General features: G+C 42.1%; 4 protein-coding genes across 30 annotated transcripts in view; 1 reads left to right on the top strand and 3 right to left on the bottom strand.

Annotated features, from left to right (window-relative positions):
- Positions 1–24249: 24249 nt before the first annotated feature.
- On the bottom strand, positions 24250–35963 carry MDH1 (malate dehydrogenase 1). Its single transcript, XM_032103532.1, has 9 exons — positions 35851–35963; positions 30261–30359; positions 29867–29963; positions 28752–28927; positions 27291–27413; positions 26998–27174; positions 25771–25884; positions 25472–25561; positions 24250–25111 (listed from the first exon to the last, which is right to left on the bottom strand). Exons 1-9 carry the CDS (start codon positions 35851–35853, stop codon positions 24986–24988), a joined length of 1005 nt encoding a protein of 334 aa, XP_031959423.1. The 5' UTR covers positions 35854–35963; the 3' UTR covers positions 24250–24985.
- Positions 35964–36282: 319 nt separating this feature from the next.
- On the top strand, positions 36283–185130 carry WDPCP (WD repeat containing planar cell polarity effector). Of its 15 annotated transcripts, none has more exons than XM_032103518.1 (19): positions 36283–36385; positions 38542–38623; positions 82591–82675; positions 84356–84400; positions 85199–85249; positions 87664–87734; positions 87985–88044; positions 96150–96264; positions 99442–99575; positions 103880–104071; positions 112593–113202; positions 117251–117439; positions 119930–120053; positions 139566–139629; positions 145648–145750; positions 169746–169872; positions 176363–176457; positions 178068–178096; positions 184118–185130. In XM_032103518.1, exons 3-19 carry the CDS (start codon positions 82615–82617, stop codon positions 184166–184168), a joined length of 2121 nt encoding a protein of 706 aa, XP_031959409.1. In that variant the 5' UTR covers positions 36283–36385; positions 38542–38623; positions 82591–82614; the 3' UTR covers positions 184169–185130. The 15 variants fall into 15 exon arrangements, 13 of the variants coding, with proteins under 13 accessions (XP_031959409.1, XP_031959413.1, XP_031959414.1 ...); XM_032103519.1 differs by lacking the exon at positions 36283–36385 and adding an exon at positions 38157–38378; XR_004239099.1 differs by lacking the exon at positions 145648–145750 and having other exon boundaries at positions 184118–184180.
- Positions 185131–189097: 3967 nt separating this feature from the next.
- OTX1 (orthodenticle homeobox 1) lies at positions 189098–194044 on the bottom strand. 2 transcript variants are annotated; one of them, XM_032103516.1, is made up of 4 exons: positions 193927–194044; positions 192326–192788; positions 191646–191797; positions 189098–190982 (listed from the first exon to the last, which is right to left on the bottom strand). In XM_032103516.1, exons 2-4 carry the CDS (start codon positions 192420–192422, stop codon positions 190224–190226), a joined length of 1008 nt encoding a protein of 335 aa, XP_031959407.1. In that variant the 5' UTR covers positions 192423–192788; positions 193927–194044; the 3' UTR covers positions 189098–190223. The 2 variants fall into 2 exon arrangements, with proteins under 2 accessions (XP_031959407.1, XP_031959408.1); XM_032103517.1 differs by lacking the exon at positions 193927–194044 and adding an exon at positions 193705–193740.
- A 2596-nt stretch (positions 194045–196640) lies between these two features.
- Positions 196641–217898, bottom strand: part of EHBP1 (EH domain binding protein 1) — a 211345-nt gene continuing 190087 nt past the window's right edge. For all 12 annotated transcript variants that reach the window (XM_032103502.1, XM_032103504.1, XM_032103506.1 and 9 more), the window contains 4 exons: positions 205720–205819; positions 204513–204586; positions 197837–197951; positions 196641–197666 (listed from right to left, as the gene is read on the bottom strand). In XM_032103502.1, the coding sequence (XP_031959393.1) occupies positions 197576–197666; positions 197837–197951; positions 204513–204586; positions 205720–205819 (380 nt within the window). In that variant the 3' untranslated portion in view covers positions 196641–197575. The remainder of the gene's footprint in view (positions 197667–197836; positions 197952–204512; positions 204587–205719; positions 205820–217898) is intronic.

Raw genomic sequence — 217898 nt, 5'->3', positions numbered from 1 at the left:
AAGAGCCTTCCCCTTCCTCCCCTGCAAGCCCAGGGCTGGATCCAGGACCTAGTTCAGACCCAGTGACCACTACTGGACATCTGTGTGCCCACCCAGCAATCCCAGGTGGGGAGAGCCTTGCAGTACCACACCAGGCTCATCTACCTTCCACCTTGCACTCGTGGTCAGGCAGGTTCCCTGCAGCCAGGAGCACGGTGGTGGACCTGGGAACGCTGGTGCTGCGGGCCTGCCGTGGGCCTGGAGGTCTGCAAGGGATGGGGCTCAGCCACTGGGTAATGAGCCTCCCTCATTGCCCCACTGAGGCTGACTGGGCTTGCTGACATCCAAGATTCCTAGCCCAGAGGATTAGGGACTAGCACTGCTGGTGACTTCTCCTGTGGGTTTGGGGAAACATCTCAGGAGGATTTTGGTGCCTGCCTGGCAGCTGGAGGCAAGGGGAGAGAGATGGTTTCCAGGTCACTCGACTTGGCCAAGCAAAGCATGAAGAGGTGTTTGACCAGACAGTAATTGAGTCTTAAAATGTTGGACATGAATAAAGAAAGGACATGCACTGGGGCATGGTGAACCTGGCAAGAAAAAACATCAAACAGGTGGGTTAGGAAGAAGACTAAAGGAGTTATTGTAATTTTTCTGGTTTCTCTACCAATAGACCATGGGGTTTTGTTAATAAGTCATAGCTCTGCAGAAAAACAGAGGCCGGGCAGGAGCTCTGGAGCTGGGACCTCTGGAGGCTCCTCCTCCAACTCCTGCTGGATCAGGTTGCTCTGGGCCAAGGTTTTCATATCCCAAGAGAGATATTCCACAGCCTCACTGGGCTCCATTGTTGGATCACTCTCATGGAAAACACTTTTTTTTTGCTGATATCCAACTGCAATTTCTCTTCTTCCACCTTGTGCCCATTGCCCCTTGTGTAATCTCTGAGAAGAGCCTGGCTCCGTCTCTGCTCTGGCATTTGCCTTTGCTGGACTTGGTGAGGTTCGTGATGGACCATTTCTAGGGCTGTTATTGTCTGGTCTCCTCTCTGGATAGCTCCTGTTATTGATTATGGGGGAGGAATTTAAACTACTGACACATCTTAATACAAAATCCCAGATTATGACAACAGGGGATGTCTTCAAGCAGTTAGGAGACACATGCCTATATACACTAGTTTATGCTTCGTGCAACAAGATGCACAGAATTCTAGTTTTTATTTTGAAGTTTAATAGCAAGTTTTAAAGCAAGGTTAGTTTAAGGTAACATTAGAATCTGAATGAGAAGGGAAATACATGATATTCTCATGGAACTGAACAGCAGCAGAAGTTTAAGGCGAAAGAGAAGGTTAACCCTTAGTTATAGGGTGATTTAACCACAAATTAGAACGGTTAATTTATCTGCGCTGAAAATGTCCATCTCCTATCCCCACCCATCACAAAAATAATTTGGTTGCATACTTACTTAACAACCCCCTCTATATCTATTTCTTCCACCTGCAATTCTGTATTAACCACATGCTATCAAATATAATGAAGAAAAAACAAGAACAAAACAAAATCCGAGCTTCCTTCTAATGGCTACCGAGTTTATTAACACACACACATTAATCCCTGAGGCAAACAAGGAACAGAAATGCACAGGAAAGACCTACTGGCATCGTTCAATGCTCTGTTTGTTCAGCAGCCCTTCCCTTCCATGTCCTGGGACCATGCCCAGGCTTCTGCAGCAGCCCCAGCTTTGCAAAACTGTCTTCCCACCAATGTCCCCTCCAGAGAGATGACTTTTTTTTCCCCTGTTCACCACATTTCTGAGTATTTTTTCTTGCAGTTACCCAACCAGTTGGTTTCTGAGGGAAAACAAAATCTATGCTCACAAGCCCACATGCAGCAGCACAAGGGAGTTTGTCCCAGAGAGGGAATGGTGCTCTTCAGCCAAGTCCTCATCCTGCAAAACCTGCAAAACCAAGCAGAAGACCAACCCCAGTGTGTCCACATGATCCTTTTCCCCCCTTGAACGGCATAAAAAAAATTCATTTCCGTTTTATTTCTTGCAATGGTTGTGCCCCTTACTGGCAGACCACCAGCCTCCTTCCCTGGCACAGGCAGTGTTTGTTACATGCACCACTACTGGAGTAAGGAACAAAATATCACCTGTTTTCATGCATAATAAAAACCTCTCAAGGCCACCAGATCTTTTCTGGGGCCATGGTTGAACTGGCAGAAGCCTATCCCTTGATGGCAGTGCTGCCAAGCACCCTGAGGGTGGATAAGCCCAAAGAGCCAGTGGTGAACTCCAGGTTTTCACGTCCTCAAGTGCTGCCTCTGAGGGAGCTGGCAAGAACAAATGGGAATCACTGCTTTGCTTTGCTTTGCATTAGTGGGCTGCAGGCTGGGGTGACAGGATTGGGAGGATCCAATGGAAAGCCACAACCGAAGCTGCTGCATCCCAAAATTTCATCGTCAACATGAGGCTTCCTGACAGCCAAACGCCTCCCCACAGCTGCCTCTCATCGACACAACACGTGGTGTGAGTGCCGCCTTCCTGAGGTCACGCTGCAGTGCTTTCACACAGCAGGGATGAGGCATCCTTGTGGGATTTGGCAGGCTCTTGCTGGACCAAATTCAGGATGGCCTCAAGCCCGGAGCCGTGGCTCCATGAGGCTGTCCTGCCCCGGGGAGAAAACTGCAAAGAACATGTGGTCCTGTTGGGCCCCTCATGTCCCTTCAGGTGCTCATAGTTAGGGAGATTTAGGAGGAAGGCAGGGAGTGCCAGCTGCTAACCCATTTCAAGCCACAAAGTTATCAATGACTTGTTGCCTTCATTTTGGTTTAATTTTAGACCTGCTCATTTTGGGCACATTCTCTGAAAATACAGCCCATAATAGAAAGGAAAAGATCTTGTATTTATTGCTAGCAATGGACATGTTTTTCACCTCCTCCATGTTCTAGCCAAGTCATCCACTGCCAGGCAAGGTCCCTGGAGCCCCTTGGAAATGATCTCAAGGACTTCTGTGGTAGGACAGTGACTCCCCACAAAGCCTGCCCTGCGCTTCTACCCCTTCTCCAATGGAAATGGGTGGATTTCATCCCTTTGGTTCTTGCCTGCTGCACACTGGACTTCCCAGCCCCATCTCTGCTGAAACAACCTTTATCACAGATTCTCCTGCTTAGTAAATCCTCTTACTTAAGGCCATGTTTGCTTCCCTTCCTTAGTTAGAGACAAAAGACTTTAGCTGGAACCCCTGCTGAAATGTTTTCTTCATGCTACTAAATAGTCACGGAGAAGCCAGATGAAACATCAGAAAACAATTTATTTCTAGTGTCCACACCACTGCACATCGGTGTCCCTGCCCAGTGAGGGGGAGGGTTGGAACTTTAAGGTCCCTTCCAGTGTCAACTGTTCTTGGATTCTATGATATTGCCACCATAATCCCATTTTGGTGGCAAAGTCAGAATCTCAGATGCTTTTGGATGACCTCACAGCTGTTCAGGCTTTGCTGGTGGCAGCACAAATCCTCTTGGAGCACTATCAGCTGCCATCCTTTCCAACCAAGATGGGGGTGGAAGGGGTTGAAGTTTGCCCCCAACACTGTTCTTCGAATGTTGGATGATAAATCTGTTAATTGTGAAGCATGTTTAATGTTTTGTCAATTTCCAAGGACATGCTTACCCAAGTGCAACCCATGCCTTCAGTGAGGTCCTGAAGGCTTCCTGAGGGCAGCCATGGTCCATCCTGGTGGGCCAGGCTGTGGCAGCAGAGAAAACACCTGGAGAGGAGCAAGTGAGCAACTTCATGCCACAGAATGGGTCTCTTCTCCAAACCAAAGTCATCCAGGAGGTCTCCAGCAAAAATGGGTAGAAGTGAGGCACAGTTGCACCTTGAAACATCTTGAGAGGACACAGTGGCACCTCCCCAGAGAAGGGATTTTCCATTTCTTGATCAGAAATAGTAACTCCAAGGCTTGTGAGTCCCTGCCATGCTACTCTAGGCTGTCTGAGGCAGTGAGGGAGGGGATGACATCTACGCCCTGGTTGTCAGGCAGCATCATGTCCTGGGAGGGCATCAGCACTGCTGGAGGAGGCTCAGAGGGGAGTGGTGCATACTTGTCCCATTAATCGTTTGCCACACAGTGATGGTTCCTACAGCAGCAGAAGTGAGTGGTCCCAGTGCACATATTTTGGTTTTCTGAAGCACCTTTCTGAGCAGAGTGACTTTCTGCCTCACAGTGTGTGAGTAGGAGGCACTGAAACCCATCCAGGCACAGATGAGCCCTGTGCTACAGCCTGAGTCCTCCTGGTGGGGGAAGCTGCTCTCAGGCTGGTCTTACTCATCTGGCTGCAGCAGACCTCTGGCAGCTTGTAGAAAGCCATCCACACCTCCATTACCCAAATTCATGAGTGCGTGTCCATGAGGAGGTCCTTACAGAGCTCGTAGGGGTAGCAGTGAGGGCTAAATCTCAAGGTCCTGGCTAAGCTTCTTACCCAGCAGTGAAATTGTGCCTTGAGTGCAGCCATGAAGGGTGAAACATTGCAAACATAAAGCCAGACCCTTCTGTCCTGGGTACATTTTCATAGAGGAGGTGTCCTAAAATTTTCAATCCTGGTCAAGTTTCCACTGGGGTTGGCACACAATGAGCCCCGAAGATCCTTGCCCAAAAAATCCCACAATGAGTAATTGCTAAGGGTCACTGCTCAGGACCTCAGAAATAGAGCTCAGGCTAGGAAAGGTCTCTGAATGACAAGATGAGGCCAGTGAGCAGCCTGAGCAAACAGCCTCATTCCAGCAGCAGAGAGAGCCACAGCTGCTGTAGGACCGGAGACCTGGGCTGCCTCCCCTGCCTTGGGCTATGCTTATTACCAGGAGCATGCAATGCCATGTGCTCCAAGAGCTGTATTTTGCCCCATCAACAACCCCTGAAAGCCAACAGCTTTTCCCATTCTGCAACTAGGTCCTGATCAAATTCCTCCAAAAATATTTAATGGTTGGATTCAATGACCTTAGAGACTCACTGATCTTTTCCAATCTGTGATTCTGTACGAAGGTGGGTGCTTCAAAGTCAGGCTTTTCTCTTCAGCTAAACCATACCTGACCTGTCCAGGAGCACTTTCCCTTTTTTCTCCCTAGTTTTTTTAAGCTCTGGGGTAGAACATGAGTGAGTTTTATCTTCTGCTATGTGTCTTTGCCGGAGAAACCCAGAAACAGCCAGAAATGTTTTACAAGCTTATCAAAGGCAATAACTGTTCTCTGCTTGAGTGAAGAGGCTTTCACAGGAGTTTGGCTGCACTGATGGGGAACTAGCTCCACAATACAGGCGTGGTCCCCGAGCTTTACCCGTAGCTGTGGGAAACGACCTCACATGCTGCCAAGTTCAGGCTGTGCAGAGACGGCGAAGGCACCACTGCATCGCAGGGTGCGAGGAGCCGGCGGGAGCAGGGGGCTCCCGCGGAATACAAATTCCACTGAGAAGCCAAATCCTGCAGCTTCAGCAGAAAAGTTTGGGAAACTGTTAGGAAGGGCACGCCACGGGAGCTGCGGTGTTGCCAGTTGGAAGCCGCAAATAAGGCAAGCAACGAGTTGATTTACTGTGATGGCCAGCATGCTGGGCCACACTCCGGTGTGTGGCGGGAGGGGACGATGCTGTCGGCTTTGTCAGCCACAGAGATTTGACCCAGTGCTGGGAGGCTGAAAGTGCTCTGCGTGTATTGTAGATACAGCTATATGTATAATATGGCCAAGCTAGCCTGAGCTTTGGCATCTCTAGTCCATGCTCCACCACACTGGGCTTTGAGACAGGGTTTGTCATTTCTGCCTCTTCGGGAAGTTTGGGACTGGAAAGAGAGTTTAAAAAACAGATATTTTTTTCATGCAAAGGGGAATAGGCTGAAAAAATCAAGATCAGAAAGTCAAAAGGCCATGCAAGAGGTTAAACCGGCAGGTACTACCTCTCCAGGGGACGTGGCATTTTTGCTTGGTGCTGTTCCTGCTGAGCCTGGAGCTCAAGGGGCTGGTCCTCAGCTCGTGGCAGCTCTGCCCAGCCCAGCACAGGTGCCAGCTGTCCTCCTTGCCCTCTGTCCCAGTGTCAGCGCTGAGGTGGCTGTGCTCCAGCAGCTGCATGGCACCACCAAACCCTGCCTCCAGCTGCAGAGCCACCACCCTCCCTCGTCACAGCCACCTCTCCCTGCCCCCGGGTGGCTCCGACTTCCCGGGAATGCAGTGGGGTGCTGCGGTCTCCCAGCAGGCAAGAATCCGCATGCCAGACCCTTTGGAGAGCTCATCCCTGAGGGAGAAACGTCCCAAAAGCTGGCATGGCAAAGCAAGAGCTGGTTCAGGCAGCCTGCAGGGCTGTGGGAGCACCACCCTGTGCCCCTGCTTGCCTGGGGTCCCTCTTTTAGGGACTTCCCATGAGGAATGCCGTTATCCCAGCCAGTGATTATGGGCAGAGAATGCCTGCAGTCCCCACCACGCCCCAGCAGCCCCTCACAGCCCTAGGACCAAGGCTGCAATGTCTGCCCTGCAGGGCTGGGCACAGCAGCACCCTTGCTGCTACAGACAATTTTTTACCTGCCCAGCAGCAGCACTACCTTGCAACAGGCATTAAAATCCTGACTTCTCAAGTGAATGACAGCTCCAGGATTGGGCTGTAGCTTCTTGGGTCTCCCCTACCGTGTGTTGGTTGCAACTCTGTGGGACAGTAGATTTCATCTGACTGTCTGGGAAGTGGGGACACAAAGCCACCGAGCTGGAAACACGACAGCTTGTCAGGAAATAAGCACAGGACTTTTTTCCGGAGATGGAAGTTTGATGAGATCAGCTCATGAATTCATCCAAAGGCACAGAGCAACTTCTGCATTTTTTAGAGTCCTGGAAGATTAGAAGCTCCCATAAACTTTAATGAGATACTTCTGCAAAACCATTAGTAGACGCTGTTGAAAAGCAAATTATAGCCATTTATGGGGACCTGAGAAACTCCCGCAGCTATTCACTCAACGAGAGCTGGCAAAGCAGCTTTCCTTTCAAATTTCATAGTCCCCTTTGTCAAGAACTTCTCCTTTCTCTTGTCAGGCTTTAATTAAATTTGCCCAGAATGGATACATTTTTCCTCCCAAGCCACTTGTCCAGGGGCCAGCCTGGAGCTGGATTCAGCCAGGCAGATCACCCGCTGCACTCCAGGCACCATAATTCCCTGGGGAAAACCACGGTCCTGAACAAACCCAGGCCTCACCTGATGTCTGAAAGGATGATGTACCAGGTGGCCTCCAGGAACCCCAAATGATGGGCAATTGGAACTTTTAAAGCTAATTTGGCAAGATTCCTGATCTGATCAGAAGAGAGGTGGATATGGCTTTTGAACATATCAAATGGCTTTTAATGCCTTTAATGAAACCTGGGGAGAGAGTAAATTTCTTAGCTGCTTGACTGACCTTTTTAAAAAAGGCACAATACATCTCAGCCTTTCCCAGAGAAGAGAGCAACTCCAGCATGTCACCCTTCACCTTCAAGATTTGTCTGCAGGGCTGTGTCATTACTGCAGCTAATTAGAGACTTCAAGCTGATTATGAGAATTGCAGTAAGTGGAGTTACAAAATCCCTGGGCCTGATACTCCTTAATACAAAAGCCACTTTACACTGACCCAGCCTTAAAATACCCTGTGATGATGCAAAGTGCTCTTAAAGCAATTGGGATCTCCACATGCATTCCGAGGGACTGGCACACATCGCAGACCACCAGCAGACGAGGCTGATGGGGCTCTCAAAGGCCCCATCTGCCCCCAGGGTGAAATGAAAGTGTCTTTCTGGTCAAAGAGAGTCAGGTCTTTCACCACAAACTAAAACAAAACAAAATATATTCAAGCAACTACCTGAAGAGCTGACTGATATCGACCCAATAAAAGCAGAATAAAAATGTTGCTGAGTCCATTTGCAGGTACCTCTGGGGGTGTCTTAACCTTAAGAAGCCAGTAAAACTTCCCCTCTGAGTCGACTCTGACGAACTTGCATCGTTGAACTCTCCCTAAACTTCAGATGTATTTTGAACTGGGTACAAACCTGGAAAGAAGAGCTCAAGTTTTCCATATTAGTGATACTGAGAAAGGAAAGGATCATCCTATGTTGTTTTCAAATAACTCAAAGCAATAGATTGTCCACAGAACAACTGTTGAACCTAAAGTGCCAGGGATGCACCTGTGGCCTGGAAGTGACCATTTGGGTAACAAGGTGCCAGTGCATGGCCCTAACAGGGAAGAGCCACCCTCCTCACAACAGGGGGGATCCTACCAGCCCCAGCAGCCCCATCCTCACGCCTTGGGATCTCCCAGAAGCTGCCAGTGCTGTGTACCAGGGCAGAGGACTGCACACACGTGGCCACGATATTTGCAGAGAAAGGAAGCTGCAAGGGAAGCCTTATCTCTGGGCTAAGCACAGCTCCAAAAATATGACAGCATATCATGAGGCCCATGACCCCGGTCACCAGATGTAAGGTTACTGCCGTGGTGACATTTGGATTACAGCATCATCTATCACAGCGTTGAGTCAGCAAATAAATGCAGCCAATGGTTTACATTTCCCTGCTGATAAAATAATGCAGGAAAAGCATTTTGCTGCCAAGTGTGTGCCATCCAACCCCAGCCCCCCGTGGGCCCGTGGGGCAGGGAGGGAGGGAGGGAGGGAGCTGGGGTCTCTGAACATGCGGGAATGACACCTCTACTCACCCTGAGCACCTCGAGGTCCTGAGTACCAGCATCAGGGTGGCACAGGGGCTTACACAGAAGAGCCAAACTACTGCATTCCCTCCCACTCACTTCCCAGGGCAGATCAGCCCTGTCCTGTGCAGAGGCAGCTCTTGCCCCTTGGAAGTAACCTCTGATACATAAAGGAACGTGAAAATCCAGACAGACCAGTATCCCCAGCTGGCAGTATCAGGGACCTCGACCCTGATGGAATGGCTGGTGGAAACTGGGGCTCCATCTCCTTCAGACCGGGCGTCCTGCTTTTTCCAGCGCCAGCGCTTCGGGCAAGGGGAAACCTCCGTGGTCACCTTTGCTCAATGGCAGATAAAAATCTTAGGAAGGACTTTTCTCCTGCAGTGGGAGGTTCTGCTGGGGAATGGGTATGAGCTGTGGGATAACACAGTGCCAGCCCCACACCCAGTGGGTTAGTGGAGGAATGGGATCAGCCTCGCTCCCTACATAGGCAAAACCAGGGCTTTATTGATGCCAGGGCTTTCAAAGGAAAAATTATGGTTAAGTGGGATGAAGAGTTGAGAAGCAACCTGTTTTTGCATGGAGGGAAGAGATGCTTGTGTATAAATAAACACATTTATGTATGTGTACAAACATTTTCCAATTTAAATAAAAATACATGTTTACATGGCTTAACAATCTCATATTAAAACAAATAAAAAGATGTAAAGATTTCCTCATGTCCTGAAACCTTCCTGTTGCCCTCACCTGCCCAAATATTTGATCCAGAAGAAATGTTCCAGGAGAGAGAGACAGAGTACGCCAAAGGACAGGCACAGCTGGATCTTGGAACACTTTTGGATCATGTCCTGGTCACAGCCAATACAAAAGAAGCACGTTGACAGACCTTCCTGCAATCACTTTGGTGACCTGTAGTTTCCTACTTTCTCACATTCATCCCTCACTTTTCTTCCTAGGACTTCTGTCTGCAGGTATTTCCCACTCTAAATCTAATTTTTCCCTAACCACTGTCTTCTGCCATGATGTTTTCTCCCGCTTTCCTTCTGTTTCCCTCGGGTAGCTCCATCCTTTTCAGCTGCAATGCCTCTTCCCTCTCTGTTCCCTCTGGACCAGCTAGAAGGATGATGGTCCTGAACCCCTTTCTTGTCCCAGATGGAGGAGGATCATTTTGGACCATGAACAGCTCAGGGAGCACTTCCAGGTTTGCTGTATCTTTGTAGGAAGGCTGTCCCTAGCAAGCTGGACCTCAGCTCAGCTATCTACCCCTCTGCTTTATGAAGAGCAGTGTGTCTAAGTTCAAATCCATGTTTTTCCCATACATGAGGTGCTCAGAGCCTGATCTGGGATTTCTTCTAAAATAAGGACCCAGTTGCTTCTTTCTGATCCAGCTCCTCTGAAGCTCAGGAGGGCTTAGATGGAGAGTCCACATCAAACCAAATCCAGAGACATCCAGCCATGTGCGAGTTAGCAAGCAGAGAACACGGAAACAGAATTTAAATTATCAGGGCTGTACCTTCCACTGTTGTAAATCCTGCAGTTCTGCTGTGATTACGTCTGCAGCACGGGGAGTGGATCACTCATGACTTCAGCACAGCCCTTCAAAGCATCCCAGCCCACAGCTCGGCTGGTGACCTTCCTCCAGGGCAGCTGGGATGTGCCTGGGGGCTAAGGAATGAATGTTTACAACTTGCTCTTTGCGACTTGGCCCCCAGCACCAAAAAAACCATCTCAAATGCACGTTCCCAGCTTGGACAGGATGATTGTGGAGCTGTGTCTAACAAAAGCATGAGGAAAAGGAGCTGCAGAAATACTCTACAACAGCTTCTGGTTTCCCAAGGCGAGGCGATGCAAGCTGCCAGCTCCCCTTGACAAGAAAATGTCTTTGCAGGAGGAACCACTCCATCAACCCAGTCTGGACCCAAAATTCCAGGAGGAAAAAGTCCAAAACCTCTACCCTAGACCCACAGGCTGTTTTTACACCAGCATATACTAACTCACACTGCAGAGGTGGCCAGGGATATTCCCAAATGATCACCCCTGTAGTTATGTCGTACCACAGCCACGACAGTTTCAGCCAGGCCAACCCACCCTGTCCCAAACCATTCCCAGCACCCCTTCTAGCTCTGTGATGGGAAAAGGGGTGTCTGAGTAGAGAGGGCATCTTGCATAGGGAAGAGATCCCTGGTGCCTTTGGTGGGGGCACCTAAGGAGAAAGGCAGACATGGCTGGAACTGCCACAGAGAGAAACATGCTTTGAAAAGAGTCATCTGCAAGTGCCAAGGTGGAGCAGAAGCAAAGTGAGAAAAGAGGCGTTTTTCTCTCTGGCTCAATTGTACCTTTGCATTTGCTCTCACAAGTGCACCAGCACCCAGCTGAGCCGCCATGGAGGAGCCAGCACGGAGGAAAACCAAGCAAATCTCTTCTCCAATAAACCCTGTTCAGAGCAGAGCTGCCACTGTGAATGCACATAAATAATAGTAAACCAGCATGGGAAAAATATCTGTGGTTGCCAGGCAAATTAATGTCCCAGCATAAACAGCAAATATAAATTAGCTGAGGGTGCACACACAGGAACACAGCCTTTGTGGGGCCATGGGATGCTTCAGAGCTAAACACCAGGCAAGGCAGCAATACTTGTTGTTAGAAAAACTGGGCTGGGAATGAGGGGTTCTGGCATGGGAGGAGTTTAGCGGTGCATGGCTCCCATTAAATCTTTCCCACATGTGTTTTAGGTGGAGCTGTAGCTAGCTGGGCTGCTCTGTACCTTTCTTCAAGCATGTAATAAGGTAATGTCTTGTAATTCCTCATGCACAGCTTTCCACATCTTCCAGGTCAATCCAGCACTCCCGTTTTGCTCTCCTGGAGCAGGCTCTGGCTGTGTCCCCTGTGGTGTTTTGAAGCCAGGCTGCTCCCATGAGGAGATGGTTAAAAGGCACCAGAAATAGCAGGGGCTGTTGAAAAGGCAGCTCTGTGCTGGGAAGGCTGCAGACGGACTTCAGGAAGGGAGGGAAAGCTGCATTACAATCCTGGCATTGATGGTCCCTCCTGCTGAGTGCTCCTTTCATAGCTGGCTGCAGAGAAGGGAGACAGGGAAGGCTTACTGAGCCATCCCACATCCCAGTCCCACCAGCTCCTGTGGCATTGGTCTTCTTGTACCCCTTTCAGGTGGGGAGGAGAAGACAATTCTGCTTTTTTTCCCCCTTAAAAATACATCCTTGTTGGACTCAGCAGCGTGCTAGGACTTCAGTGGAATATTTTCAGTGGCTGTGAGTTGTCCTGTGGTTAAATAACAAACACAGCAGTAAAACACCAGTACATTTTCCTAGTGGAGGAGACAGAGCATCTATTGTCATCAGTCCTTAAGAAGTGCTATTCTTATTTGTGGTCCCTGACCTCCTTTGTTATCCAATTGTCTGTTCCCCAAATGCTTTATTGGGAGCAGATGCCAAATATGTGCCATTAATTCTTACCATATATTGTTCTTTTGATATTCTGCAGTTGCTGTCAATGAAATGAGAAGTGGAAATTAGCTGGCCAATGCTATTCAGCTAAAGAGATTTCATTTCCTAATCCTCTGAAGAAGGGTATAAGCAGGCGACTGTACTCATAAGAGCAACATTTGGACTGAAGCTGTAAAAGTGGATCCTTCATAATTAATTCTGTGCCTAAGTGTTAAATGGAAAAATGCACGGAAGAAATTGAACACCAAGAGGAATTTAAGTTTTAAAATGCTGCGATGATTAAAACTCTACATTGCCTCCCTGAATTGTACAATCATAGAATATCCTGTGTTGGAAGGAACCCACAAGGACCAAGGAGTCCAATGCTTCCTTCCAATAATTCTAACAGGAATTTTTCTGTAAAATACAATTTTTTTCTGAGACTGACTTGTAAATTCGGACTTTAATGAGACCCACTACAGGATTCACCATTTTCATGGGAAATTATGGGGCTAGGCATGTCTGGACTTTAAAGTACCCACGGAAAACTGCAAGGAACGCTAACCAAAATCTGCTCCACAGGGGCACACATCCAGCTGGTATTAAAGAACTGTGTGCTGCTACCAAGGGGCAGCAATCCCTGATGAAGCAAATAAACCCATCTGTAGTGTCCTGCATCCCAGTTCAATGACAGCACACGTGTTTGACTATGCAGAGACAGAATTTGGCATTTCACTACCATCACACGGAAAACAACTTTAGTATGATAATTGTGTTGATGCCAAATCCAGACAGAGGGTGACTTGTGTTTAATTTTCCCAGTATAACTCAGCAAACTTCTATCCACGAGGCTCCACATGACTTTTTTCATTAAGCTGTACAGCATGTACCAAGCCCCCTGTCTTTAAGGTGACATTTCAAACCCCTGTGGAGGAGGGACAGTTGTCAGGGCTGTGATTAAAATAGATCCTTGTTTGTTGGCGTGATTTTTCCTCAGCTCCCGGGAGATGTGGCAGTGAGCCCTGCCACCTCTCCCAAAATGAGAGATGACCCAGATGGAGGCACATATAACATCCTGCTGCATGCTCTCTTCCAACCTGCCCTTGTTTGCACTCACTATTTGGGCTGGTGATCACCTGCAATCGCCTTTCCACCTTTTCATTGCACAGGAAGCAGGCAGGAGTGTCCGGCAGGTTGGCACAGCCCTTCCACCTGCCGCGGGCAAACCCAAAGACCTGGTACCACACAAGGCCAAGTGCAGTGGTTTCATGGGAGCACCAAGAGCAATAATTCAAGGTCCTAAGGGTGCATTTGTTTGTGTTTACGCAGTTCAATGTCTTTTGGAGGACTGCAAGGATTTGTAGGGAACCTCAGAGGCTGACGTCCCACAGCGTGTCCATTACTTGGCGCAGCCCTGGTGGTGAACTCAGCTATAAATAGAGCTGAGCCTCCAAGGCTGAGCCCACTTAAGCTGCTCTAATGCAACACCTGCTAATCACTGGCCCCGGGGTGAGACAGGCATGTGGAGCTGCCCTGCCAGAGTGGGTTCCCAGAACTAATGCTGGAAGACAAACCATTTTCCAACGTCACTTTTTCAAACAGAATGAAAGGGATGAGGCGGAGCAGCTGTGGCATTTGTCACATTGGACACTGAGACCTTGAAGATGCTCACATGCTGGCAGAGGCAAGGCAGAGAAGACAGGAATTTTGCAGGGGAAAATGAGGCAAAACGATTTAGTGACTCTTAACCATCTTCTTGAAAAAGCTGTATAAGAAACTCCAGCTATTTGCTGAATTAGAGCTGGAAAAACAATGTAAATTCCCTTAAAGCAACAATCCAGGATGTGTCCCACACTGTGGAGTGGATTGCTCCTGCGCTATAAACTTAAAGGACAGACTTTGTTGCCACCCTTCTCCATAGATGCTTTTTCACCAAATCTCACTCTGACTTTGGTCAGCTCCTGACAGGGATGTGACATCTACCATTGTCCAGACCTCCTCAGCTTGCAGTTGCCCAAATGTCTCAAATCTTCTCTTTTTTATCTCGTCATGTATCCCCATTGGGTCAACAGCTTCCTTGGAGAACAATCTATAAAAATACCATCTCCTTTCTAACATTATGTCTTCCACGTGTCACCCACTCCTTTTCTAAATCCTCAAAAGTCAGGACCAGTATTTTTGGCTGAGGTGGCAGCAGACAAGACCCGTGACTCCGTCACACGTCTCCTCTGAAGGTGAGAGCTGACGAGGGCTGGGCAAATGCCAGCGCTGGAAACCAAGGTTGGCTCAGCCCCAGCTGATCTGCCTGTCCCAGATGGCCATGGATGACTACGTCTGCCCATCACCTGGCAGCCCTGCAGAGTGGAAGGCCAGGTGAAATAAACACAAATCAGCTTAAATATTGCTTTAGAAATTCATTAGGTAGTTAGGAAGAGTGGGTTTTTTGATTTTTGCAACCAGGGAAATTCCTGGTTTTTCTTCAAATCCAGCTCATTATAAAGTGGGACAACAGCAGAGAAAGCAAAACTCACTTTTGTTAGTGATTTTTCTAGGAACAGCAGCTCCCAGATTAACTGAGTTTCTGTTATCAAAGGGACTTTGATAAGTTTAAGGTTTCATTCTGAGTGGCACCAGGGCAGTGTGTGTACACTGTGAACAGAGGGCGCGCTCCCCAGCTCCGGCTTGTGCCAGAGGGCTGGAAAACTCCCGGTGATTAAATATTAACATTTATTGCAGTGCCTCCACTTTGTTCTAGATCCAAAGCAAGCTCTTTCTCCCAGGAATGTGGTGGTTGTGGTGAGCTGAGCAATGTGGGAGCTCAGTTATTATACACGGTACTGATCACGAATAAAACCTTCACTGGGGCTGAATCCATCCTACCATTTTGGGTGGGGTCATTAGCTACAGAAATAACATAACAACATCTAATCTACCCTTGCAGCTCTGATTTAACCTTGAGATTGGTTTGTATGCTTTTTTTAATTACAGTTCTCTTCTGTCTGCTCTCTGGCTGCTTGGGAAAAGTTGTTATGTGTCTTTGAATGAAACTCTCCAGGCAGAGAGACCCAAACCATTCCTTTCTCCCGAGCTGGCGTGATTTCCCTTAGAACTCTTACAAAGTGCTTCATTGGAGCATCACTTCCAGTTTTATGTATAGCAAATAAAATCTGGGTTCACCTGTGAAACGGTCACTTCTTAAATGATGCAAATTTGGAATCAAGTCATAAAAAACAGGAGAAAGCCACATAAAAAGGAAGGGCTGGTAGATACTGGATGCATTCATAGTTAAGGCCTTTCTATCTTATGATCTTCTTCTCATTCCTCTGCTCTGATGAAAATTGATGACCACTTCAAGTGCTCCAATGTAGTGGCAATTATACAGCTACAAAGAGAGAGGATGTTAAAATAGTTATTGAGGGAAAACAAGCAGAGCAGGATTGTGCAAATTCACCTCACAACCCTGTTATATCTTCCATGGCGTGACAAGACAGAGGTGGGGATGGTGTGGATTAATAATTTGCTTTTTCCTTTCCTCCCTCATGTAAATGTAATAAATTTCTGAAAAACCTGTGCTCATGTGTAAAATCTAACACAAATGTGTTCACCCCAGGGAGTCTGGAAGGGAAACAGTGGTTTGGCCAGAGTTTGTATTTATGCTATTGATTCTGTCAAAGCTGCATAAATGGAAGAGAAGCCTTTCAGTCTGAGTACCAAAGTGCAGCCTCCGTTTGATATAATGAGCACACGTTTTCTGGAACTGTGGTACCCTGGGAGCTGCCTCCTTCCCAGTCTTCTGGCAGGTCAGCTCATGGGCTCGGATGACCCTGCCTAAAGGATGGTGGCCTGAAAGGCATTGCAACATTGTGCTTTTGTGTACCCAGTGTACCTACCACAGCAGGATATGAGTCAGGAGAGAAGGTGAGGCACGTCCTGATTGCTCCACGTTAGTTAGGTGTTCAAGAGCATGATCTGCCTTAGAAAAGCAAGGGTAGAATATCACATGGGAACAGCATGGATGGCTTGAAGCTACTTTCTCCAGCTCAGACTCTTGCCTCTTCCTGCGTTGTCTTTTTGCTGCAGGTGGGGGTTTGGCTGGGTTTCCAAGCAAGCCACAGCCCCGGGGTTGCTGCAGGACACACCAGGCATTCATGTCTCAGAGAAGGATCCAGCTGGCATCTGCTGACCTCCAGCGCCTCTGCACACCTGGATGGAACTGGCCATTAGATACTGCTGGCTGGCTGCTGAAACTGTGCCCAAAAATGGAAGAAATGCCTGTCCCCTGCCCCTCCAGACTCTCACCTTGAGCTGTGCTGGACCCCTGCTAGGTCCAGAGGAGGATCTCGCTGCAGAAAGGGCTGTGTGGGAATAAGGACAAGAGCCTTCTCCAGCACAGAGGGTCCCTACAGACCCCAGGTGCTCCTTACTGAACCAAAAGAGCTGGCTCAGTGGGGATGAAAGGAACATCCTCTTTCATAGAATTTTGGGAAAGTTTCGTAAGCCCTGCCCCAACTCTGTGTCATTTCCAAGTGCAGGCTCTCCTGCTGTCACTGCCTCAGTCTTGCTTTTTAACCTGCACAATTTCCTCCTCAGCCTGCCCTGCAACCTCCATTGCTGGCTTTTGCCCAGACTCCTCCATGTGAGTGTCGATTGGAGTTGTCCAAGCAACACTTTTCCCTCTGTCTCTGCTCCCGTGCTGTGACTCCAGTGAGGCAAGGCACCACAACCCACCCCCCCAGCCATGCTGGCTGCCATCTGCACCCTACTTCTTTCCTGGCTGATCTCGTTTGCCTTGCCAGCGCCCAAGCAAACACAGCGGAGGCACCGCACGACAGGGACATTTCCCCTGCCACGTGCTCCCGCAGCTGTCTCCTTGTGGCCTTTGCTGGGGCTTGGTGGCCACCAGCCTCCCTCAGAGGTGTGCTGGGTGTGATGCCACTGCTGCTCATCTCACACCTGCTGGGTGGGTCATAAGTGGGCCAGGTCATAAGAGGGACATCATCCACCTGACACCTCCACGTTCTGACCTCTTGTCTGTCCTACTTCCATCTCCCACTAGCACCTTGTGTCCCATCTCATCGTCTGCTTTCTCCTTACCACAGGGCTAATTCATCCTCCTCCTCCATTCCCCTAAATTCTCTCTATTTCTGTCCATATTCCCCTTCTCCCAGATTTGGTAGCTTTTGGGATTATCCCTCAGACCAGCGTGGGTCTCTTCTGGCTCCTCTCATTTATGCTTAATCAGCTCCTCCTAAGTTGAAGTGACGTCCTCATCCTCCTGGCCAGGTTGTCTTTCTAACAGTGTCACATATTTCTTTTCTGTGTCACCTCTCTTTGGGGTTCAGCTAGTGTTTTTGTGAGCTTCAGTCACTGGTTTCTTTGAATCATCTACTTGGTTTCTCCCATCTCTTGAAATCCACACTGTTAATTGCTGTTTCTGACTAGCTTCCTTCACTTTGCTTTCAAGAAGTTTGTTAACCTGTGCTACAGCCAAAAGCATGCCTTCTGTTGAGACAAAAACCAGGGAATTAATGAGCTCACACACACAAGGTTATTCTTATCACATTCTAAGATGGGGGGGAAAAAAGAACAGACCTTTTATCTGGAGTAAATGAAAGAGGATCAATGCAAAAAGACACGATGCAAAAAGAAAAGGAAGGGTGCTACAACCAAAAATGGGGGGTGTCATTACAGATAAGTTGTTTGGACAGTACAGTGTTACCTACTGGAAAGGCAAAAAGTATCTTAAGACAAAGCTCATGAACTAACCAGGGGAAGATAAAAACTTGTCATGATGAAAAATACCAGGTGCTATCAATAGCATATAATGGACTGAAAAATACGTGGGAAAAGCAACATTGATTTTGTGTCTGGCCCCGCTTTTATCAAGGTCCATAACCAAACCCAGTCAAAATCAATAGCAGAAGTGGCTGGGAAACCACAGGGCAGGTTTGATCAGGTTGCATCTCTGTGGCTTTGATTTTCAGGTTTTGAGTCACTCAAACTGCATTTCTTGACCTTTTTCAGTTCGACATTCTTAAAAAATATATCCAGGAGTCCCTTTGTGCCGTGACACCCCAATGTTTGCCTTGCCAGTGAAATAAAAAAAAACAAACAAAAAACAAGACAAACATTGAGTAATCATTTATTTTTTTTTACAGCTCCTTTTTATTTAGTTGTTTGCCTGAGGATGTACGTGATTTGGGTTTTTGTACTCACTTCCCTGACCTTTCCCTCCTGCTTCCCAGCAGTGCTGCCACAATCTCAGGCAGAGGAGCACCACGTAGGAGCCACGTGAGTCAGGTCACAGATTATTTGCTCAGGTATCACTCCCTTTGCCAAGAGACATTTTACCCCTGGGTAGGTGTGGGCTTCATCACCTGCTCTGTGAACACACCATGAACCAGGTGACTCATGACATGAAAGAAGTGTTTGCAGTAAGAGTTGGGAACGTGGCAGCCCTTCTCTCATGGATGAAGTGTTTGGGGATTTTATGACTCGTACTTTTCACAGTAAGGAAAACTTTGCAGGCAATATTTCTGACTATTTTTTCCCCCTGTAGAATTCAAGCAGTTTTTCCATGATTATCTGTGTTGATGAATGTGTCAAGGGAGCACATCGCTGGGATGTTTCAAGAGGGGCAAGTGTCAACTCCCAGAGGTTTGGCAGTGTCACTGGTAGCCGGGCATTTGGAAGAGGAGCTGCAATAACCCCTTGGCTGTGGAGTACCTCCCCACAGCTGATATGGGACAGCAGTAAATTTGTGTGCCCCCTTCAGCTCCCTGTATTCCCTGTCAGCAATTTCCATGCCAAGAGCTAAGATAAGCCCACTTATCCTGTGGCCAAGGTCATTACCCGGGTTACAAGACCAGGTTGAAGGACCACAGACTTTGAGCAGAGGTTACTCTGAGCCTTGTCTCAATGCAGGTAGCATTTGGAGAGACCTTCCAGTAGGTTTTTTTTTTTTTGTCTGTTTGACAGCCTTTCCTTCTGTTGACTCCTCTAGTCTGGAAGGGAAAACAACCAGTGCTGAAGAGCACCACCATCAGCCAAACCCTGTCTCCTGTTTTAGCCTAACAGCCTCATTCAATTAATAGCAGGAAGGGTGGCAGGCCCGATAGTCAAGTGTAAATGTAGAAACTCTGAGGCACTTTATTTTCCCCCCCACTCACCAAAAAGAAATGAAATCCCTGGGGTTTTATACCATAATCAAATGTTTCTCTGTGCACTAAAATGAAGCATGCCATTTCTGTGCTTGGGTGAAAAGAAAGGAAAGGCTGGTTTCACTGGTTGGGCTTTTGGTTTTGTCTACCAAACAGCTCAGAGCTTCACAAAGGGCTCTTGCTTCTGCTGTCCTCTCTGCCCGAGAGGATTTGGGCTGCTCAGAAAAAGGCACAAATTCTGCATATTTTGGGACACAAAGGGAACTCCTACTAATCTCACCTTGTAGAAATAACCTTACAGCAGCAAGAACTGGTGCCCTCAAGACCCATTTGCAGTCATCTCCATAAGGAGTTAATTTGCCTTAATTAGCCCTAATTAGCCCTTTTGCTCTCTGGATGAAAAGACCAGGAACGAGGATGGACACTTTCTGTGTCAAAATGATCACTTTTGGGGAAGTTACTGTTTGGCCAAGAAGCATCATTTCTCTAGATCACTTCTGTGCCTCTGTCTGGCAAGCACACTGAGAACAGCAGAGCCGTGGGACCAGAGAAGGACAAGGAAAATGGAACATCTGCTTTCCTCTATACCTACATTGCACCTACTCCAGCTAGTGGTCCTAGGGAGACTGGGAAAGATTGGATCTTTTTCTCTCCAAACGGAAGGGGAGCACTGTTTCTAGCATAAGCCAAAAAACCACATTCACCACTAAAAATTAAAGAAAAAAAAAAAAAGGAAAAATAAAAAGAGTCAGAACTTCATGCCCAGCCCAGCAGAGATGTGTCTTCTACTGTGGCTTCCCTCCAAGTCGTCCCCAAGGCCGTGCAGCTGCCCTGTGGGGACACCTCGTGGCTCAAGTGGCACCTTTGGTTTGCCTTAAGGGATCACCTCTTCATTGCACCATGATCTGTGCAAAGTATTTTAGCTGCTAATGAGACAGCTGGGAGGAGAGACATGAAGTAAAATTTGGAGGTAGGAACAACAGGGGGCAGGTCTAGACCAACTCTTTTAGCGATTTTTTAGCATCTAGTGAAATTATAAGTGGCTGAGTTTGAACCCCCCACCCTTTCAGATGCCCTTGACCAGCAGTGCTTGGCTGCTGTCCTCTCCTGCTGGCCACAAACGGCAGCCCAGCCCCACAGAGGGCAGGGGATGGAGGCACTGCGCAGGTGCTGCCAGGGGTTCACTCATGTGGATTTGGTTTGTGACGGCTGAGATCAAACACTTCACCAGATTTCACTGTTACCAGCCTGGGCACTAACAAGAAATTTAATTTACCCCATGTCTAGTTTCAGAGTGATGCAGCCAGTCAGGAGTATAGCATACAAGGAGCTGGTATTACTTATTTCTCTGTTTGTGCAACATGCAGAGGAATGGCCTGGCACTTGCCAAGAAAAGCCAACCTCATCTCCTTTGGCTTTGCAGAGAGAAATGGGAATGGCTGGTAACCCTGTTTGGCTCCTCCTTGCTCCAGATATTTTCATTCAGTGGTATCAACAAGCCCTAAACCCACAGAGGTGGCCTCTGGCTCATCTCCTTCATCTCTCCTCAGGAAAGCAGAGCTCCTGGTTCTCAGGAGAGGCAGATATTTATCGTGCTCTGCTCTGCACCAGCACCAGACCACACCAAAGAGAAGTAGAGAAGTTACCAAACAATGTTTGAGTTTCTCATGATGGTATTTCATAACAAGGATTTATGCTTTTCTCTTGAAAGCCCACAAAAGTAGCACAGCCATCTTCACCTGGATTTAGCTTCTCCAGTTAGAAGTTAATGGGTCAGGATTACTTGTCTTGTGGTTTGCTTGCTGATGAAGAGATGGCTGAGTTTCCTGCTCCACTTTCCTCTCAGGCCAGTGTCATCTTGGTGCATAGCCATCCCACCTTCCCCAAAGCACTTGCAAAGGAAACTCTGACCTTGCCCTGAACAGCATCCTCCAGCCAGTGCTTTCAACTCCATTTGCAAATATCTGCTGCAAGAAGCTGAGGGGAAAAGACAGGTCATCTGGCTGCTGTGGGCTCCTGCAGAGCCAACAGCAGAACTTGTTTTCTGAATTTATAACTTGACCTCAAGTGCGGTATCTGCTGGGGAATGGAAGAGAGGGAGGGGCACCAGCAAGGGTAGCACCAAGTGCATCCAAAGGTTATTCTCCTTGTCTTGGAGAAGTCACCTTTCATGTAGACATCTCAATGGCATGGAGACAGGTGTCCACACTGGTGGGAACGTGGGTATTTCACCAAAACCTTCCCTCTCCTGTCCAAGAGTTTCCTGAGCCCCCAGCCCCTTGCAGAATGGGACTTGTTTGCTTTCGCATGGACAGGTATTTATTCTCCAGGCTCACAGGTTGAGGGGAAAAGTTCTCCCAGTGTGACTCCCTCTCTGCTAGCTCCATCTGGAGGCTCGAAGAAAACTTGCATGGTAAAATTATTTTTATTTATATTTATTTATTTTACTATTTATTTAGGATTTAAGGTGGTCTTAGCATTGATGGTTAGCAGAGCTGAAAAAAGAAAGCATCTGTGCAATTAAGTTTTTACTAACAAATAATTAAAGATTCTGTAAAACCAAAACAATTTCTGGCTAGAAGACTGCATCTCTAGCTGTTCACTTTTCTATTTACCTGCAGTTACAGTGTTTTATTTTAAGCAGCTGACTGCTCAGCCTCTGTTCTAGTTCAGCAGCATTTATCATGCAGCTATGCAAAGCTGCCACTTAAAGAGCTGTTGGAATGGGTTTTTTAAAAAAAACCCATGACATTCTAAAAAAATATCTGCTCTTTAAGCTGCAAATAGTTACATTTATGTAACTTCCTCTTTTATTATGTAACTTCCTCTTTTATTACTACTGAGGTGTAGCTATCCTCTAGGACTTGCTATTTGGAATTCAAAATGTATCTATAAACATAAAAAAGACCCCAAACTACATGAAATGAGGTGGGTGGGGGGGGGGTGGAGGGGAAAGAGGGAAAAAAAGAAGTAATTCTAATAAACTTATCCAGGACATCTTTTCTCTGTTTTGCAAATCCAGTGCTCTGAAAGCACTTGCCTGAGAAGTTCTCTTGGCTTCCCTTGAGGAAAGTGAGATTCAAACCTATTGATTTGATATGATGTGATGCCTTATATCTCCAGCCAGGGGCAAAGCTCTGTGGTGAGCATCAGTATAATGTTGATTTAGATTCATTTGTTAGATCTGGAGTTTCCAGCTTCACCTGAGTTACTGTAAGAAATAGCAGGAACAGCTGTACTGGGAGAAGAACGATGATGCAAGACAAACTTGGAATCAGTTTTTTGTTAATTTTGGGAAAAGCTTTATTTCTTCTCCCTCTCAAAAGAATTCTTGCTGAGAATGGAAAGAAGCACAGAAAAATCAGATTAGCAGCCTGCCTTGTGCAGCTTTCAGGAGCATGAAAGGAGGATTTAGGATGCAGGGATTTGGCACTCTATGACCAATGCCAGCCAGGCTGAACACTTTCCAGCCTTCCCTGGGAGCCTTTCTGCTGACACACAGACTCAGTCAGGAGCCCTAATGTTCTCAGCTGGTCCATCTAGAAACCTTCCAGAAGTGGATCTGACAATTCCAGCCCTAATTTCCCCCAGGATTTGCTCCTCAAAGAATGCTTGAATGTGTGCACAGGATTTGCTGCTTGAAGCCCTAACTTTTGTTCGCTTGGAGAACTAATCAGCAAGTAAAGAATGGATGTGAAATCCCTCCCTGCACAGGAAGTCTTTATGTCCTGAAAATACCTCATCAGTAACTGGAGAGTAACTTCCAATACAAGGAATATCCACCATGTGGTAGTTTGTAAGTAGCAGGATGATAAAGCATTTGGACCATGAGCAGATGAGAGATTTCCTGTTGAACTGGTTCATGGAAGTGTGGAGGGAACAGAAACAGTGCTTAAGACAGCCTGGAGTTACATGTCAGTGCAACTGTTAACTTGGGTTCAGTCTATCAGGAGAGAGAGATACTCTTACTCAAGTACTGAGATTAACTATGCAATTGTTCTGATAGAACAATTAGTTAGAAGTATTACTTTACAAGAAGTGAGTTGTCTCCTGCAGAAGGCTGCTTTAAAATAGACATCAAAAAACCCTGAAGAGCCAGATCTTCCAGATTTTCTTTCTTAAAGCTTATTCCCTATATGGGGATGCTACAGTAGGTATGGCACAAAGCACACTGCACACCAGCAGCATTTATCATCCCCTATTTATGTTTATCAGGCCTAGATGTGCACTTTTTCCTTTACTTAGCCTTTTCATACCAAGTAACAGTGTGCAGTGGAGCCATCTCCTGTAATGTTCACTGCAAAACACCTCAATTTAAAATAAGATGTAGCATGATAATTACTGCAATGAATTCCTTTGATCCCTGAGCTGATGTTGAAATGAGATTTTACTGACTTTGCATGGAACACCAGAAGGCAGTCAACACATCAGCAGCTTTCCTTCCCTCCCTCATTTCTGCAGAAGTGCCCAAAATGTCATGAAAAGACAGATGTATGAAATTTTCTCCTGATAACTAAACTCTAAGAGACTCAGAAGAATGAGAAAAACAGGGAAAAAATACAACTGTGTATACTTCCTGTCTATTCCTAAGACTGCAGAAATGCGTAAATTCTTGCAACAGCTGCTTCATAAGCATTCACGGCATTCACTCACCGTGCCCTGTCCCAGCTGTCCTGTGCTGCAGCACATTCCATTTTCTGAAATGCTTCTCTCCCCTTTCACCTCTATGTATAATAAGTCTCTGCTGCATCATTGTCACTGTACTTAAAAGGTACAGTAATATTCTGAGAGCAGACTTATTTTTATGAATAAGCCTACTCATGTTTGCTGATTTATTTTATATTCTGGTTGGTAAATCCTCAAAGAAACCATTCAATTTGCTTATAATTCAGTTTAACCTTTCCTTTTCTGGTCAAAGAGGTTCTGTTTTTAATGAAAACAAACCAAAAAAGAAAGATGAGATGACTCCAGATATGACAGACCAAGATTTACTTTAGTACAAGGCAGAAACTTCTATTAGAACAGGACAGACAATAACTCGGGCAAAGGGAAATGCTAGTCATCATGAAAGCTTTTTAAAACTAGTTTCCCTCAGTTTCCTAAAATAGGCTTTCAGGGTTTTTTTTATCTTGTACTATCAAACTGTGTTAGTTACATAACTAAAACAAGCAAATAAAGCGCAACAGACTACTATTAGCCAATATCTGATTAAGCAACTTTTAATATTTTAACATTGTAAGCATAGCCAGAGTGAAGTGTATATACTTGAAGTCTGTCCAGTGATAGACTTGAGTCACTGAACTACTGGTGCAAGGAGAATTACTGGCATTCTAACTTCATTTTCAGTTAAGACAGAGGATGCTGAAGTGATCACGGACTAGGACGCATTCCAGTAGTGCCAAATTCTAATCAAAACTCAGATTGTGCGTTGGTAGCCAAGGCTGAGGCAAACAATTATCCTGTACCATACACAGAAAGCAACTAGCATTGAACAGACAAAAAGTTTGGTCAACAAACTAGTTTTACTTCTTTAATAACACTTTGCTAATAACTCAAGAGGCACAACAGTACCAGTAAGCATATGAATTTTAAAATGCACAATGGCCACTGACAGTTGACTTGGATACAGTAATAGTGTTTGGTAGCAGACCTACAGACGGCTTTTCGATTCTTCCACTCTTAAATGATTTTGTATTTCCTCCTGACCTAGTCATGCACTGGAGAGGAATTCCACAGCAGTCTCCTTCTCTTCAGCTAATTCCTTAGCAGTAAGATCCATCTTCTCACGAGAAAAGTCATTAATAGGAAGACCCTCAACAAACTTCCAGGTCTTGTCCTGAGTGAAAACAAATAAAAAGCCCTCCATGTAAGAACAGGCTCCATTCAGTCTGCATGAAAGAAACTTCGTGGCACAAGAACAAAGCTTATGGTCCTAAGAACCACATCAGGCAGCAGTTAATTTTATTTCAGATAAAGGATGCAACCAGCACCAGCTAGTCATGTCAGATTCTACTTGTCTACCAGCACTTAGCTGACACTCAAGTTAGCTTAACTTGGTTAATAAGAATCCTCTCTGTGAAAGACTGCTAAACCCTCACATCCCAGCAACTGCAGTCCCACACTGCTGTTAACAAGCTCCCATGACAGTTTAATAGGTCTTGCAGAAGATACATGGATTTAAATTCAGCCTAGTTACCTTGATCACAACAGGGAATGAATATAGCAAGTCTTCAGGAACACCGTAAGAATTGCCATCAGAAATGACTCCCATCGAAACAAATTCCCCCTGAAACCAGAAAAGAGACGGATACATTTTCATTGCTAGAAGCAAGCAAAATTTTCATCATTTTCAATATCCTTTATCTCCTATGACACAACTTACTCAGAAGAGGACAAGATTCTTTCCCCTGAACACACATACACTCAAGGTCAGCGAGGTGGGCACACAATCAAAGCATTAGGCAAACAAGCACTTACTCAAGAGCCACAGCTTACCGCAGGAGTGCCAAACCAGATGTCCCTCACATGATCACAGATAGCTTTGGCAGCTGACATAGCACTGGACAGCTTCCTGGCCTTAATAACAGCTGCTCCACGTTGCTGAACGGTCTGCAATTAAGAAAAAAACCAACCATAACTAAATTGTAAAGCAGCAAATCATGGCTTGGTCTACAGGCTGTTAGTAAATACCATCAAGAAAGACCATTGTATGTAATTATTTAATTTTATCAGTGAAGATGCAGCTCTTTCACTAAACAAACATGGCATACAATTCAGAAATACAATCTAGAAGAGTTTTGCCAACCAAGAATGTAACAGGATGTTTCAGAGGCTCATTCCTTAGCTTTACAGCTAGCTGACTTCCCTCATACCAACCAGATGTCTCAAGCTTTTCCCACCAGGAGATTTTGTGCACGTCAACAGTAACAGATGTCTTGAGCAACACAGTCAATTAAGGTATTGTACTGAATACCAATGTGAAACACTTGGTGGTCTCAATCCTACAATACTTAATGCATACAATTCATTTAAATCCTGAAGAGTTGAATCTACCTCACCATACTCAAATTAGTAGTTTTTAATTTTAATAGTTTTGGTAAAGCTTTATTCATCTAGGGCTTTAGTAACCCATTTCCCTCCATATTCCGCTTAGGTAGCCTGTGCTCTCGATCTATTAATACCACTACTTTGTTTTACTAACCTACATTATTATTTATTACCACCCTAAGACATTTGCAGGCATTTGCTAGATTCAGATTCCTTTTAAGAAATGATGCTGATGATGCCACAGATTAAGAATTGGAAAGTGTGTGTGTGTGTGTGTGCACATGCATGAGCAGGGAAAGAGTTGCTGGCCTTTTCTGGTGGGTGGGAAACAGCAAATGGATCATCCCACTTCATCTACAAAACTACCCCAAAAAGTCACCACAGTGAAATGGCAATGGTGCTTCTGTGTCACACAAGTTTCACCAGAGCTGTGATCAAAACTCTTTGCTGAATCATTTTAGCATTCCAACTGGATTTTTCTAGCAGGGTTTACATAGGCTTTCCTGCCTTGAATTTTACAACAGCAAATAACTGATAGCAACAAGATACCTGAAGATAGCTTATTCTAGTGAGAGAAAAGAGCTGCTTCACTAAGTCAATCAGTTACATTGTGAGCTTAGGAGAAATCAGATGGACAGAATGACCATTAAAAAAAAAAAAAAAGAGGTATCTTACCAGGATAAAGTCTCCCTTCAGCCAGCTGTCATCTTTTATAGCTTCATAGACTCCAACTTCCTTTCCTTTCACATTTACCTTCGCATGGTTAACATCTGGATATTGAGTGGAGGAGTGGTTGCCCCAGATGATGACATTCTTCACATCATTAGCAGTCACACCAAGTTTCAGAGCAATCTAATTGGAAATTAAAGATGTCCATTGCATTGACTTCAGCTTCTCAATTCACAGGCTTCTTTGAAAGCATTGCTCTGTTTGTATTTAGCAGAGATAACAGAATAGGCCCTTTTTACCTGAGATTTGGCTCTGTTGTGATCCAAACGAGTTAAGCAGCTGAAATTTTCCTTTGGTATGGATGGGGCTGACTTTGATGCAATCAGGCAGTTAGTATTTGCTGGATTCCCAACAACCACAACCTAAAAATGAAAAAACGAAAGATGAAGTAGGTATTGCTGCAAAACAACTCCCTCCAGTGAAATACATTGCTTGGCCTTCAAAGAAGCTATATAAAAGTAAAGTTTTCTAATCTCTTGGTTGTCTTCAACAAGATTGTTTTCTTAGTGCGTCAGTCATAGTCACCCAATTTTCTGTAACTGCACAGAAAAATATTTTCTAGGTAGGTATTTTCTTTAACTTGACATCCAATGTGAAAGGGAACCAGACTTCTAGGGAGATCTACTGTACACTGATCTACAGCCTGGCTTCAAACCTCATGCTACCAGATACAGGGAAAGACAGACATGTGCACACTTTTCACCAACCACTTTTAAACACTTTCTGGACTGGCTGCCACTGCTTTATATAATTGCTTCATAATTAAGAATGCCAGAACAGTTACTTATCTTGATGTTCATAGGCAGTTAGAAGTAAAATACTGCCTCAACTCAGATCAATTTATTACTATGCAAAACTGATTTTTATTCATCCTTCATTTGTGCCTCCAATGCCTTATGTCAAGCTCCATATACTCTAAATCACACAAGCTGATCTGCAAACCTCTCTTTGTATTTCCCCTTTTGAAAGTGAGTTCAGTAAATTTTCCACTACTCTGCAATAGTTATACTGAAAGTTTTTATTCCAACTGTAAAGAAGCAAACACATCTTCAGAAGCAGTAGGAAGTTCATCAAGAGAGGAAGCAGACATTAAAAAGTCAGTTACAAAGCACAGTCGGAGTCTGGGTCTGAGATTAAGAGCAGTGGGAGAGCAGCCACATGATCCCATTAACTGTGCTGAAGGAATCTGAGAGAGAACAATTAAAATCTTCCAATGCTCCAAAGAATAAGATGCAAACAACCTAAATAAAGCTGATTTTTGTGCAATTGTAATTCCATATTGATACTGAAGTTAAGGGTCATTATGGTAAAGGACACAGATGGATATGAAGTAGGCAGCTGCATGTAGATAATTCAGTTCTCCCAGAGAAGAGAGGTAATGACCAAAAGACTGCTTTTTTTTTTAAATACAGTTTTATGGGGTTGTTTTTCAAATTGGAGGTTCAGCAGTGCAGGGTATGTGTGGAATACAGCAATACAATGTAAGACCCACCTTTTTCACCATAGAAATTAATGACTAAATCATCCACCTATTTAACATTCTGTTTCTTATCTAGCCTTGACTGTGGTCTATTTTCCAGGGCATAAGGAAAGGAAAGCCTGCACTGAACAGGCTCCTGCTTGTGCAATATTCTTATACAAAGCATCCAAATCTCTACATAACAGAGAATTAATGTTTTAAATTCAGTTCCTATATTCACCTTGACAGTCTTTTTGGCATACTTGTCCAAGGCTGCACCCTGAGACTTGAAAATTTTCACATTTGCTTTGAGTAAATCCTTCCTCTCCATGCCCTCTCTCCTTGGCATGGAGCCAACCAGAATTGCTATGTCAAGATCTTTGAATGCAACTTCTTCCTTGTCTGTTGGAATGACCTCTAAAAAAAAAAAGGAAAGGGGGAAAATAACTCAGCAAGATAAATATTCATGGCGTAGTGTTAACGGGAATATTCTTTTGTCCATAAACAGTATATAATCTAATCTGACAATAGCACCACCTTCCCCTTCCAAAACCACCAAGTATAGTCATTTGGCCCTACCTCCACAGATTAACTACTTGCCAGTAAATGGGCTTTACATACAAATATTTATCTAAAGTGGAAAACACAGGAGAAATCTATGAAAAAGATACATTTCATGTGCCTCTATCCAAAAATGTATATATAAGTCCATATGCTTTTCTTCACTTTTACAATAAAATTTCAGTGGCAAGTACCAACACAATTTAAGTTTTCCTGCCCCTTTCACAATTCAAAGCAAAGAAGGTTTGATTTGTACAAGAGCTGGTACCTACATACTTTTTTTGTCACGTGTTACAGTAATTACACTAACACCTACTTGCTCCCTTTCTTCTGCTTGTTTAAACTATCAGAACTCAGCTTGTTTACATGGCTTGAGGAGTGATTTTTTATTTTGTGTCCTTATACAGAAGATACTTGTAAGACTAAATTAGTTTATTTTTTTAAATTTAGCAATAAATATTATATCTATATAAATAATATATTATTTATTTCACAGCTGGGCTAGAATACAATGCACATATGCACAAGTATCTGACAATTTCATGTCCAGGCTGAAACCCCAGGATTAGATGACATAAACCCAGGTATCTGCACTGGCAGTTCTGTTCAAAAAGCCTATACAATGTCATTCTTCCTAGCTTACAGGCTAAGTTAAATTGATTATATTCCACAAAATACAAAACCAAGGAAGGTTCATCCAAGATTTTCTTCTGCCTAACTTCCTGCCAGGGACTCATAAATGCAAGAATTGTACTGCAGCATCTTGTAGGTATGAGAAAAAATTGTTTTGGCCACCTCTGAGCAGCGGCAGAGCACAGTCCTGCAGCTCCATCACCACACCTTCCAATACCGTCATCATAGGGGTGATGTCCAGCAGCACAAGAATAAGAGGCTAGAAAGAAAGAAAAGGTTTAGTGCAAGCTGGGCACAATCTGCTTTGAAAATGAATTTGTCTTGTACTTGGCTGTTACCTCGTGCAAGATTTAAAACCCATTTGCAGAAAACAAACAACTTCAGCACAGCCACCAATTGAAAACTGGCATAACAGAGCAGGACTCCCATTTTCCCCACTTAAAGAAGAAATTACTTGCATATTGGTAAACCATTCTGAGTGTCTATGAGGAAACTAGTGTCAGGCACTGCAGTTCTGACAGTCATTTATTCCCGTGCAATTCAGTGTGAGAGTTACCTGGTCTTTGCCGAAGACATCGCCCTTGGCAATGCTGTAGAGGAGGGAGTAAGCAATCTGCCCAGCAGCTCCAGTCACCAGCACTCTGACAGGTTCACCCTGCAGACAAGGAAATGACACAGCCTCATCCACAGCTCCACACCTCAGCCTCACACTTGTTAAAAATTAAGTTATTGCAGCAATAACGTTATGATTATTTAACCTGGATGAAAGCATGTGTCTAAAGGCGGATCAGCCCCAGCTCCTGGGATCACATTTCTGATTCTGCTAGAACCACCAGCAATTTCTCTGCTTGCTTTTACAGAAACAGACCAGAATTGCAAAAACAACCTCAAGAATTGCTCCTGGAAAACTAGCAAAATGCCAGGAATAACAATGGATTTGAAAAACTTTGCATTCCCTTTAACAACATTGCCTTGTTAATGTAAGACAATACAGCATACACCCACCCATTCATACTTGAAATTTACTACAGAAATTTTATGAGATGTGACACTTGACTGGTTTTTAGATTCTTTCAATTTTGAGGGCTGTTCCTGTTAAGTATTTTGAACGCTTATTTGCAACCAAAGACTTATTAAATGCCAGAAACCAAAGAATCTAGTGGACTTAAAACTACTGCCTCACTAAACTGTTAGGCAGCAATTTAACTAATCCACAGACAAAAGCTACATTATGAACAAATACAGACACTATTATCCGTAATACAACTGCCTATTGTCAAACTGACCCAAAACTCCAAAAGACTAGGATAAGACTGCCAAAATGCTACTATATTGCAAATAAGAAGGGAAAAATTACTTGCCCCATAGCAAAACGCCACTTTGTTAAGCAGAATCAGGACTTGGAGAAATCCAGAGGTTATTCAACATTGAAAATTAAAGGCTGAAAGAGTTTGGCTTATTCAGTCTGGAGAAGAGAAGGTTCCAGGGAGACCTTATGGTGGCTTTTCAGTACTCAAAGGGGACTTATAAAAAAAGATTAGAGCAAACTTTTTAGGAGGGCCCATTATGAAGTGACAGGGGGCAATAGTTTGAAATTAAAAGAGGTCAGATTTAGATAAGAAAGAAATACTTTACAATGAGGGTGGTGAAACAGTGGCACAGATTATCCAGATTAAGTGGTGGTTGCCCCATCCCTGGAAACATTCAAGGTCAAGTTGGACAGGGCTCTGAACAACGTGGTCTTGTTGAAGATGTCCCTGCTAAATGCAGGGGAGTGGACCACTAACCTTTAAAAGCTTGTTCAAACCCAAAGCGTTCCATGATTCTATCAAAATGGAACACGCGCTAAAGGACATTTATAACCCAGTATTTTGTAAGCCTGTTATTTGTATTTCCCTTTTTCCCTAGAGGCAATAGGGCTGGGGCAGATTGTGCTAGGACAGGAACAAGCAGACTGACCAGCCTGCTGGAATGCCAGGCCCGCTTTTTCAGATAATTAAAAGATGATCATTTGAGATACAGACAAAACACCAGGCATAACTGAATGTGAAAGAAGTGATTTAATTGCATTCTGGGCTACATTATGAAAAGCCTAAGCTGCAGAGCAAAGACAGGCCTTGCACTCAGTGCTGGTGATGTTGCAGATGGAATACTGAGTCCAGTTCTAGCAACCTGAGTTCATGGTCTGCAAGATGAGGCTGAGGGTGCTAGACATAGACTGGAAAGGTAGAGGATAAGGGGGTACCTAACAGCAGCCCACCTACACCTTCACAGAGTGTTACAAAAATAACACTGCACCCAACACCTCTCAGCAGTGGCAGAACGGGCTGCAACAGCTACAAATCAGGAGAAAAACTCTGGATTGTGTGGTACTGCTACAGCAGAACAGGGTACCCAGAGAGCCTGCATAACCTTCACTCCTGGCAGCTGTCGAGACCCAGACCAAAACACCTATGACTTGATCTATCAGTGGCAAAAGTCTTGCCGTCAGGCTGCACTGGACAACCTCCAGACATGGAGCAAGAAAGAGGGCAGATTCTATGACCTCTACAGATCCTTTCCAACCAGCATTCCTCTCACTGATATTTATAGGAAAACCATGTGGGACTCTGAGTGTATTCTCCCTGCAGAAGTGACCAGCCAAGCACAGCTGCATCACGCTAGTGTTAGATACTTAAAAAAATGCAGCCACTTACCCCATTTTATCACATAGTACATAACACCAGAGCATACATGAGGAAGTTAAACTACTGAACTTGCAGATTTAGACCTGGCCTTCATTACAGGAATGATCTTTTAAATATCTCGTTACATGATTGCCCGTTACACGGTGTTGAAGTGCATTATTTTCTTTTGAACTTGTCCTGCTATGAGTCACACCCCTCCAACTTCATCGAAACTCCACTATGAGGGGGAAGGAGAGCAGACAATCAATTCTTGCTGGTTTAAATCTCAAAACTAGTTCTGGTACTCTACTCTTGAGCAGGGAAATGTACCATAACATCTGAATGATGATGGGCAGTATGGATTAAGACGCGTATTAAATTTTAAAGCCAACTTTTCAGCATGTTTCTAAGAAGAATCTACATTTTATTTATATAAATGGAACAACATTCTTTTAAAAGGCAGCTAACCACACTACTTAGTAAAATAAGTACTGGAAAGTTACAGGGCTGCAAAACCTTGGCCTTGCAAAATCCCCATCATATAAAAAGTGATCCCGTGCTAAGCTATTCCAGAACTCACACAAGTAGCAGGAGAACGCGTTTTCTTTATATTATAGGGGATCTGAAATCAATTGTGAATTGATTTCTGAATTTCCAGTGAACAGAAGAAAGATTTTAAAGGCTCTTTCTTCTAAAGTAGTGTCACAAAAGGGGGAAAGGAAAAGAGACTTTTTTTTCCATTCTGTGAACTTTATAAGTCAGTCTGATTTAAACACGAAAAATGCCAACCTACCTACTAGCATTATGGTGAGTATTCAGCATAACAACAGGAGACGGAGGGAGTAGAAGATAAAAAGGTAAGAGATAGGACTACTTATTATTTTTTTACTGAGACAAATTTAGCAAACAGCCTCTAAAAAAAACCCCAAACCTTCAATCATGACTCAGCTCCACCTTCTCAACATAATTATGTTTGCTTACCACCATCCTTCCTCTTGTCCCCCATTTGGGGCTGGAGGAGGAAAAAACATAAGCTAAAATAAAGTGAGGAGTGCTGCCTACTTGTTTTTCCTCTTCAAACCTTCAGTACATTGGATTCAGTACATTTCCCAGACCCTCTTAACCCTGCACCAGTTGTGAGCATTTAGCATCCAAGAAACTTTCATGTTCTCTCTTAAATCCAGTAGCTAGATTAACAAACCAAAAATGTTGTGCTTCTTACAAAATGTAGGTAACTCTCACCATAAAACCTTACATCTCATATTAAAATTGGTGTCACTGAGTGTCTGAGGCTACTTTTAGAGAAATGAGAAGCTCCCCAATAGAAGTTGTAGGTTCTGGACATTCATCTCCAGGCGCTTTAACCCGTGACTTGGCTCCTGCAAGTCCTTCATGCTGTGGCAACTACAGGGGTGACCTTTAATCACTCTCAGGTATACAGGAACTAGAGGACAAATTAAGCAACAACTAACTGAACTATTTTGTTCCAAAGCCTTCCCTACTCCACATTCAACCGATGTATAATTGAAGCACTTCAGGAAAATAAAAGAGTAGCAAAAGAAACGATGAGAAAAAAAAAAGGATGAGGGAAAAAAAAAAAAACCAGCAATCCCCAGGTACCCTTCTTCATCTAAGCCAGCAAATGTAGGATTTCTCCCCCTCCTAAACTATCACAGATAAAAGCAAAGCCTCCAATATCAAGTGAGGAAGTCGCGGTCTTAACACCCTCCGCACACACCCTGGTTTAAGAACTCAGTGCCTCAGTTATATCTGTGATTATAGCTGATAGCAGCAGACCTAAAATATTAGCGCCATACCCGCAAACAGCACTGCACTGCAAAACTGATTCAGGAGGTTACAAAGGTAAGTAAAAGATAACTCACAACCTATCAAATGTTGTGACAGGAACATCCTGACTGCACAAGTGATAGACTTTGCATTGCTAATTACAGATATGAGAGACCGCTACAAAAATTATTGCTGATAAACTTGTCTATAAAATACTATCAGCTTAACATTATTTCTGAATATTATAGCCAACTAAGCTATCCCACCTTGTTTTACAATAATGATTTAATCATTAAAATACATTTTTATCTCTTCCAAAGTCTAGAGTCTGCCTAATAAACTTTCCCTTTGCTCTCCCTTCTTTAGAAGGGAGATATGGTGACAATAAACACGTTTGGAAATGTACTAGAAAGTATCAGCAAGGCAGCCGTGCACTTGAAGAACAGCACCAGTGCTGCGGTTCAGAGACCAAAGCAATTCCAAAGGTACTCCTTCCTTAAGAAATGACCTTGACACAGGTTCCCCTGAAAAACTTTTTCCATTTCATCGAGCTAATGGTGGTTGCATTGATAGACAGATGATTTTATTTCAGAAATTTAAAGCCTCTGCCCAACACCACATGCATAATTTGAACAGCAAAGGCAAGATAAAAACAGTGACATTCTGAAAAGTCTGGACATCAAAAGGAGTTATAACCAACAGCTATAACTCTGTGAAACCAGCCTATTAATGTCATCAATGTTTTGTGCTTTAAAAGCTCAAATACAAACTAAAACTTGCTGCCATGTTGTCACTCCCATAAATCCATATTTTAAATAGAAAGAGTGGAAAAGCAGGATAAAGTTTACAGATTTTGGTATTTTTTAGGGTACAGCTGAAATAAGCCACGTTTCAGAGCATGCAAGCATCCTTTCTGTAGCAAAATACTAAAAGCGAAGTTTTGAATAACAGGGTATTGAGTCCAGAAAAACACAGAGATATTTTCATGCCTAGAAAGGAAAGCAAGGTCTCCGTGCAGGTTTGTCTATGTATACATCCTGCAGAAAAGCAAAGCACTGCAGTTCACCTGTGTAACCTCACGGCAGAACTAGAAGGATTCCTTGACAATCTGGAGAGTCTGAACAAACAGCTGGATTTCCGACAGCAAGCAGGGATGAACCAATAAAGCCATTTCACAAGCACTTTCCCTTGAGCTAACACAGAAGCGCACCAAAACCTTTCACGCCTCATGAACGAAGGCGCTGGCAGCCCTCATCTCCCGAAGGCAATGCCGCCAACCGCGGCGCCGGGAAAAGGCGCGATTACCCCTCTGGAGTGCCAGCCCCAGGATAGGGAGGTTCACCGCGTTCCGACGGGGGCACATCCCGACCTCCCCCGCACGGCCCTGCGGAGAGGCAGAGCCGCCGCCAGGCCGGCACCGACCCCACGTCCCCGCCTGGAAGGTCACCGCGGCGAGGCCTCCGCGGGAGCTGCGGTGAGCCCTGAGGCGCCGCCAAGCCCGGCTCCTCCGGGTGCCACGACCACCTCTAGGTCACCCCTGCCCCCCACTCCCCGGGCCCTCCCAGGAGCAGCGCGGCCAGACGGGGAGGGCGACGCCTTTTCGGGGTCACCTCCGCCTGCCGAAGCCCGCTGCCCCGACCTGAAGGAACCCGAGGGGAGGGGTACCGCAGCGGGCCGGGGCGCGGTACCGACCATGTCTGCGGGAGCAGCAGATCCTGCTATTCGAGGTCACCTCTGCGGCGCGACTGCGGCCGTGGCAGCGCTGCGCCGAGGTGCCGTGGGAGGGCGGGGCGCGCGGCCGCACGCGGCCGCCTGGGGGCTGTAGTCGCGACTGCCACCGGCCAGCGCTGCTCTGCTGCCGGAAAGAACTACAACTCCCAGCGTGCTCGGGGGCAGCGCGCCACGCCCCCCCGCGCCATTAGCGGTTGCCGCTCCCCGCTCGCCCCATTCATTGAAGAGCCCCGCAGCGCTGGAGGGGTTAGGCCGTTAGGGGGCGCTGCGCGGATCCCTTCGCTGCGCGTGCGCGCTGTGGGGGGGGCGGGGGCTGCGGCAGCTCGGGCTCCTCGGACCGCGCGTGCGCGCTCGGCGGCGAGGATGCGGGGGGGGGGGGGGCGGTGGCGGCGCATGCGCAGGGAGTGGCGCGCGCCGTTGCTGCGGTGACGCGCGGGACAGGCCCCGGTGGCGGCGGCGCCGCTCCTGCGCCCGCCCCGCGAACTCGGAGCGCTCGGTGGGTGCGAGTGCGCGGCCGGGCCCTGCCCTGCCCTGCCCTGCCCTGCCGGGCATCCCGGAGCCGCCCGCCCCCGCAGCCGCGAGCCCGGGGCGGGCAGAGCGTTCCCCTCGCGTTTCCCGCGCGTTTCCCTCCTCCCCGGCCTGTGGGGAGCTGGCGGCGCGTCCCGGCGCTCCAGCGCCTTGCCCTGGTGTGCGTCACACTTCATGAAATCCTGCCATTCTGTTGCTTGGTCCTTTTCTTTTTATTTTCAGGGAAAGCTGAGAGGTTGCCTGTGCTATTCCGCTGGTAGAACTGTGTGGCTGAACTAGCGACCTCTTGTACAAAAATAAAGCTGCTCGTTTACTTGTATTTCGAATTGTTGAGTGAAGTAAATTCCTTTGGTCTGGCTGACAGGGAGGCTGGTACTGGCATAAATACATCAGCAAAATACAGCTTCATAAACTGTGTTGTTAGGGTGTAAAAGAATGTCTTGGATAGCACGGCTGATTTTTCTTTTCCCTCAGATCCGGACAGGATTCCTTATTAGGTTAGTCTTTAGTGAAGTCTTACTTGTCCCGGTATTTTTCTGCAGGATTAGTTTTAAATCTTACTCTAGTCCTTAGGAGTAGTAGTATTTTTTTTTTTTTTTTAACAATCTAAGCAGCATGTGTACTTAGGAAATTTCTTCTTCTGTCCCGCGACAGAAAAAAGGAAGTTACTCCTTGAGGGCAGTGGGTGTAAAATGTAAATATTGATGCTTATCACGCAAAGTGTTCTCATTTCAGTGAGTCTTGTTGTCAGTCGTGCTCATGCCACAGCTCAGAGCGTCCCGTGCCTTGAACGAGTCTTTGAGCACCTGACAGCTCTTGCTGTACGGCAAACTGCAGGGGCAGAGTGGAGGAGGTACAGTAGCACTGGGTTCGTTTAAAATGTCGAGTATACCGAGTTATATCGGTTAATAACCATACGTTTTTAATATGAATGAAGACTGTACCCAAGTTCCCTTCTGGGGATGAGTTTGAAAGCCAAATAGCTGCAAGCAGAGCTGAGGGCTGGCTTGCTGTGAAGTGTAGGGAAGCTTGGTAAGGAGGAGGGAGCTTGTTTAACACAGTCAAGAGTTTTCCAGAGTGTCCTAAGATGCTTTACCCTGGTGACCCTTAACCTTCTCTGCACCTGGACGTTGTACAGACTTAATTAACACTATTTAAGATTGTTTAAGATTTAAATATACACAAAACCTGATATGGACCCACATAAGGTAATTTCCACTGACCATAATTGGTTCAGCGTAAATTGATTTCTTATCAATTTTCAGCTAAATCAATGTTAGCAGGCTGTAAACTGATTTATCTGTGTCAGCATAGCAGATTGTATTGATTTAATGGATTTCAGTTAAGAGCTTAACTTGAAACTTTCAAACTTTCTTCTATAGGTGTGGCTCTTCTTATTCTTGGTCCTTTTTTGCCCAAGCTTGTGCTCCTTGAATTATTTGCTGTCGGAGATAACAACAAATCTTGTTACTTTGTGTTGAAAGTGATTTGTTGTGATTCAAAGCCGTGTGTAAATGTTTTTGTTTGTCAGAAGCATGTTTATCACTGTATTTTCAATCCCAGTATAATTAGTCTGAGATGGACTGAACTGTCATCTGTGCTGATTTAACTAAAGATACTGTAAAATGTTGCCTCTTATGAATGTGGTGTAATTTTTAAAGTCAGCAAAACTTAACAATTCTAGTATTTCCTTCCTAAATTTTGTTTCTACTTGTTAAGCTTTAATGTTTTCCAACCAAATTTAAATGTAGTTTCAAAAAATTTTCTTTAATGCTTCCCAATGTTTCATTAGTATGAGTCTTTCGTGTGGCACTGTTAGCCAAAAGGCTGCATAAATAGAAACATTGTGTGCGAATGAAGTAATGGAAATTTAGTGTGCATGTGAATTGGGCTCTTGGCTAACTCTTCAAATACACTTTGCAATTTTTGCACTCAAAAGATACTGAATTACGTGGAAATCGGTAATTAAACAACACACTGAAGTATTAAGATGTTTTAATCTCCTTTTTCTGGGGATTAAGTATTATATTTCAAGGCAACTAGTAGTTTTGATGAGTAGTCTGCCAGAATTATCTCCTAATTTTTTTTTTTAATATTTTAAAATGAATTATTCTCTGTTAACAGCTGGCTGTGTTCTTTTACTGTATTTTGGATGGGATTTTCTTTTACTTCATTGCCATCTATAGAAACTGATGAATATTTTTAGGTAAGTTTTTACACTTAATTTTCAATAATTTGTGAAGTTTTCTTTTTATCATCCTCTCTATGTCTAATACAGGTTTTTTACTTACATTTACTTGCATTTACTTAGAATTGTTACCAAGTCATGTCTCTTGTAGTTAAGTGTGTGATATAATTAACATTTAAAATGCACAAGACTATGTAAGAAAGATTAACTATATAATGGCCAGGTTCAATCCTAGAAATGCCAGAATTGAAATAGTTTTGTAAATCTCTTCTGGATTATGGTCCAAGGGAATAATAGTAAGAGATTTTTCAGAAATAAAGTAAAATGTTGCAAAAAAATACTGAAATAGAATTAAGAGGATCAGAAGTTATTTGTGAAGTATGTGAGAAATCTATAATAGAATTTAAAAAAGATAAAGATATAGATATGAGCAAGAACTATTAAAATAGTAATTTAGAAAATTAATATGGGGTTGGGGTTTTTTTTTATTCCTAGTGCTGATGTCCAAAACATAACTTTTCACCATTCATTTCTAAACTTCAGTCGTGTAATACTGCATGGACATTACATGTCATGAAGCAACTGATCTATAAATTCCATTTATAATCCCAGTTTTCTTTTTGCTGTGGTGAAACCTTTCTTTCTAAAGGAGAAATTTTACTTTCCGTGTAACTGGTTTAATTTTTTCTGATGGCTTATTCTTTATTTCTTAATGGTTTAGTTGGTTTTTAAATTAAAGTTGGGTAATTAATCATTAATTGATTTCTGCAACCTTCAGCATGTTTTTAATAGGTAGCTAGGATGCAATAACACATCCTGTACTCATGTGCCTGCTGCCTATGAAGAGACACAAATGATGTATAGCTTGCTTGTAATATGTAATAGTAATCTTTATGAACTATTCATGAGTCAAATCTTAATAAAAATTGTGAACAGAAAGTTCTTTTTTATTTGTTTTTCCTAAGTAGGTTGATAGTTCAAGCAGATATTGTAGGTTTGGCAGCGGACACTGAGAGTTCAGGCCTCCTCTGGTGTGGGTGCATGGTCAGATCTGAGGTGGGTGGTCTAGTGAGCAAAAGAGCTCAGGGCTCCATCACTGACCAGAGGGGGTGGTGGCTCAGTGGCTTCATAATGGCACTCCCAAAGCTGAGGGACCCTGGAAGATCTGTCATCATCTACCACCTGAGCACCACTTTTGGAGGGTTTTCTTTTCACAGTTGTTACAAGGTCCAGGATATAGAGAATCCCTGTTTGAAAACAAAGCCAAACAAAACCAACCCACAAACCAAACAACCACAATGGGCACGCACACTCGGCACAAAGACTTTGGCATATTGGCTGTAAATTCAGCAAAGTTATCTCTGAATTATTGCAGAGAACAGAATTCCTGGTGCATGAGAAATAGCATTACTGGGTTCTTCTGCCTTAACACAAATATTTCTCTTGGTTGAACAGAGACTTTGTGACAGCAGTGTGTGGGTTTTCTAGTCACTAGTGTCACTGTGTGGAGGAGAAGAGGCAGGCTGGTATTCTGAAGAAGAGATGACCTGTGTAACAATGCAAGTTCTACCAAAGCAAACCTTGTACTCTTAAAGTTAATTTGTTGCAACATTAAAAAAAACCCAACCTGAACACCACCGCCCCTTCCTCCCACTAGATGTAAACATTAAGCTGATGTCTTCGTGAGTTTTTTAAATGAGGTGAGCATTTAGTCAAATGGGGAAACAGCTCCTACTGAAAAGAAATGTTTGCTTTTTTCTCTCATAGGACTTTCTTTTGCATTTGTTCATTATAACCTGATAATCAAGTAATACATTTTGAACAAGAAGTTAGCAACCATAACGATGACTTTCCATTTTCTAGGTGCAGCACAGAGGGGTGAATCCATCTGCTTCCTTTATCCATCCTTTCCATGTCAAAATGACTGATGAATGCTCTTCCAAGCCAAATCTCTTGCATAATTACAAGAGTTTTTCTTGTTAGGCTTATTTCTATGAATTATGGTCTCATAGTTTGCTTAAAATATTTCAGCTTGTTTTACAACATCCAGGTGAATTTGTTTCTGTACTTTCACAGAACTAAGTGCTTAATAACTGCCACTATACAGACTAAATTTTTCTCCTTTTCTTTTCCCCAAGAATTGAATACTGTTTCAAAGAAAATATCCCTAGAAATACCTGGGGAAGGAGAGTGATGTCTTATGGTGTTGAGTTTTTTGAAGTTAATTGTATAAAATATAATTCTGTACAGAAGGAAAGTACTGAAAAATTTTTATCTTAATGGCATTATTCACATGTGAAACATAACTTTCAAACATGAATTTATCAGTAATAAGTGTAAGAGGCAACTAAACACTTTGTTTCCTGTGTGGAGGTTTTTCTGCATGTTTAACAGATTCATTTTGGTATCTGGCCTGCTTTTGGAAACCTTATCCAAACTGATTTTTAGGCAGCAGCAAGAGTCTATGGGTGGCTTTAGTAGCATATATGCTTATAGTACTGACCATATTCAGTGTCTGCTGATATTTGAGTAAAGAATGGATAAAGAAAATTTCTTCTTTCTGCTCACATAAACACAAGTACACTCTGCACATGCCTGTATTCATTCAGTTGCACACTGCAGGGCTAAACTACCCCATCTCTGAATAAAAGTGTAGGCCCCTGATTCGAGCTGTGTGGACTCCATTGGCCATACCAGTGCTGCATAACTTGGAGTTTCCTGTTTCTCAAAAACAGGCATGCACATATTTTTTTGTTGTTTTTTTTAGTTCAGTGTTGACAAGGGTTGTGTTGGAACCCATGAGAACGGTCCTCAGGTTCATGCTCTAAGAAAATGTTCGAAACTTTTGGACCTGTTCTGAAGTCCTTTAGAATTGTTCTGTCAGGCTGGGATGGTGTTGAGGAATTAGTTAATTTGAACTCAGGGTAGTCCTAATGTCTGAAGCAGCTTTCCAAGCCATTCTGAGGGGGGTTAGCAGGCTTCCTGGAAGAGAGAGCTAAGGAGTGGGTCTGCATGTTCCCAGTATGAATGAGAAGGGAACCATGGCCATGGAAAATTGGGAAATTGACTGCTTATATCATGACACAAATGATGGAAAGGTGCTGCATCTTTGGATGAAGGAGGCTTCTCCATGAAGAAATCAAGCAACAGGAATCATGACTATAGTTAGTGTTTTTCTAGTTTCTTTTTAGAATGATACAACTATGCCTTTTTGCTCAATTTGCCATCTACCCTTACCTGTAAAGAGTAGCCATGGTAAAGCACTAACACAGGTATGATGAAAAATATTGGACCTTAACTGGATAAAAGCCTTTTGAATGTTTTGAGTCCTATTGGAAAGGTGTTACTCTTGCCTATATAGTGGAATATATACTTTTAATAACTCGTGTGCGTTTGTTTCATGACCAGTAATCCCATTTATTTACAGTAATGGGCCAGATACTGTTTTTCGAGTTGCTTGCTGTCTGACTTGGGAGAATATAAAATATTTCTCTGAAATGGCCTTTTCCTTTTATAGCTGCCTGACATCTAGGGTCTGGCCTCAGTGTATATTAGGCAAGGGAGTTAGAAATACACCACAGTTAAATTACGGGTTTGCATCTCCAGGTGGTGCGTGAATTCATGGTTGAAGACTGAAGAAATTAATTTTGCTAAAGCAAGAAACAACAGGACATTAAGCTACTATGCCAGCTTTAGATGTACGCTTAAAAATTTTTTGCTGCTCAGCATTATTCAGTAATCTTTAACTCAAATTGCAGGAAATATTTGAAATTCCATTCTAACAATATCCAACAGAGAATATTAAAGAAGCATTAAATTTCAAATGCCTGAGGGAAAATGTTCTCTTGCAACACCGTGGGCATTTGGATCTCACTAGTATATGCAGTATTATAGCCTAGTATTATGCTTCACTTGGTCTAAAATGAAAGCGCAATTTTAATTCTATCTCCAAAAACTTGGTATACTGCAGTGAAAAATAATTTATTTGAATGGTTTTTTTTAATACATTGCAACTAACTTTAAAGCTTCCTCATATAATACTCCCACTATGGCTTTTTGTAATCTGACCCTTTCATTAAGACTTCAAATATATTCCCAAGGACTTATCTCAGTGCTTTCTTTGCTAATTTACAAGTTATAAGATTCCAAAGTTACCGATGAAGTTTCTCTCATTCTATGCAATTTTTCTCTTAATGAGACAAAACTTTAGAGTATCTTTGTAAATATATAAAACACCAAACAGAGGAACTAATACACTCTTAAGAAACAGGTAATATGCAAACACAAAATCAGGTTTAAAAATATATACACACAATTCTGGGCTGGGTAGTTTGGCAGACCCATTAGTGAACTTATGTCAAAAAAATGCTAAATAAACCTGTGGGGTTTTATAACCTAGATATGCTGTATTTGATAGCAAAGCTATTTTGGAAGTGAATCCTCAGTTTACAAGCTTTGGGAGAAAAAATAAAAATGTATCTAAAAGGTTTATAAAATCACTAGTTGAACGTATTTCTTACCACCTAAGAATTTCAGTATTGCCAGAGCAAGGAGAAGTGCTGCATTTTTGTTGGAAAAATAAGATCTGTGGTCATTAGAGAAATAGTAGGGCTCTTTTCCACCTGCTGCTGGCTTTTTTTTCTCTTTGCACTTGACTGTCGTAGACAGGTATGTCCAGGAGAATGTGAATATTGTGATATTTCATCCCTTCATGGAGTTTCACAAGAGGCAGGTTTTTAACAGTGGTGGGTCAGCTGCCTGTGAAATTGGGCTACTGTGACTTGCCTGACAAACTAGACTGGGGGGAATGTGATTTAAGGACTTGAAACCTGCAGAAAGAATTCAGAAGAGCAGCAGAATGCAGATCGTTTATTTGTTCAACATAGCCGTGTGGGACATAAATTAGTGAAGTTTCATTAACAGTATCATTTGTTTAACTGTGATGCTAGGCTCTGTCCTTGCCAAATGAATGTCACTGATGTCTGTAATGAAAGCTGGGACTCCACTGCAGTGCTGGTGGACACCAGCTTGCCTGCTGAGGGCCACTGGTGGGCTCCGAATTGCCACATTCCTTTTCATGGGAGCTGAGACCAACTGAAGGTTGATGAAGTGCCTTTTTTTCCATTGTAGTTGGTCCCAGGCAGTTGTACCTGAACTTCTGAGTGAGTAGAGCGATACATTATCTTGTACTGTGTAAAATCTGAGAGATGATTATCTATTTGAATGGGCCTCTGAGAAGGCAGGAGTATCCACTGCACTGTAGTAACACCATCTTTTTGCATAATTTTTAGATAGAAAAGACTAAACTTTTAAAAACTGCACTTGTAAAGAACAGTCTGCATTTTTGAAGGACACTTAGGTGGTTTTGTAAATATTGAGCCTGTCTTGCTTGAGTAATGGAAACCTTGTAAAATGCATTAGAAGTACATGGTGAAAGAATAGGTCTGTATGGATTTCAATATCAGTCTTATTGCATGGCATTATTTCCAATTTTATTGTCAATTTTTAAAAATTGTATTTCTGTCTTAATAGTTATATTGATTGTTCTTTAAATAGTAGTATAAAGAAAAGTAGGCACAAATATATAGCTTAATGTACAAAGCTCTTTCTGCTCTTTCTCACCTGAGCTGTGTATTTAAGTAGATGCTTCCCAATCCATTGTTTGGCCAGTTTTTGTTCCAATAACTTGATCAGATGCAGTGAATTGCAGTGAGTTGGCTGTTGCTTTTATCACAGAATGGTTTGGGCTGGAAGGGGCCTTTGAAGTCCAACACACTGTGAACGCCTTCCACTAGACCTGGTTGCTCAAAGCCTCATCCAACCTGGCCTTGAACACTGCCAGGGTTGGGGCATCCACAGCTTCTCTGGGCAGCCTGTCTCAGTGCCTCACCCCCCTCAGAGTAAGGAATTTCTTCCTTATATCTAATCCAAATCTACTCTCTTTCAGATAAGAACTTGGTCTTGTCACTTCAGACCCTCATGTAAAACGTCCCTCTCCCCCTTTCTGATAAGTCATCCTTTAAGTATTAGTAGGCTACCATAAGGTCTCCCCAGAGCCTTCTCCTCTCCAGGCTAAAACCCCTCTAGTCTCCCAGCCTTTTAAAAAAAGGGAGTTGTTCCTTTCCTCCAAACTTTTTTGTGGCTCTTTTCTAGACCCGTCTCTAACAGGTCCATATCTTTCTTTGCCGGGGGCCTCAGAGCTGGATGCAGCACTCCAGGTGGAGTCTCTCTAGAGCAGAGTAGAGAAAAGGAGTCCTCCCCCTCGACCTGCTGGCCATCTTTCTTTTTATCCAGCCCAGGATACAGTTGGCTTTTTTTTAGATATTGGAAGACTTCCTTTGTAAATGTAATTAATACATTGAAATTGAGACAAAATTCATAATGATGTGATGTCAGTGAATGAGGTGCAGCTTGTGACACAATTTATGTGAAAGCTCAGAATGCTCCTGGGACACTGCTAGCAAAGTCCCCTACCTCTTAGGAGTGCTGTTAACTTTGTTGCTCTTCAACTGGTGGCAGAGGTCTTTTCCTGTGGAATTCAGTCTGAGAAAACTTGTACTGGAAAACTTGTAACAAAGTGTCATTCTTGTGTTAAAATACAAAATCAGGACAGCTGTGGAACAGTGACAAGTGACACTGGTGGCAGTTTCATTTGAAGAAATACTCAGGTAGTAAGCAGACCTTACTCCTTGGGACTATTTCAGAATAACTTGATTAAATGACTTTTCATTAAACAGCAAATGAAATATTTAGATTATATAGAGATCTAGCTAGAGTAGCTTCTTTGGCATCTGTCAGTGATGATACTTAACTCCCATCAACTTTTTCCCCTTGCTTAGAGGTTTTTTGATTTGTTTTCTGGGTAGAATTTTTTATATGTCATATTGGGAAACCCCTTAAGTGTCTTTTTCTGTCTCTCTCCTTTGTAATATGTCGTGTCCCTGTTTAGTAAATCACTTAATAAATTAATTCCACTCTGTCATGCCTGTTTTCTGAACACGATTACCAAAACTGCAACACACTCAGCTTCAGTGCATGGCTGAACTCCAGTGCAATGACACACGATGTGCAGGTGGTTGAATATTCCTTAAAAAGCAGCCTGTAAAATATGCCACCCATAATGCCAGTGAATAAATGACAACTTCAGCATGAGTGTTCTTTTAAAATGTGCACCTTGCTGAGGTTATTAGTCACTCTGAATTCAAGGACATGTGAGTGCAGATTTTGCAAAAGCTTGGGGAGTGGCATACCTGTGAAGTGCTGCTGCTTGATTTTCAGAAGATGGCATGCTGTGAATTTTAAAACTCCCTCATCGTGGATGAACTGCAGCAAATGTCATTTTGTAATTGAGGCCATGTAAGTTAGTTATTCTACATGTATTTCTAACAATGAAGTTTCAGAAATCTCTTTGTTGGGATCAAAGAAATGTTATCATCATGGAAGGAAATACTGCAGTACTTGCTGAATAGGGCAAGGAAACAAAATAATGAAAATTCTGCATCTTTTCTAACATATATATAATTGTCATCTGTTTCATGGATTAGTGTGAAGATTATGCTGTTGGCCTTCTGTTTAAAAGTAGAGGAATAATGATAGTGGCGAAAATATTTCTGCTTCCCTTAACATGAATGTGGATGAAAAGGAAGCATCACACAGAATTGTAGCAGCAGCTGTGACTTTAATTTGAGCAAACCCAACTCAGACAAAGATTTTGGGAAAAGAAATCCACAGATAAAAGTGAGGCAGACCCTAATATTGTATCAGTCCTAAAAAGACTTATGTAAAATAAAGGCTTGTGTAAAATACAGAAAATACTTAACTCTGCTTCCCCCAGCTGCAGCCACTTAGTTGTTTTGTTTTGCTCTGCCACTTGGGGTAAGTTAATTTAGTTGTATCTTTTACATATGTGAAAATGGAAAGAGCCAAATGTTGCAGCTAACTGGAATGGTCAGTCACAGCTCTCCTTGGAGAGAAGATATCTCCACATTGCTCAGAATTTAAAGCATTTTTAAACAGTGTTCATAATAAGTGAGAGATCCTGGAGGAAGTTGTGGTGGGGTGACCCTGGCTGGACACCAGGTGCCCACCAAAGCCACTCTCATTTCCCTGCTTAGTGGGACAGGGGAGAGATAATACAACAAAAGGCTCCTGGGTCAAGATAAGGACAGGGAGAGATCACTCACCCGTTACTGTCACGGGCAAAACAGACTCAGGGAAAGCAGTTTAATATATTATCAATCAACTCAGAATAGGATAATGAGGAAATAACTATGTTATTCCTGAGGCAATACCATCAGTGCTGCTAGGCTCAGTCTTGTCCAGCAGTGCATCCCTCCTGGACCCATCTGGCATTGGCTCTGCTGGACATGGGGGAAGCTTCCAGGAGCTTCCTCAGCATCCTTCCCTGAAAGCCCCTGCTACCAAAACCTTGCCATGCAAATCCAAAACAGAAGTGTTTAAAATGAAAGAAAACAAAAAGGAGGAAATATTATCTTTGTGCTGGAGATTGTAGTCCAAAATTTGTAAATGATAAAAATTTCTTTGGAATACATGGAATTATTGAATTGCAAAAGCTGATCTATAATGCAGTCAGAGAAATAATGGTAATGGGTAACTGCTATGATTTTTTAAAATTTTTTTCATTCTTCTAATTTTTTTTTTTAAGCTTCATGAAAGCAGGTTATTTGCCAGTGATTGACTGTTGCTGTAAAGGCATCCTTGCATGTCCATCTGCAGAATAATTGTCAAGTACTAAGTTGTGTGCTCAGTATCACTGTTTCCATTACATTGCCATTTACCTGTGGTGTCAGTTGGAGGCTCGTGAGAAATGAGTTGGTAGAAAGAGGGGGTCAAACTGTGAACTGATTAATAATTAGAAGATCCGAGCACACCACTTGAAATTTTTTGAAGTTGTCTAATTCCTTATTATTTCAGTTTTAAAATTTTATTGTATACTGAGGTAGTCAAGCTTCTGTGAGATCTCATATTTTGAGGAAAGGAATAGAGAGAACGTACCATTTCAGTGGCTCTTCATAATTTGGGGCTGCCAAACCAATGCTATTCATGCTGACATCCTGTCTTTTCAGACACTTAAGTAATGTATATTGAGGTAATTAAAGACAACTGCTTGTAATAGCAGAAAATTATTATAATCATTTTGTTTTCCAGATAACAATGCAGATTTATAATTTCTGTGACCACATCCAGTGTTTTACTACCAGAATTGACAGGGAAACTATAAATAGTTGTTATTCCATTATGCTAAATGTCAGGGCTATAAATCTAACTCCATTTTATTTAAAAATCCATGAGGACAGGTTTCATCCGTATGTTAAATGGATCCACAGCAGTTAAACCTAAGCCCATTCTTGGTTTTCAAAAACTTTTTCATGTTTTGTCACACTTGTTGGTCACAAGTCATATATACAGCTTGAATGAGAATGAACACTCTTTGAAGGTTTAAAAATAAAACTTTAATGTCGAAGTGAAAGAAAAGCAAGTTTCAAAACGCTTCCATGTTGCAGTGATTACATCAGGTAACTCCAAGCTTATTATCAAATTTGGTTACTTGTATGCTATTCCCTCATGCTCTGTGACATTTACAGGATTCCTATAATGGCATTTTCCCCTCCAAAACTGGGAGGGCCTTTGCTGGCAGAAGCTGTTTTAAAAACTATTAAACAAACAAATTAAAACACATCTTTCTTTCAACAACATAGCCTGGGTGTGATGCAGTCAAGAGATGCATTTAGTTGTCAGTAACCTTGGAAGTTGTAACAAAATGTGCAGCTTGGGCTATACCGGAGAGTTTCTGTTCAATTAGACTTCCTTTTTCTTTGTTAATCTTTGTGGCCGAAAAGCTTCGTCAGGGTGTAAAGACCAGTCATTCATACGGAGGACATTCATATCTATGATTGTTAATCTTTGATGATGTTACCTGTTTAGAGGTCATACAGACATAGTGAAGCTGTATATGCTGTGTTGAGAGTTAATGCAGATTATTCTGATACTGTTCACACTAATTGTACCATTGCCAGTTTCTTTATTATGTTATGTGTTGTTATGTTTTCCCTCTGAACTACTGCAGGCTTTGTCAGTGTAAATTTTGGTTATGTACATAATACTGCCAGTTTTAAAGACATTTCACTCATTACTTTAAAAACATAACTTTTTAAAGTGATGTAAAAATATCTGGGTTTTCTAAGTATAATTGCAGGGGTTTTATTTAAAGCATTTTAATCATCTACAGTTTTGCCTGTTAGCAAGGTCCTTTTATCCTAAGAAACTAAAAGTGAAAGACAAGCAAATGGTTTGAGATTATATGGATAATTAAGTTAATGGTCATGAAATAGAACCTGAGGAATCAAAAACTGTGGTAGAGGAGCATTGAGATAGTTTTCTAAATGCTGAAGGGTTTGGATAGGACGTGCAGCTAAGTGACTGAGGGAATCACAGCCTCAGGGGTTTACTCTCTGTCTTAAGCCAAAGCTGAAAGCACAGCAAGGAGAGGCCTCACCTTGGCCCATTGTGTGCAGCCCTCTGACCACAGAGGTAGTGCAGGTCATTGGCCTCAGAAAGGACCTATATTGGAAATATTAAACAGATTCAATTCCTGAACATCTGTCCCTGGTGAGGAAGCTGCTTCTTTGTCCTCATCTCCCAAGTTTCCTGCTGGGCTTTTGATGCTCTTTTTGCAGGTGTTAAGTTGCCGTTCATGGGGCCAAGTGCTTACGTTTAAGTCTTGGCAATAAGCCACAGGACAACCAGAGTGCGTGTCACTCAGACAACTCCTCCTTCTTTTGAAGTTATGAAAGCATAAATAGGGTCCCCTTGAAAAAGGCACCTGAACGGAGTAGCTGTTCTGACAGAAGTTGCTTGGTAGAAAGAAGGAAAAGGAAGGAAACGAAGTCAGGAGCGCTGGGAATGTGGTGCATTAACACCACCATGCACTAGAGGGCCCAGCCTCCCTATACCCATTTCCCAAGAAGGAAAATGGGAGTAGGCTGAAGGAACTTCTGAGAAATTACAGTAATATTAGGAGGAGAAAGAGCTGTCTGAAGCCAAGAGGGCTCAAAACAGGACTGAATGTGGAGAATGGTGATAGAGTGACAAATGCATTCAACCTGAAAATGTAATCAGACAAGCATGTTCCCCTGTTGGAGAAGGGATTTAGCAACTTTGAACTCAAAATCATGTGATTTTTCTTCCTCCTCCTGGCTAGATTAAAAAGGGGAGTGATGTTTTTAATATTACATCATGCTTAACAAACCATTGCGTGCTGTGTCAAGTTCATTTTCCCTATCAGCTCTGGCTAAAACCCATTGCTATCTGTAGTCTAGCCTCAAGGTGACAAGAGATTTGAATCATTGTAATTAGGCACTCATCATGCTGCAAAAAGATACAACTATCTTGATGAATCAGTATGAAAAAAAAAAAGCTGTGTTTTTTTTTCTTTTTTTTCTTTAACTGCCGTTGGTGCCTGGGAATGTGAGAGCAGAAATGAGCTCGGCAAGAACCGGTGTAGTTTCCTCAGCACGGCAACTATTGTCCTGCTCTCTGTGCTGAAAAAGTTGAGTGGTTTTTGCCCCTCCAAGTCCTGCTAACACCTTCAAGTGTTCTTGGACCTCTCCCAGGTTTTACTTGACAAACATTTTCATGTGTGCCACTTCTTTCTGATTCTGAGAAGTTCACAAAAATTCACTTTCCACACTTAAGCAAGAGCTATGAAATGAGTTATTGTTTGCCTTTTAGTATTGTTGCTCCAGGGCACACTTCTGCTGTGAAGTATAAGTGATGAAAAAGTGATTCTGCCTAGGTTTGTGGTTGGATATGGCAGAAACGGGGTATAAGGAACTTTATCCCTCTGGGGAAAGACATATGCATGCACACCAAAATGTAGGTTTTGTGACACTTATTACAGCTGCTTTGTATTAATAATCAAATTTTGTACTCATTTTTGCCTATGTTTAAGAAAAGGTGCAGAAAAAAATCCTGAAATGCATATGGCTTTCACCAGATAGAGGTGGCATTGCTATTTTCACCTTTCTTTTCTGGGAACAACGAGTTACCCTTCATTCTTTTTCTCTGAAGATAACTTTATCTTATCAGTCATCCATGCATCTTTCCTCAGAACTTGGATAACATTCCTTTTGATTATTAAGATGTTGCACTGTTCAAAAATGAATCAGGGAATGCCGTTTGTTGCCCAGTAGCATGCCTTATGGACAGTGGCGTCTTGTCATAATCACAAAGTGTCAAAATTCAGGATTCTAATGCCAATTTATAAGTGCTCTAGTTTTCAAAAGTGAAATGTGACTATGGATTTACATACTTATTTCAGTAGTGGCAGTTGAAATGGGATAACCTACTTTGGGAGGAGCAGGGAGCAAGCAGTATGTCGCTCACCCTACATGACTACCCTGTAATAAATCTTTCAGAGCTCTGAAGAGTGGGTGTTTTTAATGTCTATGTTGTATCATTTAATGGATAATTTTAAAAAGTTACACACTTTTTCTAGTCAATGTTAAAGCTAAAGAGATTTGGAATGTACCAAAAACCGATTTCAAGCTGGGGTTTGTAAAAATTTACTCTTTTGGAGTGAGCAAATACTAATTCTCTTGGTCATAGGAAGTGTGTCTTTGTCTCTATTGAGATTGTAGTTAAAAGCAGTTAATGCAGTACTAAAATATTTTATATATATATATGTACACATGCATATACAAATATACTAGAATTCATTTGGCTTTGCAACCTTAGATATTTAACAAGAAATGCACCTGAGAGTGTTCATGTCTTCAAATGATGAACTAAACACTTAAAGTAGCAGCCCTAATTTCCAGATAGACAACAGATGCATCTATATTCAGAACACTGTTATTTCCCTTCTTGTTTTTTTATCACCTGACTTATGTAAGTAAAATCTGCTGAGTAAGGACACAGCATTTTTCTTTTATTACCTGAAAAGACAGTCTACCTTTCAGTTCCCACATTCGTTTTTGGAGCTTGTTGGCTGATTTGATAGATTTGGTGAATGAGGTAGAGATCTTAAAAGCTCCAAATGTGAATGTGTTTCTTTAATATTTAAGGAAATGGAAATTGGTGTTCCCTTCCCCAGACTGCTCAAGAAAAGACTGTGACCTGTAGTCAAGGATTTTTTTCAATCTGACCTTTGATATCAGTCATTAACTATGTAGGTCCTGATGGTTGAGAAGGCTCCAGAGCAGCCAGAGTGTGCTGCTTTGTGCTTGGCTGGCACCAGAATTGTGTGTAGTGGCAGAGGAGAGGAAGGAAAAGGGAACTGAAGGGCATGGCTACAAAGAAATGAAAGAGCTGAATGTAATGTAGATGGAATTTGGGAAACTAGAGGGAAAAGTGAGGAACCTGACATGGAGGTTTGGGAATATGGGGTTGGGCTTGTACGTCACACATATATAGAAGATCAGACAAGCTGCAGTGCCCCTTACTGTTTTGTCTGTCCTTTGGATTACATTTTGTGGCATACAAGAACACTGAAAATAAATTTTTAAGTTGTGTGTAATTCTTGTTGCCATTTTGTTTTCAGTTTGATTGCTTATTCATCATGGGCGATGTTTCCCTTGTTTTCTGCTGACAGAAGAATGCCTCCTTGTTCTTACATGTTGATATATGGCTTCATTTGAGGGAGAATGTTGGTGTTGCCTTTAGCACAAATGATGTATGCATTTGCATTTCTGGAACACTTTTAGAGTTTCCCATTTTCTTTTATCTCCTTTACAGAATGAGCAACTGTTTTCTAGTTTATCTTTTCTGAAGATCAGCATAGATTGTTGATTACAGGGTGCAATAAATTAACTTGTCGACTTTTGCCACATTTCATGTTTATGTTATATATCTGAACAATGTTGAAGATTTATAGAAAACTTTAAAAATTAATCCGAGATGTAAATGCTTGAGAACAAAAGGGTTTTTTTTTAAACTGGATTTTATTTCTAAAACCTGCTACACAAAATTGCATGTCTCTATCTAGAACAAGCTTTTAAATTTTAATTGCTGAAGGGGTTTTCAAGTGATTTATTAGACATCTGACTGCAAAACTGAAAGTGGATAATTGTAATCCTATTGTTGTCTTTTGTTTTGCCTAAACCAGAAAAACCCAGAATTTGAAAATACAGTGTTCATTAGAGTAAAAATTACAGGTTTTTATCATATTGTGTTCTTCAGTTTGCTTTTAAAGGAATTTGTTTTCTTACTATATTGTAAAATAGACTTGAAAAACTTCACTGTAGTCACAATGTAATTTTTTTTTTTTTTTAATCCAAAATTACTGAATGTGTGGGAGAAATTTGTAAATTTTACTTTTTCAGTAATGTCAGGTGAATTACTCTCTTATCCACTTGTGGGCAGCATATTTTGTTTTCCAGTTGCAATATATGGAAACAGTTTAGTTCTTGCCTCTCTGTTCCATTTTGGCCTTCTAACCAGAACGAACACTTTGGACGCATCAGTGTTCTGAGCTGGAAATATTTACCAAACTAAGCCTTTTTCCCACAGGTTTTTTGGAGTGAATTCTTTAATTCCAGAAGAAGAGAATTAGGCTAACTACTGTTAGCAGACAAATTTTTGTTTTTCTTAAAGAATAAACCATTCCCAGTCAAGTCACCCATTTCCCTTTTTTTTCCAAATCTCTTGGTCTGAGGTCTCAGAGGAAAATCCATGGAAATTTCCTTCATGGTTTCAAGGGACCATAAAGTAATTAAAAAAAAAAAGCAACAAGAGACAGGCATTTAGTTCGTAGTTCCATTTTTTCGTGTGTCAGTTTGTTACATGTAGAATTTCAGTTTTATCCTTTCAGATTTGAATAGATTCCCATTTTTCTTCTTGAGTTCTGTTAAGTAGTAACAGCCCCTGAATTCTACCAAAAATCAAACAAGGCCTTTTAACAACTTTCTGGGAGGAAAGGTAAGGGTTCTTCACCTGGTCTCCCCCTGCCCCACTGCCTTCCCCCAAAGAGAGCCTTTCTTTTGCCCTTGGGCAGTTTTTTCCCATTCCTTTACCATATAAACTTGATGACATGTCTCTGGATGCATTTTAAGGGATCCCTGGGCAAGGGGCAAGTCAGACCTGAAAAAGGAAAAGCGTTCTTGCTCCCTAGAAATGAATTTGGAAGTTTACCTATTATCTCAAGGTGGTTTTTGTCTTTTAAAAGCAGCACCTAACTTTTTCTTTTTTGTAGTCTTTCCATCTCTTCTGGAATGTTCATTCCTAAATAACTCATAAGTTTCCTTGCCTGTTGAAATTTCAAGAACTCTGCTAACTGTGTTTTCTTTCTTAGTGGTGTTTATTTCCCGATGGCTACCTTTGCTTAGAATTTGTCTTGAATTTGGACGCATTTTCCAAGAGCTTAGTTATCGGATTTTTACTATGGGTAAGATTGACAGCCTGAGGTTCTTTACCATAATTATTTCTTGAATTGTCCTATAAGTTGGAGGTTCCTGTGTTTTGGCAGGGAAGAGATCTGTGTCAGTACCTCTTCTGCATGTTGTTTGGGTTTGATGTATTAGAAACTATCAAATACCTGAGTTTATTGTGGTGGTGTTAATGATGCAAGCTGAGAATTCAGCCTGTCTTGTTTTGGAACTGTGGCTTTCAAGGTTTTTAAGTGTTTTTAAGGGTAATTTTAAGTGTTGGAAAGAAGAAAAAATAGCAGTTACCTTTTAATGGACACTGGGATCTCTCCTCCCTGTTTGCATTGAACATGAGTTACCACAGGCATGGCTCTGGGAGATTGGGAATTACCAGCAAAATCCCAGCGATGGCTGCTATGGAAGAACACAGGTACATAGGAACATTGTAATGCATTTAAGAATTATTTCCTTTTAATCCATAGCAAAGGTCACAAGTTTCATAAGTAGAATGGTAAGAACTTCCCTGAAGTGATGGTGGGGTTGTTTTTTTTCTTTCTTTTTTAAATGGCATGTGTTGACTCAGGTTGAGCAAAAACCTGGGCCTGGAGGAGAAAATTGCAAGTCCTTTATGATGTAATAGACTTTTTCTTTCTATTTTTCAACATATAAATTCCAGATATTCTTGTCTGCTTAGGATTGTCTTGATAACAAATAAGCTGTACAGTTCTTGGTCATCTTTTTTTCAATGCTGTTTTCTTGTACCTCACTTGCTTTATGCAGCCCCTGTGTCACTCCTGTGAGAGAATGACCGTGATTATTTTAGCAAAGTTTCTAAACTTGGTAAGGGTGGACTCCACCATTTATTATGAGTCCCTCATTTGGAACATCCTCTTCAGGGCATTGCTGATGAAGTACAATCCAAATTCTTTGTCTTTAGTATCACGAGCCACCAATGCAGCCTTTGTTCTCCCAGTGTTGCTGTGTGAGAAGCCTTCCCAAGCATAGTGCTATGCCTCTTCCAACAAAGTGGATTTTTGGTGGGCTTTCCCCACTTTCTATCTGCCTTCACAATATTTTCTCCCTCTTCTATACATGATTAGTGAGAAATAAGAAGATTTGAGCCTTATGGAGAGGGAGTCAGGTTGGCTGGAAGTGAGAAGTGGCATTTGCATTTACAGTGTTTGTTTACTGCCTTGGGACGACATCCTGGAAGTTTCCCATCTCTGCATGTTTGCTGACATATGTACTGAGTTTGCTTAAAAAAATGGTAATAAAATAAAACTTCCTTATACAGATCTTTTCACTTCAGGTAAGTTTTAATGGCATCTATATTTTTGCTCTTGTTTTGGTGACAACAATGTTATCAAGAAATTTCATAATATCAAGAGCTACAGAATATTGATTATAGTGGAATAAATTTTTAAGTTATCTTTGTGTTGGGAATAATTTCTATTTAAGTTGCATGAAAGTCAGTCTTTACTGTAACTTGGAGACAGAAAAAATATATTGAGAAAGCTTTGAACAGACTTTCTGATGCAGGGCCAGCTATGTCAGTTTGTGATTAGGTGAAGTTCCATGGATTCATTAATGGGACTGGTAAGAGGACTATTGTTATGGCAATATTGAATTTAAACTTTTATCTGTTCTCATTGGGCAAAAAATTATTGTAGCAGATTTGAAAATGGGAATTTCACCCTATGATTTTGTTTTATATAAATATAAAAGCGTGCAGGTGTTTACAGGCCAGCAAATGGGTACAACTGGGTCTCCATATAAGGTGCTGGTTTATGAGAGATATATCAAGAACTGTGTAGTATGAACGGGTGCTTTGAGGCTTAAACTGCAACCAAGCAAAAATGTGCAGCCTTCCCCTTTTGTCTATAATAGGGTCGACATTGGGAACCATGATCCCTTTGATCTTTACATAAAACAGATGAAAATGCATAAATTGCTTCTAATCAGAGATGAATTAAAGGAAAATAGCCTCCCGGAGGACAAAGCACCCCAGGCACCCATCAACAGCCTTACCAAATGACAGACCTGGAGGAGACTTCAAAGCTGCAAACACAACTGCCAGTGAAATCCACCAAGAATCAAGATGCCATTTAAAAAAAAAATAATTATTTTCACAGTTTACAAGTGCCCAGAACTCTCTCTCTAAGAAAAAGTGACAGAAACACACTACATGGACTTGCTTTTTAAGCCACTAAAGGTTCTTCTTCTTTTAGGAGACTTGGTAAAGGCAAGACTTGCTTGTTTAATTTAGTCCAAAAATGTGCTCAGACATGACAAACATTGGTAATTTTAGTGTCAGGTAGGGTTTATTCCATTTGAGTGGCATATTGTTTAGAAGTTGAAGTATATGTTTTAGTGGAAGCAGATCAGGCGTTTATTGTAATTGCTTCCTTGGTTGTCATCTTTATTTGTCCCTGTGAACACAAGCATGGTTAACATTCCTCAAATTGCACAAGAAGGAGGAAATGTAAATATCAGGTTTGATTTTGGAGGGGAGGGAAGGAAGATTTGAAGCAATAATTTTATTATGAGCATTTTCTCTTTGTGAAACAAGGAATAACTTTATCCCGAGTTAAATCAGAATTCAGATCCTCTTCTAGCTCAGGTAATTTATTAAAATATTATTTAGATAGTAATATCAGTAATGTTAAATATAAGAAATAGGCTTGAATAAGGAATATTAATTGCTGGTTTGTTTCAAGAGCGATAACCTAAACATAATTTTTTACAATTTTGTTAGCATTCTGTTTATGAGAAGATATCAAAACTTAACATTTTTGAAGATAGAGACTAACCACAATTTTATGGAGTACTAAAATACCACTTCTGATAAAGACTGATGTATTTCCAACAATATAAATATTGTTTTAGGAAGGATTTTACCTGCTGCTAATTGTATACTTTGCTTATTTATTGTGTACAGCATAACATCTGTATCCAAGCCCACATAAATTTCAGAGTCACTTAGTGGCATAAAAAGAACAAATGACATTTCCAGATATGTCACTGACAATGAAGATGTTCAGTGGGCTGAAGGATTTGCTGTAGGTGAGATCAGAAAGGTTGCCTAATTCATTTTGTAAGAACTTACTTTCAGTTGCTTCTGACCTTAATTACTGTAACAGAAGTATGTTATGTTTAGAGCTCTTGATTTTTGGAAGAAGTAAAAAGATTTTGCCAGTCTGTTTAAGGATGAAGCTAGGAAAAATTGCTGAGGACTTTCTTTCTCTTAACATTTTTAAAGGTTTTCCCCCCTTCTTGAACATACTGATATCTCTGTTCCTTGGAGCAGACATTTTAAATAGGTTTTGAAAAATTGGAGTTTGTCTTTGGCTTGTGAGACCTTCACCAGTTAGCTTTCCAAAGCTTGCATCTTCAGTGAATGCACTTGTCTCACTTTTGGGCCACTGACCCACCTGCACGTGAATGAGCAGAAATTGACTCCCGGCAAAACAGGCATAGCTGGACTTCCTTCACAAAGACTGATCCTGACTGATCCTATCAATAGCTGCACTGAAATGGCAGAAGGCTGTAAGGCAGAGCAGGAAGTCTGCCTTGTTCTGTCAGGTGGGATGAGAGCTACAAAGAGAAGAAAGTGAAGTCTGAAAATGAAGAAAAGAAAAATGTCTTGAATAGAGAACTTGATGGCCTGTAACACTGCAGAGCAAGAGCCTCTCTGGTTATGGACTTTTATGAAAAAAGAGGTCTTTTCCACAGCTTACACAGAGAACTGTCCCCTTTCCCTTAGGTTTTGCTGTTTCTGCCTGACAGCAAAACCATCTCTTATATTGAGTCACACTGCATTGACTGATCAGCATATAAAGCCTGAAAACAAAGTCAATCATTCTTTCCCTTCGTGAGTACCTCGAATATTTTTGCAGATAATACGCTTCAGCGCTGCTGTTTGTTTTTCCTATCTTAAACTTTTTATCATTTTGGATCCTTTGAATTAGACAGGGCCTTATGTTGTTGGGACTTCCATCTGTGTCATAACTTGGCAAAGAGAAATCTCAGTTCACCCTGAGTGAAAGTGGGTGTTGGAACACAGCAATAGTGTTTTCCCTCTATACAATATCAGGTGGCACAGGTACAAATTGCTACTGCAAGGCAACACAACAGTTTACCGGGCTTTTTTGTTTTTTAAGAAGGAACTAATTTTCTTAAATCCCCTTTCTGAATGCAAGGGAATTTTTACTATTTCTTTCATGTTTGCTATGTAAATCTACTTGGAAAGGAAGGATCATGTATGATCATCTGCATTAAGCAATCAGCATGATGGGCTCATGAAACTCTCAGCAATATCTTCAGGCTCCCCTTAACGTGGGTTGTATGTGTTAATCAGCCAGTGAGTGCCAAATGCTGCTGCTTCTAGACTGGGCTCACAGGGGCATGAGATGCCTCAGGGACCTGATGCACAATCTGGGATGATTTATCTTGGGATGGTTGTTGTGGTTCTTGCACTGCCTCTGCTTTGGGAACAGTTCAGTTGCTTATGTAGCAGCTCCACAAGGTACAGTTGGCAAACTAAGGAAAACTGAGGTTGGTGCAAGTGCACCATTGGCACTGAGCTGTACCTTGCATCAGTGCAGGGCTGTGAAATCCCAATTTCACAAGTAGCTTAGCCACTCTGCAACAGGGTGAGAACCCCTTTGTCGCCAAGGAGAAGAGAATTAGGGTACAGCTGGTATGAGCTATTGCATTTGTCTGGTGATAATCTGCCCTCCTCAAGAACTGGCACACTGAACTAGAGCAATTGTATCCTTTAGCCTTTCCCTCAATCTTTTAGTATTCACATTCAAAAGCAATGTAGACAAAGAATAAATGATTTAAGACCTTAAGTACTGCAATGTTTGGCTGTACAGAGAAGTCCAGTTCACCTTCTAGATACATCCTCCAGCAGCAAAGATATTTCTAAAGGAATTTTTTTGCAGGTTTTCTCTACCTGCATGGAAATCAGGGTTTTTGCAATTGGGATTTTTCTGCTTCTAAAGGACCCAAACAAAGAGTTCTCAAAAACTTCTAAACTTCTTCAGATCTAGTAAGTTTCTTTGTGTTGAACAGGAGTCATGGCTCTGGCATGGATGCAAATGCAATTGCATTTTGCATGCCATCAATGGCAGTTCTCTCTGATTATGATAATTTGATCAAGAATATGTATTCGGTTTTTCTGCTGTTCCATATTTACTTTAGGAATTGGATAGTGGTAGTCTAATGTGAAAGGCCTTCATCCTGGCATGATGTGTTGTCACTGCCATGCTTCTGGATTTCATTGTAGGAGCCCAATCTTTAGCAGCTTTTAGTATATCTGCCTGTCAAAATACCATTCTTCTTCTTTTTCTTCATCATTGTCTTTGTCATCATCATCAACTTGGTTAGGAATTTGTCACCTTTATGGCCTTTCAGTCTACAGAGATGGAATGGTTATCGTGTGGCCTTGTGTTCATTTGTGCCTAAATTTGCCTTTTCATTTTCGTTGGACACAGTATGCCTCATTTTTTCAAGATTGTGACCAAGCAATGCAGTGAATTTAAATTTTTCAGATTCCCTGCAATCCCATTTTATCTGGGAAGGACAAAGATGTTTGTCAGAGTCTTCAGTTTGTTCACTCCTTTGCCTTCAGCGGCTGAATGGATAGCTATAACTGTTGATAACCATGACCACTGATAACCATAGCTCTGTCCCCAGACTTTTCTTCAGAGAGAAAAAAAGACTAAAAAAACCTGCTGTTTACCTGCCTATAACTCACTGCAAGATATCTGGGGCATGCTGAGGTGCTGCTGCTGTCTTGGCCTCCCAGAGGAGCTGGCAGAGGGAAGGTTGTTTCCCCTTCTGACCATATGGAGAAGAGAGAACAGGCAGAACAGAAGAGCAAAGCCTGCAAGCATGGGTTGGTCTGTGAGGAACATGTCACTGTGAGATGCCTCTCATTGTTCTAGCCTCCACTGCTTATAAAAACAAGTTGAACCATCCCAGATTGTAGTCTGGCATATTAATGTAAACTGGGACTGGTTGGGGGTTGCTCTTAATATGCCAGGCTTGTGCTTGTTCAGCAGCTCTTATGCAATATCTGTGGTACTGGGATGCAGGGGGCTGAACAGTGGGGAAAAGGAATGAGTTCAGATGTCTCAGGGTAAATAATTGGTAGAAGATAGACTTGCTGGGTCACACTGTCCACTCAACTTCTATTGCTGTACTGGGGAGAAACAGGACTGTTCCAGGCATATTCTGAGGTATCCTCTCCTTGTAGATCTGTTGTGCCTAGCTGACTCCAGCTGAAAAAGCCTTGCCCATATCAGTGGTTCCCATTATATCTCTCCTGAGAATGCAGTTTTAAGAGGCATCTTTTTGGCAGCCCTGCCAGCTGACACAGCTCTCATTCTGTCCTTGCATCACTAGCATAATTACACTGGCAAGCTGTTTGTAGGGTTGCTTGGTGAGCTGGTTCATGGAATTGAACTGGTTTTAAATGGAACCTTTTCCTTTGAATGCCTTATAAGCATAGCTGAAGGAAGATCAGCAGCTTTGGCTTTTTTAAGAGACGTCTGTTGTCAGGACCTTGAAACTCCTGGAGATCCTTTTAAGGTATAATGCTAAAAAATTTTGGCAAAAGGTGTGCAAAAGCCTGCACAAGAAGGTTCCAGAAAACTGGTGTTTTCATGATATTGGTGACTCAAGAGGATGTGTAACCATCATATCAGGAGCCTCAAATCCTGTGCAGTGGAATCCCTTGTAAATATCTGAGGAAATATGTAGGTATTTTTGGACAAAATTTACCTTTATAAATTCTGCCTTTGTTTATATTGAGAAAATGTAACTTGAGTAGAGCCAGTAATATAAAAGATACAGCTGGGGTTTTTGTTGTTGTTGTTGTTTGGTTGGGGTTTTTTTAATAAATTACATTAAAATGGAGAAGAAAATAACAGGTGGAAGAGTAGAATAGAGAGAAGGATTGCACCTGAAGCAAGGGTTAGGTTTGTGAAGAGCATATGAGATGTAGAAGAACCATTAACCATTTAGATCGGGAAAAGTAGGTTATTCTGAATCCCAGAATCCAGTGTACATTGGATTAGGCCTGGTAATAACAGGATGCTTTTATTGGAAATGAGGAGCCTGAAGAGCATGGCGCACAATGCCTTTAGGAGAGGGCTCAAAGGATTAGGTACTGCCAAATCAGCACTGAGAACAGGGACACTGGAGCATCCTAGGTAGAAATGGAACTTTTGTGGATGTTATTTGCTAAATAACAATTTTTGATTTCTTCTACTGAGCAGTTGTGAACAACATGGTTGTTTTTCCCAACAAAGGTCACAGATTTTTTTTTTTAAGGTCCAGCCTAGGTATAATAGTGGTGTGTTTCAAAGACCCTGTAAAATGTAAGCAACTGAACCATTTTTTGCTGCAAAATTACCTCACTTTCCACTTCCAGAAAAGAAAAGTCAGCCTGGTGAGGCCTTACTTGTATTTCAGCTCACAGAGCTGAAGATTTGCAAAGTTGTTCACAACTTTAAGTAGAGTTGTAAGATTAATAAGGTGGTTTGCCACTTCTAAATGGCAAGACTGCCACCCTGGCCATAACAGTAAAAATTTGGGCACTGGATGACACATTTTTCTAATACTATAATGTCTGCCTTTAATCTTTTAAGTAAACATTTTTTCAAGGCTTATATTTTTGAACTATCTACTTCTTGGGTAATGGTTTAAGATACATATATGTGTAGCTTGATTTCATTTAACCAGGCAGGTAAATCCTGCTTTAGAGACAATTTAATTGACTTTGACCCCAAAATAGGTCATCTATCAGGATCTAAGTATTTTTTTGTACATAAAAAAATCAGGGACTAAATTAAAAATATACTTGCAGAGGTTGTATTGTAGATAATTTTGGTCATGAAAGCCACAAATTTAAACTGGCAGAAAATGGGATGAGTCTCATTTGAAAGAAATACTTATACTGTATCATATATTTATATATTACAAAATAACATATTAAATATTTAATCACCGTATTTGATATGTTTGTTTTGAAATAAGTTTAATTTTCATCCACTGTGAGTGAAAGGCATGAAGTTGAGGTCAGTGTAAGGATTGGAAATTGGTATTTGAAACACAAGGTGGTGCCATTGTGTAAAGTTGTGCTTCTGTGGAGTGTCTGAAGGCAGTGAAGATGAAAATGGTGTTTAAAAACTTGTGATATATGTGTACAGAGAAGTTAGCAGTTTTAAATGAAAGATTTGTAGCCCAGGATGAAGGGGAGTGTGCCTGGAGTTCTGGTTTTGTGACATGCGGAAGGAAAAGGGATCTCTCAGGGAAGAGCTGTGTGATAAGTTGGTGTTTTATTTTGACTTTAAGTCTGCTTGCAAGTATTTTCCTTTTTTGGTTTCAAAGGGGGAAAGAGAACTTAACTCACAGTGTGAGTTTAGGAACCATCTCCTAGCAGCTTTATATTGTGAATATATCAAAACAAGCTTCCCTTGTGTTACTTCAAATACACCCTAAAATGCCTTAGGATTAAAGCAATCATCTGTAATACAATATCTGTGGCTCATCGTTGATTGGCTCAAAACATGAAATACAGCTTTTTTTTTCTTGGAACAGTCAGTGTGTTTCCTTCATTGTCTGCTTTACCAAAATTCTGCATTCCTTGTCTAATCCTGAGATATTAAAATAATTAAGTGGGATAGTCACAGTTTCACTAATGAAGCATAATTGAGCTTTGGAATACTTTGATATTAAAATTAAAAAGAAAACATAAAAATGGATTTGCTGAGCATATGCACATTATTCCTATATATTGCTCCCTGGTTTGGGCAGTAACTGTGGAGCTGGCTTGCCTAAGGACACTATGGCTGTCCTGCTAACAGTTTTTTCAGCCTGCAAATCTTTATCACAAAGTGTGTGCAACTCCGCTTATTGCATCTGTGAGAAGAGTTAGCTCGAACCAAAGTAATCATTATAACTTTAAGGTGTGAAAATTTGATTGCATCAGTGTTTATTCTTTTAGGTAAAGTGGTCAAAAGAAAATCAAAGTTTTGCAATAGCTGTTCAGATCTGGTTGCTGTATGTAAATGATACATATTTAATTAATTTGTTGGAAGAAATGTGTTTGACTTCATTCAGCAAATGCTATAGAATGATTGTTCCTATTGAGTCAGATAAAATGTTATTTAATGTGCTTTGTTACTTAAATATATCAGGTCCTAATAACAATTTATGTGACCTAGAAAACACCAAAGACTTGGCATCAATTTTCAAATTACTTCTTTCTTTCAGACCAAGAATCCTGTACTGTAATAATGTCTTACACACAGGGTTGCTTATTATAGATGTTGCATGCACTTTAACTGCTGTGCAAAGCACCTCTCCCATGTAATTACACAAACATATTCTTAATTAATATGACTTGTGTTAGCGTGATCGAGCAATGGAATATTTTTTAGGTGTGTGTTTTGCAATCCTGAATGAAGGCTGACAAATGTGGAATGTAGTTACTAAATATCACACATCTCATGAAGAAATCCTTGGAAAGGACAAAAGCCAGGACAGCTGGGAGACTTCATGGCAATGAACTACCTTTAGAAGTCCTCAAACATGTATTGATGCAGGAATTGCAGTGTCCCAGGCTCTTCCTGATCCTTAAGGATCTGTATAGAAAGGTGTTGTCAGATATGAAGAGCACTTGGGGAAACTGGAATAGTTTGTTTTCTCCATGTGGAGTAACTTGACTCTGTCCAAGTGAAATGCCTCTCTATAACTTCAGTGTGCTGGAGTGATGTATTTTGTACTCCCTGCTTTTGTAATTTAACCACGGGGTATCCTGGAGGTAGGGCCTATCGTGCAATGTTGTGCTACTCAGTTCCATGCTCTGGATCAGTTGCACTTTTTTTATGTGTTTATGCAATTCTTCATATGTCGATGCCTGGAATACTTGCAGAAACGTTGGAATTGGGAATGAAGCTGGAAAATTTACGGTTCATTTCCCCCTGTCCATTAATTTTGCCGTTCCATTTTGAACTGCTGTAAGGCAGCACAGAGCATATGTCATAGATCATGATAATCATTAATGGAAATGAGATTGCGCATGTTTAGTCATGTAGAGAGATGCTTTTGGGCATGTGATTTCATAAAACTTTTGAAGTTATGGCCATACAGCTACCGAAGGAGTAGGAGCAGGTAGGTGAAGAGAGTAGTTCCTTCCCCAGGACGTTTATCAGAAGCCGCTTTGTTTAGTGGAGCGCTACTTTAGGGATAGATCAGCTAGTTGCTGATATACATGAGGAAGCAGTGTAATGATGCACAACTGGGATGACCAGTGGTGGAAGCAAAGATTCAGTGTAACATAGGCCACTGACCATCTCTGAACTCACTCCAGTGAGTTAGGTAGACAGGGGAGCTCCTGGCAGTGCCAACAGGCATTTTGCCATTCCCATCTGAAGACTCCCTCAGTTGCAAATCAGTTGAATATTGAGAAACAGCTGTTGGGACTGCTGTGGAAATTTCTGATGCTTTTAGGGAGGAGGCTGCTGTGAAATGCAACAGCAGTGGGGATGTTTCATAAATAGAGTGCTCAACAAATCTAAGTGATACCGGGTAGGCAAATATGCCTATCCTCTCCCCTTCTCCCATTACCCTATGCAAACAAAAATCTTGATGGGAAAAAATATTTTATAGGATGCCACAAGCAGACATGAACAAGCAGGTATGAACAAATATACTTAAGGCCTCCAGCTGATACTGCCCATGTTCAGAGGAGAACAGATGTCAGCAATTTAGTCGCTATGGATACACCTGTGCAAGGTGTCTTGATACTGCAGCATGTCTTGAGGCAACTTCCAGGAGATGGTAAAGACTTGTGTTCCGAAAACCACTGGACAAAAAAAATTGAGATAACAGTGCTGCTGTTTACCAGGATGGCATCCCTCTCTGGGGAGGCAGCCATGGAAAGGGAACACCGATTGTGCACCACCAGGAAGGAAATGCTGGACGTGGCAGTAGGCATGCCAAAGTCTTTGCCTTTTGTTTTCTCATGAGCTGAAGGTATGAGAAAGATGTGGCTGCTGTAATGTCTGTGTTTCTCATAGTACTGAGAAGACACATTCCTGCTTGTCTTTAAAGAGAGGTTTCAGCAGGTCTACATAGTCTTGGAGGGTGCACAGGTATGGATACAAGACCTGCTCAGATGTGAAGCAGTGCAGTGAGTGACAGGCTGCCTGAAGAGTAGGTAGGAATGTGCCTGTAAAACCAGAAAACCAACAAACATGCTCTATAAAATTATTTCTTTTCATTTACAGTGACATAAAACATCAAAAATTTAGCTCAATTAAAGTATGAGGACATCACTTCAGGGAGGTCAGCTTAAGTGCCCTATCTGTTTGAATGTCTTTTTTTAGACAAACCCTGTGTTCTGGTGATTGCCCTTCCTCATAGATGTATGGCTTCACTAGAGCCATACTCATTTGGCTGAGTTTTCCCATGACTGCTCAATAATAGTACAGAGGGAAACCCACAGAGAATTAATCCAGTCATGGTTGTGCTAATTTCCAAAGAAGCAACTGAAAATAAGGGGAGTTTGTAATAAATGCAATATAAAACCTGTTTACATGACTAATTCTCCTCCCCACCCCCACCAGTCTGACCTTACCTCATTCCAGATTTCCCAGTTCGAGCTGAAAGCATTTTTGTGAAGAATGCTACCAGGAAAATTCCCTTTTTTATCTTGGCTATGAAAGACTTGTATGAAAGACCTTTCAATGGAAAGGGAGAATCTGTCTAAATGTGTTGCTGTTGAAAGAGGATTGGTTTATGGTCACATAGTTTGATATTCTTAGGAGGACTATACATTTAATCTTTGATCTAGAAATGATTTCAAGAGTCTGGTCATAAGCTAAAAGAATTTCTATCTAAATCTGCCATCTTCAGCTCCAGGTATAACCAGAAGAATTGTATTTTTTTCTGAGTGCGTTTTCTCAAATATGGTTTCACTGGATAATTTCAGGGGGTTTCCTCTATCTTCATTTAGCTGGTATATTATTTTCAGATAAGACAATTTGTACGGGCTCCATGCAGATGATTTTTTGGTTCTGTATTCAGGGAGGAAGTAGACTGTCCTCTTTGAAATTATAGTGGCAACACCAACACACTGTTTCCAGGGCAGATGCATAAAATTGGGTATTATACCTGATGTGTTCCAGTCTGATCTCCAAGAAATGTCATTTTAAGGAAGGTAAGGTAGATCTTTACGTATGAAAAGAGTGTTACTGAAGATTTATTCCAAATTTTAGCAAGTGAATATGATTTGAAGCACTTGTTTTGGTTCTTTTTTTTTTCTTAAGCTGTCGTGGATCTTGAAATGATGAGCTCAACTGGGAAAGTAAACTTCTAAATTAATATTTTAAAAATAGTAAGGGTATATTCTTGCAAATGGGAGTAGAAAAAATGACAGCAATATGTCCCCCACCCCTGCTTTTCAAAAACAGAGGGCAGCTGCTGGTTTTGGTCCCAGAAGGCCTTCCCACCTTTATATTTTCATAGTTAAGGTAACAAACATCCTCCACCATCTTTGCACAGTGCCTCAGTCACTACTTGCAGAGACTTCTGTTGGCCCAGTTGTATTTTGGCTTTTTGGTAGGGATATAGGATAATTTCCAATTCTTTCAGACTATTGGCTTTCCTTAATAGCCTGTATATTTAGTATATATATATTAATAGTATCCTTTCCTGTATATCTTCAGAAATATAAGTAAAAATACATGCTGTTCTCAGTGACAGTGAATACTGTTTAACCAGTGTTTGTTTAATGATGAGAAAAATCCAATTCAATCTATATATTATTTTTGGAAAATATGCAATTAACTAAACTCAGCTTTTATGCAGTAAACATGCACTTTGGATAATCTGTTCAATGAGAATAATGCATCCTGATATGTAGAAGATGATCCATGGGGGGAAAAGATACATGTGCATAAGTCAATTATTTGAGAATAGAGTCCTTAATTTCTTCAGGCTCTATAAAAAGAATTTTGGCATCTGCACATATTTATTTTAGAGATATAGGGGTAAATCTTCAGCATAGAGCATGGGGAGTTAACCATGGAACATTCATTAATGTTAATGGGATTTCTATGGCTAATTCCCCACACTGAAAATTTAGCCCAAAGAGATTTGAAAAGTGATGTTGAGAAGCAAGTTGGTCGGTTAGTCTCATTACTCTCATGTTATTAACTGCTCTATCTGCCACTGGCTTTGTAAGAGCACTGAGATATTATACTTAACAGTTAATAATAAGGGGCTGTATGCTAAGTACTCATTCTAGTGTGGAGCTAAAATAATGCAGTTATATGAGCAAATTTTGGATATTTTCATTTAAAAAACCCCTGCAAAGCCATAGGATAAAAGGGGGAAAATACCTATTAAGGCATATTTTTAGACAGCAGAAATGGTTTAAATTTCTAGTACAGCTTTAGCACTAAAACGATTTTTTATTTTCTTACATTGTATTTTACTATTGGGATACAACTTCAGAGCTGGCCAAGTTGAGCAGAGGATTGAACCCAGTGACTTCTATGTTCCTTCTAGCATAAATTAGTGCAAGATTTAGACTTAGTATAACATTTTTCTTAAAGCCTTTTTGGACTAGTTTTCTTTTGTAAAAGTTAATTGAGATAAGAGGAGAAATTTAGTTTCTGTTTAAATTTTGAAGAATGGTTGGAACATGGGAAAACATAAAAAGCTATTTCATCTACTAAATGGACAACATTGTTTTAAAAGGAAATACAGGCTCCAATGAAAAAAAGATTCATGATGCTCTTTTTCTGTGTTAAGGATATGCAACACAGAATGTATGTGAAATGTGAATATGTGTGTGTACATACACATATTCACATTTATCTTTTTTTTTTTTTTTAAATCTTACCAGTTTCCCTTGCTTTTTAGGGGAGTTGTTAAATTGCTCTTCCAGTTGTTATTCAGAGCAGTCAGGAGCCAGCCATTAGAGGGTGCTTCTGCACCAAGGAGCTCTCTTTCCTTGAAACCCAATTTACTTAACTTTAAGTATTTGTAGATTTAACAAGGAATCATTTTATGTTTCCTAGAATTACCCATTTTCTTCTTTAATTTGCATTCCTTTATGAAAAACTATTCTTGGAATTCAGAGGATTAAGATGCAGATAACTAAAGGCGATTGAGAGAAGGTGGAATTATTCAAAACAGCAAAATTATAACATTTCATAATTGTTACCGTTAAAAGAAAATACACACGGACCCCATGCAAGTGAAAAATGGGCTGGTCTCTTACCTAATTAATGACAGAGATGAGCATCTGTACTTTATAGCATTTGCCACATTATTACTGCCTTGTTTAGAAATAGATTCGTTCATTATAACTCCACTGGATATATTTGCAGCAAGAATAGTAAAATAGATGCAGTTTGCAAATTTCTGCCATTGCTAGTAAAGATTTAAAAATAAAACTCTCAGTACAATACAGCTGGGGCTTTTTCTCTAAAATCATCATGATTCCTCATTCAGTAGCAAACTTTAAAATGCTCTGTCTCTGCTGTAAGAAAGTGCAGGCAGCAGAGTAGGGAACAGGATTTATAGCCATTTGTCCTAGGAATACAAATTTAAAGCCTGCGCTTCTGACCCAGGACATTGGTGCAAGGTGAGTGAAGGAGAATGGAAATAAAAAGATTTCTAAGAGAAAATTCTGCTGTTATGGAATCAGTTCCTAAGACTGATTGAATAAAAGCCATTAAAATTCAAAAGTGGAACATAGCACAAAGCAGTACATCTCAGTTCTATGCCCAGGAATGGTCACGAGCACTCAGCAAAGAAACCTGCCACCTGCAAGTCTTTGTTAAAGCCAGCCCGTGGAGATGGTGATTCTGAAAATACTCCTCCCAGAGAAGCTGATACATCTTTGCACTAATTTTCAGATTCAAGGTAAGGATTTCTGATATCCAGCTGCTTTTGAAAGCTGCCCAAACTTCCAAAGACCTTCTCGACTAAAATGTTGGTTGACAGCTGGAGGAACTGGCACAGAGCTTGGAAAGGAAAGGAATCAAAGCCTTCCTCAGGAGCTTCGTAAGGAGCCATGTAGCCTCCTAAACCTTAAAAAGGGTAGCCAAATGTCCCTTCAGGTGTAAGTGTCCACATCTTTATTGCGCCAGTATATGCTGATATGCTCATACTAGCATATTTATACAAAGGGCTGCTGGTACTGCAGTCTCTAGTTTTACATGTACAGCACATGATACCTTTTCTGAGATTGTGAGGACCTTTCTTCTCAAAAGGCAATGTTTACATTGCAAAAACACATAGAATTAAAATGGGTGAATCTCCCTGATGTCATATTCACTAACAACTTAGGAATTTAGTATTTGCATATATATTTAAGTAATGTGAATTTCAGCATCAATGGGTGTGCTTTGTCAAGCTGACATGCACTGTTGTATAACTAATTTAATTCTAATTCTTCCAAGAGATTATTTGATACTCATTTATGTTTCCTTTATCTGTTAAAGGGTGCACATTTTTGCTTTAGTGTCTGCACTGTCCAGTTGTGACTCAAGTAAATTTTTTTTCAATTTGAGAGTGGAACCTAGGCAAAAGTAAAACATCTTTCTTTAGCATGGACTGAACAGTTGGATACTGGGAATTACTGGATATCCTGTTCTTTCTATTTAAAATTTGGACCTTCTGAATGAATACACAGGTAACTGGAAGCATGTGAGTGCTTTAAAGGTATTGGTCATTGAAGTTTATGTCATGTGTCATTTTAAAGGTAGTTGTTCATAGATTTTCAAAAACATTTTTAGATGAGACCTATGAAAACAATATAAGAAAATACTAAGGAAATCTGTAATGCAACAGTTTATAATGTTTGCCCAGCAAACTTCCGCCCTGATCTGATGTGTTTGGCACTATCCTTGTGCAAGTCAGAACAGTATCATACCTTGGAACAAAATATTGATGTACAGGCTCCTCTCACAAGGAGCTTGGACCAGTCAACCCAGTAGTAGTTTTTCTTCTGAGCTGAATGGTAACAGGATCCAATTTTAAGTTACAAACTTTGAAAGTGAGCTACATGGATTTTTCTGCTGGTAGCATATTTGAGTAGCTGTTGTAAATCACTGGTTGAGTTCACAACTAGTATTTTAAAATCAGAACCAGGAAGCAATGATTGAAAACAGGGAGTCTGTCTAATCTTACAGTTTAGTAAGTTAATTACACCTTCTGTTATTATGCCTTCTCATTTTAACAGGATTGATTCCTTCAGTAAATATTTCTCGTATTAACAAGAGCTGCTTCATATGACTTTTTTTTCCAATAAGTACCATCAATCCATGAGTTAATGATGGGAGTAGAGAAAATAAGCATTGTAATGCAAAGAAAGGATAGATGAACAAATATACTGGATATTCTAAGTTGTGACTAAAGATAGTAAGGAAACACATATTCTATTTCTGTGTATCTTGTCTCCTTCAAATCTGTCCACTAGAAAAACACCCTCAATATACAGCTGGACCAGTAAGACAGTAGGCCTGAAGCCAGAGAACACATCACCAGTATTACCTGAAAAGATAGGGGGAACCCTATTCACATTTCTCTCCATAATTTGACTATATGTTGGGAAGATGCTGCCAGCCAGCTGGTTGTTTCTGAAGTATTAAGAGTTGCCTAAAAATCCATTTTACATTTCAATTTTCATTTAATATATAACACCTACAACTTCCACCACGACATTATTTTACAGAAGCTAAGATGGGCTACTGGTTCATACCAACCAGAAGTTAGAGCTCTTGCATACATGAAGCTGGGGCTGGTGGTTGAAATTGCCTCTCCATCAGTATCAATATCTAGTATACCAAGTAAAGTTACTGTAGTGTTCTGCTTTTTCAGGCAGATGAAGCTAATCATAAAGTGGCACCTAACAGTATTTATCCAATGGTGATAGTACTACTACCAAAAGGAAAGTTTTCCTTAAAAGTGTGGATGCTATCCGTTATCTGTGTGATCTCTTGCAGATCCTAAAACTCGATTTCTCTTTACTATAGATACTCAGATTTATAGGAATGGTGCTGGAAGTTAGTAAATCTATTGTCATTACATTGTAGGACAGCTTTGAGACCAAAACTGTTTTAAATACTGAGCAAAGGCAACTGCAGGGATCTTACTGACAGCTGGTCTTACTCTGCTCCCATAAGAGGTAGAATGAAGCTGATCTGAGCTTTTGACCATTTTGGACCTATCTTGTTTGCATTTTTAATGAGGTAGTTTTCTGAAACTAACTGTACTTATAGGCTGATTATTTTACCATCGTGGTTCTCTCAAGGGTGGTAGAATAGTTTATAGTTCAATATTAAAATCTGTGTATTTTAGTTTATATACAACCCCACTGCTCAACAGTTTCATTGTAATTATGAAAATGCTTAAACAAATGCATTTTTTTCTTCAAAGTTATTTTCCCTATTGCATATCTGCATAATTACAACACAACATAAACTATACTGTAACATTACAATCAGGAATTAATTATTGTAACATGAAATTTTCTTTTTTTTTCTAACTGCAAAGGTGAGTATGGCTTAAAATTGAAAGAATACTAGTCTTTTTCATAGAAACTTGTTTGAAGATCATAAGAGTACAAAAGAAGAAAAGCTTTTTGTTTGTGTTTGCAATCAAATCTTTCTTAAAAGGAAGTCTGACACACAGGCATTGTCGTTCTTTTAATACTACATTGAAGAAACCAAGATACAAGTCTCACTGGATTAACTAGAATTCAAGTATAGGAGAAAAAAAACATTTAAAAATAAATGCTCACAAACAAGAATCTCAATGAGCCTTGCAAAAGGCTATTCAAAGGTGATTTTCAAATATTAGTAAAGCTTAATTTATTGCTTGCCTAATTTATTGTCTGCATCTAAACAAAATAGGTCAACATAAAATAGCTACTGGAAATTATTTAAATATAAAAACATTCTAAAAAGGAATGCAAAAACTAACATTTAAAGATGTTGTAGATCTAAAAATAATCCATTTGTTCTAGTAAATTTATTCAACTCACAATATACTCAGAAATACATTTCTATTTTTTAAAGGCAGCTTGCAAATTTACAAGATTTATAAATTAAATCAATGTGTTTACCGATGTTCTTTAGACAATTCTTTAAACACATACTCAGTGAATATGAATAAGGGCCAGAGCTGTACAGTTCAGCAATAAATTGGTACAGCACAGAAATGGAAAACTAAATAGCTGTTCATGCTGTATTTTCAAGTCCTGCTCTGTAACTGACATCTGTACAGATCTGGTTAGCTGTGTGATAGCTCAATCTGAAATACTGCATAAAAATATAGAAGAATTTTATTTGTTTAGGTGCAAATATAGTTAAAATTCAGCCCGAACTGCGGTTTAACCCATTGCTTTGGACTTAATGTTGTTCTGATCACTGTTTATTTCATAACAGCCCATGCTGCAAGGCAGCTGATGAACTAAGATGTCGATGCATAGTGGCATAAATGGACAGAAACAATTTAGATCTGCTGTCTGCAGCACTGCTGTAAACCCACATATTTATATCATTAATTTTCAATGAGAGCTAGTGTTCTAAGTTTAAATACCTGCCAATATAAACTTCCTTGCAAACAGGAATTGCAACAGTGTCAGGGCAGTGGAGCAAGGACTTTTCCTGTGCTTGGATTATTTGCAGGCCCTTCCACCTTCTTTCTGCTTAGCTTAAAAAAAAAAGATATTTTTGTTTTCTTCTCCTTTGGCTGATGATAAGAAATAACTGTTACAAAATTTTATGACCTCCTGACCTTTAGTATTGAAAAATTGGGTTATTTACAACAGCAATCACTATCTAAAAGATTGTCGTAAAACAGCTTGACATTCAGTACTTCTGTAATTGCCTTATGTCATGTGTCAGCACTGGATATCTGTAGTTTGGATCACTTATCTATTATCTGGTTTATATAAAGGCCTTCAGGGTCTTTATCAAAATGTGTATATGAACTTTTCACTCTGTGAAGTAAAAACCCAGGTCAATTATATCTATCTTCTGTGACCTTCTTAACTTTTCACACCCACTCTGTCTGAGAGTTGTTATAGATTGTAATACTTGCCTGCAGTATCAATTGGAGAACGCTTCTTAGCTTCATTAAGGTTGTCAGAGGTGTGGCTGATACATAAACTCAAGTGTCTTCTTGACAAATGGCATTACCTCCCTCAAATTAATTCTGCTTCACCGTTGTTAATCTCATTATCTGTTCAGTTAATCAATAGCTGTCTTTCGAAAGAGCGAACCAATAAAGTGTATTGGAAGTGTGTTTCTGAACGCAGGAGCCACGGCAGTGTGGCAGGAGAATTCAGTTTCTGCTCCTGTCATCTTCTACTTGAGTGATAACTCAGCAAAAACTGAGCCTCAGTTTTGACACATGAACAATCAATTTGGTGGCAACAAGTTACCCCATATAGATTTTCTGTAGAATTTTTGCACATGTTCTTGAACTTCAGCACCCTCTATCTAGTAGACAGAGTTTTTAGTTCAGAGCTCAGAGGATGAACTGGACAGCTGTCTAAGCCAACAACTCCCATTCTGAATAATGGCCTGTGTGCCTTTTTTTCTCAATTAATTGTGCAAGAAATAATTGATATCAGCTGGAGATAAAATGTTTGTTCTGTTTTACAGAACATTTTTTACAACATTTACAGATTTTCAGTGTTCTTACTTTGTGCCAAATAATCTTAATGTTCTTTAAGGAGCTCTACGTATATTTTATAGTTAAATATGTAAATATATTAAAGTATGAAAACTCAGTAAATAGAACTGTCATTGCAAAAAAGAGGATTATTTTCAGGCTCACAAAACAGTAAAACAAACTTCACAAAAAATAATTTAATGGAACATGATACAACTTCACAGCATATGGGAATAAATTTGCAATGTATAATTTTCATGCCAGAATTCTTGAGTTATCAGATAATGTATTTCCTTTCCATGATTATTCTGCAAGCCATATTTAGGCCTTTCTTACAATAGAAGTTTCACTGTGTATTCAGATACAGACTGCTCTTGTGTGTTATTCACCCATCTACAAAATAGTTTTCCTATTTAGATTGGGGAAGTTAGAAAAATTAAAAGAATTTGCTTCATTCATGTGTTTGGCAAAAATATTGAGTCATCAGAGTCTGAAGAGAAAAAAAGTAGCAATAGTAAATATTTGCCTAGAGATTCAGGTGTACAATAATTGATCAACTTTTTATTTGTGTTTGTTGAAAATATTCTTAAACCAATATTGTACTATGAACTACTATGCACTGAATAGATTTATGGAAGCATACCTGTATTTCTACTTCTTGAAATCAGAGGTTGGTCTTAGTGACAGGGGATCTGATTTTCATTTATAGTACAAAATCTATACTTCCTTTCTCAGTGGAAAAGGGATTTAAAGGAGAAGTAAATGAGTATGAGAATGAAGCCCACTGTGCTGCTGAAGATAGCCAGGATCTTGGGCAGGGGGTTTCAGTGCCAGGAGCAGTAATTGTGAGAAGGGACTGGCCTAGCCTCAGAAAGAAATAGCTGCAGGTGAGGGGTTAGAGCTCAACAAGCCTCTGAGAGAAAGGGAGGAAAAGGAAGATAAGCCCAAGCCTGCTTGTGCCGGGGAAGGTGCAGTGGGAGCAGAGGTATCAGGGAGCCAGCGCAGTGTAAGAGTGGGGACTACCAAAGCCAGCTTGCAGTTGCCATTACAGAATGGATTAATAGCCCGTTTGATTCAAATTTGATCAGGTCAGGCTTTTGCTTGGTGTAAGTCATGGTTTTTGATCTGATCAGGAGTGACAGACCAGCATTCACTGTTGTGCTTAACCACAGTCCCACTGGAAATGAGACGCCAACCCAGGTGCTGTTTGTGAGGAACTGCAGGGGTCCAATGATGGTACACACATCTCAGGCTTTGCCACTGCAAAGTGAAAGATGGAGACTAGAACCTCTACTTACCAGAAAATAAACCCAAGCTTCTGCAATTAAATGAATGAAACATTTAAGAATGCGGTACCAATAGCTTATTTCCTGCATAGGTGACAGAATTACTGACCCTGAAATCCAAAGAAAGGAGGGTAGATCAGAATGCCATCTTGGCACCCATTTCACTTTTAACGTAACTAAAATTATGTGTGCTATTTCTGTGCTATTTCTACAATGCCTTATATCCAACCATTTGTGGAATTTAAAAGTGGTGTGACTAAAAATTCAGATTACCAGTGGGCCCTTGAGCCAAGGCCTTACAACCTGGTTGGACTCCTGTAGTTAGTAAATTTCTACACAGGAGCAAGGGACTGTTCACATGTCGCAGATGAGAACTTTGCTAGATCATCCAACAGGGCACAAAACAGCATTCCCCAGTGGATGTAGAACTATGGAAGAGCAATCAGGGCCTGAGCTATCCCTGCATGTTCCTCAGTTCTGGTCCAAAGAGTCTTTCCTTGTGCACATCTGCAGACTGGGTCAGCATTTTCAGGAATTACATATTTTTGATAATTTCTTTTGTGAGAAAATAAATCAGATTACTTCTGGCTAATTTAGATCAATGGATTAAAAACTGAAAAAGGTTAGACAGACACACAGACATAAGCATCATTTTCTTAAGAAACTAGATTAAAACTATCAATATATGTGGATAAATTAAGCGTTTTCCTGTAATTGCTGTGCTGCTGACATTTGGTGTATGAACTTGTAGCTGTGAAGGAAGAATCTGGATGGTTTCTGCTTAGTGCCAGACTACAAAATGAAGTTTTAAAAATTCTCATGATTTTACTAACTTTATTTCAGTATGTGTTTTATTATATATCAGACAGGCTGTGGCTTCATACAACTATAAAAGGCTGAAGCCTGCCTTGTAAGACTGGGAGAATATTTTGCATTTTTTATTTGTGGGAACATGATAGAGAAAAAGTTTAACTGGTCTGTTTTTAAATGAATAATTGCACTAAATTTTAAGTTGATGTAGCTAAAAATGTAAAAGACAGTACGTCTAAAATTTTATTTTATGTGTGTTACATGAAGAAATTGTATCAACATAAAGCATACAGCAAGTAGCTACTGATCTAATGCAGGTAGTTTGAGAATTTAAAGTTCTAAACTCTAACTTCCAGAGTCAAATACTACATTTTTGAATCATACTTGTGCTGCATGGAGTTTCTCTCCTTGGTGAAGGAGAAATTGGTCACAAAGAGGAAGAAAAAACAGGCAGTGATTTCTACTCCAAATATTATGTCACAGAAATAGGGAAGTTGTTGTAGGATGACTTGATGACTTACCTTGTTTGTTGAACATTAGATGTCTGAGTTAAAAATTAGCCATTGTGAGTGAGCTGTAGCAATGCCAGAGGTTGGATGTTAACATTTGCGAGGTGGAGGAAGAGAGACAGAACTAAGATTGGGAGTAATCTGCTCTGGCATCTATAGCTAGTAGAGCTATCGTGTAATCGATCCAAAATCAAAATCAAATTTAAAAATATGTATTTTTGTTAATTCATTGGAGCTATTACATTTTCCATTTCTCTGAAGAAAATTAGACCTATGGAACATGAAAGCAATCCGGATTCTTCACCTGGGATGGTGCAGCCCTGGATGTACAGACTGGGGAATGAGAGGCTGGGGAGCAGTGCCGTGGAAAGGGACCTGGGGGTCCTGGTCCATGGCAAGTTGGATATGGGTCAGCAGTGCCCTGGAAGTCAGGAGGGCCACCCCTGTCCTGGGCGGGGCATCAGGCACAGCATTGCCAGCTGGGCAAGGGAGGGAATTGTCTGGTACTCTGCTCTGCCCTGGGGTGGCCAAACATAACAAAACATTAACCTATTAGAGAGTGTCCAAAGGAGGGCAATAGGATGGTGAAGGGTCTGGAGGAGAAGCTACTGAGGTCACTTGGTCTGTTCAGCCTGGAGGAGACTGAGGGGAGACCTTAGTGGGGTCTTCAACATCCTCATGAGGGGAAGACAAGGGGCAGGCGCTGATCTCTTCTCTGTGGTGACCAGTGACAGGACCTGAGGGAATGGCCTGAAACTGAGTCAGAGGAGGTTTAGGTTGGATATTAGGAAAAAGTTTTTCATCCAGAGGGTGATAGGACACTGGAACAGGCTCTTCAGCCTGCCAGAGTTCAAGAATCTTGCAGGGCCAGGAGTTGGACTTCGATGATCCTTGTGGGTCTCTTCCAACTCAGGATATTCTATGATTGTGTGATTCCATGGAGTAGGAGAACACAGAAGGGCAGCCTGTGACGATTTTTATAAAATAATTCCTGGTACTGTATTATTTGCCAAGAAATTCTGATGCCATGTAAGTAGTGAAAATGGATTCTGCAGTGTTTTCTTTTATTTGGTCATTTTGTCCTGTGCTCAACCCCTCATCTGAAGCACCCCATCTAGTACATGTACAGATGCCATTGCAGCAGTTTTGTGACTTTGCCATGGCATAGAGGGACCTGCTCCTGACTAGCTTTGTATTTTACCTTGCTTCCACTCTTAGGAGTGTGCCCCAAACGACATTAATATTTTGGAGGGAATCTCCCTTGTTTATTGCTCTTTCACTAGGAATGCTAGGTTTTGGGAGAACGTTTCTGGGCCCACCTTCAATGGAGTAGGCAGATGGTCATCAAATGCTGCCTTGTATCCTGGCAGCTGTGGGGTTTACTCTTCAAGGGACACTTCAGATAATGTTGTCACATTATCTGCACGTGAGGGGAATGGAAAGAGCGTCACGTCCATCCCGATCGCGTCCTGCTGGAGCTGCTCCAAGGGTGCTAAGCAAACACGCTTGGACACACTGTGACACCATAGCTGATGGATACTCGCAGCCACTCACACACACACAGAGTCAGACAGCTTCTGCAGCGTCGCGGGGGTCAAAGAGGTGGGAGGGGTCCTTTGTACAGAGTTCTGAGGGGTTTATTGGGGTCCCCGCTTGAAGGGATCCAGGGACAAAGAACGCAGAACACTGCAGGGTCTGGGGTTTTATCCAGATTGGCACCGAGGGAGGGGCAGAACATCAGAGCCAATCCTTTCAGGGCCAGGGGGTGGAGAGGACGTGGGGTGATGGGACAGTGACCAGTGGGGAAGGCGAGGGGTGGAACAAGGGATTCAGGAACCAGTGGAGCATCAAGGAAAGGGGAACTATCTAGAACATGAACTTAAAAAGGGTAAAAGGGAGTGGTCTTAGACCTCTGAGCCTGCCCACCAGCGGACCTCCACTGTTTTGGGGCTCTGTGGCTTCTTGGTCATTCCTGCAGTGTATTCAACCACTGCAACAGTCACACCAGGCCATGCTTCTGGTACATGAATTGCAAAGTTCAGATGGTCTGTTATAGTCAGCATCTCCTGTTCTCTAGCTCTAGGTTACTCCTAGTATGTTTTCAGAGGTGTTTTTGGGATGCACTCACCTTGGGAGCTGAGCACTGCCTTTCACAAGTACCCCACTCTCCCAGATGACTATGGAAAGAGAAGAAATCAGCACCAGCACCTGGATCACTCAGACAGTGCATAGTTTCTAATTATTTGTCACAAGAGAACCTGTATTGGAGGTGTCGGAGAGGACTCCTGATATCAATTTCAGCATTTGTTGATGTTATAAAGTGGCCGGGCAGTTATTTTCTGGATGAGTGGTTACCAAACTGAAGATTTTTTTAAACAAAACAATCCTCACACAGATACTGGCACAGGCTGACCATTGCCAAACATCTCCATTTGTCAGTAAGCTTTTGCAACCACTAAAATATCCCTGTTGTTTGTGGTGACATTGTGAAAGCAGACAGTAAATGTTGTGTGAACCAGAGCAAGAACCAGCTGTTAAACTGAATTCCAGTTTTACCTTAACAGGGGAGTTATTTCAACCCCTTTTTCCCAAATTCTAGTCAATTTTAAAGAGGGAGGGATAGAATCCTTAAAGCTCAATGGGAGGAATTTTTGTATGTTTTTACACCTACCTTCTTTGCAATAGCAGGGCCCAGCTCATGGAGTAAAAGGAATATTGTAAATTCTGAGAGGCACTTTTCAAATACAAAAAGATCACTTTGTCGTCATCATCTTCATTCCCATTGTGCTGGAATATAATGATGTGGGAAATGGTAGATGTAGTTGCATAACTCTGAAAGTTGGCATGTATTCCTTCAAAAGGAACAAGAAAGAATAATTCCTCTGAACAAAGTATTCAGACTTGACAATGCCATATTGTGTTACAAAAGCAAATTTTCTCTCTTTTTTTTCCCCCCTGTAGAATATAACTAATCAGAAGGTATTTCAGATTAGAGTTTGTTAGAGTGGAACAGTATTTTCGGGCAGTTGTCCATTCTCACTGGCGCAACAGTAACAAGCATTCCAATAATTAGCTGGTTAGTGAGTGCTCAGAGTCCAAGGAAAGGGAGAAGAAAAAATCTAAACTCTCCAAGATTCTGGTAATTGATTAATCTCTTCTGCCTTTTTAGGTACATGGAGAATTTTGCTTCCTCTTGGTTTTTCAGTGTGGAACTGAAAGGCTGTTCTTTAGAAGTCTGGGTTTTTAACACTTTCTTACAACATTTCTTTTTTTCACATTTTTGAGGGCTAATTTCTTAAAAGTATGCATCTTGAACTCTGAGTATTTAGTGCCCATGTGAAAACTTGCTTCTGCTTTTTGGCAAGTTCCCTCTGTGTGTCTGACAGCGAAAAAAAGGACTTGAAAGTCCTTTCTGACTTTCTGTTGGGAAGGCACTCAGTAGCATTAAAGCATTATGGGATGGCTTTATATTCAATAGGAGGAGGACACAACTAAAAGTGTCCATGGAGCATATATACAAGAGCTTTGGAATAGTTTGGGGATTTTATGATAGATTATCTGTCATGCCAAAGTCTTCTAGTCTTACCTTGTGTTTTGGGTTTGTGCAGCAAGATTTTGGTAGTGAGGGGAAGAGGGGCTGTAGGGGTGGCTTCTGTGAGAAGCTGCTGGAAACTTCCCCCATGTCCAACAGAGCCAGTGCCAGCCAACTCCAAGAGGGATCCACTGCTGGTCAAGGCCAAGCCCATCAGCAACAGTGGTAGCACCTCTGGGATAACGTGTTTAAGAAGAGGAAAAAGTCACAGTGCAAGAGCAAATTCCAGGCAGAGTGGAGTGAGAATATAGGAGAGAGTCAGTCCTGCAGAGACCAAGGCCAGTGAAGAAGGAGGGTGGGGAGGTGCTCCAAGTGCCAGAGCAGAGCTCTCCCTGCATGGTGAGGCAGCTGTGCCCCTGCAGCCATGAGGGTCAACAGGGGAGCAGAGATCCACCTGCAGCCCATGGAGGACCCCATGCTGGAGCAGACAGCCTTAAGGAGGCTGTGGTCCCATGGAAAGTCCGTGCTGGAGCAGGCTCCTGGCAGGACCTGTGGCCCTGCGCTGGGAGGAGCGCACACTGAAGCGGGTTTGCTGGCAGGAGTTGTGATCCCATGAGAGACCCATCCTGGAGCAGCCTGTTCTTGACGGACTGCACCCCATGGAAGGCACCCACTCTGGAGCAGGGGAGGAGTGTGAGGAGTCCTCCCCTGAGGAGGGAGTGGCAGAGATAAAGTGTGATGAACTGACTGCAGCCCGCATTCCCCATCCCTGTGTACCACCAGAGGAGAGAAGGTAGAGAAATCAGGAGTAAAGTTGAGCCCAGGAAGAAGGGAAGGGTGGGTAGAAGGTGTTCTTAAAATTTTATTTTATTTATCATTATCCTGTTTGGTATTAAATTAAGCTGATTTCCCTGAGTCAAGTCTGTTTTGCCCATGATGGTAGACAGTCAGTGATCTCTCCCTGTCCTTATCTCACCTTGCAGCCTTTAATTCTGTTTTCTGTCTCCTGTCCCACTGAGCAGGGAAGACGAGCAGTTTTGGTGGGCACCTGGTGTCCAGCCAGGGTCACCCCACCTCACCTTGCTTCAGGGCAGATGTACCTTCTCTCCTGCTGAACAGATAATCTGCCCTTCGAAGGTGTGTGGGTTTTGTTTTAGTCAAGCCATGATAGGATTTTGAGAAGCTCACTCAATTTGATGACTTCCTGTTAGTGAGAGATTCTAATCTAGTATCTATGGGCCCTGGGGAATGCAAGTTTTGTTTCTCTTGCTAAAGTAAGTAAGTACAAAATGAGAAAACAGATAAAAGTACAACGTACAATCTCCTTTTACTTTAGTCTACATGTAAAAAGAGGGGCTGCCCTCATCTATATTTGTACCAAAAATTATTCTCTTGTTCAACAGACCACCATGCTACTAATCCTGCATTTTTTTCCAGACCTCATTCTCACCTAAGATGAAGGTATATTCCATTTACTAGGTGTGTGTTCTGTGTTGTGAGCTTTTTTGTTTGTTTCTGCTATTTTGTTTTTGTGGGTTTTTTTGATAGAACTATGGGATTTACTAAGTCAGCAAGACTTTTTGTACATTTGAGGATCAGTGGAAAGAAAATGCTATTTCCACTTGGTGCTATTTCAGTGGATTAGGCAGTTCTTCAAACACACACGTTAGCTTGAGTGATAATACCTCAAGGTCTCCCAGCTTCCTTGGTGCTGCCCGAGATTCGTGCACATATTTTTCATCACAGCACTCTTGACATAAAGGTCTCATCCTCTATGTGATAGAAATTCTGCAATCATTATCTAAATTGATTGATTTTCTAAAGGGCACTCATGGGAACCAAATGAAGATTCTACCTTAAAAAAAAAAAAGTTTAAATATAGTACCATACTAACAGTGGTTCTAAAGGTTGCTGCATTGTGTGAACACCCCTGCCCAGTCCAGCTTTCAGTGGATCCTCAGGTTTAACAGAAAAAGTGGAAGTAATTGTTCTGGTGGCCCATTTATGACTGCTGGAAATCACTCAGGACAGTCTGCTGGTTACTGTGTCTAGGAAGACTCTCAATGCTCCTTTGAAACACAACATGTCCTCCATCGGGAATAGTCAGATGGATTGTTCAAAAAAACTTAGCAAGCATTTAATAATAATGTGCATGATACTTCAACTCATATTCTATATGCTTCACATCTGTCGTTTTGTCAGTTCTAATTGATGTATTCTAAGTGGTTTGGGTTTTTTTTATTTAGAAAGGCATAATTTGTTTTGATACTATAACTAATGCCTGCAAATATTGTGTTCAAAACTGTTTCTTGACTATATCGACACTTCCCAATGTACAGAGTTTAAAAAATTTGGCCTGAAAGTCAAATTCTCATATCTAAACCAGATATTTAAGTAGTGGATTCAGTTTTGCATATGTCAGGGTAATAACCATACAGTAAAAATAGATGATAATGTGTATATTAGAAGCATCAAGCACAAAGTTATTTGCTTTATAGTGAGAGCAGTTGTACATTTAAAGAAATGTTGATTTCTCTCTGTGTATGATGTGTATATATTCATATTACGTTACTTAGCCTATTCTTTTCCATGCATTATTCATTTTAATTGCGATTAAAAACTACAGCTTACATATAACAAAATATCATTGGTGCTAGGTTCTTCTAGCACTTAGATTCCAAAATATTTGCAGTTTCACTGGTGATAGAGGGTAAGAAATTGGCTCATGCAGCTTCTTTCCTTCTTTTGCTAGTGCTAAGGCTCCATATGTCACCAGATGTCCTTCTGCCTGACGGAGATGTTTCTGTGGTCTTTGAAGACCAACTTGCATATTAGAGGTGAGCTGTTACCTGTTACTAAAACAAAACATCGAAGCTTATTGATGGATATTAAACTAATATAAAATTCTGAATACTCAAATGAAGTGGTTTTTATACTTAGGAGAAAGAAAATTAGCAGCAATACAGTGTTCGAATTCGGTCAGCTTCTTTGCTTTTCTTGTCATAGAACTGGAGCATTGTTTCAAATAAAAGATGTTAAGATTATATTTGACTGGATGTATTTCCCTTCTCAGGAAGCTGTGGCCTGCTTTGCTGTGGGCTTCAGTTTAATGACCAGTTTGGGTCAATGGTCCACAGTCAAGTGAACTGCAGAGGCATTGTGATTTGTACTCAGTGTGAAAATAAAAGAATACTGCATGCTCTGGGTATTTTACATGATTACTTGAAATCTCATACTTACAAGGATATATTTGTCTTATTAATTGATTGTTCCAAAAGACATGTGACTAATTACTAGCCATGTATAAATTACCTTCATTCATCTTGCCTTGCTATTCCTAAAATATAGTTCTAAAAAAACCCCAGTGGTTTATAAGTGGACCGCATCAAAATACTATTTATGACACATCATGTCAATTGTACCATACAATAATTTTGTTGAAATATTATTTTGAATGATCAATTGATATTCAGCTGAATGTTATTATTCAAATATTGACTCAGTGTGCCTTGACATTCCGTCTTTGTGTGAGAACTGTTCTGTGTCAACAATAGCATCAAAACATCAAAAGCTCTATTTCACAGAAAAATCTGATGGTTTAAGTAAAAACACAGTTGTGATTTATTGTAATTAAAGCTCTGCTGTGGAGTACTGTGCCTATTTTCCACTTTTGACTTTCTTGCTTCCATTTATTCATTGCCTAGGCACCTCATTCAAAAATTCGGAGGCAGAAGGGAGGATGATGTCCTGGTTTAAAACCTGCCTGCCATTTCAGTACCTTCCCACATTTTTTTTCCCTGTAAGGAATTTCTCCCCATGGAATATTCCTGTCTGACTTTAGGAGGACATGGATGCAGTGACTAATTATTTTTAAATGATGCAACATAATGCTATACTTGGACCTACCCAATGGAGCTTGCCAAGGCACCCCTAAGTCTTTACATGTCAGCCACATCAGGAACTGACTGGTGGAGTTGCAGTCCTTATGCAGCTGAAACATCCAAATTTCTTTGCCACAGGAACCAAGTAGACAATAATACCTGTAGATTAGGAATATTGAATCCTTTGAGAGAGCAGCTTTATGAGTTCTTGAATCTTAAAAAATACCCCAACCTGTTGTCTTTAGCTCAGCTGTGTCAGGCATCAGAAAACATCTTAAATTATTCCAAGATACACTTTTCACCATGATCCTCACCTTTCCTTCTGAAACACAAAATACGCTAATTAGGGAGGTGGTAAAAATACTTTTGCATGTGTGCAGCTGGAAGGGAATCAAAGTGTATTTAAAGGAAATCACAGCTCCAAATAAATGTAAGGGCTTGTCATATCCTTCTTCATGCCTTGTCTGCTGGTTCTTGAAAGTCCTGGTGGTATTCAGGCTGTATACTGTGCTTGTGTTTTAACACCTAACACTGCTTTAGCTGGCAAAAATTGAGGTGCTGAACTTTGCTTTCTAAGTTGCATTCTGTTTCTAGTGTCACATCCATAATTTAATGTATTTACATTTAATTGTACAGATGAAGACATTGGGATCCACCAGTACTATGACAAGAAAGAACCAGGTAAAATATAAATAACCATAACTGAAACTAAACAAAACTTCAAGATGTTCAATTTTTGACACCAACTGCTTGCTCTTAAAAATGCAGCTTCAAATTTCTTGTTAGTATATGCCTCTGTATTTCTATGGGGTAAAGAAACACAGTTTTTCTACCCCAGCTTACATAGGAATATTTTTAAACTTTTTAAACCACAGAAGAAAAAAAAAAAAAAAAAGAAGGCAAAAATATTCACATAAAACAAACCGTTATGTAACTAGAAACCTCACTGGGATTTCACACCCTGAATTCTTACGGATTTTAAGATATTTCGTGTCGTGTGGAGCCCAGTGCACGGCCGGGTGATCGCCGGGATCCCAACAGAGGGCATCTCTGCCTGCTCTCCGGAATGGCCATTTCGGGGCGAGCGATCCCTTTCCTTTATCTGATTAATCATGGCAATCCTGCAAGTCTCCCCACGGGCCGAAGGGGCTGTGGGGCTGGAGTTCCGCCCCCGTTTCGCCCGTCCGAGTGCTGTGTTTCACACGCGGCTGTGCTGACGGACCGACGGACCCGGCTCACCTCGCTCCGTGCCTGGCGAGCCTGGGGCTCTGCGATGCCAGCCCACCTGCGCGGCTGTGGCAGCCTTTCTTTCACTGCGAATTTAAGATATCTGACTTGCAGGGTGAAAGCATCGGGACTGCCTTGATTGTTTTGGAAATTTCTGTGTTTTATCCAACTGTGCTAGTCCTCTCTCTAATATTAATATTTGTTGACAGCAGTTGTAAGGATTAATTCATCTCTTCATCCTCTTTCCTTTAGCATCACAGATGAAGCAAAGTTACTTAGAAGAGAGGCAAAAGCTAGCAGAATGTAAGGATATTTTCTGGGTTTCTTCTTACAGTAAGACCAAATTGCTAATTTGGATTAGTGATGCCCCTGGAACAGCATTAAAATAAACTCAGACTGCTTCCAATGTAACTTTCTGCACATGTCATCTAAGACTGACGATCACAGAACTACACAGCCCAAAACAATTGAAAAATTATAATTATTCCATCCTGGTATATTTGCGATCTGTTTGGTTTCTTCCCGTCACTAAGCATGGTAGTGTGTATTGCTTTTCAAGTCTATTGTCAAAAGGAATCACAAAAATAATCCAGATTTTTCTTTATGAAATTTACTTAGCAGATGAGCAATAAACATTCTCCAAATCATCTCTTGACTTGCAACACCAACTGCCTTAAAACTGAAAATTGTAACTAAAATACTTTCAGCCAAAATCAAATTCCCAATTAATAATCAGCTGCTTTCAAAGAACGGTTTTAGCTTTGAATCATTTACACTGTCCCTGCATTACGTGGTTAAAAGCAGTTTCAGTTCATGCTATCACACAGCAGTACTGTGACAGTTAAAGATTTTTATAGTAGTACAACTTTTCTTTAACTCGAGTTTTACAACTTCTGCTTTGCTCAGAGCTTTCATTAATGTTCAAACATTATTACATGACAACTCTGAAAAATCTAATGATTTTTTAGACAACTTCACAAAGCAATGTCTATGCTGTTAGTTTATCCAAATGAAAATTCCCATGGAATTGTGCATACATATGAAGGCAAAATGTGATCTGCAAGGATTAGTTCTTTCCAGCACTGCTAGGTGTGTTTGGAGCAGGTTGGAGCCCCGCTGGGGATGGGTGTGAAGGTGCAGCCATGTGGCAAATCCACACCCGCTGCAGAGAATTCTGTGTCAGACAGGATCAGTGCAGCTCTGGGAAGGTGAGGGAGGGTTAGAGGCAGGGAGGAGCCTCACAGGTTTGCATCCCTTGTGCTCAGTGTTATCCCACAGGCGCTGCATGTGTGAAAGGAGGAGCAGGCCCAGATAAACCCTGTCACCAGCAGCCCCAGTGGTGCCTTTTGCACGTGTGACAGGCAAAAGGGACTCAAGCTGCTGCACCTTGTCCCTGGAAATGCAGGGGTGCCCCCGGCACAAAGCCTGCACAGCACATTTTGGAAGGAGGAGCACTGGGGAACTTTGTTCACAGCTGTTGATTTGTACAGATAGTTTGGTATCTGTCCAGGCATTTTCCCATTTTGCATATGTGGATAAATATTCCAGTATTTATGAAGGCACCCATTGAAAATGTGATCTTACATGCCTAATTAATATTATCATAACAGTTCCACCAACGCTGGCTTCAGTCCAATGAAACACAAAGAGATGTTGTATGCTGGTGTCCTCTTTTGTTGATATATGAAATCCTTCATTTTTTCACTCTATAGCACTTCTATTGTAAGCTCCTTTTTGCAGGGAGGTTTAAGCATAACTGCTAAGTCATTCAGTCTGGAAGTTGGCATACAAACTGACAGCTTGGAGCTCAAAACTTTTCATCAGGTTTCCTTTAAATAGGAATAGGTTATAAACAATGTGTTCTAGTTTCTCATGGTTTTTATTGTACACTTATGAACAGAAAACTGCTCACTTTTAAATGAAGAAATTTCGCAAGTTATTAGAGCCTGATTCTCAGCCATGAAACAAGCCAATTATTGGCAACTCCAGAGGAAGCTTTGCCTCCTGGTTGCTAGAATTAATGTATTAGGCTGGAATTTTCACAATAGTGTGCTGAACACTAATAAATTTGTTAAAGGACTTCAGCAGTCATGCAGTTTCATCTTTGCTTGACTTGGTAGATTGTTCAGACCAAATTTTCAAGAACACCCTATAAATAACTATACTCCATAAGTCATGGCATTCACAATTGCTTGTTGTTAATACTTCTATATATGCATATATTCATGCATATATATTTTGCAGACATGCTAGTGCCTGCTTTTTTAAATTAGGCAATGAAATGTTAATTCAGAAGAATAGAATCTGTTTAGGATGCTTGAGACTTGAAACTGAGTTAAAGTACTGAACAGCAGATACTTTTTCACTGCAAGTGCTTAGCAGCTGGGTGAGTTTTGCACACAATTGCCATGGGGAAGTCATGGTCAGTGTGGACAGAGCATGCCGACTGTTCCTATGACTGAGCCTTCCAAAAACAGATCCTTTGGCAATAGAAACTACAGCCATTTCCTTCCAGCTGTAGGTAAGTTTTATATGTAAGGTAACTCATAGAAATCTTGGAGTTTCCACAGAAAAGGAAGTTCAACTCAAAGAACTCTTAAAAATTACAAATATAAATGTATGTTTGTACACACACCTACATGTATATATATACAGTCACTTATATATACACGTTTCTCTACCTTGTTTATTTTTTTTCTGCCGCTTTTATTTGACAGCTCGAGATTATCCTTGGATCCTGAAAACCAAGCGACCAGACAAACTGAGAGATGCACTCAAGGAGGTAGAGGTATGGTTCAGAAAGTTTTGAGCACAGCAACAGCTAATCTGCTTTTCAAACCTCTTTCAACAGCTTTAATTTTCGTAAAGATTCAACTCTCCCAGTGATGATAAATGTGCTTTTGTCTGGTGGGCTCTTCTAAAACAGCTGCATCTTTGTGTGGCATTTTTCATCTGTAAACTTGAAAATCAGAAGTCTGTTAACTGATAGTGACAATGTGTGCTGCCAACTCCACTCTCTGTTTTCTGTTGTCCTTTAGGACTTAATGCAGAACAGTCCATGTGTGCTGAGCAAATGGAAGAACAAACATACCTGCCAGGTACAGTGTCATCAAAAGGTCTTGCAGTGTTCAGTCAGTGGTGCTGAAGAGCCATTCAGTGACAGGAGCAGTAATATTAAAATGTTAACAGAAAAAATCACTGGATTTTTAAAAATATGTTGGCCCTTCTTACGTAGATTTGGTTTATTTAAATTTCTACCCTGAAATACATGCCTCAAGTAAAAAGCCTGGGCTTTATCAACACAAAGAAATTACATTAAAGGGCCCTGAGTCTGTGAGATGATGGTGATGATGATGATGATTACTATTATTATTGTTAATTATTGTTATTATTACTATTATTGTTTGGGGAAACTGAAAACATCCTGTACCTCAAAATAGTAGGCTGAGAGAGCAGCTATATATTAAAATATATAGACAGGTCTGGAATCTGTGTTATATTATTTTTATGTCTTAATTATTTACATATCTGTCACAAATCTTTTTACTTTATGCTTGTGTAATATGGGAGGGAAGTTACAATTCTAAACCAACTAGATCATTAATCAAGTCATGGAATAAAAGATATTGTGACATGTGGCACACATATAGTTATGTTCTCCAGCTATATGAGTTCCACATTTTGTGTACAAGAAACCCTTTTTCACATCCTCATTAAGACAGAACAGTAGGGCAGGGAGGAGAGCTGAACATGATGTGCTCCACAATCATGTGCTTCTTCTGAAAAGCATATGTAGTGAATTTTATATGTTTATACAACCTTCATGAGAAAAATGCATCATATTTGAAACTGCTTTGGCATGTGGAATACTTGTCAATATTACTGTTTCAAAAAAGGAATTTTGTCTTCTAATTTTTATACTTTTTCAGACTCATAATTTTTTTCTTCTTATTCAAGTAGTTTCAAATGTGTGTCAGCAGAATGTTTGTTAAATATCTGAACACTGTACAGCTAAAATTCCAGAAATGCCTTGAAGAATAGCAAAATGTTTAAATACTTGACATGCCAGATGGTTTGTAGTCTTTTCATATAAATTATAAAAATATGATTGTCTAAGCTACATTTGCCTATCAGATCTTACTGCTAGTAAATGTATATCATTCACATACAAATTACATAGTATACATCTGTGAATGTTAATCTTCTAGAGCTGATTTAAATATTAATTGTATGCTAATTGGGGGAATAATTTTTTCATGTCATTATTGTTCTGATTAGGAAAGAAATTTGGTTAAGAAATACTAAGTCAATTAGGTGTGAGTGCGTTCATTTGCCTCCCAGTTTGCTGTCTTTTCATTTGCTCTCCCTGTCCATTCTCCCTTTATCATTTTCCTTCCCCTCCCATTCAGCAGCAACCACCTGCAGCGTATACAATACATACTTTGGAAAAGTAAACTTCTTGCCAGGATGTGTCATCCTGCCTTTACAATATAACACCTTTGGCTCACTATCAGTTCTGTATAAAACTCTTCTTTATTTTTTGACTTAGCACACTCTAAGCTATTTCAGGCTTACATCAACATGAATGAGATGAATACAATTTAACTTATTTCTTCTACAAGATGGAAAAGAAAAGAGATGGGTGTTTTCATCCTAGTATATTAGGTATTGAACCATGTAAAGGGGTAGTTTAATAAATTTAGTATTTGAGGGGTTTTTTTAGATGGCTGCTAAGGCCAGAGTATAAGTGATTATATAGGTTATAACATAACCAGAGTGCAAGTTATAGATAAAAATCATAGTCATTTCCCTGTCCTTAAATTCTGCTTTTGGTTTCTCAATCTCAAAACAAAATGTGTTTTGTTTAATAGTGACTGGTTATTGAAGTCTCCAACAAGGGTTAGAATGTTTTGCCAAAACAATTGTGTTATTTCACTTTCTGTCTTCCTGAAAATAAAAGACCTCCAGCAAATGAAAATAAAATGGAGAAAAATGAATCATTTGGAAGAGTCTAGAACAGAAAAGCTGTCTTCTATCAATTTTGATGTCAGATGGTTTGTTTTTCTGCTGCTCATCTGTCTTTGAGCATTTGGCAGCAATAATTGGACTGTACCTTTTCGATGCAAATGTTCTGAAGCTTCTGGAAAAGATGTTGTATATTTATTTTTTACTTCTAAGTAGAATACTAATTAACTGTTTCAGCAGAGAGTGTTTACCATGCAATGGTGTCATCTGTGGCATAACACTGCTGTATTCACAGCCTTTTTTGGATGAATACCAGAGCTAGTGGTAGGAGTCCATGTTTGCATTAACTCTGGAGAGTTAAAGCAACATTACAGACAAACAGCATGAACATGTAGGAAGTTACCCTGATTATCATAATTTCAATGTTTTGGGCTAAATTTGAGTACATGGTTTAATTATAGTATCTATTTTGCCTTTGTTTTTAGTAGCAATACAATTTCAAATAAGCTGCTTTATAGAAATTAAAATATTTAACTCAACAGCTACATTTTCCCATTTTTCATTAAATGTTTATCTGTAGCTGAAGCAGGAGCAGTTCCCTTTGTATTGTAGTAGCAATGTGGCATCCAAAAACTCAATGGCTGCTGTACCTTGAGCAAGACAAATGGAAAGAAAACTGAAAAGTGATGCAATGAAAACAAGACTATTCTTTAAAAGAGTAGTATGATTTCCCTTAGATTTTGTGAAAAACAAGCATAGGGCTGCTTCCAGTGTCCCTTCTGTAACCTAAATACCACTATTCTTAATTCCTCACCCTTCCTCCAGCACTTCCATCTTAGAACTGGCCCACAGGCAAAAATTGGCGGCTGTTATTTTAAACACGCATCAGCTAAAAATAAGCGTGCTGTCATGTTAACTGTTTACATGCAAATGGCCAATTAGACTTCATGCATATGCCCCAGAGACAAATCCAGTTGTTTTGCCTGGAGATTATCTTGTCCATTGCATGAGTCTATTTCTCAAAGTTGGCTTTTCTATACGAATTTGCTTAGAACGACCATAATGATGGCCTGGCTTTCTACCTTTCTTAGCGTTTCATTTTATGCATCAAAATTTATCCTATTATGGGTTTTTTTGGGGCCCAATCAGTGCATTGGAAGTTTCATATTTTCTTCCTTGTCCATGGCCAAAAGAACCCCGATGGCCTTTATTTTTGCAGTCCTAAGTATACATTCCAGCACTGCTTAGAGCTTCTGAAATAGATGATGTGGCAGTTCATGTAAACATAACCTACACAGTACAGGGAATTTTGTCAAGGAGCTTGCTCTCATATTTAAAAGACCTTAGTTGAATCCTAAATGACTGAGGTCTTTTCTTTAGCTCTGTTCCAATAGGATCTGAACCCACACCATTTCTGTATGGTACTTCTGACCCCCAACTTTGATGACCTGTGCTGAGTTGTTGAAATAATCCTGTAATCTTCAGTTAGCTAATGTCAAAGGAAAATAAATAGACCATAAAAGAAGGATGACAGGAAAAAGACAAGAAGTCTTTACAATAAGATGCCACTGTACTCCTCAGCTTTCCCTGCCAAGGAGTAATGACCTGAGCAATTAATTTTATCAGTATGGTTGAGTTTACTCAGCTCAGCTCTGGCTGCTTCTTTTCTTAGTCTCCTTCTCTAATTCTCTGGAATGCCTTGAAGTTTTGCCACAAAATCATGAAATCTTCCTATGAAATGATGCCATTGGTTAAGGTTTGGTTTTACAATATAAGGCAATAAAAATAAATGAGATCTGGCTGAAACATTTGATTTCCAAATTTTTTCAGTTTTACATTTGCATTATGATGTTAAATTAAACACATGCCAACATTGTCCTACATTTTATTGTATAAAAGCCAAGCACTAGCTATGAATCATATCTGTTACCTGCTAATGAAAAAGATTTATGTATACTTTGTTAACTTGTTTTGATTTCATTTAGTTGTATTTGTGTTGCAATTTATGTATGTATATAAATAGTTTTTCTATTGCCATTGTCAACATACTTAGAACTGGATTCTGAATTGAGGTCTACAGCAATATTTTCTGGCTTGTTCTATCAGCTACAATGCCCATTAGCAAACCGATTTAGCAAGACACATGGTGACATAACACATTTGATACCAAAACCAAGACATTCTGTCTAGAATACATGAGAAGCCAGCACTCATCCCCAATTACCAAGAGGAACACTGCCCTCATATTAAATTCTTTTGGTTGCTTTTGATCACCACCATTAATGTGTTGTGTGGTTTTAGATATTTGGAGCTAGAAGTACAAATGCATTGATTATTGTGAAACAGTAACGTGTAACAACAATAACTTCATCTGTAGTAAGGCATGCAACACCGTAATTACGGTGGGGTGGCTAAGAAAGCAATCTGGAATGAAGAGGTGGGGAAAAACCCTGGGAACCTGCTTGAACAAGAATTGCTTTGCAATTCTCTTCTCCTTTTGCATATTCCTTTGTCAGTTGGGCTCTCTAAAGGAAAACAGTTTGCAGCAATATTTTTTACAGGCATATTCTCTCTTCCAATTTCAATCAGATAGAAGCAAATCCTGGCTTTGCTCCACAGGTATCTTTTTAGGTAGAAGGGCTGATAAGCAGCTGAGCTGCATGAATGAGGAGTCAAGGGCTCAGGCTTCTGAGGATAAAGGGATCCACTTAAGTAGATGCTTAAGTTGTACTAAAGTCCATAAGTCACGAACCTGTACTTAAGTCCTTTGCTTAATAAAAACTAACTCAAATACGTATTGGAGCACTTTGCTATTGGGGAAGGGCTAAGTCTTTCCCTGAGTATCCTCTGCTGCTTATGTCTTTCTTGCTCAGTGGAGAAAAACTTTTTGCATATAAAATACGTAATCCCTTCTACCAAAGTCTTCACATTCAGCTCCTCAATAACACAGAAATTAAGTGGCCCTTCCTTCCCAGCATGTAGAATGACCAGGTGTCCAAGCATTTTACTCAAACTGCATTCAAGTACAAAGTTTCTGCCTTATTCTTCCAATAGGTATGAAGTCATGTTTTCATATTTTATTTAGGAACGCCTTGTGACTGTTTAAGCTCTGGAGATAACTCTTTGATTTTATTTTTCCCATCACAGTACTTCAATCTGAAAAATTTATGATGTGTTTCATCATTGTGAATTTCTTTCCCTAATTTAGTATCTGTTAGATGGAATGATGTAGTGCCTTGTGTAAATAATGCCTCTTATATTGGCTTTTATTCCTTCGCACTGATGGGCTCTTCCCTTTGGAATTGGATCACTGTGTATCGGTGTTCAAGCCAAGTTTGCAATCTTCCCTATTTGTTTTATATTCATTCTTGCTTGTGATTGGACTGCTCCCATCCACCAAAATATGAGTTTAACTAGTCAAGCTTATGTGTAACAGCACCTAAATCTTATTATCATGGAGCAGTCTTTGCACAGACTACACAGAATGTAGCAAATTGAAATAGTGGGTTCAATTTGAGCACATAAATATTTTCTCTTTTATGGAATATCTTTGATGAAAGCACAGAATCATAGAATCATTTAGGGTTGAAAAACCATGTAAGAGTGAGTCCAGCTGTTAACCTAATGCTCCCAAGTTTATCACTAAAACATACCCTTAAGTTCCACATCTACATGTCTTTAATACCTCCAGGGGTGGTGACTCCGCCACTGCCCTTCTTTCTTTAAGTACCTGCTTGTACTTCATGGTAAACTCTAAGAACTAATTTTTAAAAAACTTCAGTTCTAATCCAAAGATTTTTAAAGGGAGATGGATGAAATCCTAACCTTACATGGCCATATAGTTTTTAAGGTCTCTGATTAACTTTTTAAATTTAGACTCTGAAGTTCCTAGAAGAATGAACTTAAACCTATGGACCAACCACACTAAGTTATTATAACAAAAATTGGTTAAATTACAATTTAAGATTTTCCCGAGTGTCTCAAACTTCTGAGGAGAATAATGGGAAAGAATGTTTTGCTGTAAAATGAAAGAAGGAGGGAGCACAATGGGAGAAACAATAAAAGTCATGGAAATGATTCTACTTTTACCTACTATCTGTGGTTCTGGCATGCCATAGTGATATGTAGAGATCTATACAATACTGAAAATCCATAGCACTGGTTTAATGACCAGTTTCATAGATGCAAAGCAAAGCACACCCATTAGCACAACATTTTATATGTATATAAATGTCTTGTCATGAAAGACTGGAGAGGTTTTCATTGATTTCTATTATAGCTCTGTAACAGGTGTGATTTATGCCATTACCAGGAAATTAATACATAGGCATAAAGTGAATTTATACCCTGACTGCCCCATCCCTCTTGTTGGCACATAACACTGAAAGATTGGGGGTGTTTTACTCTCCCCTATCAGGCTGATATCCCTTCCGTAATTTAGAACTGAGATTTCTAGAGTATTTATGTAATTTTGCTTGATTGTTCTCTACATCACCATTTGGCAGCTCCTGGGTTTCAACCCTTACTTTTTCCAGCAGGTTTTTCGGACAGTTATAGCCAACTGTAGTCAAACCTTGCTGGATTTCATGTTGCCAAGTTGGAAATAAATTGTGATTTTATCTAATCTAACTTCAACATAAGGACAAATTGAAGTTTTGAAAGATTGTAATAAAAGCTGCATGAGTGTAAGCGTGTCTAACATTTTTACTAGGACAAAACCTTAAAGGACATCCATCATGACAGGGAATATTGAAACATTGACTATATGTATCTGTCAAATGAATGTATGATTAGACTTTGGCAGGATGGGAACTGATCATTTGTTCTTAGAAATTAATTCTACATCACAGATTTTTTTTGTTTCTGTTTCACACATTACTAGACTTTATTTTTAAAAAATGTTGGTTAAAGGTGTTAGAGCAAGAAGGTAATTTCTTTAAGTACACTTGTTCTATTCCTTGGAGAGCACAGAGGTATAGTAATATAGCAAAATATGTAAAACTGAGAGTTTCCATAACTGAATTATCAGGAGCAGAGCATTGCACAAGGGGCATGCCCAAATAGATCACTACATTCCTGTTCCTCATACTTTTTATTTATTATACAGTCCAGTGGATTTCACTGCAAGAAAGTTCTAAAGATTATATTGCAACCATGTTTGTCTCACAGCTCCAGCAGAGAACAAATGGGATTTTTTTCTGCCAAATTCTCCTACAAGAGCAAGTGTTTCTTTAGTAGTTAAGTTTTTTAAAAGCACAGAGATTTCTTTAAAAATCGAATGTTAGGTAGAAGTAGGAGCTGGAGTGCCAGATTCCTGGCCTTTGATGGGCCCTCTGGACTTGTCTGCAGTGGTCTTTCCATTGAGAATTCCTTTTATAGGCTTTATTTTCTGAATTCCTTTGCTGTAGTAGTTGCATTCAGAAAATGACTAATGGTTTAATTATGCAAAAATAAATGTTTTTCATAACTCCTCCCACTGAGCATTCTCTCTCTCATAGAAGATATTGCATAAGAAGGAGCTGATAAATACTGTAACTTAGTATTCAAGATTATATGTCATTTAATTTAAATTAATTAGGCATGAATATTCAATTAACTTTGAAATAACCCTCTGACTGTTCTGTCCAATAGTTTAAATTCTTTCTTTCTAAGAGAGACATCTATAACATTATGTCAAGGAGTGAATGGATTTATTGGGAGCTCACAGCTATCTCTGTGGTAGGGTACAATTATTTAATTTAAACAATATATGAATGACCAGAAATAACAAGGATAGCAAAAAGGTGCTGGTTTTAATCTGTGATAATAATATAGAATTATATTAAACCCTACTTTATATGTTTTTACATGCAGACTATGCAGTTACTTTATACAGAAATATCAGGTCCATGGATGATAGAGTGATCAGTGTAATTCGTTCCCTCATTCAGAACAGAATTTTGATCTCTGTTTTTAACAAACTAATTCAGTACATTTTATGTAACGTTTGGGGACTTAGCTGCTTCTTCAAGAGTTCAGCAATTGTAGTTCTTGTGCCCTTATAATTCGGTGTCATGTTGCATCTCTCATTGAAAAAGCTTTCAAAGTCATTATAAGACATCTTCACGTCAGTGATAATTCATTTTTGTAATTTTGAAAATCAGATTACTACGTAATGGACGGCTGCTAATACGTACCTTAGAATGTTTCACTTTATTAACGATTTCTGATGTCTTGTTTTCTCGCTCTTTGGATTCAGCTCCTCTTTCACTCAGGTGCTTTGGTGTCCCTAAGCCTTTCTGGGCCACAGCTGGAGAAAGTGGTGATTGACAGGACCCTGGTGGGGAAGCTCATCTCCGACACCATCAGTGATGGTAATTACACCCATGTGCAAATCAATTGCCTACATTAACAATAGAGTAGAGAAACAGTATGTCAACAGGTAGACTAATTATTGCCACTGGGGACTTGCAAACTCAACAAGTAATTGCATGTAATGCTATAGTTACAACCCTCAGGACTAAGAACACTTTAAGAATAATATTTAACATCAAAGTTTTCAGGCTTGTCAAATGCTGCATGGGTTTCTAAAATTCCATTTCTTACACATTGTAACCGCTGTGAACATGCCATTTGAACTTGTCATGTTTGTTTCGTAGGTGGGAAAATGGGACAGAACCAAACATCAGCCAATTGAATAGTTACATGGGATAAAGCTGTTATTAAAAAAGGCTGGATAACATCAATTATGTGGAGGTGTTCTCATTCAGTTTCTTGATACCCAGAATCTCACTACTGTTATTAACTAGTGACTGCTAAAAATTAGGTTTTCATTTAATGCAGAAGAAAACTTACAAAAACATCCCTTTTTCCACAGCTGTATGATATGACTCATATCGTTGAGAAATCAACTGGTATCTTGGCTTCTGCACAAGCAGGAGTATGAAATTTTGGTGTGAGCCATATTACATGTGCACTACCTTCCAAATTCTTTAAGAGTAGACTCACATTACATCCTTCTAGTAAGAATATGAGCTTAATTCTGGTTTGATCTTTAATGATTTGTTTTTCTCTCTACCCAGGCATCTATTGTATATTGGCCTAGTTTTTTAAGAAACTACAATACTGTGTCCCTCTGATCTTATCAATATATAGTAGTTTAGTCTTGAAAATTAGCATTAATATAACTATGTTAGTAGAATCTTTATTTATAAAAAAATTTAACACTGACCTCATTTTTTGTTAACTAATTACACAGAGAGCACAGAACATGTTTACTATCTTGTCTTCTTTTTTCACTCTTCACCTTAATTACTGGACTACTAATTCCATCTAGATTTTTTTGCTCTCTGTTTCTGGAGGGAGGATTTCCTACTTTCAGGTAGGAAAAAAATTAGGAAAGCATGGAATCTAATGTTATACCCAAATTGAAGTAGTTTGCAGAAATTATTTGGAGTACTTTGTCTTTAAAAAATAATAAAAAAATAAATTATATGTATCATGCCTTACCTTGGCTTAATATGTCATAGAAATACAAATATTTGTTTAGGAAATACTGCTAACTAAAAAAGCTTACAACTAAAGCAACAATAAAGCAACAAATATGTTTTGCTACATTTAGACCACTGTATTTATTACATAAATAATATTATATAATGTTTTGTCCTTATTTTCATTTATTCAAGATTTTCTTAAACCTCCATGTTTGCTAATACCCAGGTCTGAAGGTGAAATAAAATTGCCTCTGTTCAGTAAAAGCAAACCACTCAATAACTTTCATTGCAATACAGTTTTTATTGTCGTGAACAATAAAAGAAGATGCTTTTGTTATCCACACAAATAGTGCTCAAAATACAAATTTTTATACTGAACTATCCTTACATGAGAAACATGAGATAATGTTGTCCTAGAGGAAATTAATTTTAATTCAACAAAATAGCACATCTGACTTCAAATTACATTTGTGATTATAAAGTTGCCCAAGAGAAATTCTACATTTAGTACAAGAAGCCTGTATAAAAAGAAAAATTCTTACTTCAGAAATGGATAAGGGTTACAATGTGCCAGAATTACTTATGAAATGTTGTAATTCTCATTCAGAGTAGCATGTCCTCTTAACATTTGGAATAAAGGTCAGACTGTGTGCACAAAATACAGAATTACTACTGCTTTTATAATCCTCCTGCGTCTAAGAAAGTCCTCCTGATTCTTATTATTTATAGGCAAAATTTCATCAGCATCTGAGATGTGCTGCAGCTCATCTTTAACATAAACTATGTCTGTGAGGACATCAAAATATTTTAACTGTGTACGTACATATTGAGGGTACCATGTTCAGTGGTTTTCAATTTTCATGTGTGTGCAGGATCTCAGTTCTAGCTTCTGAATCATCTTATCAGATGATTTATCACTTTTTTTTTTCCAAAAAAGCTAGTGTTGATGTTACATTTCAAAGGCAATTATTTGGCTCTAAACTCTACCCTTTAGCATTTGCATACCAGCTACTTCAGAGTTGTGCCAGGACATGACTGTTGGAAAATGAAAGTGGTTATAAATCAGACTAAAGAAAAGCAAAGCTGAGTAGCCAGTTTTCCATGCTTATATGTAAGACTAAACTGTCAATCTACTTAAGGATATGTAAAATTTAGATTTAAGAATCTGGGATATTAGTAATAAATGCTTTTTTTTTTATTTTGTTTTTCAGAGGTTATTCCACAGAGTTTGGTTTGTTTGTTTCTAAATCTGGTTCCACTTTAATTGGCGTTTTCCTCTTAGGAGAGATTTCTGAGTTTAGTCTGAGCTCAGCTTTCTAGATTTGTTTTAAACCAGCAGTGATTCTTCAGTGATCTGGTACTACTTACCCCAATGACTCACTTCATACTCAGACATCTCTTCAAGTGTGGGTGCTGCTTGAATAACTGGGTAACACTTGGGAAAAACCCTAAATACTATTTTCTAAGTAATTTTCATTGTCAGATTAGTTAATCACTTTTATGTTGAACGAATTTGGTCTAGCACCCCCGCATGACAACAGTGGGGATTCCACTGAGCTTTTCCAGACTTCAAGGGAGTCTTTTCCATCTTGGTTGCTTATATTGTTTGGGTGCCCCCATGTGAAGCTTTCAACGAATTCGTAACCCCTTGGAAGCCTAATCCTGCATGTAACAGTCTCCTTGGTGTCTGCAGCAGCACCAGGAATCTTGCAATGATTCAAAATACCAGATACACCTCCAGTACTAATTTGCTTTTATTGCTCTTAAGACAAGCTAAGTTGTATGAGGTGCATTTCTGAAATACTGGTGGATGTAACCATAGGACAAAGAAAATACTGAAGGCTGAGTACTGAGATGAAAATTAATGTGGAAGGGCATAAAATGTATATTTGAATGTAGTGGCAATTTGATATGAGATATGTTTTAGGATATTGCAGGGCTTTCAGTGTAATACTTAAGACACTGTCTTGAAAACAATTGCTTTTTGCAGCGTCTCAGTGGAGTGTTTGTTTTGTTCCTAGAGACAGGTATTACAGTGCTGACAATTTTTTTTTTCAGCTGTTCTTACAGACAATTTCATCATCTTGTCATTTGAGGACCATAACCAACTCTGCTTTATTCAGTTTACAAAGACAATGGATTCTCCCGATGTAAACAAAAGACTGGAAAAACTCTCTTGTTTGGACTTTAAGGTATAGATGCCAATGGTGACTGCAAATGTTGCAGGAACTATATACATCATGAATCACTGGTGTTCACTGATACTGTGTCGCAGCATAAATTGCAAACCTTTATATAATTGATCAGAGCAGCTCAAACTCTAAAAATGGCAATTACTGAAAAGTTGAAAAATATTACAATGGCATTCTGAGTTAAGGAGTTAAAATACTGGGGGGATCCAGATTTCTACTGTGTTTATTTTCAGGCTCAGACACACATTTGAGTTATCCCTCCTTGACAGATTACCTTGTGTCCATTGAGCAGCAATAAGTGACCCTTGGCACATTCTTGGCATCTAACAAGCATGAAGCAAAGTCTGTAACAGTAAACCTCAGTGTAAAAGATTTAAGTTTAATGTGTTTTACCCCTTGTTTGTTGTGGGCTGAAAACACACGCACGGTCAGTTACTGTGGCTCAGCTGATAGACACAAACACATGAAGCTCTGATAATTCAGTCTTCTGTCTGAGCTCCAAGACTGTTGTAGTTCTTGGCAGAAATCTTAATTTCCCTTCTAGTCACAGTAATGGTGTTGTTGGGAGTGTTGCTTTTAGAATTAAGCCGCCGAGTAAGGAGTCAGGATATAGAAGCTGAGTTTCTCACCACTGGCCAACTGTGTGTGTGACCTTAGGCAAGTGACTTGGTGCCTCTGTGTCCCAATTGACTAGTTACACAGTGAAGATTGAAATACTCCTTTTTTGCAGCACTTTTTGTGTGAGTGTGTCTTCACTACAATGACAGCAGCAGCTGAAAGGTAGCCTGGAGAGAGCTGAGCTGGCTTTAAACTAGCCAGTCTGGAGCTCAGTGGAAACCAGCTCATCTCAAGATGAATTACATTGTGTCTTGTATGGATTGATCTGGGTAGACATAACTTATTTCAACCATAAACACTTTGGCATCAGGACACCACTTCCTTAGGTAGAAGTGGTTGGTGCGACAGCAATATGAAAAAATAATCAGCCAAAGCAATTAACTTTGAACAGTTGAAATAGGGAAGGGGCTGCATCCAATTCACTGCAAGAATGAAGAAGGGTCAAGCCTTTTCCCAAGAAATGTAGAAAGATGTTGTGAGCAAAAGAGAGAGTTTGTATTTATTTCAGACTGGATAAACATTAAAGAAAACAATCTTATGCTAGCAAATATTTTCCCCTTGACAGCCCCTCAGTTATTTACTTCCTCACATAAGGGAGCTTGCATCTGCAAGGCAAGCTTTTTAAGGATGTGTTTAATTTAAGTTTTGCCATAATGTGTTTTAACTTGCTTGGTAGAAATACTTTCTGCTAGGATTAATATCTAATACATTTTCCAGGCTGTTTCAGTTCAGGGCCTCTTTTCAGCAATGGCTTGTGTTTGCAAGATTGATCCAACCTCTGTAACGTGGATTTGAGACAGTTCACTGTTCACTGGGAACCGAGCTGATACATACTTTACTTTAAAATGCTGTGGCTTGTGCCTGGCCTGTGGCGTTCATTGCAGCTGTGCTTTAGGAGCGAGTGTGGTGTGTGGCGGGGCTTTCTTCTTAATAGCACTAAAGTTTAACGAAGAAGCTGTGGTGAACTGCCTTTGCCATTGAAGTGTGAGGGCCACAGCTTCTGACTTAATGTTTAGAAAAACCAGAAGTATCTGCTGCACTCCTTAATAGGGTTGTTAAATTCAGTTCTTTGCTGACACAGCTGAGCTTCTCAAAACACCTCCATGCTCAACGTTAACTTTGCTTTCTCTTGAAATCAGTGGGAATCACTGTGGAACATTTCTTTGCTAGCCAAAAAAAAGGCATTTGCATTTTTTAATTGAATGTTCTTTTGTGTGAGGCTTGCTAGTTAGGCAGCTAAATATAATTTTTATTATCTTTGGAATTCCACCAGTGTGAGACTGCAGAAAGTATTATTCACTTTTGCAATAATATTGTGTCAGCTCTCTGCATTGATTTAGAGTTCTTCATGGCTGATTTTTGGTCAAATTTCAAAAGCTGAAAAATCACAGACACAGCACTAATGTCACTCTCAGTAGAAAAATAAGATTGTCCTCAATTGCAACTGTACAAACTTGTAATAGTATGTAACAATATGTAACAATAACAAATGTTATTGTTAAATGGGGGTTTAGGGAAAAAAATGGTTCTTTAGAGTTGGGGTTTTATTTAAGAGAAATTGAATGAAAAAGGTAGCATGCACTGGTATAGAACTAACACGGGATTAAAATCTGGAGCCAAGATTCAGGAAATTTGATTATAGCCTTCATTTCTGCCTCTGACTTTTGGTGTAGCCTTGAGAAACGTAGTATTTGGGTTTACAGTCCCATTTCTAAAATGAGGGAAGTGTTTGTAATGGTATAATTAAATTTCTGTCATATTATCATTGTAATGATAAGCAACCTCACATTGTTCAATGTCCAGGCTCATGGTGGGCAAAATTGGCAGCAGTGTTGGACTGCCAGAGTTCTGTCAATAATAAGAACAAGTCAACCATGCTTTCTTCCTCACAGATTGATATTTGTCCAAAAGTTGAGTTTTTACACAATGCATACCTAAATGAATGAATTAATCTCTCTTACCCTCTTCCTTTCTAATTGATACCACCTTGAATTTTGTTTGCACTTTGAAACAATAAAGGAAGACTTATTCTATAAATCACTACAGTCTTGAAGACCAGCAAAATAGAAAACAAACTATTATTATTTACGTTTTCTGAGTGACATGAGTCCATGTTTGCGAGTGACATGTCTAATGCAAGACATTGAGGTTTACAAAAATTTGTGGCTGTTTTAACACCTGAAATTGTTATGAACAGTTAACAGTACAATACAGGACTAATTAATACATGTGGAAGTATTTGTTCTTTTCCAGACTAATCAAGGTGTTGTCACCAAATTAGCTATTAGTATATAGTTCTAATTCAGGTAGCAGCTACCTGCTGACTATTGTGTATGTTTTATCTTTACCCGTTAAAATATTTTGACAAGTGAAACACGGGATGTTCTGAAAATACTGACCTTTTGCAAGTTTTTCCTGTCTGTGTTTTTAATCCGTTTCAATTTACTGAAGGAGACTGAACAAGGAGTTAAATGTTTACCATGAGAGAACAACATTGGTAATTACTTTGATTTCAGTTCCTTTTGATGTGTATTCATGGGATGAAGAGGTCAATAATATTATGACCATGCAAATAGAAGAGGGTTCTTTTTGACCATATAAAAAACAGCAAAGGATTATTAAAGCATTAACCTTGATTTTAATGGCCTTGGTTGAGAGCTGAGATCACAATTTGGATGAGCCTGATTATTTACTAAATACAATACATAAATGCAACGGGTTCTTAACACCCATTGCACTCTGGCATTATCGCATTACTGCCAGCCTTTGTTGCCTTCCAGACAGGAATATGAAAGCAATCTGTCATGTAGTGAGACTGGCTCCAGAAGCATTTCTCTGATAAGAAGACCCCCTGCCCTTTGCTAGTGTCTGGTCCAGTAGGCTTAGCCATGCGCTTAATCCCCAGAAAGTGGTTCGATTATTGCTGACCAGCAATGGCAAGATAGGTTTTTTTTCCCCTAGCTATCAACCTTCCATTAATTCCTTAAGCAGAAATGCGGTGCAATCTATATTTCCTTGGCATGTGTCACCCAGATGGTGCACTGCTCATGTTTTCAAATAACCATGCTCCAAATAACAGAGTTTGAATAATAAATTCCACAAATCCTTCCTGAGAAAGAGGCACAATTCTCAAGAGCTGCATAAACTTTACGCATGATGCTGTAGCTCATCCACATTATGCAGAAAAGTATATGTTCTTTTGCAAAGCGGATGTTTGTGTTTCCATTCCTTAATTTTGGGAGGAAGAAAAAAGATATATGTTTGCTCAAATACTGTAGAATATATTTAATATTTGATTATGTCTTAAACACTAGCCTTAGCTCCGTGGTCAGCTTTGCAGAACTTGTCATTTAATATGGCTAAGCTTAAATCCTGTGTGGAGGTCGATGCTGTCAAGCAACCATGACTGTACATTTTGGTATTGATTGGAGTCATTGCAGTAAATTCCTTCTTAACTCATATTCCTTTCCATCCCAATCCCCTCCCCACAGATAAAAGAGTGAGCATGTCTTTCTGTCTGAGGAGATATTTTTCATGTTTACAGACAGCCTATATGAAGATATATGTACGCAGTGCTCTGCGTATATATACATTCTTTCTCACACATCCAAAGTAAATGCTCCCATTTGCTCCTACTATGCTATTTTATCACCTCAAATATTTCCTGAATTTTTTTCTTCCATCAGATTTCTTATGTTGATATACTTGGACCAGAAGGTAGAAGGATGAAACGTCACCTGGCAATAAACTGTATGCAAGATATGGTCATTTGCTGGTGGTCAGCAACTAGTGATGGAGCATGGCCTTGGTCTCCTATTTCCTGTCAGAGGGACAGAGCCAACCTATTGCTATTAGGCTGTGCACATGGCAAATTGGAGGTAAAGTGATGAACTCTCTTGTTACGTGATTTTTTCGGGTTTGCTAAAGAAAGAACTATTCAACTTAAATGCATATTCAAGTAGATATAAAGAACAGATATTATTAAAACATAAGACAGGAAGATCAGCCATTCTAATCTTAAAAACAAAGGTTTGTTACTTAACAAAAAAGCCCCTTATTTACTGTGTTTACTATTTTCACATCAAAACTGTCAGCCTGAGAAGTGTAGCCAGTCTTTATCATGGAACAGCTTTGGTGCTGCTAACACTGAAAATAAAAGTGTCAGAATTCCACTAGAAAACTCTAATATGAGTTAGCAGTTGTAACTGTTGCATGTAAGTCTGATGCAATTATTTTACATTGTCTGCAATGTTAACTGATAGGCAATTTACATCTCTTTCAAGTGTTTTTCATAAAATACTACCTATGCCCAGATGGTGTTTAAATTTTTGTTATGAGTATTGATCAAATCAGGGACTGATATTTTTCTCAAAGGAAAAGTTAAAACTCCCCATCTGCAGGTGGGAATATAAAGTATGAATTAGGACAAAGCTACAAGCTGACCCTGCTCCTGGCACTTGCTTAGCTTACCTTTATAGGCAGATGTTTTCATTTCAGCTATTTAATTTTTGTTTCATCTATTTAAGAATATATTAACCCAATTTGTTAGGTAGAAGTATAAAAATGAAGTTATCTGGGCATACTCTGAAAGATCTGGAGTCCAAATTTCAAATGTAAAAGCTTTTCTGGACTAACATCTTGTATAGATATTTCTGTATTTGGAATTTTATTTTCGGTTTATCTTTACCCACTTCTAATATGGACTAAAATGGCACTGACTCTGGGAGAAGAGCACAAACTCAAGGATGAGCTGTGCAATAGCTGTTCTGGATTAGCTATTGCAGACTATTTCCCTGTAGGGAAAACCCCTAAGTAAGACTTAAGAATAAGCTACTCTTACAAACAGCATCCTCCTCTCTTTAATTAGGGAAGATGTAAATGTTTTAATGTCTTGGAACTATTACTTTGTTAACTAATATTCATTTAAGTGAGATCCTTTTCCCTTGGGATTTTCTACCTATTGAAAGCGAAGAGAACAGATAGTTGAGACAGCTTTTCTTTTCTTATTTCTGTCATTAGTCACTGTAGAATTGAAGTTTAAATTACCTCCAGCTCTGCCTTCTTTACTTCTTTTCAATTGACCTCTCTCCACTTGCGGTCATCTTTGACTCATCTCTCTCCTCTGCCTGATCTACACCTGCAGTTCTCCATTCCCCCTGCAGCTAGGCCAAATCACATAGAAAAAATTACTCTGGGAGCTAAAATGTGTGGCTGTTCTTTGTAAGCTTTTCCAGCCTAGTCTCTGTGCCAGTTATTATGAAACTTCATCCTACTAACATTTCAGACCTTATTTCCTACCATGACTTCTGTATGTCCAGGTTCTGACAATGACATTCCTGTGCCTTTTTTTTCCTTCCCACATTTTCCAGAAAGCTCTCTAATGCCAACATAGCAGTTTGTAGTCTCTATTTTCTATGTTTTTTAAAAACTCTTAAGAAATTCACAGAAACCACCCTATCAGCTTGAAGCTCTCTGTGTTTCATTTTATATGTTTTAGGGAGATCTCCAAATCACAGCATTCCCCTGCATCTTTCAATACACCTTGTTTTGTCCTTTTCTGGTTTAAACTCTAGTATAGTCCCAAGCACTTCACTGCTGCTTTAAACAGTAGTGGTAATAAACATTCACTGAGGCTTTAGGTCTAAAGTCATAATCATTTTAGTTTGGTCCATATTGTAACAGAAATATAAGAAAATTCTTTTTAAAAGCAGCACTGCCAAATTTGACTGTTTGGTTGCTTTCCCCTTTCTGATTCTTTGCCTGTACTTGTCTGTTTTAATTCTAAGATCTTCAGATTAAATTTCTTTTCCTGTATTTATCAATAAGTACCAAGCACTATTCCAGGGCTATGGAAAACTTAGTCGTATATGAGTAACAAACTGTCTTGCTGGTTGTCAATTAGGCTGTTCCATGAACTCAGCTCTTGGATGCTCAGGAAGGCTCAAGTCACTCTGCCTATATACTTAGCCTATATATCCATGATGTGTCACGCATGGCACTGTTTGCTTGAGGTTTTTTGTTTGATTTCTGTGGCATTCCTTATGGGCAGGAGGTAAATTCCTGTGCATGGATGAGAGAATGTCATAACCCAGCTCTAGAATTAGCATCAACACACAGTCTGCATTTAACTGAGGTGCATTTTTCCCCTACAGTCTTGGAGGGGAACTTTAGCTTAACACCTTTAACTTCTGAAGGTCATTTAATAGCTTATACATGAGAAAAAGCATAGTTAGCATTTCTAAAGAGCTTGTAAACAGTTACTCTCTAGGTCAGATACCACAAAAATACAGTGCTTCTGTAATCATGCTTATTTTTCTCTCTTTGCCTCTAATCCCTTGCCATTTGTAGTGTTCCTCACGTATAGATTTGAAATAAAAAGTGGACATGCCATTGTTATTCATGAAAGTAAATCCATGTTTATCCTATTTGACTAGTAATATTAATTTACTCCCAGTAAAAGATTACTGTCAACAGAAGAAGAATGAGAAGCGTGAACTTACTCAGTTTAGAGCATTTATCAAAAAGAAGTGTAGTGAAGTAATACCACCAATATTTTACTTGAAAATAGTAGCATCAGTTGGATAAAATAGCATCATTATCTAGAATTAGGAGAAAAACAGAAATTGCTGAATAACAAGACCAAGAGGAGCTGTTTGGCATGTTGGGTTTATGAATCCAAGCCCAAGGAAATGAGTGAGTGCTCCCCACAGCCATCACCTCAGTGCTGACCTACAGAAACCACAAAATGACCTGCCAGCTGCTGCCATTCCTGTTGCTGGGGCAGGGCAAAGGCAGATGGGCACTTACTTGATACTACTTCCTGCCTGGAAGAATTTTCTGAGTGATCCTGGCTGCCCACCAGAAGAGTGCTTATTAGGATGAGGACAGGAATAGCTCTGGGATGAGACAACTCAACCCCTCATCATGATCATCACCTGTAACTACACGTTCTGTGTTGGGATGATTCACACCTCACATGGAGTGTTTGGGATTGTGGGATTGTGTACTTCAGCAGCTTTGCAATTCAGGGAAGGAAATGCATTTTACTTTATAAACACACCATAAATTTGATTTGAATTTTGCCATGTGGCATTATATTTTAGCACTTACTACTGTTAAGGCTACAGTAACCTCTATTCCTCTACAAACAGAAATAACTTTTTCCTTACAAATCTTGACTTATTTTACTGATTTTTTTTTCTGAGATCAGTGTTTCCTGTGTTGAATTCTGTGAGGTGGTGAATGGTGAAGAATTGTCCCTTGCAGAAATAAAAGTGCTTTTCTCTTTAGCATGTGACCTTGCTTTGGTGTGCAATGTTGCTGCAGAAGTATTTGTCTGTTGGACATTTGTCTGCTTTCCTGTGTGCATGGGTTTCCCCCAGTAAACTCACCCATTCTCTAATATATTTATTTAATTATTAGGGTTTTGTTTGGTTTATTTGTTTGGGGTTTGTTGGGTTTTTTAATGTTAAAGTACCAACAATCAAAGAATGTTATTTAAATTGTCTCCCTGTGGAGATAATGCTGGCATTTTGATTTCAAAACCAGAAGAGGAATCTTCCAGAAATTATTTCAAACAATTTGCTATGAATGAATAGGATCTGATGTGAAATCATCTTTGGATTAAATGCTTTAGGAGAAAGTTGTGTTAAAATCAACATGAACTTTATTCTGCAAACACAAATTAACAGGAGGTGCTGATGCCAGGGCTCAGTTAGTGTAGCACTTTGCATTTGTCTTCACCATTCTTATTTTCACTCCATTTAGTGCTAGTAGGAATGACTGAAATTATACTTCAATGTTGTGGAAAAAATAATTTCCCTGAGAGAGAATATTATTTTTCTTTCTCCCAAGAGATAATATTTAATAGTTATTGCTTTCACATTGTGCCTCGGATTTGTGAAATAAGCACAGCAGATCTTTTCTGTGTGAGCTGTCCTACAGTTACTGGAGTGCTCAGAAAAACATCTACCCTGTGTGTGTGAATGGCTGAAATACCTCTCACACACATACAGCAAAGAATGTGAAATCCTCTGTTTCACATTGGGTTAGAAGTTCAATGAATAATACAGGATAAAGATGATGATGATAAATTTTGAAAGAAAATAAGAATAAGTGTTGACTGGAGATCTAAATAATAAGATTGCATGTAGGTCTGTAGATACAATGCAGCCAAATAAGTAACCTGGAGTAGGAGCCTTTCATTTTTATTTAGAAATGTTTCAAAGTAGGGGTTTTTTCTTCTTTCATCTTCACTGTGCCATATTTAAAACTATTTTGCTCTGGTGTGCACCGCACTTCCCGCTTTACATTTCTAATTAAAATGTTTGTTGCTATTTGGAACCTCACTGTGTGAAATTAAATAAACACTTTTTTAACATCCATAAAATAAATCAAACATTTTTTTCTCATCTGAAAGACACACAATTCAGTCACAGCAAGCTTATTTCTCTGTTTCTTTTGTTTTCTTTTTTTCATCTGCCTGGTAAGCTAATTTTCTGCTGAAGAACTACTGGTTAAAACTCTTACTTGTTTTGCTATGTGGACTTTATCTTTTCCCAGCACTGTATGCAAAATACTTCAATTTTAAGTGTTCAAAGATTTTCACTGAGAAGAGTGATACTGCTCACACAAGCTAGCACTATTATTTCTCTCAAACATAAAATGAAAGAGAGTGTTTTAAGTAGCATATCAGGCCTCTTATTTACAGAGATTAACAGATTCCTTTACTTGGATTATTATGATTCCTGCCTCTAGGATTCGAGAACCTGGCAAATGTAGCATCCCTCATCCTGCTGATGAGCCGATGCAGAATCCAGGCCAGTACTGCAAGGGGAAAACAATATAAATGTGCAGTAGTGGTGCATGACTGCTACATTATAAAGGAAATATGTATAAATTACATGGACGGTATTTAAATGCACGTACTTTATTTTTGTAGCATTCATGTCATAAAACTTCTAAAATTTTAATTATTTATGTATTTATTTTAGCGAAAGTAATTGGTTTTACTTCATACAAAATACTTCCAGAAATCTTTTCTTGCAATCCAAGGCTAAGTGCTTAGTCCAAGATTTATGGGAAGTATTTAACATTGAATGGACTCTACAGCCTGCCATGTGGTATTACAGCTCCGTCTTTTCAGATCCACTGCCCTGTCCCGTCCTCCACAAATCTGACATTTGTTCCACCCTTTGCTGAGGAAACTCCTCCAGCTTTTGCTTTCCCATCCCATACAAATGTTTTGTTAAAATGTTTTGATGTCACCTTTCAGGGTTTCAGAGATCTGCTGCTCGTCAGGAAGGAATCTCAGCAGATTCCTTTAAATGGAATGCTAAAGCACGATATGCACTATATTTACTACCATGTGGCTACTTACCAGATAGAAAAACAATTGGCAGAATACCATCTTCTTGGGGAAAAAAAAAGTTTTGATTATTAGACTTCTTATCTTTCAAAAGCATTGTACTAGCATTATTAACATTTCTGTAGTTGTGTGTCTCTCTGCTTTAGTTTTCCAGTTAGTGGCATGAAGAATGAATAATAAAACTAATTTCTGACAGAGAAACCCAAATCTTCCCTCTCAGATGGAAGAGAATATTCATTTTTCCCCTTCAGAATGCTGAATACCAGATACATTCAGCAGAACTGGAAGGCAGAATGAAGAGGTCTCTTGGTTTGGTTCTCTTCCTGCAAGAGGCACATGAGGCCACTGATGCATGAGAAGCAGCTTATCTGTTCCAATCTACAGAGAAATGTTTCTCTTGTTTTCAGCCAGAATATGAACAGCAGTGTCTAGAAAGGTTTCCTTTAAGCCTTATGTGTTTAAACATTATGCCAAAACCTAGTTTTGAAAGGCAACAAAGAGTTTCTGTCCTTGCAGGAACTTTTTCCTAGTTTAGAAATGAGATATACAGCAACCAGACCTACCCTAGACTTCATTTCAAGGGTTTGCTCTCAAAATTATGTGAAGCTAGGAAGCTTCTCGTCTCAAGACTCATCAGATTAGTCTTCCAAAATGCAGGATTTTACTCCCTTTGAAATTCAAGGTAGTGATCATCATTTTGTCTTTTGCTCTAAGAAGGAGGGACAAAATTACGAATTGGGTACAGTTTACTTGCTGACTCTCAAACAATCATATGGAAACATTTATTTTTCTGTGACTATTTCCATTGCTGTTTTCCTCCAGTCACTTCTATGGAGTTGTAAAACCCGTGTTTCACATATTTTCCTCTTTATTGCTGTAACCTTCAAGGCCAGTCTCTCTTCAGAATTTAATAGTGCTTTCAAGCTCTCACCTCTCATATGCTTGATTATTGTGTAGGTCTTCATGACTTTCCTGTAGCTTTTGAAGAGTTGTCCAGAGAAAAATACTGGTTTGCGTCAAAATATGTAGCAGAATAATGCAGTACATTGAAACCTGCCACAGGAAGACAGAAATCTGAGTCCCAGAGGGCCTCAAGGCTCATTTCACTGAAGTTATGGAAGCTTTGAAGACTTGCTTGGGCAAGATTTCTGTTTCACACATTTGAAAGGGAGCTACCTGGGTGTCTGTACATACTCTTAGGGAAAACTGCAGAACAAACAGTAACACTTCACTTTGTCTTTATTTGGGGTTGGAGAGCTCTGTGGTCACAGTAATACTTTGTCCACAATTACCTCTTTTAGGAGTTTCCTTGCCATGCGCTTTAACACCCTAACACACTTCAGCAGCTCTAACATCTGCAGAGTAGTCACTGCAATGTTTTGTGGGCATAAAATGATTACTTGCAGAGGCTGAGGCATTGGTGAGGGAATGGTTGAGGTGAGAAAATGTTTTTCAGACTATAATAGTAATGTAATCTTTTATTTCCTCTTTGATACATATTTTCATGGATCTCTGTTGAGATTGGTTGATGTGGTTTTCACAGGTTGGACTCATTGGCTCGTCTAAAAGTAGCAAAGATTTTTGTGTTAATTGTCATCTGGTTTCCAGCTAGAGAATTGTAATAATCCTTTTTTTCTTTCTTTTGAATGAGAAACCCTTTTGCTGACAAAATAAGTAAACTGTCAGAACAAAATATCCTATCAGTCCGATCAACATCCCAAAAAGCTTGTTTATAAATTTATCAGTTACTTTAGAAGTAATGGGTGGTATGCCAAAAAACAATCTGAATTTCTTATTCTCCTTTACAGGACGAAAGGCTAAATTGCATGTTCAGTTGGTCTTGTGATCTGTGGAAATCAAATTTAAATTGCTCTACCATTATGTGTGCCTTTCTGTTTTCAACCTGAAGTTTTTAGATTTCCTTCCTCACCCTCTCTCTACCTTTTAATCACATTTTTTACCCTTTCTGTGCTTTCATACCACCTGGACTCAAGGGGCTTCCAAAAGTTGTGGCAGGTCAGCAGCTTTAATTTACAGTGTGGAGATTGTTGTGCGAATACCTGAGGGCAGGTTCGGCTCAGGTTCACATTTTCCTTTCAGTCTTTATTTCTGCATGAACAAACACCAGCAAGTTTCTGACTGACTTCCACTACTGTCATTCTTCTAAAGACACAGGTTTTCTCTCTATTTTTTATGAAATAGCTTTTCATAAGCTCATCTGTAACTTAATTACAGCTGGTTTTTCTCCCATGGTTTCCCTGCTCAAATCCTGTACAACAGCTCTCATTCAAACCTATTTATCATAGTACATGAATCTTCAGCCGTCTCCACTGCTGCCTCCACCACTTAAGGGTACTTCCCATGTTTCACACTACAGATTCTTGCTGTTTGCCAGCTGCTGTCTTTTTATCACATTCTGCCTTTGTGTTCCTCCTCCCTTTAACTATCAAGTACCCCATAATGGTTCCCCCTTTTCTGCTATCAGAAATTCATTTTTTCTTCATCTAAAACTGTATGGCACCGAAGAACATGTACCACCTACTCATTTGGCAATGTATAGCAGGTGCTGTTTTAACCTGCCATTGTTTCTACCACTACAGTGTAATATTTTCTGTTACCATGGCCCAGAGCAAATGATCAAAAATGCTCGATGCTCAGAGTAACTTACTATAGATTTTCCCTGGAATTTTGGGATTTTTACCCCACCCCCCTTGTGAATAGTTAGTTATTCTTTTATATCAGTCATCTGCTCCTTTCTCCTCTTAACATCACTGTTAGGACCATCCCCTCTTTTATCTTCTGTTCTGCTAACCTGTTACATTGGTCCAGACAAACGAATATGGCTCAAAGTCTATTGCAGAGTTCTTTTTATCAAATGAATTAAACTTTTCAATGTTCAAAGAGTAGACTTCAGAGCTCCGTTTCAAGAATGCCTGTTTGTGACTGACCCACATGAAAGCGCATTTGCAGCAGTCTATTTTTAAGAGTAAATCACTACAATGAGTACCAAAAAGGCTTTGGATTTTTGCCAGGTGCTGAGCTATGTCCGCACGGAGTGGGACCCCCTCGATGCCAGGTTCAGCTCTGTCCAGCCCGAGCAGGTGCTGACGGTGGAGCACTCGGTGTCCTCAGCCAAGGAGCCCATGGCCGACAGCTGCGTCTACAAGTGTGTCCGGAACAGAATCCAGTGCACCACCGTCACCAGGATCCCGCTGCGAGCCAGGGCCATCAGCTGCTGCAGAGATGTGACGGAAGACAAACTGGTGCTAGGCTGTGAAGACTCGTCAGTAGTTCTGTACGAAGCCTACAACCAAGTGACTCTGTTGGCCCAAGCAGAGCTGCTCCCTGCTGTAATAACCTACCACCCCTCCGGAGCCGTGCTGGTGGTCGGCAGCTCTCAAGGGGAGCTGCAGCTTTTTGACACAGCACTGTCCCCAATTAAAATTCAGCTCTTGGCACAGGACTATTCACCTGAGGCAACTCTGCAATTCAGTAAACACTGTGAAGTGCCCACCAGCCTCATCCAGATCCAGTGGGCTGCTCTACCAGTTGCATTTCCCAACCCCAACAGCATGGATATTCACGACCTTTTGTTGGTTAGATTTGACAAAGGACCCTTGGGAGTACTTCAGTTTAAACTTGGTAAGTTACCAAGCACATATGTTGAACCTTGAGCTGTCAAAGAAACATCTGTACCCCATAAGGTTTGGAACATCCTAATTTTAGATATATGAGACCATAGTCTTGAAAGCAGATTGTTCCAAAGATACTTGAAGATACCAAGGAGTTCTTTATGCTTCACAATAACTTTATACCTTTTCATACAGGGTCTGACAGAATAGGACCCTGATCTGCTGTCTAATCAGCATCCCATAATATTCCTCACTACTTCAATAAAGCATAACAATTTTTCATCTGGAAATTTCATTTAATCGGTGGCATATAATTTTAGGAATTGTATTCATTCTGTAGTAATAACCCTTACAAGTTAAAATAAGCTATATTTAATAATAGAATAGTAATGCTATTTTCCTTACCGAATTTTTTTTTTTGCATGTATGATGTATATTTGTCCAATATTCTGTTCTTCCTGGCTTCAGTACATGAAATTGCACCTTTTCTTCCTTTGAAGACTTTCCACAGAAGAAGGAGAATTTTCATGACCTTCAGAGCAGTTTGGTCTCTCAATTAATTTGCAAGGACTTGTGAATAGAAGAAGTAATAATGCTAATTTTAGAATTTATATAACACTTCTCATTTTAGGTGTAAATAGACTTTAAAGAGTAAAACCACAACTAACTTCCTTTTACAAGCAGAAAAACAAGAAGCAGTAAAGGAAACCTAAATGGCTTTCCAAGAGTTACACAGTGGCTGAATTAAGAATAAAACCCCTGCAGTGGCTCATCAGTGAGAACTGTATTCATTTCATTCAAGTCAGGCAAGTTACAGTGGTGCGAGCCCATTGTGAGAGCTGAAAAAACAATCATGCTTAAACCCTCTGACTCCCAAGCCTGTGTTTCAGCAGGGCAGACAGCCATCCTGGAAAATTTCAGCATTTTGCCCATTGTCTGTCCAAGAAAACAGGATTACTTCTGTAGATCTTCATGGGAGTTTTTAATGATTCTTTTGTATAAAGCTATTGAGATTAGGAAGAAACCTCTTTTATAAAAAAAATCAAAAACAAAAACAGCACTCCAAAAGACTCAAAATAACAACCTGGGTGATAGTAAGATTTGAAAATCTACTTTATTTCTTTACTTAATGAGATATACACGTACTTCTGTGGGGAAAAATCTGTCTAAAATTACCACAGACCTAAAAATTTGAAAGACTGAATTAAAAAATTTAACCAAGTGTGCCACTGCAAGAAGGATGTTAGCAACAAAAAAATATTAGATTGACTTACAGTTGTGTACTTTTTAAAAAGCTGATCCAGAATATTGCTATTATCTAAAAAAACTATTTAAAAACCCGTTTACAGGTTACCATTTATTTTGCACTTATTCGCTGCAATAAGTTCAATGACAGGTTTAATAGTTACAGAGTACCCCAGAACACTAATTATAACAGCTGTTTGATGGTTTTGTGCATGTTGGCCATTTTACAAAAAAACAAACCCTCTAAATTATCTCTGTCCTGATTTGGCTGGGATGGAGTTGAGCAAGAGGCACTCTACCCACCTCTACCTTGCTTTTCTTCAGTCCTCCCTGGTGAGGTTTTCTCACAACAGCTTTCCACAAAGCACAGCTTTCCCCTTGCTATCTTTAGCACATTTATGTTCTTACCAAGGCAAGCAGGCTCTCAGTACAGGGATTTAGAGGCCTTTCCTGCTAATTGCCAGCTTGTAAACTTAATTGGACTGTCTCCCTGGGCACCGTTCCTAAATCAATTAGGCAGTGAGTTGGCTGTCACCTCTTTTTCCCAAGCAGGTTGCCTGGAAGCGCACCACCCAGGAGAAGTCAAGCATCCAAATGGGAAGATGTTGACCTCTGCAGCTGAAAGTTATCACATTTTAAAATTCATTCTGTATAATTACTGTAAAATCTCTTCTAGGAAGAAGGCAAAGCTCTCTCCCTTCTTCCCTCTCTCCCTCCTTGTAGTCCATCGTGCAAAAATGCGCTGCTCTCTATTTCATCCTGGTGTTCAGCTTTACACCTCATCTCCTCCATTTGCCACAATGCCATGGGAACACTGGTGGTTAGTGATTCCCTCTTCACAGTCTCAGCAGTTTTTAGGTTTCTGCTGTTTAAGAAATAAGGCAGAATAAATAAATAAATTAATTTAATGCATTAATAAATTATAGCAAAAATTTAGGAGCTCATGACAACAAGACCCAGACAAGTTTTCAGGACTGAAAGAAAATCCATAAGCAATACATGGTTTGGAATTGTTTCCCACAGAAGTCTGTTAAGGAACTGTCTCAGTGAGAATAGGCAAATATATTTTTAACTACCAGCTACATTATGGTTTTGGACCATAGTGCTGTGAATCTCCATTGTGCTGTCTATGCAGATTTATTTCAGGAAAAAGTCAAATATACCCTCAAACACTAATGACAAATATTTTTGGTGTCTAATGCCAGACTCATTTCAAAAAGCGGCTTCTTGTCATTGATGTCGGATCTCAGATAATGCCAAACATGGTACTGGTGCCAGTGGTTCAGAATTGCTGGCCTCTAAAGGCATTTTAAATATATTATTATATTTAGTTAATATAAAAATAAATATTTTCATCTTCACTGAGAGGTTAATGTGGAGATTGCCCAGCTCCTGTAATACTTTAAAAACACTAAACATTTAGGTAGGAAGAATAAAGTCTTCCATAACTATTAAATATTAACAAGTAGAACATGTCTGTTACCCAGTGTCCATAGGCTTTAATACGTACAAATATCAGGTGAAATATGATAGAGAGCCTTTCTTTAATTATGCCCAAAAAAATTAAGTACTTCCTTGTTACAAATATGTAAGGTTTTTCCTCAAAAACATCAGTTCTGTATATTCAAGTTCTCAGCAGGTTACTTCTTCTCAAGCTATAGTCAGATGTTTTCCTCCACTTTTTTTTTCTCACTTCTTATTTTGCATCACAAACAGTGTTCACATTTTTGAAAGTTTTGTGAGGTATGTTTTATATATAACAGGTCTGCTTTTCTCTGTTATCAGGCTTTGTTTTCCCCAGCCAGTTCTATGGTTTTAATACCAGTGTCAAAATTCAGCTTGTTCCCTTTCTCATCAGAACTTTTTCCATATGTTTAGTTTCAACAATCAGAATGTAAATTGAAAAAATTAAAAAAAACAACTATGTTTTTATTTAAAGAGAGAGAAACAGTATATTTATTCTGGTCTCTTTCTAATATTTGGAGGAGTACTGATAAAATACTCTATCAGAGCGACCCAAAGTGAGCAGAACTTGCTAAAATGCCACGCGTGGCCTATGCCTATGATCATGTGGTTAGTCAGAGACAATAAAGAACATTACTTCCTGCAGCTTTTCAGTCATCTTTTCTGTTTAGAAGCTGACATCTACAAGTCAAGAAACATTCTTGTGGCAAACTTGTTCTTGGTTTCATGTGCAACTTGTTCTTGGTTTCAAAGGTCTGTAATATTAAGATGTTGATAACTTCCGTGGTATCCCCACGGAAAAAATGCTCCACTTAGTATTGCGAAGCTAGAAGGAAGTTCCAGAGCAGCTGCAATGTGGAGAGTAATTGAGTAAGAATTGCTTTGAGGTTGGAGCTGCTCTACACTTGTATGCATAGATACATCTGTGGGAGACAAATGCTGGGGTTTAGTGTTGTCCAGCAGTACTTCCTACAGGAGGGAGATGCTATGAAAGTGAATTTATTGCCTACCTTACAATAGTGATAAACTGCAAATAAACTTGTTCTACTTTGTCTAAGCTGAACTTCATTTCGTGATGTTGTCACCTGTGACTTTTGGCTACATTCATTCAACATCCATATATGAAGTTCACTGATGATTTTTGTCTGCTGTCCAGCACCCTCAGTCTAAGTATACCAAAATAGTAAGGTGCTATCTCATATAAAAAATTCGATACTGAAACCCATCAACTTAATTTTCAATTATAGCAATTATTTTTAACTGTTCCGAAAAGGAGTCAGCTACTGTTTTACATATTCTGTGTAAAAGTATAAACCCATTATCTCTGGTTGTAATATTTCTTATTGAAGGTGTGATCACAAGAGGACAACTGGGCCCTGTGGAAATCATCCACCAGTACATTCGTTATGATGAGATACAGGAGGCAATTAATGTCCTGAGCACCATGAACTGGAACACGATGGGTCAGCAGTGCTTTATCTGCCTGAGTGCCATTTGCAACCACCTCCTTAAACAAAAGCTTACACCAGCCAGAGAAGGTAAGAGACTGTTTATATTTCTAATGCGTTTTTGTGGTGTCTTGGTAATTCGTGTATGGATTATGACAATGTATTTATTGACTGTATAAAGAGACATCCAGACAGTCAGCCAGATTACGGTGCCTCATAACCACATGTCATTGTAGACAAGTCATTTCAATAAAATCTGGACCAATGTGTTGACTACATTTTAGTTTGTATCAATAGTGATACTAAAATAATGCATATTGTAGTATATATATACTGTAGGCATTTCTTGATGTATATAGCACTAACATTATTAACTATTAACTATAGCACTATTATTATTCATTACATTCTGTAAATTTAGCTTATGTTACAGACAAGAGTTAGTTAATACAGGATTAAAATGTTTGTGCTATATTCATGCTGAGACAGCACCAACTTAAGGAGGGATGTTTTCCTGCAATGGGGACAAGAGATTTTAGTATGTTTTTTAAGGTGCTTTCAAAGGGTCATTCTTTCATTACAAGATGCAAAGGCCTTGAATACACTATCCTCTGCTGCCTCCTTTAGGATTAAAGCATTTGTCCTCACTGTAATCTAGCCCCCTGCAGCAGTAGCTAGGGTCCCTCAGAAGAAATTCTGAGTTTTAGGTTTAGCCCCATCTCTGCTGAAGCGTGGTGTGGTGCCTTCCTCTTGATTTGCTGTCTATCTTGAAACTCAATAGACTTCAAGATTTTGAGTGCCTTGATTTAGTGAAGGTGTTATCTTCCAGTCTAGCAGGCAGACAGCTGGAGACCAGGCATCTTTTGTGGCAAAAGAGAATACTTAGGATTCTGGTGTGTTTGATGATAGAAAAACTCCAAGGTGTCCTACGTGGCTGCCAAGCCATCAGTTATCCCATTTCGTGGGGTCTGATTAAAAAAATCTCTGTGTTGCAAACATGACATATATACTCTAAATAAAACGTGCTTTGAAAAGGACCTGTGAAAAGGGCTGACTATGAAACTCTTCTAAAAATATTATAAACAGATGTCTGTGTCTCCCCCATGCAGCTCCTTAACACTGTTTACAGCAGAAAGAATTTTATTCCATCCAGGAGTTATTCTATCTAAGTCTAACAAATTTGGCATGGTAATTTGTTTTCTTTTTTATTAACAAAACCCAGTGGGACCTTTTATTTATAGTAATGGGGCAGTTATCTTTGAGATCTTTATCCTGCCTTCAACATCAAGCTGGGCTATTTAATGAATGTATAACTGTGCTAGTAGTTACTCATACCCATGTTGGTTGAAATATTTCAGAAGTACAAAACATGCTGTCAAGAAAACAGCAATGGCAAGAGACTATGCCTTGTTTTTCTATTTTAATCTAAATTGACTGCTGCTTTGAAAGAAAATACCTTTAAAGTCCGACTTATCTTACTATCTAGATTGGAGATAACATGAAACTAATTTACTAACAGTTTGCCTGTGTAACTAACACAGTACTATCAGCACATTTAGTGCTATCAAGCCTAATAAAATCAAATGTAACTATGGTTGGAAGTAAAGAAACATTATCACTAAATACAGAAATTCCTAGTTCAAACAAACATTAGTAACGGCAAATCAGTGAGATTCTGTCTGCCTAATGAGACAATAGGTCATATTTTGCTTTTAAAACAACATAAATATACAGCAAATACATATATAGCAAATTCTCCCTTTCCTGCCTATAAGACCTTGTACTACATTGTTAACTCTCAAGCAAAAGTTGAAGGGCATAAATATTATTGATCATTTAATTTCCTTTCAGCTAAGCATGTGGGACACAGAAGTATACTGTATCTTTACTTGTATTGTTTATAGTTTTGTATTAAAAACGTAGAAAAATGCCTAAGAGCTTGAGCTGTGGAGTATAGCAGTCAGAAGGTATTTAAAGAAGAGAGAACTTGTGTAACAAAAGGGCTTTATTTTATTGATTACAAGGGAGGTTATCCTGTTTCCCACCACTATGTGCTGTCAAACCCTTAGGGTTTCTAGACTCTTTTATTTAAAATTTTTAAAGAACTGTGGGCTGAAGGAGGTTCCTTAGACCTCAAGGCCATCACAAAGAGGGTTCTGTTACCCGCTGACCTAACACAATAATCCCTGAAAAACTGAACTCCCTTGTTGTTTGCCTAAGAGGACAAAGACGGTTTGAGCTAATTGAGAGTTGATCTCTACTGGACGATCTTGTTCAAGCTATATTACTCTCATGAGTCACTTTTAGTTATAGGCTGCTGGTGAGAACTTGATGTGTTATAGACTTCTTTATCCTTTTGATAGCTTTTGTTGCTCAAAGTCATTGTCAGCTCTGCCTCCAAGCCAAAGTTCATATGCACGTTTGTGTTTGTAAAATCTGTCATATTTTAATTCCATCTGTCCTACAACAACATCACATTTCATCGCTGTTTGAGGAATTTGACTGACTGCAAACATGAGCAACCTGTTGTAACTGAAACTAATTCACTTGTTTCATTGCTGCTGTGTTTGAATTCCACAGCACAGCTTGAGGCAAGCCTTGGAACATTTTATGCTCCAACAAGGCCTCTCTTGGATAGAACTGTGCTGGAGTACAGGGACCCCATCAGCAGATACGCAAGAAGGTTCTTCCACCACCTGCTCAGGTGAGTGACAGTTTCAACTTCTATCAACTTAAAATTGATTACATATTTCAATAACTACCTACTTTAATGTGGTTAACGTTTTCCAAGAGGACCACCCCTGAAAAAAATGCATTCATTGTTAATGTTTGTTTAACTTGCACTTTGTTCCTTTCAAATAGAGTAATGCAGATAAAGTGCTATTCAGAGCTCTTCTGTCATCAATACACTTAAAATGAATCACCCTTTCCCGTTTAGCTTGATAGAAAAAAAGATAACATGCTTCTGAGAGATTGATATTCACCAACTGCTTGCAGATTAGCTATTGAAAGAGCTTACAAACTTGGAGAAAACACTGAGTTTAAAAAGATGCTAGAACACAAAAAAACATTGCATGGTCCAAGACATTTTTGTCTTTGCACCACTGAAATCTGAGAATTTTGTTATTCCCACCTTTAAAACTCTCATATTCATGTTCCAGTAATTTTCAGTGCCATTAAAATAAGAAGAGAAAATGCAATGTTGAATTTGTCTTTAAATGATATAGAATCATAAAATGGTTTGGGTTGGAAGGGACCATATAGATCATCTCGTTCCAACCCATCTGCCATGGGCGGGGACACCTTCCACTATCCCAGGTTGTTCCAAACCCCATCCAACCTGGCTTTTAACATTTCCAGAGACAGGGCATCCACAACTTCTCTGGACAACCTGTGCCAGTGCCTCACCACCCTTACAGTAAAGAATTTCTTCCATATATCCAACCTAAATTTCCCCTCTTTCAGTTTGTATCCATTACTCCTTCTCCTACCACTACAGTTCCTGTCAGAGTCCCCCTCTGGCTTCCCTGTTGCCACTTCAGGAAGGTTACTATGGGGTCTCCACACAACCTTCCCTTCTCCCCACTGAACAGCCCCAAGTTCCTCACCTTGTCTTCACAGGGGAACTGCTCTGATATTAGGAGAGACATAATACCAAATTCAGCAAGAATTTATAGTACATTGGTTTACAGTTGTATTTTTTCAATCCATTATAGATATTGATATGCAGCAGTTTAACCTGTTCACCAATGCAGCTGAGACATTCCCTTTGAGAGTTATCCAGTGGATGAAAATAAGGAGAAATGCTGAATGATACAATGTTTGTAACACCTTGTTGAGAAGGAGTGTAGATGGACATAGTGAGAAGACTTACAATGCACCCTTTTGCAGTGATTCATACGTTGTCTGCACAGGCAAAGCAAGTTACTTTGATAGCATAGAATGTGCTTTTTTTCAAATCTAGAAGAAAAGTATTCTATATTTTGTCTTCTAGATTTTAATTCTGAAGAGAATCATCTTCCTAGTAAACAGGTCGATTCCAGTGGGGAAATTATTCCTTGTAGAAGAATGATCCAATATTTGTGTAATATGTACCAGTCTTTCACTGGAGTTTTCTTAACACACGTGGCCACAACAGTGGGTACAAACTCTGTTATTGCCTTTCTCCTAGAAACCAGCAGGGAAGATGCTGTTGTGGCAATGGCCAACTTGTCATGGCTGTGGGCCAGTTGCCTGCAGAGGACAGATGCAGGAAAAATGCCTCAGAGATTGCTGAGAGGTATAACTCTAGTGCTCTTACATCTGCAAAAGAAAGGTGTATTCCCTCTGACTCAGGATTTGCTTCCAAGTGCTAGTAGGCATGCAGAGGCATGAGGCCCTGACTAAGCTGCCAGCCCTTGAGGCTGCAGCTGAAACACTGACTCAATCCTCCTGAAACAAGAACCTTCAGTGTCAGAATGCTGCCTGGACAGTGTGGGGCACAGTAGGAAATGTGCACAAGAGTCACCTCATATCTTTTACTTCCCACTGTAAAGCAGCCCTGGAACAATCTACAGTTGTGGTGATTTTTGGAACAAATGTGTGTTATTTTGCTGTTCTCCTGTTGTCAAAGGGATTTGTATTCGACCAAATCAAAGTGACAGGATCATGTGATTGCTGCAGAACAGATGGTAATGCTTAAAGCTTATCTCAGAAGACATAATCTAAGTACAAAATTAAATGTTCAAATACGGGAGATTTATCTGATAGAAAGCAAGGAAATGATGTTCAGAACTGATGATTATTGCATTAAAGCGGCTGTGCCTTAATTGGTGTTTATTTCCTTTTAGATGTTTTCTTAAGTGACTAGAATGATTTAAATGTAGGCTAAGCAGAGAGAACTACAGATTTGTTGGAGAGCAGTAAACCATGGTTCTGGGTGAGTGAATGCCATCCAGGCATGATGCAATGTCTAGGAGGATCATAGGGAGGCACAGTGCTCACTAACTCAGGCACATGAAAGTTACAGCTGCTGCTATTATACCTCTCTGTGATAGACCAGCAAGGCAAGGCACTCCTGCCAACCTGATTTACAGCTGTGGGTTCAGAACAGGAGGAAAAGTGAGAAGGGAATTATGCTCTTGCCTTCTCAGGTCACCATGTTATGCCCATGAGGACACTGAAAATGGGGAGTTCCTCCCTCTACCTGTTTGGCAGGGAACGCAAGGTCAGGTAACATGGGAGGAATACAGAGATGCTGTAGGGAGAAAATTTGTGTGGCCAAAGCTCAACTGGAGCTGAAGCTGCCCAGAACTGTGGGAGACCATAAAAACAGGGATTTTTAAATACATTAATATCAAAAAACAGTGCAGAAATAACATCAGCCTGTTACAGGATGAAGATGGTCACCTCACAAACAGGGCCATAAAGCAAAGATGTTTAATGCTCTTTGTCATCGACACCAGCGATGGGGTAAGGGGGTCCCAGTGACCTGAACGGGGCCCTGAGGACCATTCCAGTGCTCCAGCTGGAACCCCGTGAGCCTACAGGGCCTGATGGGATTCATCTGAGAATACTAAAAGAGCTGCCTAATGTCATTGTGAGGCCTGTCTCCATGATTTTTGAATTGTCTTGGGAATCTGGAGAGGTCACAGCTGACCAGAAGCTGGCAAACATTAAACATTGTCCCAGTTTTCAAGAAGGGCAAGAAGGATGACCCTGGAACCTGCAGGCCTGTCAGTCTCACTTCACTGCCTGGCAAACTATTTTGATTTTTGATTATTGAGGGGGAAACTGAAGAACACCTGAAGGACAATTCACTCCTTGGTCACAGCCAGCAGAGCTTCATGACAGGAACGTCCTGCTTATCAAACCTGATTTCATTTTATGACAGGGTAGCCCACCCAGCTATCAAGGGAAGCCAGTTGATGTCACCCTTTTGGATTTCAGTAAAGCTTTTGAAACTGTCTCTCACAAGATCCTTCTGGACAAAATGTCCATCCCCCAGCTGGACAAACACGTCCTCTGATGGGTGAGCTCATGGGTGGGGCACAAAGGGTTACAGTGAGCAGGGTGACATCAGACTGGGGACCTGTCACTAGCAGTGACATTCTTGGCCCTGTGCTCTTCAACATCTCCATAAATGAGTTGGATGCAGGACTGGGAGGGATACTGAGCAAGTTTGTAGATGACACAAAATTGGGATGAGCTGTTGACTCCCTCCAAGGCAGAGAGGCCTTGAAGAGAGACCTCAACGAATCAGAGAGATGGGCAGTCACCAACTGTATGAAGTTTACAAGGGAAAGTGCCAGATTCTGCATCTGGGACAGGCAACCCTTGTTGTGTTTATAGACTGGGGAATGAGAGGCTGGAGAGTAGTGCTTTGGAAAGGGACCTGGGGGTCCTGGTTGATGGAAAACAGTGACCTGACAGACAGGAGGGTCACTTGGTTTGTTCAGCCTGGAGAAGAGGAAACCGAGGGCAGACCTCATTGTGGTCTTCAGCATCCTCATGAGGGTAAGTGGAGAGGCAGGCACTGATCTCTTCACTCTGGTGACCAGTGACAGGACCCAAGGGAAAGGCCTGAAGTTGTGCTGGGAGAGGGTTAGGTTGAATATTAGGAAAAGGTTTTATACCCAGAGGGTAGTTGGGCACTGGAACAGGCTCCCCAGATCAGTGGTCACAGCACCAAGCTTGACAGAGCTCAAGGAGTTTTTGGACAGTGCTTGCAGGCACAGGGTGTGATTCTTGGAGCTGACCTGTGCAGGGCCAGGAGCTGGACTTTGATGATCCTTGTCAGTCCCTTCCAACTCAGGATATTTGAAGTTTCTATGATTCTATAATTTGATTTATTCACTTTTTTACCCTTTTTCATTTACCACGGAATATTTGCAGGCTAGTTATAAGTAGCTAATGTATCTTTTCCGAGTGATTTTTTTGGTCACAACAGAAGACTTGGATGCAGAAGCCCTGTAAACTGAGATGGTAAACTTGATGCAGCATTAGGGGGCATTTGTTACTCTCTTGTGAGTGTGAGGAGACAAAAGCAAAGTGATCACTTTGTACCCTACTGCAGCAAGAAGTGGAGGAAGAATATTGCTTTCTAAATTATGTGCAGTAAAATTGTGGCTGATATTCAAAATGTATTTCTTGGCGTAGAGTAGGGCCTTCTGCAGTTCATTGTGGCTTCAGAAAGAGCAAGCAGCAGATTCACAGAAGTTAAATCTAGAAGATAAGGAACTAAGGAGAGGAACTCAGAAGTTTGGTAGGAAGAGCAGGGAAATGGGGTTAGAAGCATGAGTAAAAGACAAGGTGTTGGGGACAAAGGTCTGAAGGCAGACATGGGAATGTACATTGTCCTGCAAGAAGGGCAGAGTGGTAGTACAGAGCCAAAAGAGGGGAAGACAGCTTAGGATGTGTGTGGTGGGCTGTAGAGGAGACCAGACACATCAGGGATGGACAGGGAAGGGCAGAGTCTTTCATACAAGATTAAAACATTAAAACACTTAAATGTTTCTAGATCTAAATCTGAAAAATGTTCATATAAACAAAAGTTTTCACCCCCTCTCTCACTTGCCTTTGAATGCCCCACCAATCTGCCTTAAGCCTTTTTAGAAGGACCAACTCAGGGGAGAGAAATATTAATTCATTCTACATGCTGAGACAGTCTTTGACCTGCCTGCTGAGTCTGCCAAAAAGGTGCCAGTTATTGTTGTACTTTTAAAGATGTGAGTGTCTGTATTTACTGGAATTGAGAAATAGTTACCTTTCTGGAAGGGCTATCCTCACCTAGTAATAATCATGTGCCAGTGATTTTACTCTTTACTGTAGGCCAAAAGGTTGTATATTCAGTTGCAAGTAACTGGAGACATCCATTTTCACATTATCAGGGAGATTATAGGCTATCTCTTTTTCTACCATCAATGAGGTCAGTTTCTAGAAAACGCTGAATGCTGTGATGGCAGATTCCCTCTTCAGGCATGAGGGAACTTTATAAAGAAGATGCTCCATCTAAGTTCAGGTAGGCAAAGGAACACTGGCAGCATGACTGAAACAATCGCAATTAGAAGGAAGGAAAATTCTTTGCAATATATTGGACTCAGCCATGTTACTTGTATCCATCATTATAAAAGCCAAGTTCTTAAATTTGCAAACCACACATCATCTTCAGCTTCCACTAAAATAGAAGCTTAGAGCTTTGCAGGTATAGGCCCTGAATGTAAAATGTGGAATACCTCCAAAAACAAGCGTTCAGTATACAAAATTAAAATTAAAGGCCTCTTAATTATATGCCAGGGATCCATTACAACAGTATTTATGGAATGAATAACTATTTTCACTCTAAATTCTTATCTATAATTAAAAAATACAGGAACTGAATTACAAGTGCAGAAACGTATCTTAGGTGTTCCTTGCCACTTCAGTAGCACTCTGCTATTTTATTATGATGTCACTGCTTATAATAATATAACGCATTATATCATTATGTAAAATGTTGAGCAGAGGTGGATTTATTGGGAAGCCTTGGGGAGCTGTAACCTCCCTGCCCCCACCCTTTTGCTGCATGTATTTGTGTGACGGGGGAGTGGCTGTGCCACCTCCTGCCTCTCTCTGGCAGCCTCGTGTCGCCATGTACGGAACACGGAATGGGATGGAACAATTTTTCACTCGTTAACTGTGGCATCGCTGACTCATAGCTTTGCTTCACTCTGATCAAGCATTCGTAAACTGTACTTGTCATATTTTCTAATGCATGAAATTATCTTGTTTCTTTGACACAGACACGCGGGCACAAACACACGCCTGCTCTGTTGTGTTCCATTTTTTGAGTGAGAAAGCAGGGCTAGAAAGTAAAGTCTGAAATGCAGCGCAGGAGTTGCAGAATTAAGATGCAGCCACAGTTCCGTGGTTCTGCTGTGCCCTTTCCTCTTTTGTAATTCTGTTTTTGTGTTTGTGAGTACCCAGTTTAAGGATTGTTTTTCTTTTTTTTTTCCCCTACATGAAAAAATACTGCGATTCAAAACTGCTTGGACCTTTCAATCTGATAATTTCATTAAGAGAATGTAATTTGGTTTTTTTCCCATAGTGCAGATATGTTTCCCTACAAAGCAAAGCTTTGTTGTAAATAACAACATAGTGTTTTTTCATCTTTCAAGAGCAAAGTGCAACTCTGATCACATTCACTGGTAGAATTTTGGATGGATTCATGAAAGATTCTCCTTTGTATGAATCCAAAATGAGAACCTCCACCATGTTTTTACTTTTGCTGTTGCCATTCCTTCACGAATCTCAGAAGTGTTTTATTCTTCCCAGTGTTCTGTGTAAGATGCTACTGGATAAATGCAAAAATTTATCTTCATATTGGGCAGAACATTCATCAGGTGGTATGACTTTGCACACAGGACTTGATAGGGCTCCTTTGTAAATAAACACTGTTAAAAGAAGAGGAGAAGGTAAGTGGTCATTAGCATCAGGAGAGACCTGCTTCCAGCCACCACTGATCTTTATGAATCACTTTACTATTCAAGAGTTCTGAAGTGCACTGCTATACTACAAGACAAGATGCCTGGACACAGACAGTTATCACTTAAGTCCAAGACAGCCTTTGAAAAGCTAAAATAAAGCTCTTTTGCCCTGCAGGTACATCACTAATGCAGTACTAACTACCCCTTGGTAAGCAGGTTCCCGTATCACTACACTGCAATCTCCAAAGTAGATATTCACTGTGAGTATTTCCATCCTAAATAGGACCCTAAATCAAAGGTGAAAAAAATGCCTCAGCTCCATAGGAATGGTTCCCAATCCCATCTGTTGCCAACTGTATGGAACTGAGAGGCAGAGTGAGCAAAGAGCTTTTATGATCCTTTTTAAGAGCACCCTAGAAGTAGAATCTATAATTATATTGGTACATAGTGTGTCACAAAATATGTATAAACATTAATGATGACATGATTGAGGACTAAGAATGTCTTTTATATTCATAAGGTAACCTATTAGGCATTAAATTATGCCTTCAGATAAAATGATCATTGATGGCAGTCAGGTTCTCTATGGTGGCCACATGAACAGAATTCATCTCTACGGGAGTAAGTTCAGTAGTAGCATTTTCACTAAAGTCACACCTTCTGGAGAGGACTTTGAAGAGTCATTTTTTTGTCATCTTTTGAAAAACGATCAAAACCAAAGCTTTTCATATTACCACCGCACTGATAAATGAGAATTTATATTGCTGTGATGGAACTACACATGAAAAGATTCCCCTGGTTGTGCTTCTTGACCTGTTTTAGAAACAAGAAATAAAGGCACCTATTTAACAGAACTAGGTTATTTTTGCAGTTAAAGAGGTTAAAGATCTCTGAAAAAGTTTAGACTGTCTTTGCTTCAGTCCTATGTTGTTAATGATTTCTTTTCTTAAATCAGCTCCAACACAGTTTTCAATTTCAGTCAGGTACTTTGATGCTACAGGAATAACTCCTGGATTTAATTCTCTAGCAATGATTACAATGTAAGAAATAATGAGCAAAATATTGGGGTGGGGGGACAACGAATGACATGACATAATTGCTTGATAACAAAATCCCATGAAGATAAACCATGACAAATCTCTGTCAGAGATTTGGGCAAGATTTGCTGCCCAACCTAATGGGAGAGACACTGCTTGGGGGATGGGAAGAACAGCCCCTTACACACACTTAGAGCAGTCCCAGAGCTGCTATAATCTGGACCCACTTTGCACAGCCACCAACAGATGCAGTTTGGTGGCCCAGAGTGCCAGAAGTCATCCCGTCCTCTGCTACGTCGCCAGCCATGGGACTGCACTAGAAAAAAGAAACACGAAATAGCTACACTGGACTGATGTTGTTTGTGCCAAATCTATTCCCACATGCTGGTTAATCTGACTTTGATATTGCTACTTTCAGAAGCTGAACCCACATTGAGACCACTGTTGTGTTGTTGTGTAACTGATAATCTGCCCTCGTAAGGTGGCTTTTTCCTACTGTACTAGCTGTGCAATTTCCCTGAAATCTTAAGGGCTTTGGGCATACACTGAGTGCAGAAACAATGCAAATATATAATTTTCATGGACAAAACCCTCAAAAATTAGTTCTTAACAAAACATATCCATCCTTGAGCAGCTGTTGTAAGTCAGCATCATCCTTCCCAGGTCATCAGTTTCTCCCTCTCCATCAACTTCACCTAGTAACTAATAGTACCTTCTTTTAGAGTGACACTCAAAAATCTCTGATTTGAGGTCCTGACCAAGAACTGAATTTAGGAGTTATTTTTTTCTTTGAAGTCTTTCCAGATCAATTCACGTCTCATCTCTTTACCAAGACACTTTTTCTCCATTCATCTTCAGAGTCTTCCTGAGCCCCACCATTACACTTCCCTTTACTGTATGTGGACCACCTGACAATATTCTGTTGTGAACTCAGCTCATCAGATCAGATCTTTCTCTTACTCCCTCAGCCTTTTTTCTGACTTTTCTCCCATTTCCATCCAGTGCCCTGCAGGAAGAGCTAACTGAATAGTCAGGCAGCCCTAGGCTGTCTGTCTTCACATGCAGATCTGCCTTTTATGGTTCTTTAGAACCCAAGAGCATGTGAAGGGAACACCATAAGGAAAATATAGAACGAAAGTCAGCAATAGCTGTTTGCCCAGTAACTGGATGTAGTGTCTTGGGGGTGCACCTCACCTCTCATGCCTTAATAATGTAGAATTTATGTGTCCTACATGCTCATCTGGGCTTCCTCTGTAGTTAGTATAAAGACATGGGCACCCAAAGGATGAGTAATCCCATCGAAGGGAGATGTCTCAGATAAGCGTGAAGAGTCAAACTCAGTGCCTATCCCTATCAATTAACTACAAAAGGAGCCTACCTAATTAGCTTAAATTAGCCATGTAAAGGTAAACTGTTTGAAGATAAATGGAATGATTTGCACTGTAAATGTCTAGCTCCTGTATCACATTATTACTGGCCAGTTAACAGAAAGATCTTAGATGCTCAGATATTTTCTGTAATAGAACGAGAGAGGCACATAGACTAAAAAAAAAATATATGAGGAAAGGTTTACAAAAAGACGCAAAAAGCAGACAGGCATGCAGATCTCTTTAAAAATCTCCTTTTGACTAGTTGGCTAAGATAGGAGAGGATGGGCATGTTTCTTGGTTTACACTTGTAAGAGCTGAAGTATCAACTAGAGATAATAGTAATATATGGCCAGCACTAGGTAAAGTTAATTCAGAATTTCTAAAGGTAGTAAAGCATAAAACATCTGAAATACACGCTGTGGTGTGTAACCTCACATTTAGAATGACCTTAGCACCTGAGGACAGAAACATGGAAAATATTAAGGCAGTTTTCAAAACAGCCTGGAGAGACCTTGGAGAGCTATGCCCTGTAAGTCCAGCCTCTGTACCAGTGAAATTAGTAGAAACTATATTTTAAAAATGTGTGAACATGCAGACAAATAACGTATTGGGGGAGAGTCAGCAGGATTTCTGTAAAGGCAAGTCATGTCTCAAAACTCCAAATTCTTTGATGTCAGCAATCATGTCAGTAATGGATATCCAGCTGCTGCTGATGAAAGTTTGACCACTGAAGACCTTTTTGGAAGGTCTCCCACCAATATGTCTTAAAGAAACTAAGCTGCCATGGAATTAGAAGAAAGCTTCCCTTTCATAGATAAGTAATTCATTAAAAGGTAAGAAACAGAGTAAGAGTAAATGGTCAGTTGTCATGGAGGTCACCAATGGAAATTATAAGCATAGCAGATCTGTACTTAAAAGTAACCTGGCAAAGGAGCAGATAGTGAGCTGCCAGCATTTGCTAATGGTACTAAATTATTAACACTAGTAAAGATAGGACCTGCTGTGAAGATCAGCAAAAGGGCTTCACAGGATGCAGTGACGTAGTGTCAAAATTGAAGATAACATTAAATGTAAATAAATTCAAAGTGAAGCACTTTGTACACAGTGGTGTGTGACTCCATGTGTAAACTGATGCAGTCTGAGCTCAACATTATTCTGGAAGAAGAATGTGGTCCTATAACTCTACAGCTATAAAATAGTTCAGTGCTCAACAGAAGTACAAAAAGCACATTGCAAACTAGGAATTCTTAGAAAAGGACTAGACAGCAAAACAGTGAACTTCAGTTTAGCTGAATTTTGTGTGTAGTTTTGGAGTCCCATAATCTGTAAAAGGATATAGTAGAACTCAAAAGGTTTAGGAAGGGCAGCCAGGATGATTAAAGGCATGAAACAGATTTAGTGAAAGGAATGACTAAATAGACTAGAACTCCTCAACCTAAAGAGGAGGCAGCTGAGATAGAGATCTATTAAATTGTGTTAGGGGGAAAGAGCGCAGTAAATGACTGCTCACCGCTTCTTCTAATACAAAAACTGGAGGTCATCAAGCAAAGCTAACACGTGGCAGTTTCAAAATACAGTGATTCTTCACGTAATGTATAATTAAAATATGAACCTCCTTACCACAGGATGTTGTGGATGATAAAATTGTATGTGAGTTCAAAGGCAAGGTTCAGAGAAGAGAAATTCACTGAGGAACACCAGCCTAGAAACCACCTCTGGCTCAGCAAATCCCTGAACCACAAATTGTTGGAGCCTAGGAGACTACTTAGGGAAGTCTCACCATATGCTTGCCCTGTTCTAATATTCTCTCCTAGCTAATGATAAGGGATTATGTCAGGAGTGCCTTCAGTCTCAGCAAAAGGCTGTTCCTCTGTTTTATGTTCTGGACATGATGCTGTGCAGAAAAAGCACATCAGACTCAATAGTTTTCTATTTGCTCCCTCAGAAATGTGCCAAAATTCATACAAAGTTCCAGAGAATTGCTTGTCTGTCTCTTCTGTGGATGTGTTTGCTGTAATGGAGCTGTTACGTGTGGGAATTTTATGAGCATTTCCACTGCATTATTTTATTATAAAGAAATAATTTGGCTATTGACAAACCTAGATAGAAAAAGTAAATATACTCCAATGGATCCATAACTCAGCAAGTGATTCAAAATTTGGCCCTGCACCATGATTCTGTAAGTAGATATTTATATTTAGGCAGCCAGCTTTAGAAAATATTGTACTAATGTATTTTCTTCGAGAAGTCTTAGCACTAAAAAAGCACGTCTTATCCAATGTCAGGCATGAGGGAAAATTGGCCCTGTACCTCATAGAAAGCCAAGGAGGAAAAGGGCTTGTTCATCTTAACTTTAATACCAAATTTCCATCTGCTGCAGCTCGAAATGGCAGAGATATCACACGTATACAATAGGGATTTATTATAGAGGCAGCAACTCATCCTTAACCACAGCGATGATACTGGGCCTCTGTTATATAGCTGTCTTTAGTGTGTAGACATGCTGATATGTTTGCTCAATAAAATCCAGCTTTCAAGACATACTGTTAAGTTTACATGATCACCAGAGTGAGAGGGATAAAGCTGGAAAAGAAGAGAAGCAGAAGCGAATTAATGCAATAAAGGCTAGGATTTAACAGACAGGGTTGAGTAAAATAAATGTGAAACAACAGGTGTCACTGACTCTTATCAGCATTTTTAATTAACACCTGTTTTTAGCCCAGAGTACTTTGGAAGAGTATGTTGGAGTGTGTCTGTATTTAAAGATAAAGATAGGCTGTTGAGAAGTTACTAAGTAGTGAGAGGTTGGAGGAATGAAGAGGTTTGGGGGTGGGGGAAGCCTGTGCTTGCTGGGTGGGTGTTGGTTGCAGCTTAGAGAAACCTGAAGGAAAGCCACAATGATAAAATTGCAAGGTAGGGAAATACTGCTATGGCAACAAAATATGTTCTGAAGGAATATGAGTATGAAAAAGGAAATAAGGAGTGTAGGAAATTCAAAGGAAGTACAGATTACAAGAAAAGACAGAATCTAGTTTAAAAAGAAATAAATTGGAATAATTTTGATTTATGTAATAATATTTCATGATAGTAATGAATTTCTGCTATCCAGACTTTTATGGCACCTACTCCTGAAAATTTCAGAGCACTTGACAGGTACGAAAGAATTCTCATTCACAGTAGGAAGAGGATGCAGCCATACTCTTCAGTGGCCCATCCTACAAGAACCCAAGCCAACATGAATGACCAGCATCACATGGGAAGTGTGTGACATAAATGTTCATAGAATCAGGATCCTTAAACAAATATTTCTTCAGTGTAGGCATGAGGCAGTTCCAGAGTGTTACAGTAGTGCTGGTTTATAATTAATTTGAGCAAAGCTCAACAAATAAATTACGTATCTTTCTTTATACCTAGACCCACTGTTTTTTCTGGAATATTTCATACATCCAGACTATTTCTTGCTAAATATGTATTTTAAAGGTTTAAATGATCCCTTATTATTAAGCTGCTTCATTCAAAAATTAACTTGGTTTACTTGAAAATCTGACTCAAAATTCTGTCCTGAGAAGTGTGTAGGACAGAGTCACCTGAACTATTTCACACAAGAATACATATTGGTTTCCTAGAGCAGAATATCACTCTAGAAGACAGGAATCACATGGTAACATTATTAACTTTTTTTATGGTTGGTTTGGGAATGACCTCAAGATTCACAGCCAGTTAGAGCCCTCAGGGGCTTTCTCTTGCCAGAGAGTCATACTGTCTGGCTCCCCTTATTAGCTTTCTCTTTCCTCCTCTTTTTTTTAATTTGGTTTGCTTGTTCGCTTTCTTGCTTCAAACCAGAGGGTACCCTTTGAAGTGAAGGACATTCAGTTCCAACAATCTGTAAAGTTGTAGGTGGACTTCCTTTAGGTCAGAGATAGGTAACTTGATGGTATCCTTCAAGTGACAGAAATTTTGGGTGCCTTGACATACTTCTATTTCTGTATTTGTATACTGTATTTTCTCATGGTTATTCACTGACTTTACCTGAGATCTATTTATGCATGACCTTTGGAAGGTTCCATAAGGGATTTCTTTTTAAACAAGTCACTCAGGCCACAAATCCAGCACTTCACTTAACATACCCATATTTAGGGCTGTGGAAAATTATAGGTCATAAACCCATACATTAATGCTTTGCTAAATCTGGGCCTGAAGGGATGTATAGATTATACCTGGACAATCTTTAGAGCTCCTGCATCTAAAATACAATTTAGGATACACTTTAGGAGATTATCCCCTTGACTCACACACACATAGACCCAGTGGCTGTTTCCCCATTAGCCTTTGGTGTGCTTTGCAGCACTTTCTCTTCGTCGGTATCTTAGAAGGTAACAAGGCTGTGAACCCTCCTCAGAGGTTTGTGTGGCCTGTTCAAAGGAGCTCATAATCTAAAAACACAGTGGCATAATAGCAGGAGGTTGGCAAAATAATACTGCTGGCATCTCAGAGGGTGGAGCTTTCCATTGATCCTTCTGCCACTTCCCTACTAACCTACAGAATCATTGGTGAATCTCAACCAATTTAACAGAGGGTAGAAGTCTCAGAAATAAGCAAATGCCTGCAAGTTTTGTGAAAATCAGCAACCAGTTGGGGTTAAATAGAATGCAGGAGGTTATCTGTGTCCCAAAAAGCTACAGTGAAAGTTCAGCAGATAGAAGTTCTGCCAATCAAGACATGCTGAACACCAAGCATGGTCCACATGGCCTCTTGTTCAAACCTTTGTTGGGAGGGAGCTGTGGATGCCCTGCTGGGAGAACGCCAGTGTCATCTGGAGCGTGTTTTGGCAGGGTACCTTGGAAACAGGAAGAGTTACTGTGCTGAGCCTGTGTAGGAGGAGGTGTAAAATAGGTTCTTTGGAGAGTTCCTGGTCTTCAGGCTGCGTTCAGTTTTCTACAACCACCTTATTTAAAATAGGGTGTCCTACTGAACTCATTAGGGTAAAATCATATCAGGTTTTGGTTGACTTTTGTTTAAAGTGAGGCTTTTTGGTTGTTTATTTGGGGTTTTTTAAAGAAATTTGAGATCTTGATGTATTTCTTTATCTCCAGAAAGTCTTAAGTACCACTTTTTCAGCATTCAATATAAAATGCAGGATATAAATCTTTGACTAATACTGTACTTTATATATGATGGATTACACAGCAATCTAAGTCTTCAGAATTTACTGAAGTTTTACTTTAAAGTATTTCATTGGAGGTCAATAGAATTTCAGGGCTGTCATTTTAAGGATCATTACACATGGGAATCTTTCCTGTGAAATATATAAGTCCTTTTAGCCCTGGTTTTGTAAATGGGCTCTGAAGCTGACATACAGCTACATGCCTAAAGCAGTGGTGTTGTGTTCAACAGTTGGTCGAAAACCAGTCTGTCCCCATTTAAATCAACCACTTAGTGACCTAGCCACACACTTTTTAGGTTCTTTAACCTGATAATCTCTAATTATTCTGGCTCACAATTCCAATGGAACGAGGTTCAGAGTCATTTTGCAGATGTCATTCTTTATTTGAATATTGTCTTATTTAAAAGGAAAATATTTCAGATAATGACAACATATTTTGAGGGGGGAAAAAAAGCATGAAAACCATTTCTGTTCCAAAAATTGCTGATATGAGAATTTATGAGGAAACAGCTCCTTTTATGAATAATTATTATTATTGTGTTTAAGAAATGGGCAAGATGCCTAGAAATTGAATGAAAGAATGAGCTATTAAATTGAAATATTAAATGAAATAACTGAATTAAAAGTGATCGTGTAAACCCAGCAGTAAATTCTGGGAGCTGTAGCTGATTGAACATATTTTCATCATCTGTTTTGTATGCTTAAATACAATTGCTTGATGTAAGTAAACACTTGATTGATATTCTGAATACTTTAAAATCTGCATATGCATCATGGAATACTGAACAATTAAAACTTAATTTCAGTGTAGTTTGATTACATGTAAATTATTTCAATATTCATTTTTTCCTGTTCTGTTTGCTCAGTGCATATTTAATATCCACTTTTTGAATGTGTATCACTCTTGATTGGACTGTAAGATGAGGAGGACTCTGAAATTTCTTCCATTAAAAAGGATTGCCTTATAAATATTATTTGTGCCACAGCTCTTCCCCTGCAGATTATTTTCTAAATGTTGTGTACTCTTATTGAAGACAAGGAAAAAAAACTACTGCAGCCCTCCTTTATCAGCCCAGCACAAGGAATATGCTTACATGGTCGGTGAGCATGTCTAAGAAGGCTTGTTGGTTGTAACTAGTCCCTAAAGAAATGTTTCCATCTTTTCTGCACTATATTGCTTGCCTGCATGAGCTCCCTCTCCCTTCTGTTCCTCCTCCCTCCACATGATTTTTATTTTTTTTCCTGGTTCCTGGAGGTCTTATGAAACACTTTAATATTGTGGCTAAATATTACAAGTGTTTTCAAGTTGACCATTTTCAGTCTGAAAAATGTATCTCTATCTTTAAGTGACCACATTCAATTTAGGAGTTGTGGAATACAGATGAAAAAATTTTGCCTTTTTATATATTTGTAAAATATTTTCTAAAAACCAAAGAGACTTCTTTTTCCTTCTCTGCAGGCTGCAATCCTTACACATTTTTTTGATCAACAGTATTTCAAATTACTTTATTTCTGAACATTCAACAGAAGGAAATCCCAGGCATTTGTTTCTCTTATTATTTATGCCAGTGAACAGAATAGCCTTTCTGAAGTTACAGATAACATTATAGTTTTTTATTACTTATATATTTTAGTTAAAAATGAAATTATTTCCTGGCATCTTTTTAGTTAAGTCATATTCCCAAAATACAGACAGGCAGCAAGTTTGTCGTCATGGAAGGCAGGTCTGGATTCTTCTCTGCCTTGACCATTTTTGACCTGCATGACCATTGTTATATTATTCACATTTCCCCTTGATTTCCTTGCCCATAATAATTTTTTATACTTTTTAGAAGTGCATATAATAACAGTATTCTTTTATTATATGAGAATTTGAAGTTAATATTGTATCTACGAAATGGCTTGCAGGGAAGCGTTTTCCTATGTGTCCTACATAGTTAATTGCAGTTTCAGAGTTCTAATCTTGAAGGTCATATTTCTGTTGCCTGTCACTTTGACCAAACAAGTGGCTGAACTTCATGGTTTGCAGGCGGATTTCCTTATCTCTCTTTTTCAAGAGACATATAAGTCTTGATTGCTGGAGTTATTGTGAACCAAGCAATAAGGGGCAAGGTGGAGGAAGGGGTGGGAAGACACTGTTCAACACCAGGACCCTGGAGATTGCATTTTAGAAAGCAAATATTGTACCTGGTGAATGTAGCACAAGAACAAAAGGAGGAATGTTTGACAGGGGGTATTTTGTTTGTTTGAGGAGCTGATAAACTGTGTGTGCTAACAACAGTAAGAAGTCTTCCCAGGGTAAAACATGCTTATAAACCAGATATTAGCTTGAGGTTGGTCTCATGCTGTATAGACCTCTCTCTAATGATTTCTGTACATTAAAACCAACAAAACTTTCATACCAAAGGATTTCAAAATTATCTTCTACTAAAGCTAGGCTAAAAAATGCTGGATATTCCTGACTGATTTAATACTGTTGGCCTAAGTAATGCAAACTCTTTTTTGTAACATCCACCTTCTTTTAAAGCAATTCAATTTATAATAAATTATGAAGTAACTGTGATGTGATTTTTATTTCCAACGCTCTTGGTTTGTGAAGAGCATTTTTAGGTAGTCTTTCTTTTTCCCTTTTTTTTTCCTTAGTACAGGTATGAAAATAATGAGCTAACGTCACACTTTTATGAATAGGGGCCATAATGAGACTGAAGTATGTATGTTGATTAAAGGAAAAAAAATCAAAATCTTGATGAAACTGCAAAGAAATGACAGCTTAAGGCCACGATTCCATTCTGCAAGTCAATCAAATGAAAAAGTTATTTTACATTTTTTGGTTGCAGGCATTTTTGCCGTGGCTAAAGCAAATGTCATTCGAATAGTCTATATAGTGATAACTTCAGAAAAACAAAATAATGATACAGATATTCTTTTTAGCCAGTCACAGAACTGGTTTCTGTTCAGTTTACAATATCTCCTCTAAGTACTAAAAATGTGTGTTTAATCCATAATGGAAAAGAAAAATATGCCAGAAAAAAATACAAACACGATAGCTATTCAAGATACACATATTTTAACATGCACTTATTTTTCTTATTTAAAGCATAGCTTCAAAATTATCATTGCAAAACGAAGTAGTTTGATGGAAAGTCCATCACAGGAATCATGTTGAAAAACTTCAGACACAGACATGCATGAAAAAGTGGGGGTGCACTGCCTGTTCCCTGGTGATCAAGAGGTTAACTTTAATTTATCTCTTCCCCTCCCTTAAACTGGTTCTGTGAGGAGGGCTGCAAATTAGTACTTGGAAGGCACAGCAGGGAGATTAGCTTTAGGGAGGGAAGGACTCCCCACTCCAGCTCTTAGGAACCTCACCTGGAGAGTGCATTTCCTTTTCTACTTAAGCTAACATATTATGCCTTCTTGTCACGAATGTTATTCCTTGAGGAAAAGTCCTCTCTGGCTCTATCTTGCAATCTGATGAATCATTCCAAGTGTGCGGTAGAAGAGAGGAGAGCGATAAGGCTGTAACAGGAGGGAGCCAGGAAACCGCTGAGGCTTTGGCCAGGAACAGGAATCCTGGTGTGGTGCATCATATGGGACTACTTTCCCCACCCAGGGAAAGGAGGATTCCCACCTTTCCTCTTATTCACACTGGCCCAAGGAGGAGCTGCAGCTCTGCCCACTGTTTCCTATGACACCACCAAGGTACAGAGCTGTACAAATTCTGGCAGCCATGTGATGCTGTCTGACAATATTCATTTGACAAACACAACCTACACCTCTCCAACTCTGAGAAATTGCACTGCTGTTTTTTCCCCACTGGGGCAAAGAAGTCATCTCCTTCCCAAACTTCCAGTGTCTACACCTGATCCATTGTTGAAATCATTAACAGGTGAAAAGGGGGAAACGTTACCCCCTTTGTAAGGGGGTAAATACAAAATCATTCTATATGGAATCAATCTTTTACGTCCCAGCAGAAATAAAACTGGGGTATTTGCATTTCTAAAAATAATCACCAAATCTATTTTCACAGCTAATCTTAAACAGTTAAAAATGTGCAATAGAGGAAAATGTGTACAGATAGACTCATTTTCTCATAATACAATGTCACATATTGATTATCCATGCCTAGTATAAGAGAGACATTAGCCCAATGCAGAATTTTCCATTGGGATTAGCATTTGCCAGTGCAGTGTTGTAAATATCCTCAGAAAGCTTCTGATGGATGGCTTGTGTCCTCCTGCTTCTGTGGAATTCCCAGGACTGCACACAAGATATACACAGCCTTGCCCAGTGCCTCCATCCCGTGCGGGTATTTGCTGGCACTCCCAGGAGATGGTGTGTGGTGTCTGGGTAGGACGAAGGGGCCAGTCTGTCGCCACAAATGGAAGGAGCTGTTGTTCAGCAAGGCCTCAACCCACCAAAGGAATGGTCCTTAAGGGTGAAGTTCCACATCCACACTGCCCCCTTCCTGTTCTACTGCATCTCTGGGTCATGCTCAGGTGGTGCCTTCTAGAGCACATCTGGAGGTAATTTTTGCTTGTGATTTTGCTCTTTTCCCCATTGTTTTACTTCATCGATGCAGTCTTTTTCACTGCAGGGTCTCAGAAAACTCTCAGGAGTCTGTGCTAATACTGGGCTAAGGTAGTTATGAGACAAAACAGTTGTCTCATAACTCTACTCATAGTCCCCTACCTCTTTTAGTCCCTGAGGATTAATGACTCCACTGGATTAGCGTCTTCAGAGAGCTGTATTGAGAGGTCTGCAAGGACAAAACTCAGTGCAAAGTTCTACAGGGACCTCTGAAGTAATGTGAGATTTGGAATTAGTATTTTCTGTAGAGAATTTTGAGGTTCCTACCAGCATTGTTGGGGATACTGTTATCTGTGTTGTGGTTGGTATCTTTGTAAAGGATGGACTTGTTAGGATCTACAGGATCTTCAGCTCCCTTCAGATTCAACCAGATCAGATGGGACTCGACACTGAACCACTTGGTGAAGGTTTGAAACAATGAAGAAGGTTAAGGGTAGTCACTGTCCCACCCCACAGTTCTGCAATCTGAGTATAAGCCTATCAGGTTTCTCCAAAAAAGCTTTGGCATCACTTTTGATGAGCATTGAAAGACTTTGTACTCTGTACGTTAGCAAAATTTGTTGTGACTCTTAAATTAACCTCATCAAGCAACAGGTTTCCTTTTTCTTTCAGGTATCAGAGGTTTGAAAAAGCGTTTCTGCTTGCTGTTGACATTGGTGCTCGAGACCTGTTCATGGTGAGTTGTTTCTGGAGACAGAGGCTGTTGGAGGATGTTATTTGTCAGGTTTTGCATACATTAAAACTGTTCCAGGTCATTTGCAGTCTTGGACACATACTGAAGACAGAACTGTTCTACCTTTGCCATCATGAAACTCATCAGTAGGAATTAAGTATCTTTCGAGTCACTGACATTTTCCCCAGCATGGCCTACAGGCTATTCTTAATTTTCCAGGAGATATTATATGTGTTTTTAAACTTTCCCTTTCTTCATCTGACCTGATGTGGGTGAATGTCATCTTTCACTCTAATAAGCTTATACATTTCTAATCCATTCCTTTAAGTCCAGCTGCTGAGTCCTGGACACAGGAGCTGTCCATGTCCTGGGGATCCTGAATGCTCTTAGTGTGTCTCTTGGGGTTTTGTGAAAAGTGACAAATTATGAACGCTTCTGCTGGTACTTTTAAAACAACAAAGCTCAGCAGCATCAACACAAGGGTTTTAACATTTCATGCACTCTCTGCCCCCTCCCATTTAATTAGCTACAAAAGTAAAATTAACCAGCTCTTAAAAGGTCCTCTGTGTGAGCGCTGCAGGAGGTTCTTGTTTTATAAGATCTTGCACCACAATGTCACAGTGAGGTCAGATGGACAAAGCCAATCGTGCTCTCCTAGTCTCTCAGCATGTTGCTGATCCACAGCTGATTTCATTGTTTTCAAAGAAACAATAGGAAAGGGCTTGTTGAAAAAAAGGCCCTTTGAACGATTCGTTTGCTTGACTCTTTTGCATAATGAAGACATTCTGTTGTTTAAATTAAGCTTTGACACTAGATGTTAATATCATTTATCCCATTAAGTCACTTGCCCTGCTAGTTTGATCTTGATATTTAAATTGTATGTTAAATTACACAATTAAATCCTGCTTTTAGGGGTTATGAAAATTCCCTTCTAATTATATAAAAAGTTGTGTGAACCTTTTGATGTTTTTTTCACGGCTCTAATCATCTGGCTTGTTCCATCTAATTAGAAAGATGTGAATACTGCGATAAACTTTCCTAAGTATGCATCAAAAGAATGTGATGGAAATGTCAGACTTTTAGGAAATTCATTACATGTTCTATGTTTATTCCCCTCAGTTTTCCATCTTTTTAGATTCATCTCTTTCCTTTTCTCTCTTTATTGAATGTAACCTCTTCAATACAAATTTTATACCTAATCATGCTAAGCACTGCTGCAGCCGCATATAGGATTCAGACTGTGGTATGCCTGGAGCAGATTAAAGCTTTTTGTCAAGGGCTCTCCCAGTGTACAGATAATAAATAAGCCCTAATTTTAGCCATTCTGACAGAATAAATGTTGCAGCATTTGCCATCAAAGGCCCTCTCTCATATGACTGAGGGCATTTCCTACATGATCTTTTTCTCTTTCCTTCCCTCTTCTGACAGCAGGATTGAGGGAGCACCTCTGTACCAGGGTGGAGAATGCCAGTGCTGGGTGAGGAGATGGGTGCACAGCTGCTTACAAGAGGGAGGGACTGTCAGTACCTGGCTCCGCAGGTGATAGATAACATGTTTTACTCTCTCCAAAAAGGCTCTCCAACTTTCTTCAAGAGGAGTTTCAATGTTCACAGACCAATTAACTCCATCCTTTCCTACTGTTTGCCTTTCCTTTCCTCTCTCAACACCTACTCTTCATTTCCCATCCTACCAATGCCCTTAAACATAAATGTATATTTCTGAAGAGTTCCTCATGGCTTATGTTACTGTGAGATCAAAACCAGTTCTTTAATGTCCTCGTTCTGCTTGCATTACCTTTGAGATTCCTCATAGTTTCCCCTAAATTATGCAAAAAGCAGCACACATACCTGCCTCCTCTGGGGAAATGTCCTTTTGCTAATTCATCATCTAAGTCAGTCCCTAATGAGCAAACTTTACAATAAGCTAACAGTGGTACTGCTGCAAGACCACTAAGTACAGGACTCAAGAAGTTTAAACATGCATAGGTCATTAAGAGTATTTATTTGTGCCATGGTAATTTCTAGGGAATTTGGCTTCATTGTGCTTAATACTGTGTGAAAAATTAGATAACCTGTTCCCTGAAACCTTGCAGTCCTTCTAGGTATTAGTGTAACAATACTACTGCTAAACAAGGGCTGTGCATCCCTCACTTCTGCTTAATACTGAATGATTCCTATATATTGTTTATGTAGGGCAAAATGCGATTAATAATATACAATTTGACTTTGCATATATTTAAAGTGTTTTTATCCATTTTTACAACCTCAGATAGCTCTAGGAGTCGCATCACCTTATTCCCAATTAATTAAATGGGATTTCAAGAAGAAATAGTAGTCGAAATAAAGATACCTGATGACACAAGCAAAATGGGAAAGAAAAAAATCTGTTTTATAAAGGGGGACAGAGAAGGAACAAAAAGGAAAGGATAGAGAAGAATGGATATAACAGAGGTTGAGGAGGATGCAAACATTGAGTACCCATCACATGAGGCTTCTAAGGAAATGTCCTATATCTTTGAGAATTTACCCTGAGCATCAATTTTACCAAACAGGGCTCTACAGCATTCCCATTATTTGTTTTGAGGTTGAAAAGAAGTTTGAGAGAATGCTATCTGGGGGCTAATTTCTTTCAAAGAAATGAAAAAGAAAAAAAAAGGCTTAAAACTACAGCTATAGCGTCACTAGATGATGCCATAGCAAGACACACATACACTGCTGTGTCTCTCCCGGAGCTTTACCCTCACGTCACATCCAAGTCCATCAATTAATCTCATCTCCTACAAAGTTCAATAAAAAAATAAAACTGAAAAGGACATATCACGAACAACAGCTCCATTTATTGGACAGTGACTGATCCAATCTGTGACAGAAAAGATCAAGCAGTGGAAGGGTTGTTAGCTTGAAATCCTTTTATAGTGCGTTCCAGCTCTCAGCTGCTGAAAATTCAAAAGGCCATCCCATGTACCAAAGGTAGCAAAAAATGCAAGGAAAAGACACTTTAATAAAACTGTCAGATCTTGGGTGATACACTGATGAGGAAAGTGCATGCTTCGAAGAAATGTTGGAGTGTTGCCCAGAAATATCCTATAGACAAGTGCACATCGTGTTTCAAATGACTTCTGCTCGCCAACGGCCAGCTCTGTGAGTCACAAAGGTGAGGGCAAAAAGGAAGTAGTCCAAAAAGTAAGCAAACTGTTAAATGATAAAATAGAGCCCTTTCAGCAAGCTCCTGATAAGCAGCTGGAAATTGTTTTTATTGTCACCACTGTGTTTGAGAGAGATGTGATCTTTGGACTGATAAATTCTTAGGTAATTGTGTGAAAAAAAATCTGTCATGAATATGCAGATAATTTAATCACTTTTATGTCATTCTTTAAAGCACCCTGCAATCTGGTGCTTCTTCTTTCTGTTTTTTAGTTTTCTAGTTTAGTTCTGCTTAGACAGTTATAAATTCTTTAAAAAATCCACTTTCTCTGATTTATTTGAATGAGAAACACCTAAATTTTATCTGAAATGGTCTAATAAGGAGATTTCATATCTGTAATATTTTCTTTCTAAAGATGGTTTAGAGATGAGGCAAAGACTACTTTTTTTTATTGTTCTTCATGACAGCAACTCAAGGAACAACAAAAAAAGCCACTTACCAACCTACTGCTAACCTTTATTTCTTACAAGGCCCCTGTTAGATAATGATGGATGTGTAGCACCTTTAAATGTCTTTACTCGAACCAGAAAATGGGCAAAACCAAGACCTGAAATAACAGCTGCTTTGATACACAGAGAGTGCACAGGCTCTTCACTGACAAAACTTCATCATTTGCTGCAGTTGTTTCCATCCAATCCCTAAGCTTACTATTTGAAATTGCATGGAGGAACACAATACTTTTCATAGTTTAAGCTACAAAAAGACAATCATTAAGCATTGTCAGAAGGTATTTTAAATAAGTCTGCCTATACATCCAAACCTCTGTAAGTTCAGACTTGTCCAAGAGCCCTTGGGTTTTCTATTGTTATCTAAATAAGCTGACAATATCTGCTGTTTAATCTTCATAGAAATCATACCTTTCTACTCAAGCCCTTTTCTCCTGACAACCAAGTTAGACCTACAAAGAGAGGAAATACAGAGTTCGCCACAAGTTCGTAGCCCATTACTTTGCTCCAAGACACTTGCATATTTTTTAAGTCACACCTGTGTTTGTGATGAGAAGACACTTCTGTCTCCTGCAGACTGCAGATCCTGCAAGTCAGTTCCAGGCTTTCCTGTGTAATCAGTCTCAGTTTCCCTAAGATTTTCACTTTTGTTTTAATAATGTTGTTGTTGTTGCTGCTATTGTTATTAAATGAGGGGTTACTGAAAGCAACATGTCTTTCTCCTAACACTATTACTCTCACTTTTTCATCTAAACTTCTCTTTCTAAAGTCACTTTTCCTGTAAGAGTTTCTGTCATATTGATGCAGGTGGCAGTAAACTGACATCAAGAAGGATGGTTTCACCTGAAATCTTCCACATTAGGGAGAATATAGTTGCTTTTATGGCATGCAGAGGTCAGTATTTCCAGCAAACACTCCTTTTCCCTTTAAATTCCTTCATGCAGATGGCTTACAGAGCAATGGGATGACTCAAATCTTTGGATGCCAAATGGCACCTTCAAAAAGTAGTGGGGGAAAAAGACTTTGCCAACTGTTCTTGGATTTCCCTCACTTTCTGTGTCACAGTTCATGCACAGAGCAGCATGTGTCTGTGATGCCAAATGAGAAGGGGATTAATTGTCTCTTGATTAATGGTCAAGAATGAAAGTTTACTCTGAGGACCAAAACCAAGGGCAGTGAGACTGTAGTTTGTCAGTGGGAATATATTCTCCCACAAATAGTTCTATATGTACTCCAGGTAGTTTTCACCTCAAATATTAACATGCAATAAAAGCCTTGACTTTGGTAAGGGCATGCAGTGTTGGGACAAGGGGGAATGGCTTTAAACTGGCAGAGGGTAGGTTTAGGTTGGATATTAGGAAGAAATTCTTTCCTGTGAGGGTGGTGAGGCCCTGGAACAGAAGTTACCCAGAGAAGCTGTGGCTGCCCCATCCCTGGAAGTGTTTAAGGCCGGGTTGAACAGGGCTTGGAGAAACCTGGCAGAGTGGAAGGGCAGGTTGTCCCTGCCCAGGGCAGAGAGTTGGAACAAGCTGATCTTTAAGGTCACTTCCAACCCAAGCTATTCTATAATTCCATATAACGATAAACCCCTGCTGCAGCCCTCCCATTTTTGACTCTAGATAAAAGACTAGATCCAGATTATTAGCAGCTATTCATGCTAGACAACATTTTTAGAAAGCCCCTTGTTTTTCAGGAGTCACTGAGGAATCATGTTAACTCTGTGGATGTTAGAACCATTGAGCAGCAGCTATTGCTCTTATTACCTCCAATATCAGCGCAGGGAGGACCATCATCCCCTTACCCACAGAACAGTGAGGGTAACGACCTTCAACAGTGAGTGTATGACAACATTCAAGCAAAAGTTAGTCCCTAAAAGATGGAAACCTTCAAATCATAAAATCCTTAAGGTTGGAAAAGGCCTCTAAGGTCATCGAGTCCATTACTAACAGCTCCATCACTAGACCAAGTCTCTAAGCACCATCTCTCTAGCACGCTCCAAATACAGGCTGTCAGCCAGGAGAGTTCCAGTACTTCAGATCTGGTTTACACAGAGCCACCTCCTATCAACTCTCTTTTAATTCAACAGAAGTTATGTTAAAAGCAGACAGATTGGTTTCTTTCGTACACTGAGTCAATAGCTTTGCTTTTATCAGTGCATGATTGGTCAGTGTTTTATCCATTGCTGTATTCAACAGCACAAGTAAGGAAACACATTTGCATTGGAGGCAATTAAAATGTAATGGTAGGTTCATCAGTTCCATCTGTGTTTGTGATCTAAATAATAAAAACCCTCTTTCTTTCAAAATCCCTTTTGTTGCTCCTTTGAGATTAATTTTAGATTAATCTTTTTTCTTCTCCTTTATTTCCAAAGGACATCCACTACCTTGCTCTAGATAAGGGTGAATTGGCACTAGCTGATGTGGCAAAGAGAAAGGCTAATGACATTGATGCAGAATCAATAACTACTGGAATTGGTAAGAATTAATGGTGTTTAAAAAGCCCTTTTGTTTTAATCAATACTTGTCCTGTAGAACATGGTGTTGTATTTGTAGAGGAGTTATTGTTTTGATTACATTGTTTTCTTTGAAAGTGAGACCAGATTTTTATTTGTGACTAAAGAACAGTATTTTTATTCATAACTAAAGAAGGAGGCTTATAAAAATCACATAGCTTTGCCTTCCAGTACCCATGTGAGGATAGCTATGAAGCAAAAAGATTTATATGGTGGCTATATACAAAAGTTCAGGCTGTACAAACTGAACTGAGTGCAAGAGGTAAGGGACTGAATCTGAAAATCATTGTTCATATCAACATTAAAGGCCAGGCATGGCAATCTCACTGACCTCTAAATATTTGCTGGTGCACACTGGAGTCGCATCCAGCATTGATGCTTTGGCAGCACTTGGATGGAACATTTCCTGATGTGAACACAGGTTCAGATCCTGGCTTTAAAGCAGCAGCTTGGCCTGCAGTGGGATTCTTGGCATTCCATAAGGAGTATTGATGCTAAAGTTGCAGCATGTGACTAATAGCTAAAACACAGATGACTTTTCATGCCAGGGAACTCATAATTCATTCACTTTCTCCTTGTGTTTCTTCTGAATTTACATGAAGATATGTATGCAAGCACATGAGACCATTCTGATTTCATGCCTTATAGCATGAACCAAGCAGAAGGTGTGTATGTCTGGGGAGCTGACCTCCATTGGAGACAAAGGGAGAAAAACCCACAAAGCCTAAAAATGTCTGTATAAAACATGCACAGTTCTGTTTTGCTTATTCTACTGCATCATTGGCTATTAGAGGAAAGCACTGAGCTTTTGTCCTTGTCCCATGCCAAGAAGTAGAATAGGATTAAAACTCAGAAGGTTTTTTTGTGAGTCAGAGTCACAAAACCTTTGAAATCTTGGGTAACATGGGATTCTTTTGGAACTGTACATCTCCCTGTTTACCAAGAGCATACAAGGGAATGCCACTCCAGTACATAGAAATGCAGAGAGGCCATATATGCTTTTATGTGGCCATTTCTATAGATTGTATAAATCCATGACTTTCAAGGCTACTGCAATACAGTATCACCTCCTTCCCTCTCCACCAGAGTAGGAATCAAGCAGTGCCTCTCCTGAACTCTTCTCTTCAGGGTCTTTCATTTTCATGCTCAAGTCACTTAAAGCTTGTTTTCCACCACAACTGGGCCTTTGGTCAAGCCGTTTCACTGCTAGAATTCGAAAAAAAGGACATCTGTTTAGGTCATCCCTTAATGGGAAATCTTTAAAGTGTACAGTTATATCTCCCTTGCTTTCTCTTCTCTTACTTCTTAGGTATTTACCTGCTGCACCAAATATAACTGAGATACCCAGGACTTGCCTCTGATTATTATCTATTCTCTGACACTTAATCCAGAAAATTTAAAGTCTAATCTGTATCTTAGTGAAAGCCCTTTGTAGCATTGTAGACACATGTGCAGGGAGAGGGGTAGGGGAAAGAACTGAGGTGATCACAGATGCCTTCCTTGCATATCAAATGCCCTACACGTGTAACTGCAATTCAGCTACAAATGTGCAGGCACACAGTCTTCCCCTCCTCCAGACCAGTCCTAAAGTTACCTCTGCAGTGCCCCATTAGCATAAATTATTAAAGTCATTTTATATGATAAAGACTTTTGCTGAATAATTAACTATCAGAATGATTTAAAATACTTTTCAATGCCCCCAGGGACAAACTGTCACTGAGATTCAGTCTCTAAACAGTAATGAATTTGCATCCAATTCATTTTACATGAAAATAAACAGGAATCTCCCATGAGTTTGTTTCGCTGCAGGTTGGATCTCACCTTAAACATGTGAAATCTCAGCTACAGGTTTTGTTTTGTTGTACTTTATTCCAACGTCCTCTCTAATGATGTTTTCATTTCATAAACTGTTGTTGGCAAAAAAGTTGACATGAGGTATGAACTTTGTGGACCCAATGCAAACAAAAGATGATAAGTGCTTTATATGTAAATTGCTGTATTTTTCTAATACTTTGAGAGGGGGAGATAAAATCATGCCAGAGCCAGAAGTTTTAAATGCTGTTTCATACAAGTCTGTGTCCCCTGACCACTTCCTAAGCCCAGTCCTCTTCAGCTAGTCCCTGCTCTCTGGAACTTCCAGCCATTCCGTTCACCAAGGATCACACTTTCCCCCAAACTTCTTGAACACCCACTTTGGGCTTCTACAAGAAGACAGTAACCTAAGCAAAGAGGGGCAGCAAGGTGCAACCAGTGCTACTGAGTTTATACTGGACACCTCTACAGCTTATTTGGTTTATACATGTTTATATATATATATATCAGTATAATATTTGGTCTTAAATTGTAAAAAAGTGAACCATTTTCATATGTCAACATCTGATGAAGTTTCCTGAGCTAGCCCATCCTCAAACCTCAGCTCAGCACTGCTTGAAAATGAGTCAATGCTTCTGGCTGATTCCCAAGTCTTTGAGAGTGCTCCATCTTGCCCCAGATATATTTAATTTGTCAAGATATTTCTGTGTACAGGGCTCACCTCAAACATAATATATTTGAAACTCAGACTTTCAGGAAAAGTTTCAAGCCCCTACAAATAATGTAGGATGACAATATAATTTCATCTGAAATTTGTAGACGTCATCCACAGTTCTATATGGGTAGATTCCTCACATATATTATACCGAGATTTGTGTCAAGATAAAACTAAAAAGAGGTTGATTGTTTTAAGATTTTCTGAATTTTGGCTCTTCTCAGTTCATCATCACATGATTGCAGTTTGCTGGACACTGTTTTGAAGAAGCCACCTTCAAAGCTAAGGATATCTGAGGGTATCTGGTAAAAACACCTGTAGACATCCAGAGCTCAGTAGTTAGGTGAGAATATTGCTGAGCAAGAAGAAGTGTCAGGTGAACTATGGTTTTGGCAGAATCAGGTATTTTGTTCATCTGATTAAAATCTTCTGAGGATAAGTATTCTCATAAGACTTTATGTTTGACAGCCTGTAAAAATGCATCTTGGGGGATGGAAACATTGAAGTAATGGTACTGTACATCTCAGAAATGGCATTAGCTATCTCCTCTTTCCCTTTTTATTTGATCAGCAGACCACTGCCCATGGATCCTGTGGTTTCTTCTGCCAAAGATTTTCTGTTGAGTTATTTCTGTAGTAGATCCACAAGTTCCTTAATGAGGTCAGGGAGTTCTCATTTAGCCTTGCCTAAAATGTATGCTGCGCTCCTCATTTCACTTGATTAAAAGAATAAATAATTTATTCAATATTGGCATATATGTAGGTTACTAATAAATTCTGTTTATGAGTGTAGCCTGGCATATACTCTCCTGGAACAGCATTGTCTGTGGTGGAAGAGTGAGTCTGTTTGGTGCTGTAAAGTGTAGGTTGCTAATGTAAAACCTGAGTTGCAAAGAACTGACATGGCAGAGCCTGTTAAGAAATGCCATAACTAATAATGATCATGGTGGTGAAGAGCTCAGCCCTTCAGACATCATTGCTCAATGAATATCCAATGAAGAGCATATGTAGGCAGTGTCAGAAAGTTTCCCAAGGCCAACTTCCAACAAATTACATTAGGGCCTAGCAAGGTGATTTTAACCTTCAAATCAACAGCTTTCACCCAAAAGGGATTCATGTTGTGACAAGATAGATAACTGCTGCATCATTGAAAGGCAAATTGGGAAACCTTGTATTTCTACTTAGAATTAAATTCAGAATATTAGTAACTCTAATGTTTAGGTAACATTTCTAACAGAGATATGTTAACAAAAACACTGATGTTCAGATAATTGCATTGTTCTGAAATGCTAGATGGGACTGACTAACATTTTGGTGGTTCACTGATGTCTCATGAAAGTGCTTGAGGTTTTTCCATTTAAAATAGAATTTTAAAATATTTCTGGAAGTATTCCCTACTGTTTGCGAGATAGGGAATCTTATTAGTTCTCACAGAGACTGAAGTCTAATTTCCCACAGTGTTTGTAAAATGACATTTAAAATGCAGGGACCCTAAATGTTTCACCTTACTGGCAAGGAACGTCACCAGTTTGAACCCTAAGTGGAGAATTAATTAATTTTATTTTATTTCTGTGGTAGTGTTTTTTATTGAATGGCTTACATGTTCTTTGTGATAATTACTAATGACACATCCTACGGTGCTTTGTGTGAGATGCCAGTCTGGTCTTGCATTACAGTCTGCTACCTCCAAATCGCTTATCATTTACTCAGATCTTCCCCTCTTCCTGACAGTCCTGGGGAGCCTCCTTGCATTTGAAGACCATGTTTAGAATTGTCCCCTGTATTTGTAACCTTCTCTGGCCCTGCATTAGCCTAGTTGGTAACATTTCCTTCTCTGATCCATAATGACTCCTTTCATCTCTCAAGGACTTCCTCCTCACCCTCACATACCCCTCTGACACTGATGGCAAAGCTTTCTTCATTTCCTGCTCTTCCTTGGCACATGCAGCTTTCTCTTGTCATCTATCAAATTTCAAGTTAACTGAGAACCTTGGCCTTTATTTAATGACTTTTATTTCACTGTATAACATGTTTACAGCATGCTTCAAAGGTATTGTCCCAGACAGAGGTGAACTGTGATCTGGGAAGGCTCAGGGGCCACTTATTTATGCTACAGTTTTTTGGAGCCTTCCCCCTTCAGTGTAAGTGTTAAATCTCCCATTTATTTATTTATATTTTCAGTTTAAGTCAATCAAAACCTCTGGCATCAAACCCTTTGCTTTTATTTTTCTAATAATGTGACTTTTTCCCCAGAGAGCCAGAAAAACATTTTTAATGAAAAATGTTTTCTAAGTATGATTGGCAGTTCACCTATGGCAAGAAATTCGTTTCCATGAGCACTTTTTAAATTTTGTGCCACCCAAGATGAGTGTCTTTGAAGATCCATAGTAATTTGAAATTATTTAACTGTGCTCATATATACACTCTCTTGAACATATCAAGCCACACACAGCACTTGACACAGAGCCCACTAAACACAGTTAAAGGATTTCCACCATCTTCGGTGGGCTTGGATGGGGATTTTAGCAAGCAACAAGCTCATGGGGAGGCTTGGCATGGCCAGGAGTGCTGCCATCTGCAAAGACCTGGTCTGGAAAGACATGCTACTTGGTGTAGAGTGGCTTCAAGAGGAGGGAGCAGCAGCCAGCACCCAGGGCATGGCATCCTGTTTTTAAATTTCCAGCTGGTAGGGAGGATTTTACTCTCTTGAGGGTTACAGGCATGTACTGCTCCCCTCCTTGTGTTCTTTTCAAGAAGTGGAGTCATTTGTTTTACTTGAGGTCTATAGTAATGCCAAGCTATTTTTGGCTCCACCTCATCTCACCTCTCCTCTTGCTTGTGTCATGGTGTCAGTTTTGATCTATACCTTCCCACTGCTAGACAGCTTTGCCTGAAGACATAATCCTCAGCCCCTAATAATTGTAAGTACATCAAAAGCTAGTTGGTTTGCTTAGCTGCAGAGGTCTACACAAAGATCTGTGTATCTTCACTTGAAAGAGATTCATAGTTTTGTGTCAAGCTTTAGAATTATCATGGCCTTCCATTTTTTTCCCTTCCTTATAGTGACATATTCTTTCTTGCCCACTACAGAACCTGATTTAAAAAGCACAACTATATGCCCAAAATGAAGACACCTTCTCCTTAATATTTTAATTTTAATGATCCTCGTATTTTGTAATGTCTTCCAGCAGTAAAATTATGCCCTAGTGATTATGAAAAAATCTTACCAGAAATCATAGATTAACTACTTTTTGCCAGCTTTAGGGGCTTACATTTTTTGAATCTATAGCTACATGCTACAACTGATTTATAAACAGCAACAAAAAAATGTCAATATTTCCAAATTCTAGAAATTGAAAGGAGTTGTCTGTATCTGATATGGTTTTTATCCTAATAACAATTAGGATATTGCAAGGCATGTGAGGTCACTCTTCTCAGATCTCTTCACTATAATTCCATCTTATCCCTATAACCCCCAGACAAGTTGATGTACACAGACAACAGTGAATGGATGACACTAATTACCGAGTAAACAACATATTTTCGGTGGCAACAGATCAAGAAGGAAGTTTTAAAAGTGAAAGAAATTCACAGAGCTACACCTTGAGGGAGGATGTAACATGATAAAGAATAGTTCAGCATAAAAGATCTTGAAGGGATGCCCATGGCATGGCATTGAAGTGAAGAGAGGCAAGTCAATACGCAAGCTGTTGACATTGTAGCTAGGAATATAAGTAGGAATTTGGCTTCTCATCACTGACCTCAGTCCATAGACTGTAATAAATTTAAACAGAAAGTACACATAGTTAAAATAACTGTTGAAAGAAACTATCAAAGAAATTGATGCATGGAAAGTGTCTTTGCATGAAGACTGAATGAATGCCTTTCTGGGAAATAGGTCTTAGCCAAATACAATTTATGCAGTAGTCAAACACATGTTTGTCTGGCTTGGTGTAGGATACCTGGATGAAATTTAATAGCCTCTAATTCACTGTAGGTCAAACTAGATGATTTACACTATATCATTATAGTATAATATTCATATGTTCTGGATTCTACTCTTGCCTACAGCTCTGTGAAAAAGCCCCTGGTAAATCTCCCATTAGCTTCAAAAGGCCCACATGTGGTCTAAAAGACTGCAGTTAAAAGCCACATAATATATATGTAATATATATTCACACATCTCAGAGTATGCACGTGTGTGTGTACATAAGTGGGTGTTACATTTACACATACACAGCAAAAATCTGGCTAGTCATAAAAATAGCTCCAAATCTGAGCACAAGCCAGAGGAATTATTACGTATTTGTATTTTGCTTCATGACATCACAAAAGCCACCGCTGCTTTTTTTTTCTGAAAGAACAAAAAGTAATCACAGCAGGAGGTGCTTTCATAACTGCTGCAGCTGGCTGGGAGCTGTGGATCTGTGTGTTCACGGTGTGTCAGGGACATGTTTGTCTCACACACCCTGGAGCCATCCCTCAGCCTCTCGCTTTCCGATAGGGAACTCGCCAGTTGCATTTCTGCGCACTGAAAAGCATTGGCAAACACATATTTGCATGGCAGTTGGTATGTGTTTTGTCCTGTTTGCTCTGCGTAACGTAACGTGATGTGACAGGCTGTAATTCATCACATCAGTTGCATGACAGCAGAGGAATTGGAAAAGAGGTGCAATGGTGGGCCAATGCGAGGTGGCAATTTAATGTTGGGTTGTAGTCTCTCAACGGTAAGGCTTTTTAGAACGACCTACCAAAGAATTGTCTCCAAGCATTCCCTGTGCAGGTGAGTTTTAGAAGTAATGATCAGGCAGAGCACAGTCAACATCGGGAGAAAGCTGAAGATCTCTGTACTTGGAAGGAATGACTCTTCTAAATATGAAAACCCTTGCACATCTGGTGTCAGATCAAAAAACAAACAAGAACATTGAAGGACTGTTTATTTCCTCCTCTCTCACTGCACTCTCCAGGCACACCACAGGTCCTTATGTGGGAATACTGTAGAATTGCCAACAGGCAAAATCAGAGGTTGAGGCCGTTTTCCTCCAAAGACTCCTACACAAGAGACTGCTTGACAGTTCACCCCTAAAAAATTCCCACAACAAGAGTGAGGGTGTTTGATAACCTGATGTTAGTTCTTGTTGAGTGCTTCCAGCCTAAAAAAACCAAGTTCCCTGTTAAAATCCCATCTCAGGACTGGAACATTCTAGTCAGGACACGGCTGGTGAAAGCCATAGGGAAGAGCTCAGTGGGGCCTGAGAGTGAGCTTTGCATCGTTGCTCTTCTCACTCAGGCACTTTCTAAAGTGTCAAACTTGGCCAGAAGATGAAAAGAAAGGAGTTGTCTAAGAAAAACCATTGATGAAAAAGTGATCCGCAATGCCTAGCACAAGGCAGTAAGTACATCCAGAATTAAAGACTTCTTTCTTTCCTCAACATACACTCTGTATTTAATTTCAGCTATTTGAAGTATCTTTTCCCTAAATATCCTTCCTTTCGGTCTGCACTGAGACTTCAAAGTTTTTACTTTAAATCTCGGTGCCATGAAACTTCTGCAACTCCCCAGCCCATGCATGGGTAATACCTGCCCTTCAATAATATTTTTCACAGCATTCAAGATACGAAAATCGTGCTAGATTTCAAACTGTAAATTCAGTCTTAAAAACAGACTGTGTGGCAGTTGGTTATCTCTGCAATGTTGATATTATGAAATGGCACAATATTTCAATATGATGAAAAGATATCATTAATGATAGCTTCTAAGCATGTATGGTGTTCACTTTAATTAGTCACTTACTGCAGTCACACTGCCAGTGTCCCACCTTTTCATCTTCATTATAATCAAAGCTGCAACAGCCGCTTGATTTCTGCCTCCTGCCCTCCCAGCCCAGGGACACCACAACATCAGTAAAAAGTTAGGGTAGGGTTCTCACATAAATTAGATTCCATGGATTAACCACTTAACTGATAGCTTAAAAATTTTCCCGGTAAATGTCAATATTCTTTCCTGTAGATTTGTGTTAAAAACCTAAGCATGGCTTCTCTATTTTTTTTCAAAAATTTAACATTGTTTCACAACAACTGCTAGCTTATATCTTTTTGCTTGATGAAACCTCTGCTGCATCTTACTATGGTTACTCATTTACCTCTGCTGTATTTCTCTTGCTAATGTTCTTGCTGCTAAAATCCCCCCTGGAGACCTCCAAGTGATGAAGAGCAGATTCTGGGGCCATCCCAGAGACCTTGCAGAAAAATCCCAGAATGTGATTTTACATCACTTGGTAGATGCTGGTAAACCATCAGGAGCCTTACATGAACTCACCCTCAGACTGAAGGATTTGGAACCCAGTCCTAAACCATGTTTGAAGTTCACTGCTGAATTTCACCACACCTCTGCTTAAATAATAGGAACTTTTATCAACCAGATGGAAGATGATGACTACAATTAATTATTTATTCTACTGCGTAGGATGCACTGTGGCTGAAGAAAACAGCTACAAAGTGCTTACCTTAAGCCCTTGCTTTTAGCCACCAAAGGGCAAAATGTTTAGTTCATGAAGGCACCCTCTGCTGCAGTGTGAGCCCACATCACCCTGTTCACTGTGCTGCCATTGCCTCGGGTATGTAAAGGAAGAGTTAGCACCACACTGATCACTGTAATGAACAGGATTTTAACAGTAAAACATTCTGGAAAAATTCCTCAAAAAGTCATGAAAGAAGCCCAGCCTTTAGTCAGTGCCTTGTTTTCATATATTGTTATCAACTGCCCCATCCTATTCCTGTGTTTATTTGAGAGTTTTTCTGTCCACTCATTGGGATTAGAAACAAGACAGCAGGTAAAGAACTGGATGTAATTAGACTTTTACAACCATCACCAAGCCACTGGATGACTCTGGCCTGCTCATTTTAGCCTTGGATGGTTTTGCTTTTCTTTGGGAACTGCGTGAGCTCTCTGTGGCAAGCTGCCCATCCTTTCAGCACCATCCCATGCCAGAGCCCCTCGCTGTCACTTCCCACAGGCTGACCACGCAGCCAGATGAAGTCCATTTCCTAAGCTCTCTTATTTTCTGTAATTTTTGCCACATAAGGTGAAAGCACACCCCTGGGAAATCAGCTGTAATCCTCTCGTTCGTGTTTGCCATTAGGTGTCAGTGTGACAACAACCATGGTACACAAAGGCTGCACTGGGGTGTGCAGGCATACCACCCCCATCCTAAACTTGTCATTGTCCACTGGGGAAAATACAGTGTGAAACTGAGGGGAAGGAAAGGCTGAAGAAAGCAATAAACATTTTATTTCCGGCTGTTTTTCCATCACCTAATTGAAATTATTTACTAACAGATTAGTCTGTTTGCATTTCATTCAGCGTGTTTCAGGTTCCCAGTGCTGCAGTTGTCAAAGAAGGGCAATATTTACAAAACCAGGAGAAGAGTTTCTGCACACACTGATCTCACCCTACTTTGGGGCAAAAGAAACAGTCAATATTATCAGTAATTTCCAGTCAGCAGGGGGTAAACTGCTTTGCCCAGTGCAAATGTTATATTACCTGTGTGAGTTGAAACCTGACAATATTGGTGCTTATAAACGGGTCCTTAACAAGTTGTTTAAAATACTGTATTAGAAATTACAACTGAAAGTTCCACTCATTCCAAAGAAAAGAATAAAAAACTTAAAAACTAGTTTTAAAGCAACTTTTTGTGTCAGAAGTCCTGCCTTCTTTTGGTGCATCAGTGGTATGTGTGATGAAGAAATAGTCAAATACATTACATATATTAAGAAGTTGTAATTGTTTTTAAGCAAAGTTTCAGGCACTTCCCAAAATGTAGTGAACAGATTTTGGTTGCTTGGGAGTTTTAAAAGTTTTAAAATAAAAATCAGGGTTGGGGGGGGAAAAAGTCTTTTTAGAAGAAAATTAATTTATAAAATATTCTCCAGTAGCAGTATTCAGAATACCTCAAATACTTGTAGGATAGGTTTTTTTTGCCTTATGTTTGGAACTGCAAATGTTTTCACCATTAATTTAAATCAAAATTTGATCAGGTCAACATAATAGCTAAATCAGCTTGACCTTCACCAGGACCAGAGAATATGTTGTGCCAGAAGATCATTGGGATTCAGCTTTTCCTTCACCTTTTCTGCTTTGAAAGGGAACAGGTTCTCAGCATAGCTTCAATTTGATGTTGGCTTTTTTTATACTGATAGATTAAATCTCAAGTAGCACCATGCTGCTGTGATAAGCATCTGAGCAAGCTGCCTTTTCTTTTACCGCCTTCCAGATTTCTAGTAACTCCATGGCACAGGAGTGGTTAGTCCTGAGCATGCCCAGGGAAATCCTAGCCGGGACAAGAATCCTCAGGTACCATCTCGGCTACAATTCCCCCAGTTGGGCAGTTGCAGGTCTCTTCGTGAGATCAAAGCCTTCCAAAATTTGGTAGCCATGCCCCCCCTCAATTTGGGGATGAGAAATGAAAAATCTCATGTGCCAATTTGATGTTGTCCTTATAACAGATAATTATAGGTTTTAAGAATAGAAAAGATGCCTGATTAAACGGCTCCAGCCATCTGCTATTGCAAGACTGTGAAGTAATCCTTGACCATTTTCATATTAAGAGTTGCCACGATGATGTCCTCCCACTGCTTAAGCCACTCAGCTTGCCTAGAAAGCTGCCTCCTTTGCTCTAGTTTACTGGCATCCTAACTCTCTTTTGCTTTGTATTATTTTAAATGGCAGTGATTAAATCTTTAAAATTCGGTGCTCTTGGGGGGCTTGAAAGTCCCTGCTGTATTGCACATCTATTTTCACTTCAGAAATATAAATTGAAGAGCTCCTTATTTTCACATGTGGTTTCAGATCAGGTTCTTCTTCTTGTTTGTGGTACAAAGGGAGCAGATGAAAAGCCAGCTAGGCAAGCAGTTTTAAAAAGCCCAGCACTGGTCACTGTGGCTGCTTGTACCCCTGCTCCATTGGGGTACCAGGGGAGGCATAAGAAGAGGCTCAAGGACCAGGCACAAGCTGCTCACATGGCACTCTGGTTTAGGTGATCCCAAAGGTAATTTTGCTGGTTTTGAAGCAAAATCATTAGTCAAATAGGGCTGAAATCAGCAGAGAGCTGTAAGCCTGCTTTACACTGAGCACTGTTCTTACAGAGGGAGTGTTGCTTCAAGCAACTCTTTAGAGATCAGAAAGGATCCTGGTGCCAGGATCCTCCCTGCGATGGGCTGAGTTCCCAACTGCAGCCTAAACCAGTCCAAAAATGTGCTAGAAAACATGAGGAAGGGTTTCCACCTGAAGTCAGAGAAGAGGCAGAGGGAGCAGAGTCAGGCTGTAAGGAAGGACTATAAGGGCACAGGAGTAGCCAGGCAGAAGAAAACATCTCTGGACGATGCACATCTGTGTGAGAAGGACTGGTGGTGGCATGTAAGGAAGGAAAAGGATCGCCACGGCAGTGCAGGAAAGTGGCAGGATGCCTTTGTAAGGGCAAATTTTTCCCATTGAACATTAATTGCTTTCCATGGATACAAAATGCACTTTAAGTGATAAAAGGAGTGGCTGACAAGCAATGCTGTATTTAGCAGATATCAGAGAATGCAATGTAGGTTAATTACCTTCTCTTAAAATTAATTTTTTTTTCCAAAGAGGTGAGCATCTGTTTAAGACAGAAGCTAATCTCCAAACTCCTGTTGTCTACTTCAATGAGAAGAGGAGTAAGAAAGGGAATGAAATGGGGTGGTGAGGAGACAGCAGCAGGAGCCATGGTGACTTTTTTTCCCTGGCATCAAGGTGTCAGGTTTTTTGCATTGCTTCCCATAGACTTTCCTCTTGGTTACCTTCAGAAGCACAAGCAACACCATGAACTGCCCACAGCTCCCTCCAGGGCTTTGAGCTTCCCAAGCGGTGTCCACAGCCGCTGCTCCTGCTGACACAGTTTATTTAAATAGGCAGGGAGAAAGTATTGGTGATTGCAGGAGGCAGTGTATAGTGTAAACTACCTCTGTGAGGTTTTAAAAAGGAAAAAACACTCTGGTATTCGTGCCACTCTGTAATTGAGGGATATCAGTCAGGTGAAGATCTTCCCAGGGAGTGGAAGGAACAGCCTGGGAATGAAAAACCCACAGTTCCTACAAGGTTGCGTTTCCCCTTCAACAGGGCACATGAAGTGTAATGTGTCCCCTTTCCAAAGCTGTTTTCCCTCTAAATCAGTCTCTTAGTGGGAAGAGGTGGGAAGGAAAGTATCAACCCATCAGTCAGGGTTCTCAGTGCCGACAGGGTCACATCAGCTTCTAAAGCCTTCGGGCACCCAAACCACAGAGTGGTTATCAGCAAGTCTGTGCAGCAAAGCACTGCAGCAGGTGAGTGACAGGATGCAAATATCAGGGAGGACCTGCCCCTGTATCTACTTCAGTGCCTTTTCAGCCGCACCTTTCTGGTAAATTGTAAAATGTCGGTCAGGGCGCTCTGGAGATGGGTAGAACAAGGCGTGCTCATACCCCAACTTCTTTTATGACCTAGTGCCTTGAGGTGCATTTAGAAAATGCATCCAAGTTTTGTCTTTTATTATAGGATTTAGTCAAGAGATACTGAGCAGAGCACTGTGTAAGTGTCATTAAGAGAGCTCAGCAACAGGATATTCTGTGATTCCAGATTCCAGGATACCTTTCTGCATATCCTCTGTGTGTGTATATATGTGTGTGTGTATGTGTGTGTGCGCAAGCACAGAGTTTGCATATATACGCATCACAGTAAACTTTGAGGGTTTGTAGGTTTAAAACAACGTGTTGGTACCAGCTGTATAGCATGTTTTCTATGCATTACATCAGTGTTCCTCATTTTCTATGCAGAGACACACACAGACCCTGTGAAAACTTGGCCCTTATTTTACAAAAACATACCTGAGATATTACAAACTTAGCATCCTAAAGTCAGTTTTTTTAAAGTGACTGGAAAAATTACGTGAGAATTTTCAGGTTTGGTACACGTTAAGCTCATTGATATCAGAGTAAGTTTAGTCCATACAACCTTCCAGCATGAGTAATTTTTTTTGTCTGTGAAACCCACTGACTACAAACACATTAACTGGCAGGGATTAGAAAGCAATATTTTATAATTTGCGCTTTATTTACAGGTGGTTTTCCCATTTTTTCTTTATTTGGATTAGGCAAACAACTGGTCCCAAGTTTTTATTCATTATAAGAAAAAGAAAAGTCCTCCTTTTAATAGGTGTGTGCTTCACACTTTTCAAACTTCAATAGCATAGAATGTTTCACTTGGTCAGAAAGCTGATTTAATTTACTGCTAGGTTAAATGTTAAAGGTTTCAGTTTTACGACCATGAATTCTCAAATTAAATTCAGTGCATTGCTTAAATTTCTAGCTGCAGTGCATTTAGCCTAATTGCTTTGGTAAGTTGGGTGCTTAGTAACTACTACTTCTCTGAATTTTCGTCTTTAAAGGCGAGCAAAATAAGCCTGAGGGCCACAGGTGGGCTAGCCTGCTCTTTGGGATTCACCTGTGGGGTCTTTGGATATCTCTTCCAGTCTGACTGCATCCTCAGACCATATCTGATGAGGCTCTTCTGCTGACAAGGGAGAGCATTTAAACACCTGTAGGTTTTAGCTATTTAAGCCCAAATCAGTTTTGAAGCAACAAGAAAGGCTGAACAAAATGGTTCAGATTTCAGTCAGTTGTCAACTAAATGTGTGCACTGGGCCTTTAAGTATTTGGCCAGACACATCTTGATTGCTTGGCTTTTGTTTTCACCCTTGGAAAGTCAGCTGGATAATGCCCTGTAGCCAAAGTCTATTCTGTGATGCTGTAAGTGGGCTGGGGATGCCGGGGTGAGGGGATTGTGTGGGGAGAGGGGAACCGGGTGAAGGGAGAATTAACCAAAAACAAAGTTATATTCACGTATTTCCAAATTTTTGTGAGCTGAGGTGTTTGCAGTCATTTTCAGTTTTCTTGCAATGTCAAATATAAAAGTCATAGGAACATAAAATGATCCCAGTGATGCAATCTTTAAGGTGGGCTCTTTTGGGGGATAAATCACAATGCAAACACGGAGGTGATGGAAACAATCAAGGAAACTTCCACCAATGGCACCCTCAGAGGCAAGCCCTGAGTGTCTGGTTTTTTCCTCTTTGTTTACAGTATTTTTAAGGCTTTGAGTTCTCACGCAACATATATGTCATTAAATGGCTGATTCCTCTTTGCACACGTTGTTGTGATGGCCTGTGGCAACCTGAATTAATTGTTTCAGTAGTTGATGGTGGTTACTAGCCGTAATTATTATAATTTGCATTTATAAAAACTTCTTTCATCTAAGGATCTCAAAATGCTTTTGCACACATTTAATTAAGCTTCACAACATCCTGTGAGGTAAGTGTCAAGAGTGTTGTTATATCCATTTTTACACAGGTTTCTCCGAGAAAACAAGGTCAGTCTCTAACGTGACTGGTATTTGGTTCACATCACTCTTGCACAGGACGAGTGGCATGGCTGCAGGAATTAGGAATGCTGATCTAGGTCACTTTGCATCTCCCACATGGCTCTTGCTGCTGCCACGCTGTGTGGACACACACACTAAGCCGCAGCAAACACAGTCAGAGCAGCCTCAGCCCAGATTTCCAGTCTGAGGTGGCCCTTTCTCTCCCAGGAGCACTCGAGCAGCAGAAACGTCTTGGGAAGAAAAAGAGATAAGCACCCAACACGATGCATAAGATGACAACCCACCTTGCAAAGATCTGTTCTTTCCACAATTTTCTACCTTAGCATTTAAGCCTCTCTCTGCAATCTGCACACAGCAAGACAGCTTTAGCCAAAGCCAAGAAAGCAGCTGCAGGCAATGTAAAGTCACCCTTTACCAGCCACTCGCCTGCTCTAGAAGAGGCTGCACACACTTCACCTCCACCCCCTACCAGCCTTAGACCCAACCCTATGGGCAATTAGCAATTCTGAGATCTACTAAATCCTAGATTACCACTTGACAGATATTTAAAAGTGAGGATCAGCTGAAGTAATGTAGACTTGGAACTTGGGGAGACTGAAGTTTTCAAAAGCTCATTTCTTTTTCAAACATATGACTATGTTGTTTAAATTGAACCTAGCTCTCTGTAAGGTCTGTTGATCACCATAATAGCCCTGAGGAAGATAGGTCTAAGTAAGTGCTTGCAAATTGAGTAAAGAGTCCCAGACCATACCTTCATGAGTTCTTTACCATCCTCATCAATTTACGTTTACATAAATTGTTTACATGTGGCAATGACCAGATTAGCTATTTGGAAAGAACTCTGCCTGTGGATGCATTTATTCCAAAATAAAAGCCACTTTGCTTTTCTAAATTAAGCGCACTTACAGGTAGAGAATGATTATTCTGAATAACATAAGAAAGTCATTTCATTCCTAAGTAGGCCATTGAGCAGAAATATTCTGAAATAATCTATCTGTCTAATTTCTTGTGTTGATGCTTTTTAAGGCACTGACAAAGTCACAGTTAGCAACCAATATTTTTTTCAATCCATTGTTTTCTTGGAGAGGGTGTGCCAGTCCAGGGCAGAGTCAAAGATTCTTTTCTCTTCCCCTGAGTTCCCCTGAGTCAATGTACAGGATTTATTCTGGTCCATGTCTCTGTTGTGGGGGAAGGAACGCCTGGCAGCCAGAGGAGAAGGTCTGGCACAAGAACATGCATCATTTTGTTTTACCTGATGCTGTCTACTTAACCTTCATCGGAAATGGAGCAGTCATTGGCCTAAGCCTGCATTCTCACTTGAAGCTTTCTTCTGCTTTTCTTCTCCTCCAAACACGTTCATGCCTGCTGTGGCACAGAAAAGAAAAATATGGCAGCAACCATACTTGACATACATGACAGAACACAATGCCATGGGAATCCCAGCATCAGGCCCTCAGATGGGTTTTTATTGCTGCTACCATAAAGCTTTCAATAACTTCAAATGACTGGTTTTGGGGTATGTTTCTTTATTTGGAAGGGGGGGTGTAAAAATTCTCCTCGTGTTATCTCATATTGCAGAAACTGAGACTAGATGGGTACTACATTATCCTTTTTGGACCTCAATCACTCCCAAAGATTCAAGATGAACTCTGCCTGCCCAGGCACCAGAGTCAGTGCCCCAGGGAATTTCTTCATATCTAAGGGATATGCAGGATGTGTACTCGCATGCCCTTGCTGCCTCTCAACTCCAGCTGTACATGAAGTTTTGCTTCAGGAACCTGTACCTCCAGTATTGCATTATCTTTTTCAGTCTCTGTCATCAAGAGTTTAAATACAGTTCAGATCAGTGTTAGTGGCCCAGCTCCAAATGAGGAGAATTGCTGCAATTCGTTATCTTGACAAATTAACTGGTCTGAGGCAATTCCTTTTTGAGAGAGATACAATTACCTAACTTGTGAACTCTAGCCTTGCTCCAATGCTGTGGCATAGTTATGCACCTGCTCAAAAAGTGTGGATACTACTTTCCCATCCATAAGTACAATTCCTGCACTAGGATTTGATTAAAAAAAAAAAGGCTTTCTGAGGACCAAGGTGTCTGATTGCACAGGGGATGGAAGATGTGGGAAATGCAGGGTCCTTGTCACCAAATCACAAGAGAAGGGACTGGCACAGAGAGTGTTCTATCAGAGAAACACACACCACCGGTTGTCCCATCCTCTGTTTCGAGTCCATCTTCCTGATCCAGTGGAAGAAGGTGGCTTTCCTGCTCCCAATCCACCACATAGCAGCCCATTCAGACCTAAACCAGATTATTTTTGGGGGAAAAAAAATCCAAGGTGTTTTCTCCCTGGCATTTAGGCAAGAATTTGTACTTTCAGTCCTTCAGTCTTTATATACCTGGAGGAAAATGGGTTGCCATCAGCACTCCACTCTTGGTGTGGACAGGGGCTGGTGCACCTGGGAAGGCAGAGTGACCTCCAGCCTTGCCCTCACCTCCTGGCCTGGAGGACCAGTTCCCTTCTGTGTTTTCTACCAAGCAATAAAAATACATCCACAGTTACACATTGTTCTTCCAACCCAACGTGGGCAGATGCACTTCTCATCCTCTTCCCTGTGGAAAGCAACTCCTTTTGCCCCTCAGCCATAGCTCACCTGTGGGCATCATCTTTTCTTGTAAAAGAGCTCCCAGATGCTAAAAGATATCCCATAACCATTCTTTTGAACCACTGCCTCTTGGAAACTGTTTGGAATAAAGCTGTCCGGCAGAAGGCTTGTGTTTGCCTAGAGCCTCTTTGTATGGACTTGGTGGCTGGGAGTTTCCTTGAGCTCCTCTTTGAACTCCAAGCCTTCAGCATCCAAAACATTTAACCCTCAATTTCTTTTCTGCTTTATCAGTTTGGTCAGCTTCCAGCTGGCAGCATTCATTTGCAGGCTCCCATTCTGCATCTCGTGTTTGCAGATGCATTTCTTTTTCAATTAACCCCTTGAAATGGTTTTCTTCTCCCCGGAGCCTACCTGCCTCCGGTCTGGCCGGCACTTCTCCCTGCCCTGGATGCCTGAAGGGCAGAAGCCAGGAGTGGAGGAGCTGGGTCCTTGAGCTGGAAGTGCCAAGCAGAGGGTGTGCCCCATGCACAGGCGTCACGGAGAGCAGCTGAAGGAACACGCAGGTTCGGCAGCGCCGGCTTTGCCCGTTGTGGGTTGGGGCTTGCAATGCCAGAGGCGCTTTTGCCTATGTGGAGTCTCTGGAGCATCACTTATGAATAATGAGAATGCTTTCGCTGGGATGCTCGGGAGCACGCGCCCACATTTCCACTGCTGCAGCCTTCGCCCCAAACAATGGGAATGTCTCTGCTCGCCAGCAGCTTTTCCACAGCTTTGTTTTAGAACAGCTATTTCTAGAGAGTCACCTAAAATGAAAAAGAAAAAAAAAAAAAGAAATAAACAAAAAAGAAAAATAAAGACCGTGTCTAAAGCATCACTTAGCAAACAAAGACATTGCCTCGTCGCCAGGACTGTCCTCCCTCCTGTGCTGGCTGTAATTGCTGAGCAGTAGCAGCCATAGGTTGCTCATGCTGGCACTCCAGCTGGTTCACAGGCATCCACAGGGAGAGGAGAACCGCTTGCCCACTGCCAGGATTGTCCGGCAAACTTCACATGGGCTGGGAAACCTGATAACATGTAGAGGTGCGGCATCTCTATTGCTGAGACACCAATCAAGCCTTTGAAGTGCGACGGCCCGCAATTGAAGCAAATCCTTGGTTATTCAGTCTCTTTCAGCTGGAGACTCATCACGGCTTGGTACTTCCACATCTGGATCACCCTGTAAGACACACCTTTTTTTTAAAATTAATTAATATTGGCACTGCTGGGGTGGTTCCTAAGGAACCCGATTACTTAGGCTCCAGGGAGATACAAAATTAACTATTCAGACTTAGTGGTTAACTTAATGTTGTGCCTGATTCTGGCAGAGCAAATGAGTAGTAAAGATTGAAATCTCAGCCAAAGCTGGTAAAGACTCAGCATTTCCATTTGCAGAAAGTTTTAGAGCCAGGTTTCACTGCAGACTGCAGAAGACTGCTAAGTGAAGTATAACTGTGTCAGCTACAAAAATAAAAGCAGTTGTTTATAAATATTAGCTACTTCTTTAGTTTTATCACATAACTTTTATATTAATTCTTAAATTTCCTGGCACACCCACTAAAACATTTTTGCTGCTGCTAATACCCCTACTATCCAACTAGTGAAATAATGACATGTTATGCTACTATTAAGGGTTGATTCTACTAGTAGTGATGCCTTATCTTCTCAGGCATCAGATTGTTAAATTACAACAGAACTGGGAGATATTCAGATTTAATTTCAGAATTAATCTTATCCAGCTCTTTAAACTGTAACAGCTGTTCTCAATGAGTTTGAGAAGTACTATAAAACCAATATTTCTTCAATTTGTCAAATGCAAACATGTCAGCCTTGGGAATTAACAAAACAACACAAAAATAATCTAAAAATAAAAATCCATGGAAAACTAGCTGAGAAGAAGCAAAGAAATTTAGAGTTACATTTTTCCACTCTCACAAACAAAGCTCTGTGCTTTCCCTGCAGGATTTTGATGAAACGAAACAATTTTATTAGAATATGTTTATTTAGAAAGACGTTTTCAGGAGAACAATTGTAGCCAGAAAAAAAGAGCTGACCACACTCAAATCAGCAATGGAAGTTCCCACTGATTTTAATACCAGAAGAACTTCATGCAGTGGTTTTAGAAATAGCTTTGTGTAGAGAAAACCTGGGATAGAATTATCACAACTTGATAATGTGTGAAATCATGCCCAATCTCATGCCTTCTGCAGCAGTTATTTGCCTTTAAAAAAATCCCCAAAACCTCATAAAATCATGAGAGCCTGCTTTCAACAGGTAAAAAGAAACACTTAAATGAAAAAAAGTTATTCCATAATAAGAGGCGATATGAACTTATTTACATAGAATTAGCTATTCAAGAAAAAAATTAATTTGTTTAAATGCCTAAGAGAAAAAAAGTGTGATTGTTAGTAAATTCTACTGTTTTACAGCACTCACTTGAATTAACTATTTGCATTTCTCCAGACCCTTGATTTGTTTTTCTCAGAAAAACGCTACTATTAACCTCGTTTTTTTTTTTTTTGTAAAAGAGCAATGCGGCTGAAGTCTGTGTGGTTCACTGGGAGTTTGTTGGCATATATTTGCAATTCTTGAAGCAAAAAAATGATATTTTATCTTTAGAAGGAGTTACATTTTTTGAACTTATTGAATTTTTCAGAGATCAGCATGAAGAGTTCTGATTAAATGCTTGCTTCAGCATTTTAAAGGCTTCTTGTGTCCCTGTTGCCTAAGGAGGTCGTACACGAGGATTGCTCTGTAAACATCAGATTGTACAGAATTGGCTCTGCGTACCATGCCAGGCACACAAAGAGGAAGTCAAATGGCTTATCTCTCACTTATCAACTAGTTTATTTTTCACGCCCAAAAAAGGCTGCTACAAGAGCAGCTGCTACTTTGTAAATAATTTAATGGCTTCTGTTAAGTAGAGCTGTCAATTCTGCAAACAATATTAAAAGGAGATTTTCATTTTACCACGGATTTGCACCTTCTGAAATGCATTTTTATCCCTGAGAGTCCAGTGGAGGATCCTGGAGAATGGAAACAGCTTCCGATTTGCAGACACAGATTCAAAAGAGAATAGATGTGGTTAAATAATGACAGGTGTATGAGCCGGGAAGGCATGATATCTCATCACCTGCATGCATTACCTAGAGAGCATCCTGCTCATTAAAGCTTAGGAAAACTTTGAGTGGACTTGTAAAGAAAGATATTTGGCTCTTTCTGACAGGTGTTAGATGTAGCAATAGCAATTACCACGAAATTTTGGAAATGCAGAATATGCATTGTGTCATTGTGTGGTTGGGCGTATACACAATATTATCCCAATATTGATCACGACAAATGGGATTTTTTTTAAGATTTTTAGCACAAAAAATTCACATTATTTCATCTGATAAATTACTTTAATGATGAAACCACAACATTAGCATAATACCAACTCTCAAATTTTTAAAATTCAAATTCAAATTGAAATCCCCAGATCCTAACATGTTAAGCAAATAGTAGGTTAGAATTTAAAACAGCAACAGTTTATTATGCAATAAGCCAAAGGAGTATCCCAGATTGCCTGAATACAAAATCTTGGGTGAAACTTGTGATCTCTCCAGTGCTAGCACAAAGTCAGATTTCTGTTAAACACCAAACCCTAGACAGCGCCCTGATCTAAATGTGAGGACCACCACCCTCTCCCAGCTCTGTGACATTGTTGTCAAAATCCTTCCCTTTGTAATTAAAAGTGGGATAGTCTAGTTTGGGAATGGCTGTGTTGTTTAAACAGTGTCCCTTGTGCATTTGTTTTTCCTGCTTTAGCACTTCTCACAGGGAGCAGAGTCCATGTCCCACAACAAAAATATTTATTTCTTTGTTCTATAGCTCATATCTGATGGTTTTGTGGCTTTGAACCACTCCTGGCATCTGATCCTATCAAATGCTCCACACGGCAGCTGTATCTCCAGACCAGAATAGGTTCAATGCTCATAACTTGAGGTCAATTTCAGATATTTATTTCAGATACAAAAGTGCAGAGAAGTCTATTTGCACTCCTGTGGGTAAGAACCCTGCTCTTCCCCTGGTTTGGTGCTTGCAGATGACAGACTGCTCTGTTTTCCATGAGGTTCCCATGGATCCAGTAGCATTATTTAACAAGGTGTAGCTGTGCTGCATCCACAGCACAAAATATAATTATATGCATTATATGCTCATGGCATTCATATATTAGAAATGTGGCACACAAGGACTCTGTATGTCCAAATTGTAGCCCACTCCAGTTAAAAAGCTGCTGGGTACCACCTGGAGCACATGCATGAGTTACGCTGAAGTGATTGGTGTGAGGACTGGGATTTACTCAGTTCTGATTCTCGGCAGGGACAAGGAAACACAAATCAGTAGTGTGATGGAAAGAGATCAAGACAAAGTTGACCCAATTCTAATTTGTTTCTTTTCTCAATACACACTCCTCTTTGAGCTTCTCTCAGGGTTTTATGTTCTGAAATGTCCCCACTCCTCGGAGCTGGGTCAGCCTCAGAAGAAGTCATGGACATCATATATTAGTAAAAGTTTATAACTTTAAGGGGGTAAGTTATGTAGGCCTTAGATGTTACTGGAAAAAGGAAAAATATAAAAGAAAAATTAATTACATCTGCTTGACTCACCGTGTACATCTGAGCTTTGACATTTTGCAAATTAAAAGGTTTAATGTTCTCTTTCTTAACAAAATAAGGCGAAGTGGAGAGGGAGGCTCTTCAGGACCAAAGACTCAGTTCCAGGTGGGAGCACAGCAGTGAGAGATGTGTTCCCAAGCAGAGGCTGTCAAAGTTTGTGCCGCAAGACCTGCAGTGGATTTTGCCTAATTGTTTTTTTCCCCCAATCAACAGGAATTTTGTTTAAGCCCTTTCCCAGAGTTCTTCACGTATATGAAAAGCAGCTTCTCCTGAACCTCTATAAGTTCTCAATATTGTTCCTCTCCTTCTCTTGGCTTCTCACTCTGCCAGGCTCCAAGAAGAGCTGCCCAGAGAAACCTCCCTTACTTGCCCTGGAGTTGAGTTTCTGAGATGTAAAGCATTGCCCGTCCACCTATTTTCTCCTCTGCTTTTATTTCTCTTTGGATTTTTTAATCAAGATGGAGGGGAAATTGCACAGTGCTGGTTTAGCACTTTTATTTATTGTAGTGTGGTGTGCTTGCTCGAGGTGTGCTGCTTTCAGCCAAGTTTTTCAACTATTCCCACATTGCTCTGCCTGTGGGAAGCAGCAGCACTGACAGACAACATCAGCTACCTGGGAAAGCCAAACCTTGCCACACTTCACCCTCCCTCACACCACAGATGCCAGTAATATTTAGGTGACATGAAGAGTAGGAATAGTCCACAGCAATCCTACAGCACTGGATTTTTAGGACTCAGAGGTTCAGAAACACTTACGAGGAGATTTGCCTTCCTAAGCCAGCGAGTGTTCTGGGTCTCCAGACAAAATTCTAACCAACAGTGTGGCAACCCTCGCCAGGGTGTTACATCCTCCCCACTGCCCATGGTGCCACCATGGGTATCATGCAGATTAGCTTATATAGGATCCAAGAAGGCAGAGAACAAGGGGAGAAAAACAGGATTAGAAGAGGAAAAAATGCAAAAGGGTCTTACGATTTCGAGAAAAATCTTTTAAAGTCTTTATCTGTAACAGGATTTTTTTTTTCCTTAATCCAAACTCTGCTAGCCTGCGGTTTGATTAAATTTTTTATTTATTTATTTAAAGTCTCACACCTAGAATATGCAATTCCTTCTCTGTATTTTTAAGTGGTTCAGATATTTTTAAACAATTTCCTTTTCCAGAGGGCTCAGACTGGAATTTGTGAATTGGATGCCCATGCTTCACCTACTGAAGACTTCAGGTCTTGATTGTGAACCAAAATATTTTAAAACAAAGCTAAGGGAAGTCTTTATTTTTAAAGGAAGGAGTTACAGATACCCTTCTGGGGAGCTAGTCCAATTGATAAGGCTTTGATCCCTATGGCAGCAGGAAAATGCTCATGTGCAGCAGCCTTTGGCAGCCTGCTGGACCTTCTGTAGTTGACAATTTAGAGAAGACATTTCCTCCTCGCTAACTACAGCCAATATACACTCAGTCTCTGTCTTTTAAAAACTCTTGGACCTGTTTCTTGTTGCTGCTCATTGGCTACTGGGCCTCCTTTTCAAGGGAAAAGCCAAGGGTGAAAGCTGTGGAAGCATATGGGTTTCCATTCAGTTTGATCCATCTCAAGAGAGGACACCCTTGTCCTTATGGACATCCAAGGCAAACAGTTGGCAGCTTGGCTGGTACTTTCAAACTAAGTAAGTGTGACACCATATCTTGATTCTTCTTAACAGAACTTCTGGGGCAGTCAGACGAAGAAGACCCATCTTTCACTGACCAATCTCCAGAGCAGGGAGGAGGGTGCAACCTGCCTGCTCCTGGCCCTGCCGACACACCACCAGTGCAGAGCTGCTCCGGCAGGTGAGTTCTGAATAGTTTTGAAATGTATGTTTGATATTCTGAACCTTCCTGGCAACTGCAGTTGTTGTCTGCATCACGACTGCAAACACAATAAAATATTAAGACCTTAAGGAGGAACTAAGAAAAACCTGGAAGCCCAAAGGACACGGCACAGGCACAAAGAAATCTCCAGAAATAGACAGTTTGCAAGCTTTTAACACACACTAGCACAACCATTTTCCAATTAAATTATTTGGGCAAAGGCAGCCTTGCTTGTTGAATATGGAGAAAAGTGAAATACAGCAATGGAAATGCAGCAAATTAACAGTTGCAGGTGGTGAACAGAACTTTTAAAAACCTGACATGATCTTTGCAGATTTCTGTAAGCACATCTCTAGCCTGTGATCAAAACCCCTGGGAAGATCTTTTGAGAGTGCCCTTGTTCTGAAGTTGATTCGAACTTAGCTGTGAGAGAAACAACAGCTCTGATGACTGGGGTTTTTTTTCCAATGCTTTCATTGCACACCACCTTGCAAGGGGCAGGAAATTAGAAAGAAATAGCTCTTCTGCGAAGATTCAAAAAGCATTTGTTTCTCTTATTTTTCTTCATGCATTCTTGGTAAAAAAAGAAAAAAACCAGTTATTTGTTCCCATTGAGTATATATAGTATATAGACTTATTTTTATTTTCTATGCCTACTGCATGTAGGAATGTTTTTAGTAAATCTGATGTGAGTATGCCATTGAACTTCCACATTGCATTCATCCCAGCCATTTGTACATAACTGTGCTGAACACGCTGTTCATGTGGGCAAAACACGCATTTCCTTCTCTTTCTGGAAATCTGTATGTTAACTAGTTTTCTGTCTCCCTCACATGGGCACATTGAGCTTTTCCAGTATTCAGGGTTATATCCATTTTGCCAGCTGCACATCATGAGTGAAGTATTTCTTTTATACATTGCCTACAACTTTCAGGACACGGGGCACGCTCTAAAGCTTTCAGAGCTATCTAATGGGTTCGGAGGTGGGGCCTACCTTTAAAAGTACAGTGCACAGTTATTCCTTCTTAACTTTTGGGATGAAGGTACCACCATACTGACATGGGCAAACAATATAGACGGTCTCCATGCTGCAGACTGCATTGTCTCCGGAGGGCTCTCCAAGCGCTCTAAGAAAAGGAGCTCCTTTAGCAGCGCACCAGAGCAGAGACTAATCCCAACACGCCTCTGATCCCAAGGTATAAACACGCTATCCTCCCTCCCTTCAGCTCACCTTTTCCCTTTCAGAGGTTGCTATGACTCACACATCTCTGGCAGTCCCACGTCTGCCTTCGTCAGGCATCTCGGGAGAGAGACTGAGAGTTCAACTTTGCTCCGACTCCTGGGCTCCCCACCTGACCACGTTTGCCTGCACCTACCCAGGTGGGTCACCATAAGCTGCTGAGCCTCAGGAGTGGTTCCTTGCAATCGCCAGAGCTGCATGAACAGCTGGGATTTCCCAAGGCCTTTGGTTGCAGAGCATAAAGCAAGCTCCCACCCGTGCACCAGCTCCTCCGCCTGCGGACACCTGGAGATGCTGCTGACCTCCGCCGGGAGAGGCCGGAGATTTTGATTGCCACTTGCAATGCTATGAAAGAAAACTTCTCACGGCTCTCCTGGCTGGCCACAGCTGCTTGAAGCCTGCCAAAAAGAATTTAGGTTTCGAAGGCACTCCCTGTGACAACACCAACCATCTGGGAAGGTCACCTGCTGAGGCACAGGTGACTCCAACAGCTTCTTCCCTGTGCTTAAAGAAAGCCACAGATGGTTGCAAGCACCCAACTGTGGCTTGGTTTGCCTCCAGTTTCACAGAGTTGCTCTTCTACAACACGTCTGCTGCCAAGTCTGCATCAGACTTCTTCATGTGAAGAAATCTCTATAAAGAAAGGAAGTTTTAGTTTTGGGACCCTACATAAATAGGGCTGTTCTCTGTTTTGCGGTCATTGTAGTGTTTAATCTCTCTGTTCAAGATACTCACAGCATTACCAGAGTTTTCCAGTTTTGTAATTGGCTTCCTCTGGGTAGCAGTGGTTCTTTAAGTTCCTGTAAGACACCACACCAGGACTTTGCTGGTGTTCAGCGAGAGAATCCAATGGCTGTTCTTTCTTCTTTCAGAGTCTTTGAAAGCTGGTACATCTTTGTACCAGCTAGTCACACCAATTACTACATTACTGCATTTCTAACACAACCACCCCTCTCAGTCCCAGATGCAGTCCCAGATCTGTATTTCACTCAACTTCCTGGAGGCTCATCTCCAGCACATACTTCTTTCTTTCTTGTATTTCATCTTTTGGGACAGCTGAGGCATATCTCATGAGTTACACCTAGGCAGAAGTCACAAGCAAGGGCCCTGTGAAGACTAGCAGAAGACACTTATGTTCCACTTGCTTAATAAATCTTGTTTCTGATGCCCTTCAGGGCATTTAACATCTGCATATGTGTAACTGGAGCCCAGTTTTCAGGCTGTGTGATTAAAAAATCACTTCAACTAACTCTTCACATCATCATCTCCTTTAGTTAACCAGGAAAGCCATAGTCCGGGATGAAGACAGGGACAGCAAACAGATGGAAAAGGCTGGAAACAAAATAATCATTTATAAAACAATCTCAAGGATTTATTTCTTTGAGAACTTATTCTTGATTTAACTCCATGATGTTTTATGGAAGCAGCAATCGTGTTGCTGCCAGTGGAGAGCTGTAGTTAACTTTCTGAGCCAGACACACACACACAAAGTTATGGGCAGCAAAGATTTCGGAACAACTTTCCAGAAAGCAGCGTTTCATTTGCTGCCTGATTTCTTTCACTCTAACATAAAAAGCACAGTTAAACACCACCAACAATGCACAGTCCAGTGAATAATTTCTTAAGATAAAGATAATAAAGACCTCACCTCCAGTTTACATTTGGCATTGACCATTGCCTTCTCTCCTTCCAAGTATCAGCTATGTTTTAGCCTGGCCATTCTCGTCCTCCCATTATTCTTGTTACCTGTTCATGAAAACATTTTGATCAGCATTACCCTGCAGCAGAAGCCTGTACTTGAGGAGAGTATTTTGGATGTTTTAGTTCAGAGGACCAAGGTAGCATGCTGATCCTCTCAGCCACACAAAGGAGCTGATGACTGCCTGTGAGCTTTTTTCTGGATGAGTCAACCAGTGAGTGCCTGTGACCATGCCAGAGCTTGGCACCAGAGTCACAGAGAGCTGTGACTGTACTCACTCCTCTGCCACTGGCCTTGGTAGCTGCAGTGTGGGTTTCCTCCCCATCAGTGTGTCATTCTCTTTCCTTACCATAATGTGTTGTGGGCTTAAATATCTTGCATTTGTTGGCGGTGTCAGGATGTGCATGAGGCTGGGTTGGAGGGGTTCATAGCTCATTATCCATCTACCTAGTCCCCATCCCCCAAACCAGAACTATTCCCATTTTAATTAGGCTATTATTTTAATACAAGTGATTAAGATAGAAGGCAAAAGTGTTTATCATCACAGTGATTTTTATTGTAAAACTTTCTTGTTGATTATGTACTTAAAAATACACATATTCCTACTTCTCTACAAGGTTTTTATTTAAGCTCATGAGCATGTCTGTATATTTTGAATCTGTAGCATCACTGAACAAACCTCAGGAAGCATTAACAGCATCTTTTGGATCTGTGTATGTTGGCTATTAAATCAGCATAGAGGGAGGGAATTAGAGTTATCCCCCAGCATCCCCTTTTGTGTGCCACATAAAAAATGACATTAAATGAATTTCTTATTCCTACTTGACTGCTCTGTGCAATTAAAGGAAGCGTTCATCACCGTTATGGCACTTCTGTTTGTTCTTCCACCTTTTTCAAAATCTTCTTTAACCAGGAAGCAAACCCAGTCATAAAATAGCAGGAATATAGGCTGAGAAATAACGTCTGCCAGGTCCAGGTGTAATCCTACCAGCTGCTCTATCTGCCTGAGCAGTCTTCAGTTCCAAATTAACTGTATTAATAGGTGTGATGCAGGGATGTGGTGGTGTGGTGTGGGAAATTCATGTCAGAAGTGGGATCCAGCAGCTCAGCAGTGCTGCTCCTGCCTGGTTGCTGCAGCCTTCCTTCTCTTTCCTTCTCTTCCTTCTCTTCCTTCTCTTCCTTCTCATTCTTTGCCACTGCCAGCCCAGGAGCTTCATGTGCCTCAAGAATGCAACAGCAGGCAGATACAGATGGCTTTGTGCAAAGTTGCACTCTCGATTTCTACCTCTGTAAAACTGAGATAATACATTACCAAATTCAGAGGGGCAAATTAATCAGTCAGTGTTCATACTGCACCTTGAAAACACAAAATTAACTCTTCTTAGCTCGTAAGTGCTTGAGATACATCCAGGTGTGCTCCATGGCCTCTTGATTCTAGACAAAGGTCCTCTTGATTACATTAGATTGCTAATGTGTTAACGCATTAGCACACTTGAAGAAAGAAAAGTTTGAGAAAGCAATTTGGCTTCATCACATGAATGGTGTGTATACTTAATGAAAATTTTTCCAGCATTCACAAAACAAAGAAAAATCAATAAAATGTCTGCCAACTGTTCCACTGAAAACATTTTATAATCTATAGCACCGGGAATCCCAAGCCAAGATAAACCAGCGCTGCTGACAGAAAATACTGACAATTATTTTACATTGATTCAACTTGGCCCAGCCCAGACTGACCTTGTTTATTCATCTCAGTCTCTTAATTCATATTAACTTGGCATCAAAATGGGGCATGTGGCATGTGGGCTGAAGACCCATTTCTGTATCTTAGATAAATGTAGTGCGTTGAGTACTTCCAGTGCCTTGAGCTCTTAGGTAGATTTATATGCATTAGACAGAACTGGTTAAGTTCCTTTTATCCCCGCTGGGCTTTTCATGTCTGTTGACTGTAAAACTAGAAGCTCAGTAGAGGCAACATCTTCTTCTAAGCCTTCGGATATACATGAAATCCTCCCAGTACTGGTCAATTTTAAAGACACATCCAAAGAGGATGGAGGGTTTTAAGCTCTTTTAAAATATAAAAATAGAAGAGGTTATGGCAATTTGGCAGCCAAAAAAGCAATTTGCGGGTCTCGGCAGAATCCGAGGCCGTGTGTAAGAAAGCTGATCAAGACACTACGCAGGAGATAATGGGGTCGAAGAGCACAAGAATCCCCCTGCTTTTGCAACCAGCATAATCTGGTCTCCAATGAAGTTTCTTAGTTTCTTATACTGAACCAATAAAGCTTAGTGTGATGGGAGAGTTGCATTACTGCAGCTTAAAAATGTCTCGAGAAAGCTGGTGAGGAGAGGTGCTTTTAGTTGCTTTACATATACCCAGCTGCTTGCATAGCTGTTGCCTGACTGGTAGTGGGAAGACAAACGCACAGGCAAAATCTGAGTTTTTCTTTAATTATTTATGTTGTCATCAGTTATAAAGGGCTTTTTACGCCTGGAATGTATTGTTTGTATTATCAAAGCTGAGTGAGATCTCACACTGTGGCAGTGAAGAAATTGGGTGCTGCACAAAAGCGTTCCCATTTTTATTCTCACAGCTACACTGCTGTCATACTTGAAAGCCACCCTTGAGTAAAACACTGCTTAAGTCATGACTACATCCACAGAGGAGGAAAAGCTACCCAAATGATGAGAATCCTCCCAAAAGAGTTCCCAGTTGGCCTGGCATTGGGTGTTTAGTTTATTTTCTCTACTTGACTCAGCCGTGATGAAGGCGATGCTCCCTTGGACTTCATCAAGCACTTGGCAGGTTGTGGATGGCAGGACAAGTGGCGAGTCAGCAAGCTGAGATGGCACAACATGGCCTCCAGGTTTCCAGTTCCACTGCACTGGGAATGGTTTGCCTTTCCACAAGCCTGTGTAAGCAGAGATTAATGATGAGTGAAGAAACCAAGACTAGCAAAAACAAAAAAAAAAAAACCAAACAAAACCAAACCAAACCAACCAAAAAAAAAACCAAAAAAAAGAAGAAAACAAATCCATCTGCATTTTCCATAACACATAGCTGGTGCTTTCCTTCCTGCACCTCCTTCACAACTTGGATTTCGGTGATGAAAGGGCTGTAGGGACAAAAAATACAGAAAATCAGTGCTGTATTTTGGGTCTGATATCTTCCTCTCCTGGCATCTGCCCAACTTCCTCCATGCAGGGCTGCCAACAGTGCCTGGTGCCTGCAATGTGTGTTGAACATCCCCAGCCTGTCCTGCTTAACAGAAGTGTAATTGCTCCAAAAAACACCAGCTTTATACCTCATCTTTGAATGACAGGACAGTGGTGGAGCAACTGCATGGCCAAAGGAGTGATCCTAGTGACGTTCAGTCAACAAACCTAATGGCACCTGATAGAAAAGAGCTGCTGTTTGTAACCAGGAAATTACACAGACTGCTGTATACTTGAAAAGATAGAAAACAAACAAAACAGCCTTCGTCTGCTCTGCAGTGTTTCCCTCTATCACTTCTGTTTTGTTTTTCAAGACCCACCAGCCACAGACAGGCAGAGGGCACTGAGCCTGGAGCGGATGGCCACACCACCTCCCTGATCAGGAAGACCTTCTCTAGAAGCCAGGAAGGTAAGCGAGTGAGTCTCTTTCAAATATGCGCAAGGGGATGAGGCTAGAAATATTGGTAATTCACATCTTGAAAATTCATTTGGGTCCAGGAGGAAAAACAAGGCAGTGGCATTGCAGCATGAGCTTGGTTTGTGTATTCCTGGCAGGGGGAGGCAGGAGGACTCAGCCCTGGCTCATGGAAGGTAGAATAAGTTAACCAATCACCTGAATCTCCTTATCTTGAAGCAGTATCCGTGATTTAACAAAAACAGGCAGGGTTTGTTACTCTCAGCCGTCGTGGCTCTGTTAGTCTGTGCAGGAGCCAGCAGCAGCAGAGCCTCCCCACTTCCATGGCTTGGGAAGGAGCAGCGCACGTGGCTTCTGCGGGGCTCTGGAGGAGGCAAAGGGGCTGCCTTTCTTCGACAGCGCCTGGTATCCCCATCACAGCAGAGCCCAGGGAGTGCAGCAGTTCAGCAGAGGAGCAGTCCAGCATGAGAAGGTCATGGTTAAAGAGCTATCCCGTGAAGGCAGCCAGGCAGGGATAGGTCAGTGTTTGCACAAGGGGTGAGACGAGGATTTTTATCTCCTGCCCTGTCCGGGTGTCCCATTGCTGTACTGACAGGTGGGTAGGAATGGAGCCAGTCTCCAGGCACAGGGGGGTGAGGTGATTCCTACAGCCACAGCTGAAGGAGATAGTTTCATGGAATCATAGAATAGGCTGAGTTGGAAGGCACCCATCAGGATCATCGAGTCCAGCTCCTGGTCCTGTGCAGGACAAGCCAGTTATGGATACACTTCCACCTTGCAGTGAAGCCGAACTAGCAGCTTGCCACCATCTCAATGGGACAGTCCTGCTGCCCCCTCGCCACCTTCTTCTCCCCACATTCCCGGGACCACACAGGGAGCTGACAGCACATTAACCCAACCCAAAAAAAGTTGTTAGTTTTCTTTCCCATGGGCTTTTGTCCATCCCATGAACTGACCTGCCCTGTGTGGGGATTAGAAGGCACCACAGACAGCACCAAGCGAGGGGCAGAAGGACACTGCCTGCAGCAGGACTTCTTTTTGATGTTGGCAGCTGTTAATTCGGCTCAAGCTGTAACATGAAGCCTCATCCTGAAGCAGCTCCTGCAGCAACCTGGCAGCACGCAGACTGCAAAGCCTTCCCAAGACAGGAGGAGAGCACTCAGGCAGGCAGCCCCTGCCAAGCCCCACCACCCCAGTGCTACCCCACTGCAGGGACAGAGGTGTCCTGCAGTCATGACTGTCCCAGGCTGCCCGTCCCAGGCTGCCCATCCCAGTCCTGCAACAGCTCTCCACCGTGCTGGGACTACGTGGGATCCCTGATCTGCTGCTGGCCTTGCATCTCCACACTGCCTCATCCACAAAAATCATGGTTGCTTTAACTTGTTGTGGTGTTTGAGGGAATATATGTATCCTACGTGTATAGACTTGTATAAGCAAGTATTGTAATTCATCCATTGAATAACATGATATAAAATAGCTTTGTTTTATCAAAAAAGTGAAAGTTACGTAATACTTCTATTTGTTTGGGTTTTTCAGTGAGTTAAATGGAATGTAAATAACATGGTGGGTGTTTTTGTTGTGTTTTGTTTGTTTGTTTTTTTAAGGAAATACGAGAGCCATTCCTTCAGAGCAGGTAACCCATTTCTGATTTATTATTTTATTTCTGCTTATTATTATTTACTCTATTTTGAAGCTTCCTGAAACTCCCCAAGCCTGTCCCTGCAAGCTGTCTGCCTGCAGGGCTCTTGCTGGAATTGGTAGAAGTGCTCCTGTACGGTTCTGCTAGAGTAGGGCTTCACCTGCTGCTTTGTATGGAGCACAGCACATAAAAGTCTCGTCCTCCATCCACGTTTATCTTACATGAGCTAACCAGCGCTTGGATTGGCACTTCCAAGAGGAAGATTGCAGGGAAGAGGAGTGAGATGCTACCCTGTGGTTTCATTATAACTCTGAACTGATTTAACTGCGAGGTGCTGCAAATAGAGGTGGTCCATCCCTTCCCACACTGCCAGCCTCCAGGCCTGTGTTCTCCTCCCTCTCCCACACGGGCTCCCACGCTTCCAGCCTGCAGGAAACTCACTGGGGAGGGAGAGAAGGAGAAGACTTCCATGTGGGCAGGGAAACACTACCCTGTCCCCCAGATCCTACATCTGCCATGGGGACATTCCCTCCCAGCCTGGTTTGGGATCCCAGGTGGTTGGGAGTCAGTGGGGTGCACATAGAGCACAGGCAGAGGGCGAGCCTCTCTCCAGAGCTGGTGAGTCAGCAGCACGCAGCACAAACGCGCTTCCTCAGTTCTACTTCTAAGGAAAAATTAAAAAAAAAAAAAAAAGTAACAAATGATAAAATAAATCTTGTGGCAGCATGGATGAAGGCACAAGAGCACCTATGTTTTAGCCTCCTCCCAATTACAATTCCTGTTTAAACTTTTATTTTTGAGGCCAAAGTATTCAGTGTTTGGCCTCAGTGCAAACAGATCATTAAAAAAAAAAAAAAAAAAAGGAAACACTTCAACCTCCCAGCAGAGCAGGATGGCACTTATTTATTTCTTTCATTACAAAACCAGCCTGTGCCAAGTAAAATTGTGCTCTAAGAGCTGTTCTACCAGTCCTGAAGCACTGAGGAAGAACACACAGCGGCCCCACCTCTGCAGCTTCCTGCAGGCCCCTGTGCATTTGCACTGGGTGGAGGATGGGCAGAGCCTGGGGACCAGGTGCCAGAGTTCACCAAGTCAGGGTCGCACTGGTGGGAAATACTCGTCTCCCAGGATCTCCCCATTGGCCTTTGAATGATTTTGGTGGCCTCAGGACACAGAGTAAAGTAAAGCACAGCAGCAGTGATGGTCTGAAGACATTGGTGGGATCCCTGGGTTTGCAGCTGAATTAGCCAGCAGTTAACTGTTCCTTCCCCGAGCTGTGTGGAAGACCTCCTTGCCTTCACATAAGCAGTTGAATTAATAAACTGAGAAGTTAATTTGAAATCTCTAACAATGAAATCCACAAGCCCAAAGATTCAGGCTATATAACAAGAGTGATGCACAGAAGAAAGTTTGCCATTACATCGTTAAGGACTTACCCAAGGGAGTGGTTAAAGCATTCTTTGGTTCCAAAAAGTTACTGCAGCTGAGTGGTCACTGTTGCTAAAAGCTGGTGGGTCAAAGTATGACCTGTGTGACCTGGGAGGAGGTGTTTTGATTTCAGCACACATTGCAGAGCTGCTTATGCACAGGAAAATGGGGCACCTCTATCCGAGCTGCTCTGGACCCAGGGAAGGGAGGCAACAGCTGTGAGCTGCAGAGGAAGATGGCTGGCAGGGTAGGGGGAGCCTGTAGTGCACACCAAGAAAAGCCATCCATGTAACACTATGCTTCTGTGAAAACGTTTCCATCAACATTTTGTCCTCGCTTTGAATGGCATCTGGAAATTCGGAAGTCTTGCAGCAGTTGGGTGCTTTCACAGGAACCAGTACCCAGCAAATCAGAGCAGATCCTTCTAGCTGGACCGACCTGTGGCTTTAGTTCAACCCATCCCAAATCCAACCCAAACCCACCATCAGCAGCTCTTCCCCTGGACACCACCAGCAGCCTGCTGCATGATGGACAGCCCATCCCCAAGGTCCCACTTTCACCCCCCTGCTTCCCCAGGCTGGCATCCCCCTGACACCACTTCCCGCATGTTGCTTCAGCAGGAGCTCGCACAATACTGGGCTTGGTGCCACCCAAGGGAAGCACACCCAAAACCCGGCCCTTCTTACACAGGCAATTCTGCAGGAAGATCTCTGCAGTTGTGAGCAGGAGGATTTGCTTTGCCCTCCTTTTCCAGTTTACTGGGGAAAGGCTGGAGCCAGAGGTGACCTATTCCAAGTGCAAATGGCCACGGAGACCTCGGCAGGGATGGATCTGACTTGGGCCTGTCTTCTGTAGGTGCATCACAGCATGTGAACTCCTCACTCGCTGCTGCTCTCAGCTATGAGGAAGCTTCTCCTCCCTGAAACTACAGAGATCGTGCAACAAACTGTTCCCAGTGACCTGCCAGAGCAACTGGCTGTCACACAGCCAAGCAGTGCTCAAGCTGTTGAACAAGATTTGTTTTCTGGAGGAAAGCATTAGAAGTGGCTCAGGGGCAAGACTGTGACTACCATGGGGGTCACCTGTGTCCCTCCAGCACTAGCACAGGTCACCTGTGTCCTGCCTGCAGCCCCTTGGTGTGAGGCTGATGGTGGGCAAGGGCTGCTGAAGTGTTCTCAGCTGGCAGTAGGACAAATGCAGACTATGTGGCTTTGCCAGACTGGTTTTGGTCTGGCCAGAGGATCCCACCACTGAGCACGAAGGTGGGGATGAAGACAGATGGTGGAGGAATGAGGATAAGCTGCAGCTTTCCTTGCCCTATGCATGGCTTGTGTGGGTATGGCTCCTCAGGCAACAAGGTTGAAGCGAATGAGAAGTGAGCGTTCCATCCACAATACTTGGAGTGGCCAGGATTTGGTGTTCATGTTCTGTCCTGTCTTCCAGGAAAGGTTGGAGGGGAGATTAGGGTGGCCTGGAGGACCGTGCTGCCTGAGACCTGGCCCAGCCTTGCTGCTCTGAGCAGGGTGGCCCCAGAGGTCCCTCCTGGTCTGCATTATTCTGGAATTTGATAGTCTTGAGCAACTGTGTAGGTTAGTGCAGAGTCTCCATTTAGCAGCCCCCCGACTTGGATCAGTGAAACCAAGGCTCCAAACACCCTGGTCGCCTACCTTGGTACAAACAAGACCCTTTGGAAAACTTTAATCTCAACTTCTCTCTTGTTCCTGGACCAGAGACTGATCTTCTACAGGGCAACTTAAGATGCTGGAGCCAATGGCTCCTTATGGCTGCCAGATGACAGTTTTAATATATTATCACTCAGCTGAATACCTATCAGCCAGAATGGTTTTGTATTATGCTATTCAAGGAAAACAAGGCATTCCCAGTGAAAAGGAGTAGTACCTACGGATCCTAGCAACAGGCATGTCCTTCCACATAGTCATTCCTGCAGCCTGGAATCAGGCAGTCTTCATCTGAATAAAACAGGTGTTTAAAATAAGTTCCCGGGGCTCCTTCATTTATTCTCTTCTCTCCCACTCTTGTCCTTTCCCACCTTCATCATGCCCTTGAGAATAATCCCAGGAGAAAAAGCATAGCCTCCTGGGAGCAATACAGCAGCGCGGGGAAGAGATTTCTCTGTATTTCCCACTCCAGGAGAGTAGAAGGATCCTCTGTTCTACCTCAGACCTGTGGAGACAGAGCAAACCACTGCCTCCATCCTGCTATCCCTGCAGGTCCGAGATGACTTAGTGGCTTTTCAATTACAGGGTGTGCCTTCCCATACCGCTCCTCCCTTCGCCTGCTGGAGCGGCACCACATCATTACTATGAAAAGCCCCACGATCTGAACTCTCCAGGGCACAAGTAGATGCTCTCCTGTCAGGATATTCATGTTTTCCTTCTCTGAAGGACTAGCAGCTCATTACCATAGAGAGCAGTGCTGCAGTGCTGGCTGCCCCTGTTCCTGGACAGCCCTCTTCCTGCACCATGAAAATCAACTCTCATCAAATTATTACGGCATCTTTTATTGCCGGGGTGATACATCAGAAAAGATGCAGGTATCAGAGGAAGGTTCCAGTCATTACCACTCTTCAGCCTTTGATTAACATTAAATACTTCTACAAGCTTCATGCCACATCACAGGCTTCCCACGCGACACCACCAGGTCTGCTTTAGTGTGACCAGAGAGGTTTGCAAATAGGATTTTTTGAAAAGCATTTTTTAAAAAAGCGAGTAGGTAGGTCTGCAGGTCTGGCTTCTTGTTCACCTCTCCCCAGACAGAGGCACAAATCACAAACCCAGGTCAGATACCCACCTGATGCACTCCAGACTCTGCACCTTGACAGAAGTAGACAGGGACCTACCCAAAGAGCCTTGAATTTTTAAATGGTCAAACACGGTGTGGGGTCTTTTTCCAGTCTGCATTTGCCTGCCCACCTACTCTCCTGATCCCCAGAGCAACCACCAGCAGAAACCCCTCCGCATAAGGCCCTGACACAGCCCAAGGAGCAAAAGAGCCACCCATTCTTTAGCTTCAGCCACTGATTCTCCTCAGGGCTTTACTGAAAAAAAAAAGCATATTTTTTGAAACCTCCAACAAGTGTTGTTTAGAGAGCAAGGAGAGCCCTCAGAAAGCTTAAAGCCACCCAAAACCCAAGGCACATACACACAGCCCCGCCATGAGGGCTGCTTCCAAGTAAGGCAGCTCATAACCTCCTTGAAGAGAGAGGTGCCTTACTAAGCACAAGTCTCAGTGGTGAAACTGTGCCTCAAGTTTCCACACTGGAATAACCTGGTGGGGTCTGGATACAAGCACTGATTCAGGTGGGACATCAGGGACACTTTCATATCATCTTCAAAACACCTCTGAGGATTTTCAAGGGGTTGTATTTTGGCAGGGCCACCTCTCACCATCTCCCTGCAAGGGAAGAGCCAAGCCATGGGCTGGAAACTCAATGTCCCTACAGAGCTTGTTTGGAGCCGTTGTACTTTTACTACTCCCTCCATCCTAGGTAGGGAGGTTGTGGAGGGAATGCTGTTTTGGAGGGAGATCTCTATCTCTGTGGTGAAGTGCACATGCCATGAGATGGAGCTGCTGCTCTGGTAAAGGTTCCTTTTGAAGCTTCAAGAGTTAGGAGATTTTTTTTTCATCATTCCTGAAGTCAAGGAGCCAGGGAGTCACTCACATGAGTCCTGCCCACCCTCACCAGTGCTCCCACAGCCTGACACAGCCCTGACAGCCACCTCCTGGAGCCAAGCCCACCCCCTCTTCCCACGCCAGACAGCATGTTTTGCCCTCTGAGACAGGACAAACACACGTTTCCCTTTGTTTCCAGCTCCACACCTAGTTTTTTTCTTTGCATCATGAAGGGCTGGCTACTCATCTGTAATTCAAAAGAAAGCAATGACTCACTAGACTACATTGCTTTCCAAGGCAAAGCATTTCATGCATTTCGCAGGCACGCTAGCCCGGGTTAGGAAATAACCTCTGCTGGTGGCACACATTCTCCCCATCGCCATGTCCTCTGGCCCACAGGGCTGGGGCTTCCACCCTGCACAGGCACCGAGTGCAGGACAGGGATTTGTGCTGAAATCATGCATTTGCATTGTGTCAGGAATGCAAAATGCCATCCCCACTTTAAAACCTGGCTGGCCACACGCTGGCATTAACCCAGCCTTGTGCTGTTCACAGTATGTTTTAATTAAAAGGTAACAAAAACCTAAAGTTTCGCTTTTGCCAATAAGCTTCCAAGCACCAGGTGAGGGGTCTCAAAGGCAGGTGGAGACTCAAGTGCCAGCTCCTCACATCCCTGGGGACACCATGCACGGTCCCTGGAGCTGCAGCCCCTGGTTTTCCCAGGAACAGCAGGGGCAGGGCATCTGTTTAAAAACAGATGGGAAGTGCCTTACCTTGAATGACAAGCCAGTCTTCACCATTTTGGGGCTACATCCTTCATTCCCAGGCCAAACTGGGGCAGTGTCTGCAATTGTCTCTTCTCCCTGGCTTGGGGTGGTATTTTGATACCTGTGTTTCCATCCCCCAGTGCCTCTCCCTGCAGCCTGCCTGATCCTGCTTGTCTTTCCCCCGCAGGAGACTGGAGACAGCGGGTCTCTCCAGATTGTGCACTTTGGGCTGGTGTGACTGAGCTGCCAAAGTAAAGAAGAGGAAACCTCACCGAGGTGGTGAAGTTCACGGGAAGTCCTTTGGCAAATTTGCAACCGGCCCTGGATCTGACCACTGGCAGATGACAAAACACCAAGCTTAGAAAATATCCTGCCCTTAAGACCTCCAAATTATTTCTGAGTTCACATGGACATGTCCATGCACAAAGTGCCCTGTGTTTGCTTGTGGAGGGAAATTTGGTGACATTTTCATCAGAGATGTCAAAAAAGCAAGTAATTGCAGATCCCCATTTACTGTACAAACTCAATGGTGAAAAATTTTGTGGGGTTTCTTGGATGAATCCATAAGCTTTTCAGGAGAAAGTCTGTAATTCTCTATGCATTATATGTTTTTACAATCTTCACTTGGAAGCAGATTTGAATTTCCGCTTAAGGCTCTGAAAACCGTCTTTTGAGATACCAGCAGATAAGATCTTCACTCAGGATACCTCTGTGAAAGAGCAGCCTTTCACAGTCGGCAGCATTTTTCAAAGAATGCTCTCCATTTTCATATCTAGATATATCATCTTAGTTGAATAACCATTATTTTGCCTTGAAAAAAGATGCGGAGCCTCTTAAGCATCATTCCACTTGTGTCCAGATTTTAATCTGCCTCCTCTAACCACAGAGAGAAAATGCACTGAGAAGGGAACGTAACCTGTGCCAGCCCTCTCTCTTTTTTTTTCTGGCAGTGAAGAGGGGCGAGCATAATCGCGGGTCCTTTCTCCCTCCACCTGATGGAGCGCAGAGTGTATGGACATGGATATTCTGTACTCTGTCATTGGCAAAAAGTGTGGGTCAAGCTTGAATTTTTTGGGGAGCACTGGGTGGTTGAAACCCAAAGCCAGTAAGCTTCTTGAAGTTGGTTTTATGTGGTGAACAAATCTGTATGATGGACTGAAAATGAAAGCACAATGTAAAAAAAAAAAAAAACAAAACCCACAAGCCATTAGAAGTATTTTATTAACAAAAATTCTGCTTTTACCCAAATAAAATATTTACAATCCATTTTCCCCTATGAGTCAAAATCCTGCTGCCTGATGGGTGATTTTGGTTGCACCGTTTCAGCATTTCCTCCCAATCCGTGCCTTTCCATGCGAAGGAGATGCTTTGGTTTGTGGTTTGAAGGGAGCGAAGGGGTTGCAGCCCATAGGGTTTTGTATGCTCAACAGGGAAAAATAAATAAAGAGAGCTTTGAAACAGAGCAGCTGCTGCCTCGCCTCCCCACGCAGAGCCGAGACGGTGACGGCCCAGCTTGTAGAGGAGCGTGCCTTTAATGTCCCACGGATTGAAATTGCATTTCTGGAAAACACAGGGCACGGCGCTGGACCGCGGTGACAGGGGGCTTGTTCTGCCTAAGAGGCTGCGACACACTGCCTTGCCATACAGCTATTTTGCTGAATTGCAGCCATATTTCTGTCAGTACAAGTGATGGTCTATATGAGGGATTAATCTGACACCAGACAGTGATTCTTAATCCTTCAGTATATCATAATCTATTTACTTTGCATGCTAAGAGGATTTCAGCTTAAAAAATATACAGGAAGTGATACTAGAAATGTACATAAGGTCCAGAATGCTGTTTCCTAAAATTGCAGGTTTTCATTAAAAAATATCCTCACATGGTTTTCTTGGAAAAGTCCTGTCTGTCCAGGAAAAAAAAGTGTTGAATAGGGATTTAACTGGAAATAGGCAGATGTTTCCCTTTAGGCTTCAGCCCTGTGACCATTTTCACCCTTCTCCTTCCCCACAGCATTTTGTGCTCAACAGTGCAACATAAAAGGAGAGCTCTCCAGCACAGCAGCTTCCTCAGCTGGGAGATTCACCTGCAGACTTTTTACTGACAAAATCAAAACAGGTTTGGAACCAACATGGGATTTTATGTGCATTAATTGCTGCTCAAAATGTATGAATTAGCAGCGACTGGCTAGCACGTAGGTCAGCACAGGGAAAACCACAAACCAGTGGTTCCTTATTCAGCTGTAATCACCTGTTTTCTCTGCACCCTGCCAGGAAGGCTGCCTGCAAAATAACTGTATTAAGTCGTGTTAGTGGGCATGCACGACTCCTGAAACTTGTAACAGAATTTTTAGTTACAAATCTTTAATAATTTAAGACATGCTCTTAAATGGCTTTAATTTAAACCATTTGGTTTGAGTTCCCAAAGCATGTCTTGCACCCAAAGAGGAGTTGGTCACTCCAGACAGCAGCAACCCTGTCCAGCCTCTGCCCACCTCTGCATGGCTCGCTAAGGGTGTTCCCATCATCAGCTGTCCCAGCTCCCTGCCACACGCAGGATTCAACGGCAAAGCAGGGACACAACCCAGAGCAAATGCTCTGATGGCAGCAAAGAGGTCATTGATTATTCCAGGTCCGGGAAGCACCAGTGTAAAAGCTAAGGGCAGCCCAAGCCGGGGAATGTTCTCCCCTCTGTCCCTCCTCCCGCTCACCCCAAATCCTGGCCCTTCAGTTCCTGGCAGGAAAGCCCCCGGGTGCCTTTGGAGCAGCGCTGCCGTGCAGAGGCAGCTGCCGGCCCTCGGGCAAGAGGCAGGAGCTGCGCGGGGCTGGAGCCGGGTGACCCAGCCCTCGGCACTGCGGCCGCAGCTCCGAGCTGCCGCAGCAAGTGCGATTTTAATTTTAAAATAAATAATAATGATAGCCGTGCGCCCAGCAGCCTTCTTGCTGGAGAGGTAAGGCACGAGCCAAGTAGGCAGCTCTCTCAGAACCGGGTTGCCCTAAAAAGCTTGGCAATCCTGCTGGCGCCTGCCCCTGGAGCCGGGCACCAGGCACCGTGCCACCTTACCTGCCATGACTCATGCTCGGGATGGCAGTGCCTGCTCCAGCCTTGAGGAAGCCCACAGTGGGAGAAGTTTGCGAAAGAGGGAGGGTGCTGGGGCCCCCCAAACCCAGGCATGACCCTTCCTAGCCCATGGTCGGCCACCAACAGGCAGAAGTCAAGTCTTGCCCACCCTGCTGGCACTGACTGAAAAAAAATTGAAACAAATGGAGCCAAGAACTGAGGGCACAGCCATGATTTGCTGTGATCTGGACCAGGTCTCTGTGCCTCCAAAGCCACGTGCATTGAGCAGCCAACTTCAACACCACGCTCCAGGTCCGTGTGAGTGGGAAAAGAAAATGCCCAAATTGCAGTGTGGGAGTTGCTGGATAAACCACTGATCAGTGGCACCTGGTGTTGCTGGTGCCTAAATCGGGGGGGGGGGGGGGGGGGGGGGGGGGTGCGGAACTGGGGGTACACAAGCATCCCTTGGAGTCCTAAACCCCAAAGCAGAGCCCCGGCCCAGCCCCACTGTGGGGCACTGGATGAAGAGATTTGGGACCACATCACCAAAACCAAAATTCAGGCTCCCCTCTTGGCTGTGTCTCTCAGCATCGCTGATTTACCGAGTTATAGTGGAAGTGTGCATCGTTTTTGTTTAAAGAAGACAAAAAGTGTGTGTCTGGGGGATTGTGTGTCATACACCTGCTGGATCTTGTCTCTCCTTTGCTCACTAAATCTGGGAAGGCAACTCTGGTTCATTTTGTGGCCAGCACAGATTTTTTTTTTCCAGCCGCAGGAGGGCTGTGATAACTTTTTCCCCTTTAAAGGAAGGGCTTGGGGATGCATAGACCGGTGCACCTGGACCCAGCACACATGGCCCTCACTCAAACTGCCTGTACAGCCACACTTTAGTGACTGCAGAAGAGAACAATTATTTTATAAGTATAGATGCATTTTTTAAAAATACTGACATACCTTCTATCTATATATATGCAGAGAAGGAGACAACAAGGAAAAGAACCACTTAAAGAAAAATCCCCTAACATTGACTCAGTCACTCGCCCCCTCCCATAGCTCCCTGTTGCACCGGGGAGTGCGGGAGGCCTCCCCCCGCCTCGGGGCTCTGCCATGGCCACGACCCTGGAAGGATGCGGGTGGCTCCTGAGGCTGATCCCACTGTTTTCCCACCGCAGCCGCATCATCACAGTGCCAGCCCCGTTCGCTCTCCGCCAGGATGCTGGAGCGGGGAAGCGGGGGCAGGTGGTGTGGGAGGGGAGATATGAAACCCTCCCCAAAGCGTGGAGAATTGAAACCTCTCACCCCCCGCGGTCCCCACTGCCCGGGGCCGCCTGGGGACACCAGGGGTGGGGATACACGGCACAGCCCCGGAGCTTCCAGATACAGTGGGCACTACTGCAGGGAGGAGTATGGGAATTTGGGGTGCTCCCCGAACAGTGCATCAATGGCCCAAGCAGGGGAGCAGTGGCCCCGCGGGTCCACGCATCCCCGGTCCTGTGCAAGCAGGAACAGCCCCAGCTCCGACAGGCAGCTTCCAACAACTGAAGGGAAGGTCTGGGGAGGGGGGGGGGGGGGGAAGGGGGTGAGATTGTCACGAGAAAAACTCATCTCTCTGTCTTCGCTGGCTGGACCGCAGCCGGCAGCGGCTGAGGGTGGTACAGCCGGGAGCCAGGGCTGGAAGCGCAGGTGCGGAACCTGCACAGTGGGACAGAGGTCCGGCTGGATGTCCGAGTGTCCCTCACTCCCCGCCACCGGCACTCAGGCTCGCCCGTGGGTCCCGAGTTTGGGGGCTGCCCCACCGATCCTGGGGGTAAATTGCTGGTTCGGGCAGCGTTTGCCCGTCCCGTGAGTCCCGTCGGCACCACGGGGCACCAAAAATCAGTAACCAATTAAGCGTCAATTAATGTAAGAGTGGGTCCCCAGCCCGTACCTGCAGAAGCGGCGGTGGGTCCCCCCTCCAGAGCACTCGCAAACTCATCACACACATCCCCATCCTGCTGGGACCCCCCCCAAGAAATATTTCCCAGCTCCTCATTCCCCCCCAGGGCAGTTTTATGAGGAAGAGGAGGCGGGAGGGAGGAAGGAGAACAGAACACCACTACATTTATTAGTTTAGATTTTATTGGGGTGGGCGGGAAGAAAGGAGGGGGGTTGCCTTACAGTTGAAGGGGTTACGGCATCAAAAGTCACACGTACACTGTCCCTGTCCCCGCGGCGGGGCAAAGCTGCCGGGAAGCGCCAGCCCAGGCGGGGGAAGCAGGAACGCGGGGCTGCAGCCCCGACCCGCCACAACGCACCGACCGACACAAGGGGCTCGAAACAACCAAAACGAAAACCAACCCAAAAAACACACTCCGAAAAGCCGTGCGCCCCCCCTCCCCAGCCCCAAACCAGAGCTGCTTATCCCTGCAACCCTCCCCCCAAAAAATAAACCAAAACTTTTTTTGCAGCTTTCTTTTTTTTTCTTTCCTTTTATTATTTTTTTTCCAAAAGTTTTGGGTTTTTTGGTCTGCAGGTTGCGGATCAGCTGGGCAGCCTTTCCCTCCCCCTTTGCCTCCCTTCTGGGCACCTCCCATGGCTGCTGCCTTCCCCCTCACCCTCAGCCCCAGGACGGCACAGCCAAGCCTGTGCAGAGCCCTCGAGGATGGACGGAGGACGTGAGACCGGGAAAGATTCATTTCTTAGGGAAGAAAATCGAAATTAAAAAAAGATTTTTTTTTTTTTTACGTTCTGTTCCATGTTAGACTCTAGATAAATGCCAACCCAACAGCATCAACTAAAAATAATCGTGGTCACTGGAACGGACCGAGTATTTACATCATTCCCGCCGCTCCCCGCGGCAAGAGGCTGTACAGGACTGGCAAGCCGGGGCTTCCGCACCCGCAGGGGCTGAGGGTCCCCGCACAAAGCTGGGGGGCACTGGCAGGGCAGGAGCCAGCCTGCGCCTCTGCCCAGGGGGCAGCAGGGGACACGCTAGGCTTTTTTAATTTTTTTTTAAACTCCTCTTCTGTTGCGTTTAAAAAAATAATAATTATAATAAACCTGGTGGAGTGGTGCAGGAAGCAAATAAATATCAGTCAGTAGAGATGGGGGCGGCAGGACCTCCCCAGGGCATCGCCACTGCTAACGAAGAGGGAGGAGGAGGAGGAGAAGGAAGAACCAGAGTCCTGCCCAGGAGGCGGTGGGGAGTCCCCGGGTGTGGGGTCAGTGGCAGCTTGTGGGGATGGTGATCGGCCCCTCACAAGACCTGGAAGCGCCAGGACGCCTGGTCCTTGTAGTCAAGGCAGTCGGGGGAGTTGAAGTTGAGCTTCCAGGAGGCAGCAGCGGCAGCGGCGGGCTCCTTGTAGTCCAGGCAGTCGGAGGAGTTGAAGGGCAGCCCTGTGCCGCCGTAACCTTGGTGGTGGTGGTGGTGGTGGTGATGGTGGTGGTGGCCCGAGCTCTGGCTCAGCGGGTGGTGGTGGTGGTGGCCCGGCACCGAGGAGGGCCCCATGGGGCTGAGCTGGTGGGGATGGTGGTGGGAGTGCATGGGCGCCAGGTAGGAGCTGCAATCCACGCCCCCGAAATAGGACGAAGAGGGCGGCGCAGGGTAGCCCTGGCCGTACCCCCCGCCCTGGCTGTAGGACACGGGGTAGGAGGCGGAGGCGGCCGAGGCGGCGGGGCCGGCCCGCTGCATGCAGGAGGCGGCGGCCGGCGGCAGCGGCTCGGGCACCGTCACCCCCGCCGGCGCCGCGCCGGGAGAGATGGAAGCCGGGCTCCAGATGGATGACGCCGGGGTGCTGAGAGAGGCCGGGGCGCCCACCGGGGCTGAGGAGGCCGAGCTGGAGGAGGAAGACGAGGCGGAGCTGGAGGCCGCTGCCGGCGGCGTGAACTGTCCGCTGCTCTCCGAACCCGAGCTCTCCCGAGCGGGCGACGATTTCTTCTTGGCCGGACGGCTCTTGGCCCCGCCGCCGCTCTGCTGCTGCTGCCGGCACTTGGCGCGGCGGTTCTTGAACCAGACCTGCAGGGAGAAAACGGGGTGCAGGGGAGGAAGGAGCGTGGCGGGGTGAGCAGGGGCCCAGGCAGCCCCAGAAGGGGCTCTGCAGCCTGCGAGCACCCAACCACCCTCACGCAGTTCTCCCAGCCACTAACACTGCGCACCCCTCTCACCCCCAAATATAATCCTACCCCTGCCTGGCAACCCAGCCACCCCATAACCTGCCAAAAGCAAGGATGACTGGGGTCAAAGGCTGTGGTGTCCCAGCTCGTGCACATCCCTGGCACAGCAACGAAATTTGGGGGACAGAGCCTGCGTTGGGTGCTGCCTGCATATGCCACCCCTTTGGGTATCCAGGGAGCAGTGCCCACCAGAGGGAATATGTCTGAGAAACACCCAAGTGCTAGGGCTGCTATGCCCTGGAGCAGGTGGAGGGTGACAGAAAGGTATTAACAAAAATAAAATTAATACAAGAGGATAAAAAATAAAAACAAATGCTCCCTCTTCAGCTGAATATCCCCACAGAGGGACAGAGAAGTGGATGGGAGGCCACACGCATCCCTGTCCCAAGGAAACAGGGATGAGTGTGGATGAAGCACCCGGTCTGAGCGGTGCCAGCTGAGCTGGGGTGGCCCTGCATCCCCTCGTCCCACAGCGGTGCAGGATTCCCCCACACAGGTCCAGTACCTGGACTCGGGATTCGGGCAGGTTGATCTTCAGGGCGACTTCCTCCCGCATGAAGATGTCAGGGTAGCGGGTCTTGGCAAAGAGTGCCTCCAGCACGTCCAGCTGCGAGCGGGTGAAGGTGGTGCGCTCCCGCCGCTGCTTCCGCGGGGTGGCTGCAGGATGAGCACCACCACAGCAGTCACACTGGGCCCCCACGCACCTCCCGCACGCCCCGGCACGGGGGGAGCCCCGGTGTCCCCGGGGCAGGGGCCTGAGGCGCACCCCCGCTGCAGACCCCAAAGAGCAGCAGTGTCCCCCACACCCCGGCTGCCGGACCCCATCCCGCTGCGGGCAGGGCGAGGGGCACAGTGCTGGGGAAGGGTCAGGCCTGGCTCTAGCGGGAAGTACGGGGAGATTTCGTTGTGCTGAAATAAATTACTTTTTTTTGTTGTTCACTTTGAAACTTCTTTATCCTTAAAAATCCCTGTGAAAACGAAGAAACCCCGGGAACAGGGGGGAAAATTCATCTAGACCCCAATCTCCCCAGGCAGGGGTGCAGACAAACCGGGGGAACCCAGCCCACAGCCCACCCTAAACCGTACGGCCCCACCAGCTCTTCCAAACCCGCATGGGATGGAACTTTTTCCCCTCCTCTTGCTGGAGGATGGCGGGACTGGGGGGCCGCGGTGCGCGGCACTCACCCGGATACCCCACGGAGGGATGCAGCAGGTCCATGGTGGGGCCCGTCAGCCCCAGCCCATTCATGCCGTAAGGGGGCTGTTTGAGGTAAGACATCATGCTAGAAGCCGGACAGTTTCCTCCAAAGTCCCGCAGAAAAAAAAAAATCAAAATCAAACCAAATCTATGGGGCGGAGAAGGGGGATATGAAAAGGGAAAAAAACCTGACAAAAAGAGCCGCCGAAAACACCCCAAACAAGAGGCAAAAAAAATTTAAAGCCAACGACAATTAAAAAACGGAGCACAAAGTCAGTATGAAAGGAGTTTTTTCCGTTCCGTCCCGCCGTCACCGCCGCGAGGTCCTCGAGAGATCGCAGGTGAAGTGAGAGAAAAATAAAAACGAAGCAAAAAAAAAAAAATTAAAATAGCGACGAGGATCGAGAAACAGGCGGATTTCTTCCCCGCGCAGAGGCGAGGCCGGAGCGCCTGGGGAGAGAGTGGAGAGAAGCGGGTGAGGCTTCGGCCGCCCGAGTCCTGCCGGGGGCTCCCGCGGGGCTGCGCCCACCCGGCGCGGGGGCTCCGCGCGGGCGGCTTCCGCTTGTTAATTTTATTATTATTTTATTTTAAACGAAAGCGAGTCGCGCGCAAGTGCCGAGAGGCAACAGTGCCCGGCGATCGGGAGAGATAAAGCAATTATTTAAAAAGATAATTGGATTAGGAATCAAAAGGAGGTATCAGAGGAGGGAAGTATAATTAATTTAAAAGCGAGCAGACGGGGACGTTTTAATTAGAAATGGATAAGAGTTAAAAAGGGGAAAAGGAAAAGAGCGCTCCGGCAGCCGAGCGGGCGACGGGGCCGGCAGCCGGGACGGGACGGCGGCGGGGCCCGCCCGGGGGGCTCGGCAGGGCCGGCGGGGGGGGACACGCACACGAGAGACCCGGCAGCGCCCGGGCTCGGTGGCAAAACGCCGCAGATAAACGCGGAGGGGAGGAAGCAGCGGAGAGACCCCGGGCGGTCCCGTCGAGCCCTGGGGGCAGCCCCCGCTGCCGAGGGTGAACGGGGGCACCCGGCCCAAGGGGAGGTGGATGCCGGGCGGGGGTTCGCGGTGCCCCCCGGTAGGCCGGGGCCGGGCGCAGGTCGGGCGGCGGCGCCGGGACCCGGCGTTGCATAACTTTGTCGGGGACGCGGCAGAGCGGGCCCGTCCCGGGAGGAGAGAGTGGGGAAGACGGGGGAAATAAAAGTGAAAAAGAGAAGAGAGAAAAGAGGAAAATCCCGAGGCAGCCCCGGCCCGGCCGTGCTCAACACCCCTGCCCACGGCGCCGCGGGCCCGCTACGCTCCGTCCCGGCGCCGCCGCCCGCCCCGTCGGTGAGCGCGGTGCCCACCGCCCCCGCCCGCCTCACCTGCGCGGCCACCTGCGGAGCGACTGAGCGCCCGCCCGACGGCCGCGGCGGGGGCTGCGCGGGGCAGCGCGGGGCGGAGCGGGCGGGGGGCGCGGAGGGGGCGCGGCGGGGGGAGGAGGGAGGGGGGCAGGCAGGTGAGAGGCGGGCTGGGGAGGGGGGCCGGGGGGGCGCTGCCCGAAGCCGAGCCGCGCACCCCCGACTTGTCGGGGTGCCCCGCGTTACCTTGCCGGCGGCCCGCGCTGTCGGGGCGATGGAGCCGCGGCCCTGATGAGGATTGATCACCTACCCCCGGCCCTACCCTTGTATGTGCGCGCAAAGCAACTGCGTAACCAGCCCGGCGCCAATCCCCGGCCGCTCCCCGCCTGACTGACAGCCGCCCGGGCAATGGCAGCGCGGGGCGACGGCTCGTCCGCACCGCCCCGCGCCGCTCCGCGCTCCCCCGCGCACCGACCCCGGCGCCGCGGAGAGCCGGCCGGCCGAGCGAGGGGTGCAGGGGGCGAGGGGTGCAGGGGGCGGGCGGGCAGGGCCCCGCGCAACCTCCGCGGAGAGGGCGGGTGGTGGGAATTGTTGGAGAAGTGCGGAACAGAGGGGGGCCGCTCCGCGCCCGCGCAGCTCTGCCCCCTCCCTCGGGGAAGCCCCCCACGCCGCTCCGCGCCGCCCTCCGCGTCGCCCTCCGCGTCCCTGCCGCCCGAGGAGATCGCAGAAAAAGTTTCGGCCGCCGCCTTCGCCGGCACGGAGGGCGCTCCTGGGGAGGGGAGGCGGTGTCGCGGCCCCCCCATCCCGATGCCCGCAGGCTCTCCCAAACTTTGTGCTTTAAAATCCCAATAAAACTACTGCGACCGCACCTTTCCCCGCGTGTCCCGAATTTGGGGGCTCCGCGGGGGGCGAGCGGGCGGGGACCGCACGGGAGCGGCGGGGAGAGGGACGAGAAGACACGGGGCCCTCCGCACCGCTCCGCGGGGCCCCACTCCTTGCTCGAGGCGGCGGGGTCGGGGCGCGGCGGCCGCGCAGGCGGCGGAGCGGCCCCGGACCTCTAAAGAGGCTCCAGTGCGCAGCTTTTGTTGGTCTCCCCAAATCAACTCCCTCTAATAGCAGTGGAGCTGAAAGCGAGCTAATGTTCAAAGGCGCTGCCCGCCGGCCCCGATCGGAGCGCGGTCTCCCGGGGGGAAGACTTTCCCCCCCATTTTATTTTGTTGTTGTTGGAGGGTTTTTTTCCCCCTTCTTTTCAAATCTTTTTTTTCCTGTGCGAGGAGGGAACCGTCTAAGCCGGGCAGGAGGGAGCCGATGAGCCGATGAGCCGATGAGCAGAGCGAAGGAGGTTAGCAAGCCCCTCTGCTCTCCCGCAAAAGTCAGCGACACGGGCACTTCTCCCCGTAACAAAGGCGCCGCGGCCCATTCACAAAAAAGCAAAGGGAGGAGGAGGGAGGAGGAAGAGTTTGCGGGGGCAGTTCTCCCCCCTTCCAGCCCCTCTGCCCCGTTTTGCCCCGGTCCTGCCGGGGCAGTTCCTGGCTCGGGCTGCGCTCCCCCCCGCCCCCGCCGCCTTCCCATCACTTCGCCCCGCCGGGGCAGCCCCGGTCCTGGCGGGCAGCAGGCCCCCCGAGGCTTTTCCCCCGCACACACACCAGGGGGTATCTATGCCCCCCCAAGCCTCCCGCAACTCCCGCGGTTGCCCAATCCCCAATTGCAGACGCCTCCCCGCAGGCTCGGCCGGGGGCTGCGGGCAGGGCGGGCGCGGGGCTCGCCACCCCCCCCGAGGTGACGGTCCCGATCGGCGACTCCGATCCCCCGTTCCCTCCGCCGGACGGAGCCGGCGCCCTCCCCGCTGCGCCCAGGTAAGGTCGGCGGCAGGGCGGGACCTGCGGGTGGGCAGGGGGCTGGGCTGCGCGACCCCGGCCCCGGCGAAGGGCAGGGGCAGTTCGGTCCGGCTGCGGGGCGGGGGCCTCCTGCGGCCGGTTTCCCGGGCTGGGGGCGAAAGACGGGGGACACACACACTTATTTTTCCCTCGGTCTAGCGACTGAGTTACTTTTTTCGCTTTAAAAGCTAGGCAAACACCGGCCCCCCTAGGCGAGGAGGATGCCCGCCCGCGGCCCCCCTCGCCCCAGGGACAGACCCACGCTTCGGGGCTCAGCAGCTCCCGGTGCCCGGCTGGGCAGGCAGTGCCGCGGGCTTTGCCGCCTCTCCCCTCCCGAGCCTCCGCCGCGCTCCGCAGCCGCGGAGCCCTCGGAGCGCGTTTCCTCCCGTCCCCAGCCGCTGTATTTTTACGGGAGGGCAGAAGAGCACGGCGGAGCCTGCTGCCCCAGCCCCCCCCCCCGGTGCGGGGGTGCTCCGCGCATCTTCCGAAACTTTGCATGGGGCCAAACCCACCTACGGGCCCCGGGGCAGCCCCCAGTTTCCCAGGCCGGTACATCCCGCGGCACCGGCGGCCGCTCGCACAAAACCGGGCGCTTCTCTCCTCCACGGGGGACTTTTTCTGGTGAGAGCGGGAGGGCGGAGCGGGCCGCGGGCCGCAGCTGCACCTGGAGCCGCCGGCGCTGTTGGGGTTCCTCGTGGAGCGGCAGCCGCAACCCCGCAGGGTTCGGGCTCCTTCCGCCAGCTCCGCTCCCCGCGGGTGCGTTACTTGCGCGCCCGCAGCCGGGCTTTGGCCGCGCATCCCCCACGCCGCCGGCGGGCGGCATCGGCCCCCCGGGGAAAAGTTTTACCTCCCCCTCCCCGAGCTGCATTTTATTAAAATCAAACGAAAAACTTTTCCGTCCGGTGGGTTTCGTTGCGCTGGCGAAGCGGCGGCGGCCGGGGCGGCTCGGGGCGCGGAGCCCCGCTGCCCCCCCCCCCCGCCCCCGGCCGGGATCGGTCCCTTCCCGCCCCCCAAGCCCCCTCGCCGGCCGACTGTGGGCGGGAGGGGTGAAGGGAGTTTCCCAGGTAAAGAGAAAAGCGGCAGTTACGGTAAGAAAGATTCGGGTTTTATTGAAAATTTTATATATGACTCGGTGTTGTAATAAATAAACGAGACGAGCTCCACGAAGGGACGATGCGAGCGCGGGACACGCTTGGGGGCACACGGACGGGGCGGGGTGCAGTGGGGAACGCGGCCGGGCGCAATAAATAACGCGGAGCGGGCGGCGCGGTCCGGTTCGGTCCGCGGGTGGGAAGTGCCGCGCTGTCCCGGGCCGGGCCGGTCTCTGCCCCGGGCTGGGCCGGTCTCTGCCCCGGGCTGCCCCGCTCCGCTCGCAGCCGCTCCCAGGGTTTTGTGCCAGCTCTGGGGGAGAAGGCCCCCGAGTAAACCAGAGCAGCTCGGCTCTCCTCCCGGGGAAATGTAAAACTGATGTAATAAACCACTGGTAAATACAGCACATTTTTAATAATAACTGGGGTGGATCTGACCTAACTATAAAATGTAGGTAGCTTATTAAGTATTACATATGGCAGGACTAGATGAAACCATTCCCAATGATTTTTTTTTTTTTCCTATATCCCCCTCTCTAATCCTATTACGACAAAAACATTTTTATTTCAAAACTCAGCCCTCCTCCAGCTACAGAAACCAGGACAGACTATTTCTTCTCCTCCTTCCGCTCATCTCCGGCATCGCCCGCACGCCAGGGGTCTCGGCGATTCCATTTCCAACGCTTTCGGCAGGAGAGCTGAGCCCACACGGAAATCATGGGACAACGCGAGTTCGCTTGAATGGAAAACAAAAAACAACGGAGTGGGGCCTGGCGCAGCCTAGATCTGGCCTAAGAAAATGGAAAAAAGTTTAATCTTTTTTTTTCAAAACATCTTTTTCTTTTTTTTTTTTTTCCCCAGTCTCATGTCGGCATTTTAAAAACGTAAGAAAGCCGCGCTGCGATTTCGTTGCCGCCGCGGGAAGGCCGCTCACTGGAGAACGCATTTCTCTTCCTTCTTGGCCATCTTGCCTTTGTTTTGCTCGAGGGTCCTCTCCAAATGCTCGTCCTCTTCCTCGGCCCTGCGGAAAGAGGAGGCGGGAGGCGCGGTGAGGGACTGCGCGGGATGCGCACCGGCCCCGCTCGCCTCCGAGGCCACGCCGAGTTCCCCCACGGCCACGGCGCCCGCGGACCAAACTTTCCGTGGGGACCGTGGTGACTCGGCGGGGACCCCCCCCTTTGCCCGACTCACTGCTTCTCCTGGGCGTCCAGGTCCCTGACCAGCGCGTCCCGTTTGTTAACGAGAATAACGAGTTCGTCCAGCAAGAGCTGCTCTCGCCTCTTCTGCGCCTCGGTCTTCTGCCAGTCTGCGGGAGAAGCACAACAAGAGCAGCGGTGAGAGCCGCGGCCGCCAGCGCCCGGCACAGCCAACCCGGCCGGAACCGCGCCCGCTGCGGCCCGGCCCGGCCCGGCCCGGCACAGCCCAATACAGCCTGGCACAGCCCAACCCGGCCCGGCACAGCCCAATACAGCCTGGCACAGCCCGACCCGGCCCGGCACAGCCCAATACAGCCTGGCACAGTCCGACTCGGCCCCGGCCTCTCTCCCCAGCGAGGCTATCGCGGGCACAAGCGCAGCCCGGCGGCGTTTCGCCCATCTTGGTTTCGGGGAGTTCAGCAATGATTTGAGGGTCGTTTGTGTGGGGGTTTCTTTCCTTTTTTTTTTTCTTTTTAGTGTAGAATTTGTTTTGTTTTGTTTTCCCCACGCCTGTGCCTGCTGGCGGGCATGGCCACTGCCAGGTTTGCCCTCCCGGAGGAATGCCCGCTTCCCGCAGCCAGGCTCCTCTCTGCGCTCTCCTCGCCCGCTCTCAGCGGCTGGAGGAATCTCACACTGCGCACCATATGCTCCGCAGTAACTTTAAAGGCAGGTATCGCTTAATTAGCATTTCCCACTTTGAAGTAAAAATACACTTGCTACAGAATATCGCGGGGCCCCTCCACCCCCGGCGCTGGTAGCCAGCGGCGGGCGGGCCGCCTCGCTATTCCCAAAGGGATTCCTCTGGCCGCGGCCCGCCGGAGCCCGGCCCAGCCCGGCGCAGCCCCCCGGGGCCGCCCGCAGCCTCCGGCTCTCCAGCCAGACCGTGAGGGCTTGTCGCTGTCAGTCAAGCCCCAGCCTTCCCCGCCTCCCTCATTAAGAAGGTAAACAATGAAAAGCAGGAGCAGTAGATTATGAGGGAGATAGCAGGACAATTGAGGAGCGGGAGGGAAAGAGGACACCAGCTCCAAAAAAAAAAGAAAAAAAAAAACAACCACCGGGAGAAGCCATCGCCACCGGCCCGGCCGTGTCCTCCTCCCCGGCCGCGCTTCCCGAAGGCGAAGGGGAGAGAGGGTGCAGTCCTTTTGGCTTTCTCCCCCACCCCCCCCGCGCTCTCCATTGCCCTGGGCGATCATGTTAAAACTCACATGGCTGGTGCTTATTCAGATAACCCGAACAATGCTCCCCACCGGTTACCATGTGAATCTTCACAAACCCCGCAAGAATGCGGTGGTTCAAATCCCCCTGACCCCCCTCCAAAGCCAAATTTATTCAAGACAGCAAACTGCTCAGAAGCTTTATGAAAGCAAGTGGTGCTAGAGGGAATTCAGCCTTGTATTTACAAATTAAAAATTAGATGCATCATCATGCAATAAAGGTTGGAAGAGCGGCAGAAAGGCAGGAATGTGTAACCGCTTTTATCGCGCCCTCCTCGCCGTCTGCCTGGGCACACGGGCCCACGAGCGAGCCACAGGAAAAGCAGCACGCAGGAAAACCCACGGCGACACGTGTGTGCAGGCACTGCGAGCAGCCAGCACGCACGGCCGGTCCTGCAGGCAGCGGGGGAGCTGCTGCGGTGCCACCAAAGCCCTTCCCGGAGCACCGGCCTGGCAGGGCACTGCGGAAACTTCCCGGGAGTTTCTGTTTTTTCCCATTTTTCTCTTTCTTTTCCTGGTTCTTCTTCCTTTCCTTCCTCATTTTCTTTTCTTTTAAATGTGTCCTTTCCCTTCTACCGTTGCTAAGGAAATAATTTTCCAGGTGTACACAGATTAGAAGTGGAGTTAGCAGCCAAAATTACTGGTAATCCAAGCCACTTTTTTTCCTGCCACAAAGGTGCTTTAATTTCGGTAGCAGCCTTTTAGGTGCTACTTCTTGGAGCAGTGTCTCGATTTGCACTGCTGCTTCCCCTTCTGCTCCTTTAGGGCAAAGCTCCTTCAGTTCAACCCATTTAAAACACACTGCTCTGCCACTCTGTGAGTCAGAGCTTCCCCAAACCGCAGCGTTTTGCCCCACAAATAAAGCCCCTCACACGCAATGAGATCTCAGCATGACAACACCACCCTGAAAAGGGACACGGCAGCACGCCAGACAGAAGAGGAGAGAGATACACATGGCAGAGGATTTCAGGGGTGTTTGCTTCCCCCCAGACGTGGTCCCCAACTTTCAGGTTAACTTTCCCCCATCTTCAGCTGGGAACCGTGCTGAGACTCAGGCTCCCCGGCACACCTGGGCACACGAAGCTCTGGATGAAAAGGGACTTGAAATCCATCGTCTCTACCTGGACTTTATTTAAATTTTTGCAATTTTGATGGTTTTCACTTATTATTTTTAAAGCTTTTTTCTTTTTTTTTTTTTTTTTTTTAATCCCCTGCTCTCCAGCTGCAGCAACAACTTTAGTTTTTGAAAGAGCAAACAAGTCAGAGTATTTCAGTACATGTTTTGCTCAGTCCCTCACTATTTTTCTCTGTTAAATCCCTTCCTAAGTGCTACAGGTTTTGTTGCTTCATCTTATAGCCCTGTGAAGTAAATAATGTGCTACTAGGATTTCATGGAACCAAACTGTGTATTTGTTTTGGATTTTGTTTGTTTGTTTTTTTCTGCAGTTGCGTATTATTAATGTTTGAAATACGCCATGGGAAAACCTGATGGCAGAAATACTCCCTTGCAGTTTTACTTCCATTTCTAGAAAAGGAGTCTGCCTTTCCTCCCCCTCAAATAAATAAAAAGTCAAGCAGCAACTGATTAAAAGGGGAACTGACTTTAAGTATTTAAATAGCATTTTATAGGTGACTACCTTGCAATTTTGTTTTATCCAACAAAATACTGCTGGGCAGCAGTTTTGGGAAGCATCCCTATGTTTAAAAAAGAAACTGTGTTCAAGTTTGATTCCTACCTGTTGTGCCTTTTAAGCCAGGATTACCTATAACACCTGTCACATATAGTTACCCAGGCTGACTGCAGCTCTGGGAAGCTACAATATGGGCTGTGATTAATTTGAAGATTTCAGAATAATACTGTTATAAAAGCTACACCCTGGACAAAAATAGGATTAAGCTCTGAGGCTGTATATGAGCTAAAAGTGTTGAAAGCTAAAGCCCCTGTGCCACCACTCGCGACGGGCAGTTTAAAATGACAGAGTTTGCTAAATTCACATTGAAGTAGAAATGTTTTCAATTATTCATCTTCATTGACTTCATATTGTCTTCCCCCCCCCCCCCCCCCCCACTGCTTAAACTGATAATTACTTTGAGCAAACAGACGTCCAGTTCCCATAGAAATGCTTTAATAGAAATGGTCGAAAGTTCTCTTAGTAAAACCTTCAACCTTGCCACTATAATAAATAAGCCCGGCACTTTGATGAAAATTAACACTAGTTTTGTAAAGAGCACATTGGGGGATTGCAGTCAGGTCTTATCTTTAGTTCCAGTCAACTAGCAATCCTGAAAGAGTTTGCATCATCATCAGAGCAGGCCATTTGATAGGATTCTGCTGCTGAACCTAATCAATCTATGGAATACTGTGGCTGCGCGGTGTAACAAAGCTAAAATAGATTTACAAATGGGGTTTTAGAGGATAAGCTCCTCCACAGGATTACATATTGATTTTAAATATAAAAAGCTTATCATATAAACCATAACTACAAAAATAGTGAACCTATGCATAAATCCTTTTAGAAGAGCACCCACTTCAAACTATAAGCCAAGAATAAATCAAGATGTACAAAATCCAAAAGAAGATCCATTTCTTGGGCAGAAAATGAACACACCACCCGAAGGTGTGCAAAAATGAACTTATCTTTTCTAAGGAGGCATTAAAACTCGACTGAAAAAAAGAAAAGAAAGGAGTGAGAGGAAAGGTAGCTGAAAGTGAGGCATCTCGGCACTTGGCTGCAGCCGCAGTAAAAACCAGGCTCTGAAAGGCAGCACCTTGTGTACAGGAGCAGCTGGCTCCAAACAGCCAGGCAGGACGCCTGGGGAGGTGCAGAGGTGAAAACGGACCCCGTTTACCTGCATTTTCTTTGGCCTGTTAGTGAGGGGTTTCCGGCCTTTCTCGGTCGGAACAGTCCAAGAGGAACACTTTCTAGCTGGAAGCAGGCAGTGCGTTAACTCCCTCTTTCTTATCTCTACGGCTCCGTGGGGGAGGGGGGGAGTATGCCTTTTTTTTTACCACCCTGGGTCATTCATGTGCTCCTCGTGAAGTGCCGTAACCCTCCAAAAGGCCATTCAGCTGCCGGTGCCTCCATAGGAGCGGCCGGGAAGGAGCCACTGTCTCCACATCACTGAACATCCTAACGGGGAGCACCTCCGGCCGCCAGCGCTGCCCGCACGCTGCCCAAGCAGGCACGGCAGAACCGCCTTTATCTGCCATCAGCAGGCTCCCACCTTCTGCAAAGCTCTTTTCTCTCCTTTTTTTCCCTGTCATCAACCAGCTAAGTAAATTGGTTGACAGATTTTTAAACAGCATAGTCACGCGTGGAAGAGTTAGAGCAATTTACCAAAACAGTAATTACCACCTTTCAAAGACTTTTCTTTTTTAAGTTCCAGTTTGGGTTGGTGTGTTCTGCCTTTCTTTTAGAGAAACAAACCGCTCCCATCCTGTTCCATATATATATATATATGTGTGTGTGTGTGTATATACATATATATGTATTTTTTTTCCTGCCCATATATTTCAGTTCTGGAACTGGTGCTGGTAAAACCGACATCTGCCTTTTCAACTCTTTCAGGGAACCCAAGCACTCATTAGCAATCGGCTAAATGCCCTCGGAGCCGACAGCGCTGGGCTGTCTGGGCAGCCCTTGCTTCTTCAGAGAAATCACACTGGAAATGGTGTGGTTTTAGCAGTGCTTCCCAAAAAGTGCATCTTTGCATCTTCTGAACACTGATGCACCCATTGAGAGGCAAGATGTCACAAAAGCGTATTTTGAGTTTTCACAGGCATTTTCTTGGAAGAGTTTCTCCTTTAATATGTTTTTTGGGTAAAAGCAGATAACTGTTAAAAGTTCTAGAAGACTATCAATAATCTTATTGAGAGTTAAAATGCTAAATGAGAACTTTGTTGCATAAATAAAAAAATCCCCCAAAATAACCCAAATTCTCCAGCACTTAGGTTTACTTTCTAGACCTCTGTTTACCATATCACCAATAGCAATATAAAAAAGAAAGTAAAAAATGAGAGAGAGGAAAAAAAGATGATTTTCTGGAGTTCGGGTATCCCTCTCTGAACTTACAAAAAGAAATTAAAAAAACATTTTTGTTCCAGACAATGTGTAAATGGCACAAGCTGCTAGACATTCAAAGGCTGCTGCTAGGACATTCCAAGGCAGTATACATCTATGAGGCAATTAAACATGGAAAGTTTAGATTTAAATTATCTCTTAGCTCCTCTCTAGTTTAGATTATTTTACATTTTAAGTATTTCATCAGTATGATTCCAAATTAATCTGGCTTGTCTCTGCAGACAGCAATGTATATATTTATGACTCAGGATTATCCAAGAATATACTAAAGATAGTCTTATGCAAAAAATATAACCACAGATGGAGAGATATGAAAAAGCTACCTGAAACCTCCTGCTTTTTTCCAACAAACTTATGCTCCTAGTGAAGTCTCCAAACTAATTAGAATTGATTTATTATGGATCAGGTACCTTATCAGGTGAAGAAAGAAATTACCATGGACAGTCAAAGGGTTGAGAGGTCAATACAGAATAGCAAAATCAATTTGCATTGATTAGACAAAAGGTCCATTTTACAGAGCCCAAAGGATTAACTTTAAAGCAAACATCTTTGAACTATAAGGCAGCATTTGTGACTGAGAGGTATAAGCGGTGCAGCATTAGAAAACACTTAAGATATTTAAATAAGAAAATAATGCAAGCAATGGTTTAAGCTATCTGGATGTTTATTTTTTATTATGAATCATCCCAAGGATTATTGTACAATTTGCTGGAAAGCCCTACGGAAAGGATGCAATTGTTTCATTTATCCCGTGTCAATCTTCCCCTGAGTGTTACCTCCATTCAGGTAAGGTGACTAAACTGGGGAGAAACTGCAGAGACGGGAGAAACTGTGCAAAGGATCACACTAATCCTGCTGGTGCAGGATTCCTTGTGAGGAAATATTTACTTGACAAACGTAGTGTTTTACCACCAAACCCAAGGAGACTTTTTTCCCCAGTGAGATACTGTTGTAGAACAGGTCTGAAACATTAAAAGGAAGAGGCCCTCTTCTGTGGGTCACTTCTTCCTTTTTCTGCGGCACCAAAAGCAGCACGATGCCGCAGGAAAGCCAAGAGAGCACTACTGCAACAAAAAATTGTAAACCCCAGACACATTCTCTATCTCCTCATCACTTTGTTTTCAAAGTTTATTGCAACAAGACCATACCTCCTTGTCCCGTATCTTGGATATTTAAAAAAACTTTTTTAATCTGGAAGAAAACCCAAGAACGGGATTGCAGCCTCAGCACATTTGCCGTGTGCTATCACTTGAAGTGATGCAAATACCAGCATTGCTAATGGGCTTCAGAGAAGCCTCCACGTTTGGTTCTTTCAGGGCCCAAACCCGTCTGGCAGTGAGCACTTTCCCCCCTCAGTCCCCAGCACTGCTCTTACCTTCAATAGCCAGCATTGCTCGCAGCTCCCGGTTCAGCAGCTCGTAGCGCCTTTCTAGGTCATGTTCTTTTTCCCTAGGCAAGTTGCAAATGTTCATCAATATGTTAATTACTAAATCATTAAACACTTAAAAGCACCTTTAACTTACATTGATTTTAGGACTCACAACTGACTTTTCTCTTTAACTTTAAGCTACTCCAAACAAATGATACACAAACTTAAAACCCGGCTCAGGTGGCCTATTCAGTAACAGGGCCTTTTCATTTCATGTAAGGTCAGCTTTAATTCTGTCAGTTTAACTCCACTGTGCTACAGGATGCAATTATTTCATATTCATCTCTGGAGCAGCTGTTGTGGAATGTCCGAAGTATAAAATATTCCCCTAGATCTAATGAGCAAATTCCAGCATCAACCTATTCACTAAGATAATGTGACACTGGAAGTATTATTCTGTATACATTCTGCCCTAATCAACAATAAAAATTAGACAAGGGATTAGAAAGCTTAATATTTTGCAGGTAAAATCCTCTGTCAAGTTCAGACCCAGCAGGAGATAGGTGAGCAGAGGCTCTTCCCAGGGAAGTATGCAGGCATCTACACTAGGTGGCATTACGGAAAGAAATATCATCAAACTGAAAGAAGCTGGAAGAGAAGCACTCGGGGCAGAATGTCTCTACGAACGAGCAGCAACTTCTCCCTTCCTCAACACTGCTAGTGAGAAAAGGTTCATTTGTCCTTCCTTTGCAGTATCAGTGGTATCACTGCACTATGACTGACAACCCCTCAGCAGCCTGGTGCTGTTGAACTAGAGATGGGACTGAGGATTTTCTACAACGCAGGTAGTGACTCAAATTTGTCTCTCTCTCTGAATAGACTTCACCCATTTCATCTGAGGCACAATCCAAATCTATCTGTGCATTTCTAAAATGTAATTTTATTCTACTGTTGGTCCTTTGAAAATGTAACAGTGCTTAATATTTCTTTAATTTCTTTTTTCACAGCTCTGGCTAATCTTGTGTCATTGCACACTTCTCATTTTCAAGTCTGAAATATGAGAAAAACAAGTTACTCAATGTGTAACACATCCACACTACTCATTTTTGAGGGGTTAATTTTGAAGCCTAACAGGAAGAGAGTAAAAAAAGTTTTGCATCTATCTGAAGGGTAAATCATCCTTTTGTAAATGCATATGTTCATCTGTACTTACAGAAGAGAAAGCTGGTTCATTCGTCTTATTAAGGCATTCTTCTTATTAACCAGCATGAACCACTCCTGCATCATAGCTTCTTCTTCCTCTGTGTTTCTTCCTGCAATCAAAAGAACTTCATTACTTAGGTGGCATTTCACAAATGGAGGTATGTACTTTCACTTCAGGTTTTGGAGTATCAGAGTTGCCAGTATCACTGAGCATGACAAGGCATATTCTCAAACGGTAAAAATATCATATGACTGCAAGTCCTACCTGCTTTATAAATAATTCTTTGAAAGCAGCCATTCCCCAGGACACATTTTAGTGTTTTTAACCATGCTGACGCCCTGACCTAAATAAATACCTTTTAAAAGGACCGTGTATTTCAAATTCTCCCAAATGAACTATATAATTGCAATGCTTCCAGTGAAAAAACCCTTACTGCTGAAAGATGTATGGTCATCACCAAACGCAAAAACAATCCCTGTGGGCAAGATCCACCCCACCCGTGCAAACCCAGCAGAGTCAGGATGATGTGGCAGGGATCAAAGTAGCTGCAGAGGAGATGCTAATCCTGAACTCTTGGCCAAGATATGGGCACCTGATCAGCCTCTGTGTTCATGGCCACTCTTCCAGATGAGCTGGGAAGAGCTGCTCCTTTCCTCAACCTGCAACCCAAAGGGAGCATCTGCACAAATACAAATAGTCTTGGGATCCAGGTACCCAAGGGTCCCCATGTGTGTATGCATGGACTAGCACCCCTTTCCCTAGCCCCCATCCATCCCAGGCAGGATCAAGATCAGGACTCTCCATAGCCTACCTGCAGGCAGTACTAAGCTCTACCAGACCCTCTAAGAGTCTGTGTCACCACCTGTGCACCATGAGTGAAAGGCAGATGAGTGTGCAGAAGGCTCCTGCCTGTGCTTTCCATGCAGCAGGGCTGCTGAGCCAAATTCCACTCTCTCTGAGCTCAGGGACTAGGATGAAGTCCTTTGTGGAGGCTGTGCTTCTGTGGAAACCTGCCATTCTCATCCCTCAAGCTGACCTGAAGAGCAAAGGCTATATGGTCCCTATTGAATTGTGAAATTCACACATTTCATAGGGTTAAAACTAATCTAGGAGTAAACTTGGAACAGAGGCAAAGCAGCATGAGCTGGGTCTTCTGAGCTTGTTTCCCAGCTTTGGTAGTGCGTCATTGGGAGAGTGTGGGGAGATGTCTGAGTTTAAGCACCTTGTGTGCAATATGGGAATAATCACCTGTACTGAACCTGCAAGGGTGCTGAAAGTTAATTCTTTGGTGTTTGTAAAGGTGTTTGTAAAGGGGTTTGAAATCTCTGATGCAAAGTGCCGCACACTTGGGGATGCTACAGAGAATAGGATCCCTAGTGGCAGAGAAGCCATTTCTAGCACCTGGAGCTGGAAAGGCTTCAGAAAAATATTGTTTTGCCCTAAACCAAAGCATTCAGTTCCTGGATGGGAGTGTTTCAGATGCTTGCACGTAGGAGCTCACCATGTGCATGTTCACACTCCAGTGCCACAGTAGTGTGCAAACCCAGACCTACATGGAGAATCACACCCTCACAAGGCTATGAGCCTCCTGCCTGCAAGGAAACGTTTCCAGCCTTCTCCAAACTCTTTGATTCCCTCTGCCATGGCCTTTGGGCTTGAGGCGTTCACACAAGGGCGTTCACACAAGGAAAAGGGGATGAATAGGGAAGCGGGTCAGCTTGGGGTGGAACTGGTGGACCCACACAGTAAAGAAGAAGTTCTAACATTTGGCATACTCTTCCTTCTGATAGGAGACATCCACCCATACCCACTTATCCCCCTGGGAAGTGCCTGGTTGGTGAAACTTCCTGGAAGGGGTGCTTTTAGGGTCACAATTTGCTAGCAGTGAGACAGGAAGGACAGAGCATCCCAAAGCGCAGATGGACCTGCAGTGCTTTTCCAAGCAAAAGCAGCAGGGTGCAGCTCCTGGGGCAATGGAGCAATGAAAGAAGTAGTCTGACATGTAGAAATGCTCTCCCCAAGACCTCCACTTCAGGTTTTGTGCATAAAATATCACACCACAGCATTTATAACAATATTCAGCAGTTCAGTGCACTTTGCTGGTGAGTTACAGATCAAAGGCCTTGCTGCTGTACTGGTACATCTAACAGGGTCTGCTTTTAGAAGCAGATATTAATCAGCACTACCAACCTTTTGTTGAAATGCACCAAGAAGTTGAAACTTATTCAGGGGAGAAGTCAAGAAGAAGGGGACAGATTGCTTTTTTTTTAATCCCTGCAAAATGACCAGTCTATTCTGTAATGCATGAGATTTTCCACTAGCAATGCGGCAAAGTTCTCACAACCAGACATCCGTGGCTGCAGTAACATTTCAATCAATTTGTTAGTTTCGGGGTGGACTGGGATGTCTCGCTGAAAGATTAAAAAAACAAGCCCTTGCTGCATTTAATTTTGCAAGCCTTGAAAAAGAAATGGGAGAGATAAATGCCTCCAAAGTGTTTGGCTCCATGGTGGATCTGACTTCGTTGACTTTTGTACCATGCAATTTCAGGTTAAGAACATAAACTTAAGATATAATCTTCTTTCTATTAATGCATTCCTCCTAAACAGAGTTAGTTGCAACATATAATGAGAAAAGATCTGGGTAAAGCTTAGAGCTGTCGTGTCAGATCTGCACAGGTGCCTATTTTAATATATCCATGCTGACACCAAAGCACATGCAATATCCATAGAATAGACTGGTTTAAAAGTGAATTAACAAAGTCTTGATTGTTTTTACAGAATTTTAAATCTGTTTTTGTATTCGCTTTGGACCCATGTGATGCCCTGACACCAGTCATGTGATATCGGCTGCGATAGGCACAAATCCCCGGGCAGCAACAAAAGAAGAAAGAGCAAAAAAGAAAAAGCTGAGAAAAAGCTTGCAATTTGGAAAAAGGCCAATTTTACCCTGGCGAAGGCCTTTTTGATCAGTGAAATGACACATGTGTGCAATATTAATAGTAGTCGATGCTGATATTTTATTTGTCGACCGTCAGCTTTTAAATTCTTGTGCACGGAGCTGAAACAAATTCTTCCCAGGCAAGCAAAATAAAGATGAACTCCCATATATAAGAAATTTAAATAACTCTTTGGCAAATACATTAGCATTAGAGCATTACTTCATTTTTTTTACTTGGTGAAAGGATGATCATGAAACACTTTCAACAAAGAAAAACTGAGTGTTCTTACTGCAGTGATACTGCAAGCTAAACTCACATTTACAATTTCTAAACAAAAAATTTAGAAAAAGCCTTTCTTCACCACGGGTTCACTCTGTAAAACCCAAGCTGCTGCTGGGTGGTTGTTGCTTCCACTTTCCAAGTGTAAAACAAGTACTTCATTGACTTGCTACAAATGCTTGAAAATTTAAATTGGGAAAATATCTGTGTTGTTCTCGGGAAAAAAACCCAACAAACTGTACAGATTATTTAAATGAAGCAAAAAACCCATGCTTGAGAACAAATCGATCCCACACATGCAAACCCCTTATCTAAGCCAGTACAAGATGCTGAAAATCTATAAATAGCCCACAGATCTTAAACTTAAATTTTTTCCATAATACATGCATTACACTATTGTTTTTGATAAACAACAACAACAAAACCCTTTTAAAGCTAGTAAGTTGGACCATTACAAATTAATCCTGACTTTAATAACTGGTTAAAGACCCCTTCAGCTTTATAAGTAACAAAAAATATTAAAGCCTGTGATCACAGCGAGCTTTTCTCATTTCTCCTCTAACCATTTGTTATTTAATCCAATACTAGTAATCCAATTTGTCCATCAGACTTTTAAAGGGCAGAATGCAACTTCTCCAGCTTAGACACTTTTCAAAGTACAATATATTTTTCAAATGAATGCTGGATGTTTCATTTTTTCCCCAACTGTTCCTAGCTCTAATGTATGAGGAAAAAAAGAACAAGATGAACATTGTTCGTACTGATTAAGTAAGAGCTCATTAAAGAGCTGTCAGTGCTGTACTTTGAATATGCATGAAGCATATAATCAGATCTAGTACCGTCACTAGAGGAGAATACGGTAAGTACAAAGGATTGATTTAATTACTTAGAGTGGGCTGTGGTGGTAAAGCAGTCTTGTTAGCGAAGAAAGAAAAGGAGGTTGTATTCTGGCACGGTTAGGGGAAAAAGGCAGTTTTAGCTTCTGCCACAATACTTAATCTCAGGATAAAGCACTTTACATTGTAGCTTAAAATGAAGACTGCCAGTTTTCTAAAAAGACCAGAATTCATCTTATCTTGTTTAACCTCATCTGGTTAACTATCTAGCAGAACATATTTATTCTCTTTAACACGTAATTATGCTTATACCTTTTTATCCTATAGTTCAATAATGACTTCTGAAAACAGTCTTCAAATAAGAGAGGGTAGTGCTGCAAACATCATATGCATGCAAACTGCTCGGTAAGAGATTTGAAAAATGCAGCACCAGAAACTCAGATGAAACAGTGAGTACACGCGCCTTTATGTGAAAAGTCAATACAGTTTTTAATGTCGGACTTTAACCTGAGGAGGCTTCTGGCAGGGTTTCTCTCATTTATTTTCTTTTTCCCCTCTTCCTTTCTGCCTCCCCCCCCGCTCCCCAACTCCTTTCTCTTCCTTTTTTTTTTTTTTTTTTAATTAATTCATTCTTGTTTTATTCTTCCTCTAGGAATCTAAGGGAATTCTCTCACATCAACTCCCAGTGCCATTTTCTAATTTCATTGTCTGGCTTGAGTGGTGAAGGATGCGTGCTCTATTCTTCTCTTCACTTGACATCTACCAGAACCCTCCTCAATGATTAGGAATGAGCCCAACACCAAGCCTCAAATAGCACAAGACATTAAATTCTGCCCTCAGATACGAGAAACTCCTACTGGCTTCTGAGTCGCGATTCCAAGCTGTAATAGCTCCTGCTCAGGATTCAACAGAGGCTGCAGCATAAAGTTTGGTAATTTTGTCCCTTACCAGAACAAATTTAAGTGATAGCCAAAGTACTGATAGCGAGAATTTTAATGATAGTCAAGAAAAAGAAAAAAACAAACCACAACCCCAAATCCTTTTCCTTTCTCCTGTGGCTCATCACACATACTCCTGGTTGTTATTTGAAATCAACTTGAGTCAATTTTCTTCTACAATACTCAAGAAGCGCGGTAACAAACACATTACCATTTTTTGAGAACAATGTAAGCAACTAGCTTATTTCAATGTTGTACAGCTTCCTGGCAGTCTTTTACAAGCACATCTTCCTTCATATGCTTCTGGATTTACAAATGGATTTTTGCTTACACTGTAAGCTAATTATTTCTTAAATTATTTAAATAAGAAGCATCTTGACAAATGTCTCTTCTGAATCAATTTGAAAGAACATTTTTTTTTCCCTTTCCTGCTGAAAGTACTTTCAAACTCAGCCAGCTACCAGTGTATGTATGTACCATTAAACCCATTATTTTTAAGCCTTTTGGGCAGCTAGACATTAGATAAACCCAATATGGATTAACATAGTAAACCTGTACATTGCTAAGAAAACAGAGAAGAAAGTGCTACAAAACACTGAGAATACCGCTTAAAAGGAAGAAAAAGCAATAACATGCAGGGACAAGATTAGTTTACAGTGTAAATGAATGAATACAGTAACTCCTCTACACTTTATGGCATCGTAAATCTGTCAAGATAAGACAATAGATTAATATTTTTTTTTAAATCCTTAAATGTAAATGTATTTAGCTGTTGTGCAAAAATGAATTACAACCTGTGGAAGATAAATATTAAAGGGTTTACATCAGCACCCCAAACCAGCCCATTCGGTCTGGCAAGAAATAACAGGTTTACAGAAATAACTCTGTATGCCATCTTAAGCAGTAATTGTTTTTAAATTTTATTTGCACTGTTTGTAGTGTGTGTGCCATGGTGTCATGGTTAAACATAGAAACCTTCCCATGTCTCCCCATTTACCTCAACAGAACTACATGAAAAACAACCTGCTTAAGACAGAGCCCATTCTTCATCCATTTGCTGATGTTTACACACAGTTTTAAAACAGAATAGAAGAAGCTTTCTTCACTCAACACACTTGGGTGAAGAGGCCAGCAGGAGAATGCCAGTGCATGGGAACTGGAACAGGGCAAATAACAACAAAAACTGGCCGACTTCGCTCTGCTCCTCTTTCTGGGCTATTTTGTAGCTGACAGAAGCTTGGTGACTACTGAGAGCCGTTCAAATGCAAGTGAATTCCACAAATTTAATAGGAAGGTCTTTTGAAAACGTACCCCACTGTCTTTATTTGTCTGCTTAAAAAAAAAAAGTTGCATTTACCCAAACACAGGAACGAGTTTTTACAAGTTTCTGTATTAGGAGCAAGTGGACAGATTGGCTTGTTTACCTGAAGGAGAACATGAATGGCAAATAAAGAATAGTTCTAGGATGTGTCTCATCTTGTCTCGTAAGAACCTGGGGAAATTCACTGAAATTGAAGGTAGTGTGTTTAAAACCGATAAAAAGAATGATCTTTCCTCAAAGCCTCATCATTTACTGGTAGAACTCATTGCCACGAGGCAATGTTGAAACTAAGAGCTCAGCAAGAATTAAAACCAGGCTGAATGTTGAATATGGAAAGGCAAAGCTGTAGCAATAAATATCCAAATAAACAAGTGAAAAACTGCGGGAGGTAGGAACTGGATCCTCCTGCTTTAGGACACAAGCTAACCTTTAAGTTTTAGAGGTTAAATTAAATGTTCCCTGAGGCCAGGTTAGCCTGTAACTGGCCCCTGCACAGATTCTTGCCCCTGTCTGGGTTCAACCCGTACCTGTCCCACTACAGTAGAGTGTTCTGGACCAGACTGTGGGGCTGATCGGCTGTGGCCAGTACAGTGTCACTGAAAGGAAACACGGGAAGGGACGAGAAACGACGCTGGGTGTTTTAGCTGACCAACCTCACATTGCTAACAAAGGCTGGTGGAAGGTCTCAAACGCTTCCAAGTCAGCAGCAGACTTCCCACTGATTTTAACAGTCTTCTCACCTTGCTCGCTGTGAACAGCTTATGCACAGATGAGCTCTTGTTTTTAACGTGAGTTACTGAATTTAACAAATACTTAAGCAGAAAAGCCTATATTCACAACAGATATTTTTTGTAAAGGAGAGTTACACGAGACCTACTGCAAAATGCCTCTGACACAACTGAAAGCTACAGTGAAAATTTTTAAATGACCAGTGGTCCACAATTTTTCACTGAGTGAAAAGTCAGTCATCCCAAAACGGATGTGGTTTTTTTGAAAAATCACCCTCCTCTGCTTTCAGAGGGCTACCTTTGGTGGAAAACCTCAGAATTTTGGATAAAATATTTTTTCCAAGTAATCAGTGTCAAAACAGAACCCACAACAGACACCTCACAGCATGAATGGATGGGCTGCTCCACCTTGAGCTTCAGGCTTCCCATTTGAGATTACCACGCCCAGCTTTCTTCCAGAATACTTCCTCCTTTCAGAGCAGGAGGACCTCCTCAGTTATTAAAAAACACTGAAAATGAACAAGAAGAGCCAGCAACAGATAAGCAAGTGGAACTGTTGTTTAGATGATACTTCAGAAGTGGTAGCTAGCAGATGAAACCCCAGCACAAGTTTTTGAGTCCAAGCTGGATGGGAAAACGCCTAAGAACATTAGAAAGGCAAATTCATGGCCACTAACTTGCTGTCTGAGAGCAGTTGAGAAGGAGACATTGATGTCCACACAATGGAGTCTCATAAAGGTAGGAATCGACTGCCAAGAATCTGCCAGGCAGAGTTACATTGCAGCGCATTGTCCGACTCTACTGCAGCCCCCAAAAGTACTGTAACCCTAATGAAACAGAGCTGCCACCACGGAAATGCCTTTATCACAAGCACACATCAAGTTAGTTTTAATATCAAGCAGGAAACTTATAATTTCTTTGGTTTCTGAAACATAAAAAAATCAGAGAGGCTATTTAAAATTTTGAGAGCTGTGTAAACAGAAGGTCAGGGTTCTGATCACATCTCGGCACGTGCGGGGATTTATTTACCTGCAGTGGGACTGACTCACAGGAGCACAAACATTTGTGGCCTGCAATCTGGGCAGCCTAAAATTATCACAGGACTGGAACTTCCACAAAAGACAAATTGTGGAAGACAAAATCTGAAAGACCACTGATTTTCTCTACATGATGAGTCAACACAGCGCCCAGTAGAAAATAACAGAAAATCAACCAAAATAGAATGCCTGGGCTGGATAAAGATTATGAATATATTTTAAATATGGGACCATCAGTCCAGACCAAGAAACTTTGTTCCCCAAAATTCAAGCAACAAGAGGTGAGATTCAACTGAAACACCTGGAGATTCCTCTAAGAAAGTGATGCCTCGAGGACAAGTGTCTGCAGGGAATCCTAGCACTGAGTAAAACCAATGCTGGTACTCTTTGCACCCAAATTTTCTCATGTAGCACGATTTCAGAAGAAATTTCAGCACAAGAAAACACGCACTATTAACTGATACACTCAAATTTTTGAAACAATGGAAAAAATGGTAGATCATACTTGGAAATCCACCAAGAAGGGGATGATGGTCTGGCAGATGAATTATTTCACTTGCAGATTTACAAGTAGAGTTGGATGCTTTGTTATAAGTGATAGTAATTTCTCTGCAGCTCGTAACTACTCCTCAGAACAGTTAACTACCTGTTTATGTGGCAAGTGATGGCTGGGTGAGATACTGAAGTGAAAGGCCATCTACCTAAAAGTCACTGGAGTGTGTTGTACTAGGTAGCATATTATTCCATTTTTACCAAATGTTGCCTTACTTCCTTCAGAACATACTCTCCTGGAGCTGGAAAAGGGTGGTGGACATTATAAAGTTACTTCTTTGATGGACAGGGCTGGATTTAATCCAAGCCTGAAGTGAGATGATGGTTGGCAATGAACGTGACCTTGTATCTGTGTTAATGAAAACGTGTTCTCTTACTGGGAGTTGGCAGGTTTGTACTTCCAGGATCCAAAGCTTCCCAGGGCTAACTGGGTGAGTTCAGCTGGGCTGAGGTGTCCCAATGCCCCACAACTTCCAGTTTTGACAGAAAAGGTGGTTTTGGTGGTAAATGGGAGAAAACTAAGAAAAAATAACAGTGGTCTCTGCAGACAGCAGTGGCACTCTGGGCCAGGAGCCTCGGGGTGACCAAAGGGCCTTTCTCCTCGCCTTCCCTTTGCAGCGGACACTGATTGTAGAGAAAGCTAACTCCAGGCAGAAAGCCAACGACTATGCCCACCACATGAAAGAGCATTTATACTGCAACACTACAAAGAAAGATGGAAATCAGTTAAAAGAAGCAAATGTCTGTTGGGTCTTGTAAGACTTTTGGAAGGCTTGCAAGTCTATTCATAGTGCCTAGGGCTCTCCCAGAGTAGTCTCCTGCTATGCGGGCAGTGCTCTACTTGGACTCTCTTCTTCAAGCTGGCTTCAACCTGTTGACAGGTTCTTTGAAAGCAATGATGAGGCTACAAAAGCCAGGGAAGTGCATGGAGAGGAGGTTGACTTATTGCTCAGTACCTCCAGCCAACGGGACTCTGTGTTACTTTGAGAAAAAAATAAATATGGTCACTGCTGCTGCTGAGCCGCTCTAATGATTTAATGAATTTGGCCTGGGAAGGCTGAACATGCACGCTGCCCACGTTTGGTCTTGGAAAGGTCACCTCCCGTGAACTTTTGCCTACCAGTGCACAGACCTAAGACTGAAGAGATGTGGTGAATTAGGGACAAACTCCGAGGCTTGTTTTGTGGAAGCTTCTCAGCTGTAGAAACACTGGGTAATTGGAAAAGTATGGTCAGACAGTCTTCCTTTACCAAAAGCAAGTCTGCTTTGCAGAAGCTTAATAGCAAGAGATGGATGGGTATTGGAAAGAGTTTGCCACTAAGAGACTGTGGAGACAACATGACAGAAGGGAAACTGGAGAGAGGTTGACAAGCCTCAAGAACTCTAGATGTTCTCAGTTGCTCATAAAATGCTCTGGCAACTACAAAATGCGTAATTGGGCAAAAATTCATGTATGTGTTTGTGATCTGGGCCCTGAAGACTCCTGTCCGAAAATCAGCTTGCTGGTGTGCCAGTTTATGTGCATTAACAAACTCTCATGAATGACTTTGCACTGTATGTCTTAGCAGGCATCTCACCAGAGCTCTGCGGGCCCCAGGTCACCCAAGTCACACTTGGATGCAACAGAGAAGCACAATTGCCATATTGTGAACGAGACCTCGATCATAGTGTCATTGCACTTCTTTCACCCAGGGCTTTGGTAGTTGTCAAAACTCCCATTACCACAGCCCTGGCAGCAAGTTAACGTTTCTACACAATGGAGAGAGACACATCTCAACAAATGCTTTAGAGTATCACTTTGCTTTCAAAACAAGCAGTAACTACCAAGGCATAGTTTTGTGAACTGTTATCATGTTAGAATAAAAATCTTTCGCTCATGTCAAAAATCTTTCCTTCCACCCAACACAAACTGCTATGAGTAATGTCCTTCCAGCCTCCTAATTGTTAGGTATTTCCAACAGAGAAAGTTCACAAACCAGCAGGGACCCAAACCAGTATCACATATGTATCATTCACGTATCTAGAATTTCTTTGAAATGCTTTCACTCACTTCTTCTGCTAAATGTAAAAAGACAAGCATCAAAAATGTTGTTTACAGTGATACTTTTAAATTTTCTATCTTGCCAGGAAGGCTGTTGTTATACTGTCCTTCCTCTTGCTCTGCTTTGGGATGTGCATCTTTGTCTTTCACGACATGGTTGGTCAACTCATTACCATCTCGTGGTTTGGCAAGTTCTCGGTTCACCTGAGATTAATCATGCCGAGCCAAGCACAACAACAGTGCAGGAAAGCAAGGCTGACAAACTGCCATAAAACTTATGGTGTTACTGATTCATCCTTCCTCATTTAGGCAAGATATAAAATATATGAAAAAAACATGATTTTTTTTTTCTCCTTATGTACACGCACAGATATTTTTCATACTGTCTGCTTGCAAGCTTGAAGAGGTAACAAAACCAATTTTTAAATTCATCTCTCAGGCAAACTGAACATTCATCATTTTCTACCCCAAGCCCTGACACTGGTGAATACAAATCTGCATTTACTTTTGGGAATTCCAAAGAGAATTGTGAATTCAATTGTTTTTGAAAGACGAAATTTGGCTTAGGGAATAGGATGCCTCCTCCTAGCTCACCCCTCCCTACTCTAGGGCAGATTTCTCTTGCAGACTGGGCGACTCCAGTAAAGAGCATTCAAGATGGTATAATACAGGCTGGTAAATACAGCTCGATAATCAGGGTTGTGAAGGTGCAGAGTATATAAGGGATTTATTTTTGATAGTGAATCTATACACATATACATCATCAAGCCCCCATTGAGAAGCAGACCACTCCAAGTGATTAATACAGCTAAAGGGGGCAAATAAGAGATCAATGACAAAAATCACCTGGTAAAAAAAAAGTAAAAGGTGTTGCATTAAAAGGGCTTTTACTTTGCATGCGAAACAATACCAAGAAACCTGTATTTTAGCACTTGTGCTCAACAAGCACTCTAAAGTATGTCGGGATGAGAATAGAAACCCATCCTTTCTAATAATCTTGTGACAAAAGCTAAAAGACATCATCCTATTAACTAGTGATCTCAACTGCTAATGCGGAGTACTTCCTGGTGTCTTTTATGTAGAATGCCGCTATTAAAAAACCACTAAACATTCACTGTGAACAACACAGAATCATTCATCTTTTATCAGCATCTCTTGTTAGAGGAGTACGAGAGGGGCTGAAGGTGTCATTGATATTATAGAGCGGAAATTAATCAGAAATTTTTCTCATATTTTCCTCATCACACTCATTTACTTTTGTACAAATTTCCCCCTGGTAAAAAGTTCATACCCAGCCCCCTGTTGTACGCTTTTAAGTTGAGAATATTCAACGAGTGCGTCAACTGAAAGGCACCAGGTCCCAACACAAAAAGCATTCGAAATTCTCATTTAGTTGTCTTTATTTTGCTAGCGCCATGTGGTCCTTGAAGATGTAGAAAACACGGGAAGCCGAGTAAAGATCAGAGCAAGCTCATTAGCATTCTGACAAAATTGGAGTGGTGGAGATGTATAGTT

Source organism: Corvus moneduloides, chromosome 3 (genome assembly GCF_009650955.1).
Source record: "Corvus moneduloides isolate bCorMon1 chromosome 3, bCorMon1.pri, whole genome shotgun sequence".
Taxonomy (NCBI): Eukaryota; Metazoa; Chordata; class Aves; order Passeriformes; family Corvidae; genus Corvus; species Corvus moneduloides.
The sequence above is the reverse complement of the archived record's forward strand: the minus strand, read 5'-3'. Positions and strand labels throughout refer to the sequence as shown.

Excerpts from the sequence above, each read along its gene's own strand:
- MDH1 (XM_032103532.1), bottom strand. Across the intron at positions 29,964-30,260 it reads ATGTCTTCGGCAAAGACCAG|CCTCTTATTCTTGTGCTGCT; the intron begins GTAACTCTCACA and ends CTTTCTTTCTAG. Across the intron at positions 27,414-28,751 it reads ATGCCAAAAAGACTGTCAAG|GTTGTGGTTGTTGGGAATCC; the intron begins GTGAATATAGGA and ends TTTCATTTTTAG.
- WDPCP (XM_032103518.1), top strand. The coding sequence starts at position 82,615 with ATGTCCTTCTGCCTGACGGAGATGTTTCTGTGGTCTTTGAAGACCAAC. Across the intron at positions 117,440-119,929 it reads GCTTACACCAGCCAGAGAAG|CACAGCTTGAGGCAAGCCTT; the intron begins GTAAGAGACTGT and ends TGAATTCCACAG. Across the intron at positions 178,097-184,117 it reads GAGCCATTCCTTCAGAGCAG|GAGACTGGAGACAGCGGGTC; the intron begins GTAACCCATTTC and ends TTTCCCCCGCAG.
- OTX1 (XM_032103516.1), bottom strand. The coding sequence starts at position 192,422 with ATGATGTCTTACCTCAAACAGCCCCCTTACGGCATGAATGGGCTGGGG. Across the intron at positions 191,798-192,325 it reads TCCCTCCGTGGGGTATCCGG|CCACCCCGCGGAAGCAGCGG; the intron begins GTGAGTGCCGCG and ends CTCATCCTGCAG. Across the intron at positions 190,983-191,645 it reads TGCCCGAATCCCGAGTCCAG|GTCTGGTTCAAGAACCGCCG; the intron begins GTACTGGACCTG and ends TTCTCCCTGCAG.